General features: G+C 36.4%; 1 long non-coding RNA gene and 1 pseudogene across 1 annotated transcript; both read left to right on the top strand.

The window, feature by feature from the left end:
• Positions 1-24,057: 24,057 nt before the first annotated feature.
• On the top strand, positions 24,058-153,530 carry LOC120892977 (uncharacterized). Its single transcript, XR_013423610.1, has 2 exons — positions 24,058-24,260; positions 153,046-153,530. It is a non-coding gene; the product is annotated as an uncharacterized LOC120892977 (long non-coding RNA).
• Positions 71,898-72,694, top strand: LOC110597898 (mitogen-activated protein kinase 8 pseudogene; annotated as a pseudogene).
• Positions 153,531-288,358: the final 134,828 nt, after the last annotated feature.

Below are 288,358 nucleotides of genomic sequence, written 5' to 3' on the forward strand. Positions count from 1 at the left end.
TCTCTGGACACCAGTGGACGAATGAGCTTACCTGGTTGATAACATTTCACACTACTCATTGTTAACGAGAGAATCATGCAGTTTGTATAGCTCCCCTGGGAGAGGACAACAGGAAACTTGTGTCTGGGTTCACCTGATCTCTGGGTTTCCTTGGACTTGCTCTTTTGTGCCTTTCTCTTCCCTGATTTTCATCTGTATCTTTTTACTGTAATAAACTGTTACTGTGAGCGTAACAGCTTTTCTGAGTCCCTTGAGTCCTTCCAGTGAATGATGCAGCTTCAATGTATTCTTTGGGGTCCCTAATATATCCGCTTAGCCTGGTGAGATTAGAACTGATGTTGATATTAGAATGAGAGATGCTTGTGTGTATATAATATTGTGTGCATACATAATATGTACAACACAGAAAAGACTGTCTTCATTAAAATACTAATCTTAATTAAAAACTAAAATTTCATCAGTATTTATAAACAAATGACCAAGTCATAAAAAATCAGATGCTGCATCAATATTTTATTGAAAAGTATGGATAGATGGTGAGGATATTTTAGCTCCATATACAAATTTATAAGCTCGATCCTTGGAAATATATGCAGAAATAACATGAAGAATATTTCAAAAGTTTAAAAATAAAAATACAGTTCTAGACAACTTTGAAAAATGATAGAAAATGAATGGAATTTATTATGCTTTTGTTGCTAATTCACCCAGACCTAATGCAAAAGTAAGAACTAGAAAGATGTGAAATGGACCATATTTTTCTTTGTGATAATAACCACCATCTAATGAGTTGAAAAAAATTACGTCAAAAATTATGTTCTTTATCTTAGAAGGGAAAAGTGTTTACAAAAGTTCTCGGGGGGCTGGGGTTGTGCTCAGCGGTAGAGTGCTCACGTAGTATGTGCGATCCTCAGTACCACATTAAAAAAATTAATAAAATAAAGGTATTGTGTCCAACTACAACTACAATTTTTTTTAAAAGTCCTTGAACTAATAAGCCAAAGCTTAATGGGATCTCAATTTTGTTGGAATGTTACTGAATGTGAAAAAAGGAAAAGTTATTGCTACCTTGGAGAGAAAATGAATCAAGTAAGACGGACATCTCTATCAAGCATTTCTTGGTTTAACCCCTCTCACCCCAAATCCTCAGTGAAATTACTGTAGTAGTTTTTATTGTATATTTGTGTATTTAGTGGAAATCAGTGAATGGATGGACTTTATAATATATATCTATTTAAGTTGGTTTCAAGCAAAGTAATGGTATATGTGAGAACAAGAAACAAAGCAAAACTCTGAAAAATAATCCCCCACACACTGAAAAATCACAGAATATACTCTTTATCATAAAACTATAGAACTTGGACTTTTGTCAAACTTTCTAGATTTTTAAGAAGACTTTATCATCAGGAGTACATTTTGTTGCAGGGAATTGTTGAACTACATAAGGTAGATGAACCCCAGATTGGACCAGAAATGAAGTTTTACATGAGTGTTGAATTGTTGGACACAACTGGCAAAGGAATTGAGTCTTCCATGCCTGAGGCAAGGTATGTCTGGGAAACATTTTGGAAAGTTGTAGGACTAGTTATGAATTCAGTTCTTTAGATTTTGTGGAATAGGCTGAAAGACTTTGAATGTTTTTATTGAGAACATAATCAATGTTTTTCAATGTTACTTGTTGAAGAACAAAAAAATGGTGGGGTGGATTTTCTTACAGAGAAACCAGTGCAGAAAGATGCTGAAAATTGCTCTTTTACTTTACCTCCACTCACAGATTTATTTGAAAAAAAAAAAAAAAGAGTCTTAGAAGGGCTATGGCGGATATACATTGGCTGATTAAGGACTAAGGTCATTGTTTCAATATCTCGTAATTTTATGTTGTACAACTTCAGGGACAGCAACGGATTGTGTTTCTGTCATTTGGAAAAATTATTTTTCTGTGTCCTGGTTTCCTCACTTGGGAAATAGAGATGGCACTAATAAGTACCTAATAGGGTTATTGTGAGATTCAAATGACACAATACATGTAAAGAATAATTTATTGTTCCTCTTATATAAAAAGCTCTTATCATTTACTATTTCAGGTGATGAAACAGAATTTTCTGAGGACCAGTCTGCTTGTACATTATGGGAGATCCTTCCAAAAATTGCAGGAATTTTTGAGAATTTTGGTGCTTCAAATTGGAGAAGATAATTTGTTAAAACATGCCATTGAAATACCTAGCATGCAGCCCGGTGAGATGGCGCACGCCTGTAATCCCAGCAGCTTGGGAAGCTGGGGCATGAGTTCAAAGTCAGCCTCAGCAAAAGTGAGGTGCTAAACAACTCAGTGAGACCCTGTCTGTAAATAAAATAAAAAATAGGGCTGGGGATGTGGCTCAGTGGTCGAGTGTTCCTGAGTTCAATTCCCAGTACCAAAAAAAAAAAAAAAAAGAAAGAAAGAAATATATTGCATGATAGATCATGGGAAGCCTTGGGGATAGGAAGAAGGAGTAATTTGAGGAGGCCTGTTGGGTCACGTATTAGGAATTGCATGTGGCTCTCTGTCTGCCAGTGTTTCTATGGCAGAATGTCTGACAATAGTCTAACAAATTTTTGTTAAACCAGAATTTGTAGAGACTTCTTGTTGTTGTTGTTGTTATTGTTGTTGCTAATGCCTTACTGTTTTAGTCAGTTTTTTTTTTCCTGCTGTGACTAAAAGATATGACAAGAATAATTTTAAAAGAGGAAAAGTTTATTTGGTCCTCACAGGACCCTCATTGAGGACCAAACCCTTCAATTGCTGCCAAAGAGGGAAGCCTGGTCACAAAAAGAGCTGGGATCATTTGCCAACCTATGCCTGGGAGCTGGTGAGTGCAATCTAACTACACATTGATAGATTTGGGGGTGAAAAAACCAGAAGGGAGTTATTGATCTCAAAGCAGCATTTAAAAAACCAGTGGGCTGCTGTTACTTAGATTGCATGATAACTTGGAAGGATTTTGGTGGAGATGCTGGAACGTTGGAGTTTGGTAATGGTGCTTCTCCTCTGTCCTCAGTCCATTCTTTGACTCACACAACTCTGCTTAGAAGCCAGCGGAAGTCAAGGAACGATGAAATATTGGTTGTGCTTTATGCACAGACTGATAGGGATGAGAAGCAAGACAAAGAATCCTGTAGCAGTCCCCAGAAAGAGTCATTTTCTATAAGGCCAGGAAATGTGATTTGAGTCTAGGCCAGGAAATGTGATAAGAGATTCCCAAGGGACAGCAATCCTATAGTCAATAATTGAGATCCAGCAATAACAACAAATATAATAGCTTCTAACTTAAAAAAATCATATTCTATATATTTGAGATTTACTGTTTCAGTTGTTTGATTTAATCCTCATTAAAAAATAAATGAAGGTAAACATATTACTATTTCTATTTTCAGGAAGGCTAACCCTATGGTTATCAGTGACAAAATCTGGTTTTACATCAAAGTGAAATCAATATCATAAACCACTCAGAACACATGGTTTATCAACCAATGATGACATAATAGAGAAGTTCACAGAGCTTCTGTAGATTGGAGCTACCATGGTTTGTTGTACTGACTGTATCATCCTTTAGCATTTATGGATTGGCCCTGTGGCTCTTCTCACACTACTGCATTTAATTTATGTCAATACGTCTTTCCATTTAATAAACAATAAACTTTTCAAGAGTAGCCGTACTTTTCTATAAGCTACACAGGACCTCATTCAATGCTGCACATAGAGATTTTACTAAATATCTGGTGAATTTTCTCTATTATATTATGAGATGGTATTGCCATTGATGTTATCCTGCAAATTATATATGGATAATAAACTTAAAAAAGTTTTACCTAATGTGTGATTTTTTAAAAATTTATTTTCACTAGCATGTGGCCGATATTCATCCAATTTAAAAAAGTAACTCATATACACAAATGTAAGACCTTTGATATTGGAATTTCTGTATCTGTTTTGCTAAGATTTTTGTTTTGTAAAATAAGGTAAGCAGAAGTCAGTGGTAACTGATGACTCTAATGGGAAAAAGTTATCTGAGTGGTCCTTGAATGTCTAGTTTGTTAGACAGTCTCAGGGGTACAAGTGAAGGGGTTCTGAGGGGACTTCAAAAGTGCTTCCATTGTGTTTTAGATGTTATAATAGATCAATGTCATTGAGTTGGGAATTTACAGGGGGCTGAGAGTGTAGCTCAATGGAGAAACATTTGCCTAGTTCTGGATTCAAGTTGGATTCCCAGGAAAACACACACACACACACACACACACACACACACACACACACACACACAAACAAACCCTGTTATGGTTTGGAAGCTCATGTATAAGACAATGTAGGAAGATTTGGAGGAGAAATGACTGGGTTATACTCTTAATCACTGAATAGATCTTTGATGGGATTAACTGCGTGGTAACTCCAGGAAGGCTGGGTGTGGCTGGAGGAAGTGATTCACTGGGGCGTGTCTGGGGGAGGTATATACTTGTAACTGATGATTGAAGTCTCTGTCTCTTTGCTTCTTGATCACCCTTTGAGCTGTTTCCCTCTGCCATACTCCTCCGCCATGATGGAGTTGGCTGTATATGGACTGAGACCTCTGAAAATTTGAGCCCTTAAATAAACCTATTCTCCTCTAAAATTGTGCTCATTGGGTCCTTTAGTCACAGTGGCAAAAAAAAAAAAAAAAAACCCTGACTAAAACACCCCCAAAAGAACCCAAAAACCAAAAGACAAAGCAAAACAAAACAAAACAAACCCCACAATGAATGGGAATACATGGTCTGAATCAGGAGACTTTCAGATTTTGGCTACTCTTTCAGCTCTTTCATTTTTCAGGAAATAGTATGTTTCCACCCTTCTGTTGGGAGTCATATAGTTAACTTCTACCATAGTTGAGAAGTTAGACTTTTATTCCTTTCTTTCTTCCACCCTTTCCTTTCTTTCTTCCTTTCATTAAGTAAGGGAAAGAGGACACAATGAGAAATTTTTTTTTATAAAGTTGTTTTTAGAAAACATAAACAAGAGGTAAATGATTTTGCCTCCCAACATCAAATATTGATCATTTCTGCCATGACAAATAGATAACAAAAAACTTCTACCTTTGAAAATATGTTTTTTATGTATTTGACATGAAGGAAAATATTGATTTCATTCAAACTTCTGGAAGAGTATTTCACGGAGGAGTGAGAGAGGCAGTGGTGGAAGGCAGAAGAACCCAGAGCTCTCTTTTCTCTTTGCTCATCGTGTTGTCAACAATCTTGTTTCTTTCCTGCACACCTTGACATGTTCCCACTTTCTCTCAGAGGCTCTTTCCTGCTTCCTAACACTCACAGAACACTTGCAAGACTAAAGCTTTCCTATCTAAACTGTGGATTCATTTTTTTTTCCCCAGAGGTAAGTACAAACAAAACCAGTGTCATTAATTTTAATGAGAACTGAGTACATCATAGTCCCAACTTGTTTTCTTTCTGAAAACCTAAGGTTCTTAATAACTGCTAAGTGTTAACCTTTGTACTCTCTTTGCTTCATCCAGTTTCTTAGTGCTTCTGGTGAGAGTGAGAAATGAAACATGCTCTTCTACTTCTGTTTTCTAAAACTAGATTGACCAGCTGGTCAATTAGAAAGTTAAGTGGAAAATAAGTTGATAAGTTAGACACTAAAAAGAAAGTCATCAAAAATAAATAAGAATATATGAAAAAACCTCCAAAACTTTAACCAAATTTGCACTCCCTTCCGAGAGAGAGAGAGAGAGAGAGAGAGAGAAAGAGAGAGAGAGAGAGAGAGAGAGAGAGAATGAGAATAAAGGAATCTGAGCCAGTAAAAAATTATTCACTTCATTAAGATACCCCAACTGATATTAACACCTGGTTATGTTCTTACTTCTGAGACTCTGTCTTTAAAGATAATGAGACTGTGTGAATCAGGCGGTATAGCGATACCAGATTTCAAACTATACTACAGAGCAATAGTAACAAAAACAGCATGGTACTGGTACCAAAACAGGCGGGTGGACCAATGGTACAGAATAGAGGACACAGAAACCAACCCACAAAACTACAACTTTCTTATATTTGATAAAGGGGCTAAAAGCATGCAATGGAGGAAGGATAGCATCTTCAACAAATGGTGCTGGGAAAACTGGAAATCCATATGCAACAAAATGAAACTAAATCCCTTTCTCTCACCATGCACAAAAGTTAACTCAAAATGGATCAAGGAACTTGATATCAAATCAGAGACATGGCATCTGATAGAAGAAAAAGTTGGCTACAACCTATATACTGTGGGGTCGGGCTCCAAATTCCTCAATAGGACACCCATATCGCAAGAGTTAACATCTATAATCAACAAATGGGACTTACTCAAACTAAAAAGTTTTTTCTCAGCAAAAGAAACAATAAGAGAGGTAAATAGGGAGCCTACATCATGGGAACAAATCTTTACTCCTCACACTTCAGATAGAGCCCTAATATCTAGAGTATATAAAGAACTCAAAAAATTAGACAATAAGATAACAAATAACCCAATCAACAAATGGGCCAAGGACCTGAACAGACACTTCTCAGAGGAGGACATACAATCAATCAACAAGTACATGGAAAAATGCTCACCATCTCTAGCAGTCAGAGAAATGCAAATCAAAACCACCCTAAGATATCCTCTCACTTCAGTAAGATTGGCAGCCATTATGAAGTCAAACAACAACAAGTGCTGGCGAGGATGTGGGGAAAAGGGTACACTTATACATTGTTCTTGGGACTGCAAATTGGTGCAGCCAATTTGGAAAGCAATATGGAGATTTCTTGGAAAGCTGGGAATGGAACCACCATTTGACCCAGCTATTCCCCTTCTCGGTCTATTCCCTAAAGACCTAAAAAGAGCATGCTACAGGGACACTGCTACATCAATGTTCATAGCAGCACAATTCACAATAGCAAGACTGTGGAACCAACCTAGATGCCCTTCAATAGACGAATGGATAAAAAAAATGTGGCATTTATACACAATGGAGTATTACTCTGCATTAAAAAATGACAAAATCATAGAATTTGGAGGGAAATGGATGGCATTAGAGCAGATTATGCTAAGTGAAGCTAGCCAAGCCCTAAAAAACAAATGCCAAATGTCTTCTTTGATATAAAGAGAGTAACTAAGAACAGACTAGGGAAGAAGAGCATGAGAAGAAGACCAACATTAAACAAGGATGAGAGGTGGGAGGGAAAGGGAGAGAGAAGGGAAATTGCATGGAAATGGAAGGAGACCCTCAGGGTTATACAAAATTACATACAAGAGGAAGTGAGGGGAAAGGGAAAAAATAATACAAGGGGGAGGAATGAATTACAGTAGAGGGGGTAGAGAGAGAAGAGGGGAGGGGAGGGGAGGGGGGATAGTAGAGGATAGGAAAGGCAGCAGAATACAACAGACATGAGTATGTCAATATGTAAATCAATGGAAGTGTAACTGATGTGATTCTGCAAGCTGTATACAGGGTAAAAATGGGAGTTCATAACCCACTTGAATCAAAATGTGAAATATGATATATCAAGAACTATGTAATGTTTTGAACAACCAACAATAAAAAAAAAGATAATGAGACTGCTTCAAAAGATACCTCAGTTTCGTCCCCACTAGAGTAAAAACTCATTCCAAAGAACCACTGTATATGGTGTTGCCATAATCTATGTTAAAAAACCTTTTATTACAATGTTTTACTTGATGTTTATTTGGATTTCTTTTCTGAAAATATTAATCTTTATTAAAAATGCATTAAAAATAAAATTTGAAAAAAAAAGAGAAGAAAGTACGGGCTGAAGGAAAGGAGAAAGGAAGGGAAAGAGAAGAATACACTGAGTCCTAAGCATCATGTGGATTTAACATTTTATTAGCAAATATTAGTATGGTACTATATTAGTCTATATTTTATATAGACTATATACAACTTTATTACCCCTAGGTTTACAATTTTATTTTTTCTTGAGGTGTAATTACACATGAGGAGTATTGTAAGGTGCATAATTTTACAAGATTTGGCAAATGTGTATAGTCATGCAACAAGTACCAGAATCATGATAGAAAAGGCTCCATCACTAAAATTTTCTTGTGATCATTTGCTTTCATTTTCTTGCCTTCATTAAAGTTCAGTAAAGAACTGGTTTACTTTATTTCTCTATAATTTTGACTTTTCTAGAGTTTCAATGGAACTCATCAAGTGTAGTGTTTTGTGTCTGGCTTCTGTCACTCAACATAAATGCTTTTGAGATTCCTACAAGTTAAGCATATCAATGTTTTTTCCTTCTTATTCCTGAATAGAGTTCTACTGTATGGATATACAAAAATTTTTCATTATGTAGCTAATGGATATTGAGTTTATTTTCAGTACTTGGATACTTTGAATAGAGCGATGAGTTTCTGGGTATGTCTCTGAGTGGACTTTCATTTTTCATTTAATTAATCTTTGGCAAATATATAGGTACGAGCGGCTCATATAGCAAGTTTGTATTTAAATTTTATTAAAAAAAAACAAACTATTTTCCAAAGTGATCATTTTACTTTCTTATCAGCCATGAACGAGAGCTCTAGTTGTTCCATAGTCTCACAATGTTTGATTATGTTAGTCCTTTTTGGTAGCCAAACCTAGTAAATGATTCTTTGATGGTACCTTATTCCTTCAATATACTACTGGATTCACTAAAATTTCATTAAGAATTTTGTGTCTTAGGTTCACAAGGGATATTGGTCTGTGGTTTTGTTTTCTTTGTAATCTTTTGTTCGGTTTTAGGATCAGTGCAACTTTAGCTTAATAGAGTCAGGAAGTGTTTGCTCATGTTTGATTCTCTGGAAAAGATTTTGTGAGGTTACTATTATTTCTTTCTTAAATGTTTATGAAATTCACCAGTGAAGTTTCTGATCTTAGGCTTTTTTTTGTGGAAAGTTTTTCTTTATTTTGAACTAAATTTCTTTAATAGATACAGACTTTTTAAGTTATGTACTTTTTCTCTAGAAAGCCTTCATAATTTGTGATTTTTAAGGAATGTGTCCTTTTAATCTGTTTGATAAATTTATTGACATAAGATTTTTATTATATTCTCTTATTATCAATTTAATGTATTTAGTATATGTATTTAGTAATTTTAAATACATTTAAATTTTATTTTAATACTAAATTTATTTTAATTTATTTAATTAAGTTTACTTATTTTACTTATTTAATATGAAATAAATTTAATTTAATAATAAATTTTAATAAACTTAAAATTTATTGACAATTTTTTATAATATTCCCTTATTATCAGTTTAATGTATTTAGTCATTTTGTATACATTTAAAATTTATTTTAGATATAAATTATATTTAATAAATATATTTATTTACTTGTACTATTAAATATAATAGTGTATTTAGTCATTTTAAAGTAAAATTTCATTTGTGTATTGCTAATTTGTTTCTTTTCTCTTTCCTTCTTGCTTGATCAGTTCTGCTAGAAATTTATCATTTTGTTTTAATCTTTGAAAATAACTAATTTCAGCTTTGTTCATTTTTTTTCTATTTTTTTAAAACAGCATCCTATGTAACTTATTTATTACCTTACATTTATTACTTCTTCCTGCTACTTAGGTAGATTCCATTTTCTTTTCTTTTGCTTGTTTTTTTAAGATGAAAGTTTAGGTCATTGGCTTGAAATACTTATTCCCTTTTAGTAAAAGCATTTAATGTATTATTTCACCTCTAAATATTAATTTTGCTGAGGTGGTAACAAACTATCATTTCATTAAAATAGTTTCTAATTTGTGTGTGTGTGTGTTTCTGATCTGTAGGTTCTTTACAGCAGAGTTGTTTTCATTTTTAGATATTAGAAATTTTTCTAATTTTGTTTTAACTATTGATTTTGTTATGGTCAGAAAATATATTGTATAAGGTTTAAATATTTTGAAATTTATGAGTTGTTGTAAGCCTCAGATAGGATCCATTTTGGTAAATGCTCTCTGTGTACCTCAAAAGAATGTTGTTCTGCTGTTGTTGGGTGCAGTGTTCTAAAATTCTCAATTAGGTTGTGAGCGACATTCAGGTCTTCAACGTTCATGTAAGTATTTTGTATAGTTTTCCTATAAATTATTAAAAAAACATGTTAGCATCTTGATGATTGTGGATCTATTTCTTCTTTAGTTATTCATGTATTTCAAAGCTCTCTTACTGGCACAGAGATATTTATAATTGTGATGTACTCCTGATATATTGTATCTTTTATCATTGTCCATGACAATATTCTGTTTTGATGTTTATAGTATCTGATTTTTTATGCCACTCCAGTGTACTTTAGGCTATTTTTTTATGCTTTTTCACTTTTAGTCTGTTCCCACGTTTTTATTTGAAGTACATTTTTTGGTAGATGGCATATAGTGGAGTTTTGCCCATGTTTCTAGACTGGAAATCCCTGCCTTTTGATTGGAGTAGATTGGATTGGACTTATATTATTCTTACTTGTTCTCTTCTTTGTTTTCAGTTTTGGGATCACTTGTTATGTTTTAGAACTTCATATTAATTTATTTTTTGTCTTTTCAGCTGTATTTTCTGCATTATCATCTTGGTGGTTATTCTAGGGTTTACAACATGCAGCTGAAAATCAGTCTTAATCAATTCAGTGTTAATATTTTCATTGCTTTGGGAATAATATCATAATCGTTAAACAGTTTCTCAGTGCTATTTTATCATATAGAGTTCATGTATATCTTAGATCAAAATACGGTATTGTTATTTTTGTGTTAAATATCATTTCCTTCATAGTAAATAAGAGAAAAGGAAATATCTATCTCTCTACTTATCTATCTTTCTATCATCTCCCAGTTATTTTGTGTTCACCACACATTTTTCTTCTGAGGCTTTTCATCTTGTTGATCTGAGGAGTTGCATTTAAGAGCATTGTCTTTCAGACTTCTCCTACTGACTCTTTTCCTTTCTGTTAAGGATGAATCCACTCAATTTTTATTTGGAAATGTCTTTATTTTTCTTTCAATATGAAGCATGGCTTTAATGGATATAGAGTTCTTAATCCAGTGTTTTCTTTAGCACTTCGAATGTTCCGTTTCAATTTCTTCTGGCTTTTGTAGTTTTTCAGAAGTTAGTCATGAATTTTATTGCAGCTTTCCTGTATGTAATATATATTTCTCTGGTTGCTTTAAATATTTTCTTTTTTTATCTTTGGCTTTCAGAAGTTTGACTATGCTATGTCTAGGGGTGATTGTTTGTTTATCCTGATGGAGATTCTTGAATTTATAAATTAATGTTTTCCAATCAATTTGGAAAGCTTTCAGACAGCATATAAAACTTTTTCTCTTTCTGGGGTTTTCATTATACATATTTGGACCACTTCATGTTATTCCCAGAGCTTTCGGAAGTATTGTTACTTTATTATTTAACATTTTTCTCTTTTTAAGCTAAGGCGATTTCTATGAATCTACCTTCAGTTATGCTGATATTTTTCCCTCTCATTTTGTTTCTGATCTTCAGCTCATTTAGTTATTGTTAATATTATTTACTTTTCAGCTTCATAATATATTATTTATTTATTTATTTATTTGACGGTGCTGGAGGTGAAATCCAGGGCCTTGTGTATGTCGGGCAAATACTCTACCATTGAACTATACCTGCAGGCCATATAATATGCTTTTGAAAAAATAATTTGTACTTTTCTGCAGAAATTACCTATCAAGTATTTTATTTAAATCCAGCATATTTTCTGTTAATGCTATGTTAGAAAATGGTCTGTCTCCTTCAAAACTCTTACTGAACTTTGATTGCCATTCTTGGCAGTGTTGGGAGGGGGGCTTCAGGAAGTGATTATGTTACTAAGAAGAATCAATGCCTTTCTTGAGATGGTGAGTAAAGTATCATGAGAGTGAATTGTCATAAGGTGAGCCAAGCCCCTCTTGATCTCTCATCTGCACGTGCCTGTGTCTGGCTTCTATTATGAACAGCATGAGACCCTCACCAGATGTTGGCCAGCCAATCTTGGACTTCTCAACCTATTTCCTTTTAAAAAGTATCTAGTGTCAGGTATTCTGTAATAGTGATAAATAATAGACTCTCTTCTTATGCTGGTGATTGAATTTAACACCATGTACATGTTAACCACATTTTCTACCACTAAACCATGCTCCCATCCCCCAAGGGAGCCATTGTACCTGAACTCTCTGGTTATCACCATGTTTGCAGCATGTTTGCAAAAGGTTTTCAGCCATCTGAGGATTTTGACATCATTTGGACCATCTTCTCTGTCCCTCCTGTCCACGTGCCTCCTCCTCTCCCCCAGTTCCACCAGTGTCCATCTACCTCCAGCTCTGTGCTCAGCGTCTTCAACCCAGGCAGTTTCAGCTTTCTGCAGCAAATCTGCATGTGTTTTGTGAATGCCCTCAGTTATGAAGAGCATTAAATGCAGAATTCTGATTTTTGTTTCAACTTAAAAAATAAAAATCTTTATGGCCTCTGACAACTTGTTTTCCATCAAGGCTTTCAACATAGTTTACTTGCTAGCCTGGAATTTGGACAGCTTCTGCTTTGGATTCTTGTCTGACTCTTTCTGAGACTATATACCTGCTCAAATTCCTTCCTTTACATTTCCACTTGCTTTCCAAGTCTGAACTCCATCTCTGGCACCTTTAGCTAATGAGGATATTGTTTTTTTCTTGTCAAAGTTTAGCAAACCATAACCATACAGGCAGGTCAGGGTTGTGATTTGGATAGTCACAGACTCAAATGTCCTAACTTTTCTGGTTGCAGTTTTTAAAAATTAAACTTTCTCTTGTTTTTGTTTATGTTCAGAAGTGTTCCAGGATCTTCTAATCATCTTGACTTAAAATTTGTCCATTATGTACAGTTCTCTATGAGGCTTCTCGTGATTATTTCAATCTTCTATCATCGTTGGAATTTGATCCACATCTTTATAAAAATATTTTAAAATAAATTATAGACATCATTCAGCTTAATCTCTAAGAATTAAAATGAACCTGCCAAATGAGGAAATTTTTTAAAGTATCCATGAAATCAGTATTCTACTTAGTAAAATGAACAATGAAATCTTATTATCTCTGTTTGATTTCCCCAGTTGAGCCAAAATGCAAAAAGGTCTACACACTTTGATTGCTATGTTTTTTATGTCTCTTTTAATTTGCAATTGCTTCCTCCCTCCTTCTTCTTCTTTTAATGACCTTGACTTATTGAAAGAAACAGGCTAGCTTTTCTGTGGTGTATGTCAATTCCCAGATTTATCTGCTATTGTTTAACTTAACTTTTATCTGTGGAATTTCCTACAATGTCCAGGTTAGAAACTACATTTTGATTGGAACCATATTAAACATATTGGCAAAAATATATCCCATATATTGTATATCATACAAAAAATATGAACTTCATGATGCATTATTTTTTCTTTAACATTTTTTTTATTGGTGCATTATAATTGTACATAATAGTGGGACTCATTGTGCCATATTTGTACATGCTCCTAACATTATTTGATCAATCTCCAGTACCTTCCCTTTCCCTCCACTCCTTCCTCCTGCTGATTTGCTTTCTCTACTGATTTCTCTGATATTATTATCATTATTTTAATTAGTGCACTATAATTATATGTACACACACACATATATTGTGGTATATTTGCATATGGACATAGCTTAATTTGGTAGATTTTGCTCCCCACTTTATGATTCCTGTCTCAGGACACTCATAGTCTGGTTGTGCTACTCTTAGCCTGATCAGGGAGTTCAAGGTGGTCTTCAATTTCCTTCCTTTTAGACTCTTTCTCCAGGAAACCACTTGATTTTAACCCAACTGGGAGAATCCCTATCTCACCTAGATCTGATGTTTTCATGTTAGAAACACATTTCTCCCTCAAGATTTTGTAATTGATGCCATGTTTAAACTGAGAACTGACCTTCAAATTCTTTCTAGCTCTCACTGAATTCACAAGAGGTATCTGAATGGAAGTGGATTGCCTCAGTCATCTGAGGTATATAGCAACTCACTGCCCAGTGTCCTCGTTTCTCTGTTCTTATCTCTTCTGTAGCTCTGCTTTATATGTCTCTGGCATGTAAAAAATCAGTCATTATCATGCTGATAATGTCCATTTATTTTTTTAAAATTTGATTTATATAAACAGCTACAGTTAAAACATTCAAGACAATTATAAATATTCATTTAGGAATGGAATTACTGAATCAATTCTGTTGACCTAGTATTCATTATGTGTAGGATTCTTGAATCACAGAAACTTTTTTTTTTTATATATTAAGCAGCTCAAGTCAGTTCCCATATATTAGATTATATCAACTTGATTAAATTTCCTTTTATATATCTCAACTGGCAGTCACTTCCACGGGCAAAATAAAGACCTTTGAATTATCTTCTTATTTGATTAGGGCATGTTGTATTTTTAAAACCTCTTTCTCCCTCTTTTCTAAATCAAGATTTAGTCATCTTAATTAGAAGTGGTAGGCCCTACAGCCAAATTTTAAATCAAGCCAACAGCCCCAGTTTTTGAAATGGCAGTGGACATTGGTCTGAGGAGACCTTCCTTATTACCATTGGCTTTGGCAGAAGGAAGCAAAGCAATTACTATCACAGAGTAATTTAATACTGTTTTATTAAACAGGGTCTTTCATCTTGGTAAGGAGATCTGGGATTCATGAGGATGTCCATTTCCTGTGAAATACTATCCCATTTACATAGATTAATCCACAATATACAGTCATATTATAAAAACATAAAGGTATAAAGATGAACTCAAATCTGAGTAGAGAACAAATATAAAAATTTATTAACTTTAAAAATTACGATACTGTGAATTTGATAGTTAGATATACTTTTCCTCTTTTGTACCTGAGCTAATGTTCTGTTTTTTTTTTCTAATGTCAGTTTCTTGACATGTTATAACAAATATATTAAAATTGGTCCTGAATAGAGTTTAAGTCATGCAGATAGATTTAATTGTATAAAGAGATGCTTGTTTTTAAGCAGTAATTATTTGGTGTTTAAATGACATTCTCTGTTCAGTAAGTTTCCTGAAGAAATGGCATTTGGGCATTTTAGAGGATTTATATGAAAGGCAATATTTTTCTGTATTGTTTTCTATGTAATTGAAACATAAACCTTTTCTCACATTTTTTTAATACCAACTATTATTTCTCCCAAAGGGAAACAAAAACATTAAATCACAGAGAAATGAAGGGATTTTCTTCTAAAACTAGATAAATATGTTTGTAATTTAATTACATATTTATTTTGTTTTTATACCTGAGGAGTCCTTTATTCCCATAGAACAGATAATTTGTGTTATTTCATGTTTTCTGCATTATTTGGTCTATTTTTCATAAGTACATAATACATTTGCTCCATAGTGTTTAAGGCACAAAGTCATGTCCATTTGGTTTTCTGATTTTCAAATAGTATTTGGTTCACATCTCACTGAACCACACACATGGTTTTCAGTCCTCAGAATCATTCTTTCCCCACATTCAGGGAGGTATACTTTGGTGTAAATAAAAGAGTCCCACGTTCATTCTTTCCGGGTTTCTTCCAGTGAATTATTTAGATGCAGGAAGGAGAAGTGTTTCCACTACTATGGTCAACTCTACCTCAGCTTGCTGAGCATCACCAAATGGGTTAAAACTTTCTTTTTTTTCTCCTCCTTAGGAGTTCTGGCTATCAGTAGTAGCAATGGAGATGGCTGTCAGGAAATCGTTTTTGTTGTTGTTGGATCTAGAGAGCCTCTCTTCAGAGCGCTCATGTTTTTCCAAGACCCACAGTGGAACTTGAGACTTTACATTTTGGTAGATTATTTTCATGGGCACCATGAAATAACTATCTTTCCAGTCTTGTCCATCTCCTTCACCAGAAAAGCAGAGGGAGCACTTCTTCCTTAGTAGTTTTCTGAAGTCTTGGAAATACACTATTGTTGTACTTTGGCAAAGCAAAGATATTTTTCATTTTTTCTAGTGATTTCAGTCCTCACTGCCTGGCCATGGTATCTACATGGGGCCACCAGATTGTTGGTAAACAGAACACACCCAAGTGTCCAGATATGGGATCTGGTCCCTTCACTTGGCATATAGTTCTGAGTACTCTCCAAAGCTACAGAATAGTTGCAATCCTTTTTTCAAGATCATTTTGCTTTAGTTCTATGAACTATAATACATGTGATGGGAGGTTATGCTTAGAAGGATCCGTAGCAATCAGCAGGGAAATTCCTATTATATAACAAGTCAATTTGCTCCAAACATGCTACACCTTTTTTTAAACAAAATTGAAACAAATTTAAATGGATGTTCACTCATCAAGGCTGTCATGAAATTAAATCTTTGTTATTTGGTGGCCCACTTTTTCCAGTTTCCTCAGGATGATACAGGATCCAGAGAACTTGCTTAGTCTAGAGGAGGGTTTCTCAATCTTGACATCACTACCATTTTAGACCAGTTACTTTTATTTTGTTTTATTTATTTTTGATTTTTTTGGTGGGAAATGCCCTGTTCATGGTAGGATGTTTAGCAGAAATCCTAGCCTCTATTCTAGATGCTAGAAGTGCGAGCCACATTCCAGATATATGATCTGGGTGCTTAAGGGTGGAAGATGGAACTCTTCTTCACCATCTGGGACAAATAAAATTGTCTCTAGGCATTGACAAACACCCCACTGGGAGATAGTTGCTTCTGGAGGAGAATCATGGCTCTCGCTCAATTGGGAAGGGAAGGGATCTAGTTTTATCCCAAGTTTCCATGGCTGCTTCTTGCTTTTGGCACCGTCAATGTCTTCTTGTTGTCTGAAGGCTGTGCCTCCACTTCCCTTTTGCCCAGTTTTGAGGATTTGTATCATGGGTCCCAGCTATAGTACTTGCTGCCTAAACTCTTCAGCACTCACACAGTGGTCTTTCTTAGGGCTCTCATAAGCCTTGAGGTGCTACGTACTCAGGGTACCATCCTCCTTGAGAGATCTCGTCTCCACTGTTTGGGGTTCCACCTTTTTTGAATTCAGATTTTTTCAAACTCAATTCTACATCTCCTTATCCTAAAAAAAAAAAAAGAAAACTTATACAATGCTGTCATGAAACTAGTTGAAGAGCAATTATTAATTGGGAAAAGTAGATCCATACTCACAGAACAAAAAGTCATGGTTTTCTTGTCAGCACTCAACATGGAAAAACTGTAGTCTACTTGTCCTGTTTCTCTTGCTTACTCATTCCCTCCCCCGCCCTCCCTTCCTCCATCTTTCCTTCCCTCCCTCCCTCCATTCCTCCTTCTCTCCCTCCCTTCCTTTCTTCCTTCTGTACTTTCTTTTTTTTTCCTCTTACTCTTCCCCATTTCCTCTCCCTCCCTGGATTCTCTGACATTTGACTCATTCTCTTTATTCTAGTATCCCTTCTCTTTCTTCTTCAAAGATAGCAGGTCTGAGCACAGAAAAATTTGACTATATGGGAAAGAATGGGAACCGTATATACCCCGCCTCTCTGTTGATTCACAGGAGTGTTAAGATAGAGGTTGAAAGTCACACACATTTTCCTAAGGAGAAAAAGGCTGTATGGGTTTGTATGGGACCCCAGACCACTTTTTTTTTCCTTCTGAGTACAAAATGTAATGTGGCAAAGATTTACAATGCCAGTAAAATGGTTTTCTTCTTTATTTTTTCAGGATCATTTCTGTTCTTCAGCTGGCAGAAAACCTTGTCTGAAACCTTGAAGTCAAGAGCTTTGGCATACCTCCAAGGGCAAAGAGGGGGCAGGTTAATGAGAGCAATGTACGGTTTATTGGAAATATTTTGACATGAGAGGGGTGGCTACTATCATTTTTTGGAACATTAGAAAAAAAAACCAAACTTTTGAATCAGCATGAAGAATGGGCCGAGATTGAGGCTCATCCCTAAATGTAAGATGGAAAAATTCTGGCAGTTTCCAAGGCTGGAAAATCACCAATTTCCCTTTTCCTTATTAACAACAGGAGGCTTATTTAGCCCTTGCATAATATAGCAATCACCTTCTCAGCCCTTTCCCAAATCTGACCAAGTTCCAGGTCACCCTTTTGGAACTAGTCTCCAAATTGCCTCCCCCAGGAGGCAATGGGCTCTCAGGGCATGTTGATACAGTCCTGCCGGCTGCCTGTCCTCTGACTCTCTCCTCCCTGGTCTCACCAAGGGCATTGGGCATTGGCCACAGAGGAGCCCCCACTGCTGTAGGACTGGATGCTCCAGGCCTACATTTCCCTAAGGTGTGCCCTGGTGATGAAGTCAGTGTTCCAGGGTGGGTGAAAAAGGCTATGGGCTCTGAGCCAGGCTCTACGGGGCATTCAACAAATGGTCATCCATTTGGGGTAGTCTGTAATGGGGGGAAATGACTCCAAGCTTATCTTCCATATGCTTTGCTTTTTTGTTCAGTTCATTTGGATCCTTTCTAGGTAGTGATCTGGCATAACTCATAGGGAAGTTCTACTTCACCTCTATGCCACGGTGACATCTGCTCTGAATTATGTGCCCCCAAAAGACTGAATCTGGCTGTATACTGGAGCTCTTGATCTCGTCCTTACCTTGATCACTGCTGAAGGGCAATTTGACTCCTATGCTTACTTTTGCTGATGCTCAACAGCCTGCCCAGCCTGTCAGGTAACTTTCACCCAAATTCATAAGCCAATAATCTCTCAAATGATGTTGCCACGTGTAAAAGCAATTTAAGTTAACTCATACTACACTCAGGTATGGAAAGAAAATAGAGCTACAGAAACATTTTCAGTAAAATATTCCAGATATGTGGAGGCAAAGATATGAAGGAGACTATGGTGAACATGAATACACCTAAGAAATTAAATAACATTGATCCTTGAGGTTTCTCTACTCCCTGTCCTGTGTACTTCATCCCCATTTTATTTCTCTCTCTGCTATCACAAGTAACTACCTCCTCTGAATTTGACTGAATCATTCCATATACATTTCATATTTTCTATATTTCTTAACATTTTAACTTCATATGTAGAGATTGAAAGGTAGTCAAGCATGGTAATTGTTATAGTTTGGGTCTAAAAATGTCCCCCAAAGAGTTTGTGTATTAGGCAATGTAAGAAGGTTCAGAAGTGAAATGATTAGGTTGTGAGAGTTGTAACCTAATCAGTGGATTAATCCGTTTGATTGATTAATAATTTGAATGGGCCACTGGGTTGTAACTATGGACAGGTGGGGCATGGCTGGAAGAAGTTAGTCACTGGGGGACTATCCTGGGCTACATATGTTTTGGCCCCTTCTTCCCTATCTCTCTGTTCCCTGGCTGCCGTGAGCTAAGCAACTTTTCTACACCATTTTTGGTTTTTTTTTTTTTTTTTTTTTGCGGGGGGGGGGGGGGCGAGTGTAGGTGTACCGGGGATTGAAATCAGGGGCACTCAAAACCACTGAATCACATCCCCAGCCCTATTTGTGTATGTGTGTGTGTGTGTGTGTATTTTTATTTAGAGACAGGGTCTCACTGAGTTGCTTAGTGCTTCACCATTGCTGAGATTGGCTTTGAACTTGCGGTTCTCCTGACTCAGCCTCCCAAGCTGCTGGGATTACAGGTGTGCACCACGGTGCCTAGCTTCTACACCATTGTGCCAAAATGTTCTGTGTCATCTCAGAGCCAAAGCAATGGAGTCACCAACCATGGTCTGAACCTCTGAAACAATGAGCCCAAATAAACTCTTCCTTCTCTAAATTGTTCTTGTGGGTATTTTGGTCACCGTGACAAAAAGCTGATGAGTACAGTAGTTAAGAGAGTTGTTTCTGAACCAGACAGCCTGGAATTGAATCCTGGGGTATATGCACTACATGTGTTGTCTGTAGAAGTTATTTAACCCCTTCACCTATATTTCAGTTTTTTTTTTAAATCTGTAAAATGAGGATACTATTACTGTCAACTAGTTAAAGCTATGAAGAGTAGTTCATTTAGTATATGTTAGATCTTAGAATAGTACCTGGTGCATAGGAAGCTCCACATTAAATGTTTGCAGTTATTATTATCTTAAAAAATTTTGCATGTTTTGAACTTCATATAAATGATATCATGATATATAACTGTGTATCATTTTGCAGCTTAATCTGCTTAATTTTATGTTTGTAACATTCGTTTATATTGATATGTACAACTTTATTTTATGGTCTTTCATTGTGTGATTTTACTCTAATTTTTGATCCATTCTCTTATTGAAGGACATTTGGGCCATTTTCACATTTTTGCAATAGCAATTCTTCTATAAATGCTCTTTTATGTGTCTTTTTATGCTCAGAAGCAAGATTTTTTCCCCCCTAGGGCTTTTACACAGCAAAAGAATTTGTGAGTCATAGTTTATTAAGTAATGAATAAATGTTTTCATAGTCCAGCTTCCCCAGCCCCATGAAACACATAATCTCTGTATATAATGGAGACATTTTAGCTTGTTGATTTGTGATAAGCTGGTCTCTTTTGGTTTAAATGGTCTATTCTGATATGATTATTTCAGGATAGATGCTAAATGTTCAATTTCTCTTTCTTCCCCCATCTCTTACTAAGGTGGCCTTTAGGGCTTCCTGGTCCTGTGGTGGTTGGGGGGGGGGAGGGGAGGCAAACCCCTCAGCCTCCTCATTGAACCTTTTGCTCTCCATGGGGCCTTTCTGACTGCTGGGTCTCTCTCTGAGCTTGCTTCCACTACTGGATATTGTGGTTTGATAGTTTTTATTGATTATGAAGTTGTCACTTATTGAAACTTATTTGTTCTCATCTCAGATCTCTGTTTCCTAACGTATGCCCTGGAGATGAAATTGCTTTTGCTGGTACATTTAATAACTCTGCAGTCCCATGACACACTCAGGCAAATGGAGACTTCTGGGGTTTTTGTAGGAACTGGGAAGGCTGGGGGAGAGGCAGGAGCACTGCTCCGGTCAGAGAACTACCGCTCACCGGTGCCAGGGTGCACGTGGCTGCGAAAGGGGATTTTTCTACCCCTCCTCCATACACACAAGACAGAGCCGGGAGGCATCCCATGACCTTCCCCGATGACCTCTGGTTTCTTCTAACTCTCTGGATACTTCTATTATGGCTTTCTTTGAGGTTCTATCCCAAGAAGGGGAAAATATTCATATTTGATTTCTCAATTTTATCATTTTCTGCTGTTTAGAACTTTGAATTCCTCCTTCTTTTCTTTGGAAAGGGCTTCCTATGGCCTGTCTTCTTTACTCTGATGGGCATTTACCTTGCCCCCTTCTATTTGGCCCATATAGCTGTCAGAGTGTAGAATGAGAAAAACTGCTCCAAGGTGAAAGAACACAGAAATGAATTAATCACAACATTGAACCTACTATGCAAATGCCAGAACATACCTTTATTTATTATGTTTTTTTTTTTACTTTTTATTTTTGGTACTAGGGGTTGAACTTGGGGTGTTTAACCACTGAACTTTATCCCCATCCCTTTTTATTTTAGGACAGGTTCTTGCTGAGTGGCTGAGGGCTTGGTTAAGTTGCTGAGGCTGGTATTGAACTTGCAATCCTCCTACCTCAGCCTCCCCCGCTGCTGGATTACTAGCATGTGCTACCATGTCCAGCTTCAGAAGATACTTTAAACAAGTACAACAGTACTCCTCAGAAAAATAGGACTGGAAATTTAAATTTGAATGTGTATGGGAAATAGAAACATGTGATTGCTGTAATTTTTATTCATTATGGGACTGTGAGATACTTTTTGGAAACTGAGGGGCCACAAATATAGCTTCATTGAGTAATTATTTTATATACAACAAGGAGAGCTTCCAGTAGCTAGATAGCTTCAGTCTAGAGGTATCTGTGCTGCAGGACATAGCATCAGAGATTACTGGAAGCAATGGAAGACTGGGTGTCACCAACCTCAGGGTGGCTGATAAAGTCAGATGCATGGCGGAGGCATGGCCCTGTTTTCCCTGTGGCCATCAGAACAGGTGCCATCATTCCCCGATGGGATCCATCACCATTGCACACGGACAGCAGGTGCTGCTTCAGGCAGATCTCTGCTATGATCGCTGTGCCAATGATTTATATGCCTCTCAGAATAAGATATTTCATGTCTTTTGCCTCATAATCATAGGCTAAAAGAATTAAGGGAGAGGGAGAAGTCAAGGTGACCATTTCAGGCAGTCATTATCTTACTCATTAACAAAAAATGCCTATAAACTTGCTAATATTATTATAGGCTAGTTAGTTTAAGCAATTGCTACATTTCAGGGGTGCCTGGGGCAAAGGGCTATATATCCTCTTGTATCTGCATGTGGCTGCTCTCACAGAGTATCAATGAATTGATTCAGGTGTGGTAAATGAGAAGGCCATTCAGAGCATTCCATGGCAGAAGCAATTTCACGAGAAGAGACCAGAAAGCTAAACGAGGAAGCACTTTGGTCTTTGTGAAAAGCTACTCTTAAGGTATTACTTATGGGAAAAAAGCATTAGGATCTAACATTCAGAAACGAAGGAGGAGTCTAGCTGCTTGCAGGAAAGGCACAGGTTAATTAAAGATTCAACATTTTCACCTCCGAGTACAGGATAATGTTAGCTAACCAAGTGCCAATTTCATAGACTGGGCTTAATGATTTGATGATGAGTCATCCTGGGTTTTTTACCAGTTAGGAGATAACAGAAGAGGGACATAAAGGTAGCTGGAAAGGAAGGAAACAAAGGCTATCTCTGCAAGACATTTTAACTCTTTCTCTAACAAAATTGCATGAATTTCTGGAAATAAGCAGATGCTGTTAAGTTGAAGGTCCTATCAAAAGTTTTTGTGTATATTTATGTATGTAAAAAATGTATCTTACAAAGTCATAAAGGAAAAATTCCAGTGGATGCATTAAAATAGATAATTAAAACATGCTCAAATAGTTTTAAAGGGGCAGATAAGGAAGAAAGAAGTAATAAAAACCATTGAGGACAAAAAGATAAATAACAAATCCAAACCTCTCTCTCTCTCTCTGAAGCACACACACAACACACACACACACACACACACACACACACACAAACGGCATTGTTTCCTACTTAATTTGACAAGTGGTTTTGGCCATGTTTCCTAACCTGTTAACATTCCATTTCCATATTTATAAAGCTAAGTTCGTATTGCTGGCTCTTTATCTTGCTGAAGGGTTAGGAGGGTTAATGGACTCTTACATGGGTCCTGAATATCAACCTTCCAAAGTGCAGACTCAAACTCCCATCTTCCACACCAGACCATAAAAATCTACTCTATGAAAATGAGGGGGAGGGAAGCTACATTTTCTCCTTTAGCATTTGCACATGTCACCCATGACACTTAGATCTGTTACTGAGGATCCTTTCCTGTGCAGTAACTCTCCTCTGTTTTCTGAGAATTGGGCTTTGGAATTGGGAACTGACGTGTATTCTACTAGTTGGTGTTGACAGATTTTTATTATATTGAGATCAGAGAATATTTTAGCAGCGTGCATGTGAGAAGGCAAGCAAGACAGAAGAAGAATAATGTGCTGGAGTGTTAAGATAGCAGTGCATACCCAGGAATACACAGTGTGCAGAAGCAGCACAGGACCAGGGGCAATACTGTACAGAAGAATACAAGTCCCCAGTGAGAAATCTGAATCCGTGTGATTAGCATCAGTAGGAGTAAAACAAATGATCTTTTCAAAGGAGAGGTAGCCAGAAATTTCCTATTGTTTCCTCTATGCATTCCCTGCTGATCCTTTATCAGTTTTCTTTCCCTGGGTCTGGAAGGTTCTGGGGGCTGATGGTTGTCAGCAGACAGCTCTCCTCTCTTCTTCTGCTCCCCACAATGGTACTAAAGGTCTCCAGTTATGAAAAGCAGACTCTTCCTGGGGATGAGCTAAATAATTTTCAAGGGGACCTAAAATAATTCAGTTCAGCAAAATACCGTTATGATTGGCCAGCTTAAAAAAAAAAAAGCTGCTGAGCTGGCTATAATTCAACTGCCTCCTTTAACAGCTCTGCCATTTAAATTGCATTTGAACACTGAAAACAAATATGCTTCTGTTGTATGTCTGCAATCTTTAATACAGCTTCAAAGTTCCAGAGGAAAATACTGCATTGCAGTTCTCCTGTGTTTGCAGCGAATCTCTGTTGGCATGTGGCTGCAGAGGAGGGGCCCCCACAAAGGCAGCCTGTTTTCAGCTCAACTCAGCAGATCCCTCAGCTCCAGAATATAATGAGAAAAGTATCCTCGGCTTGCTTGGGGGCACAGGAGGCTGGGGAGAGAAGGCTAGATATGCAGGTACTAATTAAACAGGTTTCGTTATCTTCGTTATTTATTTAAAGAATTGTTAGACAATAAATGTATCGTCTGCTTGTCAGACAATAAATTTTCTTTAAATAGCTAGGCCTTTTTTTTTTTTGAATTCTGGAAAATTTATGAAGCAGATTCAAGATGACAGATATATCCTGGCCGTTTTCACAAGACTTGCTTAATTTTAACCATAGCAGATGGACATCCCATGTCTTGCCCATCACGGACTGGCCGAAGAAAGGCTGAGCAAGCTGAGTTAAATTTGGGTGAAAGATTTATAAGATGGTGATGTTCATTCATTCACTCACTCACGTATGCATGCATTCATTGCATATTTCCACCGTATTCTCGGTTTGAGAACTGCAGGAGTGATAAACAAGACCCAAGTTGTCAATGTCAGGAGTCGCTTTCTAATCTTTGCCAACTAGCAGTTCTCAAGGATGATTAGAGGTCTCCTCAATCTCTCCCCTTCCTTTGCTTTCCAGAACCCCCAGTGTTTTAGTCCTGACAATGTTGTTTTAGGTCACTTTTCTTTAAACCTCAGTTGCTAATTCCATTTGTTAAGTAGGGAAGTATACTTGAAACATACATACATCCCTTTTGTCAAAACTGGTTTGTGATTTAGGTAATATTACTACCTCATTTAACCACAAGGTAAAGTGACTTGCTTGAAGGTCATTCAGCTAGTGAGTAGCAGAGCAGATGACAACTGCTAATTGTGTATTTCCAGTCCCCAAGGTGGTATGATAACAGCTCACCTTGGCTTAGAGAAAGCAGAACACAAACAGCAACTTCTGGCTGGGATCCTTAAAGGCAAATCAGAAGTCAGCTAGAGATGGATTATTTTACATTTTGAACTCACTTCTGAAGATCCTTTCAGTCTTTCTGTGGCACAGGTTGAGTATCCCTTATCTGAAATACTTGGGACCAGAAGTGTTTTTTTTTTTTGTTTGTTTTAGATTTGGGAATAATTGCATAAACATATTGAAACATCTTGGGAGAGAGATGGGACTGAAGTCTAAATTCAATATTCATTAATGTTTCTTGCATACCTTATGTACCATAGTCTGAAGGTAATTTTATATAATATTTTTAATGCACCTGAGTTTTGGCTATGAGGTCAGGTGTGGAATTTTCCAGTTGTTGGCATCATATTGTCTAAAAAAGTTTCTGATTTTGCATTTTAGATTTCAGACTTTTGGATTAGAAATGTTCAAACAGTAGTAATTTTGGCTCATAGATGCTTAACTGCACTAAAGATATAATTTGCCAAAGGTTTGCCTTTTCTTTCTATTTCCTGCCTTCAGTGAATCTTGTTATCAGCTGCCCTTATTATTGAGTGTTGTCTATTTTAAATAGTTGTGATGATTTCCTCCTGAAAAAAAATCCATCTGCAATTTTGTTTTAGCTACGCAGAGTACTCCTCTTTAATGGTATAAAGAGAATCACAAAAAATTTTTTTTACTGTATGAGACTTGTGTTTTTTCACAACATGTGGCTTCTAAAAATTTGGCCTTGAGTTTAAACAGACAGGCCTTGGCTATTAATCCAAAAGCAGGTTTGTCTGGGAAAAAGTGTTTTGCAGCTGAGAGCAGTTTGAAAGGGGCTCTTGGTGAGCTTTTGTTCTTGCCTGTTTAACAGCTTAAGGTTTAGAGAAGCCTATGTGAGTTCACCTTTTGCATTTGAGTCCAAAAACTGAATCCATTAAAGGGCTCTCTTGAGCCTGCAGTGAATTTCATTGCTCCTAGGAGGACGCTCCAGGCTCACTTAACTGGTTTGAAATCGCATGGCCTCAGGCTCCACCGTCTTTATTTGGAGGAGGATGGGAATGGGGAATTAGTTCAAAAGCCACAACCACTTTTTCCCTTTTGTCTCTAATGTCTGTTGTTCAGCAGCAGTTCCACACTACTTGCTATATTTTAAGAACTATTCCAGAGGACCTAGGTCATAGCAGTTAGAATTAATATCATTCTATCACTATCACCTTTTCTCTTACTTCTCATATTTGCAAGTATGTAATCCATATGTATGTGGTTTGGAAATTTGGGGAATGCAAAAATACTACACTCCTCTCCATGAATTTTTATTTGTTTTTGTTTGTGATTTTTGGAGAGAGAAAGAGAACGAAAATAGTGGAATATAGAGAACAGAGGAAAGGTGGGGCTTTGAGGCTAGATCATGTGGAAGATATTTGTAACTTCTACAGAAGGGTAGAGAGTTAGGAGACAGGATATATCCATGGAGGTTGATGTATGTGGTTGCTTAACTAACTGCTCAGAAATGTTATTTTTTCCCCCAATTGATTCATAGTTGTTATAGTTCGGATATGAAGTATCCCCCAAAAGCTCATGTGTGAGACAATGTAAGAAGTTTCAGAGGAGAAATGATGGGATTGTGAGAGTCTTAAACCAATCAGTGAATTGGGGGCGTGGTTATGGGGGTATATATTTTGTATATGGAGCTAAAGTCTCTCTGCTTCCTGATGTGAGCTGCTTCCCTCTGCCACACTCTCCCACCATGATGTTCAGCTCATCTCCGGCCCTGAGATATGGAGCTTTCGATAGACTACGACCTCTGAAACCGTGAGAGCCCCCAAATAAACTTTTCCTCCTCTATAATTGTGCTGGTCAGATCCTTTAGTCACAGCAATAAATAATAATCAATGGCTATATCTGCTTCATTAAGCAAAGCAGGACTACCTGAGCTTAGGATCTACTTTGAACAGATTTAGAGAGGGGCTGCTCATACTGGGAATCTGATATTGTGTTTCAGTATGAAACAATGACTAGTCCCTTCAGCTCCATAGGCCAGACCAGATAGGAAGAGGTGGGAAGCAAGTGATATCATAGTTCTAAGGCTGAAGTTGGAACTCTGTAGAGGTGGACCAGAGGGCAGTGGCTGCAGAATACTACTCCAGAAGTAGTACCATCTGGATTCTAATCCCGATTGCATGCTGCAAATAATAGCATAGCTTTGATTAGACTACTCTTTAGCTTAAGAATCCTCATTCATGAGTCAGTAATAATGAGACTGAGTTCTTGGGATTTTTAAAGAGGATTAATGATATAATAACTACTAAAACTTAGTAGCAGGCATACCACTACTACAAGTCCCAGTCTTCATTGTCATAGGTGAGGCCATCAATGGGGCTATGTGAAATGGCTGTTGGGCAGAAGTGAGCACACTGATTGCTTCCAGGACTTGCCTAGAAAAATTTCATGTGCAATCTTCAGGTTCTTTCCCCCTCTTTTCCTATCTGTTTCCTCCATCTCCTGGTTGCCATGGCAGTAAAGGATCTTAAAATATAAAGGAGTTGTTGAGCAAGAATTTGGAAGGAGCCTGGTTCCCTGGATGACTATATGGATACGAGCACCCCTTGATCTCTACCTCTGTCACCCATTCGGCTCTAGCTAAGTGTGATTGTGTGAGACCACTGAGACACCTAGGAACTTTCACCATACAACACAGTATGTGGTAATAGTCTGAAATTCCATGTATAAAAAATTTCTTATATTAATTTTTTTTAAAAAATAGTTTTTAGTTGTTGATGGACCTTTATTTTTTTATTTATTTGTATGTGGTGCTGAGACAGCGTTCACTATGACTTGATAAACAAGTACTTGGTAAGATGGATGGAGGTAAACATTATTTCAGTATCAGATGCAAACAACATGAATGGGGACTAATCCAGGACTGAGTGTCAAAGTGAAAGGGATTGGCTCTTTTTAAAAAGTCTGCTGAATACAACTCCTCTAGTAAATGGAATCCAACAAAAACAAACAAACAAACAAATCATAACCCCCTCCCACCCACCCCTTGTCCTCCATTAATGCCAAAGATGATATTTTGCCTGCCTGACCGAAGACTAAGCAGGGTATTTTAAAAATCACATGGATTACGAGAAGGAAAAAAAAAATCAAGGGGGAAATAACTAGGAAGGTCAATTAGCATGTGAAAGGTTGGACCAGTTGAAGCTTTGGATGAATATGCTGCTGTCCATGGTTAAAGGCTTCATTCTGCCCCTATTCTCCTTGGCCTTCAGTGGCTTGATACATGTGTTAAACGGAATTCAGAGTGCAGATTCTTCCAAGCAAGGAAGGGAACAGGTGAAAGACCAGAGTCTGCAAGTAGAAAGAGAAGAAATTTAATCCCTTAAGAAGAGTTTAAACATGCGAAGAGTGAAAAGGGTGGTGGGGTAAGGAGCAGCTCATTATTCTTTAATCTTCATAGCACCTGAGCTCTGGTTAGGAATCTGAACAAGGCACTTTGAGGTTTCTCTTTCCAGCACTCTTGGGTCATTTATGTAACTCAAGAGTTTTCAGATTCAAAAGTGCCTGATTTCTATATTGTTGCCAGCATGACTCAACCTCTTCACTGACTTTAATGGGCATTTTAAGTACCTTCATTTATTTCCAACTATCAAAATTGTTTTCAAACCTCTTGTTTAGTTCAGAGATTACTCTCCCACTTAAATTTTCCTTTAGATTGAAGGACAGAGGAATAACATTGGTTAGCTCGAGTCTGATGCTCTGGGGGAGTGGATCTGAGCTGCGGTGGTGAAGAGTCTGTGGCTATGATGGGGATTTGGTGGGTTTTGTATCTGATGTCTGAAAGGCAATAAGGGCTCTATGTTAGTGATCAGACTTACAATTGCTTCCGAAACCAAGCAAAGGAAGCCTTGAAATTGTAAATTAGACCCAATGCACACAACGCAGATTTAAAGAGATAGAACGTCAACCGATTGTGCTGAAGTCTGCAAGTTAAGTTTAATATACATTAGACCTAGATTCCTCTTGTATTTTCTTTACCTGAATTTCTTGAATGCTGCATCTTAGCTCCTACCATGTGCCAGGCACTGTCCAGATACAGGGGACCCTCATACTGTCACGGAGCTGATGAATCCTCAATAGCTATCTTCTATTTGTGCTTCCCTTTTCATTCAGGTACCCGTCCCTTTCTTGTCTAACTTCTGTACTGCTCCTTGACAGACTTGTCTCCTAGTGTCAGGTTAGTAGTACCTTTCAAGTTCCTAAAGCTATCTTGGCATTTATAGTTGCTATAACCATTCTCCCAAGAATCATATTTTCAGCATGGTGAGAGCATAGAGCTCAGCTACGGGAGATAGGGTGGAGACACTGAGGCACTAGCAGGTGATAGAACACAGTTTCACATTTGAGGTAAGTACCAGGGGACCTGCAGATGATTAAAAATGTCTCCTCATAAGACTTTCAAAAAATGCCACAATCGTAAAGAGCCTGACAAGATACCTCATCCAGTTCTCCAAGAACCAGAATTCTTCTCTACCACATCTTCCTCCAGTCTAAGTCCATCCTCTGCTTTCATGTTTCCAGGGACAGGGTGCTCACCTGGCAATGTATTTATGGATTTCTGTAACTATTCTGTAGTTCTTCTGGATGTTGAACTGTATCTGCCTTTGTATAACTTTCTATGATCCTGTGTTTTCATTCCTTTAGAAACAGGAATACGTCCTATTTTTTCCCCTCTAGCAATTGTATCAATAAGAACTTTTTTGCCCCTTCTCCTCTATACATCCAAAGTCTTACCTTGATGGCTTAAGAAAAAAAGAAGTTCATTGGAAGGAGCTGACCTAATGGGATCCAAGGACAGAAATACACTTGGGCCTCATCCCAGACCCAGAATCAGAGACTCAAAGTGGTCAAGATTCAGTCATGTCTCTCATCAGTGCTCTGCTCTTACTTGTTTCTCTTCCCTTTACCCATCGTGGCCTCTCTCCATTTCTGATCTCCTTAAGTTCATGTGGCAGACAACGTGATCACCAGTACCTCCCAAGTGTTATATGTTCCAGGTCCTCATCCATTTCTTTCTTCTTCCTCTCCCTTTGCCCCTCCTCTTCCTCCTCTTCCTGCTCTCTCTCCTTTTTCCTCTCTGTCCTGTAATCCCTGAGGATAAAGTTCTACCCTGGAAGAAATCTGCGCTTTGTAGTCTGGGGTGTGCATGATCATGGTCCTTCCTCCTGCATGTGGGAAAAAGGGAGGAAGAAGAGCAGTTTTCAGGAAAAGAGCACAGGGCAGCCAGTTCTATATGTGTGTCCTACAAATATCTCACAGGGATATTTGAATACAGAGATCCTTCTCCCCTAAATCATTTCTCCAATTTCCCCAGTCTTTTCCCAAATCATTCTTTTTCCTTGAAGTCATCTCCATTTTGCTCTCTTACTCTTTCAAATTTTATCATGAAAATGTTCCTTCTAGAACTCACTCTAACAGAGCCGATCAATATAGAGTTAAGGTCACCTCAGCAAAAATTGGAGGTCTTCTAAGAGGTCATTTTCTTTAGGACATATTACTTCACCTGCCCTGGAAGTTTCCATTAATGGTCGGAGTTATGATTCCGAAGAAATTTTTCTATATAGAGACTTCAGGATGAAAGACTGAATAATGACATTGGCCAAGGACGATGTGAATCCAAAGCAAAGTGAAATCCTATTAATAATCTCACTGGAAAATTTTGCCCTGAGAACACTGAGCTATTACTTATACCAAAGCTTTTAGAGACATATTGTCTCCTTTAGTAGTTAAAATTCATGAGCTACAAATGGTAAATGCATTTAGCCCATATTTTTTTCTTTATATACTATATATCTCATATACAGCAGTGCTTAAATGGTACTTTAAAATTACTTTATGTTTATAACTCATTTAAGTTTCATTATTTCTTAAATAACAAAATCATCTTCACCATTGCACTATTTTATTTAATTCAGTAAATCATTTGTTGAGAACCAACTAAAGGCACGTGGAGAAGATGTTCCATGAGGTCTGGAGGCTGTGGAGGTGAATGTGGCTTTTGAATTTCAGTAGCTTGTAGTCTGATGATTTGTATATATTTTTGCATACATACAAATAATAATGAGAGTTACATAATAGACTCACCTAGGGATGTTACAAAATCAGAAAACATATATAAATATAGGGTGATATGGAGGGGAATTGAGCTACAGTTTTGGGGGGTTAAATAGACTCTCTTCAACCCGGCCTATATCACACACAATCCTATGTTACTTGAACAAGTTATATATCCTGAGAAGAATAGGCAGAACAATATTTATTTGATGATGCCCTTGTGAGAAGTAAATAATTTTATGAAATTATCCAACATGCTGTTTTATTTGTTCAACCCAGAACAATTAGAAGTATCCACTGTGTTGGATAATTCAGATACAGACCAGCCAGTCATAAAGCAGTCTAGTAAGAGCTGGTGCCCAGAACTGGATTAAAGATTTTGAACTTTTGTACTATTTTGAAATTGGAAGTTATCGACAGGTTTCAAGTAAAATCATAAAATGTCAAATTTCCCATTTAGAGAAATAACTCTGGTTATAAGATAGTTTGTGAATTTGGGGAGGCTGAGTCCAGAGGACAAGAGACTTGTTTATAGCTATTCCAGAAATCCTAAGCAAGTGATGATCACAGACATCATTGACAGAGACAAAATAGGACTTAGTAAAAATAGGACTGAAGAGGAGGATGTTGGCATAGGATTTACCAAGCAGTGGCTTCCTGGAGGGTTGCATGTAGAAAAAGACAGAAAGAAAGGAAGAAAAATGGTTCCAAGACTTAGATGATAAGGGATATGGGAGAAGGGTAGGTTTTGAGTGAAGGATAATGAGTCCTTTTTGGGACATGTTGAATTTGAGGTACCTGTGGAACATGAAGGTGGGGATTTCTTGTTGCTTACTTGGATCTAGAAGAGAAGGGCTAAGGAGAGAAGTCTGACTTGGAGATATGCCCTAGGCTCTGAACATTCTCTGGTAATCCCCTAGTTGCCATGCCTCATAATCCACACATAGAGACTCTATTGAGCAGTATGCACTCGGATTACATACTGGTAACCTGCAATCAACAGGATGAAAGGGCTGATCTTCTCTTTCATGAGTTCATCTAGAAGTTTCCCCATTTACCAGAAAATCACTCACCTGATCATTCCTTCATTGCCATCTAGTAGCAAAACTGTCAGCAACACACTGTACACAGGGCACCAGACTTAGAGGCTAATTAGTCAAATGTGGTCACATTGGGTCTGATGAACCTGAGGAACAGAAAGTCTCTGTTCCAAAAATGGTCACAAAGACACTGTTAGATAAGAAAAATGGTTAAAATTGTGACTTAAAAAATTATTGTTCAGAGACTTAAAAATTTCATCAAACATTCCAGGAAATCAGAAGCTTCTGGTAATGCATGAGTCACAGGGAAGGGATACTTCATCTCTTGGCCTAAGGTTGACTGTCTAATGTGGAAAATCATCTTTGCCTCCTCTCCACTGAACTCTCATATCCAGTCAGTTGCCAAGTGTTAGTAATTTGACCTTGTGGATGATTCTCATCTGTCTCTCTCTTCCTTTCAATTCCTTGCTCTGCACTAATTATCTCAACTTGAATTTTCACACTAGATTCATTTCTACCCTCAAACCATTCTGCATACTACATCACATTAATTTTCCTAATTCACTGGACAAAGTCCAGGCTGGCATTTGGATTACTCAACAGTACCCCTAACCTGGGTTTTATAATTCATTTGTTCACTCAAAAAATATTGTAAATACAATTGAGAAGGTAGAGTTTTTCTAAACGTGTCTTGTGTTGTCTTCTACCCCTGGTTTTGTTTTTCCTGTTTCTTCTAACATATCCTATCTCCATCTTTTCCTGTACCTCCCTTTCCCCACATTTGACACCTAGCTTAAATATCTTTTAATTAGAATATATATATATATTTATTGAACTAGAGGGAAAACCCTCTTTTAAAAAATATTATAAATAATTTACCAATATTTTGAGGAATTTATGTAAAAATGCTATTTCCTCTAATTAAAAATAAACTCTTCTCTGGTAAAGAAATACTATTTTGTTTTATTTTTGTATCCTGTGCAGTACTTGACTCACTGTGGGTACTTATTAAAGGAACTAGTGAACACATAATTGAGGACATACGTCATAAAACTTTATTTCAAACTTATCCATTTTAGTATTCTGAAGCAAAGTCCCTCCTCTCTCTAGGAACAAAATTTGCCAGGAGATTCTGAAAAATGTTTTCCTGCAAGTGAGTGTTATACTTTGTTGAAGCCATTGAAATTCAATTATTCAAAGAACACTTATTGAGAACTTATTAAATCTTAGACACTGTGGCAGGCTCTGAAGTTACAGAACAAGGAGTCCCCCCTACCTCAGAGAACATCAGGACTGCAGGTTCTGTAATAAAAGCACGCATGCAATGCGGTTGGAATCCTGAAGAGGGAGCTCCAACCTTTTCTGGGGAAGGTGGAGAACCGAGCCACACATCACTGGGTACACCACCTCATTTTCTTGCCAACACAGGAGTTTCCTTAACATTTACTCAACAGTAGTTATTGGGTACCAATGCTGAGTGTGTGCACTTTTGCAGAGGCTAAAATGTAGTTGATTGTTTACACAAGATTCAAGAATCTTTATTGTGGCAGGTATTATTCTAAGTACTTTATAGACAATGTCTTATTTAATACTCATGATGATTTTGTGGAGTTTTCATGAGTATATGTAAAGTAGTACATATTTCACAAAATTGTCTTAAAAACTCTAGGTAGAAGAAGAATAAGTTATTTTCTTATAGTCAGCATTAACTGGCAGGACTGGAATCTAAACATGAACATTCTGATTTTACAGTGTATCTTCTTAACTTTAATCTTACCCTAATTATCACATAACCTAGGAAGAATATATGTTTTAAAGTTACTCCAATAATGTGATATTTAAATTTTTAAAATTGACTTAAACAAGCCTAAAGAGACAACCTTTTTTTTTTTTTAAGGATGAAAAATAGGCCCAACATAGTTAAAGCAAAAAAAGCATACTTTTTATTATTCAGGTACTGTAAACCAAATCTTACCCCCCAAACTTTAAGGTATGTATAAACATAGAAGTATTATAAATATGGGAGGAGAAAACCACCTTATATTTCTATTCTAAAAGTAGTCCTATCATTTTACTTTATTGTTATATTTTCTTCATGTATTATTCAAGATTTTACTTCTGCTCAGGATCATTTAAGAATAAGATTTCTGATTCTGAGAACTTTGAAAATCATCATTATTTCTTGCCTTCCCCATTATGTATTGTTTTGATAAGAAGGACATTTTTTAATTATGACCATGAATTGTTCTCATTCAAGTTTCCGCACAAAAAGATTTCCCTCTTTTTTCTGTGGCAAACAATTTCCAATAATGGAATTGGGTCTCAATACTGTGGATTAAAACATGTGATGTTTTCCCAATATTTGATCATTTTTATTATAGTGAAATATAAAAGCTTCACCATTTTTAGGTATACAGTTTGGGATTAAATGTAATCAGAAATTTGTGCACCCATAACCATGATCGGTCTCCAGAATGCTTTTCATTTTGGAAAACTCACTCTCTACAGCCGTTAAACAAAAACTCACTTTCCACCTCAGATCCTCTGAAAACCACCATTCCTGTGTCTATAATTTTGACTGCTCTTAGTACCTCACATAAGTGGAATCACAGAGTGTATCTTTTTGTGAATTCTTGCATGTAGCATAATACCTTCAAGGTTTATCCTTGTTGTAGACTTTTCTGCAGAATTTTCTTCCTTTTCAAGGCCAAACAATGTTTCAATGAATGTATTACTCACATTTTTCTTATTCTTTTGCCAATGGTTTCTTGGATTGTTTGCATGTTTTGACAATTATGAATAAGGCTGCTGTGAACATGGATGTAAAAATATTTGTTCAAGTCCTTGCATTCAATTCTTTTGAGTATATACCCCAGAGTAAAATTGCTGGATTATGTGATGATTTTATTTCATTTTATTATTTTTTGTTTTTTTGTGGAACAGTCATACTGTTCTCCATGGGGGTTGTATCAGTTACATTACCACCAACAGAATACAAGGTTTCCATTACTTCACATCTTCATCAACTCTGAATTTTTGTTTTCTTTTATTTATTTGTTTGTTTTTATAATAGCTGTAATGGATATGAAGCAGGATCTCATGGTCATTTTGTTTTATACTTTTCTCAAGGTATAAAACCTTTTTCATGTGCTTATTAGCCATCTCTTGTCTTTTTTGGAGTAATATGTATCCAAGTTCTTTACCCATATTTGAATCATCTTCTGTTGTTATTGAGTTTTAGAGGTTTTCTATATATTTTGGATATAAATCACCTATGAAACACATTATTTATAAATTTTAATGGTATGGGAGATTGAATGCAAGGCATCATTCGTGCTAGGCAAAGGCTCTGTTACTGAATTTCACTCCTGCCCTTTTTTCTCCTTTATTTTGAGACAGGTCTTGCTAAATTACCCAGACTGGCCTCAACATTTCTATATTCCTGTCTCAGTCTCCAGAATAACTAAGGTTATAGACCTGGGTAACCTCACCTAATTCATAGTCTTTTGATGCACTAAATTTTTAAATTTTCACGAAGTTCAGTTTGTCTATTGTTTCTTTTGTTCCCTGTACCTTTGGTACATATCTAAGAAATAATTAACAAAATGTCCTAAAACTATTACTGCATGTTTTCTTCTAAGAATTGTTACTTTCAAAGCTTACATTAGGGTTTTTAATATAGTATGAGTTAATTTTTACATATGGTGCCAGGTAAGGGTTCAACTTCATACTACTTTTAATTGCATCTGTATATGTAAATATATTCCTGAACCATTCATTTTATATACCCTATTAAATGGTTTTGGTGTCCTTGCAAAAAATCATTGACCATATATGTGAGGGTTTATGTTTTGGGTTTCTACTCCATTCCATTGGCCAGTTTCCATGTCAGTACTCTATTGTTTCGATTACTGCAGTTTGGGAGTAAATGTTAAAATCGGGAAGTAGAAGTCCTCCCAGTTTGCTTTGCTCTTTCAGGATTATTTTGGCTATTCATGTCTCTTTATATTCCATATAATTATAGGATGGGTTTTTCTATTTCTTAAAAAATGTTACAGGGAGCTGGGGTTGTGACTCAGTGGTAGAGCACTTGCCTAGCATGTGTGAGGCACTGGGTTTGATTCTCAGCACCATATGTCAATAAATGAACAAAATAAAGATCCATCAACAACTAAAAAAATTATTAAAAAATTACAGGGATTTTGATAGGGATTCAATTAAATCTTCAGATAATTTTGGTCACTATTGATATTATCAGCAATATTAAGTTTTCCAGTCCATGAACATGGCCTGTGTTTCCATTTACTTTAGTTTGGGTCTTTAATTTCTTTCATTAATAAATTGTAGTTTGAGGCTGGGGTTGTAGCTCAGTGGTAGAGTGCTTACCTAGCATGTGTGAGGCACTAGGTTCTATCCTCTGCACCATATATAAATACATAAATAAATAAATTAAATGAAGATCCATTGACAACTAAAAAAATTAAAAAAGTATAGTTTCCATTGTACAAGTCTCTCAAATCCTTGGTTAAGCTTATTTCTAAGTATTTGATTCTGTTTGATGCTATTATAAATGCCTTTGCTTTCTTAATTGCTTTTCAGATTTTTCATTGTTCATGTATGGAAATGCAACTGAGTTTTGTGCTGACTTTGTATTCTGCTACTTTGATGAGTTTATTGATTTGTTCAAACTTTTGAGTGTGTGTGTGTAATCTTCAGAGTTTTCTATATATAAGATCATACCATGCTATAAATTGACTATTTGAAGAGATCGTATTTTTCCAATTCAGATACATTTATTTCTTTTTCTTGCATATTTACTTCAGTTTGAACATCTAGTACTATATGGACTATAAGTGGTGAAACCAGGGATTATTGCCACATCCCTGATTTTAGAGAAAACACTTTCAGTCTTTTACTATTGAATATGATCCTTTTTGTGGATTTTATTATGTTCTGGCAATTTCCCTCTACTCTTAATTTTTTTTTTTTGGTACTGAATATGGAACCCAGGGTCTCTTAGCCACTGAGCTACATCCCAGCCCTTTTTATATTTTATTTTGAGACAGGGTCTGGGTAAGTTGTATAGAGCCTTCCTAATTTGCTGATGGTGACCTCATACTTGTGATCCTCCTGCCTCAAGGATCCTGAATTGCAAGGATTACAGGTATACACCACTGTGCCTGGCTGAAAAATTTTTAATGTGAAATTTTTCACATGCTTTTTCTGCATCAATTGAGATGATCATGCTGTTTTCTTATTTTTCTTAGTGTGATGTATCACACTTATCGATTTATACGTGTTGAACCATTCTTGAATTCCAGGTAAAAATCTCACATGGTTATGTTGTATAATCCTTTTACTATGCAGTTAAGTTGGATTTGTTAATATTTCATTGCGGATTTTGGCATCAATGTTCATATAGTGTCATTGTCTGGTTTGGTATCAAGGTAATGTGGGATTTATCAAATTAGTTTGAAAGTGTTCCCTCCTCTTCAAGTTTTTGGAAAAATTTGAGAAGGATGGTAGTGGGTTTTATTTAAACATTTGGTACAATTCACTTATAAAGTCATGAAGTCCAGTCCTGTTCTTTGTCAGTATATTTTTGTTGACTGATTCAATTCCCTTACTTGTTAAAGTTCTATTCAGACTCTGTTTCCCCAGGATTTAGACTTAGTAGACTTTGTGTTTCTAGTAATCTCTTTCCTCAAGGTCAATCAATTCATGGGTGTACAATTGTTCATAAATACTCTCTCATAATCCTTTTTCTTTCTGTATAGTCAGTAGTAATGCCCACATTTTAATTTATTATTTTAATAGTTTGAATCGTCTCTTTTTTTCCCCTTTGTCTAAATAGCCAAATGTTTGCCAGTTTTGTTAGTTTTTCCAAAGAATCAACTTTTAGTTTCATTGACTTGTGTGCTTAGCTCCCTTCTGGTTTTCTTGAATTCTAATGTCAGAATTCAAGTGAGTTAGCATACTGGTATATACTATGGGGCCAGTTTCTTACAAAGAATTTATGTGGGGAGAGGGTGCAGAAAGAGGGCCCACTTCTCTAGGCGCTCTAAGGGGAAAATATTCACTTAGCTCATTCCTGAATTTGCTTATATTTCTGTCTTTATTCCACTTCCAATCATCACATAGGAGGCAGTCATAAGAATAAAAGGGAAATCTCACATGACAGAGATGGGGGAGTGATATTTTTGTTTAATAATTGAATAGCATGGTAATATGCCAGAATAGTATCTCCTGCTCATGGTATCAGTCAGTTTTGCTGTGTAACAATCTCAGGGTTATACTGGTTTACAAAGTAAACCTTTATTGATTTCTCACATTACATAGAAGCTGTGAGTTAGTTGGATGCAGGTCTATGTGTCTTTTCATTTCTGAACCCAGGCTGAAGGAACTGCTCCTTTCTGGGACATGTTGTTCACATGGCAGAGGGCAAGAGGCTATGCTGACAAATGTAAACCTTCTGCGTCCATTGAAGTAGCTAGGCTTACTGGTAGAGCCAAGGTATACGGTCTGCATACAGGAAGCATCAAAAGGATACAGGTATATAATCTGCTTACAGAAGAGGGAAAGAATAATTGTGAATAATACTAAGATATACCAAATCAACCAGCTAGCATTTAGTTTTATTATTCTGGTGTTTGGGGTGCTTGGGGGTACCATGGGAAGGAAAGAAGTTTTTGATTGCTACAATGGCAAAGGAAAGGCTCTGAGCATGTCCCATGTCCATCCATTCCTAATTATATCATGTCATTTTACCACTGAAATTAAAAAATGAATTCAATATTTAAAATGCAAATATAATTAGAAATGCAAAGAATATAACAATATTAAAAATGCAAAGGAGTGCAAATATAAATTATGTAATTTATCTTTTTGACATACGTTGTCTGCAGAGACTTGTGCTGACATAATTTCATCTTGTTTAGTTTGCAGATAAAAAGATAATCCCTGATACCATGTAAATTGTACTGTGGAAAGCTCTTCCAAACCATGATATGAAGGAAAATATAGCTGGGCTTTTTACTAACGCAATATAGAAGTATAAGGAAAGGGGTAAAACAATAACAATAGAACAGTTTGACCTACTCAGGTCTTTCATCTCGATTGAATTAGCAATTTACCTCCTCAACATATTTTTCTATGGATTGCTTATTTAACCATTTGAAGATGACAGGCGGCAGTTGTACTTTAGAAGTCTGCTATCAGGAGCCTCTGTCTAGTAACAACGTTCTCTGTGACAAAGTTCCCACAGTCTGTGATTGAAAAGTCTAAGATTTTAAGGTTGGAAAATTGAGTTTTTGAATTGAAAGGAAAACACCTCAATTTTAACTCTAATGTAGGACTTTGGCTTTTTAACATAGTTCTATAGAATCTTTATAAGAAATATTTTTCACAACTGAGGTCACTTTTAGCTTTTTTTTTTTTAGTATATGAAATAGGAATGCAGAACTAAAAATGCTGTTAAGGTTGATGTGAATAGGAATTCACATATTAAAAGAGTGTAATTCTTTTTTATTGGATGTCTTTCACAAGTAGCGAAATTAGTGACACCATGCCTTGTTGATTGCTGGTATTTGGGAATTAAATAACCACATGGCATTTGACTATCATTTATGGAAGAACAAAGTCAAATTCCACCTTCATCCCAGAGGCCTTCTCCAGTTATTCCAATCCTTATCAAACTCTCTTAACTTTGAGATTCTTATCCTTCCCACAAATCTTTATTCTAGATTGTACAATTCATGGAGCAAAACCACACCTAACCTGTTTACCCTTGTCTCAACTCCCAGCAGAGGCTGGAGGGTGGTTGGCTCTAAATCTCTGTTTGTTGAAGGAATGAATGTGTTGATTTGCATTATCATCTGGATGCAAATGTGAATGTTCCTATCTTTCACAGAATTGTAAACTCTTCACTGTCAGAGTCAAGCTATACTCCTCATTTTAGCTCTCCCAGTACTTGCAAAGTATGGCTGGGCACACAAGGGCATTTACTATGTAATATTTGTTGAACTGATTCTTCAAGTTCAGTTATGTTTGAGCCTTTCCTGTCATCATTGTCAATCATGCTAGTTTAATTTTTAGGATGATATGGTTCTGAATGAGAGGATCATGTAATATACTTGTGTATTTATTGAGTGTCTCACCTGGTACCTTGTATACAGCTGATAAAATGTTGAAATGAACCAAACTATTCATTTTAACTACAATTTAGTATTTCCCAGCTGTGCAGACACAGATCTCTATATACTTATCATTAAAATGAAATATCAAAGAGTAAATGGGACAAAGAAAAAAATGGAACAACTGATTAATCTAGTGAATAAAGTAGCAATCAACATTTACATCATATTTGATGTACTCTTTCAACTTGGAAGAAGTCCTTGAGGTCTTTCTGTACATCAAGGGCATAGCTGGAGAGATGCCTAACATCTCTATCTCTTGTGATATCTCAGGACCTTGGTTCCTACACAGATGACTCCATGGGTATGGCCATCATCCAGTCATCTAAACCATAACATCATTTAATCTCTTTGCCTCAATTCCTCACTTCCAAAACAGTCATAATAACAATAATATTTGTCTTACTAGATGGTTATAAAGATAACATGATATAATGCAGGAAAATACTTATTATAGTACTAGACAGAGTAAGTACCTAAGAAAATTAAGCTACTAGAAGAGTATGGAATTCCCAACAAACAGAAATGATTACTAGTTGCAAGAGATGGAAATATTTATTTCTCTGATTTTTAAATTACAATTTGTGTACATATATATTGAGTTGCCTTATTGCACTCCATGACTCAATAAAAAATAAGATTATATTCTTGTTGCTCTTTTTGTTGAGTACCTATGGAATGCAAGGAACCATGATGAAACACCATCTCAGAAGTTCATTACTACTACTACTAATTGTTTTTCAAAATGACCATTTGTTTTTAGTTAGCTTTTTTGTTGCTGTGACTAAAGGACCTGATTAGCACAATTATAGAGGAGAAAAGAGTTTATTTGAGGGCTCACAGTTTCAGAGGTCTTAGTCCATAGAAGGCAGGCTCCATTCCTCAGGCAGGGTTCAATGTGAGGCTGAACATCATGGGCAGAAGGAAGCGGCTAACATCATGACCAGGAAGCAGAGAAAATTCTCTACTTGCCAGATACAAATATATATCCCAAAGCCACGCCCCAATTCCCATCTCCTCCAGCCACACCTTACTTCTTCATTTACCACTCAGTTAATCCCTATCAGGGAATTAATTCACTGATTGGGTTAAGGCTCTTACAACCCAATCATTTTTCCTCTGAATCTTCTTGCATTGTCTCACATGTGAGCTTTTGGGAGATGTTTCACATCCAAACCCAAACACCATTTATCAAGCACTTATTATGTAATTGAAACTATGTAATGTATTGAATCCATTATCCCAGTACTCAAACCAGCTGTGTCCTAAATGTGGGAACTGAGGCTGAGGAAGTCACGTAGCTTACTCTGGGTCACCCAGTGCATACATAGTGAGTCAGGACACACATTTTCTCTGCATGAAGTTTGGAGGGTGCACTCTCCTTAGGAGAGTGATGTAGATACTATTCAGGGTGATCACCGTGGTGAAAATATCATGAGGAAGAAAACATCAGAAGAATCAAATGTTAAGAGTGAGGGCTGAGACTGGCTCAGGGATGGAGTGCTTGCCTAGCATGCAGGAGACCCTGAACCATACCAACTCATTTTTTCCCTAAATTTATTTATTTATTTTTAATTTCTTTTAATTATTTATACATGATAGTAGAATGCACCATGATACATCATACATAAATGGAGTACAATTTCTCATTTTTCTGGTCATACATGATATTGAATCCCACTTGTCGTGTAGTCACATATGTATATAGGGTAATAATGTTTGTTACATTCTACTATTCCTTCCTACCCTTATACGCCCTCTCCTCTCTTCACTCTCCTCTACCTAATATAAAGTAACTCTTTTTCCCTAGCCACCTGCCCCCACCATTATTGTGAGTTAGCATCCACATATCAGAGAAAACATTTGGCCTTTCATTTTTTGGAATTAGCTTATTTTGCTTAGCACAATATTCTCCAGCTACATCCATTTACCAGTAAATGCCATAATTTCATTCTTTTCTAAGGCTGAGTAATATTCCATTGTGTATATATACACCACATTTTCTATATCCCAGAATAGCCAAAGCAAGCCTTAGCAAGAAGAGTGAAGCAGGAGTCATCACAATCCCAGACCTTAAACCATACTACCGAGCCATAGTAAAAAAATAACATGGTATTGGCACTGAAACAAACACATAAGCCAATGTACAGAATAGAAGACATATTGACAAACCCACACAAATACAGTTATCTCATACTAGACAAAGGTGCCAAAAACATTTACTGGAGAAAAGATAGCTTGTTTAACAAATGATGCTGGAAAAAATGGAATACCACAAGTAACAAAATAAAATTAAACCTCTATGTCTTAACCTGCATGAAACTCAAAGTGGATCAAAGACTTAGGCATTAGAACAGAGACCTGAACCTAATAGAAGGAAAAGTAGGCCCAAATCCTCACCATGTTGGCCTAGGATCTGACTTCTAGCTCATTTTTGTACATTGAAAAAAAAGTCAAATATTGATAATATTTTTATGGCTTCACCTAAAATATATTGGCAACAGTGCTAATGACATGGGTGAAGTTTAAAAAAATGGGGAGTTTCAATCCTCTCTTAGTGTTCTCTTTTTCGAATGAGGGCTCCTGAATGTTGGAGAGAAAGGAGAAAATAAAAAATATGTGAGTAGATAGAGTAAGCAGATTCTGGAAAAACAGAATTGATCTTTAATGGGACAAAGTTCAAGAATAAGCTGCTAATGCTCTGATCCTTGAGTTCTAGGCATTTTAAGTCAATTTTAACATGTCTTTGTATTTTTAGGGCATTTGTTTAAGATGTCAACAAATGATTAAAGCTGTAAGGGACAGTAAGAGCAATGAAAATGTTTCTACGAAATTGTTTAAGGTTTCCATGAAACATTGTAAGAGTGATCTAAACATATACCTTGCCATTCTTTCAAGAAAGGACATTTACCAAACACAAATAGCATTTTGGTTGATGTCCTTCTCCTGCAAATTCACGGATATTTCTTTGACACAAAAGTATAAGAATGTTACTGAACATGTGAAAAGGAAGTATTTGTACTTTTCTGATTGGAAAAATGGAGAATGAAGTGGGCATTTAAAGACTGTCTGCATTTGCCTATTTGGCAAGACTTATCTGCTTTGTGCCCTGAGTGATTATTTATCTGGAGAGGTAACACATCTGCACTGTCCTCTGTCCTGAGCTGGTTCCATCTGAAGGAAGCAAAGTGACATTATTCTCAGGGGATGCTGAGTTCATGGCTTCTCCCACACTACCCACTTCCAGGCTCAAAGGGCTATTTTAAATTATCCCAAAGTACTTAGGTTTTATTTCTGGAAACTTCTGAAGATGAAGAAAGGACACTGATGTCTACTGATGTTATATATTAGTTAATGTATTAGATCCTTGATATACTTTATTTCACCTCTCAATAGCCTTACTACTACTACTACTACTGCTATATTATTATTGTTGTTGTTATTTTTGCATGTATAACAATGGAGGCTTGGGGGAGTAAAAGAAGGTTACTCCATTTAATTTGAACCCTTGCTAACCTCAAAGTTCTTCTCTTACTCTGCCCCATGTTGCACCATAGTGAGACATCTTCTACCTCATATTGGTTTATCCATTGAAAAATTTAATGATTTTTCTACCAACATCCTTCTCCTAAATCAGTGGTTCCAAGTTGGTGCAATTTTGTTTTCAGAGGCTCTTCGGCAATGTTGAGGGGTATTTTTATTACAATTGGGGATGGTGGAACTGGCACTGGCTGTTTGAGGCCAGGTAAGCTGCAGAATGCTTTTTAATGTGCAGGACTGAGCAGATAATCACCCAACACAAATTATCAGAAATACCAGAGGTGAGACACTCTGCCCCAAATCATCCCTCTGTGCTTCCTAATCCCCTGCCCATCTCTGTATTTCCTTGTTCTGGAAATTTTTGCCTCGCTTCTGACAATCCATTTTTATTTCTAGACAATTAGAGAAACTGAATAATTAATGTAATCTTCCCATTATCAAACTTTCATTAATGTCTATTTGTAGAGGTGATTAGCTAGACACCACACAGTGAATTAGATCTTGTTTCTTCTTTCAGGAGCCTATGACCTTAGGCAGACTTCTTTACTAAAATGCAGAAGAGAAAGACCAGAAAAATAACCATGCTAATCTTACATGTAGCAGCAGAGAGGTTCTATGTTCTCGGAGGTTAATAGGGAAGGGAAGATGTTTTCCAGGTGATGAATGAGGGTTATGGGAAGGACAGTGCCATGTCCCCTTGTGGGAATCCAGGAACCTCACACCTCCTACCTTCTCAGTGAAGGAAAGTCCTGTAGAGGAAAGTGCACTTCAGAATCTACCAATGGTAGGAAGGAATTTGTTCTGGGACACACTGGACATATACTATGTCAACACATACTCCCCTTTTTTATAGATTGTTTTTGGTTTTATGGATGAATAATCCTGTAACCAATATAAATTCTCTCTTGTACTTTGCTTTCCCCAGGTAAACACAGCTACAAGCAAACAGTAGTTCTGTTATCCTCAGAGGCTGCAGTCCTGTTGTTCTAAATTCTTTAAGCAAAAGGCAAATATTTATTTGCTTTTTTTTTTTTTGCAACACAGCTTTAGTTGGGATGTATTATCACAATCCTTAAAGTATAGCTCTATAGATTCACCCAGGCCCAAGGCAAACCAAATTTATAGACTGGATAGCTTCTTAATTCCTGAATTCTTAAGATTTCTAAGTCCCTTGGTCTGGCTTTAATATGAATGAAGACTGGGGTCTTTCCTGATTGCATTACCCCTGAGTAGCCACAAGAGGGGGTGTGAAGAACGCAATCCTCTTTGGAACTGGGCTCCCAGAAAACCACTTCCTTCCCTGAACAGCAAGCAGCATCTGCAGCTTCCTGTATTCTGAAAGGGAGGAAGAGACCCTTGGAGCAATCCCTAGTATGTCTTCTTAACAAACTGTCTCCACTGAAAAGGAAGACAGGGAAGGTCCCGAAGGTTCTTTGAGATTTCCTGTTCTGTGTTTCCAAATGATGCCTAGGGGAGAGTCTGCAAAATCAGCTCACACAGGCAGTGTGCTGTATATGATTTAGCTCAAATTTCACCATTCCAGAAATGGCCAAGGCTGCTAGGGTGACTTGGGGTCTGAGTAGAATTAAACTCTCCCAATTTGAAAGATTTTTTTCAGTGATGATTAATTTTCATCAAAAAGTTTCTTGTTTCCTTTGACATGTTCAAAGGAAGAAAAATCATTCTCTCTTTTCTTTCAAAATAGATAAGAAAAATGAAAAGTCATAGCCCCAGGTCCCCTCCATCCTCTGTATGCTCCTGCCCCAGGCGAGTGTCCCAAAGAGTCCGGAGAGCTCAGGTGCTTCCAAGGATACTCCAAATTGTTAACTGAAAGGGTGCTGTGGGGAAAGAGAACACAGATCAAACACAGGGGCCCCTCAGACAATGATTCTCAAGTGCTGGCATGTGTTGAAATGACTCAGAATACTTCCTGGTCCAGAGTGTTGGGTTGCACCCAGAGTTTCCTGTTGACTTCATCTCTGGGTTACCTTGGCATGTTACATAATCTCTGTCTTCATTTATCTTCTCATCTATGGAAGGAAACAATAGCTACATATATCTTACAGGGTGGTTTTTTGAGTTAAATGAGTTAATACTTGAACAATAATTAGAGAAATGCCCCTATGTCTTTTTCCTCAATAAATAGTAGTCATTGTTGCTATCCCTGACCTTTATTTTCAGTGTGAATTTCCTTATCTGGAGACTTGAACTAAGAATCTTTTCAATTTCTGGAAGTGTGCCTTTGGGTTGTGTTATTGGGTTGCTGGAAGTTTTATGGTATAACCTTTAAACCTTTCACCAGGCTGAAAGATACAGCTTGGCTGCCAGACAGAGGCCAGCAATCTAGTGTAAGGGTCAGATATAATTTCTTAGCAGTAAAAGTATTCAGAATATATAGCCAGTTCAAGGATTTTCAGTTTTGAACCATTTGGTGCACTGACTCTATTACATCTTTTGACAGTTTAGAATATCCTATACAATGATGTTTGTGCTTAACAAATCAACAGGAGGAAAAAAATGGAAATCTCCAGATAAAGGTGTTCCTTACACACTGCCGTGTGATGCTTGGCAAAGCACTTCATGTGCCCATATCTATTCCCTGAGAGATAAAAAGGGTATCATGCTTAAAACTGGCTCAGAATTACCAATCATGTTTTCCACGTCTGATAGGTGACTAACTATTATTCTATAACTTGTATACTTTAAACAAATATCTTTGAAGTAGATTTCAATTTTTACCTTTTAATTTCTTAAAAATTTATTTGCTATGTAGATAATATTGTTATGATGCAAAATTCCAATGATAAATAGGGAAAAAAATAAGCTTCCCTCCAATATTCATCACCTATCAACAGTATCTGTCCACTGAAACCTTGTTTTTCCAAACTAGTAGACATTATTTATTTGAGTCATTTTAGGTTTACAAAACAATTGGGCTGAAAGTACCCAATCGCCCCTTTATTCCACATATACCCAGCCTCTACTATCTCTGTCACATACCAGGGTGGTCTAGTTGTTACAGTCCATGAACCAGCCCTGACACATGTTCATCTCTCGAAGTCCAAAATTTACTTTAGGGTTCATCTTGGAGTTGTATGTTCTCTTAGGTTTTTCTCCTCCTCTTCCTCCTCCTCTTTCTCTCCTCCTCCTCCTCTTTCTCCTCCATCTCCTCCTCCTCCTCTTTCTCCTCCATCTCCTCCTCTTTCTCCTCCTCCTTCTTCTCCTTCTTCTTTCTTCCCAGGGATAAAACCCAGGGGCACTCAACCACTGAATCCTATCCCCAGACCTTTTTCTTTATTTTTAAACATTTTTAGACAGGGTCTGTCTGCATTGCTTTGGCCCTCACTAAATTGCTGAGGCTGGCTTTGAACTTGCACTCCCCCTCTCAGCCTCCCTACTGCTGGAATAACACGTGAGCACCACCACAGCTGGCTCGGGTTGGGATTTTAAAATAGCTCTGAGATATAAGGAAATCTTAACCACTTGGAACTTAGGACTGTTTGATAAGTCTCACAGGCATCTTGTATTGAAGTTGGTATCTAGCAGTGAACATGATCATGGATGGTGATGCTTTTAACAGAAACATTTCCTGAAACCTGTCTTGTTTCTTTCTAGTCTTAGAGGGTACTAGAGACATTGATAAGAGTGCTTTTCCTGGTAGGGGCTGAGGTGAAATTAACATGCTTCCCATTGGATTTTTTCTTCTCTTTTGTCTTTATTTGGGTATCACTCCTGCTTCTGGATGCAGGTAAGGCTCTCTGCCATTGACATAACCCATCATTCAAGTTTGGATCATTCTCATTCTAGCTTTCTCTATCTTCAGCCACCTCAGCATGTTCACCTCATATCCTATATCTATGGTTATGTTACTCAATATCCATCTTTCTATTTCTCTTGCTGGATCTTAAACTGTTCTCTTATTCCCCTGCTCCAGAATCTATGCCCTGAATTGTCTGCAAGAGGTGTTTCATAAACATTTGCTGCAAGTACGAATCAGCATTGACATTGTTACAGTTAAGAACCATCTAATTAATCAGATTCTGTATCTCCCTAGCATGAAAATACAAATTCCTAAGGAGAGCTGCTGTAAGAGTAACAACAATTAACCAATTTTGATACTTAGTATGTATTGGACAGAATGCTAGACATTGTTACATAAATTATTTCTCTTCTTCTTATAAAACTCTCCATTTATCATAGTTCCCATTTTGTATATGAGGAAACTGAACCTTAGTGAAATTAAATAACCAGCCCGGGGATCTAGGCAAATGGATCATGTACTAAAAGAATTTCAGGGTTGCATATCAGGGCCTATGACAAAAAACACAAAATAAATTTTAATTTAACTTACATGTGATATTGAAGTGAATTGTTTAAATATAAGTATTCAATAAGATCATTTTTTGTGTGTGGTCATTTGATTAGTGGTTCTCTTTCTCTAAAGTCTGGAAGCTTCATGGAAATAAGGCTGTTTTGCTTTTTATACATGAAGCTCCCAGCAAACTTTGGGGTATTTCCACTCTATGAATGATCTCTACCTTCCTGTGGTCTAACGAGTTCATCTCTTGGCAAGTCAACCCTGCTTTAGAATTAGTACATTTTGGAAACTGAATGTGTGTGGCCAACACAAGGAATGAATTATTATTATTTCCTGGAACAATAGTGCTCATCCTTATCTTTCATTATTCAGATTTAATTTTTGGTATAGATATTTGATGGAGAAAAAGATATATTCCTACATAAAAGAGATAACTGAATCCCTGAAAGCACATTTCCTAAATAATTTGTAAAATACTATTGAGTCTCAAGAAATTTATTCTTGGAATCCTAACCACATTTATGCATGCTGGTTGCTGGGAATACATTATTGTGTGCACCCATAAGTTATCAGTAATGATGCAGGAAGGAAAAGTTTATGTCCTCAGAGTTAAAGTCTCAATGTACCTCTGAACCTCAAATAGCTCTAAAGATTGGTATGTTATCAGAAAGGACTTTGGAAACAAAAACAGACTGTATTATTGTACTCTTTTCAAAATCACTGTATTTCTGCTCTTCACTTCGTATTGCTTAGAGTTTTGAGTTTTTAACTTCTCAGCCTGGCATTCAAGAAATTCCATTTTATGACCCTCGTTTTTACCTTCGCCTTTATATAATAGTCCTCAACAGGGACTCTGGGCTACTGGAATGGATTTTTGCTGTCCTTCTCATATGTCAGGGTCATTTTAATCTTCACTGCTCAGATAACATGATTTTTTCACTTCTCTATCTAGCCATACTTTTTTTGATTCCTCAAAATCAAGAGTGGATAGGGGTTTTCGATTTCTCCTATGTTCAATGTATATGATGATCTCAACGGTAATTTAGTAATGTGACTAAGGACTTGGATTCTGATTTTGATTGAAACAGGCTTCTTTGTGTACTTTCTAGGTCTTGGTAAGGAAGTTACTAACTTCTTCAAACCTAGTTTCCTCAGCTGTAAATTGTAAATAGATAATTTACCTTATAGAATTGTTATGACAGTTCATGAACTTTTGCATGTCAAATGCTTAACAGAGTATAACATAGAAATCAACAACTACAGACTCTTTTGAATTCTTATTTCAAGTATTCTGTGTGAAAACAAAGATCGTGTCTTCCGTTTTGAATTATCACAATACCATGTTTGGTTATGTTCTTTTAGTCCCAACTTAATGGAAGAACAACATGAAGTTAAAGAAAGACTAGTTTTGATCTATGGTCCCACAGTCAAGGCTGCGTGATGTTTTAATTCTCTGCAGTTGTGAACATAAGAGCTCTGCTCTACTCATGGTGGTGATGGGTGATGTTTTGGCATACAGTTATAGAAGTGTGAGGGTGGTCAAAGTTTAAGACTTAATAAGAAGCAAGTAGGCAAGTAGGATTCGCAAGTCTAGCAATCCTAGGAGAGACTTGAGCTGGAGATATCTTTTCCAAGTCACCTTTGTCTAGGAGGTGAGAAGCCATTGGCTCTGCAGGGATGCAGCTTGACATAGCTATAACTATGTTGATCATAACCATCATCTCACCCACCAGTGACATAAGTACAGCCATCTTGGTCATAACCACCATCTTGCCCACACATTTCAAACTGCATGGAATAGACTAAACAAAATAGTTAAGATGCTCAAAGAGCATTTTGTGCTAGGCACTGACCGGTCAACTGTCTCTTAACTGAATCAGGACATGTTAATAGTATTTGAGAATTCCCAGTTCATTATGTTTTGCTGTGGTTTAATTCTGCTCAGCTTAGTATATAAAGCCCTTCCTTCCTCCTGTCTCAGAGTGCTGGGTTCCTTCTGTCTTGCTGTTGCCCAACACATGCTTCTGTCTAAGTCCCTGGTGAGTTATATTTTGTACAATCCTAGATTTTTTCCCTCTTTCTTCTGTCCCTTGACACCTTCCACTTTGGGTGGCCAGTTGTTCTACACTAGATATTTTTCCAAAGCAGGCATGTCCTTGCATAAGAGTATTGAGTCCAAAAAGGAAACGTTATAGAAGCCATGAATATAGACTTGCTAATGGCTGCATAGAAGATGATTACTGCACAAAGGAAATAAAAGTGTAAGTAGAAAGACAAGAAAAGACACACTTCACAGAAGAGAATATTTCAAGATTGACATGTTTGATGCTGCCAAAAGCTTCTGAGGGTCCAAATAAGCTGTGGATGAAAAGGAACATTGTGTTTATCTCCAGGAGGTCACTGTTGACCTTTGTTGGAGCTATTGAAGAAATATTTAGAATGGATTGAGAGGAGCCTGGGAAATAAAAAATAGAAACATCAGGTTAAAAAAAATGACTATTAAAGGAAAAACAGAGATATAGATACAGGAACAGAAATTTTTAAAAAGTGTGATCTCTATTGATTTTTTTAATTTTACAGAGAGAGTTTTTGAGCACATTTAATGTCCAGTGGAAAGGACGCACATCAGTTATAAATTGAAATAGGCCCTCCTAAATTAACATCTGAACTTCCTAGCCTCTAGTCCCTCAGAATGTGGCCTCACTTGGAAATAGGGTTGTTGCAAATATAATTGGTAAAAATGAATTTGTGCAAGGGCTGGGGAGATAGCGCAGTGGTAGAATGCTTGCCTGGTATGTGTGAGGCCCTGAGTTCAATCCTCAGAAGTAGAGAAAGAAAGGAAAAACAAAACAAAAAACAAAAAGAAAATGCCGGCTTAGGTTGGGCCCTAATCCAACATGACTGACATTCTTACAAAAAAGGCAAGATATGAACACAGAGATACGCCCATAAGAACATCATGAGAAGATGAAGGCAAACAAGGGTGTGGTGTTCCTACAAGCCAAAGAATGGCAAGGCTTACTTACCAGCACATCATCAAAAGCTCAGGGAGAGGTACAGGACATATTTGTCTCCACCACCTCTAGTAGAAATCAACCCTGCAACACTTGACCTCAGTCTTTCAGCCTCCAGCCTCCAGAACTGTGAGATGATGACTATTGGTTGTTAAACCAGCCAGTGTGTGGGACTTTTGTTCTGGCAATCCTAGAAACTCATGTGAAATCGTGGGGAGAGAATAAAGAAGAGGTGGTGGTGTAAATTCCCCAAAAGGCAAGTGGGAAGGGATCCAAGTTTTTAAGGTAGTTGGTAGCAAGTGTGAGATCTGGGGTGATCTACATGTTTGCTATGGAAAAGATAAGGAATCCTACCTGATGACTTCTGTTTTTTTTTTTTCTGTAATCTGGGAAGAGATCCATCTGCTGAAAGTGAAGAAATAATAGAGGGAGATTTGAGAACCCACAGGAGTAGGCCACAGGATTTCAGTGGACACTAATCTGCTCTGTCACGTGACTCTGTTCAGCCATTTTCAGCTGTGGGGTAAAGACACAGGGAAATGGAGATCTGGGTCACTCAGGGTTGGGGGCTCACGGGACAGGACAAACAAATTATAGAGCATCGAGTCCTGCTGTTGAGATAATATTCTATGGAATCCAAGCCAACCCAATAAAGGGTTGGGGGTGAGGATAGGATTGATGGTTCGGAGAAAATAAAGGAGTCTTGAAGAAGAGTGCATATGGTGGGAGAAACTAAATAAACCAGGAGAGGAGAGAGATAAGTGAGGCAAGGTTCAAGGTAGGACTGTTGGATTGCTTGGACTCAGACAGAGAAGAGGAACAGGGTAAACAATAAAAATATGTAGTATGTCAGAGTCAACATTAGAGTAGTGCACTGGAAAAATTCAAGTAGAGCACTGTGTGTGTGTGTGTGTGTGTGTGTGTGTGTGTGTGTGTGCGAGCGCGGGCGGGGGTGGGGTTGTATTTTAAGAAGGGTGGTCAAGGCATGCTCCCTGATAGGGTGATATTTGAAGAGACTCAGAGCCGACAAGAAAAGATGAGATATGTCTCTCTGGAAGAACAATTCAGAAGAGGAGAACAACAATGGAAAAGCCCTAAATCTGTAGAATTGTCAACATGATCTCACACTTACTAGCTTGATATATAGAGTGTACTTCAAAGTGTTTCCCAATATTTCCATGAATTTCCTCAAGGAGGATGGTCTCATAATAGAAGTCCTCACGGGTAGCCACAGAGAATAGACTTGACAGGGATTTCCTGATTCACCTGCTGGTTGCTTCTGGACCAGCCTTCTCATCTTGCTGCCACACTGTTCCCTGTGCTGCTAAAGACCCTGGTGGGCTGCATTCTGTTGGGCACAGCTGGCCTCACTGTGGAAGTAGTGGGTGTCCTGTTGGCTTTGGGTGGTGGGCACTTCTCATCTTGGATACACAGTGTTTTGCTCTTGTCTTACTCCTGTACAGCTATAGGGCCTAAGGCTGCTGTGTCAGGTCATGGCTTCCCCACCAGCCCCATTTTCCTGCATGACTGATATTGCTACGTTGAATTCTGGTCAAGAGCAAAAGCTGTTTTCTTCTGGAGGTTATGCCCATCACTGGATATGAGCTGACCTTCCAAAGAAAGAAAGGGCAGAAAGACTTCCTCAGTCTAAATGTGAGTCTTGTTTTATTTCCAGCTCCAGGGACAACCTCTTGATATATCGATTGCCACCACATTTTCTTTTTAGAGAGATCACTACCACGTTCCTCAGGGCATGGTCTTGCCATGACTCCAAGAAAAGAAGGTTAGGGGAGTTTGACACTGGAACATTTCTCAAAGCCTAGGTTGTTTGGTCATATTCACAGTTACCATTGCTTTTGTGGGTACAGGGGAATTAAAATGTGTTTAGCCAGTTTTAAAGGGCAAAAAATCAATCGCACAATAATCAAAATTTTGTAGTACATTCCACACCATAAAAAGCCTCATGCTATGTTGAAGGGGATGTAGATGAGAGAGAACAGTGACATGTAAGATCAATGTTTACAAATTGGTCATTTTATCAAAAGTCATCACAGAACCTCCGTATTTAAATGGATCCTATAATGAGAAATTTTGTAAACTTAGATCAAGAGATTAGATATCTGCATTTGCTAGGTGACTGTATCCATTTCATATTTTAGGCACTAATAAACACATCTTCCTGTTTATTTATACATGTGTGCATATTCATATGAGTCTATTTGACTAAGTTTAGTGTAAAATTTGCTGATAAATTGTAGTTACAACAAATGCTCTGAAATAGAGGAAGGAGATGAATTATTGTTATTTTTTAATCTCAAGAGGTAAAACACAGGGACCTATTTAATTCACTTTCTAGATGATGGGAAATTTGAAATACTTTGTTTTCAAGAGGTTAAATATTTAAAAAAATGTTCCAACTACCACAATCTTTATACCTAAGCTGATAGTTTTGTTAACAACCAGAAAAATAGACTAGCTGTGTCATGACCAGTATCTGAGCCATGCAAGACTTATAATGTCCAAGCACTACACAACTCAAGCTGAAATTTCCTCACATATAGGTAGTGAGTGAGTCTGGTCCTGATGTGCACTGTGATGTGCACCAGTGTGTATACAGGAAGAGGTGTTCTCATCCAGTTGAGTGTATTGATATTTCTGGTCTAGGTCATTCTCTGTTCCAGGACCCACAGTGTTGATCTGCACAAGACAGATTTTGAAAAAATACCTTCTGTTCATCTTGTGATCCATATTAATCTCTCCCTGATCTTGTGCTTACTCATTTCAGGATTTGGGGACCACAAAGCCCACGAAGCTCTTTCTTTTCATAACTTGCCATCCAAAGACATTTTTGATGCTCAAACAATTCCCTGCTGTTTACAACTTCAGAGGTTGTCCTCCAAACAGTTTTTCTCTCTCAACTTCAATAGCACCACTTTCACTTTTCATCTGACTTGGTAGCTAATAAATCAAGAGGCAGGATAGAGAGAGGGGAGAAAAAAAATACCTTTATTGTAGGTCCTTTTATATTTCTGTTTTTCAAGGGTTATTTACTAAAGGACGATCTTCAATATGTTCTTACTTTTATAATTTTCAATTTTTTTCATCTGAAATTTGTGGACTTCCTCCTCTTCTCTTTTGAAAACTATTCTACAATACATAAAAATTATTATTTTAAAGTATTGTCATTGTGGACAGTTTTCTTGTTATTAAACTTACTTTGGTCACCTTGATTTATAGTTACAAACTCTTGAGAGAATTATTTGTGTGTTTTTTATAAAAGAGGTAGGTATAGCTTTTCAAAAATGTAGAAGAAACCTTGAGAAGTTTTTTTTTTCTTTTCATGGATTCGAATGTACAGTAAGTTATTTCCCCAAGTCATAGGACTGACAGATCTGTAAGGATACATGTATTGTCTTCCAGAGAAAACCTACACTCTAACTGGCTTAGTGACAAGGAACTTCATCCCATAAAAGGGTAAGCTGAGTAGCATGGTGGAATCCAGGGAAACACAAGGGGATCCTGTTCTACTTGTGTGCATTCTTTGATCTGCCCTCCTGTTTGTGTTGTCTACCTTCTTGGGCTCTGAGCAAGATGGTGGCAGCAATTCCAGATGTGTCAAAATCCAGGGTACAAAGAAAGGGCTGTCACTTCTCATGTTTCCTTTTTAGGACCCAGGAACATGTTTCTCAAAGTCCATAAACAGATTTTCTTTCACTATGAGTTGACTAGGATTCAATTATATGCCCATTTCTGATCCAGCCATCAACTGTGGGAATTTGAAGTACTATCACTGACAGAGATTTCTCTTTTTGGACAGCCTTGACTGCCTTTCTCTTTCACCAGTCAGGCTAATCCCTTGGGGTAATCACAGAGATACACCACAATTCAGTAGTTGCTTATTTCATAATCTAACGTGAAGTTTATTTAAGAATTCAACTGCATTTTTTTCTCTCTTTTTGGTACTGGGGATTGAAACCAGAGGTACTTTACTACTAAGTCCATTTTATTTCTTATTTTGAGACAGGGTTTTGCTAAGTTGTTGAAGGTTTCCCTAAGTGGCTGAGGCTGACATTGAATCCTTTAGCCTGAGATTCCCAAGTCACTGGGATTATAGGTGTGCCCTACTGTGCCTGGCTTTCAACTGCAAACTTGCATGGCTTGTGTTAGTACCAAGCAAAGTTGGGCTAGGAGAGAAGATGAAATTCTTTTGGAATATTATCAATTCCTAGAGTTACTTTATCAGGTACGTTTAATACTACATGCCTGTTGTCCAGAGAGTAAAGTGATTTAGGAATGATTGCAATTCTCTGTTGTGTGCTCATAAAAATAGTCTTCTAGATCAAGGATACTCTGCTAGAATTTAATTTACAGTAAGGTGATTATTCATGGGAAGGTGTCTCTGTATGAGATCAATAAAAATCGAACAGATCCTCTCTCATGAAACTATTTCCTCTCCAGTCTTTCTCATCTCTAGTCACCTATTTGCTTGAGTCACAAGTATTGACATCATTCTTGAATTTTCCCTATTGTGGTAATTCATCAGGGAGACCACAGTCCTACTTGCAAATGAAGCAAAGCCCCCTCTAAGTCCAACTGAATGCCATCTTCCTAGTGTTGGCTCTACAATAGGTTATTGGATGTGCTGCCTAATTGTCTCTTCTTTCCCCCTGACTCCATCTATTTAACCTTCTAATTCATTTCTAACTCAGTGTTCATTGGAATAAAAAATTACACTGAACATCACTTCTTTAGAAATTTCCTATTGCATTAAAAGTTCATATGTATGTATGTGTATGTATGTATGTATATATATATATATATATATTTTTTTTTTCTTGGCCATGGCTCATAACATGGTACATGAGTTTGCCCCTGCTTCTCTGTGTAGTCTCATTTGATATTAACCTGCCTTAACCACAGCCTCACTGGGCTACTTTCTGCTACTTGAATACACTTAAATTGTTCCCATCATGAGACAATTTGGATGTCTCATGGATGACAAGCTCTTAATCTGGTCTCAGCTCAGTCATTACCTTCTCAGGGTGGCTTTCCATGCTCACCCTATCTACACAGGTTTCCTCTCTTAGTAGGGGAAAGTGGTTTGTTCTTTGTCCTCAGAGGTTTCTTTTCTAAGTTTGTATGCATGAGATTCTTTGTCTTCCTATTTATTATCTGTCACCCTTTCTAGGTGTGATGCTCCTATTCCCAAGAATGCAGCCTGGCTGCAGTAGGCAGCCTATGGAAAGGAGGGCAGGGAACAAATTTCATTTATAATGATAGTTCCTTGAGTATGGATAATTCTGTGGCATTACTAGCACCTAACAAGGTGTTCATCACATGATACGTACTCACCACAACTGTCTTGTTGAATTAATGGAATATCTTGTTAGAAGAATAAAAATTGGCATTTAACTATAAGATTAGGAAATGAAAAAATGGATTCCTCAGCATTTGGAAAACTTCAACTGTATCATTAATAAATATTCAACAAGGTTTGTGATATTTTCAGGCAAGTTTGGTACCATTCTTTCAAAATGGCACCTCTCTGTTTCTTGAAAGAAACAAGAGAACACCTGAAGAGTCTGAAAACCAGAGGAAAATTTTAAAAAAGAGTGTGAAGAATCAGAGAATCTTCTCATCCAAATATAACTTGATATGTAGAATGACCCCATAGACTCAAGGAAGATGGAAACAGCTATAGATGAAACGTGTTGACATATAAGAAAAAAAAAACAGGTCTTGTTTATGTTATAGACCAGTTTTGAACTACTTCATGATGAGTTGAAGTTATTTTAGTTGTACTGTTTAGAAGGCCACCACTATCTAGTATAGTCTTGAGTCTTGTAAAGAAGTTATTGCTTACTTTCTTGAAATGGCATCCTAGTAGTAATATTTGACATTAGGTCATTAATTGATTAGGGAGAGATGAAGTGACAGGAGGGCTAGACCAAATTGAGGACACCTAGCACATGGCTGCATGACCATGACCTTTTTCTCCTCTGGATCTCAGATTCCCCAGAAAATTAGGGACAATGGGTTAGATGCCATCTAAATTTAACCAATGGTAACTTTGAATAATTTTATGCAAAGAATGTTGATCAGATTTCCATTACTTTAACGAAATAACTGAGATAAAACTTGTAAGGAGGAAAGATTATTTTGGCTCACAGTTTTGGAAGTTTTCATTCATGATCAGTTGGCATGATGCTTTGGAGCTCAAGGAGAAGCAACATGTCATGGTGGGCATACCTAATAGAGGCTAGGAGATGAGGAAAGTAAGTAAAAGAGGAAGAGGAGTGACTGGGGTCGGCTTCAAGGGCATGCCTCCAATGAGCTAACTTCACTTCATTAGGTCTCACCTTTAATGGTTCCACCATCTTCCAATTGTGCCATGGTCTGGGGACAAAGCCTTTAACACACAAATCTTTGGGGGAACATTCAGGATCCAAACTATAACACAAAGATACCAATGTGTTAATATAAAAAAAATCATGTAACTATTCTTTGATTTTAGACATAGTTTTCAGGAAGCTACCTTAATTTATCAGTTCTAGCTCTATAAAATTCTTTGGCTAGGTAATTGCTTTTAATCTTATCTTCCATCTGATCCATTTTAAAAACTAGTACCAGATATCTTTTTTTTTTTTAAATAAAATGCTTGTCTTTTCATTCTCCTGCCTAAGAGCCTGCAATAGCTGCCCTTTCATCAATGCAGGATGCCTATGGCCAGACTCATTCCTCTTCTACCTTGAACCCTGGGCTCTTCTGTACCAAACTAGGTGCAGTTCTTCAAACACTGTAAGCCTCTTCATATCTCTATGCATTTTCCCTAGTTGTTTCCTCTGCCTGGAATTTTACCTCTCTCTGTTCCTTGTTTGTATAGTGGACACTTTCAAGATTCTGACTTCTCTCTCTCTCTCTCTCTCTTTTTTTTTTGAATCTCTTTAATGAGCCATTCCTGTCCAAACTCTTCCCCATCCCACATTCAGCAGGATCCCCTCCACATTATCCCAGGTAGAATTGATTGTTCCTTTTTAACTTTTTTTTCACAGCTTCCAAACCCAACTTCTCTACTGGAGACACACCAACACACATTGTCTGTGTATTCTTCTTAATGATCTTGACTGGAGAGCATGTGTTACCTTCATCTTTGCTTTTCTGCTCTTTAACACAATGCCCAATATATAGTAACAGCCCCATAAATATAAATGGCTGAATAAAACATGAGTGAAATTTGAAGGAATGAAAAAGCATCAACTGCCTAAAAAGTACTTCTTGATTTTAAATTATGAAGTTTTGGCTTAATGCCTTCAGAGATAGGGATAGAAGAGAAAAGATGCTTGTGAGAGTGGAAAATTTTTGTGGGGAGGAATCTTTCCTTCCATTGTCCATATTGTTTTCAGTTGCTTCTGATACCATTGTCTCTCCTGGCTCTTCTAAATAAAAAATTCAGATATTTGATATGATATCAGTGCTCCCATATGTCTTTTGAAAATACTAATTTCTGTTGGACAGAAAACTAGAAAAGCTTGATAAGCATGCACATGCAGCAGTGAGAATTAATTTGATAGAATAGTGGCTCAGAATACAGTAATTATTTTAGGCTGCCTTTTCAAATTCAAGGAACCCAGACACTTATATGATCTCACAATATTGTAGCAAATGGACCAAAGCACAGACTCTAATGTGTGAAAGATGGATTTTATACACACGCTTACATTTTGATTAATTTATTCATTATTCAACCTACATTCATTGAGCACCTTCTTCTGTTGAGCTCTATATGAGATTGTTTGGATTTAAAAATGTAGTTGGAGGATGGCTCTTCCATTAGTTTGGACAAAGTTCTCGATGTTGGAAAACTCTTACATTCATTCATTGGTATCCTGGCAGTGACCACCCTGTGTGGACTGTCCAGGAATCCCAACTTGTGCTATTTGCCCTTCCTCCTTCATTGTCTTTACAACAGCCTTCTGCTAATTCTTCCAATGCATCGTGTTTGCTACCACCTTTGTGCCTTCAAACAGGGCCTTTCTCTGCTTGAAACACTCTTGTTGGAGAATTCAACTCATCTCTCAGAACTTGGTTTAAGTGTCAGTTCCACAGGGAAGCTTTCTTTGATCCCATGCCCAGGTCAGTTCTCCAAGCTGTAGTAGCACTCCACAAACCTATTGCAATCATAATTAATAATGCATGCAGTTATATCTAGTCTTCCTCCTGGAATATAAAGTATATGAGGGGATGATCTGTGTGCCTCCTTTTCTCCTTAGGTCTCCAGAGCCCAGCATTGTGCTGGCATACAGTGATCTTTTATAACATTTGCTAAATGGATCAATGAATTAGCATTGGCAGAACTGCTAGGATGGACTCTTTTCTTCCTTGCCATCTCAGCTAGTGCCCCAGACTTCCTTTGTCCATACGTTAATGGTTGGTGGAATAAAGATACTCAGACACTCTCACAGAACAATTCCTTTTCCTAAAGGGAGTTGTTACATCTTTGAATTCCCATAATATATGAGACCCTGTGCTGCTGGTGACACTCTCATCCCCTTCTCAGTCCTTTCAGGTGGAAGGAACAGAGAGCAGAGGGAAGCTGATCACCATTTCCCAGCCAACACAATCTTGGAGGTATAGGGAAGACCAACTCTGAGTATAATGATAGCAATCTCTTTCCCTGCATGAAAGATAGAATCAGGATGCTCATTTAAGGTGAAAGCAGGACTTTCAAAATCACCAATCTAGCAAAGGCAGAGAGAGAGTCAGAAACAGAAATCAAAACATGTAACAATTCATTTTAGAAAAACGTCCTGCAAACTGATCTCACAGTTGGAACTTAAAAGGCCTAGATACAATCATGTTTTGTAGGTTCCCTGAAATTGACTTGAAAGCTAAAGAGATCTTAAGCAATGTTATCCAAGGAGGAAGAGGAATAGGGAATCCATCACATTGCCATGTTCTCCCCTGTTCTGAAATTATAAAATTGGATCTCAGTCTAGAGCTGAGGGATGGTGTTCATATTATGCATGTGTTTATCTCATATGTATTATGCGGGTAAATTGGAGAATGCATTCCTCCCAGTTGCTTCCAGAGAGACTCATCTCTTGATTCTTCCAGCATCCCTTCCTCCTGGCCAGAGATTGCCTGTGAGTGATATCTTTTCCTGTATGCCATCTTCTTTCTTTTTCCATATCAAATTGCTGTTAATATGATGCTGTCCTAGAAATTCCTGAAATTTTCTTTGTAGAAGGAAGCTCCACCAAGCCTGTTAGCAGGCAGAGCATCTTTTTAACTCTGCTAGAGGTACCCACTCAATATGATATGATTTCTGCTGAAGTCTTGTCTGCTTATATGACTTTTGGAAATCATGTTCTGAGAAATATCCAGTGACATTGTTTCTGAATGTTATCAAAATCAGAATTTCAGCCTTCTTATAATCCATTCTCTTACATTCTCCTGGGGTCCATTTTCTTTAGGTAGGATTTTATCATGCCTTTGCAAACTAAGTTCTTTTTCTCTCTATCAACAGCATCAGTTTGGCCTGAGAAAACTGCAAATTCTTGGGCCTCATCCCAGACCTACTGAATCATAAACTCTGGGATAGGGGCCCTGCAATCTGTGTTTAGGGAATTATATATGAATGTTTGGCTCAAGTTTACCTTGGTATTGACTGAGAATAGAAAATGGGCTTTTTCATCAAGTTAGCAGTTTCAAAAAGATAATGAGGCAATGGTTTAGCTTTCCCAGAGAAAAACTGCATGAGCTAGTTTAAAGCAGAGTTATTTACACATGACTAATAAATGGACTAGCAATACATGGTTTCATTAAATGACTCAGTATGTGTAAAATATTTAGGATAGTACCTGGCATTTAATAAATGCTGTATAAATGTTAGCTAGTATTAAAATCATTATTGTTTGGTTCCATAGGATATTCATTAATTGAATGAAATTCCCCATCTTCTTTTAGAGAGTATTTAAAGGACTTTACAAAGATACAAACAATAGTAATTTAAGAGATACTAAAAAATTAATAAAAAGAAATGAAGTTTCAATGCATGCCATAGAAATTCCCATAACCAACTCTTCTCATTTTAATTATTTCATCTACTTTGTATTACTGTGTATACCTAAGGGACCTGCTAACTGTTCATCCAGTCTTTTCCTTTTTATTTTTGGCCTAGGAAACCTTTCCTGCAGCCCTCTACTGTTCCTTTCCAGGGCTGCAGGCTGCAGGTTGGCTTGGCACCTATTGTAGTTTTGCAAGATGTCAGAGCCCAGAACCATCTGACCCCTAGATGCATGAAGCTGACCATCCTATGCTCTACTGATGGAATTTTACCCATAAGACATAGACTTCTATTGTAGTAAGTCAAAGGGAATTTGAGTTCCCTTAAATAAAATACAATGCAATCGAATTCTGCACATTTAATCCTCTAGAGCATAAATTTTAATGGGAAGTTTATTATGCAGTGGTCTGCTTTTAAGCTTTACCCACACCCAATTCTAGGGTAAGGGTCAAGGAAAATTATAAGAAAACATAGGTGTATAAAAAAATGCCATCCTTTTCCAGGAATCATGAATATCCCAATAATATTCTTATAAAAGATTTGAAAATAGCAACTTCCTTTTTTTTAATAAAAACAATATTATAGAAATATATTTTTAAAATACAAAAAACAGTTAGAGATTGTTTATTTCAGGCCATGGGGCCACGGTTTCCTCAGGTGGAGGGAGGCTGAGAAATGGGAGAGTCAGGGTAACAGGTGAGATGTAGTCAATGATTAGTTTTCCCATTGAGTGGAGGGCTTAGTAGATGCTTATCATAGTATTTTAAAAGTTAATTAATTTTACAGTAGAATGAGCTACTTCCTTTTTGTCAGAATAAAAAAGCTATGGTACAGTTGGTGTAATAGTTAAATGAGCTATGTATCTTCGGATAAAGGTGCGTTCAAATTCTATCACTTACCAGCTGTATAACATTAGGGAAGCCCCTGGTCATCTCCATGGATTAGTTTGCTCATTGGAGTAGAGTTGTGACCATTCAGTGAGATGAAATGTGTTGGAAAATGCCTAGCACCTAGTCAATGCTAACTACTTTTGTTATTTTATATAGAACAGAAATGAAGAGGAGAGAGATAGATGAGAAACTCGATTCAGAGACCCTGGCTGGGTTGGAGAGGCAGCCCCTCATGCCAGAATCAGTACAAGATGGAGTTTATGAGCCAAGCATGAAGGGAATGCATTTGTAGGAGAACTGAGAAAATGAGGAAGGAAAACTTTGTCTTTCCATATGCAGACACTTGCATACATTTCCTTCCTGAGTTCTTGAATCCCAATGAGAGAACTTGGCATGTGTTTGGGAAGAAACCTCATGAATTAATATTTTTCCCAATGGAGAAGCTCACAGAAACTTTGAAGTGTTTATTAAAGAGTTGATAATGAGGAGAAAACTTTTTGAAAATCATATTAAAAAGTACCTCCCAAACTGCTTCAACAATTTAACCTTGGAATCACAAGACTCTGCTGGAATAGAAAGAACACATTTCTCTCTCCCCTCCGTTGTCCCTGGTGTATCACATGCATGCTCATAGCTCCGATGGCCTCTTTCTAGGAGTTGGTAGAGGAATGATACTCTTTTTTTGTGACCAATCGTATAATTATGAAGGTTGAAATTTGTAATCCTGATATCAAATATTTCATAATGACATCAATTTAAACTTAATATTGCCCTTATCTTTTGACAAAAATAAGGTTTAATATGTTTTTCTCCTAGAGGGGGTGAAATAAGGAAAGACTTTATTATACAAGATAATTAAAATTCTTCCTGAGGTTAAAAGTGATTTAAAAAGAATCACAACATGAGATAATTAGGCCTTATTAGACACTTTATCTGCTTCACTGAAGTCACTTTTTCCAGGATGATAAAATGTGCCTTTGTCTTTTTTTAGAAAGCTGGATACCAAATTTGGAGAAAAAAATGATCTTTCCTCCTCCTCTTAGACTCAGCGCATGACTGTGTGAATGGATTTGTGGAAATAATTTAATGACAGGGTTACAGTTTCCAAAAGCTAGACCTTTAGAGAATGTGATGGTTTTCAAGTAACTTACTCATTTTTTTTCTGGTGGAATTGCATTTTACCCTCTATTTTTAGTTGGTTAACAGAAAATGATATGAATTTGTGTTTTCTGATTTTTTTTTCTTCCTGACAGGCAGAATAATAACAGATTAGTTTTGGGATATTTAACAAAATCCTTTTGTTACTTGACAGACACATTTATGTGTTCTTTTGCCATAATAGGTGAGGCAAAGAATGTCAGTGTTTTGTGTTTTTAATGTCTAATTAACATATAATATAGACTATTATAGTAACCATGCAGGATCCGATGATATCTTTTAGAGAAAAAGTGCTTTAGGCATTTAAAGCACATGATGTTTTTGTGAGAGGAAGCAGGTACCCTCGGAGCATGGGAGTCCTGCCAGAGTTCTAAACCGGATCCCTACCTGAGGCTTGATATTGCTTTTCTATTCTGCTTTTAGGCCCAAGGATGATGATGACACAGAGACCTCCACTTCTGCTAATGCTCTTTGGATTTCCAACGGGTTTTTGACAATGTTCAATACAACTAATAATTAATGTATCAAGCAGTATTTGTTTTTGCCCATAAATTTGTTTCCAACTTATTTCCATCTATTCACCAGGGGATGACAAGCAATCGTCTTTAAGGAAACATTTCAGTTTTACAGACAATGACTTTGCAATGGAGGTTCCATCCAATCATTCCTTCCTTCTGGGGGATTCTTTCCTTTGGAGAAAGGCTTATGTTTAGATCAGTGCATCCAGGGCAAGGTAAAATATACAGATCTCTTTGAAAGCTAGGAACACAGAACTGTTAGGTAAATGTCTATTTTAAGGTGAAATATTTAGGAGAGAAATAGTGTGCTTCGGCAGAAAAAATAGCTCCTGTCATATGTTTGCGGGGTCTATTGTCAATGATACAAAGGAAATTGTTGCCTTAAAGAGAAACTTAAACAGTAAAATAAGAATGGAATGAAGCTAAAATTACAAGCATAAAGGAGGCAATACCAAAGGCATCCATTTAAAAAGGTTTTAAATGTTTTCATGGGAGTACACAGCTGCTTCTCAAAGTATGTGTGCTACCTGGAGTTTTACTCTGTCAAGCTGGTAGTTTCTATCAGAAAGAGTATAACACTTATGGGATCCTAGAGATGGGTAAGCATTAGTTTAAAAAAGTGCACAAAGCATGAACCTACAGCTTAATAAATTATCATAAAGCACAGAACCATGTTTAACAGTTGATTTTTGTGTATTGATTTTGAATCAGGTATATTTGTTATATCTTCATCAATCCTAATGATTAGAGGAAGTTTTCCTACACATAGCCACATCATCTGAATAATGACAGTTTGATTCTTTCTTCTAATCCTTTTATATTTTATTTGGGTTTTGATTTACTGCACTGTCTGTGATTTCCAGTGCATGCTGAGAGAAAAAATGATGGCATCTTTCTCCACCCCCTATCTTAAAAAAAAGACAAAGTTTATTTAAATGCCTCACCATTAAATGTTATGCTTGATTTTCCTAGTTTGCTAATATTTAACTCGATAGGATGCTGATTTTTATCAGATGTCTCTTCTGCTATTGTGCTGATCATCATAATGTTCAGTAAATATGCTGAATTACTTTGATTCTCTAATGGTAAAGCAACTTTGAATTTCTAGGGCAAATCAAAGTTGGTCATATTGCATCATTTCTATGCATAGCTGGATTCAATTTGCTAATATTTTATTTAGGATATTTGAATCTGCTTCTGTGAGATTGGACTGCTATTTTTCTTTCATGTGGAGTTTTGGACCAAGGTTATCTTGACCTCATAAAATTATCTGAGAAATATATCTTTTTTTTCTCCTTATCTTTGGAAGATTTCTTGAAATATTTGGGTTATTTCTTTTTTAAATATTTGGAACAACTCACTAGGAAAGCCATACAGGCCTGCAGTTTTCTTTATGAGTATGCTTTAAGTTCTTTTTGGTTTTATGTCCGTTTTCTAAGTTATCTTTTTCTAATAGTTCATCTGTTTAATCTAGGTTTTCTATTTTTGGGCATGTCATTTGCTTTACCCTATTGTCTTTTTTAATGTCTGCAGTAACTGTAGCATCGCTTCTTCTCCTTGCCTGATATTAATTGATTGTGCTTTTCCTTTTTTCCCCTGGATCAATCTCTCAAAGCAATTATAAATTGAGCTTCTTTTGTTCTTCTCATTTGTATATGTTTTTTCTGTTATGATAATTTATGGTCATGCCTCTATTACTTCCTTCTGTTATATTTAACTTATTTTTTCCTCTAATTTATTGATCTGGAAGCTTAGCTCATTAAATTCCAGACTTTTTTTCTAATATATGCATTTGAGCACATTCATTTTCTCCTAAATCCTGTCTTTTCTCATTTGTTCAATTTTGGATATATACTCATTTTAATTAAAAAAAATTTCCATCTTTTCAATTTCTTATTGGATCCATGGGTTTGTTAATACATGTATCATATTAAACAATATGAAGGGATTTTTAGAGTTATCTTGTGTTTATCAATTTGTAACATAATTACATTGCAGTCAGAGGATATACTCTAAGATCCCAATTCTTTTAAATTTGTTGAAAAGTCCTTTATGGTCTACTGTATTTGTATAGGTTGAAATGTTTGGGACTATAAGTGTTTGGGATTCTGGCTGTTTTTAGATTTCGGAATTTTTGCATATACACAATGAGCTATCTTGGGATAGGACCCGTGTCTAACCATGAAATTCTATGCTTTATATAAAACTTATATACACAACCTGGAGTCAACTTTATACAATATTTTTTTAATAATTTTGTGCATAAAACAATGTTTTGAGATGTGGAATTTTCCATTTGCAGTGTCATGTTTGTGCTTACCAAAGTTTCACATTTTTGAAGCCTTTCAGACTTCCTTATCAGGTCCTGTGACCATGGTAAGAAATTGTCTACCAGGGAAAGTCTGCTCTCCAGAAACATTTCTACTCTCTGGATATCACCAACATTCTTGTTTTGAACATCTGCCCCTAATGCTGAATGGCAGGAACAAAAGAAAGAGCTATGGTGGGACTGAGTATAACAGGAGAGATTTAAAAAAAAATGTTTAAAATCAGTATATAAACAACCAACACAAAACTCCACTAATCACTTGGTATTATGTAAGCCATATAACACAAGGATGTTAGGTGGGGTAACTTCTGAAATGATGTGAGGCTAAAGTAGAGGTGATACTAAAAGCTGAACATTCTGGGCTATGAACACCTGGGAGGAGATTCAGCAATAATGTTGTTTCTCATCGTATAAAGCACATTTGAAATGGTAAACTGAAAGGGGATGTGGTAAACAATGAAAATATTTTTATTTGAAAATTTCTCCTTTATCCACATAGCAGATTTTCCCTGTTAGAATTACTTGCTTAAAGGTATAAGGAATGCTGGAATTTTTTTTTCTTTTAAGTTTGTACACTGTCAAACAAGTTCAGTAATGAGGAGAATGAGATGAGATTGATTTTTCTTCGTGTTTTACAACTCAGCCCATTCTGACTCATTGGGAAACTTCTGGACAAGAACCATATTTAAGAAGAATCTATCTAACCTACGTGCTAGAAAGAGCATCTCCTAAGCAAAATGTAGGGGTAAGGAAGAAAACTGTTCCCAAAAGAACTGTATAAAATATTGGTATTATCAAGAATCACTGTTGTGTTACAGATGGCTCCTTTAGTGGAGGAAAGCCTTACTAACTTTCAGGGGAAAGTAGGTAGAAGGATCACGATGAATACTTATGATCACAGGCACCTGTCTATTAGTTGAAGGAGAAATGATGTAACTGAAGGTTTTGCCACAAATTGATACACATGTGCTAATAGGCATCACCAATCCCATAAATGTGATGAAAATGACATTAAATAGGAACAAAAGAAGTAAACCAATTGGATGGTCAGAGGGTCTCATTGTCTCTTGAGACACTTTCTACAGAAGAAAGTTAGAAAACCTGATTTTGGAAACACAGCCAAGAACATCTGGTTGAGGAGAGATGAAAAGAAAGCAGATGCGATGTCCCTGTGGATGGCTGGACAGTTAGAGGAGGGGAAGGATGTGCTTCTCATGTAGACTATGAAACAGGTGCAGGAATATTACTGCTGGTAATATGAAACTTGAGCCACCCAGACAGCTGCTAGAAGCTTATTCTGCTAAAAGCAGGGCTTTGATAAACCCTTCAATTGCCTTGATGAGACTTTGTTTTCCAAGAAGATACAAGATGTAATATGGAGAACTTTGGAGCTAATTCTTACCAGTAAGGAAGAACTTGCTCGTGATGCAGATGTAATAGAAGACATCTCCGATTTCATAAGAAGAAGAAAAAGAGGTAATTTCTAGAATATTCAGATCTACATATTGGCGTTAAGGAAATCATATTAAAACAAAATCAAGAAAAGTGTAGTTCATCAGCAGGTATTTATGAAGGAGAAGGTGGAACTGTAGTTGGACTGACCCAGATTGGGGGAAGGATGTCTCAAGCTGGTCCTGTTTTAACATCAACTTCATATACATGGGCAGAAGGGCACCATTCACTTGACTTCCAGGGCCCATCTTCCTTCATATGGGTTTATATGTGGGTTTATAATCAGTAATGCTGGGAAGTTTGAGTAGTGATTTGAACAAGCCCAGGAAAATACCAGGTCATGGATAAGCTTGACTTTGTAGTTACGGACGAGGTGCTGGTGGCTGACCAAGGATGCTGTCACAGGCCAGTGGTGGTCAGGTGACTAGCGTAGCCTAGAGATGTGCTCTCCTTACAGAGGTTTGGGCATTCTGTGGACCACAGCTCAGTTGTCACTTAACTAGCTCCTGGTTCTTCAAGTAACGTCATAATAATAATTAGCTTTTCATCTCTATGACAAAATACCTAAGAAAATCAACTTAAAAGAGGAAGGCTTTATTTTGGCTTATGGTTTCAGTCCATGGTTGGTTGGCTCAGTTGTTTCTGGGCCTGTGGCGAAGCAGCACATTGTAGTAAGGAGCACATGCAGAGGAGTTGCACACCTCTTAGCAGCTAGCGAGCAGAGAGATTGAGAGGAAGTGGATGGGATCCCAATATCCCCTTCAAGGGCGTGTCCCTAGTGACCTAAGTTTATTCCACTCAAACCTATCTCCTGAAGTTTTCACCACCTCCAACAGCACCACAGGCTGGTGACTAAGGCTTTAGAATATGGGGTTTAGGGAACAAAAACCTTTGCTGAAATAGCCTTTATTCCTATACCAATTGACTGAGCACTCTTTATTCCTCTCTCTCTCTCTCTCTCTCTCTCTCTCTTACTCTTTCTTCCCTTTATTTCTTTTGGAATACTGGGAATTGAACACAAGGGTGCTCCACCGCTGAGCTACATCCTCAGTCCTCCACCCCCCCACCACCACCTTTTCCTTTTTAAATTTTGAGACAGGGTTTCTGTAAGTAATAATAATAATAAAGGGTGAACACAGAGACAAGGTGCAGAGGTAGGGAAGGTGGCAGAGTGGCTCCCTGTGCAAGTGGCCACGTTTATTAATGCCAATAGGTTACATTAAATCATTAGTATCATAACTACATTATTGTTTAGAGTATCAGTAATGTTTCTTATTCTGCAGTTACATTTTATAGTTACAATATGTAATGTTAGGAGCTTTGTGTAGTCCTCAAGAAAGTCCCTTGTTTGAAGTTACAGTTAGGTGGGCAGATCCAGGAGCACCAGAGCTTCCTGAAACATTGTGGTTATCTAGCAAACAAGTCCTTTTATTCCCAGGAGCTACATGCCTGCAATCAAGGTGGAGGCTTGATGAGGCTCTAACACAGAGATTGCTCCGGGCATTACCATACCAGCTAGACATTGCACATATATTAGCTATATTACTAGATCCTAAGAGAGATTGCAGGGCATTCTAAGGGTGGGAAACAGGGTGCCTGTTACCCCCTGCCCCCACCAGGGAGTTTGCTCACACCAGGGGAATGCTGTCCTATACATTTCCATGGTCATATATATTTCACTAAATTCCTCATACTGTCTCAGCCTCCCAAGTTGATGGGATTAAAGACATGTGTCACCAAGCCCTGCTTACTTTTTCTTTTATCTCAACTTCCCTCACCATTAAGATCCATCTCAATGGGGACAAGTTCTTCCTAGACTTGGGAGATAGTGTCTCTACAAGTCAGCTACAAATTTTCTCTGAGTCAAGGAAGCAAATTAATGAAAGATAGGGAGAATACATATGGGAGAAGAAAAAGTACTTTTTTCCCCTTACAAATTATTTGCCTTAATATTAAAAAACTTGTTTCTTTCCACATATCTTGTTTCAATATTTTTTTTAGAATTGAAGTTTTTATTTTGAGAGTTTTAGATTCACATGCAGTTGTAAGAAATAAAACATTGATCCTGCCAACCTTTTAGCTAGTTTTTCCTGATGATAACATCTTGGAAACTATAGTATTATATCACTAAAGTATATAATATATATTATTAGGACATCCACATGAATAAAATCCATCAATATTAACTTCATTTTCTCAAATATTTACTGTATTAACACGTGTATTTGCATGTGTTTAGTGATATACAATTTTGTCACATTCACAGGTTCATGGGATCATGGTCACTATATACAAGAAGTCCATCACTACAGAGTTCCCTCATGTTACCCTTTTATGATCACACCTACTTCCCTCAGGGTCTTCTGTCCAAACTCTGGCAACCATTCACTTGTTCTTCATTTGTATTTTTTTTAAAAAAATTTTATTGTCTTTTTAAAAATGTCATGCAAATGAAATCATTTAGCATGTAATATTTTGAGACTGGCTTTTTCCCCCCCTTAGAAATTCAGTATATTTTAAGAAATAACAAAAAACCAGATAGCCTCTATTTTAGGGATAGCTGATCACAGAAGGAAATAAACACACATTTTATTTGGCTTGTTTTCTTTATTGAAAATAAAATTTGAAGTGGAAAGGCTAGAATACACCATATGTTGCCAAATGTATATGACCAGTTCCAACCTCTATTCTAAGCTCCAGACCCAGATTTACACTTCCTTCTGGAAAGTTCCACATGGATCACTTGAAGAAAACTCAAATGCAATGTGTTCAAAATATAATGTGTCATATGTCATTCTTGTCCCAGAAAAAAATGCCTCTGTTCCACCTGTACTTCCTGCTTTAATGAAAGATGCCAAAGTCCATCAACACCTAAATTCATCAATCAGTTCACTTATTTTCATGTCAGAGTCAGCATCTCTTGCTCTTGCCACCTATTCCATGCTACCTCATTATCTCATTGTTATTAATATCTTAATTTTCACCTCCTGTAAATACCACTAGTGTGCTTCTCTTTGTTTCCATTGCCTCTAAGTAAGACCCTTTATTTTTTAAATCTAAGGTATTGCAGTGCATGCAAACTGCTCTGTTTCAATCTCTTAATTCAATATCTCATTAACCCCATTGTTGAGATGATCTTTCTGAAGCAATAATCTGGTCATATCATCCATCTGATACCTAATATGTATTGCAAATCTGTAAACAAAATAGACTATTCCATCATGTTATATTTTCCATAGAAGCCAGCCCTGAAGTCTGTGATACCATGGTCCCTTTGAGTACTCACATTCCATAAGCCTACTTAAGAAACACATTTGAAGTATTAACCTACATTCTGCTTTGAAGCTGCAAACTGAAGGGATTTTAAAAAAGAAGAAAAGAAAAGAAATAATCTCTGTTGGTGGGCTTCTCTTATTGCCATTTGATATGCTTCTGGCTTCTTGGTGAAGTTTTGGAAGGAGTCATTATGTAAAAAAAAGTATGATGACAATCTTTATAGTGTAGAGATTGGAGATTCTATATCCACAGTCCTAAAATTTGAGAGCTTAAAACCTATAGGTGCAGGAGTTCAAAGAATGGTATTTGTCACTTATTAAGTGGCAAATACTTATTTTTAACAGAAAGGTAGCAATTAAGAAGCTGAGCTTTCTATTTCAGAATCTAACTCATAATAAATGAGTCTACATAAAAACTTGATTGGGCTGGGTGCAATGGTGCATGCTTTAATCTTAGTGGTTTTGGAGGCTGAGGCAGGAAGATTGCAAGCTCAAAGTCAGCCTCAGCAAAAGTGAGGCACTAAGCAAGTCAGTGAGACCCTGTTTCTAAATAAAATACAAAATAGTACTGGGGATGTGGCTTAGTGGCTGAGTGCCCCTGAGTTCAATCCTCAGTTCTAATATAATATAATATAATATAATATAATATAATATAATATAATATAATATAATATAATATAATATAATATAATATAATATAAACAACAACAAAAAACTTGATGGACTTTGAAAGTTCGCATACCACAGAAATATCCCAGGAGAAGATGTTTAGTCATGAAGTTCATGGATGCAATCTTTTTCCAAGCGTTTCTTCATGAAAGATCATGAAAGAATGTCCTACTTCTCTTCAGATGTGGTGTAGAGTCTAGCACCTTCTCTTTGCTGGAATTATTCAGTGGCACTTAAAGCCCAGTAATAACATAAGGCTGCGATTTGAAAAAAAATATATTTTGAATGGACTGGGACTTCAGCAACAAGTTTTATGATGATGCTTCATGTAGTGATACGCTGCTCTAGAGGGCCCAAGATCATCCTGAACATGGACTTGAAGGAAAGAATTGATATTTGGTTGGTTAGATACATGGTGGGATAAAGGATCCAAAGTTTTCTTCCAACATACAGACGATACTGACCAGTGAAATACAGTTGTCAAACAGCTTGAGGCACCATGTCCTGAATTCATGAAGAAACTATTGGTTACAGTAAGAAATATGTTGAAAACATTCCTAAATATGCTGGAGATAGCACTGAGAAACTTCCCAGGTGTACGTTTTGCAGCTGACTCAGAAGACAACGAGCATAGAGCAAGTTAAGTAACAGGTTTGCTATCCAAAATGCTGGTCACAGGTGAACATCTAGAAGAATCTCTATAGATAAAGTTCTCAGGATCCTTCTGAAGCAGAAGCCCCATCACCCCAAATACCTCACAATTGATTGAATGAAAGAGAACATACAGTAGAAGAATGGAATGAATTGATAAACAAGAGAACGATAGACTTAGAGGAGTGACCCAAGCATGAAGTTGTATAGGAGCAGCCCTCTCTTTCAGCACAGGTGCAGCAGAGATCAGTGGCCTTCAGTATCCATCATCATTGTCGTCTGTCCAAGATGCATCTTCTGTGTCAACAGATCCAACTTTGGCTTTAGGAGAGCAATCCTCTAGAAGCAGCAGCTGGACTTCTGGGCTGCTGTAGATCACTACTTGTGCCTTTGGAGGTGGGATGGGAGGGATTAGGAGTTGATTAGTTATGGATAAAACTACTTGAATAATAATTCTTGGTCTTAAAAATGTAGAATTGTTTTGCAGTAGTTTATTTTTTTAAGTTTCAAGAAATGTAATTTAAAACCTTGTGTTTTAAAATAGTAACAAAACTGTATTGTAGTTTTGCTTTAATTAAGTTTATAAAGTAAGCCTAATTATTTCATCATGGTTTGTTTTGTATTTTCACTTTATATGATGCTGATAATTTAAAAAAAATAACCCTGAATTTGGAAGACTTCATTTATCAAAGCAAATATTATGTCATAGCCCATCAATATCATGAATTATATAAGATTTTTATGTTTCTTTTGTTAGAATTTATTTACAATGTTTTGTTCATGATACTGCCCTTCAGGATTATATTCTTACCCATGAAACATCACCAGAGAAATGAGGGAAAATAGGTGGTAGCAGTTGTACTTAGAAATAACTGAGTAAATGGTGGACCACCAGTATTTGCTGCTTGGCTATTATGATTTAGCTATAATGGTAAGCAATCCTACTAAATTTTGGCAAAAGTCCTATCATCAAAATATTGGGATAAATCACAACATGTCTTTAAAGGTTTTAGGCAAGTACCACCACTTTCATATCTTTCTACCCCACCCCAAAAAAACCAAGTAAAGGAATATGGTGTGTTCTGAAAATCTCTGGCATAATCAAAGCTTATAATCACATAAAGTAAAAAAAAGAGATACTTTGTGAATAATACATTTCAATGCAAATAAACAGATGGTTCACTTCTGTTAACTGTGAGCTTGTATTTGTATATATGGAAATAATCTCAGGCTGTAGGTCCTAGCAACGGTTTGGAGTCTGGTGTTCCTCTTTCCTGTAGTTTGGTCCCTTGGACCTTCCTGGTTTCCTATTACTCACACAAGTAGTCAGTTGAATACCAGTTCTCATACTGTTTCTGACCATTTTATTCTACCTGTAACATAATCATATTTATAATAGCGATCATGAGATTCTAAAGCCTACTTAGATTGTGTAGGTGATATAGCCAATGATCAATATTCGATTTATCTGAAAAAACTGCCGCAGTCATATATAAGATATCGTAAGGACCATTTCTTCACCTTTAGCAGAGGAACTATAAATTTGATTATTTCATCTAGGTGTTTCATTGTTTTATACCTGATTTTGCATATAACATGAATGCAGACATCAAGTAGTTTAAGAATGGTATTGTTCCTGAAAAATTTGTTCTGTTCGAATTTTGTATTTGTAGATTCATTTTTCTACAACCGAATTTTTTTAAGTAAAGAATCACCAAGATGGGGGGGGGGGAGAGAGAGAGAGAGAGAGAGAGAGAGAGAGAGAATATGAATGAATGAGAATAATTTATTCTAGTGGATGAGGAATAGCCTTATTCTAGCCTTAAAGTGGTAAACTGTTCCGTATACATTCAGTACTTGCTATATCGTCTATAATGTCTCTGACAGAACACACATAAGAAGGCTCCTTTTTTTGTATCTTCTTCAAAGGAATCCTCTCCTCAGTGCTGAGTGCTCCTTTACCAGTCTTTGGGCATAGGTCACTATGTCTTGCATAGGTGGCTAAGTCCTCTATCCAAGAAGACCACTCCTCTTCGCTTCTCCCTACTCCTAGTTACATTTTATCAGATTGAAACTTTTCTAAGGGCAGCTGATCACAGGGGGGGCAATAGAATTTGAGAAGTTCTAAAGACATGGGGAGAGAATTCAGGAATCCATTAAACAAATAGAACTGGAAAGATGGACCCAGAAAGTAAACAAGGGTGCTGAACCTTGGTGTTGGATGATCACCAGAGTGGACATCAAAAATCTATAGCTGAAAAGCATCAAGACAGGAGGAGTTTTGGAGATGCCTGATTCCTAAGCATTCATTAGTTTTTGTCCTTTGTCCCCCTCTCCAAGGGGGCCTGTTTGCATGTGTGTTTCTAGATACCAAGAAACCCCTGTGTCCATTATGGATTACCATTATGTATCATGTTGATTATGCATGAAGTGACTTGAATGAGACTTTGTTCCTTGTAAAAGTGAGCAGGAACATTTTAAAAACTGCTTTTGGATTATTAATACTCCTCTCCAAAAGTGACTGAGTGAAGCTGCAAAGTTCACATAGGGACATGTTGACTTTTCTGGTACAAAAACATGACAGTGAATTTAAACAGGGTGTGGGTTTTAGAGACGATATGTCAATGTTTCCTCCACTGATTATCTTTGTGATCTTGAAAACTTAATTGACATTTCCAAACCACACTGTCCTAGTATGTAAAGTGGGGATAATAGCAGTCACTGTCTCAGAAGGCATGAGTGACATAAAGGAGATCATAACGCAGGCAAAGCACTTGGATCAGGGTTTGGTATCTGGGGACACTCACTAAAGGGGTTGAGAGAAGGAGGCCTGAAAGATGATTTTCAGTTTTATGTCTGGGTACCAATCACCAAAACAGAGACCAGAAAAGCAGGATCTGTGATTATGCTTTGTAGTTGTCTCAAGTTGACACCAGGTGGCTAGATCTATGTACCTCCCATATCAGTGAGCTGATTTAGGATACTCTGGGAAGCCCTTGGGCTGGTATCTCCCTTCAGCTGAGGCAATCCCTCAGAGAAGGCTGAGTGTGGGAGCTGTTAGCCAATAACCTTCCTCAAAACTAGGGGAACAAGTCCTTTAATCTCATTGGGGCTCTGGATGGCTCACAACCCAGGAGTCAAGGCAGTTTATCCCTTGTATCCTTGATAGTATCCACTAACTTTAAGTTCTCCAAACAACCTTTCCAGGAGTTTGATAGAGCTCTTGGAAGACACTATATTATATATGAATGTATGTCTATGAATATGTGTGTATGCACACAACAATATAAATGTTGTTGATGTATGTGGTCTTGAGTCCACAACTGACTCATCCTACTTCCATTACTATTATAGATTGTCCAAACCCTCCTCTTTCACCACAAGTTGTCTATTGGCTGACTTCATGGAGGGCACAGACCCAATATCTGAGGGATTCTAGTTTCTGGTTACTATTGTCATTGAGGAAACCTCTCCTGTAGGATGACAATTCTTGTTTGCTAGTCCTCTGGGCCAAGGGGACTAAAGTGAGACGGCAGCAGTAGCTGGGTTCCCATTTATGGAATATGACCCCTTTGGGATTTAGGATCTCTAGATGTATGGAGCTCAGAGTTGAGATGGCAGGACAAAGTGGTCCCTGGGAATTATGGTAGTAAGCATGACCAATTCTTCTTCTACCTATTGTTCTTAGATCCACATAGACTTCTTGGAAGGGACGATATTCAGCAACATAAAATGGTCATTGATTTACTATGTATAATGTCTCTCAGAAGATGGCACTGTCTTTAAAAGGTATGATATTTAATTTGATGCCACAGCTGGGCCTTTAACCAGCAGTTTCCTTGCCCTGTGGGTCCAGCAGCTAGATTGTGGGTGGTAACATAAAGGATAGGTCCAGTGGGTACCATGTTATGTGCCCTTTGTTGATAAGTGGGCCCCTTGCTCTGAAGTAATGTTAGTGAGATGCTCTGATGGTGAATAAAATACTTCTAAAGTCTTCAGCTGAGGCTTTTAAGGAAGGCAAGATTGAGTCATGTTCAGAATATGTGTCAATTCCTGCTAAAATATTTTCCAAAACAGAGGGAGGAGTCCAAAGTAATCATGGCTGGGCCTCTGCATTTGTTTTTATTGCTGGTAGATTAGAAATGCAGTAGCTGCAAATGAAAGATTAGCTTTGATAAGTTGAATCCTGTGCTCTTGCCCCTACAGTTTGCTCCATTGACACACTCCTTGTGTCAGGACAGATTGATGTCAGTTTTTCAAGACTTTGTGTCCATTGGATTTCTGGTAGTTTTTCCCATGGTGGATACTATGATAGATGTTAACATACAGTATCAACCTCTTCCCATTTTGTGCTTTCTGTTTGGTCTATAACATGCATCCATTCTAGGTTTCCTAGTTTATAATTTTCTCATTGGTTTTCTTCTTTGTAAGTTGGTGCATTATAATTATACATAAAATGGGATTCATTGTTACATATTTGTACATGAAGATAACATAATTTGGTCAATTCCATTCCCTGTCTCTCTTCTTCTGATTCCTTTCCTCTATTCTATTGATATTCCTTATATTTCAATGAGATATTTTGATTTCTTTCTATGCATCCAGTCAAACAACCAAGGTATTTATTATGGCCCACAAATTCATATAAATGCTGAGCTAATATCAGATCACATTTCCTTTCACTCAAAGTGATTGACCCAATACACTCCCTGAAAATCTGCCTACTTGGAAAATTCCCCTTAGTACTGTTCTTTTCACAACACTTTATAGTTCAAGTGGGGTTGTATTGGCAACTGCTTCCCGTTTTCAGCTTGAAACCAAATATCAAGCTTATCTACTGATAAACAGCATGTGTTTCTTTCTGTTCTCCTTCTTTGATCCTCTGCACAAATACAACCACAGGTTTTAGCAGAGGAAGGGGCATAGGTGCAGTAATATGTACATATGGGGGTCTGAGTTACCTGTTCCAGTAGCGTGCTTTTGTTCTGCTCAAGCAGCCTGATTTTGCTCTTCTGTCCTGTTTATGCTCAATCACATTTGCACCACTTACATTTTGCAACAAATTACTAATGGGCACATCTGATTTTATGAATTAGTTGATCTCATAGTATCCTATTCATGTGGTAGAGTTCTGGCTGCAGAACTGCTGTTCCTTAGTCTCTCCTGGTTAGCTGTTTTCTCTCTCTGAGGATTCTCTTAGCATGCAAGGAACCGTTTTCAAAAGGCAAGTAATCCCCTGCTGAAGATTGCATGGCATTACTTCAGAACCCAGGGATCTGTGTTATAATTCCTCTATTGAGGTTTGCTACAAACTCTACACAATGTCTTTCCCCAACCCTGATGTCTCTAGCACCACAAGCTAGGACTTTGTTGTTTGGCTTAAACACAAGTGCTACTAACTTTCACTCTAAATCTGGTGCAAAGTCCCCTGCCCTCAGTTTCCCTCAAAGCTGATATTACCTGATATTTGAGAAGAGTATTTTTTAGGTACAATATACTGTATCTGGAACATTTTTCAAGGCACAGTGCTTTCTTCTTTGTGGCAGACTGTGAGAGATGTCATAATTTGTCTTTCTCTTTGAGGGGATTTTCCAGGATTTCTAGGCCACTGTATCACCATTTTATTGAACTAAAGAATCCATAAATATACCACTTCCTGAAGTTTATACATCTTACTTGGATTCAGAGCACACTTGAGAAGCTCTGGTACAAGAATGGCTGATTAGAGATGTCTGTAGAAAGCAAGATAGGGTCTGGCCTTTATTTTCCACAATGATTTATATTCACAAAGCTGATGAAGCTGTCTTGGGTGGAGAGGCTCTCTTCATAGAGGCAATTACCTGAGGGCTCAACAGACAACCTTCACAGGAGGTAGGGAAGATAGATGTCAAGTTTTGAAGGGAGGTGGGTGTAGGCAGTGTAGACCAGCATAACAAATTATCTCTGCAATTTTCTGTTTTCTCTGACTCCTAAGGTTACTTTCCTTTCTTCTAATTTATATTTTTTATCTAATACTACCTAATAATTTTATATATTTGAATTTTGGGTAGTTTTAGATTTTTAAATTTCATTTGGCTTGCTTCATTAATGTTAATCATTTCTTTTTGTATTGGGGATTGAACCCAGGAGTGCTCAGCCATTGAGCCACATCCACAGCCCTTTTTATTTTTTTATTTTGACATAGGGTCTCACTAAGTTGCTTAGGGCCTCTTTAAGTTGCTGAGGCTGGCTTTGAACTTGCAATCCTCCTGCCTCAGCCTTCTGAGCCTTTGAGATTATAAGTGTGCACCACTGTGCCCAGTTCATTTCAGTCTTCTAAAACTTCAGGATTTTCAATTCCTTATTTCCATTTTTGATAATTTTCTTATTTTTAAAGCTTTAAATTTATTTCTTAGCCTCCACTGGTTTTTATGTGTGTGTAACTCTTGCAAATTAATTTTAATTTTCAACTTTTCTGAAATGTTAACTAGTCATGATTTATTCAGGCAAAGTCAAAGCTGCACAGAGAAACTTCCTTAGCAGGGTAGGCTGAAAGACTCCTTGAACTATTTTTTTAATACTCTCTGACTTCCCTTATTTGCATTTCCATTTTTTTCTAGAGTTATGTACATAAAGTCGTGGTCCTCTCAGGGAACTTCCTGGCCAGTGACTCTTTTCAGGGCCATGACCGTCTTCTCCTCGTAGACAGCATTTGTGCACTATTGGCATGGATGTATTTCTCATTATAACCTCTATTTTAGTTAAGAGGAACTGTATTTGAAGCACGTTATTGTCCCCTTCTCTTTAAAATTTCATGACTAGATTTTATTACTTAGATGGAGGCTTCCATGTTTTTGGAAGTGAGGCTGAGGTGGAGGCAGAGCCTGGGGTGGACGTTAGCATGGGAATACAAAAGCAAGGCATTAGGAGTCACCATCGAATGCCCAAAAGAAGCTCTTGCAAGAAGACTGCTATGGTTTGAATAGGTGTTCCTGAAAGGCCCATGGGTGAAGGTCATAGCTGCCAGCCTGTAGTGTTTTTGGGAGACAGTGGAACTGTTAAAATGCAGGGTCTAATAAAAGGAAGTTAGGTCATGTAAGGCATGTCCTTGAAGGAGATATTGGAACATAACCCCTTCCTGTCTCTCTTTGTTTCCTGGAGGACACAAGTGAGTCAGTTACCTCCACCATATACTCCCTCCATGCTATACTGTTTGGTCATAGGCCCAAAGGCAACGAGACCAAGTGACCATGGGCTGAAAATATGAGAAATATTAACTTTTTCTCCTTATAAGTTGACTTACCTTGGGTGTTTGTTACAGTAATGGATAATTGACTAATGCAAAAATGGTCTTAAAACCTAAGCTTCATATAGTGATTTGTTTAGCATACCAAGAACAAAATCTGATGGTCTTTGATCATGTATTTTCTTTGCAGAGTGTTGAGAAAAATCAAGTTTTATCTAGGCCAAAAGACCTGCTTTCTTAGCAGAAGGATATTATGGTCTAAGGAAAAGACAAAGCCTACCCTGAGAGATAATGAGAAATAGAAGAGAGTCAGATAAGAGAGAGTGAGGCACATATTAGGGTGTTAGTTTCAAAAGGAAGTAGGAGTGACACTAAGAAAGTTTCAGGTAGACATGGACTAGGGTATATGACCTAACTCTCTAGTTGTCTGCAAGACTCTAGGCACCACAGTTTGGAAAAAGGAGAACACTTTAATGTTGTGCATGGCCATGACAAATAGCAGCATTAAAGAGAGGCAATGTTCTGATTTCCTTTCTTTGGATTGAAGTCCATGAGGGAGGTATATGCTGGATAGGAGAAGGGAAATGTGAAGAACGAAAGGGGTAGCTTCAACAGAGTAAATTAGTGAAAATCTGGGGATTCCATCTGAGCCAGTTTAGTTCTCATTTGTCTTAAATGGAACCTACCTTCTCCATAAAGGATTTAGTCGAGAGTCTGATTCCAGAGCTTTCCTAAGGGTGTAGCCCTGAAGTCAAGCAGAGTGCAGAGACAACCTACAGAATGGATGAAAATATTTGCAAACTACATCTGACAAAAGGGTTGATATCCAGAATCTCTTAGTTTATCCAAAAACTTGATACAGAGAACAAAACAAAGCAAGACAAAAAGCCTAATAACCCAATTTAAGGAGTGGGCAATAGATCTAAATAGACATTTCTCAAATGACCAATAGGTACATTAAAGAATGCTCAACATCCCTAATCATCAGGGGAGTGCAAATCCAAACCACACTTCATTCCAGTAAGAATGGCGGTCGTCAAAGACTATGGATAACAAGCATTGGTGAAGGCGGAAGAGAATCTTTGCATAAGGCTCATGGGAATGTAAATTCATATATGCATTATGGAAAACAGTCTGGAGATTCCTCAAAAAAGTTTAGTAACAAAACAGCATGGTACTGGTACCAAAACAGGGGGGTGGACCAATGGTATAGAATAGAGGACACAGAGACTAATCCGCAAAGTTACAACTATCTTATATTTGATAAAGGGGCTAAAAGCATGCAATGGAGGAAGGATAGCATCTTCAACAAATGGTGTCGGGAAAACTGGAAATTCATATGCAACAAAATGAAACTGAATCCCCTTTCTCTCTCCATGCACGAAAGTTAACTCAAAGTGGATCAAGGAGCTTGATATCAAATCAGAGACTCTGCGTCTGACAGAAGAAAAAGTTGGCTCCGATCTACATATTGTTGGGTCGGGCTCCAAATTCCTTAATAGGACACCCATAGCACAAGAGTTAATAACTAGAATCAACAAATGGGACTTACTCAAACTAAAAAGTTTTTTCTCAGCAAAAGAAACAATAAGAGAGGTAAATAGGGAGCCTACATCCTGGGAACAAATCTTTACTCCTCACACTTCAGATAGAGCCCTAATATCCAGAGTATACAAAGAACTAAAAAAATTAAACAATAAGATAACAAATTACCCAATCAATAAATGGGCCAAGGACCTGAACAGACAAGACTCAGAGGAGGACATACAATCAATCAACAAGTACATGAAAAAATGCTCACCATCTCTAGCAGTCAGAGAAATGCAAATCAAAACCACCCTAAGATACCATCTCACTCCAGTAAGATTGGCAGCCAGTATGAAGTCAAACAACAACAAGTGCTGGCGAGGATGTGGGGAGAAGGGTACACTTGTACATTGCTGGTGGGACTGCAAATTGGTGCAGCCAATTTGGAAAGCAGTATGGAGATTCCTGGGAAAGCTGGGAATGGAACTACCATTTGACCCAGCTATTGCCTTTCTCGGACTATTCCCTGAAGACCTTAAAAGAGCGTGCCACAGGGATACTGCCACATCAATGTTCATAGCAGCACAATTCACAATAGCTAGACTGTGGAATCAACCCAGATGCCCTTCAATAGATGAATGGATAAAAAAAATGTGGCATTTATACACCATGGAGTATTACGCAGCACTAAAAAATGACAAAATCATGGAATTTGCAGGGAAATGGATGGCACTGGAGCAGATTATGCTAAGTGAAGCTAGCCAATCCCTATAAAACAAATGCCAAATGTATTCTTTGATTTAAGGAGAGCAACTAAGAACAGAGCAGGGAGGAAGAGCAGGAGGAAAAGATTAACATTAAACAGAGACATGAGGTGGGAGGGAAAGGGAGAGAAAAGGGAAATTGCATGGTAATGGAGGGAGACCCTCATTGTTATACAAAATTACATATAAGAGGTTGTGAGGGGAATGGGAAAATAAACAAGGAGAGAAATGAATTACAGTAGATGGGGTAGAGAGAGAAGATGAGAGGGGAGGGGAGGGGGGATAGTAGAGGATAGGAAAGGTAGCAGAATACAACAGTTACTAATATGGCATTATGTAAAAATGTGGATGTGTAACCGGTGTGATTCCGCAATCTGTATTTGGGGTAAAAATGGGAGTTCATAACCCATTTGAATCTAATGTATGAAATATGATATGTCAAGAGCTTTGTAATGTTTTGAACAACCAATAAAAAAGATTTTCACATCCTTAATTTAATTAAATTCTAAATATTTAAAACTAAAAAAAAAGTTTAAATAAATAGAAAATATAAATGTGGTATGATCAAGCAACCTTACTGTTCTGGTTTACATGTGAAATGTTCCCCCAAAAGCTTGCATGAGAAATGCAGGAGGGTTTAGTGGTGAAATGACTGGTTATGAGAGCCTTCATCTAATCAGTGCATTACTCCCCTCATGTGGATTACCTGGGTGGTATCTATAAGCAGGTAGGGTGTGCCGAAAGGAGGTGGGTCCCTGGGGAGCGTGCCTTTGGAGTATTTATTTTGTCCTTGTTGAGCAGATCTCTCTCTGCCTCCTGGTATCATGTTCCCAGTTGTTTTCTTCTGCCACCCTCTTCCTCATTCAGGCCTTGAGGAATGGAGTTGGCCATCTACGGACTGAGACTTCTGAAACCGGGAGCCCCCACACAAACTTTCCCTCCTCTAATTGTTTTTGTCAGGTCTTTTGATGTTGGCAGAAAATCTGAATAAAACACCTACAATTGCTGGTATGCCTGAAAGAATGAAATCAGCATGTGGAAGAGGCATCTGCTTTTCCACGCTCATGGCGACATACTTAGCAACAGCCAAGAAATGGAATCAACCAAAGTGTCCATCAGCTGAGAAATGGGTAGGGAAAGTGTGGCACGTATGTACAATGAAATACTACTGACTCATAAAAGAAGGAAATCATACCTTTTGAGACAACATGGATGACACTGAATATCATTATATTAAGTGAAATAAACCAGGCACAGAAATGGAAGTAGAGCATGATCTCACTCATATGTGGAATCTAAAAAAGTTGATCTCAGAAACTGAGAGTAGAATAGTGGTTACCAGAGGCTAGGAGAATAGGGAGGGTGGAGTGGTGGGAAAGTTGATCAAGGTACTAAGTTATAGTCCAATAGGATCAAGAAATTCTGGTATATGCACAGTAGGATGACTATAGTTTACAAAAATGTACTTAACATTTTAAAAAAGCCATACAAAAGGATTTTCAAAGTTTTCACCATAAAGAAATGATAAACGTTTGAGGGAATAAATATGTTTAACCTAACTCAAACTTTATGCAATGTATCCATGCCACAAAACAGTTCATGACACCACATCCACTAACATATACAATTTTCATGTGTTTATATATCCATTAAACAATAACAAAAATAACCCATTTTTAAAAATCTCTGTTACTGTAGGTTGGCAATATATAGCAAAGTGAAAAAAAAGACTAATTTATTTATAGCACTTAAAAATATTAGAAACATTGAGAATTGAAGTGTATTATGTCTGTGAAAAAGGATTTTCAAAAACAGTTTGAATGGTACTTCATTTTGTCATATAACTTAACATATGGAATGAGCATATTTTCTGGGCCTTGGTGAATTGTCACACTGCTTTCTAAGTTTGGATCAGCTTCCAGAATTTTATCCTTTGTGCTTTCAATGTCATGAAATATCTGAGAGTTCCTTTAATATGAACGTTTTCTTGTCACTCCTTTTGGGAGATCTTCATCTTTTTGTCACAAATGCTTTTCCCACTCATGCTGGTGAGTTGTTCACCTTCACTCAGTACGTCTGGCTGAGTGTTGAGAGTCTCTTGAATGGCAAGTGCCAACATTCCTATTCAGCTCTATCTTGACTATATTTTTGATCTGAATTTCACTTCTAGTGTTATCTATCACCTTTCATTTCTTCATGGCACTTTGATTTCTGTTGGCTAATTCTCTTTTTTTGAGTATCTATTTCCATAAAATGTCTCAATTTTTTTTCTTTTTTTTTTTTTTTACTAAGCAACAGGGAGACAGGGCGGCAGCACAACCACACCCTTAGGTAAACCAAATTGCAAATAGCACTGGCCCATCACCGACTTTAAGACAAGTGATGTGAATGTTCCCTGATCATAAGTGTATCTCTTATTTTCATAATGACTTATGGAATGAAGAATTAGCCCCAAAGTTTGTGCTTTATACAATTATTTAGTTGATCTATTGTGGTAGATCTGTATTACTGGGAAACGGGTGTTATTTAACCTGTGATTACTAAAATTCATGCATATTGGAATTGTGCAAAGTGATACTTTCTAAATACTCATCTTCCCGAGGGCTTAGAATTTCAATGGAGACTCCATTTCTTTCTTGTTTTCTTAAATTGAGGAGGTGAATTTTATAGCAAGTGCATGGTTGTTAAGGCGACAATGCCAATTCCATTTATTTCTTGACTTATCTTTCTCCATGTGAAGTCTTTTCTTTTGGAGTCAGTAAAAATCACCATGAGACTCTTCAGTCCATGTATTATTATGTAAAATATCTGTCAACTATCTTATATGACTAGATATAATGGATCCTGTTTTTGTTGTTGTTGTTGTTGTTTGTTTGGTTTTGTTTTTTAATTTGGGCCAAGTCACTTAACAACAGCTGTAGTGGCAGAGCCACCAGATCTTAAGATAAAAGGTTTTATTGGCTTGATTCTATTTCTTGAAAACTGCTACTCATTAAGATTCCTTTCCTGAAATGTGTTTAACTGAGGCTTCAAAAGTAAATATCTGGATGAATTAGCTTTCCTGAGAGATTTTAATACTATGTCAATTTTCATAACAATGCTTTTCATCTTTGATTATAAACGTTTTAATGGCAAAATGTCAAATGTGAACAGAAAGGTGAGCAAACCATTGCTAAACTGTTCATGCTCACGACTAGGCATTGTGTTTCACAGAAAAATTCCAAAGTTTTTCCTAGAGTAGATGCATATAGGTTACTTGGATTTCTGGTTTGATGCCAACAATCTTTCCATCAGTGTTGATTTTGTGTAAGCCATGCAGAGATATTTATCACTGGACATCTGAATGACCGTATGAGGCAGGCTCCCTGGAGCCTTCCTGGGGTCCATGGCAGAGGGTGAAGATTGTATTTCTGGAACTCTTCTTTTTTGGTGAGTTGAATAAATCAGAATGAATAATTCTTCACTGAAAGAAACTGATCCTGCTGAGTGGAAGCATATAATAGAGCCCAAGGGGTGGTCTGGGAAAAAGAACTGCAATTACCTCCTCTTTGCTCATTGCCGTGCTTAGGAAGGATTCTTTGCCCTTGACAAAAAGTGATCAATGTCCTCTCATACTAACCTCAATGTAGAGCCTATTTGTCGTCATGATTGGACTACTGGGATTAAAGGATTAAAGAGAGCAAAGTGTTTGGAAGGACTTTTGAATTTTAATGGTAATTATTTGGTGTCCCAGGATCTGCAGAATGCTGTGTTGGTTACCTCAAGAGAAGAACTCTTTATCCCACTTACCAGGGTTCTAATTCTTGGCTTGATTAAAAAGGGATGGGAACTTACAAACTACGTCAATAAAATCATTGATGCAATAAGCCATCGGGAATTCAGGAGAACCTATCTGGGTTCTTATCATATTTAAATTATTCTAAAAGTATTACTTCTTAAAATCTCAGATAAAATCTGAAGCCATGACTTCTGCTTCGAGCTGGGAATAAATATAGATTCTGGAACTGAGTTTCCTGTAAGTGAATGTAGTCAAAGTGGAATAGGAAACCTATATCTGAGGTAGCATTTGGGATTATAATGTTTTATCATCATTAATATTCTTCTAATAATGACACCCATGGACACATTTGAAAGTGCAAAAGAGTGCAAATAAAAAATCTACTATGATATCAATCAGCTGCAGTCCTTCTTTTGAGATAAAACCACTTTCACCTGAGATTCCCGTTATTAGTTCTTCTGGTATTTAAATATCTGTGTCTCTTTCTATACTTATCAGTTTTAAATAGCATCCGTTTATACTCCAGTGTGGAAAGGAGACATTAACTTAACTACCCTCACACCTTTCTTTTTACTTATAATTTTAACTAATTATACTGTTATTCTTCCACATCTAAAAAATTATACTTCAAACTGTATGTCTTAATTAATTGATTTTAGATAATGTTTTGATTCCTGTCTATATAAAATGAGAAGAAGAAAATTTGCTACTTTTACTTATAATTTTTTTTTTTTTTTTTTTTTTTTTGGTGGTTGTACTGGAAATTGAACCTAGGGGGCAATGAGCTACATTACTTGTGGCTTACACACACTCACACTTTATTTTTAAGTTTTGAGACAGGGACTTACTAAGTTGCCCATGCTGTCCTTGAACTTGCATTCCTCCTGCCTTAGCCTCACAAGTAGCTAGGAATTATAGGCATGTACCATTATGCCTGGCTTATTTTGTGTTTCTGTTCAAATCCACTTTGTGGTCTGGTGTTGTGGTTCAGTGGTGGAGTACTTGCCTAACATGTGAGGATCCATCCCCAGTACCACACACACACATACACAAACACACACACACATACACACACACACACACACACACAAAATTTTTTTCTTTTACCTTTAGATCTCATTTAAACATATTATCTGTCATCCAGTGAATAATTATGTATATTCCTGTAGTTTCAAAATTTTGCCATTTTCCTATTAGATTTTGTGTTTGTATGTGTGTATGTATGTGTATGTATAATTTAGCTGTCAGATTTTTGAATAATTTACTTGATACTATTCAGTTATATCCTGTAGTAATTTCCCCATAAGATATATCCATGAAAAACTTTTCAAGTTTTTGCCCATCTGAAATACATTATTTTGTTCTCACATGTTATGAATAGTTTGCTGTGTGAATAGTGTGTGAAGCCGTAGGGCCAATATTGATTCCTCTCCTTCAGAACTTTGAAGACATTGCTCCATTGCTTTTAAATGTGCCTTATTTTGAATGAGATACATGATTCTTCTTCATTTTTGGTTTTCTGTATCTGAAAACTTTAGAATTTTCACTGTATCTGTTCTTAAATTTTATTAGAATGTGTTCAGGCAAAGTCTTTTCCAGGAATCTTTTTTTAATTGATTTTTTAAAATATAGATGACAGAGGAATGCATTATAATTCATATTACACATATAGGGCACATTTTTTTCATGTCTTCGGTTGTATATAAAGTATATTCACACCAATTCATGTCTTCATACATGTACTTTGGATAATGATATTCATCACATTCTGGTACCATTTCATCTAGTAATTTTCTTCAGCTCTGAATATTTTCTTCTGCTATATATTTTTTTGTATTTCATGTTTTTAAACAAACTTTTAGAGGATTTTTTTCTTTTTAGATATACATGACGGTAAAGCATATTTTGACATATTATACATACAACTTATTCTAATTAGTATCCCATTCTTATACATGATGTGGATTTATATCTTGATTATTATTTCCCTATTATTTTTTCTGTAGTTTCTTCATTTTTAGCTCATCTCATATGAGATTCAGCATTTTCTTTTTTCTTTTTCTTTTTTTAATCTTTTTCTCTCGGTACTTACAAGAGTATTAAGTATCTAAATTCTATTAATTTTTTTCCAATTACATTGTTTCACTTGACAATAACTATTTTTTTTCTTCTATTGATATATATATATTTTTTTGTCTTGGGGATGACAGCATGGTTTTGCTTTTTGGATATATTACATTTTTGTTCATTAATTAACCAAATATTAGATGGTTTTTTAAAAAAGACTAAGAAAGGGTTAAGGTAGGTACAGGGGTTCAGTAAGCTGAGAGCAAAGGCAGAGAGCAGATACAAATGCTCATGGTAGCTGATCAGATAAGATTAGAACCAGCCACAAAGTTGACTTCTGTGCCTTCAAATACTCTTGCTTCACCCAAAATTATCCATTCTTATTTTTTGCCAATTTCTTTCCACCTTATTGATTTTCCTTCCACATTAAGCAGATTCTCATGATTACTTCATACTTAAAATTACTTACGAGGGACTGGATTGATTAGTATAGGTAGTTGGCATGGGTATCTTGCGTTATTGTGTAGGTCTTTTTGCTCAACGGAGATCTGTTCTACATAGGAAGCTGCTTTAGGGCTCTGTGAGCCTGGCAAAAATGCACTCCACTATTGTCATGTATGTAAGAAATAAAATAAAATGTCAGTTGGCTATCTTCATTTCTGGCTCAGCAAGCAGTAAGATGGCAAGTACCTACATCTACTCTCCAGGTATAAGTGAGATGGGTTTTGCTTTGAACTTTAGTATACATGCTAAGAAATATTGGCTTCATGATATTTGTTTGAAACACAATTGTTTGCTCCTTTATTAATTCTTTCTTTTATCAGCACATCTATGGATGCTTTCTCTTTAATTTTACTATTCATTCCAAGCCCTGAGTTTTCTTGGGATGGCTCTGATATCTTTGGGGTAACCACAAGAATTAAGTAAACATTCATAAAGTACAACAAAGGAAGTTACTTTAATATAAAGAGAGTTGCTTGAACTTTGTAGTCTCCAAACCTTTTTCATATTTAAATAGTGTAAGCAGTGGTTGTTCATTTAGGATAGCTTATTAAATAGTGCAAATTAAGCAGGATAATTCCTGAAGACACTCAGTGGCCTGGTTGTAGTTTGTAAACTCTGGGATCTGAATTTTTTTCCCATATGACTAGATTTTTTAAAGTAAACTACTGAGTTTTGAAAACTTAATCTACTTTCCACTACACCTAGGCTGTTTCCATAACCTGGTTATTGTAAATTGTGTCATGAAACAGTTGGGGAACATGGGTATGCAGGTGTCTACGTAATATATTGACTTTAATTTCTTCTGGCTTATACTGAGGAGTGGTAGAGCTGGATCTTAAGATAGTTGTATTTTTAGTGTTTTGAGGAAATGTCATATTGATTTCTATAGTGGCTATATTCATTTACATTCCCATCAACAAAGTATAAGTTTTCTCCCCCACCATATACTTGACAGTGTTTATTGTATTTTGCATTCTTGATGATTGCCATTCTAACTCGGGTGAGATGGATTCTCATGGCCTTTTATACTTCTTCTTTTGAGAAGTGTCTATGAAGTGCATTTGCTCATTTATTGATTGGGTTATTTGTTTAAAGTTTCTGAATTCTTTATAAATTTGGGATATTAATCCTCTGTCAGAAGAGTAGCTGGCAAAGGTGTTCTCTCATTCGGTAGACTGTCTCTCCACTCGGTTACTATTTTCTTTGCTGTGCAGGAACATTTTATTTTGATGCAGTCCCAGCTGTTGAACCTTGTTACTATTTCCTGAGCTGTTGAATTCCTATTCAGGAAGGTTTTTCTTATGCCTTTATCTTAAAGTGTTTCCCCTAGGCTTTCTTCTAGCAGTTTCAAATTTCCAGTTCTTATCATTCAGGTCTTTGATCCATTTTGAATTGGCTTTTGTAGAATGAGAGGGATCCAGTTTCAATCTTCTACTTAAGGTTATCCAGTTTTTCTAGCACCACGTTAATGAAGCTTTTTTTTTTTTTTAATTCAGTGTGTCTTTTTGACACCTTTGCCAAGAATCAGATGCATCAGATCCAAGAATCTATGTCCTCTTATTCTATTTCACTGGTCTATGTGTCTGTTTCTACTCTAGTACCTAGAGTATATTTTGAAATCAGATGTTGTGATGCCTCTAGAATTGTTCTTTTTGCTCAGTATTGTTTTAGCTATCTGAGGCCTATTGTGCTTCAGTATAAATTTTTAGGATTTTTTTTCTAATCCTGTGAAGAATGCAATTGGTATTTTGATGGGAATTTAATTGAAATGGTAGATTGCTTTAGTAATATGGCCATGGTAACAATATTAATTCTTTCCATCTATGAACATAGGGTGTCTTTCCATCTTCTAGTATCTTCTTCATTTTCTTTCTTCGGTGTTCTGTAATTTTCTTTGTAGAAGTCTCTTACCTCCTTGGTTAGGTTTATTTGTAGGTTTTTTTTTTGTTTTTTTTTTTTAGTTTTCTTGAAGCTATTGTGAATGGAATTATTTTACTGATTTCGTTCTCATCTGTTTGTTATCAAGGTATAGAAAACTTATTGATTTTTGTAGGTTGATTTTGTATCTTGTTACATTGCTGCATTTGTTAATTATATATTTAAAAGAATTCTGGTTCTTTTAGGGTCTTCTCAATAGATTATCATATCATTTTCAAATAGGGCTAATTTGACATTTTTCTTTCCTATCTGCATCCTTTTACTTTTTTTTCTCTTGCCTAATTGCTGTAGCTAGAATTTCAAGTACTATATTGAATGAGAGGTGAGAGTGAACATCTTTGTTTCTGATTTTAAAGGAAATACTTTCATGTATGAAGACATTTACTATGATGTTGGCTAGGGTTTTGTTTGTTTATAGCCTTAATTATGTTAAGCTGGATTCTTCTATATCTAGTTTCTTCAGGGATTTTATCATGAAGGGATGTTTAAATTTCTTGAAGGCTTGTATTGCAATGATCATATGATTTTTTTTATTCTTCATTCTACTTATGTGGTATATTACATTTATTGATTTGCATTTGTTAAATTGTTTTTGTATTCCTGGAATGAAATCAATTTGATCATGATGTATGATCTTTTTTAATATGCCACTGAATTTAGTAAGTGAATGTTTGAGTATTTTTGCATCTATATTTATCAAGGTTGTTGGTCTATAGTTTTCTTTTTGTTGTATTCTTCTCTGGTTTTGGTATCAGAGTGTTAGTGGTTTCATAGAATGAGTTTGGAAGCATTCCTTTCATTTCTATTTCATGAAATAGTTTAAGAAGCATTGGTGTTCATTCTTCTTTAAAGATCTTGTAAAATTCAGCAGTGACTCCATTTAGCCCCAGGCTTTTAATTGTTCAGAGACTTTTATTACTGCTTCAATTTCACCACTTGTTATTGATCTGTTGAATTTATTTTTTTAAAAAAATATTCTCTTGGTTCAATTTTGGTAGGTCATATGTGTCTAGAAATTTTTTTTTCATTACTTCTAGATGTTCGAATGTATTAGAACTTAAGGATCCAATATAGTCCCTAATAATCCTCTGGTATCAATGCTATTAGTTGGAATGTCTATGTTTTAAATTTGGGTCATCTCTTTTTTGCTTTTGGTTCATTTGACTAAAGTTTTAACAATTTTGTTTAACTTTTAAAAGAACCAACTGTTTGTTTCATTGGTCCTTTTCATTGTTTTAGTTTTTATGTCATTTGTCATTATTTAGTCTTTATGTCATTAATTCTGCTATTTTTTTTTTTACTGAACAGATTTTTCTATGCTTTCTATGCTTATTTTTTTCTATGTTCTTGTGGTTGTGTTTATCTTTCTCTTCTCTGTGTAGAATTCCTTTTAGTAATCTTCTGCAATCCTGGCTTAGTGTTCATATGTTTTTCTTTAATTCTGAAGGATAGCTTTGCTGGATGTAATAATCTAGGTTGGTAGTTGTTTTTCTTTCAGCACTTGAAATACCTTGAAATAAATACTTGAAATGTTACCTTGAACTGCAGCATTAGGTTATTTATCTGAAATCTTTCTGACTTTTTAATGTACATGTATAGCTGTAAATTTCCTGCTTAGAAATGTCTCCACTGTGTCTTACAGTTCTGTAATGTTGTGCTTCCATTTTATTTTGATTCTAGGAACAGTTTAATTTCCCTCCTTATTTATTTAATGAGCCACTGATCAATCAAAAGTGTTATTGTTCAATCTGTATGTATTTTTGTAGTTTCTATTGCTTTTAATTTTCAGTTTCATTCAATTATGGTCTGATAAGATTGACAAAGTATTTTAATTTTTAAAATTAGTAATAAATATATTGTATATTTTGGAGAAAGTTCCATGGACTGCTGAAGAGAATGTATATTCTGCTGTTGTGGATGGAATATTCTGTATATGTCTATTAAGTCCATTTGAGCTAATGTACTATTTAAATCTGCTATGTCTTTGTTGATTTTCTTTTCTTTTTTGGTCTGGATGACCTATATGTTTGTGAAAGTAGGGTATATTGCAGTAATCTACTATTATTGTCTAAAAAGTTAGCCATTCCTTTATGTTCAGCAGTGTTTGTTTTATGAAATCGGGTGTACCAACATTCAGGGAATAGATATTTGCAGTTGTTATATCTTCTTGGAAGATTGTTCCCTTTACCAATATGTAGTCTTTGTCTCTTCTACCTAATTTTGGTATGAAGTCTATTTTGTTGGATAACAGTGTAGCTACTCTTTCTTGCTTTTGGATTCCATTTGATTATAAAAGTATTTTCCATCCTTTCACTTCCAGTCTCTCTCTGTTTTTGCTAATGAGATGTATTTTTTTGCAACAACAAAGAATTGGGTATTGCTTTTGAATCCAGTTCAAAAGACTGTGTCTTTTAATTAGAGAATTACGACCATTTGTGAGGTTATTATCAAAAGGTATGTGCTGGGGCTGGAGTTGTTGCTCAGTGGTAGAGCTTGCCTAGCATGTGTGAGGCACTGGGTTTGATCCACAATAGCACATAAATATAAATAAATAAAATAAAGGTATTGTGACAATCTACAACTTAAAAGAGTATTAAAAAAGGTATGTGCTACTTTTTATTATTTTACTGTTTTTCTAATGTTTGATTCTTTCCTAATTTTCATTTACTTATCTACTCTTCTAGTGAGATCATTTTTCCCCACGTTCTTATGGTTGTGTTTATCTTTCTCTTCTCTGTGTAGAATTCTTTTTTAGTAATCTTTTGCAATGCTGGTTTAGTGTTCATATGTTTTTATTTAATTCTCAAGGATAGCTTTGCTGGATGTAATAATCTAGGTTGGTAGTTGTTTTATTTCAAGACTTGAAATACATCATTCCTGCTAAAAAACCTTTTATTCTGATGGGCTTGCCTTTATAAAAAACTTGGCATTTCTCTCTTACAGCTTTTAATATTCCTTTTGTTGTTGTTGTTGTTCTGTATTTTGGCATTTTTCCTTTAAATGAGGAGGTTCCTTTTGGGTTATGTCTATTTGGGATTCTATATGCCCCCTGAACCTGGATGTTCATATCTTTTTCCAGATTTGGGAATATTTTGCTATTATTTTTTTTTAATGAACAGATTTTCTATGCTTTCTAACCTATGCCTTGGCACTCTTGTCTACTCAGAACATTAATATGTTTGGTCTTTTAATTGGGTCTTGAAAGTCTTGCATATTCTGTTTAAAATTTGTTATTTTTTTTCTTTTGTAATTTTTTTGTGTTACTGGGGATTAAACCCAGTGGTGCTTAACCACTGAGTCACATTCCCACCTCCTTTATTAATTTATTTTTATTTTTATTTTTTTAGAGATGGGGTCTTGCTTAGGACCTTGCTAAGTTACTAAGATTGGCATTTTTTTTTTTTATGGTACCAGGAGTTGAACTCAGGAGTACTCCACCACTGAGCCACATCCCACGCTCTATTTTGTATTTTATTTAGAGACAAGGTCTCACTAAGTTGCTTAGTGCCTCACTTTTGCTGAGGCTGTCCTTGAACTTGTAATCCTCCTGCCTCAGCCTCCCAAGAATTATAGGCATGCACCACTAAGCCTGACTGCTGAGGCTGGCTTTTTAACTAGTGATCCTCCTTCCTTAGCCTCCCAAACTGCTGGGGTTACAGGCATGTATCAATGTGCCTTTCCTCTTATTATTTTCTGATAGGTCATCAGCCTTTCTTCAAGCCTTGAAATTCTGTCCTCTGATTGTGCTAGTCTACTGATTAGGTTTTCTACCTGTTTTTTTAAAATTTACCTTATTGAGCTTTTCATTTCCAAGATTTCTATTCTGTTCTTTAAAAAGCCTCTACCCCTTTATTGGATTTTTCATTCCTACCCTGGATCATCTTTCTTAATTCATTCAGTCATTTTTCTGTGTTCTCTTGAAATTTCTTAATCTTTTTTATAATCATTCTTTTGAATTCTTTATCAAGCATTGCATTTACTTCAATATCTTTAGAGTCAGTTGTCAGTGAATTATCAATATGAGGAGAAACCAGGTTGCCTTGCTCTTTCATATTTCTTATATTTCTATGTTGAGATTTTTACGTCTGTTGGTGTTAAGGTTTAGATATGAGGTGTCCCCCCAAAGCTCATGTATGAGACAATTCAAGTGGATTTAGAGGTGAAGCAATTAGGTTATGAGAACCATAACCTACTGAGTTCATTAATCTGCTGATAGGGATTAATTGAGTGGTAACTATAGGCAGGTAGGATGTGGCAGGAGGAGGTGGGTCCTAGGGTATGCCTTTGGGGTTCATATTTTGTCTACGGTGAGAGGAGCAGTCTCTCTCTCTCTCTCTCTCTCTCTCTCTCTCTCTCTCTCTCTCCTTCCTTGTTCCATGTCCTGAGTAGCTTTCTTCCACCACACCCTTCTGCAATGATATTCTGCCTCACCTTGGGCCCAGAGCAAGAGAGTCAGCCCTCTATGGACTGAGACCTCTGAAACCCGAAATAAACTTTTCCTCCTCCAATTGCTCTTGTCAGATCTTTTGTTCACAGTTTTGACAAAGCTGATTAAAAGAGTTGGATTTCTTGTCTTCTTTCATGTGAGAGTCAGTTTAGGGAAAAACTCTTTCTTGATGCTATGTCCTGAGATACTATGAATTATTGAATATATCTTCAGTGGGCTTCATAGCATAGGTTTTTTCTTTTTGGTGGTGATTAGTGTGTTTGGATGCAGTGCATGTTGTTTTGAAGCCTGGGGATTCCCCTTTCTATGTGGATTTCTTAAGAGCGGACTAGGGCATTATGTTGTAGATTAAAAAAGTATTTGGGGTGTGTCCTCTGTGGCTACTTCTTTTGTCAACAATGTATGTTCTGAAAGCACATGGGAGCAACCCATCATGAAGCCCTCTCTAAGGGCAGCGTCCAGTCTTTGTGTTGTTGCCCTCTGCTTGGTTGGAGTGCTGGATGCTAAACAAATGGGTCTTGACCTTTTCCAGAACTGTGTCTTCTTTGGGCCTAGGCATCAGCTTAGAGTTTTCATCTCACCCTTTCCGTGTTTTAACATGTTCACCAAAGTTACAGCGAGGATGGGTTGTACTTGGAGCGAGCTACATCGTCTCTTGGCTGGGATGGGAGTATATCTCAGAGGTATAACATCCACTCAACATGCTGCAAGTGTTGCACTTGATTCCCAGAATTGTGAAGAAAGGGGGAAACAAACAACAATAACAAACAACAAGAAACAGTGTTGATCAAGATAAAGTAAAACCCAGGTATTAACTAGAATATCCATAACACCGCCACCACCAACAACAACAAGAATGGTGGGGTGGAAATAATATAAATTAAACATTTTTAAAGAAAACAACAATAGTTTATTTAAAAAATGGGAAGAGGAAGGCAAAAGAAAAATTAGAATATTCAAAAAATGAAAAAGGAGAAAAACAGAAAAAAGAAAGTGAAGGCCTTAAAAATAAAGAAAAAAAGAGAATGAGAGAATGTGACAGTTGGATGGAGAATAAAAGAAAGTAACAATAACTACAATGACTAATAAAATGGAAAAATACTAATAATAAAAAAGAAAAAAAAGAAAGGAAAGGCCATTCCCCAGCAAGGAAAAAACACAAACCTATCTGCAAACATAAAAGCATCTTCATAAAAAATGAGACCACAGTCTTCACTGAAGACAAGTGTGGATAATCACTGCCTATGCCAGTCTGCACTTCTGCCTGTGTCTTCTTGGGAGAGCAATGGCTTAGATTGAGCAAAGGCCGGGGGTTATTTGCGCTTTCCTCTTTTGGTGTTTCCTCCCAGGCTGCCAGCTGGAGGGGTTTAGGACTGACTGAAATAATTCTTCTCTTTTCTGTCAATGACAGCATAGAATGAGAAGTTCCATCAGCTGGAGTTTATTCCACACAGATGAGATCGATGATGTCTCCCAGGTCCAGAATGATGCTGATCTCTGCTGTGCCTTTAGGTCTCTTCTTCCCTTAAGAAGCCCCCTGGGAGGGTGGGCCAGCCAACTCTACCCTAGGTGGAGGGGAGTGGCAGGTCCTATGCAATCCATTTCCCAGGACTGTGGTCTTCTCAGGGCCAATTCTGGCATGCAGCAATGCATTGACCCTCTTTAGCTCTTTGTCCAAGTCTCTTGATTTGAACAGAAAGCAAGGTCCTCTCTCTTTTGCATCTCCAACCTGAATTTCCACTGCCTATGTTTTTTTCTTTTTTAAGGGCTTTCCTCAGTGGCATTCCATCGGGGCCACACAAGCCACAAGGTAGACAATGGCTGGGACATCATGGTAATATTTGTTGTGATATCCATAAGGAAGGAAAATGCTGGGACTTATATTTCTCAAAGCATCAAGATCAAGCTTGACTTTCCTGCCCGAAGTCTGGCTTGGCACAAATCAGGAGCCACTTGTCAAAAAGAAACTAACTTTATTTTTAGAACTACAAACGCCAAACAAAACAGCTCCAGGGAAAAACCCTCAGAGCCCAACTGCCACCACCGGCTTCCACAAGCCTCTCTCCCCCACACCAGCCTCTCAACCTCCCACAATCCTCCTCCTCTTGAGGCCGATTGGCTGGGTTGCGTGGGCAGAGCCAAAGAAGTCACCCAATGAGCAGCTCCGTGGAGGAGCCAATCAGCTAGATGTTGCTGGGGCAGCTGTGAGCCAATCATCAGCTGGCAGTCTGAAGGGCAGGGAAACAGCCCAATGAACATCACCGCAGAGGAGCCAATCAGCTAGATGTTGCTGGGGCAGTCTGAAGCTTGCTGGCAGCTGGAAGTTTGCTGGGGCCCCTTTGGCTGTGGCTCTCAACATCTCCCCCTCTCTGTTTAAACAACAAGCATGTGGCTTATGGACCGTGCCTGCCTTAGGTTGTCCAATACATATGGTCCTTACCCGTCTTCGGATGAGCTGACCTCAGGGCGTCAGCCTCCTGTCTTAGGTTGGTACCATTGTAATTGGATCTTACCCGTCATTGACTACCGGTCCAGTACAGCCACACCTGTGGAGAGGTCTCAGCGGGGGGGGGGGGTGAGGTTCTTTGCCTCACCTCTGTTGACCCCCAAATTTTAGCTGAATGATCATGACAAGCAGAAGGGAGGAAGATATACCAAGTCAATTGACGGCTCCTTTTGGGAAAATTGTACCACCGATGATATCATCAGCAAAAATACCCCAACACTACCACAAGTCGCTGCACCAACAGATAGTTCACAATGCATACAAATGACACATAGTTCTGTAAGCAGTTCAGTGCAAGTTCTGTAAGCAGTTCAGTGATGGCTATTGCAGAAACTGTAGATTAGTTTTATCTTTGTCTTCACCGGCACAGGGATGAAGATAGGAATTCTGGCAATAATGACTAAAGAAAAAATTAGGTAACATTCCAGAAGACACTAAAAGAAAACAATTTTCTTAACAATTTATATTATCTTCATCGGCACTGGGATGAAGATAGAAATTCTGGCAATAATGGCTAAAGAAAAAATTAGGTAACATTCCAGAAGGCACTAAAAGAAAACAATTTTCTTAAAAGAAAACAATTTTCTTAACAATTTATATTATAGTGAAGAGAATTATTAAATATAATGAAAACTAAAGGTGAGAGTAAACAAACAGATCTGTTAACCTCCTTTTTGTTTACATATTAAAACAATTCTTAACAGTTATTTACCCAATTTAAATTAAACCATTTAAATCACGTGAATAAAAAAAAAATATTTGGATCCATCTTTTCATGAGCGCTCATCATATATGATATATAGAAATATGTACATTGGACATACGTACATTCAAACATATAACACAAAACACAAGTGTGCACACATAATATAATACATACAACACATAACACAATAGTAAAGGCCTTATAACTTTTTACAGGTAAAATCTCTATTGCAATGTTTAAAAACTCTATAGTCAAAAAAAAATAGAACTGATCAGCAAAACATTAACCTAGGTCTGTATGAGCTCAAAAAAATAAAATAGAACTTCATGATATGGGAAAGGGCAATAATAAAATAGATATTGAAAAAAGCATCCTGGTTCTGTCGCAGATGTAAGGATAGCCAAATTGGAGTTTTGGATATCAGCTATTATGGATTTGAGCTAAATCATCTTCTTTTTGGTCTGTAGAAATCGCTTTAGTTAATCTCTCTGGAATCCAAATCGGCTGCTGTTCTCTCTGTGGAAACACAAAAACAGACCCCCGACTCCAGACAATCACTGGGTCAGGATTTTAGTTAATCTCTCCGGAATCCAAATCAGCTGCTGTTCTCCCTGTGGAAACACACAAACAGGCCCCCGACTCCAGACAATCACTGGGTCAGAACCTTGGTTAATCTCTCTGGAATCCAAATCGGCTGCTGTTCTGGGTCAGAACCTTGGTTAATCTCTCTGGAATCCAAATCGGCTGCTGTTCTTCCTGTGGAAACACACAAACAGACCCCCGATTCCAGACAATTACTGGGTCAGGACCTTTCCATTGTCCTGTTAGAATATCTTTCCAAAGTACCTTGGGCTTATGTACATTTTTTGGACACATATGCCTTTCTGCAGCACTAAGTCCTGATGAATCCAAATTTAAAAAGTTTAGAGTAAAAAGAGTTATTTTAAGTTTATCTTTGGGGAATATATACCCCTTCCCAATTCCGTCTTTTTGCTTTAATAAGTACATTTTAATAGTTTGATGAGCTCTTTCAACTATGCCTTGACCCTGTGGATTGTATGGGATTCCTGTTATATGAGTAATGCCAAATGATGAGCAAAATTGTTTAAAAGAAGTAGACGTATAACCAGGGGCATTATCTGTTTTTAACTGTTTTGGAATGCCCACAGTGGCAAAATTTTGTAAGCAATGAGCTATAACATCTTTAGTTTTTTCACCGGCATGAAGGGAGCCCATCAAAAATCCAGAAGAAGTATCAACTGTAACATGCAAATATTTTAATTTTCCAAATTCTGGCAAGTGTGTGACGTCCATCTGCCAAATATGGTTAGGCATCAATCCTCTAGGATTGACTCCAAGATTAACTTGTGGTAAAAAGGTCACACAATTTTGACATTGTTTTATTATTTGTCTAGCTTGTTCCTTAGTTATTTTAAAACGCTTTTGTAAAGTATTAGCATTGACATGGAATCTTTCATGAAAATTTATAGCTTCTTCTAGTATAGAGAAAATATGTATGTCACGTGTAGTTTTATCTGCTAAATCATTGCCCAAACTAAGGGCTCCAGGCAATCCTGTATGTGCCCTGATATGTCCTATAAAGAATGGATCTTTTCTGTCCCAGATTAAACTTTGTATAGTGGAAAACAAAGAGAAAACAGTAGAAGAAGGGGAAATTCTACCAGCATCTTCAAGGGATACTATAGCATTAACTATATACTGGCTATCAGAAAATAAATTAAATACAGAATCTTTAAACATCACAAAAGTTTGTAATACTGCATTAAGCTCTACCTTTTGAGCTGATTGTTTGGGTACTAAAAATGTAAAAGCTTGATCAGGTGTAACTATTGCTGCTGTACCATTATTTGACCCATCAGTGAATATATTTGGAGCATTCATGATAGGTGTTTTTCTTGTCATTTTTGGAAAAATTACAGGATGCAATGACCAAAAAGACAATAAAGGATTAGATGGTAAGTGGTTATCAAATGAAACATTAGATTTGCACATTATTATTGCCCAAGTATTTAACTCATTAGCTAATTCATCAATTTGATTCATAGTATATGGAGTAATAATTTTATGGGGAGAAATTCCAAACACTGCCTTTGCTGTTTTTATTCCTTTGAGTATTAATTGTCCTACAGCCTCAGGATACCTAGTAAGAATAGTGTTAGGAGAATAAGATAAATGTATCCATAATAATGGACCTTCTTGCCAAAATACTCCTGTAGGAATATATTTTGTTGGTAGTACAATAAATAATAAAGGCAAACTTATATCAATTCTATCCAAATGCATATTTTCCATATATGTTTCAATGATTTTTAATGCCTTTCTTGCTTCAGGCGTTAACATTCGGGGTGAATTTGGATCTGATGGACCTTTTAGGATATCAAATAAAGGTCCCAATTCTCCTGTTGGAATACCTAGATAAGGCCTTATCCAATTTATGTCTCCTAATAACTTTTGAAAGTCATTAAGTGATTTGAGTTGATCTACTCGTATTTGAATTTTTGGTGGACGGACCATGGTTGAGGATAATAGAACTCCTAAATAATTAATTGGAAAATTTAATTGCACTTTATCTATTGCTATCTCTAGATTATAATTTTTTAATAAGTTTGTAAGTGTGGCATAACATTCTAGCAATGTGTTTTTAGCTTTGTGTGCCAATAACACATCATCCATATAGTGAAATATTTGTAGTTCAGGATTTTGATTTCTAAGTGGCTGGATTACTTTGTTAACATAAATTTGACACATAGTTGGGCTGTTAGCCATCCCTTGAGGGAGTACTTTCCATTCATATCTCTGATCAGGACCTTCATGATTTAGTGCAGGGATAGTAAATGCAAAACGTGGACTATCCTCAGGATGAATTGGAATTGAAAAAAAACAATCTTTAATATCTATAACTAAAACATACCAAGTTTTTGGCAAAGCAGACAATTGAGGAATCCCCGATTGAGCAGGTCCCATAATGACCATTTCATTGTTAATGGCTCTTAAATCTTGCAGTAATCTCCATTTACCAGATTTCTTTTTGATGACAAAAATGGGAGTATTATGGGGAGATACAGAAGGTTGTATATGTCCTTCCGCTAATTGTTGTTTGACCAGATCATGGGCTACTTGTGTCTTTTCTTTAGTCAAGGGCCACTGAGGAACCCATACTGGTCTTTCTGATTTCCATGTAATTTTTATTGTCTCAGTGGCCCTTTGTGAAAATCCAACCCATGTCTGTCTGTTCCTTGATCTATTTGTATTGGTGCTGCTATACATTGTTCTTGTCTTTCTAATCTTTTTCCTTTCCTAAAACCTTGTCTAGCCATAATAGTGGGTGCATTTTGATTGATATTATTTGTTAATGTCAAACCTAATTGATCTAAGACATCTCGTCCCCATAAATTTACGGGAAGATAATCCAATACATATGGCTGTATAGTTCCTTCACATCCTTCAGGATCCTTCCAATCTAATAGCATTGCACTTCTATCGGGATTAGTCGCCACTCCTAGGCCTCGAAGCGATTGAGTGGCTTGTTGTAATGGCCAATGTTTTGGCCATTCTTGACGAGAGATGATGCTAAGATCTGCACCTGTATCCAGTAGCCCATTAAATTCATGTCCTTGAATATTTAGTTTTAGCATGGGTCGAGAATCTAAATTTAAAGAAAGCATAGCCCAATCTACACCTGTGGAGCCTAATCTCTTGGAACCTCTTTCTACAACATGACTGGAAAATTTATCATGTAGGCTTGGTATTATTAGTAACTGTGCTATTCTATCTCCTGGTGAAATTACTGATATACCCTTTGGAGAACTGGCTATAATTTTTATTTCACCTTCATAATTGGAATCAATTACCCCAGGACTTATCAAAAGTCCTTTTAGAGTAGAAGAGCTGCGTCCCAATAATAAGCCTACTGTTCCTTTGGGAAGAGGTCCTTTTACCCCTGTGGGAATGATTTGAACTCCCATCTCTGGAGTTAGTACTGATTTGGTGGAGGCGCAGATGTCCAACCCTGCGCTCCCTCTGGTTTGTCTGATGAGGGATCTGATGTGCTGGGCACTACCCTGATGGGGTTGCTGGGGTTGCTGGGTTCCTCCAGTGCTCCGTATATTTGTGGTTTGGGGCCCCGGAGCATTGGGGCCCCCTGTCCATTTTTTGGCAACGGAGCCTGATGCCTTTGTCCACGATATTGTGGATAAACACCTTGTCCTTGTTCGTTTTTTGATAATGGAGTACCCTCTATGGCGGTTTGAGGACGGTATTCATTAGCCCAATATAATGGAGTACCCTCTATGGTGGTTTGAGAACGGCATTCATTAGCCCAATGTCTCCCTCTACGGCATCGTGGGCAAATACCCGGTATTCTACTTGTTTGATACCTAGTTTTGTTAAACCCTCCTCCTATGGGGCAATTCCTTTTAAAATGTCCTGTTTGTTGACAATTGTAGCATGTTCTTGGCCTGGCATCTAAAGCCTGTTTTACTGCAGCTGCCACAATTTGCCCTTGTTCATTAATGTCTCTGGCATCCAAAACCTGTTTTACTGCAGCTGCCACAATTTGCCCTTGTTCATTAATGTCTCTGGCATCTAAAGCCTGTTTTACTGCAGCTGCCACAATTTGCCCTTGTTCATTAATGTCTCTGGCATCTAAAGCTTGTTTTACTGCAGCTGCCACAATTTGCCCTTGTTCATTAATGTCTCTACATAATTTAATATATGTGTTTAAATCTTCCTGTTTCCATGGTCTAATGATATCTCTACACCAACGATTCGCTTGGTCATAAGCCAGTTGTTTTATAAATGGCATTGCTTGTTCTGTATTCCCAAAAACTCTGGTAGCTGTTTGAATAAGCCTATCTACAAATTCAGCGTAAGGTTCATTAGCTCCTTGTATTATCTTAGATAATTGACCTTGTAAACCTCCAGGTTCTTGTAAAGACTTCCATGCCCTAACTGCATCTACAGCAATTTGTAAATATACACCAGGATCATATGCAAGTTGTTGCTGCCGATCCTCATAAGGTCCCTTTCCTAACAACATATCTAGATTTCTCTGAGGATAACCAGCTGCTGCATTTCGACTAGCCGTCTCCTTGCAAAATTCCTCATTGGCAACCTTCCATAACAGGTATTGTCCTCCATTTAGCACAGCTTTACACAAACTAGCCCAATCTGCTGGCGTCATGCTTAAGTTGGTAATGGATTCGACCAAGCTTACAGTGAAGGGTGCTTGAGGACCATAGGTTGCTACAGCCTCTTTTAGCTCCTTCACTGATTTGAAATTTAAACCCTGGTAAGTTCGCTGCCCTCCTACCTCAAATACAGGGCATACTTGAGATCCTGTCTCAGGATCCAAACTATCAACTGCGGGGGTTGGGAGTCTCTTAGCATATGGAGGTGGTGCTGTTGATTGGACACTTATGCCCTCTGGTGATAGAGTGCTGTTAGTAGCAGTCTCCTGTAGAGGTGGCGCTGTTGGTTGAACACTTATGCCCTCTGGTGATAGAATGCTATTAGTAGCAGTCTCCTGTAGAGGCGGTGCTGTTGGTTGGACACTTACGCTCTCTAATAAAAGGGTCTTATTAGCAGTCTCCTGTTTTAAATTTTCCCCTGATAGATTTTTCTGCTCTAAACTTCCTTCCTCTGTCTCACTATCTCGAAAGACCTTCTCTTTTACTTGAATCTTTTCCTCTTTCTGACTAGCTCGAGCTTTTACTTGAATCTTTTCCTCTGTCTGACTAACTTGAGAGACTTCCTCTTCTACTTGAATCAATATGTCTTCTTCTTCCTCTACCTCTGTCTGAACTGAAGGCTTTGGACTAAGCAAACTAGATACCAACGTCCACAATGACAATGTGCCAACTGGCAGAGTCCCTGGGTTGTTCTTTTCTATTCTTTTTAAATCTTCACCGTGATGGTTCCATTGTGATATATCTAACAGCTCCTCCTTAAAAAGCCATGGGCTATATTCTTGTATTACATCAACGTATGCCCTGACTGCTCTTGATTTTACTGGGAAGCTTCCTTCCTCTAACAATTTACTTAACACTCTTTCGGTTTGTTTTTTACTAATTGCTGATCCCGTATTTCTACTATAATACAACCCAACAAGATGACGCCAAACAAAACCGAGACAGAATCCAATAAAAAGGGAACCACACAAAATCATTATAACAGCCTTTCTATCCTCCTGACATATGCATCCGTCCTTTCTCCCTATCTGTTCCTCAAACGCAAATAGTTTTTCCTCAGATGTGAGTGGTTTTTCTTCCCTCTTACTCATCTCCAGGGACAGGAAAGTTAAAACAAAAACGAAGCAAAACAAAAGAGGAGACTTAGAATGGCTCCCCATCCTCTCGCCCTGCCCTCAGGGGCGAGCAGTTTACTTACCCTCAGTTGCTCCCCGTGCGAGCCACCAAATGCCGAAGTCTGGCTTGGCACAAATCAGGAGCCACTTGTCAAAAAGAAACTAACTTTATTTTTAGAACTACAAACGCCAAACAAAACAGCTCCAGGGAAAAACCCTCAGAGCCCAACTGCCACCACCGGCTTCCACAAGCCTCTCTCCCCCACACCAGCCTCTCAACCTCCCACAATCCTCCTCCTCTTGAGGCCGATTGGCTGGGTTGCGTGGGCAGAGCCAAAGAAGTCACCCAATGAGCAGCTCCGTGGAGGAGCCAATCAGCTAGATGTTGCTGGGGCAGCTGTGAGCCAATCATCAGCTGGCAGTCTGAAGGGCAGGGAAACAGCCCAATGAACATCACCGCAGAGGAGCCAATCAGCTAGATGTTGCTGGGGCAGTCTGAAGCTTGCTGGCAGCTGGAAGTTTGCTGGGGCCCCTTTGGCTGTGGCTCTCAACAGTTGTGATATCCATAAGGAAGGAAAATGCTGGGACTTATATTTCTCAAAGCATCAAGATCAAGCTTGACTTTCCTGCCCCAACACCCAACTTATAAGTTGAGAAACATAGCACACTTCTCATACATCAGTCCAGTATGTAGGTCTTAGAATAGCTAAGTTTAAATTGCCCGACTGTTCTTGCTCAACACTGTTTTTCCACTCTCTCTTTCCCTCTGTGGTACCTCTTCCTTCTTCCATGTCTGTGACGGTTCTTGCAGGTGCACTGCTGATACGCTTTCTTTCTCTTTTCAAAATGAAGAGGAAGAAAGCATATCTGTGTCTCTCCAAGTTTCTGACTGTCCAAGGTTGAACTTCAATGAATTCTCTGTCACCCACATCACTGAGTAGCTGTTTTTAGCTGCTTCAATTGCGAGCTATGGAGAAGGTGGAAAGTGCTGCTTATTTTTAATATACCACCTTGGCTTCTCTCCAGTAAAAGCTTTATTTAAGGCATCTGACTTGTGGACTATAGTTTTTTGACTCTTATCCAAAGCCATATAAATGAATATAAACTCCTTATTATCAGGGTCACATAAAAACTGAATTCTAAGACCCCCTCACAGGATACATTGTTTGGTGCCATCCCCCATTTGATAAAGTTCTCATGGAAAACAAACTAGTATACAATTGGCCTATATCTTTGTCTTTGTTCTCCTTTGTCTTTCATAATGACTTGAAAATCCATTTGGATGAAATAGATGTGTGGTATTGGATAGAAAGATAAATAATTTTTACATCAATAATATGGGTTTTCTGTCTACAGTTCCAGACAATTGATTTTGCTACCAAATTATCTTAAAAGATGAATCAGCATCATTTAACCATTCTAGATCTCAAGTGATCATTTTTGGAAAATGGTCTCCAACATTTAGTTGGCTTCTTTACAATCATCTTTATCAAGTCACTCATTTTTATGGAGGTTTATTTTCAGCCAATTATTTTGAAGAGTTCTTTAGGAAATTACATGGTTCAAAGCTAGACACTCTGTGAGTGCTATATATTATGAGAGCTTCTACATTGTTTGAAATGCTTCCAAAGTACTGTGATTTCAGATGTCTTCTCTGAGATAGAATTCTTGGGTCTTGTTATCCACTGTACTTAGTACTTGGGTTGACCCATAACTATTTTCTTATGAAGCCACGGTTTCTCTTTCAGGTACTATATAGGTGCATCTCTATTCAGATAGAAAGTAGTTCTACCATTTTCCAGTATTTCCACTCTTGGACTGAGCATTTAACACTTGGGACTTTGGGGAATACTTAACACCCAAACTATATTAAGGAATGTGTCTTTAATGAGTTATTTTTCTTAAGAACATGGAAGGATAGGAAGATGAAATTCTCTCTTCCACTTAGTTGATTGCTAATATTTTTAGGTTGTGACCCATTTTAATAATAGTTAATTTAAAATTGAGTCTCCTGCTCTGAAATTCTGAGAGCTCAAATGTAGAAAAAATATAATTTATGAAATATTTCTGTATTAATATCCATATATCCTTTTCTCTGTATTCATTTTAAAACAGTGTGTCAGAGGCCTGATATTCTAAAGGAATTGCCATATTATAGGGAGAGGAAAGTAGGGGGTATTGGTGAGTGGACTGTTTGAGCCTCCAGATATGGGTCAAAGGTTCATCCCACATACAAAGTTTCATATAAATAAAAGTTTCCCCTGTTAACACATTTGGGAACCACTGATTAGAGACATTCTTCTCCTTGTTTCTTAGCTATCATAAAGCTGTGTAATGGGACCACAATAGTTTGGTTTTTCATAGAGCTGCTTATATAGAACTGTGTTTTGTTGTTATTACTTTGATTTGTGGATCTTCATTACAAGAAACAGTCAAATAAACCTCATTGATACATTTTTGGTGAGTATATCACTGAGGACACCAATTTCTATGAAGAACATCTCACTAAAGAACTATTACAGAATTTACCTCTTGAACCGGGAAACAGAGGTCCTCTTCTACATTGATTTTATTTAATTTCATGGGCATTATTTATTTCACAACTATTAATTAGTTAACCATTAGGAAGATCCCGAATTTGACCTCTCCCCTGGAAACTAATTACATGCAGTTTTGCTTAGTTAGTTTACTTGCACTTTTGCCTAATTTTTTTCTCATTTACTAATTGTGTGCTTCCATGTCTCTATTTACTTTTAACTGGATGAGTGCACATATTTCTTTGAATTTATGTAAAACCATTTTGGATGAGGTGAGCCTATCAGATATCATTTTCTGTTGTTGGGGATAGAAAATTACATCCAAAGTGGCTTAAGCTGAAAAAAAAAATTATTCTATTAAGTAACAACAACAAAATCAGGATAAGATTGGTTTCAAATATTGCCTGACCAAAGGTTCTAATAAATTTCACAAGGATCCAGTGTTTCTCTTCTCTGTCTGTCTCTCTGTAATATAGTCTTCAGCTGGGTTGGTACTATTCTGGAATGTACCCTTGTTTGATAATAACAAGGTGTCTATAAGAGCTCCAGTGTACATGTTGGCTTTCCCCCAAAAATGTCAGTTAACATGTAAGTCTCGTTTGGTGTGATTCACTCAGTTTAGGTAGTGTGTTCATTCCTGGCCAGTATTTGAGCCTCAGGAATGGAATGTGCTCTTTCTTGGACATAGGCCATAGTCTATACCCTGACTATGGGGTTGGTGTTAGCAACCAGACAAAGACACAAAGGCTAGCAGTGCCGAAAGTGTTTTCTCCCAAAACCACAGCAGTTCAATATAGGGAGAGAAGAGATAGTGGGAGCAAAACAAGGTGTAGGGGTACATTTATTGGAGAATAATTAAAAATATAAACCTAGTGAGTTATTCTTCAACACTCTCAGAAATAAAAGCATTGACATTTCCTGCATGTTATCTGGAATGGTAATTTGTAAGGGGTGATAATAAGATAGCAGGGTTGCCTTTTTAACAAACATAGAAGAATTTATATATTCAAATGAGAATAGCATTTCAAGGTCATTACCTTGGGGATCTATGTACATAATGATAATAACTACCACTAATTGAATGTCTGCTCTTCCAGGATTTTTAGGACTGTAGCTAAGAGAAATCAACATTACTTTACATGCTGACCACCGAATTCTCAAAAATAGTCTCTCTGGGCCTCACAAAATCGTCCTTGGGAGTGAGAATAAAAGTGTCAACTGATTTTTTTGAAATAATGAAACAGAATGTTCAGTGATTGGGAGCAGAGAGGGAGATATGAGGAAAACATTGAAATGAGGGGGGCCCACTTCAGTAGGAAAGTTGGTTAAAATTAGGAAACAGCTCCCACCATCTCTAAAATTTAGAGACTATTAATACTCCGTTAATGTATACTAGGCACAAAGGTCTTGGATGAGTGATGGTGCTTTGGGGAAATAAAAACAAAGGATTATGCTCTCTGTGAGGGAGCTCAATTAGAGGATGGAATGAAGACACAGAAGGCAGGTTGTGGAAGAGATCAAGGGTTAGGCAGAAGCAAGAATTTAGAAGGAGAAATGACCAAAAAATGGGCCTTTTGGGGACTGAACTTCCCAGAGATCATAGCATGAAGAAGAAAGGATTATCTTGACTGACATTGGAATTAGACATTTTGTCTTGCTGATTTCCCCGATAATGTATTAGCATCCTCCTTTGCTGATGCGGATACTCAGATTTGGAGAGATTGAGTCACTTGCCCAAGGTCACACAGCATATTAAACTGGTACAGCTAGAATTTAAACCTAGGTCTGACTCTTTTTAAAAATTTCATTTTTTCATGTTTAGTTTTTAATCAACATATACTATTTGTATTTATGGGGTATAGTATTTTAATTTGATACATATATGCGATGTGTAATGATGATTAAATCAGAGCAATTAGCATTTCCATCTGCTCAAATATTATCATTTCTGTGTGTTGAGAACCTTCAAACTAGTTAACTATGGTTTTAAACAACTAATTATACATTTTAAAATCCTAGGCCTTATTTTAAAGCTCTTACTTTCCTTTATGCCATAATACTTAACATTATTCCATCTTTGCTCACAACTGTTTTGTGTGCTCATCATTTAGATTTGACTTACAAGTTATTTGATGTTTATAATAAAATGTATAACTACCCTTGGACTGAAACACTTATATTTGTATGGTCAGTACATTCTCATCTAAAGGAAGATTGACACAGAAAGCAAATTAAATCCAGCGGATTTTTGGTGAGCATCAAATCCTAATAAGAGAAATTAGATATAGCGAACAAGTACTTGTACCAGATTACAATAGTTTGGCATATTGCTTTAAATGGCAGATAGACTTGCCAGCAAAACTGGATATATTCAGAGTCAATTGATATTTAATACTCTGCTTCTGTCTACTCATTAGGAATGCTTCTATTTAGTGTTAAAAGATAATTTTCGGAATAGGATATCATGACTCAGAAAGTTATAAAAATTTATGTGACTCATCCAATTAAATAACCAGGCCAATGTAAAAACTTATTGAAATGAAAAGTAAAAAGGAACAAATGTATTTGGAATAAAGGAAGTGAATTGTAAGCTGAGACAAAACTGGATTTTCCATAGAAAATAATGGAAGTCAGTAGAAACTACTTGAAAAACCTGATTTGCAGATTTAATCAACTTATAAAAAATTGTGAAATAGCTCAAAGAAAATGAGTGGTTAGGATCTGATAACCTAAAAGGATGTACTCTATGTAGGCAGATACAATCCTTCATTGAAACAACTTTTTAATTATAATAGCCCAGAAATACTTAAGTTTTCTCTATTCCTGGAAGAGAATGTAGGGACATGTGTCAGGCATATTGTTGGGGTATTTGCTCTTTGTATTGTTCAACTTCCCTTTCATCTGCACATTCTTTCTTACAATGTATTAATCTGGTAAATCAAGTTTTAATCAAGTCTTATAGGCCTTGAAAGGTATTGTGTCCTTTTCCTGTGGCTTTGCATCAGCCTAGTAGATATATCTCAATTTCCTTATTTGTGTAGGTCTAGAGTTTGAATGGCAAGAGCCCAAGGTAAGGTCAGGTGGCTAGTCTGAATCTATTTCATTATGGAGACTTGGATAGCGAGTAGTGAGAACTTGAATGAGTAGAAAAGGAATACATTATTAACTCAAAGATTTTAAATGGAGATGTATATGTGTATATATGTTCATATGTGTGTGTGTATATGTATGTATGTATGTATGTATGTATATAGTACAAGTATGAAACAAAGGACTGGCCCATATAATTTATAGTATCAAAGCAATAATTTCCCCCTTATTTCTAAGTTCCTACACCCTGTAAGTAGTATCCAAAGGAGTTTCAATCAATGCTCTATAGTAAAGTATATGATAAGAATAGGTATGGTTTCTTCAGGTCATCAATAGAGAAAACTGGGCCTTTGAATAAAAGATGTAATGACCCCAAATCCTGGTACAATATGGCACATGTTTTGGAGAGACTTCCTATCTACTAGATCCTAAAAGGGTAACAACTAAAGATCTCTGGGTAAATCTGCTACATATAAAAAATGAATATGTGAAATGGTGTATTGAAGACAGGAGGGCGGATCACACTGGTGAAGGGCAGGCATGGACCTCACAGATCATGGGGTAGAGGCACTAGAATAATAATGAGGTCAGGGTGTTCTAGATAGATTAGGACTGGGTGAACTTTTGGGAAATGCAGGGAAGGTGACTGAATTGATCTCATAAATTTGGCAGATTAAGACTATGAATTAGATCACCTAGCAGGAATGATATTCAATGTATACATTGAGATGGGGTTGGTCTGTACACAGTGGGAGGCTATTTTGAAAGAACGAGGCCTTTGATATGCAAGAGCCATGGGGGTAGGATGTGAGTCCTTGGTACGTGTGATACTGGTGAGGCCATGGCTTATGGGACCCAGTGTATGAGACACTTGAGCTTCACTGGACTTTAAGGAGAGTGACACTTTTGACAAGGTGAGAATAATTAAGCTTAATGACTTTGTTTTGTTTTCAAAACAATTTCATTCTCAAAGATTAAGAATATGCCACAAAGACATCCATGCAGAATACATTCTAAAGATTATGAAAGAAAAGCATAGCCTTATAAGACGGAGTCTTTGAAGTTGGTAAAAATCATTTGTGGAGGTTTGTAGAATTCGGCCATATTAATACTTTATATCTTTTCATACATTACAATTTCTATAAGAATAGTATACTGTGGTCTATTATGATGGCCTGTAGTAAAAATTGAATTCTTGGATCAGTTACACTTTTTGTTTGTTATAAAATCCTTATTTGTCAACTGATATCTTTGTATAAATAGCATCTCTTTTATTTTAATATCGTATTAAAAGATAACAACAACAAAAGAAGCCCTTCCTCACATTTCTCTTATCTTTTAAAACAAAACCATAAACATATTCTATTGACCGGCTTCTGTAAAAATTGCCTTGAGGAGTCAGGGTACCAGTTTCATAGAATTGACTATAATAGCTCCTGCAATACCACTGCATACTGTCAGGCATACACTTCTTCAGGGACTTCTGAAATGCACATGACAGATTCAATTGTTTAAATGAATATTTCTCAAATGTCTGTGTTGGATTAGAAATAGTGTATGCCCTGACATTAAATACTGTGCAATATGTTATTCATCTCTTCTAAGAATTTATCATGAAGTTCCAAGTATTGTGGATATTTGTAGTCTTCTGTGCCAGTATGTTTCCAAACCTGGGTCATTGGAGAACAATATGTTATACAGACTGTTTGCAGATTTATCATGTATAGTAGAATATTTTCTTTTGATCTTTTTTCAATTAAATTAAATATATTAAATGTGTATTTCTTATTCTCACTTAACAAGAAGTCTTGAACTGCTGGTTTAGCATCTCAATGATGACATCAAACATCCAAAGGTTTTCTGTCCTTTTGATATTCTGTTCTTGATTCTTGGCTGATGTCTAAATATCACATTCTTATACCAACATTGCAAGCTAGGAGGAAGGGATAGAAGTGTGATATCTTTTTCTAATGAGGCACAATCATTTTATTCAGGAATGGAAGCCCCCAGTAGGTTTTTCATTAAAGCTCATGGACCAGAACTGGGTCAAGTGTCTATAGCTAGACCATTGTCTGGTTTAGATTATCAGGGGAAAGAGCAGAGATTGTTCTTTTGTAAGATTATGGGATCTATGCTGCCCCTAAAATAAAAAGTCCAAGGCTGTTATAGCAAGGAGAAATGGGAAAAGTGATGGTGTTCATTGGTTGTGTTGACAGGTACTGTGTGCTATAGAGCTGGTACAGGTATGTGAGGACAGGGTCAAGGGGAAGGCAAAACTATAGAACGACAGTGTTTTGCAAGAGTGTTCAGGTAATACCCATTGTAGAGGGATAACTTAGAGGTAGTAAGTGGAGTTAGAGGGCCATTAGGAAAAGCTTAGGTATAAGGGCAAAGAAATGAGTGTCTTAAGCTGTGGTGGTAACAATCAAGATAGAGAAAGCAATCCAATCTTTTGAAGGCAGAGATGACAACACCTCATAAGGAAATCAATAAGAAGATTAAGAAAAGATGATGAGAGAGTGAAAGATGTCTCCAAAGTTTTTATCTAAGGTCTAGCAGCAAAGTACTGGCACTTTCAACCATGTGGCATTGACCATGTAGAGTTGATGTGGGGGAAAGAAATGACTTCAGGATTAAAACTCAACACAGCATCAGACATTATGGGCTGAGCATGCAAAAGCTGTGTCAGACACTGTGGGATCTCTGGAGAAAATCTCTGCATAGGAGAAAAAGAGTGAACACATAGGCTTTTCTCATTGAAGAATGAATCAACCAATGCATGACACATAAGAAAATTTTTAGAAACTCACTACATACAAAAGGATTAGCTGTAGGTGGTGGAGGTGTGTGAATATGTGGTCTCTTAATATGGTGGGACTTCAGGGGATCTGCAAAGGAGTTTAGAGGAAAGTAAATCAAAATATTCTAGCATCAGGGATGTCTTTTTTTGGAACATACATAGATATAAATATGTAGATGTAGATAGAGTCTTTATGCTTATTTAAAAATAAAAACACATTTTAGAGTTGACATTGCTGAAATAACTAAAGACAGAGTAACTGGAAATTAGAAAAGTAAAGGAGGAATGGCAAAGAGCTTGAGTGGGAGGCAATGAGAACTTTCCGGCGTGGCCAAGGGCAGCCCCACATTAGGACTCATTATCCCCCTCTGGATCTCATTTCTGTGGTTTCACTATCGGCATTTCAAAAATTCACCAAATAATTTGCAGCTCTCCATTTATATGCTATGGATACAGTTCAAGGAGAAGGTGTTCTATAGAGAAAATTCTTGATGAGCACAGGTATTTTTAAAAACAGAGAAGAAAATCAAACACACCCTGACATTGTAAATGGGTTTAGCTAAATGAGACTGGAACCTCAGGAGAAAACTAGAGACAAGCCTAGGATACAGTCAGAAATAGCATTTTTTTTTTTTTATTGGCATGATAAATTTGGTAAATAGGCTCTCTGCATCATTGGGAGGAAAATCCACACTAAAAGAAATCTGTTTTGATTTTAGACGTTTTTTTCGAAGGTTATTTTAATTTAATTAATGAGAAATCATAGGTTAATTGCCTCCAGCTTTAATGTGAGGGTATTATGCATGCAGGCATATTTTATTTATATCTCGACTGTTTGATGTACACAATCAATTCAAAAAGGGATAATGAAGAGGTGTTCTGTCCTGTGTGGAATAATAATTAGGGACTCTAGTACAGAATATTTTTTATTAATTGTGCAGCTCAGTAAACATGTTTGACATAATACTGAGAAATGCATTTGTCAAATTTTACCAATATTTTCCCTCTGTTCTCCCATTTTGCCTTTCCCGGCTTTTGCAGAATCTTTTTCGTACTGACCCTGCTTTTCCTAGCGAGGAGCCCCCTAAACACCTAGCAGTTTGATTTACAGACAAAAGACCACCTGCTAAGTTATTTGCATTATAAAATTCAGGCAATCGTATTTGATATCTGGTTGCTGTTCTCAGTAATATTCATCTATTTATGTTGTTAGGGATGTGGGAATCAATTTTTTTTTCACATAGAGAGTGGAGACCACATCAGTCTATAATGCAGAATAAATTATGTTAGTAAAATCTCTATGGTCTTTGGATTGTTGTGTAATTTGGTGGCAATTTTTCAGGTGATTCCTAGATATTATTTTTTTTTTACTTCCTTCATAAGGAATATAGACATGGATTTCTCATTGTCCAAAGTACAAACTGTGTCTCCAGAACTGTTGAATTAGTTTTACTCTCTGTTTTGTGGGATTTTGGGCAACAGCCAGTTTAACAGAATGTTTTGTTCAACCTTGAGAAGCAATTTGAACTCCTGAAAGTTCTTTCAAGCTCTGAGTACATATTTAATGAAAAATTGTATTTATACCTTTTCTGTAGAAAATAAACATGTCAGGAAATTTCTAGAATTTTTTTTTCTTGAAAATCTGTATGGACAGAACCAAATTTTGGGATATGTTGCCAAAATTTTGTATAGCTTGACTCCTCTCACTGCTTTGGCACTTGATTCTTCTGACACCATTTTTCTCTTTCCTATAAACCACTAACTCTATCACCTAACTCATGTGTTTTTTATGTAATTTTTCTACATTTCTATTTCCAAGGTTTCCATACAGAGATATCAGCAGGTATAGCATATCTTGGTTAAGCCAATTGTTTATAATTGCCCTATGAAGCAGAACTTCTGTTGGGCCATCAGTGCCCAGGAGTGATTCTTTTGGCCTCAAGTAACTCATATATGTGAGATTTACAGAGAATCATATTGTTCCAAAAACCAAAAACAAATATGAATCCTACAGCTCTTCCTCCTGATGTCCAGTTCAAAGAGAGCTGAGGTAAAAGTGACTGTAGTAATATGATTCAAATGTTGTCACCATCTGGTGCTTGTTTGGTGGCCCTATGTTATACAAGCAGGTGGTCCTTGTGTATCTTCAAGTGGCAAGCTGTCCACATCACAAAAGCCACTGTCACACTCAGTGTTAATTGTCATCTTGGTCTTAATGATCAGTGGAATAGCCAAGCCTGTCTAGATTCAGTATACTATTCATCTCTGGGTCAAAGCCAAAAATATTTCCCTCTCTTGCTTTCTTGCCTTACTTCCTATATGAGAGTCTAAGTGAGTCTATTAATGTAATGCATTAAATCAATCTAGAGAAAAGCAAATGCATGTATTGTTGACCTGATGATTCTTAACTGAGCTGAGAGACTCACAAAAAAAAACTTCATCAAGAAAACTTCATAGAATTTACAGAGGATCAGTTGCCAGTTTTGATTGCTCTGGAGATGACTTTTATTTACCCTCCACTTTAAATATTAGGATTTTGGGAATCAAAGAGGCCTTTATAGGTTGAAGTTTTTCTTTTTGGATATTGATCTATAGATGGTATCTGCCAGGAGAACCAAGTTGGAAAAGACTCTCATCCTCTTTTGGGTCATACCAAAGTGCCTATACTTTCACCTACACAACTGGCAGTTTCATAGGGTTAAATTATATACTTTTGATTGTCAGTTTTTAAAAATTTAAGGAAGTGTATATTTCCTTTAGTGAAATATTCCTATGCCATAAATTCTTGGCTACAGGACTGGTGTTGAAAACAAGCTTACCCAGCGGTTTGAGTGATGGTGCTCCCTTGCATGAAGAGTGGTTGTCAAATACTATTAGTCCATCTTCTAAAATGGTCAGGTCTTCCAAGTTCAAACTGTTGGTGAAGAATTGAGGGATTTTTTTTTTGGAATGAATTTTAGTTGAAATGAATTTTAGTTAGAATGCTAGGCACTATTTTATCACACACATACACAAATGTTGACATTTAAAGTCAACTTTAATCTTTTTATCTTATTCCTATCACACAGACAGAAAGCATACCCAAGTAGATAAGTAAGTAATGTTCCAGGTGCAGTGGAAAATTTTGACTTTCATAGGCAGTAAATTGGATTGAAATATTTGAGTCAAAATAACCCACAGGTAACTGTGCAATCACATCTTTGCTTATAAAGTTTCTGTGGGCATCCCAAAACTCATGTCTCTTTTTTTCTTCAGATTTCTTTAAGGGCCACATTATTCTTTGTGCTGTGCAGTGTAACTCTGATTATTAACTGTTTTTAATGTTGTTTTTTTTCATATGTATTGTTCTTCTGACTCTATGTATGTTACCAGATGCTTGGAGTGAGGTATTATATTTCAATTATTTTAATTCCTCCAAGAATGTAACACAGTGCTGGGTAAGTAGGAGGAACTCATAAACACTAAATATTCAGTAAATGTTCAATGATCAAAAGTTTAAGATAAAGGACAGAAACCTCTGTAAACAAATTAAATTTCATCAGTCAGGTTTTAAAAATAGAAATGAACAAAATAAGCCATTTGCACATTCATTGTCTTTAGGATATTGATCTTTATATTAAAAGGTTAGGATCTGGCATAATTGAACCATTGCGAAAAAAGTAAAAGTTGGACTGTCCATCTTTTATGCATTCCATTAATTATAAGAATTTCATAGTTCCGAATCAGAACTTACTGCATTAACAAATTATGTATGCTGAATTAGTCACATTACTCAAGTCCTGTTCTTTTTCCTCTGCTGAATATTTGTCATACGGATATTTAAATGGAATCAGGGCTGTACATAGTCATGACATAATATTCTGTCAAAAAGAGAAAAAGTTAATCAGGTTGGTGAGTAATCATACATTGCATTTTCTACCTCATTTTACCAGCTCCCAAGAAGTAGGTATTTAAAGGAAAGAGAATCAGACTACCTTGGTAAAACATCATAAAATTTTAGTCATTAGTCCGTGTATAATATTTTAACTTCTTTGACAATTAAACACTCTTCATTATTTAAAAAAGAGGTTCTATTTAGTGCCTGTCAAATAATCCCAGAAAGAAAAATAAAGTATAATATTTCAATACGAAATAGAATGAATCACAACTGGCATGAGTTAAATAACTAAATTCAAATCAAATTCCAAATTGCCTTTTTGAATCATCAACTTAGATAGCTTCTCAAAAAGGCATATGGCTATTATGGAGGCATACAGGGAAGAGTGTGAAATAGGGTGTTTTGTTTTAGATCAGTCCTTTTCATCGGGGAGCACAAGCCTTGGGGAGGCTGAATAGTGTGCTCTTTTTTTTTTTAATTTTTTTTATTGGTTGTTATGAAAACTACATAAAAGAGGTTGTGAGGGGAATTGGAAGAAAAAACAAGGAGAGAAATGAATTACAGTAGATGGGATAGAAATAGTGTGCTCTTATCACTGGAGTGATGTGTGAAGTCCAAGAGCTTTCCCTCTAGTCAAAGGACCTACAAGGTGATGGGGACACAAACCAGGACAATTATACCCCATTTGATTCAAATGTAAAAAAAAAAAAAAAAAGAGGAAGAAGAAGATTACCAGTAAATAGGGAAGAGAGGTGGAAGGAAATGGGAAGGAGAAGGGGAATTGCACAGAAGATGGAAGGAGACCCTCATCGTCATACAAAATACAAAAGGGAGTTTCAAGAAGCAGCTTGTAACAGCAATCTGTGGTACCGACTGTAGCAGAGATCTTTGGGAAGAAAGAGACTGTGGAAAATATGACATGGTATTATAGAGGAAGAAAGAAAAAATGAGAGGAAAATTTAGAGGTCTTAAGATTATAAGAGAGTTAAATAATGGAAGGGAACTGAGAGATTAATGAGGAATTTTAAGAAGAAAAAAAAAGCTTCCATGAAATAAAATAAAACCATATGCTTTTACTACTTGCCTAAATAGTGAACAATATTTTTATGGTTGTAATTCAGTAAAACTTTCTTAAATTCTCAGTTTTTAAGATGCATCTTTTGAGATAAACTTGTTATTATTAGAATGGAGCATAAATTTCATCACCTTGACAACAAAAAATATAGGTGATAGTATCTGAAGGACCAAAGGTGGAGAGTGAGATGAAGGAAGAGCAAGGGCAAGAATATTCCTGTTGTGCAGAGTGGGGAGCCAGGAAATAAGTGTCAGTATAGAAGAAGCAATAACGATGAAAATATTATTTGTCATTATGAACTCAACAAATGGAAAACTAACATGAATAGTGATACATTCCAAGTGGATGGTGGGAGGAGGTGGGGTGTTACAATGAGCTAAATCTTCATCAATCATAGCAGAAAGTAAATGGTCAATGTATAAAATTCCTGAGTTTATAAATAGGTGTATAAACACATTATATATCAGCATAGACAAAATCATAGGAAGAAAATATTAAAAATGGTTTCCTCTGAATTTTCCCTAGATAGGGGTTGTTGGATATTGAATCTGTATCTCCTTTCATGTAAGGTGACTTTTTGCTTCCTTTTTAAAAATATATTTTTAAATTTTTTGCTGTGTTGTAGTTGTACATAACAGTGGGATTTGTTGTTACATATTCATACATGCACACGATATAACAAAATTTGAACAGTATCACTCCCCAGCACTTCCTCCCTCCCTTCCCTCCTCCTACCCTCTAGTCTCCTTCTTCTGTTCTACTGATCTCCCTTTGCTTTTTATGCAATTATGACCCCACCTTTCTTTTCATTTTTCTTCTTTAGCTTCCACATGTGAGGAAAAACATAACACCTTTGATCTTCTGACTTTGGCTTATTTTGCTTAACATACTGATCTGAAGTTCTATCCATCTTCCTGAAAATGACATAATTTCATTTTTCTTTATGATTGAATAAAACTCCATTGTGCATATAGTATATATACACATTTTCTTTATCCATTCATTTGTTGGTGGATCTAGGCTAGTTCTATAGTTTGGTGTTTGTGAATTGTGCTGCTATAAACATGAGTATGAAAGTATATAAGTCAATTTTTACCCTGTTATAATTAAGAGATCTGACCAGAACTATAGAAGAGGAAAGATTTATTTAAGGGCTCATGATTTCCAGAGGTCTCAGTCTGTAAGTCACTGGCTCCATTCCTTGGGGCTCAAGGTGAGGTTAAACAACATGGCAGAAGAATGTAGCAGAGGGAAGCAGCTCACATGATGATCAGGAAACAGAGAGAGAGAGAGAAGTCTTCACTTGCCAGATACAAATATGTTCACCAAAGCCACGCCCTAATTCCCACCTCCTTCAGCCACACCCTACCACTTTAGTTACCCCTCCATTAATCCCTATAAGGGGATTAATTCACTGATTGGGTCAAGACTCTCACAACCCAATAATTTCTACTCTGAACCTTCTTGCATTGTCTCACATGTGAGCTTTAAGGAGACAACTCACATCCAATCCATTAAAGCATGTATCTATAGTATGATGACTTTAATTATTTAGGATAAATACTGAGGAGTGGTACAGGGGGTCATATGGTTGTTCCTAGCCTAGTCTTTTGAGAAACCTCTATACTGATGGAAATAATGGTTGTACTAATCTTCAATCCCTCCAAAAGTATAAGGATATTTCTTTTTTCCCCCACATCCTCTTGAGCATTTATTACTGCTATTCTGGCTGGTGTGACATGAAATCTCAGTGTAGTTTTGATTTGCATTTCCCTAATTGCTAGTGATGTTGAACATTTTTACATATGTTTGTTGGCCATTTGTGAAATATCTGTTTAATTCATTTACCCATTTGTTAATCTTGTTATTTGTTGTTTGGTGGTAATTTTTTGAGTTCTTTATATATTCTACATATTGATCCTCTGTCAGAAATGTAGCTGGTAAAGATTTTCTCCCATTGTGTAGGTTCTTCACATTCTTAATTGTTTCCTTTGCTGTTCAGAACTTACGTGAGGTGATTTTTAATCATGTTAATGTATAGAGTTTTTCAAAAAACTACTGGGCAAATGGAAAGCCCTCACTCAACAAGGATACAACCATTGTATAATTAATTGCTTCCATATGTAGCTTTAAGTTATTCCAGAAGGACTAAGGTCAGTTCAGCACATGCCTTTCATGAGAAATCTTCCTGTGGATCTAGACTTGCGTGGATCCTCCTTCCTGTTCATCATATTTTAAGAGGTCATCAGTTTTAGGAAGGTAAAAATTTTACAACAGCTAACTAGTAAATAATGTCGTTAAATTACTCAAATTCAAAAGGCACAAGAGGGAATAGAGTGCAGTATGCCTGCTGTTCGTCTTCTCCATCAATTCAGTATTAAATTTCTTTTAGGCTTCCCAGAGCTTTCCGTAGTTCTTTTATGTACCCAGAAACTAATACACACAGATGAACAAATAAATGCACGTTTCTGAAAACTTGATGATTTGCACATTTTTGCTTCCTTGGAACTTAAAATCTATTATTTTAAAAAAGGAAAATAATATATTCCCAGGCAATCAAAAGCTGAGGGTTTGTCTTCAATTGTTATATAGCAACTCACCAAGGATATCTGCATAATAAAACACCAAGAGCCTAAATATTTAACACTTACTCATGAGTTCATTATGTGCAATGTGAAATGATAATAAAGTTTGCTAGTCAAAATTTTATTTATGGCTCAGTGGACTTAACATCACCTGAGAGCTTGTCAGAAATGCAGAAGCTCAGACCCAAAGGCAAAAACTCAATCAGAATCTGTATTTTGCAGAGATCCCCAGATGCTTAGCTGGCACATTAAAGTTTGAAAAGCACGGCTCCCCAGCATCAGTTATGAATTATCTATTCTTTTTATGAGTTCACCTCTCTCAATACGTGTTATCACTTCAAGCTTTTCTTTTTTAAAGCATTTCTATATATTTTAGGCTTGCTTATTTTCTTCTCTTCTGCTTTTAGAAGATATTTTTACTTCAGATATGGGAAAGATGACGATATAACAGAACTTGAGCAGATAGAAGCAGGGACTCAATTCTACCCAGGGAACACCTGAGAAATGATTGAAGCTCACTCTGGTCTTCCTGGATCATGCATACCATTTGTTGATGCTTGCAAACAGATTCGGTATAGCAATTTATTAATTTCAACTGGGAATTTTGTATAAATATATTTGGCAGTCATTGTAGTGAGTCTTCTGATACTGAGAATTCAGATAGCAGGGAAAATCAGTGACCACCCCCCCTTTTTTTGGTAGCATAAATATTATAATAATATGCAGGTTGTGCTGCTCTTGAATTTGTTTCCTTAGATATCATTATATGTCATTGCTCAAATAAAATTCCTCTATCTTCTTTTATAGCATCCTGGTACTCTATTGTGTGGTTCAGTCATAATTTAATGAAACAGACCCCTTTCATTGGACATTTGGGTTATTTTCCATATTTTACTTTGCAAAAAATGTTTCATAAATAACTGCACACATATCTTTTTATATTTGTGAAAGTGTCTGTAGAAGTCACTGGGTTAAATGTCACTTGCAATTTTGATAGCTATTGCTAAATTATCCCCCATGAACATTTAATTTACCCTCTGCATGAGAATGGCCTCAATCCTGACACCTTGTTCAATAACTGTGTTGTCAAACTGAGATTTGTACCATTCTAAATTGTGAAAAGTTATTTTAATTTAAGTTTCTGTTTTTATGAAAAAGTACATTTTTATTTGTTTATGAGTCATTTTCTATTCTCATAAATTATCTATTCTAATACTTCATTTATTTTTTATTGAGTTATTTGCCTTTTTCTCAAGATTTGTTGGAATCCTTTACATTAAAAAGATCAATTTTAAAAATGTCACACATTTTTCAAGTGCAGTTTATCTTTTACCTTACTTATTTTAAATATATATATGACATTTCATTTATTTTTATATAAATATGTGTATCCTGTATATATTGTATATATAAACATTTTATATATACAATATTCCATATATTATATGAAATATATTATGAAATATCTAATAATTTAAATATTTGAATAATATAAATATTTCATAATATAATTTTCATATAATATATGGAATATTGTATATTTGTTAAGTATATATATATATACATAACCTTTTTATATTGTTGAATTTTTTAATTTCTTGAGTTATAGCTCTTATCAATCCGAGGTAATAAAAGTTTTAGTTCTCTTATAATTTCTTTCTTGCTAATTTATGCTTTATTTATTTTTGGGGGGTTGTGAACCCTTTGACTCCATCCTGTTTCAGTATGTGAGGTATAGATCTAACTTATTATTTGTTTTCCCAGATTCTCTAGTTATGTCATCCTTATTTACTGAATAATCAGTCTTTGCACTAAGGACTTTTTAATAATATAGATTCTCAGGAAATAACCTCAGCCATTATTTAGTAAGTCTTACTGGGACACCAAAAGAAAGTTTCATGCAATTTAGATGTGTAACCATACTTGTGAATCATAAGAAGGAGGCCCAGCCAGTGAAGGTGAAAAGCATTTAATTTGTTGTAATGAAAGTTATCCAAATGGAGAGCTGGAAATTTACCCTTTATTTGGGACAAAGTAATTGTTTCCTAGAAAGGATTCCGGGGTGTGTTTGCCTGGATTGATTTCTATTGATAAGACACAATATTAGCAAGTTTATATATTGCCTAGTTTCCTCTTAAATGGTTCTTTGCAACTTCACATGGGAAATATCTTTATTTTACTATCCAAAATATTTAAGGATATTATTTTACATATTGGATGCTATTTTGTTTTTCTCTCCTGAAAAACAAAAACACCCTTCTTTCAATGAGAAACCCAGTCTATCAGAGTCTTCTTTCTTGGATTATTGGTAAAGGTTGGACTCAAAGATCTATGAGTTGAACCCTGAATACAATTGCATGAGTGAACCCTCTGGCATTTGGCTTGTCCTGTACTGTGCCTTAGTCTCTCCAGCAGCAGGAGGAAGAACAAGTGTAGTCAGTATAACCAGTTTCTGGATAGATGGAGTAGGGGATTTGAGAGTTCAGAAAATTGACAGACCAAGGTTGCTTTTTTCCTGTCCTGAAGTGGATCCCTAGCATTCATGTGGGGAGTCTTATTTCTTAAAGTGGGCATCACAGTAAACTTATGTTAAAGGAAAACAGGAGTTTCTTCACTTTCTTTTAGCTAGTTCATTCTCAACCTTAGGTGAGCATTGAAATGCTTGGGAAGCCACAAAAGTACTGATGCTTGGATCCCATCCATGTATCCAAGCTATTCACACCTAGAACCTCTGATATCAAGTCCCCAGCTGCTTCCACTGTGTTATGAGTTCATTCAAAATAGCAGAACAGGACAAAAGATAGCATGAGAAAGAGGGGGCTGAGGGAGATATTGGGTCAGAGGCAAAAAAGTAGTATTAGAGATTAGGAGGTTCCAAAAGATGGCAGAGGGTGCTCAACGGGGCTGGAAAGTCATGTCAAAAATAAATCTAACATTGAAATTTTTTTCTCTATCTAGAAGGGCAGGTGAAACACTGCCACATCTTATATGATGGAGATAATTGCTCCTCTGCCAGGGGACAAGCGTAGAACATCCATCAGATATTTCAGAGGAAAATGCTGATGTTCTCTCTGCTTTTTTTTCTTTTAAATAGTGTGCTTCTTCATGGCTTTGACCTTTCTCCACGTATAGCCCCATAAATACTGAGAGACCTTTTAATGCCACAGTTCCAAGGACTTGTTTAGATTTTTCTGTAGGGCCAGATGCTTCTCATTTTCCTGAGGAAAAAAAATAATGAAATCTTGCTAATTCATAATTCACGGGACAGAATATTTGCTAAGATTTTGGATGCTATAAACAAAGGCTTATCTTGGCTTTCCAGCTTACATTTATAAGGAAGTCTCTAAAGCGTTTTGCAAACAATACTTGGGCCTAAGAAACAGTTTAAATCGTGTCATTCCTAGCAGGTCATTGCCTTGTCCTGAGGATAAATTCAATGCTGTGTGCTGAGTAAACATTTATATTGCACAATCATAAGCATTTAATGAATCTGAAGTGCTATTTGATTTTAAACACCAGCTACTTTTTAGACATATATTTCATTACAGATCCCCCTTGAGAAGCATAATCAGAGGTGAGTGGAAAGGAACTTTTGGACGACATTCTGAGTTCCCCTTGGTGTAGCTTCCCCTTAGGTTAAGCTGTAGGTAGAATCTCAGGCAGACTTCTGCAGACCTAAAGGTACTGACTTCCAGTGTCAGTCTGGAAGGATCACTCTGCTAATCCTGTCCTGTAGGCTCCTACAGAGGTACCACCCAATTCTTCCGTTTCTGCTTTATCCCACAGTATACACATCAAGGCCATGAGCCCTTGGCAGTGCCTGTCTTCAACAGCTGGTATGTGTGTGAGGGGGCCTTTCTCTTCATGTAGCCATTTTACCAGTTAGATGTCTTCAGCCTGCCACAAAGATCAAAGTACTCTATTAGACTTCAAAAACACTGAAAATGGATGCATCAAGGTTTCAGGAACTGATTGATACTGGATGGTTTTGACATTTTTAAATTTTGTTCCAGTGTTAATGCCATCTTGAAAGATGTAGCCACTTAGAGAGGTATGCTTCGATAACAGAAATAATAAATGTGGGCATAAATCCATTTAGAAACAAACATTCCCATGTGAGAAAATATTTATAAAACTCCTCTTTAAGAATTTCCTTTTTTATTCATAGGATTTCTTTTTTTACAGGTAGTATTTAAAGTTAGTGTATAAATTTCCCTTGATTTGTGAAATGGGAGGGTAAAGTTTGTTTTTCGTTTCTTCATTTTTGTATCAGCAACTCCTTACATGCAGCCCAAGAGTCAAAACATGCTCAATAATGATCTATTTGAAGAATAAGTGAAAGGAGCTCAGGATGTAGCTCAGTGGTAAAGCGCTTGTCTAGCATGTGTGAGGCACTAGGTTCGATTCTCAGCACCACATATAAATAAATAAAATTCTACCAACAATTAAAAAATTTACATATATATACATACATATATATATATATATATATATATATATATATATATATGAATTACATTAGCATTTTAACATTTTAGATTCTGAAGGTTGAACTTTGGACATAGCAATTAGCTTGATGCTCCCTGAGGATATTTTCTGTAGGATGGTTGAAAAAGTCAACACAGTGCTTGGCAGGTTGGGCTTCTGGATCACTTCTAATTATTCATAGTACTGCTATTTCTTGGGTGCATACCATGCTAGGCATTTGGCCCAGGAACCTTCCATGTGTCATTCATCAAATCACATCAACAGCTTTAGACTAGAAATTGGGTCCTTTTTTTTTTTCACAAAGGATAAAACTGAGATCCACAGAATAACATAAAAGTGATACCATCGTTAAAGAGCAGAATCAGAACCATTTAAATGTGCAAAAGCAGGAATCAAGGAGAACTTCTGCTTGGTTCTCACTTCTGCATTTCCTGGTTTTCAGTAGCAGTTCAAAGACTTTTGCCCTGAAGGCCAGAGAAAGGAAAGTGCAGAATGGGGTGAGTTGGGCAAGGGACTAACAGAGGTTTCTGGTGAATTTCAGTCCCTGTTTCCCTGGTTATACATCTCATTGTCTCTTTTTAGCTGGTTGTCTGTGGCTTTCAAAATATCGCTTAACGAGGACATTTGAGAAATTACTTGGTAAGTGATAATCTATAGAATGTGATGTAATTATTGCTCACTGCAGGGCTGCCCTGAGGAGTGACAAGGGCCCGTATTGAAGCAGCTCGTGAAGAGGACTTGAACGCTGTACCAGCTGCATAGCCCTGGCTTCCTCCCAAGAGCTCCTGATGGGATATTTTCCATGATTTCTAAGACCACCTGGAGTTATTAGTCCCTTGAGGATCCCCATAAGACCCATTATTATCCTTTCCTTAGCTCCCCAGGTGCCTTAACTGAGATCCTTATTCATTGTGAGGCTGGAAAACCATGCACGTGCAGGTCTTGTCTTAGGTGGCAATAAAATGCTATTACCACTGATCCCTGAATGTAAACGACACAGGAAAGCTATTTCTTAACATCAGTAAATCTAACGTCTGTGTAATCAGGAACCAGAAATCCGAACTTTCCATTTTGGTCAAGTCAGAATCGGTATCATTATGGCAATTAGAATTAGGTTTTCATGCTTTGTCTTCCTGTAGTAAATGCAGTTGTTAGTTTCCAAATTTTAATTAGTTTTTCATTTTGTAACTAAGACTTGAGGCAACTTTTAAAGCTGGTTCAAGAGTTGGTTTTGAAACAGTAAATGAAACTTAGACTCTTTAGCATTTTTTTTTACATGTATATTTGCCAACACTGGAGTGTTAAAAACATTTTTGAAAGTGTTTTTTCTAAAAAGTAAATGGATCGATATGAACTTATAGAGGATGAATTTGTAAATAAATGTTAAGTACATTTCACTGAGGGTACACAAATAAAATAACTGTCATCATGTTACACGAGCAATGTCTGACTCAGTATCTCCATGTACATTTTCATGTTTTATCAACATGAACTCATTACCAAACAAATTATTGTGTGTGAAAAAACCATCAAAAGCTGACTACTTGTTTATTTTTACCAGTTCTCCCTCCATCATGGAAATTATGAAGCTTCTGAATATAATGAATGAGACCAGAGGCAATGACACTGGTTTTGTGGGAGACTGCCAAGTATGTGAGTGCCATCTTCTTTAGAGGTAGAGGACATGAAAAGGAAAGAGAGGGAAAGAAAACCACTTTTGTATTTCCATTGTGTTTGTAGGTCATATACTCGATGTGCTATGTTGTTCCCAGTGTTCCTCAAGCCATTCTTTGTGAGGGGATATTCTCCCTTTCCCCTCTAGAGGAAAGCTGGATTCAGACCTACATCTGCATGATGCTAAAGCCTCTCTCTTTCCTATCATTTCTCTATGACTTCCTGGGATGTTTTTCCAAAAAAGTTTAAAGTAGAAAGAGAAGTCCTAAGAATTCTAAATGAAAGTCACTAAAAAGTTCAAAATAGTATAAATGCATATGAATTTTAAGATGGTTTTTAAAATAATAGTATTCTTATTTATATTTTAATTGGAAATTAAAATTCAGAATGAATAAATAAAATAACTGCCATGTAACATAAAATGTTGGCAATCACAAGAAGACTGGGAATAGATTTCAAAGAAAAAAAATAATTTGAAAGTATCTGAATTAGATTCTATTTCAGTTTTAAAATCAGTGGTCTTTTTGGTTTAAATTCAGGAGCATTTAGTCATTTTTTGAACCCATTCCTAAATCTAAGGAGAGCAATGGAAATTTCCTCCCCAAAATGCCCACTGAGACATAATTGTTTTGTATTATGTTCCCTAAAGTTCATCAGTTATACTTTCATTTCACGTTTTCCCAGGTTTCATGGAGGTCAACCTTGAAAATTTCTTTAAGTTTTATCATACAGCTTATTCTCTAAAATATTGGTTGAATTTCCCATGGTCTAAAAATATAAACAATCTCTCGCAAATAGCCTAACTAGAGCAGGATTCATGTTTAAGAAAATGGACACGTGGGTAAATAGAAAGATATGGAAATATCATACATCATGTATGCAATACTTAAGAATGAATTCAAAGCAGTTCTGTTCTGATCAATCTTCCCTCACTATTCAGGGAAGCTGTGAGAAGGTTAATAAGATGTTAGAAGCTTTACATTCAGAAAGAGTTGAAGCTGGGATTTTACCCAATGAGTCTGGTGGCTCCAGAAACAAAGATTTTTTTTTTTTTTAAATTATAACACCACAGACCTTTTTAGGCTAGTTAAAAACACAAGTTTTTAGTTTAGTTTTTGTTTATGTGTTGCTATCATGGGACTCTAACCGAGGTCTTTCTGCATGTTAGGCAAGTACTCTACTACCGAGCTACATAGCTCCACAAAACACGTTTTGATATATAATTAATACATCTGCTAATTCATCTTCTCTGGATGCTGAGAGCTTGACCCTGAGCTGCAGAACCAACAAAATGTTATAAGTGAAGTGAACTAAAATTTCAATTAGCTGAAATTGTAAAACACTTCTGTGTTTGGCTGTACATCTGACTGACTAGATTTATTAGATTTCTATGGTATCACATCTTCAGTGCATAGATAGCATTATGTAAAAGACACATATTTCCCAAGTCAACCAGCTTCGGGACCAGGTGGTGTTCTCTCTTTAATAGCTTCCATATACTCCTTTGTCCTTGAGTACTACACAGTAGGATGCCACGATTACATTTTTTAATGACAGATCATTTTAATTGGACAATAACAGTTTTTTAAGGGTTAAATTTAGAATTATGTCCTTTAGTAAAATTATTTTTTACTAAATAGTAATAAATATTTCAGGACTCGTGGCTAGAACCTGAAAGCAAAGCAACCACTTCATCCTTGGGAAGTATATGAAATAGTTTTCAGACCACACAACTGTGTTAGCTCATTGCCAAGGTCTTCGGAAGGGCAGACTATTCATAAACTCCTTTTGACTTAGCTGACAATATATAAAAAGTCTTTTTTTTTCCCATAGCTAAAGGATAGTTGAGAAAAAAAATGTGGTGAAGCTGGATATATCTCGTTGAAATAAAAATGACTTCCTTGTTTCTGCATAAGCAAAATATGCCACTTAGAGGAAAAAAAGAATTTATGAATAGAAATAGAATCAGGTCACAGTGCATTTCCATATTCCCCACGGGATGTTATTACTCAAGTTCTGTGTTTTTACCTCTTTTATAATACCTGTCATTCTTCCTTGTACTTCAGACAGCAGTTCATCCACCTTTGCTATATTCTTAACTCTTCAGGGTGGTTATCATGTCTTTATTTATCTTCCAATGCACTTCCTGTGCCCTGTCCCCTTTTTCTTTTGCACCAATTTCTGCTCCACTTGGGATTTTGTACTCACAGATGTGCCATGAATATTTATGAGATTAAAGTGAATGGTCCAATATCAATTCAGGAAATTTTTGACCCATTTGTACAAATTATTTAAAATATTCCCTGTCCCACTGAGGTAGTGAGACCTTGAGATTAGTGTTCACCTTTCCCCTTTTAAACAGGTCAATACAATCAGGATGTTAATTTCTTCTAAAACAGAGCTTTTACCTCCTCACCGTTCATCCTGTCTGTCCTTGATTATGGCTATTCTTGAGGTCTGTCTCAACTTATCCCAGTTGACATTCCTGTTCTGATATTTCTCTATAACACCTTTGTGGACCTTTAACTTTTACTTAAGTAGGCATTAACCTAAATAAGAAGAGGTTCATTTCTCTAGTGATCCAAAGAGCACATATATCTGGAACTTTCTTGTCATGGAGAGTGGGGGTGAGCTGAGCCATAAGAAGAAATTCATTATTGAGATACCTGCTTTCCAAACCAACTCTTCTTCCATGCCATAGGGTATTTCTTATTTAAATTTTTTTTTATGTTTTGCAGTACTGGGGTCAAACCCAGAGCCTTGAGCAGGTGAGGCAAATGCTCTACCACTGAGCTATCTTAGACATAGTGGATTGATACTGATTGTTTCTCCTCCCTCCCTCCCTCTCTCCTTTACTATCCTTTCCCTTCCTTTCCTTCCCTCTCTTGCCTCTTTCATTCATGGAAAAGATCATTCCAAATCCTTCAAATGGCGGCACGCCTTTAGAGTCTTAGAAAGTAAATGGAAGTTCCTTTTCTTTTTTAATGTGTTTATTTCATTGCCTTTGTATTATTTTTATACTCACATAATCTTTGAAGGCTCCAAAATCGAATGCAAAACTTACACTTTAAATTTACATTGAAATTTTTAAGTAATACTCTTCTAAGTTGTCTTCAGATTACATATCCAGAAAGATGGGAAACACACAATTCCCAAATCCTCCATTTTGTCATGCTGTCAGGGATATTTCCATTACATTTTTGAGAAGGATTTAAAGCTTCTCTATTAAGAACACCTTTCTTTGCAATCTTATATCTTTACAGCTGTTTCTGTGGTTCCCAGTGAAATCCCTTCATTCCCAGCTGATCTCTGAAGGGAGGTGGGTGCACTAGAGCTCAACTGAATGGGCTCAGGGAAGTCCTTTGGTAGGATTTCTTGAGCATTATTTTTGGTTTTGTTGTCTTATTGCTTATATTTAAATTGACAATAATTATATATATTTATGGGGTATAATATTATTTTTTGAGGTGGTACTGGGGATTGAGGGGCACTTGAGCACTGAGCCACATAAACAGAGTCTCACTGAGTTGCTTAGCACCTCACTTTTGTGAGGCTGACTTTGAACTTGCTATCCTCTTTGCCTCAGCCTACCAAGCAACAGGGATTATAGGTGTGGGCCACCACACCCAGCAGCAATGTGATATTTAGGTCTATATAAATTCCAATGTTGTGTACATTTTTCCTATTTTTTTTAAAAAAATAGTAGCTTAACATTTTTAGGTCTTAAGTTTGTTTTCCATTTTCAGTTCACTTTGTATATGGTGTGAAAGAAATATCTATTTTCATTCTTTTGTTTGTAGATACTCAGTGTTCCCAGAACCATTTCTTAAGTGTTCTTGGCACTTTTGCTGAAAATTGATTGGCTGTCAATCCTGGGGTCTATTTCTGGGCATTCTATCCTATTTGATTGGTTGATATGTCTTTATACCAGTACCAGGCTGCTTTAGTTATGATAGCTTTATAGTATATTTTAAAATAAGGGAGTAATGTGCCCCCAACTTTGCACTTTTTGCTGAGGATTTCCTTCCAGATTCAGAGTCTTTTCTGTGCCATATAAGTTCTTAGGATTTTTAAAAATAATTTGAACATTTCTTCTTGACTCTTTCATTAATGAAATCAAGTTGTTAGCTTGAAATCAACCTTAATGTGGGTATTCACACAACAAAAATAGACAAGGGCTACAAATAGGTCCTCCCCACTGTCCCTTTTTTAAAATATTTTTTTTAGTTGTAGATGGACATAATACCTTTATTTTATTTTTATGTAGTGCTGAGGATTAAACCCAGTGACTCACATGTGTGAGGTGAGTGCTCTACCACTGAGCTATAACCCCAGGCTCCCCACCCTTTTTCTTAGAACTGATTGTGAAGTATGTACTAGAACTCTGTTAGGTGGATGTTTGGTCTAGGTATCTTCCTTAGCTTGCTATGTACTATTGGGGTCTCTTCAGCTAGTATGTGTTAGCCTCTGGGGATAAGGCAAGCACTCATCCTTTGTCCCAGGCCTCACAAATGGCTTGGTTATTAATCAAGTGGTCACTTGGCTTTGCTTCCTTTGTTCATCTCATGATATAAGTATGAATATGTTAGCTCTAAACAGAACCATAGAGAGGGGAGCTGAAGCCCAGAGAGATTAATGACTTACAATGTCACAATTCTATTTAGAGGTGAAGCTGACATGGGAGTTCAGGTTTTCCAAATTCCAGGTAGGTTTTGTTGCTGTTACGTAACTCTGTCTCCCACAAGATTAAAAACTCCCGTCATAATGTTCCATAGTAATGAGCTTCAGAATATACTGCATGCTATAGAATAATATACTACTACTTTTTTTTTTGATACTGGAAATTGAACCCAGGGGCGTTTAACCAGTCAGCCACATTCACAGCCCTTTTTATATTTTTATTTCAAGACAGGGTCTCCCTAAATTGTTTAGGCCCTCACTAAGTTGCTGAGGCTGGCTTCAAACCTGCCATCCTCCTGCCTCAGCCTCCCGAGCCACTGGGATTACAGGCAAGCAAAAAGATATTACTTCTAATAACACTAATCTTTACTTTTTCCCCTTAATCTGAAGAGTAATATACATCAAGAAAAATTAAAAAAAATATCAGACATTCATCAAAAACTAAAACTCCTAACAAATTAATACGTGTTGGGACACATAAATATCTGGATTTAGCTCTCATGATCTTTCACCAAAATCAGACATTTTTTTCTCCCCAATAATTTGGTATTTCCCAACTCACTTGTCAAAATAAACTATAATGCAAGAAAAAGCAAGAAATAGAAAGAGAAGGCAGTCTGGGTCCAGGGAGCTATCGGTCCTTCAAAAGACGGTGGCTGTATAATGTGCACATCTGAAGAAGTAGCCAGGAAAGTGGATAGAAGCTTGTAGAGTGGGTCTACCCACATCCTCTCCACTCCTCTAGAAAGAGATGCAGTGTTTCTTTCTTATTGTTGAAGAAAAAGGGGACTTTGGAGACAAAGCGGATGAAGGATAAATGAGTGCTCTGCCAAAGTCAATGTGAAGATTGAACAGGGGAAGTGAGCAGGGCTCAGAGGTATTATTTTTAGAGAATGTAAACAAGAGAACTTGCCTCACAGAAGGGTTTTTGCAAGCCTCAGTAATTGGATAGGTTTGGCTGCCTGAAAGAGGGGCTTCTGGTTGTTCCTCATGAATGCTTCACTTGTGCACAGGCGTGATTCAAACACAACGTGGGGATGGGAAAGTGATAACTACTGGTCGAGAGAGAGAGAGAGAGAGAGAGAGAGAGAGAGAGAGAGAGAGAGAGAGAGAGAGAGAGAGAGAGAGAGAGAATGAACATGTAAATAAGCCAGGGGGTCAACACAAGTGGTTTCATTCTGTCTGCACAGGACTGCAGATGAGGTCTGACAGAGCAGGGCCACTTCATTACTGCATCACAATGGTGAAGAGCCCCTGAAGGGCAGGCTGAGCAGCAGTAGCAGCAGTAGCAGCAGCAGGCTGTCACCCTGGCTGCAGGCTGCAGCTCTCAGGAAGCTCAGTGAGAAGAAAGGCAACAATAGACCCAGGAAGATGCCATGGGCTGTGGCTTCCTGTTCCTCCTCCTGCACCATTGTATTCTCCTCCATCTTGCCCTCTACCCTCCCTCCCTGAGTCCTGCACTACCCCATACCTTTAGGCCTCCCTCCCACCCTCCTTACATTTCCATCATTTTGCTATTTCTCAGGGAAAAAGAAAAATCTCTTTTCTAACTGGGCAGAGCATTTATAACAAAGGAAAGCTAGGTGGCCTGGATGCTGAAGCAGAGTAGAGAGCTTTTAACTGCAGGAGTGTTAGAATCTGAACACTCCTGTTAGGACAGAAATGAGAAAATCCTAAGAGAACCTGTATGCTGAATTGTTCAGAGGGGGGAAAATCTTTCTAGGGAAATCACTTATAAAATGATTCAAAAAAGCTAAAATAAAGCCATTTCCCTGCAAGCAGTTTTCCTTTTTTTTACCTTGGGAAATAACAAATAAATGTCCCCAAGCACCTCTAGTTACCCTACTGTTCAAGGCTCCATCCCCAGCCTCAGGGGTTTCTCTTTTCTTGTTGCTCCCAGACATCCATTTGCCTCCTGAAATTATATCTCCTTTTCCAAGGCCACAGAACATAACTCCTCCTTCCTCCTCTGCTAGCTCCTTCAAACTCTGTCCCTTTCTGGCTGAGTCTGAAAAATGGAATGGCAGTCCTGCTACCCGGCTCACTCAGTCATCTGAACCATGGCTTCTGATTGCTGCATTATTGATCTGGCTGTGGCCTGTCCAGAGAAATGGAAAGACCAAACGATTGCGAAATAAATTTAGTTCTCCTCTTTGGCACCTTCTTCTTTTTCTGTGCTCGGTCAGAGCAACACTAAAGCTATTTATTTTGTCTTTGCAATTTGTGGGAGAGTGAGAAGGTCATGAAGGGGTTTTAAGACAAGTTGTCCTGATTTTTTCCTGGATGACTTTTCCCTGCCTTTCCTCACTGCAGTTATCTGAGTACTATAAATGAGTAAGAACAATGGATTATGAGCAAGTATTCTAATATCTGTTGGAGAATACCATTTGTTTCACTTACTTTATAAATAGAAAAAGACAAGTAAACTCAAGAGAGTACCTATATTGCTTAAAGCAAGGTTTGTTTTCACAAGTAGAATCTTGCAGGCTGTAAAGATGTTGATGTGCATTTATTTTCTTGGCCTGCTCACTTACGCAAGATTTCTAAGTTTCATAGGTTTAATGTAGCTGACATGAAAAAAAAATCATCACGGACCATAGCTTTAGAGTATGATTTCAGAATTTACATGCAATAACTAGTTAAGACCAAAAGCTTAAAAGCAGTTTGAAAACTCACTTATTTGCATGATTTCATGCGTCTAGGTCTCAATTCTGCCCCAGCTAATGTTGAGATGATATCATAACTTACAGTGTTTTGTTTTTGCTTTCTGAACTACTCAGAAAATGCCCATTGAGATGAAAAGGACTTAGAATAGTTTGGCTTGGTTTTCATGTAATTTTGTCTTATCTAGTTTTGCTCCTAGATTATGGGTTCTCCAATGGAAATGTTAGGACTGCTTGTCTTTTTATCTTCTAATGAGGCTTTGCTTGATGACTGTGCATAATGGCGTAGAATAGTTGTCAGTAGAATAAAATCTAAATCATATTTTAATCTCAAAACAATATTTAGAAAACCAGTAGAAGGCAGGAAATCATTAAGATTAGAACCAAAATTAATGAAATCAAAAATTTTAAAAATGCAAAGGATCAATGCAGGAGAAAGTTGGTTCTTTGAAAAGATAAACAAGATTGATTAACCCTTAGCCTTACTAACCAAAAGAAACAGAAGACCCAAATTAACAAAATTAGAGATAAAAAAATGAGATATCAGCACAAACATTGCTGAAATCCAGAAGATGATTAGAAACCATTCTGAAAATTTGCATTTCAATAAAGTAGAAAATCTAGATGGTATCAACAAATTTCTAGACAAATATGACTTAGCCAAATTGAACCAAGAGTGTACAGAAAACCCAAACAGACCGATATAAAGCAATGAGATTGAAGGAATAATAAAAAGCCTTCCAACAAAGAAAAGCCCAGGATCAGGTGGATTCTCAGCAGAGTCCTACCAGACTTTTAAAGAGAAACTAATGCCAAAACTCCTCAAATTATAACATGAAATAGAAAGGGAAGGAGCACTTCATTCTATGAAGCTAGTTATCACCCCCAATAACAAAACCAGATAAAAGAATATCAAGAAAACTATATATAAATATTACTGATGAACACAGACACAAAAATTCCTAATAAAATATTAAGAGTCTTCATTCAGGAATACATTAATATGATAGTACACCATGATCAAGTTGGTTTCATTCCAGTGATGCAAGTTTGGTTTGACATTCTCAAATCAGTAAATAATTCAACACATAAATAGAATCAAGGGCCAAAAATCACATGATCATCTCAATAGATGCAGAAAAAGACCTCCACAAAATCTAACACCCATTCATATTAAAAACACTGGAAAAAATAGGGACAGAAGAAACATAATTCAACATCTTAAAGGCTACATAGGATAAACTCAAAGTCAGCATCATATTGAATACAGAAAGACTAAAAGCATTTCCTCTAAAATCAAGAATAAGGCAAGGATGTTCACTCTTACCACTTCTATTCAATTTAGTTCTTAAAACTCTAGCAATCAGACAGGAGAAAAAAATTAAAGGCCTAAAAATAGGAAAAGAAGTCAAATTATCCGTTTGCTTAGGACTTAATTCTATACTTAGAAGACTGAAAATACTCCACCAGCAGACTTATATAGCTGATAAACAAATTCAGGGAAGTAGAAGGATAAAAGACCAACATGCAAAAATCAATAGCTTTCCTATACTCCAACAATCAATCTTCTGAGAAAGAAATCAGGAAAATAATTCTATTCACAATAGCTTCAAAACAACAACAACAACAACAACAACAACAAAACAGTTGGAAATAAGTTTAACCAATGAGGTGAAAGACTTGTATACTGAAAATTATCGAACACTAAAGAAAGAAATTGAAGAAGACCTAAGGAGCTGGTAAACCTACCATGTTCTCAGATAAGCAGAATTAATAGTGTCAAAATGGCCATATTACCACAAATGATACCCAGTTTCATGTGATATCTATCAAAATATCAAATGCATTCTTTAAAAAAACGAATAAAAAACCCTAAAATACATATGGAAGAATAAAATACCCAGAGTACACAAAGCAATACTGAGCAATAAGAGTGATGCTAGAGGCATCACAATATCTGATCTCAAATTATATCTCAGAGCTATGGCAATGGCATAAAAACAGATATGAAAGCCAGTGGAATAGAATACATGACAAAGAGCAAAATCCATATAGATATGTCTATCTGATCTTTGAAAAATTTTCCAAAAACATACATTGGAGAAAACATAGCATGTTTAACAAATGGTGCTGGGAAATATGGATAAACAGATGTAGAAAATGAACTAGAACCCTCTCTCTTCCCCTGCACAAAAATCAGATCAAAATGGATCAAAGACCTAGGAAACAGATCAAAAACCACTGAAACTGTAAGAAGATACATGGTTAATGTTCCAGTATGTTGGCACAAGCACTGACTTCCTTAATGTGACTCCTGAAGCTCATGAAATAAAACTAAGAATGGGGGCTGGGGATATAGCTCAGTTGCTGGAGTGCTTGCCTCCTATGCACAAAGCCCTGAGTTCAACCCCCAGCACCACACACACATACACACACACACACACACACAAAAAAAAAAAAAAAAAAAAACCTAAGTATGGGATGACTTCAAATTCAAAGAATTCTGCACAGAAAAAGAAACAAGAGCATGAAGACAGAGCCTACAGAAAGGGAGAAGTGGGGGAAATCTTTGCCAGCTACTGTTCTGATAGGAGATTAATATTCAGAATATATATAAAACTCAAAAACTTAACTAAAAATCAATAGATGGGCAAATTAAGTAAATAACTATAGACATTTTTCAGAAAAATAAATACAAATAGCCAACAAATACATGAAAAATATTCAATATCCCTACCAGTCAGGGAAATGCAAATCAAAAGTACATTGAGCTTTCATGTCACCCCGGTTAGAAAGACAATCATCAAGAATACAAATAATAAATGCTGGAAAGAATATGGGGAACATGGTTTGTTTATATATCGTTGGTGGGACTGCAAATTAGTACAATCCTTCTGTAAAGCAGTATGGAGATTCCTCAAAAGACTAGATATAGACCCACCATAGGTCCCAGCTACCCCACTCCTTGGTATTTATTCAAAAGAACTAAAATCAGCATACTATAATGATATAGGTGGAAAAGGGATGATAGCAAAATGAAATTAACCAAACTAAAATGAAATTAACCAGCTTCATGTTCAGTGTAACATGAACAGCACTCACTACCCTTAGAAGCCCAGTCTTAGTGCTGCTAGATGAGTGCACATCGTTACAATATTTTATTAAGCATTCTAGGGTAACACCTGCGGCCTTTATACCTCTCTAGGTAGCTCTTTCTCTACATTCTTTCACTTTTGATCTGGTCCTTGTCAATCTCTGTGTATGGCTTTTGTTTGCTAGTGCAAACAGAGCCACTACAAACTTGTTCATAATGAAGGGGAATTTCAGTGAATGCTGAGTTTAGTTAAGTTTATCATTGGCAATCTGATTCAGATGTGACCTGATTTAGTTTGCTTTGTGTTTCTTAATGAGTTTTTCAGTTTCTTATCAGTATGTGTTTACAGATGTCCTCAAACGTGGAAAATTTTGATCATTATCCCTTTGACTTTTTTTCTCCATCTCTTGCTCTCTTTCCTCCTCTTCAAGAGCTCTAATCACATGTATATTAGACCACATGAAGGTATTCCACAGCCCATGGGTGCTCTGTTCAGATTTGTGTTATTCTCTCCTGTGTTTCATTTTGAATTGTTCCAGTTGCCATGCCTTCAAATATATTAATCTTTTTTTTCATTTTCTGATATGCTGTAAATCCCATTCAGTATATTTATATTTTTTTTATCTCAGACATCATTTTTATCTTTAGAAATTAGACTTAGATCTTTTTAATATCTTCCATGTCCCTATTCCTGTATCTTTTTGTAGAAATGGAACAATCATAATAACTGATTTCATATCCTTTTCTGTCTATTCTAACATGTGTTCTTGGTTTTGGATCACTTTGGATTTTTCTCCTCATTTTAAGTTGTGTTTTCTAGTATTTTTTTTTTTTTTGGTGTGTGTGTGTATGTGTGTGTGTGTGTGTGCACATGCGCGTGCATGCATACACTTGGTAGTTTTTGACAGGATGTGAATTCTGTTTTGTTGGTCCTGACTAGGTTTTTATTCCTAGAGATCTTGATAGTCTGGTATGTCTTTAAGTTTCTGGTATGTCTTTAAGTTTCTTTAAGCATTGTTAGGTGAATCCAGATCTGCATTTGATCCACAGTTAATTTACCTAACCATTACTGAAGCAAGGCCCTTTTGAGATCTTTTCCTAATGTCCCATGAGTCATGAGGATTTCCAGTCTGGCTGGGTGGTAGATGGCTAGGGTGGCCTGGGAGCCACCATTCTTAACCATGCATAAATTCTGTGGGCTCTTCCCTCTAATCCTGTAAGACAGTTGGTTCTGCCTTTGTGCTAGAGTAGTTTCCTCACCTGCATATACTTATCAGTACTATGGAAAACACTCACAGGGACCTCAGGGAAGATCACTGGACTTTGCTCTCTGAGCACTTCACTCTTCTCCTATACTCTATCCTTCAAAACTCTGGCCTCCATATTCTTCTCAACTCTCATCTTCATCTGCTCACCTCTGGGAGCTGCTGGGTTCTGTCTGATTTCTTTTCCCTTCACCTTGACCTGGAAGCCTTTCTCAAGGAGTTAACCTTAAGCAATGTCAGGGCTTATCTCACTGGTGTCCAGCCTTTCAGAGGTCCCTGTCTTTAATTGTTTGATTTTCAGTATCTTCAAAATTGATATTTCATATATTTTCTTCAGTATTTCTGATGTTTCTGGTGGGAGGTCTTTCAAGTAAATGTGAACCTTTGCTACATCTTCTTGACCAGAATCACCAATCCTTATATTTTTTAATCTTTAAAATAACACTTTAATTTTCTTCCTTACCTATGAAGTTAAGAAGGTAACAAGAATATGTAATTTTAGAGTTCATGTACATAACTTATAGATAGACCATTTTCTTTCAAAGATTTATAGATATTTATGTTAACAGATAAGATAAAATAGGGCCAATAGCCCAAATGTTTATCTTTAATCAACTGAAATTTGTCGAGTGCTTGCTTTGTGTCAAGCCACGGGCAAAGTACTGGACAGAGCATGCCAACAGTTCTCCGCATTGTCAACATAGGGTGAATCAACTTTGTCATGTACCACTGTCTGCGCAGGAGAGGCTTAACTTTACCTGACATCAAGATTGAAATTCTTCATGCAGTTCATCATTAAGAAAAAACATGAGTGAGGACAGCCTTGCCCTCATCCTTCATCATGCACTTCTTTCCAATTTATTCTTTTATGAGCAATTTGTCACTCTCTGAACTTCAGACTTTCTTAGAACTCTATGCCTTTATTCCTCCAGTTCCTTTGTCTGGCTCTCCCTCAGTGTTGCTCTCACTTTTCCAAGAAGCCTTCTTTGGACCCCTTTCAAGGGTTGGTGCCCACTGGATGAGGTCCCAAGCTCTTTGATATTTAATTCTTACATAGCTCTTATGAAATGGGGTTATAATAATTTTATTTTCCATTTTCAATTCAAACTATAAGCTTCATAAAAGGAGAGATGATGATTTGCATTCTGTATTCTCAGGGATTAGGATATGGTATGTGGAACATAGGCAATGTCAATAATCTTTAATGAAGGCATGGTATGAATGCGTTGATCCTAAAAGAAATAGAGGAACCAAATTCAAAGGCCTAATTCACAATAAGTTCCCTCATGATTTGTTCATAAGAGCCAAAGTACAAATCTGATGAAACATGTAGCAGTTTGTGCACTCACCTAACTGCTTATTCAGCAGAAGACCATGTAGGTGGAGATGTAAGACTTATTTATTTACTTATTGGTGCTGAATTGGGATTGAACTTAGGGTTTTTGCATATGCTTAGCCTGTTCTTTAGCACTGAGCTACACAACTGGTCCATTATTATTCTACTACTTCAAAATTTTGATTGGAGTGGAACCTTTTACTTGACATGGTCCTTTTGTAATTTCTCATGCCTTTCAGATTATGATATTAACAATACTTTGTATGGACTGAATATTTGAATTCCCCCAAAATTTATATATCGAATCCCAAAATCCCAGTGTAATAGTATTTGAAGGTGGGATCTTGAGAAGGTAACAAGGTCGTGAGTGAGGAATACTTCTGAATGGGATTAGTGTGTATAAAAAAGAAACATGAAAGATGATATTTGTTTTCACCATGCAGAGATATAATGAGAAAGGCCAACTGTGAGCTAGAGAGTGGGCCCTTACCAGATACCCAATCTGCTGGGACCTTGATCTTGGACTTCCAACCTCAAGAACTCCACAAAATAAATTTCAGTTGTTTAAACCATGTAGCATGTGGTGTTCTTTTTTATGGTTGGCTTGAACTGAATAAGGCAACACTATCATATGTTATTTTAGTCTAGCATTCTATCACTAATAAGAAGTTTCCTGAAAGTACATTCTCCCTTACCAGCACCCACTCTTCTTATGTTACTAGGATGCTGGTTGCACAGAAACCATGAAACCAAATGAAGATAGAGCACTGTGATCTTGGCTAGTCTTTCATTCCGCTAGCCAGGTATGCTTATTATGCTTTTATTATCTGATGTGATGATCATGATTCTTTTAATGGAAAATTTAGGGGGTATTTTATTTGAGTGACTCAGGTTTCCTTGGCCTGGTGCTTAAAGAAAATACTTGTAGATGACAGAAAATGACCAATTTTACTTTAAAAATAGAGATTAAAGGAAGTTTGGTTTTCTATGAAGGGAACTGAATAGTTTTTATCCCCGTATAATTGAAAACATGAAGATTAATGGTCAAACACTAAGACATCTGCCATGTGTAGTTGTTTCTTTTCTATTTTGGAGAAAGGAATGAGGGACCTTTCCCTATATCAAGTCATGCAGGGGGTACTGACATTGAATCTGGTGGGGTAGGCCTGGCCCATGCCAGCATTTCCTGTTTTCTCTGGAATAATTGTGGTAATGTGGTTGACATTTAGCAAACATTGAAGATAGGCCACGTGCCAAAGGTATTCAGGTAACAAGGCATTGCCCCGGTCCTCAAGGAGAGGAGGTCAAATTGCCAGGTTTCTGAGATGGGGGCCTACTATATCTCATCCACTCTTCATCTCCTGTGCCTGCAACAGCTCCTGATTCAGGGCATCTGCTTTAATAACTGTTTATCACATCAATGGATGGATTCTGCTATAGTAAAGCAGAGATGTACTCGAAACTTGAACCAATTAAGAAATTATGGAGTGAGAATGATAATTTCTTCTGGTTTTGAATGCAAGGAGGCTCTGAGAAAGACTACACAGAGAAGGAGCTTTTGAGTTGGAGCTTTATAGGTTGAGTTTTTCAAACAGAGAAAGTAAAACATGGAATTTCAGTGGTTATTGAGACCATTGGCAGGTAGATCTGCTAAGGAGTTGATCAGGGAATGAAGGAAAGAGAAAACAAAGATCTGGTTGAAAGTATTGTTGAGTGGAACTGGAGAGGAGGAGGAGATAGAGGATGTATACAAGAAAATAAAGTCGATGGCCATTTGATGCTGATATGCAAATAGGGTCATGGAGTTGCCAGGGAGGCCTCAAGAAAGCTGTGTAAAGGGCATCTTGGAAGGAAGGGCACTGTAAAACCCCGCTAAACCCTTTTACCCCATCCAATTTTCCTTTACCAGGGACCAAATAAGCTCCCTAAGAGGAATTAGTTGTCCTTTGGCTTACTGACAAATCTTCAGTACCTAGGACAGTTCCTGAAACATGCAGGTTCAGCATTTGCCGAATGGAGGATTCAGATGTTGCAATATGGTAAAAAATAAGTGTCCCAAAGTGGAAGACCCTATGATGTGTATTTCACATTAAATCCAGACTGCTAAGCACAAATTATGTTATGCTAGTTATGTACTATGTTTATTATTTTCATCATCATTATTGTATGTTTAATATTGAATCTCTTGACTTCGGAGAAGTAAAAATAAATCAAAAGTTCCAAATTAAAAAAAAAAGATGTTGCAAGTGCATCCTCAAAGATGAATGTTGTGGTGTAGATTCTTTGTTCCTTGGTGAAATTTCACTGCTTACCTTGTGGTCCATATTCTAGTATGGACCTAGGTCCAAACTTTAGATTTCTTAATTGTCCATTTTGTTTGTGCTGGTGTTCTGCAGTAAGACATGAGGTCAGCAGGATGTTGTAGGAGAGAGTAAGTTTGCACAGGGAAGTCTGATTAAACTTTCACAATGGGGTTCCCATATTGCATGTGTATGGCCATGGAAGGATCCTTTAATCATAATAATTCTAATGAGAATTAATATTGATTGAGAGCTTAGTATATATTAGAATCTCTGATTAGCACTTTACATGTATCCTTTAATCTTTATTTTTTTTTCTTTTTTCTTTTTTGGTGTGGTACTGGGGATTGAGTGCCCAGGGATGTAGGGTGCTCTACCATTGAGGGACATACCTGGACCTTTTTTATTTTGCAAATTTTGAGAGAGGGCCTCTCAAAGTTTCCCAGGCTGTCCTCAAACTTGCAATCCTACTGTCTCAGCCCCCCAAGTTGCTGGGATGATGGGAGTGTGCTACCACACTTGGCTTTATTTAATTTCCATAACAACCCTGTTTTATTTAATTCTTGCAATGGTCAATTATAACTTTCCCCAAGTTTACAGATAAGTAAGCTGTAGCTTAGAGAAGGTTCCAAGCTAGCTAGAAAATCCCCTTCTGGTTCTGGTTTCTAATTATAACTTGAAATCCAGAATTAAGGTTGAACACAGGGTTCAGTCCAAGAAATAAAGACCTGAAGAAATCCCTACTTTACAGATGCTCTCAGTCTCCCCGTTCTACCACCCTAGGTATACACAGACAAGAGCAGATTTCAGTGCATAACTGCAAGGTGAATTTCCTTTGCTCAATATTGTAAATTCATCAAGCAATGGGGAAATATTTTCAATTAGTGACTCTGAGTCTAGCGTAGGTGATGTTTGATCAGTCAGTAAACTCATATCCCCTGGCATGAGAAAGTCAACTTTCTGTGACACTAGATTTTCAGATGTGAGCCCAAACATAATGCCCCATATCTGCTTTCCTACAGAAGACCAAACTCATGGTTCCAGAGAGCAGAAAGTCAGAGCACTAAAATGGATGCATTAGAATTAAGCTGGTTTCCATCACAAAGCTTCATTATAAATATTATGCTGGCTCTATAAGACACTCAATGTTTGGTTTCTGAACCTATTAATATATAATGAGGGTACGATGTAATTAATATCGTTTGTTTTGATTTTCTGTTAAATCCGCTTTAGTAATAAGAATTCAAGGTAATTATTCAGAAAGCCTTTTCAACAAATGTCAGTTTTCATTGATTAAAAATCAAGTCAGTGCTTCATTTGAAATGATATTTACAAGCATGCTTTAAGCAGAAATGAATAATTATCAGGTTATTGAACTGCAAGTTATCTGCAAAGAATTGTCTAGGTTTTTTTTTTTCCTTTGTGCACTAGGGCTTGATCTCAAATAATAATAATACAATTAACCTGAGAGTATTGAGAGAAAGTACGATGCTTTTGCTTATAATTTTTCAATATAGCGTTAAAACGTTTTGTTTTCACCTCTGGTGCTAGGGATGAAACCCAGGGCTCCATGCATGCTGGACAAGCCTCTACCACTGAGCCACATTCCCAGCCCTTACTACAGTATTGATACCTTAACTTCCCTTTTCATTGGTTGTAGAACCACTCAGAGCCAGGCATTGTTAGTTGGGGGTGACTGAAAGCTGTTTATCACATAGTGATTTAAAATTCGTCTGCTTCTGGTGGTCTGCTGCTATGAATGGTGGTTGTGCCATGCCAGCTCAGGAGTTTTCTTCTCACTCTAAAATGTCTTTTGTTTCTATATATTTCTCTTTCATTCTTTTGCATAAAACAATGGAAAAGTAGTCTGTCATCTGTTATTCACAGAACCGAGTTGTGCTGAAGGAAATGTGAATTCAGAGACATTTGTTTTTGCTGGGATGAAGGAAATGTGCACAACAACAGCCCCAACAAATTTAGACTACAGTGTATTCATATTTACAAATAGGCTTGCACACATAAATCAAGTCACCAAAACGAAGCACTGCATGGGTTTTAAAATAATGTTCTTGGGCTGGGGTTGTAGCTCAGTGGTAGAGTGCTCGCCTTGCATGTGGAGGGAACTGGGTTCGATCCTCAGCACCACATTAAAAAATAAGTAAAATAAAGGTATTGTGTTCTTCTACAACTAAAAAAAATATTAAAAAAATAATTTTCTTAGTGTGACTAACTCTTATTTAAAGTCCTTCAACAATGTGGGATAAAATACCATAATTATGTCCTCTCTTCCTTTACCTTCTCATTATCCTTTGTATAAACCACTCTTGTGGGTGCTTGCAATATGGTACAAAACAAGTGTCCCAAAGAGGAAGATCCTATTATGTGTATTTTACAAACAATCCAGGGAAATTGACATTAACAAGCCAGCACAGAAAGTAAGGAACTTGTTAGATGTTGAGAGGTGCTATTTAGGAAGATCAAGCAGGGAAGTGGATGGAGAGGGATGGGCAAGGGATTTTCATTATGATGGGGTTGTCAGGAAAACTTTCCTGAAAAGGTGATAGTTGAGAAAAAGCTTGAAGAGTACTAGCAAGTGAGTCATGTGAGAACCTGAGGAAAGAGCATTATAGCCTCCGGAAACAGAATGCTCATAGGTCCTGCTGGGGTCCATGACTGATTGTAGAAGCAGAACAAGGAGGTCCGTGTATCTGGTGCAGAATGAAAGCAGAGATGAGTAGGAATGAAGGAAGATTTAACTGGGAAATCTTATAATGAAATTCCTAGTTTCTGACAGCCCACGTCTATCATAAAAGAGAATTGTTAATACAACCGATGGATAAGAGGTGGTTGATCTGCAGACAGCTTATGTCTTTCTGAGTCTTTCCCTATGCGATTACCAGAAACTAAGCCACTTGCCTGATGGCCATGAAAATCTATCTTTCTGCATGTCTGGTTACTGGGACCCAGTTAAAATTTAGCCTTGCCATGTCAACTAGGCCTGCATGGTTTGACAGAATTTTTAAATTTTAAGATAAAGTTAACAGGAAGGAAAAATACAGAAATGGGAAGAATGTTGTAATAGAAATATTTTGTATAGGTGTAAGGGTTAAATGTGGCAAAGTTTTTAGATGTAAGGATTTCTTCTAAAGTGAGATATTTGGGTAATTATTTTCCTATGAGAAAATTGGGCCAATTTTTTAAATACCATATTCCTGATTCTTGACCCTCACAATATCCCATTTCATCTTGTGGTTTTCCTTGGACTCTACTTAAATGGCATGAGAAAGGCATGTAAGATGTTTGGTGAAAGGACTAAATTAAGGCAGGAAGGTGGAGAGAGAGGGAAGGAATGAGGATATATTTGGTGTTATCATTGGCCAGCCACATTGCTTCCTTTGGTCCTCATGTCTCTCTGAAGAAGGAAAAGAAGGTACACAGCAGTCTGAGCAATCTTTTGTGTGTTTCTGAGTCCCACACATGTCCATCAAAGGAGGCTTTTGGTAAGCAATAAAATAGGCAGTGTAAAGGAATTCAGATCTGGATCCACATATATGTTAGTGGTGGCTAAGGAAAATGACAATTCAAACATTTTGCTCATCTCATTAGAGAACACAGTTTCCAAGCCTCTTTCAGGATTGAGACCACCTCCAGTGTCAAGGAGGATTGCTTTCTTAGGTTACACATTATAGTCTGCCAGAAGTATAAATCCAAGACCAGAAAACATCGAAAGACCCAACCAGGAAATGATCAAAAAATTTGCAACTAGGGTGAATGAAAACCTGAAAAATGTGAAGACCCTTAGTAATTCTATGGCATCAGAAAATTAAATTTCTGTAATAACAAATTACAATATAATGAGGTCACATTCGTAGAGTAAGAGACCCAGATGCCTCAATGATTTAATCTCTCTCTTCACGTAAGCTTGCATTGAATTTTAATGAGTATTTTGATTGATAACATATTTAGTTCAAAATAGGTCTTTGAAGACAGCTGTAAGAGTATTAACATTTTAAAGATGCTGTGATATAAATTCATTTCATTAAGTAGCTGATAAGAACAACAACAAAAAAAGCATAGGATATAAACCTGCTAGTGTCAGACATACTGTTGTGACCCATATATTCCTATTGAGAAAAGGGACAGTAATGTATCTTTATTGGGCTATTCTTTGAACACTATAGGAGCTCATTTTCCTTTCTGAAGAAAATGCCAAGTGACACCAATGAAACAGGTACAGTAAAAGCATTATGTTTAAGAGAAGAAAATTTCAAGTAAAAGCTGCCTAAATATAAAATAGCTGTGGTACCTCAGCTTGTGGTAAAATTACAATGGCTTTGACAGCCCGTGGATTATCTCAGTGAGACAAAAGACTGAGACCACTGCTTTCCAATAGTAATATAATGAACGCTGTAAATGCAAGTTACACGTGTATGTCTAAAATGTCTAGAAGCCATATTAAAATTGTGAAAGAAACTAGTGAATTAATGTGTGTTCACTTAATCTAACACATTATCATTTCAACGTGAAACCGATATAAACATTAATGAGACATTTTATGTATATTTTACACTGAGTCTTGGAACCTCATTCTGGTTCTTCTTCTGCCCCAAATAATGTAGAACAAGTCTTAAGTCCTCATCCCCATGACAGACCCTTTCACATTTGGTGAAAATCCTATTTCTCCCCAAATCGTCTTTTTGACATGCTAAATATCCAAGTTCTAATATCTATTCTTTTTATTGCCTCTTGGCACCTTCTTGCTCACTGTCCTCTGGATGTCTCTCATTTTATCAGATGGTCTTTTAAAGTTGATTCTCAGAATCGGGACTGTCACTCCTTGTTCTAAATGTATGCCTCTGTTAGTGCAACAAGCTATTAGGTAAAACTGATGGTTTACTAGATGAGTCAGCAGACTCAATTAAAGGGTTCAGGATGAGACTGCCAAATTCTTCTGTCTGAAAATGCCTTAAAGCTAGGGGTGCTGATGAAGCTTTAGTTTCAAGGTTGTTTCTTACATTGGTTCCCTTTAGGGTCCTGGAAGGATCTTAGCAATGTATTCATATGTCACATAATTCCATAAGTTTTACAAAAGTACTGCTCTGATTTAATTTCTGCTTTCTTCCCCATGTTGGCAATATCTATGGACATTTGTAAAATTGAGCATAAGATTGACCTGAGTTAGGAGTGTGTTTAATTTTGTTCCAGTGAGATAATTGTGCTGCTTGAATTCATTTATGTATGATTAGTTCAAGCTGATCCAGGGCAGGATTGAGTTCCCAGAATCTTTTACTTTTTTCCCTGGGCCTGGTAACCAGCATTCATGCCCAATTACAGGGTCAGTGGTTGTACATCACTATACATCACTATGATTATATCCTATGGGTCCTAGAAACAAAAGTGGGTTTATAGAACGCTCTTTTCAGTCATCCCTGTACAATTTTAGAAAATAATTTTGTTGTTATTGATAGTTAATTATAAGCACTCTCTTGTCAAATTATCACTATATATATATATATATATTTTTTTTTTTTTTTCTTTTTTGATGGACTTACATAAAATAAAATTCATCACAGAGGGAGGCTGGGGTTGTGGCTCAGTGGTAGAGTACTTGCCTAGCATGTGTGAGGTACTGGGTTTGATCCTCAGCACCACATAAAAATAAATATGTAAAATAAAAGTATTGTGTCTATCTACAACTAAAAAAAAAATCTTAAAAAATTTATCAGACTTCCTGTATTTTAAAAATATATTTTAAATTTTTTGATTGACACATAGTAATTGTACATATCTATGGGGGAGAGTTTAGCATTTCACTGTATAACTTCCTGTGTTTTTAGGAAACTTGTTAACAGTACTCCAGTGAGTAAGTCTTTTCTAAGGAAACAGCTTGAACAAATATTTCTCCAAATTTGACAACAGTTCTAAAAATTTATGTGATATACTACATAATTTATGTGAAAACTACTTTAGAATTATATGTGATATACAGTGCAATGAGTTGTGAAATAAAAGGAAATTTTAATCAGCTATATCATTAAAAGATTGAAATTTATTTCTATTCTCTTCAGAAAAATATTACAAAGTCAGTGTCATGCATAAGTCATTAAAGAGTATGTAGCAAAAAAAAATGCAACAAACAAAAACTGCAGTAAAGTTGTACTACACAGTATGTCAGGTAGTAAATTAGAAAAAGTATTTTGCTGTTTTTTCTGGATTTTGTGATGTTTGGGATACTTGCCAGATTTTGAAGGTCACATTTCTGATTTCTTTTTTCATTCTCATTAAGTAATTATATTTAATGATTACTTAATGAATAACAATTATTATTTAATGGATAGTGAGTCATTAATTTTTGTGTTTGTAACTTTGTATTCTGGAAGAACCTCACTTTCCCTTATTTCTATAGGTTTCAGGTCCCATGAAATCTGCATCTGCCCCTGCCCCTGGCAATCCTGCTGGTAAAAAACTACCCATCACTCAAAACCAAGATCAAAAGTCACTTCCATTATAATCTATTTCCTGAATCCCTAATCAGATGAAAACTACTTTAGAATTACATATTACTTTGTTTTCACCGTTTAGAACCATTATCAAAATGTGCCTTATTTTCTTTCTCTGTCTTGCAATTATCTGTATCATTATGTGTCTTCTTTATTGGAGGGAATGTAAGTTTTAGCAGAAAAGGGCTGATATAGAGGGCACAGGGAACTGGAAGCTAATGTGCCCAGACAAACCCAGGAGCACAGTTCAGGTAAGTGGTGATCTGCAGAGACTACCAATGCCAAAGGGGACTAAGAGGTATCCCGATTAGTTGGTGGATTACAGAAAAACTCAACTGAGCTGGTAATAGCAGGAAGTCTAGCAGGTCATCATTACCAAGGCATTATTACATTAGACTCCCTTCGAAGAGCCAGGGGTAGGAATCAGTGTCCCAAAAGATCAGTGTGCCAAAGCAGACATCAGGTTTAGAGAAATTGCAGCACAGGCAAGAATCTTAGAGCCTTAATCCTTGTACTTTAGATAAAACCTGATTCCTATTAGAAGAGCTAAGAGTTACAGCCACAGCAGCAGGAGGGTGGGCTTGATGTCATCATACCTGGTGTTCTGCCTAAGCAGAGAGAGGCTAAGAGCAGAGCCTGCCTGGGATGAGACTGCCTGATCCCAGGGGTTGAGGGGGCTGAGATGCTAGATGGCTGTGGCCTTTCCTGAAGGCAGAGATGGTGGCTTCACCCAACTCTATCAATGTTCCTGGACAATGTTGAACATGTGTGGATAGATACTTGATATTTTTAAAGTTAAAAAATAGCCTGTAATCCCAGCAACTCAGGAGGCTGAGGCAGGAGGATTGCAAGTTCCAGGCCAGCCTCAGCAACTTAGCCAGATCCTGTCTCAAAATAAAAAACAAGGATTGCAGATGGAGCTAAGTGGTATAGCTCCCCTGGGTTCAATCCCCCATACAAAAAAAAAAAAAAAAAGTAATGGCTTCTAGATACCTCATATTTCATTCCCAATCTTCTGTGTAGTTATTCTAAACATTATTGAATGTGGGGTGGTAAAATCTTCTGTTATTATTGTATATCCATCTGTTTTTCTCTTCAATTCTGTTAGTTGTTGCTTCATGTATTTTTTGAAGGAGTCTGTTAAGTGCATATACATTTATAATTATTAGTTTTTCTTGATAGGTTAATCCTTTTATCATTATATGATGTCCTGTGTCTCTAGCAATAATTTTTGTGTTAAAATATATTTTATCTGCATTTAATATAGTCACTCCAACTCTCTTTTGGTTTACTGTTTGCATGATGTATTTTTTCCCATTTTTTAAATTTTCAAACTATTTTGGTTTTTGAATCAAGTCTGTTTGTTATAAATAGCTTTTAGTAGGATTTTGTTGTTTTTATCCATATTGCCAATTTCTGCTTTTAAATGGAGACTTTATTTCAATTTAACTTAAAATGTTTACTGATGAGGAAGAAACTTACAGCTGCTATTTTGCTATTTATATTCTAAATATCACATATCTTGTTTTGTTCCTTGATTTTTCATTACTATCCACTTTTAGGTTAAGTAGAGAAGTTTTAGTCTATTATTGTTTACAATTTGAATCTCCTTTTCCTTTTTTTAAAACTATCTTTACATAGTTTTGATGTGTTTTTAACTGGTTGTCTTAGGAATTATAATTACTATCTTAATTTATATTATTGTTGTAGAGATTAATACCATTTTGATTTCAATAGGATACAAAAGTTTGTTCTTACATAGGTTTGTTCCTCTCCTTTTTTTGTTGTTAATATGACATATTTCATCTTCATACTAAGGTATGCTTATCTACACAGGTTTATGGTTAATGTTTTATGTAGTTGTCATTTAAGTCATATGGAAGTAAAATAGTGTTGCAAATTATACATTGACACTTATTCATGTTTATCTATTTAGTAAGCACTATTGATGCTCTGTATTTCTTCATGTGAATTTGACTTCAGCCTCTTTTCATAGCACCCTGAAGGACTACCTTTAGTGTTTCCTACAGGGCAGATCTACTAGGACTGAATTTCTTTCAGTTTTTATTTATCTGGAAACTTCTAAATTTTTCCTTTAGAAGGACACTTTTGCTAGACATAAAATTATTGGTAGACAGACTTTTCCTTTCAGTACTTTGAACATATCCCTATAGTCCTCAGGCCTCTGTGGTTTCTGATGAGATAATAGAGAAGAATCTATTGGAGATTCTTGAAAGCAATGAATCACTTCTCTCTTATTGTTTTCAAGATTCTTGTCTTTACTTTCCCACAGTTTGATTATGATGTGTCAAGGTATGTGTTTATCCTCCTAGAAATTTGTTGAGCTTCGTGGGCATACAAACTTATGTTTTACCTTAAATTTGGTAAATCTTACATTTAGGTCTATGAGATGCTTTGGTTTAACTTTTGTAAAGAGTCCATGTCCTGGGGCTGGGGATATGGTTCAAGCGGTAGCGCGCTCGCCTGGCATGCGTGCGGCCTGGGTTTGATCTTCAGCACCACATACCAACAAAGATGTTGTGTCCGCCGAGAACTAAAAAATAAATATTAAAAATTCTCTCTCACTCTCTCTCTCTCCCCTCTCTCACTCTCTCTTTAAAAAAAAAAAGAAAAAAGAGTCCATGTCCTGAATCCAGTAGGTAAGTTCACTTGTCCAAATGCACCAGCACCATGATTTTTTCTTTTTTCCATGATTCATCTTTATTCCTTTGTCTAAGATTTATTGATGATATTTATGTGGGTCAGTCTCTGGACCAATTATATCTGTTGCATTGTTCTCTTTGTCTATTCCTTTACATAGTGGCATTGGCCACAATGTTAATTATAGTAGCTTTAGAGTAAGACTTGAAATCAGATAGTGTTAGTACTCCAACTTTTTTCTTCTCATTCAAAATTAAGTTGACTATTGTAGAATTTTACCACTTCATATAAACTATAGAATAAGTTTGTTGATATACAGGAAATAAATTGCTGAGATTTTAAATGAGATTTCATTGCATATAAAGTTTGGAAGAGGAAGAATCAACATTTTGATGATATGCAATCTTATCCATGAACATGGAATAGCTCTGCATTTATTTAGCTCCTCTTTAATTTTTACAGGAGAAATTTTCTATTTTTTTCTTCATATGAAGCTTTGTATTTAAGTATTTTATTGTTGTGGCCTGTCACTATAAATGACAATGTGTTTTCAATTTAAAATTGTACTTGAGCATTTATGAGATATAGAAAAACAATTGATTTTGTATAGTAACCTGCATCCTGAAATCATGCTATAATTTCTTATTAGTTCTAGGAATAATGTAGTTTTATTTTATATTTTCTGATTGCTAATAATGTTGAACAATTTTATATACTGTTTTATAAAAATCTCTGTTGTAGTTTTTCCTATTTTCAATTTTCTTGCCTCATTAAAATTTTGATTCATAGGAATGCTATATATATTCTAGTTAGGATTCCTTTGATGTGTTTATTGCAAATATTTTATACTGCATGGTTCTTTATTGTTTTATACTGTTTATGTTTTCTTGTTGAATATAGTTTTAAATTTAAAAAAGTAAAATTTGTCAATATTTTTTGATTTTTAAAATATCCTGTATAGGAAACATTTCCTTATGCTAACATGTTACCTTTCATGTTTAGGATTAGTAATCTGGAATTGATTTTTTTTTTTTTTTTTGAGGCTGAGGTAGGGCCCAACTTTATTTTCTCCCACATGGATATAAAATTGACCTGGCATCATTTATTAAAAACACAACACTTTTTTCAATGCACTGCTGCAACATCATAAATGATTGACTATAAATCAGAGGATATGGATTCAAATTCTCTATTTTTTATCAATGATTTTTCCTATCTTTGTGCCATCCACACAAAAGATTTAGTTGCTATAGCTTTATAATGATTTTGATATATGATAATGTATGCCCTCCAACTTTATGTTCAATATCTTTTTGTTATAGTGAACACTTTTTGTTTGCATGAAGAATTTGAATTAGTTTGTTACATTTCACTCAAGATTCTTCTGGTGTTTTCAGTGGGTCTGTATGACATCTATTGATTAATTTGAGGAAACTGACTTTTCTATAATAATAGTCTTTCAATCTGTGCATATTCCACCATTAGTTATATCTTTAATTTATCTCAGTAAAGTCTTATCATTTCCTGTGTGGATGTTTATAAATCTTTTATTAAACTTGTTGCTAGTTCTTGAAGTTTTACTGCTAATTTAAGTGATATCACTTTTTTTCTCTCTGAACAATGACATTTAACTGTTCATGTTTTTCTAGAAAGGAATGAAGTTAATGTGTTTTTTTTTAAATTTTGTTATAATTAGTTATACATGACAGTAGAATGCATTTTGACACATCATACATAAATGAAGTACAACTTCTCATTCTTCTGGTCGTCTGTGATGTAGAATCACAGCTATCATGTGATCATATATGTACATAGTGTAACAACCTCCTATTCATTCTACAGTCCTTTCTATCCCCATTATCCACACTCCTCTTCCCCTCCCTTCAGTCCCCTCTGCCTAATACAGAGTAACCTTTATTCTTCCCTAGTCATCCTGCCTATTGTGAATTAACATCCTTATATCAGAGAAAACCTTTAGCCTTTGGTTTTCTAGAATTGATGTCACTTTTAAAGTTTCATTTTCTATGATAAATATTTAGAAAAACAATTGATGTTTTACATAATTAAACATATCAAGTGAGCTTATTAAATTTGATACCTACTAATTCTTATAATTTTTGTGTATATTATTTTGTATTTTCTAAATATTGTAATTTGTCTTTGAACAACTATATTTTTATTAATCTTTTAAATTCGTATGCTTTTCCTTCTTGCATTATTAGTTTATTCCTCCAGAACATTTTTTAAACTTAAATGTTAGAACATATTGTTAGAACACATAGGTGAATGGTGAGAACACAAGATTAAGAGAATAATTCTAAAATATGGTCCCATGTGATTGACCCCCATATGCTTTCTTTTCTAGGAAGTAATTTACCAGCAGCCCTGCCTGGCCTAAGTGGACAGGATGTGTCACATTCCTCAGCAAACTACCTGTTAACTGCAGGAGAAATATAGGCCCAAGATAATATCCATGGAAGGAACCCAGGAGATTTTTGTGACCAGATCCTGAAACTCTGGGAGATCAGGATATTTCATACTAATCATAAAATCTGTAAGAATGTATGGTTAAGAATCCAATTAAAATGGGTCAACATGGGCCAACATGACCTAAAGTTGCCATGACAATGGGGACTTGAATGTCTGGTCTGATGTCACTCTGCTGTCAGTCAAAAGTCAAGACGTGGACCTGATCAAGAGTCTCTGGAAATTTCTCTGGGATCCCCAATAAAACTGGGGGGCAGGAAAGGTACATTGTCCCTCTCCTGTCTGAGAGGACCCACTCTCTCACTTTTGAATGTCCTCTTTCCCTCACCTATCCCTTCAATAAACTCATTCCTGTTACTGTGAGTGAAGAGTCTTAAACCTTTTTGACTTGACCACAAGAATCAGTGTTTGAAGAGGGGGTCTTTGAGCTGCCTCAGTTTCTTGGAAGTCTCTAGCTCTGTATCAATATTATTATCTCATTTTTGATTGCATAAAGAAAGCTTTCCATATGTGATATTTATTATGATCTTTGCTTTTCTGGAAATGTAGTTTTCACATAAGATTTCAGGTTGTTAATTCTTTTGATATTTTAAGTTTATTTTAAAATTTATATAATTATTTAATTTTTTTCAAATTTTGATGCATATTTTCAGATCGTATGGTTTTCCTTCTTTATTCTGTTGAGATAGTGAATCTTGTGATTTATTCTAAAGTTGAACCAACCATTTTTGTTATAAACCTCATTTTGTCATGATATAATTATTGTTTTTATGTATCACTCTAATTATTTTTTTATTTTTTATGTTTTGCTATGTAAGTGTTTTACACACATGTGTTCATAACAGCTTAGTCTATGATATTCCTCTTTTCTAGAATTTTTGACAGGTTACAGTCTCATTCTGGTCTGATAAAAATAGTGGATAGTGTTTACTCATTTATTTTCCTGATAAATGTAAATGTGATACTTTTATTCCCTTGGATGTTGAAGACATCCAAGCCTTCTAGACTTGGAGGATTATTTTTGTTGATGTTTCTTTTGATGTTTGGTAGAAAGGATTTAAATTACTGGCTTTATTTTTTACAATAAGAATAGTACTATTCAGATCGTCTCACTTTTTTTGCTGACAATTTTAATTAGCTGTGGTTTTTAAGAATTTATCTGCTTCTTTTATTCTTTTTCATGTGGTTATCTTAAAGTGTTTTAATTCTTCCAAAGTTTTTGAGAATTTTCTTGCCATATTTTATTATTGATTTCTAGCTTTTAAATTATCTTGCATCTTCTAGTTGATTAATAGAAATCCTGAATGTATTCTGATTACAACTCCTTTTACGATTAGGAAACATCCTCTATTTAATTTCAGTTCTTTATTTTTTTTTCTAAAATCTCCCACTTTTCTGAGCACCAGACTTTACACACACACACACACACACACACACACACACACACACACACAGATGTACACACACAAAAATTTTGGAAAATAAAGAGTGATAGAACATAGAGTGTATAACTTACTTGTCCATGTTGCAATCTTAGGAACAACAATGTTTAGGAAAAAGAAGAGGACCCAATTAAGGAGACAAAGGTCAGATAGAATACAATGTTTCTCATTTCCAAAAAGCTAAGGGATTTAGATTTCAAAAACACAGCCTAAACCTTTGCCCAAATGGATAAATATTAGCTAGTATAATCACTCTCTCCCATGATAATGAGATGCAAAGAAATGCCATGGCTAAGCATCAATTCCGATTCTTATGAATCATACCTTGGATGATTGCTCCCCAAACTATTAAAATCTTAATAGGTTGGGTGTTGGAGTGCAGGGAATAAATGAATGGAAACCAGTTCTCTCTTCAAAAGAAAAAGGTAAGTTAAGGAAGAAGCAAACAAACTGCTTAGGAAGGAAGCAAATATAAATCTTAGCTTAAAGAAGAAAATTTAAGACCAAACGGTAGAAAGAGTTTTTGGAGCATATAAGAATAGGAAACAGGCAAGGAAAAAGAAAGTTCTAGTTTTCATGAAAGACCAAAGTGAACTTTTTCTTAGGATAAAGGCTTTAATGAGCTTTCCCCAAGGTCTAGAAACTCACACATTTCCCAGTTTGAAGTCATTAGCATATCACAGACTTGCCCCTTTTCTAGTCTGTTGAATTGTGATAACATTTCAATAGAAGAAGTGGGAACCTGACCTGCTGTTTTTCACTTCTTGCCTCATTTACATACTTGAGGGCTCAGGAAATAAATTTAAGTAAGCACATGGCCTTTTAATTTCCCTTTCCAATTTTACAACATTTTCTGGTATCTTAGGTACACTTTCTTGGAGAAATTGCATTGAGATGTTTATATATGACAAATGCAGAGAATATGTCTAATGTTTTCTTTATAAATACTAACTTCTGTTCCACTAGATTTCCACTCTGGGGGTTTATTACATTTTAGAAGACAGAATTTGACCTGAAGTAAGCTATTTAACGACAGATCTCTGGTATTTTATGAAGGATATATGTGATTTTTTCATTGTCTTTTATGGAGAGAATGGTTCATTTCCATACTCGTGACATGGTTCTGCTAAGAGGCTTGATGAGTTTTTATAAGAAAGTTTCATAGAAGATGAGCATCATCCCCTCTTTGAAATTAAGATTCTAGAGGACAGGAGAAGCTACTCTTCTTGGAAAAACTTTGAGGCTGAGTGCTAGGGTGCCATATATGGTTGGGAAGGATAGGAGGCAAGAGAATGGAGGTAGAAAGATAAGGAGAGGAAGTTGTGATAAGACTCATAACTCACTCTGAAAGTGTTTTGAAAACTTGTGAAGTACTTAGAATAAGTAAATTTTTTGTTATTGTCATTGTTGAAACTAAGGAAAGAGTTGAACTACATGGATGAGAGATATATGGAAGAAAATAAAGCAGACCATAGGAATGATGGAAGTGGACCTTCTACCACAATGCCTGGAGATTCGACAGGAATTGTGGGGACAAGTAAACTTCTAGCAGTTGAGGAAAGGGGTAAAGTCAAATACAAGTTGTTGAGAGCCACAGCCAAGGGGCCCCAGCAAACTTCCAGCTGATTGGCTCACCGTGGCCTCAGCAAACTTCCAGCTGCCAGCTGATTGGCTTCTTTACAGTGATGCTCATTGGGCTGTTTCCCCGCCCTTTCAGATCATGGAGCTGCTCATTGGGGGACTCTTTTGACTCCACCCACGTGACCCAGCCAATCAGCCTCAAGAGCGGGAGGAGGGGGAGTTGAGAGGCTTGTTGGAAGCCAGTGGTGGCAGTTGGGCTCTAAGGGAATTCCTGAAGAGCTTGTGTGGTGTGGAGTGTGTGTTCTAAAAATAAAGTTTGTTTCTACTTGACAAGTGGCTGGTGAATTGTGCCCAGCCAGACTGCGGCAACAAGTAGGTTTCAGTTTTTGAGAGCCAAGGGCTTTATCTGACATCTCTATTACATTTATGTGGCATCTTTTCTTCCCCATTTCTCTTATCTCTTCACCATCCCCTTCATCATCTTCAAAAATGTAGAAGAAAGACTCCAGGACTTTAAAGTTCATAAGATACAAGTTGTTTAGAGAAAAATTCAAAACAGGAAGAAATATTAAACTTGAAATTTTTGAAAAATTTGGTAAAAATAGATAGCAAACACTGGAGTCAATGTTCAATGTGTGTACCATATAGAACCTGATATAGTCATCTCTATGTGCAATAATTGAAATTAACTGATCTTAGGTCATTTCATTTTCACTTCCATGTACTAAGCATTCAAAAATGTATAGCAGAAATTACTTCTGGTGGGGAATTCATATGCTGATAGTCTAATACATCATTCTGTAAGGTGTAAAACAAGATTACAGTATCTGTGATAATAGCAGTCTTATTGATGTGAAAATAATGCATTTCCAAATACTTTTGTTTATTACTTATTCTTATTCAGTTCTTTCTCAGAGTTATATACTTTTGTGTGATATCTGTATACATGCCTTGTAAATTCCATTATGTGTATAGATATGTGTGTATTTTCAAGCTAGTCACTTACTGTTTACTTTGATACTAAGACCTGTTTTTGAAATCATTAGCAATCCTGTTCATCAAAAAGTCATCTACAGATATAGTGAATACATTCTAAGTTTTAGTTAGCCAAATTGTACTAACAGCAGGAGCCTTATGGTAGACAACTCTTTTGCATCTGTGGAGATCACCAATGGCCTTTCAATTAAGAAATTTAGTAATTTCTTTTACAATTGATCTATCACGTTTGATATGCATGATTAATTTCATAAAACACTCTTTTCCCTTAAATTTTCAGATTCCACTCTTCTGGCTCCTTCCCAACTCTTCTCATTGCCCTGTCTCTGTCACTACCACCAGCCTCCATCTCTATGCCCCTACTATGTCAAGGCTTCTAGAATTTTAACTTTGGTCTTGTGTTTCCCTGCATACTCTGTCTTAGCTACCTTACACATTCTTACGGCTTTAACAACTATTTTAATCTGACAATTCCTACATCTGTATTTTCAACTGCGCTTTGTTCTCTGAACTCCAGACTCATATTTCCAGTTGCCTACTAGAGATCTATAATCAGATGATCTGCAGTACCCTTAGCTGACAAATTAACTAAGGAATCCATTGTTTCCTGAAACTCCAATTTGAACTCCTTTCACGCACAGCACTTTATTTTATGCCTTAGTATCATGACCAACCCAAGATAGGTTGAGTACCGTGAGAGTGGAAGAATAATACATCCTTGTCTGCTGATTGGGTTTGATCAATGAAAGGTAGGCAGGCTATAAATGGGTAGAGGAGAGACACAGTTGGGTTGAGTTGCCCTGCTGCTTCTGTGTTTTGGAACATCCACAGCAGTGTCTGTGCCAAGGGTGCTCTCTTCCATAGTGCCAACTCTCAACTCTGGGAAAAACATTTCCTCTTCTTATTGCATGAAATCTAGGGAATGATTTCCTGCTGTTTCTGTAATTTCGTTGAATTTTCCCCCTGCTACTATATATAGTGTCTTCAATAAGTTCTCTGAGTTTACTGCCAAGTGTTTTTTTTTTGTTTGTTTGTTTGTTTTTTGAGGGTGGGCAGGACCTTTGACTGATATGATGATTTTGGTGTCTCCCACTTTCAAAACTGAGCAGGCCCCTCTGGCTTCTATAACTCACATTGCCTTTTATAAGAATTCTGTTCTCCAGCCTCAACACATTGAGATTCAACAGTGATTTTATTCCCTTATTAAAACCCTGACTTGACTCCTTCAACTCCATGAAGGGATTCAAGCATTTTAATATTTACAAACCTTTAACTAAGAAAGGTGCTTAGAATTTAAATCATTATCTCTGTAAGCTCCACTCAAGTGCCTATCCTCTTTCTTTCACTCATGTATTCTTTGTTTACAAATTCCATGAGGTCAGGAACTTGTTCTGCTTCCTTGTTTGTTGTATTTCCAAAGTCTGAAATGTATGCATTATGTTGTAGGCACTAGATAGGTGTTTATTAAATGAATGAATGAATCAATTAGTGAGTGAACGAAACCTCCAAATATAACCTTGGCTTCCGCATAGTATGTGTTTTAGTTCTGTGTTGGCATGGTAAACTACTTGTAAGATGGCTGTACCACTGCCTCTTATCCCCTGTGCATGCCTTTCTGCCAGGTGACTTTGCCAGTTTTCCCACCATAAATTGATTTTTATCTTCCCCTTCTGAACCTGGGTGTTATACTTTGAATCTGGATAGTACTAAAGATGCCACTGACAGGTGGAAACCTCAGAAGGTGAGGCCTAGTTGCAAGGTATGCTGTTGTGTGAGGGCAGGCTATGAAAAGTCTTTCAGTTTCTCTCTGAGTAGTATGTAGGAAGTCTGTCTAGTCAACTAGAGATGAGAGGCCATGAGGAAGAGGTTGGAGGAACTCCAGCCAATAGCCAGAACCTACTGGCAGACCTGTGACTAAAGCTAGGGACTTGCAGCCTCCCAGCTATTCTATTTTAAGAGAGCTGTAAGTGCACATGCAGGTGAAGGCTTGGACGGAGCTCCCCTGCCCACCATCAGAATCACATGACACACAAATGGTTGATTTTTGAGGTGCATGACTTAAAAGGTGTCATGATTTTACAGGTGAAAAAGTTGATTTCTTTTCCCTGGAAGAGTTTATAATCTCCTGGGAGAGATGAGTCACATGCACTAATAATTCCTTGCTTCGGTTTGAATAGATTATGGCTATAGTTGTAAAATCTTTCTCTTGAAGTTGTGAATAATTCTTGGCAGTTAGGAAAGGGACATCTAACCAAAATAAAGTGAAGACCGAAAGACCTTGGAAAAAAATCACTTTGGCCTAATACACATGAAATATTGGGAACAGGGAGAGATACACATACATAAAGTTGGGAAATTGGAGTCATTTATTTTATGAATTATATGAGAAGGGAGTAAGAATTTAGTACTGTTTTACCATCTCAGCTTTTCTCCATGGATGCGTGTAGGAAGAATATATTGACATTGGGTTCTAAACAGATATAACATATATTTCATATATAGGCTCTGACAGACTCAATTCAGAACGAAGAGCAATCTTTCAGATACTTTTCATTGCATTTATATGATAAACTCCATTTGGTGGGCGAATATCACTGTAAGCCTCGGCATTCATATGCTAATGTTATAAGTTGGAGTTGTCAAGAGAATTATGCACAGGCTTGAGTACATGTGTGTGTGAGTGAGTGATATTTGTGTTTGCCAAAGCAGCATGTGCTCCTGAAGGGAGAGTGCGTCTTATCTTACTCGCTGTCTGGTCTCAGTTTCTCTCTGTAATGTGCCAGGAAGAAAATGTCTTTATCACTGAATATTTGGTGATGCACAGATTCCAGGATGCCCTCCAGTGGTATGAGACATCTGTGTGTGTGTGTGTGTGTGTGTGTGTGTGTGTGTGTGTATTTGCGCACATACGCATCCATGGGCTTGTATGTGTGTGTATACATATTTATTAGAATTATGGGATTAGGATCCTTTGTGCTTTTTTGTACTCTTTATCATTTCATGGGATATCTGCTAACATTCTTTAAGAATTTGGAACTTTTTGGTGTAATGATATTTATGAGACAACATTCCACATTTCAGACCAAAGAAAAATATTCTGTGATTTCCTTCTTAACACTTACATTGATCCTGTGTTTCATTAGAGACAAGAACTCCATTTAATGGGATAACCTCAGTAGAAAGCCTTTTTTATGTCATACATACATTTTAATATCATTATAACAATTTAAATAAAAAGCCAGAAGGGTGGGTTTTAACATGATTAGATGATAGAATTTGAGCAGTGAGATAGAGGACAGAGTAGGCCAGAGAAGGTCATATTAGGCCAGGGGTGCTCCACTAAAGTCTTTGTCAAGATTGCCTAAGCAGTGGGATGTCAGTGATTATAAATTGAGAGCCAATGTGTTCATTTTTTGAAAGGTTCACTCAGGCAGAATGTGGAAAGACTTGTCCACATGGGACACCAAGACAAATGAAGCATTTTAACCACTATCAAATATTTCTAAGCAATAACTAAAACATGGGACAGTGTTTCTCAATGTGTGGTTTTAGATTCATCTGCATCAGAATTACTCAGGGGATGCTTATGAAGAAGCTAGTTCATATCTACCAAGTTCATATTTTTTAGACTGGTAATATTTCATCCTGACTTTGTTCAAGCTGCCCTCTTTGTCCAGAACATTCTCCCATATTTCTTCTTCCCCTATTTGTTTGAACATGCACCTTCTTTTCATCGGAACCCAGTTATAACATGGTTTCCCTGAGCAAGGCAATCCTGAGTCTATGTAGAATTGATCACTCTCTCCATCGTACCCTTACCATTTCCTTTAATCATTTCTATACAGAATCTGTGGTGGCACATTAATGCACTTCTTTGGGTTTATTTTCTTCCCACTAGATTTTTAAAGGAGAGTGATAATGACATATGTCTTTGTTTTTCCTATGCCTACCACAGTAGCTTATGTGCAGTATAAACGTTGTTGATTGAATATTATGACTAAATGAAAGTTTCTTGATCTTAACCACATTTCTAGTTTTTCCTTGGCTAGTTGTATTTAGCTTGACAAGTGTTTATTGCATGTTTATTTTGTGTCTAATACTATTATGGAAGATGTTTTCTAGTTAAGACAATGTAATGCATCCAGTTCAACCTATGTTGTGGTGCATACTATGATGCTGTGAACAGTTCTTAATAAGCATTAGTGATTGACATCTGAGATGGCTAGGTGAAGAATTTGGATTTTGAAGATCTTAATGGTTCATTCAAATTTGAAAATATGAGAAGAGACCATTGTCATTCATAATCAGTGTTCAAGTAGGAATATATATGGAAAGAATCCAAGTTCATAATAAGAATTGGGGACAAAAAAGTATTAAGACCTTAAAAAAGGGATAATGTGTTAAGTGTAGAACACTAGGCAATCTTTAAAAAAATGAAATTTCTGACAATCTATATAAAAGTAATTCCACTGTACAAAATGGAAAAAAATAGGTTGGAAACAGGAAGATGCCAAACGAGCAAATGAAAAATTTCAAAACCATGGATTTTTCTGGATGGCTGTCGTCATCTTATCTAAAGAAGATTGCTCTCCAAGACATGACATGTGGACACAGAGGACAAGGCCTGTGCCCAGTTTAGCCTTTCATATGCTTATGATTCAAAATGGATCTGGGACCTGTAGCCTTGCTTCACTTTAGGTGGGGGCCTGTCCTTCAGGTTACACCATAACATCTAGTACCAAGGTTTTCTCCAGCAAGGACAGCTCTATGATGAACTATGTCTTCATGATGAGGAGTGGGAGTAGTCTATCCTGCAAAGCAAAAGGCCTCACTACCCACATTGGGAACAATTCCAAAGGTACAAAGTGATGCCTAATCTAGGCCCTGATTACAGATATCCAGGCATGGCCAAACTTCTTTTCAGCCTGAGTTTCCTGAAAGATACGGTGCTATTATTACTTGTATTTATAATTCAGTGTCTGTTGAACAGAATTTGGAGATAGCCTTCTGTTGAGCTTTCCTGATGAGAATTTTGATTCCATAAATGAGCCAGGAATGAGCTATATTACTTTTTCCTTAGCAAACTCATCTAAAATTTTATTTTTTCCAGGCTTGCATTGATACAACAATATCGTTATGTAAAGCAGTCTGGGTGGGACCTTCTGCTCATGTGTTTCCAAAAAGAAGATATGAAGTCACTAGGTACCAAAAGGCCAGAAGTTTTGTTTAGGGGGAAAAAAAAATTGTGGGAAGCAGATGTGCTTACCTGGTCAATGTTTCCAATCCAAAGAAAACTGCATGGCATATGACTAAGACATCACAACAAAAATGGTATACATAAACTTGGAGTGAGAAGCAGTGAGCAAACATGGCGTATGGTTTATGAATTATGGGACTAGATAAATGAGAACTAAATCGTCAGGACAACTTGGGAGATTTCTACCTCATGCAAGTTCCCAAAGATTCATTACATTTCGTTTCTCTGTGATGTATGGCTCCATAAATTTTGGACAAAGGCAAGGGAAGAAAGGCCCACACCAGCAGAGTTTTGTGCCTACCTTAAAGAGTGCTGATTCTTTAAGTTTTAACTGAGAAGCTGTCATATGTCTTTTAGATCAGGAAGAAGATTTTTGCAGAATTGTCACATGCAGTTTGGGGAGGTGAGTATTCACCCTGATGCCACACCATTTGCAGCAGGGACTCCCTCCAGATGACCTTACTTAACATTCATTCTTCTCTGAAACTGGTATTTGGCTGACAAAGTACCTGAATTACTACACCTTTTTATTTGTGCAAAGAATGAAAATTTATGGAATAGGAAGTGATAAATCAAAGAGATGGGAATGAATAAGAAATGGCTCTCTTAACTTTTGTTATTTGTTGATGCACCAGCAAAAAATAAGCAGCCCGGAAAAGTGAAGACAGTAAAATACTTTTGAGTTCCTCCTAAAAATGCGTGATATAAATGCAATGCATTATATTCATTTATGCTCCTAGAAGGTGCAATTTTTTTTTTGAGTGCTCAAAAGAAAGGATGATTTGATACATGGGCAAAGAGCGCTAAAAGAAATTTTTAAAACATTTGCCACTGGAACATCATTTCAAACCTGTCAGAAATGTGGGCAGGAAATAGAACAACTTCTGCCTTGACAATGTTTTTGGGAAAATGGGCCAGCTAAACAACTATGATTTGAAGGCAGTAAGGAGCAAAATGCTCAGAAACACAATTTTATTTCCTTTTACAAATTCTTCCCCCCAAGTTTTTAGTCACTCACAAAACAGATGTCATTTCTGAAAATGCAGAATTGCAAAACACAAAAAAATCAGCATCCTTCAAGAAGACTGTTGTGCTTTCTTCTTATTTGCTGGTAGAAAACATGTGTGTCTTGAATATCAATTATCTTTTCAGTTCAGTATTTTCTTGGGAGAACAAAAACTTTCTGGGACAGCTGCAGTGCAAACACAAAATGGTATCACAGAAGAGCAACTAGCACCTTGGAACCAGCTGTTTATATTATTTTGTCATCTTCTCTTTAACCCTTTGAGTCCTGCATGAAATTGGAGAATAATCTTAATTATGCTTAGTTCTGAGTATGTGTGTGTGTGTGTGTGTGTGTGTGTGTGTGTGTGTAATTAAAGCTTCCTCAGTGTACATTGAGGGCTATGAAAACAGGAAGACATGGGCTATAGTTCCAGCCCTGCCACATGATACTCGTATATTTATATAACTTGTCAAAGCATCATTTTTCCTCATCCATAAAGTACCTATAATAATATTTTCCACATAGGGTTGTTATGAAATTAATATGATGCATGCTGAAGTACTCAGCAGACCATGTGGCACATGATAGGTACTCAATGGATGTTAGTTTTGTGGGGTTGCAATCTATTTAAGGTCAAGGTCTCATTCTTGAGCCTCTCTCTAGCTTTTCAGTTTGGTGATAGGTGTAAAAATACTTGATAGTCACATGATGGTTCCTTTACCACATTCTACAAATATCTGAGTACCTACTGCATGCGAGCAGTTTCATTGTGCTATGATAATATATAAATGTGTATAATTTTAGATAAGAAATTGTCATGCAAAGGAGCTTAAGAAACTGCTCAGGTTCAAGGAAATTAGTGGTAGAAATGGTTTTCAAGTGCCAGTCCTTAAATACCAAGTTCAGCATTCTTTCCAGACAGACTCCCTGAAATAAAACACAACAAAACAAAACTTCCAATAACAAGAGCAATGACACAACACTAAACAAATAGGATTGAGAACATGTTAGTGAGTGTATCACATTATACATGGTACAGAAAAGTAAGTCTGTAAAACTAGGGAAAGCCAGGCATCCTCAGGGTTGTGATTTAATCTAGAAAGCATGTAGATATGAATGTTCAAATGGGAGATTTACTGTGATCTGGGGGTATGGAGCCAAAGATCGCTTCCCATTGAAATTATAATTTCATCTTTCCAAGTTGCAGAAAGTGCATTTGTTATAATTTATGTTACTTTTGGGCAGGCGCATCCGTACCTTTGGTGGTCTGTGGAGTTCTGCTAACTTTCAGAAAAGAAAATTTAAAGGAAGCCTTATAACACAGGCTACACCTTTATTGACAGTTGCTAGGAACTGCAGACTTTCCTAAGAAAAGCAATTTCTATGTAAAAGACTTGATTTCATATCCATTAGCTCCATGTAAAAAAAATGAAGTTAAAAGTAGAAAAGGAAGACATTGTGGTTTCCTTAGTGTGAATGGAATTTTGATCAAAAAAGATTCCTTTCTCACAACTCAAAACAAAACCAAAGAGGGAAGAATAGGCAAAGAATAACAATGTATGCATATTCCAGAAGGAAGAGCTCTTCCATATGAGATACCAAATCCAGGGACACGGACAGTAAGACATTCCCCTCAATGTCTATCTTTTCAGGAGATCTTTCCTCCTTTCTTTCATCTCTTCCTTTCTCTCTTTCTTCCTTCCCAAATAAGAGCAGCTTAGTTTGAAGCAGAAATCTCTGATAATATCTATGTGAGTGGGAGCTAAGGCTCAGACACTTAGGGTTGCCTGGGATATAGTGGTAGGATCATGACCCCACTGAGTGAGTGACAGTGAGGAAGAAGAGGTAGGGCTTTCAGGAGCATTGTCCCTCTACCTGACTCATCAGCCAGACCAAATCTGAGCTGAAGAAGCTAGGTCCCCAAAGACTGAGGTCCTTGGATGGATCCCAGTCATCTGTGTGAGGGCCCTTTGTGGCTGGGTGAATAGAAGCCTTTTCTCTCCTACATTTTGCCTTTGCCTTTTCTAGAAGGAAGAAAAAAAAGGACTTTATATTTTTCTTTCTCGTTTGTGGCAACTGGAATGTTCCAAAAAGTTTAGTTTTTGTTCCTTGGTAAGTTTGGAAGGAAACATATAATTTCATTTCTGTGAAGTTTGTATGTTTGTTTGCTTGGGTATCTCTCGGACAAGACACACAAGACTAATGGTGGGAAGTAAAATTTGGCTGACATCAGACTCTCCCCCACCTTTCCATTTGGAATATGTTTCTCAGTTATGGTACTTGGGAAAAGGAGACCCTCTGCAGATTTTGTCAGAGGGTCACCCTCTAATGGTGGCAGGCATATGGTGGCAGTGGTGGGGTTAGTAGCATTACCTGGCACTAATGTCAGATATTGTAATCACAAGTAAGATTGCAAAATGAAGACCTTTACTCATCTCTGTTTACTCAGATGCCATTCAAAGCACTTGTTACTGTTTAGGCTACTCCTTATTCTGAGGTGGTTTTAGCCAGTCTATTGCACCATAAATTTTTTGCCATGATGATCCATGAAAACCATTAGGGTGACCAACTGCCCTGGTTTATTCAGGACTGAGAGCATTTCTGGGATACGGGGTTTTCCCTTTTATAATCAGGGTAGTCTCAGACAAACAGGAAATTTGGTCACCCACTCCTAGAAGAACAGCAGGGCATATAGCACTGAACCAAGCATCAGGTACCCTGGTGTTCAATATTGACTGTTTCACTGACCAGCCGTGTGGACTTGGGTAACCTTTCAAAGCTTCAGTTTCCCTCAGCTGCAAAATTACAGTTCTAGCTGTCTGACCCACGGGATTTCTTCCGACTTCAATAATCCATGATTTCAGGATGATTTACAGTGATTAGAGTGGAAGAAAAAAATATAAATATTTCACACAATGTCTTTAGAAGGTTGTATTTCCAGCTTAGATTAACATTCTGCTACCCTAGAAATCCCCAAATGCCTCTATCTTGTGCTGTTGGGTTTTTCTGAAATGGCCTCCTGGAGTTCAAAGAAAGGGGAGTCAGGGTCCTGTACCTCATGCTTACTGGTCTGTTTGCTGAAAGTCTCTTTGCCCTCCCTTCCCACTGCCTCTACCTTAGTTCAGTCTGTAGTTGTGTCCCATTTGGACTGAATTTGTTGTTTGCTGTCTGCTTTCATCTTCTTTTAAGGTAGCACAGCCACATTCATTACATTTTTTATAATTCAAATTATTCATTCATTAGATTAGCCTTTCTCCACAATTCTCAATTAATGTGACTTATTGAGGCTTTTGCTATGTTTAAGTATAAATAAAAAATGTGGGTGTATACTAAACTGGGGCAAATATTCTCATTGCTATAAAAATTAACATACTTAGTTAAAGTCTTTTTTATCCTTCCATCATCAGTTCTAATTTATGTGTTTAAGACAAATTTCTCTGCTACTATTGATATCACAAATACGATGTTTAAAACATACTTACTTAAAAACTTTTAGTTTGAACTTATACTTTGCATATTTTGAGGTGGATTATATAATTAAATAATGCAAAATAGAATAATTTAGTATAAAATTAGAACACAGACTATAGCAACAGATGAAGGAAATGTCATCTAGCACTTAAAATAGGATTATGATTATTAATAAGGTAGTAATAGGAGCTAACTCTACTTGAGTGCTTTACTATGCCCAACACTGGCACTTTGTGTGAATTATGTCATTGTTTCCTAACAATTAAGGCACAAAGGAAACACTGGGTGCACATAATTCTTACTGGCTGATTAAAGAAAATATATACAGTAGATTTGCAAAGAGCAACTTTTCCAGCACTAAATTAAAGCGACACTTTTATTGTGTATACTTTAAGAAAGTACTTTGAATAATATATGAAAATCTTTTTTCCCCCATTATGGTCTGGAAAATTCTAAAAAGCATTATTCAAAAGAGTACTTTGTTTTTTGACCTATAAAGCTCAGTCTGCAGCATAAAATCATACTTTATCAAACTACTGAATTAATCATCAATGACTGAATAATTTTGTTTTTATAATCTACATTAATATAGGGATAAAATTTAGCAAATATTGAATAGAGGATTGGCCTGACCCTTTGGACACTCTCTTCAATGCCAGATATCTTTGGTGAGCCAGTGTGAGCTTCTAGCTTACAGTTATATCATGATAAATTTATTTAGATCAAGAGCAGGCGTGCTGTGCCTCTGTGGTTAACCTTGGACCATACATTTCATGAACCAAATGTGTAGGAAGCAAAATGGATATTCTTGTTGGGTTGCACAACAACCTAGTTCTTATTTCCTCCCAGGCAGAGGACTTACCTCTTTCAACATGGGCTGGTCAGCAGGCATATCTGCAGTAGAGGCAATGGTGTTCTCAAAGGTGAGCTTTGCATCTTCTGGAGCACTTGCATAAGTACTTGGCAGAGATCCTGAAGTTATAAAGTATTACACAGCATGCAGGAATTCATTTGATGTGAAACAATGTTGAAGGCATTTGTTGCCAACAGATCATTTATTTTTTTTCTGAGGAAGAACTATATCCTGATGAGTTAGACAGAATAGAATTAACTATAAAAGGCCCTTCCTTATATTTGAAAGAATTGATGCATTGTATGGCATACCTTAAAACTGATGGAATTAATTGAAATGTAATTAATGTTGGGAAATGTCTTTCAATTCAATGAGTTTGCTTTTATGCTTGATATTTGATACTGATTTGCATTTCTTGAAAGTAACTAAGGAGTGGATTTTATGGGATAATTAAAACATCATGAGAATTTTCAAAAAGAAGGATTTTCTCCTGTAATATATGCATGTGTGTGTGGGCAGAGTTAAGTTACATATTAAACTTACTCTTTACTTATTTACCTGAACAGAGTTGTTTGATGTAAATAGGCAAGGAATTGGAACAGAACCATAGTTAACATCACTTACTTTGACATTTAAAATAATATATTATGAGAATATTTATGTTAATTTTTATTTTAGCTTTATTATCAAGGTATAGTAGTATCTAATATCATGACTGTCTTAGATTTTATATCCATTAACATAACTGTTCACCATAACAGTAAACAAATTTGAACAATATTTATTTGTCAGGTATTGTATAAAGAGCTTTACATACATGAATTTACTTGTTCTTATGTATCCCAAATCTGGAAAGCATGCACTTTTTTTTAATCATCCTTATTTCATAGATGGAAAATTGAAGACAGAAATTAACATTAGCTAGTAACTGGATAATCCTGAATTCAAACAAGGGAAGTCTAAATATAGTGTCTCCATGCTTATAACCACTATGGAATATTGCTGCCATGATAGACTGGAGAATCTCATAATTTGATGTCATGAAGACAAACTCTATAAAGCTGATCATGGGTGAGAAAATTATGCCTGAAATCTTATTACTCCTCAAAAAGTTGTTACATTTGGGGAAAATAAATTGTGGTCCTAAAATTTGTTTAGAATTAATCTGCCATGTCATTTGGAACCAATGTCTAGTAGTCTGATAAACCTATTGGTTTGAATACATAGAGCATTTTTGTTCTGGAACAAGAAAAATTCTTGTTTCATACTCTTCCTAGGAGGATTATGCTTCTAGAGTTAATTAAGAGTACTTAATTGTGTGAAAATTGGTTTTTTACTTCAGATAGACTCTTTAGAGATTCTTGGTAAGAGACCTTCTCCTGGGGTCACCTTTTCTAATATTAAGTGATTGATCAGATATTTTAGAGTAGTTGGAGTTCCAGACTCCCAGCTGGGCCAGTTACTGGAATCTACAAAATTCAGAAGCCATAATGGTCGAGGGAAGTGATATGCCTAGTCACTGAAAAGGGTCAGAGAGGGACTTCCATATTCCATTCACAGAAGTCATGCAATGTCTAAGCAACTGTGCTTGGCTGCTCTTCACAACTGAGCCTCAAATCTCCCACTGGGGTTAATTGTAATTATTTCACTCCAGTATAATATTAGAGGCACTAGTATATATACATAATATATATATATATATATATATATATATATATATATATATATATTACTAGAGTGAAATGAATGATTGGTACAGTGATTTTTTTTGATGACAACAAATAAAATCTACATTTTCTAGGGTATAAATGATCAGAATTTATTATACCAAGGCATACATTGGCAAATTTTCTTTTCCTCTCTCTCATGTAATGGTGTAATAAAACTTATTTAAGCCTATCTATGATTAAAAATATATACAAAGAAAAATATCCCAACAGGGTGAATTAAGTACTGTCAAATCAAGAAGAATAGATTAATTTGAGTTGGAAAATCCTCACTGACTTAACCTTCATAATTTTTTAATAAATAATAAGGTAATTTATAATGAAAATACTTAGAAATGCAATATGCTAATCAGATATTTCATCACCAAACATACTTTCTCTCCTGTGTGACGTCAACTTCCAAGTTTTAGGAGTCAGATAAGTCCAAAGAGGTCAGGGTAGGGTTTATGAAACAGAAGAAATGCTGTCTCATGTTGAGAACCAGAGATTATTTATGCTGTGGTGCCACAAGGAAGCTGAGTCCTTCTTGCATCATTTATTTATTCGTTTATTAACTCATTTATTCATTCAACAATGTATATGGAGTCCCTACTGTGTGGTTGACACTTTGCCTAAAATAGTTTTGCACAAGTCTCATGGATATAATAATGATATAATTGGTAGGTACTAATAAGAAAATTTAAAAATATAAATTATTTGATAACCCTCTGACAAATAATTGATTGGCATAAAGCACTTTATTTCCTCTCTGTATTCAATCCAGAAGAGAATAGAACAATTTAGTTTTTTTTTGTTGTTGTTGTACTAGTGATTGAACCCTGAGATTAACCACTGAGCCACATCCCCAATCCTTATTTTAGTTTTTATTTTGAGACTGGATTTTGCTAAGTTGCTTAGGGCCTTGCTAAGCTGCTGAGGCTGGCTTTGAACTTGTGGATCCACCTGCCTCAGCTTCCAGAACCACTGAGATTAGAGACATGCATTACCTTATCTGGCTGGCTGCTGAGTTTTTAAATATTTTTCTATCATCAGCCGATTTAACTAGTGGAAAAATGTGAACATTAAAATTTTGTTACTCATTATTTAAAATTGATAACTGAGGACAATAAAGCAGTATGCCTGAAAAGTTCATAGGTGTCATAAGTACCCAGATAAATATAGAAATGTGGCTACTTTTTTAGTTTTAGCTTTTTATATCAAGGTGATCTTTTGACATGTCTCCAAAGATCTCCCAGACCTTTATAAAGTAGGTGGCATTTCCTCAATGTCTCGTGGAAAAATCATTGTATGCAAAGGTACTTAGTGGCTTTTTGCATTTATTTAACAAAAATTTCTGTGTTCATTTTATGTCATCATTGTCTCAGGCAAATAGCATAAAATGAAGAAAAATTGCATATTGGTTCACAAGGGATTCACAGTTCACTCACTCATTCACAATGTGCTGCATACCTTTCTAGGCACAATCACATTGAGAGTCAGATATGAAAATGAACACTCTTGCAATCTAGAGTAGTGCTGTAATAATAGAAGTACTGGAGCCGTGTTTCAGAACCATAGGAGGAAAGTAACTGCATTGGAAATTATCAATGTGATATAAAAGAAAACGCTCACATTCTAATTAGTAGTCCAAACTTTTGGGATTAATTATTTGTGCCATAGCCCAAGGCAGTTTCATTTTTCTTAATTTTTAACTTTGGAATTTATATTATAAAGTTTTAGAGTAAGAAAAAGCCATGAAGGAATCTGCCATCGGCTACTCTATTTTGGTCTGTGACATCAAGGACTTTGTGGGGTGGGTGTGTGAATGTATAATGCAATGTCCATGTATTATGCTTTACAATTTTTGAAATCAAAGTACTCAATCAGCATTAATTAGGAAGTATTGTGCTGTAATTTCTGAGTGCATGTACAATGGATAGTCTTCTAAATTGTGTGCAATTTTCTTTTTCTTTCGAATTTCCACATGGAGCTTCCCCTATTATATATTAAATTGAGAGGCAGTTCACATTCTGAGCATCCAAACATCAGATTTTTTTTATATATATTTTCATGTGTCATGTGTAAAGTACGCCTACTTCTGAAAAACTTGGTCCTGGTCTTTCTAATCAAAACACCCAGTTTGTGGGCCTCTCGTAACAAACTTGGAACTGTTCCTTCTGGTTTTATAAATCATGTCTAAAGGATTCTAAACCACATTTAATTACACATGACAGAAAAGCTTCATGTGCTAATGTTCTTCTGGTTGACCCACCATGAATTCCTCCTAAAATTTTCATAAGCCTTCGAGACAATTCTCTGGAGTATCCCCCAGAGCATTTCCTGGACACCAGTGATGCAAGAGTTCACCATTCCATTGATGGTTGTCCCAAAGCACCCCAGGATGAATACTCTGGTTCCCAGAGAGCTGCTCGTGGACCAGGATGCTGCTATAAATGGCTGAAATGCGATGCAGCTTCCCCTCTGACTTCCTCCAACTCAGCCTAATGGAGATTAAGATCCATTAAGAGCTCTTTGCTGCATGTGCAATTTCTATTGATCAGATTGACTCATTTCATTTTAGCCAATGATCCTATTACAAAAGCTGCCTCCTTTCAGTGTTTTACCGGCACAGGGAAACCTGCAAATGCTCTGTACTGTAATAGGCACTACAGAGAAGGGCATCATCTTGAGTTGTTTAGTTTTGCCCTTGCTAAACATAATTTGCAGCAAATAATTCTTAAAAGTTTTCAGGAGTTATTATTCAAGCTCTTATTGAGGATTGAGATATAGGTTAAGTGTGTGTACTTCATTTGAAAAATAAACATTTGTGAAACTATGTTAACCACGCTACAGATAAAGACAACGTTCAGTATGAGCAACACCATGGCTCAGAAGCCAGGTTTCCTCAAGTAGGAAGCCTATTGAAGGAAACACAGAATGGGGATATTTGCTCATAATGAGAGACTATATTAATAGTGATCTTTGTATGTAAAAGGAGAAACTAAGTAAGTGGCAGACATTATTGTTTAGGTGACTAGCACTAAGTTGAATCATGAATTTTAAAGATGTAAAAGTTGACCTTCTAGAAAGAATTTATGGCAAAGGATAGGAGAAAGGAATAAAGAGAGCAGAGAAGAGTAAGTATAGAGTACATGCAGCAGTGCGATTTTTCTGGTAGAAGTTCTTCTGTGCCTAATTACACGATTATAACATGTTTATGTCTTGCATTTGCAAAAGACTTCATATTACCCACTGGTAAAAACACATTTAAGAAATTCAACTGTTATTTATTGAGCATGTATAGTATAATACATTCTGATATATACATTTTAATATATGCTGTGACATTTGATCCCATTGGCAATGCTATAAATTTTGAATTACTATCATTTCCATAATGTAACTGAGAGGAAATGACAGAGAAGTCAAGCCGGTTGTCCAAATTCTTGACTTAGATATGCACAGTCTGGTTTTGAACTCTATTCTGACAGTTCCAAAGTCTCCTTCCTTCCTTCCTTCCTTCCTTCCTTCTTTCCTTCCTTCCTTCCATTATCCCACAAGGTCTTAATTAAATGAATTATCTCAACAGTTTTTATCAATGGGTAACATGTTATTAGTAACTCCAAACTCACCAGAGGTAAGCAACTTATCCCAAATATTCTAAGTGCATGATGCCAGAATGAGGATTAGAACCAGAATTGCCTGACATATCGTATCATCTTATGCAATGTCACAATGAAAATTTATAAAGAGGTGTAGTATGTTTATGTATCATTTTATAGAATTCAGTTGTTATAGAATTGAATTTTTAGTGCTGAAACATATTTCCAGTCACTGGAATTATAATTTTCAATCATTTTTAAAATATCTATTATACTTTCTCTAATTCTTTGTAATATATAATAGACTGTGATATTTATTGAGCTTCTACAAAGTAGATGTCTTGCTCCATGAATTTGAAAAGTTTAAATGTTTTCTACCAGGTGTGTGTCTTCTAGGAATTGCCAATAGAAACAAGTAATGATTTGGGCTGGGATATAAGCCAATATTAGTAAAAGTATTTTTCTTGAAAACAATAGTTAACTGATCTTGACTGTGCTACATTTCTTAGAGCTTTAAAAAATGTACCATTTATATTTATTGACTATAAATATATTTTGTTTATTTCCTCTGTCTGCATAATATTTTATGAAAGTTCCTATGGATATTTTTAAGAACTTGCATTTGAGCTTTTATCAATGTCTCTCTTCTTTGAAAGTGACATTAAAAGAAAGGTATTCCCTCACCTGGTTTATATGGAGATGAAATAAAATCTCAGTACCTAGAAATACCCTTCAGTGTTGTGGGATGCATAGGTTTATAAATGTAAGTGGTATACTAAACATCAAAAGTTTAGGGGGTCAAGGGGCTGGGGTTGTGGCTCAGCGGTAGAGCGCTCCCCTCGCACATGCGAGACCCTGGGTTCGATCCTCAGCACCACATAAAAATAAATAAGTGAAATAAAGGTATTGTGTCCAATTACAACTAAAAAATAAATATAAAATAATTTTAAAAATTTAGGGGTCAAACCTTAATAAAAAGTTTTTTAGAACTTCTAATTATAGAATAATTCATACTCTAGTAGCAAAGTTACCTTATGTGCTATCATAATAGCAACTCAGAACTTTGCTGAAGGTCAAAGGTGTTTTCCTCCTCCAGTTCAGTGTGTGCAGATAGGAAGCTGCAGGGGAAGTGAGGTCGGCTTGGCATCTTCTCAGGCTCTCTATCTGGCACTCCTCTGATTTACTGTGCAGCCTTTCTCAATACTGACTAGATCTTGCCGAGTTGGAGCCAGAGGGTGTCCTTGGAAGGCCTTACTGGACCTGCACTGTTGCGATCTGGAGATGATGTTCTCTCAGCTTGGTCAATTCTGAAGTGGGGAAAATCTGGGATTGCTTTCTTTCTCATAGAGACGGCTTGTGAGAGCCTCAGAAAAACTCCCACCGTTACAAATACTTCTTGGTCTTTCATCTCAAGACTTTAAAAATTCTTAAGGGAACTATGTGCAGAGTCACTCTAGAAGGAATGCTTGATCATCACAGTGACAAATTCTGAGTAGTTAACTGAGTACCCCTACTTTGTCACAAGGGGGGTTCTGACATCTGTCGGTTTGTACTCAGAATTATGGGCCTGAGTCAAAATTGAGAAAGAGGACAATTTTAATATTTTACTGCATGCAAAAAAAAAAAAATGAGCTAAGCAGCTTAGTGTACTGGGAAAAGCACTGAAATGAAATCCTCATGGGGTGAAGTCTGTGTCTCTGCTTTAATCTTTCCAGGCACTGTATTAAATACCCAGTAACTTCATTCCAGCTTTTACAGCCAGGAAAACAAAGTAGAATGAAGTTACATAACCTTTTCATGGACCAACAGCTAGTAATTGGGGAATTAGGAACCACTGTACCACTGATATGTGAGAAAATGTGAAATCTTTTAGAAATGTAAACTCCCACCTCAGCTCTACTAAGCCAGAAATGCTGGGAAAGAGCCCTTCCATCTGAGTTTACCAAGTCTCCAAGTGACAGTGATGAACAAAGTTCAGGTGCGGGATGTCAAGAAAACCAAATTTTAACTTTGATCTGGCACTGATTATGCAGAGATGGGCACAGAAGTTGTTTCAAGTTTTTTTTTAATTCTTTATTATTGAGGACAGATTAATTTTAAGAGGATATGCTTTTACCACTAGGCAAAACAGTATTCTTAGAAGAAGGATAAGTTAAACCTGCTCTAGTGACCTGAACATATCTGTGTCTACACTGAAAGGATAACATGAGTTAATTGAACTTTGGTCTTTTTTTTTTTAAGAAGTAAGACTTCAAACCCACTCTTCCTCAAGACTTCTGGAGTGTTGGATGAGAAAAACATTGATGGAGATTTTGGCCTAAAGAAAACAATTTATCTATTCTTTTAGATAATTTAAAATTTATTCTGTGTTTAAGAAAAACATCATGTGAACTTTCAGGCTTTTGGATATATTTTTACTAAACTTCATTTTAGCTCTATACCATTGGCCAACATAGAAGAACTCTACAAAAAAAAAAAAAAAAAAAAAAAAAAAAAAGCAGTGCTACAAAGTGCTCTGTTTACTCTGAGAATGTTGTTCAAGAAATTGCTTACCCTATCACTCAGGGACTCCTGTTATGAATCCAAGTGAAGTACTTTTCAGTCCTTCAAAGCAAAAGTAAGCTTGCTTGTCCTGAGCATCAGATTGTTAACTTATGGACACAGAGAACCACATTGTTAATCATATTCCTATCTGTGTGTTTTGGACTGAGCTGTATCCTCCCAAATTCATATGTTTAAATCCTAACCCTGAATATTTCAGAATGTGACTGATTTTAGATAGAATCTTTTAAGTTAAAATGAGGTCAACTAGAGTGGATGTTAATTCAATATGACTTGTCTTCCTATAAGAAATTAGGACATGGCACAAACACAGGGAAGAACAAATGAAGGTTCAAGGAAAAGACAGCATCTACAAGCCAAAGAAAGAACTCTCAGAAAACACCCACCCTGCTGACATCTTCATCTTGGATTTTTAGCCTCCAGAATCAAGAGAACACGTTTCTGTTGTTTAAGTTACCCAGTCTGTGGTGCTTAGCTATGATAACTTTATTATAGTCAGTCTTCTTCAGAGAAATAGAATAAAAATAGAAGTAAATAACAGGATATTTATTATAGAAAGAGGCACATGCAATTATGGAGGACAACAATTCTAGGATGTGCTGTCTGAAAGGCAGAGAACAAAGAAAGCCACAGGATTCATTCAGTCCAAGTCTGAAGGTCTGAGAACCAGGAACCTCAATGTTGTGGGACAGAACATGGAGGCCTCAGCTAAGAAAAATAAATTTGTTCTTCCTCTACCTTTTTTTTTTTTTAAAAAAATCGTTTAAAACCCTCAAAAGATTGAATAATGCCTACCTAATTTGATGGGAATAAATCTTCTTTATTTAAGTTGTCACAAAAATTAACCATCCCAGAAGTCCTAGCAATTGATATATTTCATATTGACTGTTGCAAAGCTGCATTTATGAGCAAACTTTAACAAAAAATAGAAGCTTTTAAAATCATTTCTTTCCTAAATTAACCTTATTTCTTATTTCATTCACTTTTTCCTCTTTATCTAATTCCTTAGTTATTTATTTATTTTTTCATGTCTTATGCTGACATCCTTGTTGGGCACCATATTGTGCTTTGAATTCCCCAGTGGACTGTCTACTGTCTTTTATATGCAGCTGCTTGGAAGGATGGGGCTGGATCTCCTGTGCTCTTTGTAGGTCCCAATGAGCATGGGCTACACCTCCAGGTACAGGATGGTCTTCCCTCATGTGGTCAGGCCATCCAAACTCTGCCCTGTGTCTTGAAGCGAAGTTACAACATTCATGGTTTCTGATTGGAGGCAGTCTACTTCTTGTTGATATCTGTCCTAAAGTTGACTGATATAACTACTTTCTCAAGAATGATCCTACTAATTGTGTTTCAAGTACTCTTCCTGTTCTTGAGTGCAGAATACCCTCAGACTTGTTCCTATCCTTTTGAAGGACATTTTTAATGTGTCCTAGATGATAGATTTCCAGTATGAATATGTCTTTTCTTTATAGCTTTCTAAATTCTGTCCAAGAATTTCTCCTAGTTTTTGCATCATTGTGAGCTCCCATTCTTATTTCAAATATTCACATACTTAATTTATTACAATTTAAGTATATATACATGAGTATATTTTAAAATTTAGGTTTGCATAATTAAAAGTTATATGCAAATATAAATGCAATGTACTTCTATATTTAAATTTTGTTTTTAAATGCATTCTGTACCACTTTTGTCCAGGGAGAGGGAAGTTGTGGAATATCCTTCATCTACCATGGTGAGATGGATACTTACTTATCTATCATGTAGTGACTTGTATAATATTTTATGAATTGTCTTACTTTCCCTTGGAAGCAGGTTGTTTATATATATGTTCACTTCTATGTAATAGAGAAGGCCACATGAATAAATTGGGTCAGTCTTTTTCACCTATCTATACTTACTTCTTTAAATGTAAAATAGGAAACAGAGATTTTTAAGGTCCCAGAAAGAAGTAAGTGAAACTCAGGGAAAAAAGTAGATTCCTGTGCCTGTCTTGCATTTCACCTTGCTGTGGCAACTCAAATAAAGGACACACATTTCCCTCCCAAGATAGTGAAGAATATGGTCTACTCTTCTTTGTGGCTTTGAAAGGGATTATACTTCTCCACACAATACCTAATCTTGTTCACTATCCTCTTTAGATACTCCCACCACTAGAATCTCTCTTAGTGTGGCAGTTCTCTCCAAGTTTTGCTTCTCTCTCTCAAAACTCTCACTCATTTCCTATACAACCTCTCTCCCTGACTTTATCTCTTCTTTCATTATTCCCTTTTGGTTTTAGTCAGTGAAGTCCCTGTTGGTTTCTTTCTTCTCCCAACGTATTACTTTTACTACAGCAGCAAAAACAGAATCTTCTTTAGAAAGTTAGTAAGGGCAAAGGCTTTGGAAGATCATACTTTTATATCTTGGTTTCTGTCACGTAAGATGCTATGATTCTATTCAGACATATAATGTAACCTCTGGGCTTTGTCAGAGGTGCCATTTTTCACTGGTAAATGAGCAAGTAGGCAGGAACAAATTAAGATACCTCTGCTGCCCTGGGACCAATTTGTACAAAGGAACATTTAGAGTCTGTCTAGTGATTTTGCTCTCTGACTCCAATTGGGAATGAATGTGCAACTAAGACTTACTGATTTATAACTGGAAATATGAATTCCAGTTCTTGGTGTGATCTACACAGTTGATGTCCCTGTCAACATGTGGTGAGACTTAACTCACCCCACTTGCCACCATTACAATGCAAAATTCTTGGATTTAAATATAAAATAACAGTTGAGCTGTGTCTCAATTCTGACTTTTCATTTACTTCATGGGAAACCTTTGACAAGTTACATAACTTTTAGAAGGTTCAGCTTCTTCATCTCTACCAAGGGGATAATATAAATGCCTTCCTTGAAGCATTACCGAAACATTATGGAAGTAATGTATGTAAACAACAGTTGAGATCATTTTTCTTGGGTTCAGTACTATCCTAGCCATGGGGTAGCCATGGGGTCCTCCATGATCCAATTCCTGGTAAAGCCTCACCTCCTATCTCCACATTCCCAGCATGTGCTCCACACACCAGCTACACTTAGTAATGTGTTGTGTGCTGGCTCTATATTCTCTGGAGATAAGAGACGAAAAGATTGGGCTCCCAATCTGAAAGCACCCATATTTTATTAAGGAGCAAGAGACTCATGAGCAAATAATCTATCTTGTCTGTTAAGCATTAAATTGCTACTAATTTTGGTTGGCTAGAAGTTGAATGGGAAGAAATACAGTCATTCTGCACAATGTACTATTTATTACAATGTCATCAAAACAGTTACAAAATTATTTTCAAAGGAGGGTGAGTTTAGCAGAAAAGGATGCAAGAAAAATAAAGAGTCTTGTCCAAGCTAGGGGTTACTTCTTTATCCCAGAAATTAAATTTCTGCAAGTGTTCCAAGCTGAGGTTTCACAGAATCTCAACGGGACATTCTCCACATCCCAGCTATGTAATTCCAGCTGTATTTTTTTTAATAGCCAATATTGCAGATAATGTCAAATGGTTGTGAGTGTTTAAATACCATGCTTTTAGCTTTGAGTAAGTGCTCTGGGTTCTTGTTATGAAATATCTGCTTTCCACACTGAAGCTGTGCCCAACACTATGACATAGCTCATTGTTCTTGGCTAGGAGAAAAGTTTCTCTATTTCTCATTGACTGTGCTACATCCTGAGTCTACATTGTTTACATGCATTGTCCACCTTTCCTGCCAAAATATATTGGCTCCTTTGTATACTTTTCCTTGAATTTCTTTTCAATTTTCTATCTTTTCAAAATTTAGTTCAAAAAATACTTGGGTCTATTCCCTCTTTCCTCTAGCCCATAGTCAGTATAAGACAATGACTGTGTTTTCTTGGATTTTAGTATCTGTAAGTTCCTTGTACTTTTATTAAGGTCTCAACAAGTATTGATAGAACAATAATCAATAGCAGGAGTGCAATAGCTACAATTACTGTTGATACCAAGGGAATACTACATGTATAAATGTGTGTGTGTGTGTGTGTGTGTATCCACATATATATACACACACATAAAATAACACTTTAATATACATTTAAAAGTAAAAATAGCAATTCTGAACTTAAAAAAATGAGTTGTTCTGATCTGACAGAGTTGAGGCAAATAGTTCCCACCATTGGTACTACATGGTGCTTCTAAAACAGCAATATTTCAACTAAAATTCCAAATTTTTAGTCTATTCCTAAGCCATGTTGTCTTTTTGGATGTTCATAAACAATCTCAATTGTTCCAGTTTAGAGAATATACAACAATAGTACACATTAGTTAAGAACTCTGAAGCTTCTTAGCAATTAGGTGTGTCACAGACATGAGATTTTAATTTCCCTTCTCTCTCTCTCTCTCTCTCTCTCTCTCTCCTGTAGTTTGTAATCTGAGGAGTACAGAGGGAACAAAAATTACTATGTAAATATAAAAAATTCTCTGAGTAAAACATGTACTTATTAAAATCACTTTAGTGAATTCCCTATAATGAGGAAAGTTTTTTTTTCCCTGTACTCCACAGTTTAGTTAAAACAGTTAACCTTAAAATAAGAGGCAAAAAAATAATCTGGTAACAGGAATTTATTTTCAAAAGCAAGTTTAGTGTATATTCTGTGATCAAAACAAAATCAACCCAAACTCCTATTTATTTTACTGCACAATAATAGCCAGTATTCATGATGACAAAACATTCAGTCATTGTAAGATTTTCAAAACCAGAAGATTTTATTATATTTAAGGCATAATTTCCATAAAGGATGGGAAAAACAAATATATTCAAATCAGGAAAACCTCAATAAAGCTTGAATTTAAAAATTCTTTTTTATGAAAAAATTGTTGAGAAGACCGTTCAGTTATTGTGAAATTCTATGCCACAAACATTTTAATTTTAAATTAATAGAGGGCTTTTTATTTCTAAGAAACTGTAGTACTAAACACCAAATCATGCATGTATGTGTGTGTATTAATATAATGTATAAATATAATATACATAGTATATATGTATATGAAATATACATGTGAATCATATCAAGCACATATATGTAAATGTATATATATATATATACACACAGATACACACACTTATACATATGCACATATATATTCAGTATAATACTTATCAAATATGTTAATGATTGTGCTCTTGACTTGGAAACACTTAGTTGATATGCTGTGTTAGCTTTCTAACAGTATTAAAAATACCTGAAAAAATCAACTTATATAGAGAAAAATGTTTATTTTGACTCACAGTTTGGGATATTCCACTCCATGATTGTTTGGCACCATTTCATTTGTCTCTGTGATCAGGCAGCACATTATGATGGGAACACATGGTAGAGTAAAATTGCTCACTTCATGGCCAGGAAGCAAAGGCAAGGATGAGGAAGAGGCCAGGGTCCCAGGGTCCTTTTCAATGGCATGGCCCTGATAACAAAGACTTCTCACTAGGCCCCACCTCTTAAAAGTTCAATCACCTCCCAGTAGTACTTCCCTTCAGACCAAGCCTAGAACATATGGGCCTTGGGGGGACATTCAAGATTTAAGCTCTAGCAGATAGCATATATTTAGCACCTTGAGAAAAGCCATATCCCAGTTCTTGCAGAAAACATTTGGCTTTTCTAATTGTATGTGCCAGTGGCACTAGTTAAATGAGAATTAGTTGGTTTAGAAAAGTTATTGCAAGGGTTGATACAGTAATGATGAGCAAAACCCAGGACTTGTAGTCTATTGGTTATGCATGACTCCTCTTCCATCAAAGGAAGGCTAATCAGGTTAATGTTCCATCTCCCAAGACTGTACTTGGTTTCACATTTTTCGTTGGAAGTTTGTCTTGTAAAACATGTGGAGAAAAATTGATCATTTTTATACACAGTGTGAAAATTGGGAATGTGGGTAAATGATCACATCTAGACACTTGTAGACCAAAAACACTTCCTAATGTGCCTATTAAAAAGAAACAACATAGCAACAATTGCAAATATATGCCAATAGGCACAAAACAATTTTTACCATGAGCTTTCATTAATAAAAGGGCATTAACTGTGGATAGATGGTCTTTACTACTGTCTCCTAAGGGTCTTCGGACACATTCTTCATCCTGTGAAGCAGCAGGGAAGATGTTTTATCTCTGTTTTACAAATCCAGAGACAGAGGTTTCATTGGGTTTTCAAAGATCACATAGTATATTGTTCAACTACCACAAGGACTTAGATTCTACAGCAATCAATCCACTTTGATGTCCTGGGCACATCAGTATCATTCTTCTTTTAAGCTTTGCTGGTTTAGCATGAAACTGTGACCCCTGGAAATTTTATTCTCTAAAATTATTGTAGTCTAAGTAACATGTACTAATTTGATAGATATTCTCATGACCTCATGTTGAGAATTCTAGAAGCCAGGTCTTGAGAACATAAAGAATATGCTGAATTACTGGAAATTTGGGCATCTGGATTTGAACTAATGCCCAGGTCTTGAACTGTTTCATTCATTAACAAAATAGTTGGCAGATTTCATACAAGCAGAATGATGAATTGCATAAACCATCATCTTGGCTAAATTCCAAAGCCAGCAATCATATAATGGCAATTTTCAAATGGACAAAATTAATTCTTTAGAAAATAAAATCAATATCTGGACAGTACTTTTTCTGGATCTCAAAATACTTAGATGATAACTCCACTCTTGTGGTGTGGACCTTACATGTGGCAGAATATGTGGGGCAATGCAACTTTGGCAGAAGAAATTAATGTTAAACTAGATAAGGTAGAGAACAACATTGTTTTCTAAGAATAACAGAAATACACACACACACACACACACACAGGCCTTTGAATTTCTAAGGATACTACAAATAAGAATCTAGACTAAATTTTCTCTTCAATGACTTCTTTCATTTAATATGATTATCTGGAATCATGTAGATGTATGTATTCAACCCTTGTTCAATGGAGTCCACAAGAAATATGTGTGCAGATTGGTTACTTGTAAAATCATTCTATCACACAATTTGATGGTTGAAATTTAGAAAAAAAATCAAACTCTCAGGAAATAAGATGGGACCACACTCGATGGCTGTCCTTTTAATGTAAAGCAATTCATTTAAACTAAATGCCAAGAGAATAGCTCCAGTTGCTTGTCTGAAGCCTGAAAACATATGCAGAATTGCCATTGCTTTTCAAGAAGTACTTTATACTCCATTTCTTGCTTTCACAAATGCTTTACTACTTTCTTGATGCTTTTACAATTTTTAACTTGTTTGTTTTTCACAAAAATCCTGTGTGTATTGAGGAGGTAAAATATTTCTTGCTTATTATAAAAGACTTAAACTCAGAAAAGATAAATATCAGATTCAAGGTCAAAATCTACTTAAAGTCAGGTCTTTGTATTAAAAATTCAGCTCTTATCCCTGTAGGCTTTATTTCCTTTAGATATAGAAAAACTGCTCTCTCCCTCCAAATTAGGTGTTACCACTTTAAGAGGCTCTAATGGTTTAAATTGCCACTGGGACAGCCAATAGCTGCAGAGCAGGAAGTAAGAGAATGTGACAGCTCTGACTTCAGCATTAATTATGCATCAAATAGTATGAAGTGGGTCAATGGGAGAGCCAAAGGCATCATATGTGATGCACCATTCACAGTAATAGCTGATTTCTTGTTCTGGTAGAGGCATCCTTGCTTATAAATTATTTCCTTGGGAATTTGGTTCTCAGTGTGACCCTCTCTGGAAGACAGAAGTCTGTGTGGTTTCCATAAGACTGACCTAAGATGTTTTGTGTTCCATATTTCTTACTTAAACTTGGTGAAAGAAGCACAGTGGTTCTAAGGATGAAGGTGCTATCTAATCATAGAAATGAAAACTATTTGGAGACCAGTTTGCTCGTGATCCTTAGGATATAGCGTTAGGCCAGCTATAGTTCAAGTAAACTTATCTGGTGCCATTTGATAAGCAGCCTTAGTTGTAATTCAATATGTTTTCCCCTTCGAATATCAATCAGGACAAATATATTTCAAATTAGATTGTGCAAGCAAACACTTGTAAAAGGTACTGAATTATATTAACTTTAACATTTCCTCTGCTTTGATATTTGTTTACTCAAAGCCAAAGAAGATATTAAGGAAAAGAAACAACCAACGAGTTGGGAAGATTTGCTTCAGTTTAGAAGATGTTCCTCAATATGGCAGAAACATTTTGAACCAGAGGTAAAGACCAAGATAAAGGAAAAAGTGACAACTTGCTACTTGTCATGAAAACACATACTAGTCTTTTATACTAAATTTAAGAAGAGATGCTTTGTATTTTGTTTTCATCTTGCCAAGATATGCTGAACATATTAAACAAACCCTGTCCTCTTGCTCAAAATGTATGGAATTTCTATTCCAGTTTTAGAGATCTGCACATAGCTGGCATTTCTGATTGAACAGAAAAATTATTTTCTGTAATTTTTTTCTTCATGTGTTTTATTCTTAGCCAACATGTTAATTTTGCATTGTAAGTGCAGGATGTTCATATCATGTTCATATGTGTGCCATGCAATAAATGAAAAAGAAAAGTTGAAAGATTTAATTACATTTATCATTTGATAATACAACACAAAAATCTTCCAGATTATCCTTTAAGGATTGTCCAGACTGACTGAAACTACAAGTCATTAATATTTTCCTCCAATATGAGAGTTATGTGGCTTATAAAATTTTGCTATTTGAACATGTATATTTCAATATGTGATATTTTACTACTACTGGTAGACTGGTTCTGTAATCCTGACTTCCTGTAACCAATTGTACACCAGGCTCTATTGATTTTCTTCAGGGCATAAGTTTAGTTCCATTCTCTCTTCTCAGTGCTGAGTCTCAAACTTTCCTTTTCTCTGTTGTAATGTTTCCAGTAGCTTTTTCTCTCTGGTTTTGGTACTCCTAAGATTAACCAACTCTTGTCCATCCTTCACATTGTTGTGGGGTTGTATATTTAAAAGGTAATGATGAAATATTAATAGGATTAATGTTCTGTAATTATCCAACAAATTTGTAAGATAGTTATTTGTTATTATAGCAGGTACATAGTGATACTTCAATTTTTATTAATTTTTATTTACTGGATGACTTATAACGTCTATAAATTTTAATGTGTGTATTTACCATGCATATATTGTATTTTTGGTGAAGTACTAATTCAGATCTTTTAGTGATTTGTTTTCTGTTGGCAAGCATTTTGTTGGTGCAATAATAAAAACATTTCATATTTTAAAGTCAGTAACAAGGCAAAAATGTCCCTGTCCTGTCACCAATTCTATTCAATATTTAATTAGAATAACTGGTCAGCACTACTTTCATATTATAGATCTTGGAAATGTGATAGATACATAAGTAGGAAAAAACAGGCAAATTAATAAATAGTATGAGATAATCAGTTGTGCATCTGGAGAATAAAGAACTTGGATTTCTGCATTACACTATACCCTAAAGTCAACTCCTCCGTTGTATTAAAAAAATAAGTTTGAAAGTTTAAACATTAAGGAGAAAATATCAGAGACTATCTCTATGGCTTTGGGGCAGAGAAATTTTCAGAAGTAAACACACATTTTACTAATCTCAAAACAAGAAAAAAGGTCAATACAGTAGTTACATTAAAATAGAAGTCTAATTCATTAAAAGATCCTGTAAAGAAAGTGATCCCATTTGACAAAACATCTCGCAGAAACAGAAATAAAGAAAAAATCAACCCTTTTCACTTGTGAACATTGATGTAAAAGTCTGATTAAAATATTAGAAAATTGAATTCAGCAACATATTAAAAGACAAATGCCCACTATTACTGCTCTTAAGATTTTTTAATGAAGTACCAGGCAACAGAATTTGGAGAGGTAAAAGAATTTCAGGTACTAAAATTGCAAATGAAGAGAGAGATTGTAATTATTTATAGATGATGCTATTGTAGCTCTGAGGACAGCCAGAGTTAATCATCTAAAATTCGATTAGAAACAATGAGGGAAGTTATTAATGTTCCTCTCCAACCCTTTAACATAAAAACAATAGCTTCCAGAGCCCAGCCACCAAGTTAGATAATATAAAGAATGAGTCCTTTTATAATATGATACAGAAAGATAAAATACTTAGTCATAAACTTAACAGGAAATATGCAGCACCTAAGTGATTTTTAAAAACATTTAGACATATAAATGAAAACTTGAATAAATGGAAAACTGCAGCTTGTTCTTGAATAAGACGACTCAGTAAAGATGTAAATTTCCCTTAAATTAACTTATAAATTCAGGAGAATCACAATAATAAAACTTATTAACCTTGAATTATTTTTGGAACTAGTCAGGTTAGATCTAAAATCCAATAAAGAACAAAGGAGGAAATAGGATTTTTTAATGCTTACTTTTCTCCATTACTTCATTTAGGTTTATTTTGAATCAACCTTTTCCTAAAACACACTTGAAAGGCATTAACATAGAATATTCAATATTTTTGCTGTTTCTTAAAATGTGGACTTCATTGTTTAGAACAGTTTTAAGTTCACAGCAACATTGAGGGGAAAGTGTAGAGATTTTTCATTCCCCTCCCCCGACCACCACCTCATGCAGGGCCTCCTTGGCTGTCAATATCCTCCACCAAGATGGTGGGTTCCTGCAATGGGTGAGCCTGCATTGACACATCATTATTACATGGATAATGTAAATGTGAATAAAATTTAAAAATGTAGATTTTTTTTTTTACCTTTGATGGCAACTTATTTAAGTTATATTTACATCAGACTCTAAATTATATTGTGTCTCCATTATGTATGGTCCTCAGTATGATTTTAGGAGTCTGACTATTCAGTTCACTAGTACAAAAACTCTCACATTGATACATTTCTATATATGACAGGCTTAGCATAGTTTCATAACTTTTATTTTCACCTTTAAAATTTTATTCCCTACCAGGCACAGTGTCAGACACCTGTAATCCCAGCAATTTGAGAGACTAAGGCAGGAATTAGATTAGATTGTATTAGATTCACTTTTGGTGGTGTACATTCTATGGAGTTGAACCACTGTATAATGACATGTATCTACAATTACAGCATCACACTGAATATTGCCAGTGCCCTAAGTATTTTCTTTGCCCTGCCTATTCATCTTTTTCCTTTCCTCTAGGGAAAGAGTTTTTTTGTTTTGTTTTGTTTTATTTTGGTACTGAGGAATAAACCAGAGGTGCTTTGCCACTGAGCTACATCTCCAGCCTTTTTTATTTTTACTTTGAAACAAGATCTTACTAAGTTGCTGAGGGCCTAGCTAAATTGCCAAGACTGGCCTCTAACTTGTGATCTTCTTGCCTTAGCCTCTCAAGTAACTGAGATTACAGGTGTCTGACACTGTGCCTGGTAGGGAATAAAATTTTAAAGGTGAAAATAAAAGTTATGCTAAGCCTGTCATATACAGAAATGTATTTTTTATACTAGTGTTCTAAATAGTCAGACTCCTAAAGTCATACTGAGGACCAAACACAATGGAGACACAATATAATTTAAAGTCTGATACAAATACAACTTAAATAAGTTGCCATTGAAGGTAAAAATATCTAGATTTTAAAATTTTATTCTTAAAATAAATTTCAGATTTGTCCACAATTTTAATGTTAAAATTAAACCTGTTTTCGAGCTGGGCACAGTGGCATATTCCTGTAATTACAGCGGCTCAGGAGGCTGATGCAGGCTCAGGAGGCTGACACAGGAGGATAGTGAGTTCAAAGCCAACCTCGGCAAAAGCAAGGCACTAAGCAACTCAGTGAGACACCATCTCTAAATAAAATACAAAATAAGGTTGGGGATGTGGTCAAGTGGTGGAGTGCCCCTGAGTTCAATCCCTGGTACAAAAAAAAAAATTAAAAAAAAAATTAAACCTGTTTTCCCCCTTGATTCTCTAAAATAATTGTGTATAAAAATACTGGAACAACATATTTTTACAATAATGGAATTGGAAAGGATTTTCTTTCTAAATAAGATGAAAAAACTTAAAAGTCATTAATAACAATTATATAAAATTAAAAACGTTTGTTTAAATATTAAATGAGCGAAATAATATGCAAATTAGCACATAAAATAAATTCCTGATAGAAATACTGACATGTGCATTCAAATTTCTTTTTTTTTATTTAATAAAAACATACTTAAGAATCCAGTACCAGTGATTAAATCTACTGAAGGAGAAGAGAGATTGGAGATGAGAAAATTTGTCACTTTTTATAGTATCTTCAGTAGGTCTTATCTTTTAATAATGCCTATTAATGTATTTCCTACTTCTTAGGTGAAACATTAAATACTTTGAAAGATATTATATGAAAATAAGAAGGGAAACAACTCCTTCATCTAGTTGATGACAGGTTCTGTAGATGCCTTGATGATGATGATATAGTTCCGAAACTTCTCTGGGCGTCTCCTTCAAAGGGTGAACTGGCCATGATGTGGGAACCTCCCCTTTGGTTGAAACATCTCATTCCTGCCTGCCGGACAGTTTCCTGCACCATGTACCTTCCTTTGCTCTCTGTGACTACCTTGCTTTCTGCCTAGGCCTTTTCTCTCTATCAACTACTTGTTTTCAGGTGCTCCTTGCTTTCCTTTCCCACCTGATTACATCCTGATTTGTTGCTGAGCATTACACATCGGTCCCTCTCAAAGTTTGTATGCTGTAAACTTAATCCCCAGACTCATATGCTAATGATATTCAGAGGTGGGGCTTTTGGAAGGTAATTAGGATTAGATGATGTCACTAGGGTAAAGTCCCCATAATGGCATCAGTGTCTTTCTATGAAGAGGAAAAGAGATCTGAGCTTGTGTGTTCACTCTGTCTGACCACAGGTTGCCCTCTGCCATGAGAAGATGCAGTAAGAAGGTCCTCCCCAGCATCTGTGCCTCTGTGCCATGATCTTGAAGTTCTTAGTCTGTAGAACTATGAGTCAAATAAATTTTATTTTATTTTTTTTAATTTAGTGGTCTAAAGTATTTTGTTTGGCTCTACAACATGGATTAGGACAGATGCTTTCCCAAACCTCTGATTACTTGCCCAGGTCTTCAGCATGTTCCTTTGCTCTTTGAGCTCAGAGTGGGATGAGGGCTAGTGCTTGCTCTCTTCTTCTCTTTTCCTATTTTATCTGCTATCATCCTCTTCCTCTCACATGTCCCTCATTATCTCCTTAAGCCTAGACTATCCTTTTCCTAGATGAACAGATTAAACTTGAATAATAAAGGGAAGCTTTGTTTAATGAAAATCAGAGTAGGAAAAAAAAAGAGATTGAGATTGAGACTTTTAGCATGTAACTAAAGAGACTCTTGAAAATGGGAAAGGAGAGAGTCTTTCTTCAGGATGTAAAAGTCTGATTGTCTTCCTTGACCCAGGGTGGGTGGCTTTGCTTCATTAGTCCTGCACTTAAATGACACGAAAGAAGGTACACTAGAGCCCCGTGCATGTGGGTAGGACAAGGCAAATGGAACAAAATGTTTGAAAGCCTTAGAAAAAGAAGAGAAAAGCACTGGGGTCTGGGGGGTGGGTGGTGTGGAGTGGAAGGCGGACCAAGACTCCCTGGAGAGGAGAGGCTTCCTCAAGAAGGATCTGCTAAGATTGTCCTGTGAACTTTACAGATTTGAGAAGGAAGGCTGCTTCCCCTCAGGAGAAGCCAGCAGGGAGAAGACCCAGTCTGAGAAGCTCATTTGCTTCCTTTCCTCAGCAGATGCCATCTTCTGCCTGGATTCTATTAGGGACTTGGCCTGAAACAGGAGACCCACCCATTTTCTATGCTTTGCTGGATTCTTCATCTTAGACTGTCAAGGACCATACCACCCTGCTTTTTAAATATCAAAGTCATAACAAGGGGTTGCATTGTCTCTGCTACAACTTTTCCCAGAACAATGGATAATAACTGTTAAGAAAGCACATTATTCCCAAAATAACTTGAGCCCTGTGCTCCAGGAAAACAGACAATTAAGAAATCCTCCTATCCTTTATGACACCAAAAGCCCTTCAGCAAGAATCCTGTCAAGTTGGTTTAGCCGTGATCCTCCTTATCTCCAACACTTCTTCTTAATGATTTTCCATCCAAATATCCACACTCTATTTTTTGGCTATAAATTCCCACTTACCCATGCTGTATTCAGAACAGAGCATAGATCTATAATGAGATCTTTTTCTCTTTTGCAACAGTGACCAAATGCCTTCTGTTTTCCTATTTTATCTACTATCATCCTCTGGTTTTCTTTGAGAGAATACTTGTACACTGCTAGTGCAAATGTAAAATGGTGAATCCTCTGTGGGAAACAGTCTGGATATTCCTTAAAAAGTTAAACAGGCTGGGCACAGGGGTGCACGCCTGTAATCCCAGTAGCTCAGAAGGCTGAGACAGAAGGATCACAAGTTCAAAGCCAGCCTCAGCAAAAGCAAGGCACTGAGCAACTCAATGAGACCTGGTCTCTAAATAAAATACAAAATAGGGCTGGGGATGTGGTTCAGTTATTGAGTGCCCTTGAGTTCAATCCCAGGTACAAAAAAAAAAAAAAAATTAAACAGAATTACCATAAGACCGAGCAATTCCACTACACAAAACAATGGAAAACAAGGCTTCAAAGAGATTATTTGTGCATCCATGTTCATAGCAGCAGTATTCACAATACTCAAAAGGTGGAAGCAACCTAAGTGTCTATCAATGAATGAATGGATAAATAAAAAAAAAAATATTCATTCTGTGCAGTTGTACAAAGAAATGAAGTTTGAACACATTCTACAACATGCATAAACCTTGAGGATCTTACACTAAGTAAATAAATCAATTACAAAATGACAATATTTATGGTTCCACTTCAATGAGGTATTTAGTATAGTCAAATTCATGAAAAGAAAGTAGAATGGTGATTACCAGGGGCTAAGGAAGGGAGAAATGGGGAGTTGTTATTTAATAGACACAGAGTCCCAGTTTTCCAAGACAAAAAGGATTGTGAAGAATGATTGCACAGCAACGTGAACATATGCAGTAGTACTGAAGGGTACACATAAATATGATTAGAATGGTAAATCATGTGTGCTTGGCCACAATTTAATATTTAAGAGAAAAAGAAACCCCCCTATACTTTTATGTTCTTAGGCTTGTTGCAAAATACCACTCTTCCCTATATGATTTAGATGAGGGATGACCTCCTTGTTTACCTACGACAAGGCCAAGTATAGACCCTCCAAATTTATATTCTTTGCCTCCTACGTGATGAATGAAGTGGCTACTTCTCTTAACATTGGGGCAAGACAATTGCCAATGTTAGTTGACTAAACTTCAGTCAGGTTTCATAAACCGGGACCTTGACCTGCCATTGAATTAAGTCAAGTGGTGGAATATGGAACAGAACTCCTTTAAGAACCCCTGGCTAGCTCTTCCATCATGCCTGCTGTTTACACATGTCCCTGCATACAATTCTTGCTAGCCTCATTTGCTTCTCCCTGTAAGAGAACACTCCTTCTGCACAGTCTTTGAGAAGCCTATGAATACTACTGATGGAGAGTTCCCCTATTGCAATAGACTTTTGAATAAAATCTCTCCTTACCTAAGTCCAGATTTGTTTTTGTTTGACACTTACAAAGTATGAGAATAACGTTTGTCCCATTTAACATATGGAATATAGTGAAATGATATTTCATGCATGAATTGTTTATATACAGTAGGTAACACATATAATTGGAATATGGGAATCTATTTGTGTAGTGTATACATACATATATATTTAAGTACACTAGCTAAACTTCAACATATTATTTTCCTAGGGTATTATAATTTTCTTTGTAAATATTTTATCTGGAAAACTGCTATTACTCAGTTTTACGGGCTTTTTTGGGATTTTTTTAAAATTAGAAATATAGTTTAGGTAACTATTCAATAAGACTCAAAATCATTTGTATAGGAGATAAAAAGTTGGTCTGGCCTTTCAATATGGAATTTTATCTCTAGCTTATCCTAACACTTGTACTTCTTTGTTTTGACTTTATGAAACCATGAACTGGGGGTGAAAATAAAAGGTGTTCTCTGGAGTAAAAATTAACACTTTATAATCGGTAAAACTTACAAGTATTCTTATTTTAAATTCATAATGTTTTAAAATGCTTTCCCTTTGACTTTTAAATTGCAGTTTGTGCAAGCCTTCTGTCAGAATTCCACATAGGGAAATTATAATAAATCAGTAACCACAATAATTAACCCAGCCAACAGCCTTACCAAGAGCACAGCCATCAATGTAGCTTAAGGGGATATTAAAATAGCAACAGATTTTCAAGGTCAAATCTAAATATTTTTATGCTAGGGAGAGACCCATTCTGTAATTTTCCCTTTTTATTTTTTTTCCCCAAGCATCTTTGTATATTTAAATAGTAATTTTTGAGAAAGTCATAATGTTCTGCTGACACTGGTATCTAGAAAAACAGAAGGTTTGTATTTGGATAGATCCTTCTATTTTTTATATTAAAATTTCCATACATTTACTCACTCATTTATTGAGCACTATGTAATAAATATTCAAGAGTGTCAGGTGACTGTACACAGAAATACCCTTTACGGTAATTTTTTTTTTTCTTTCTGCCTCCACCTTAGTTCTATTTAAGGCAAATTACTCAGATTCTATAGCCATCCATTCCCACTGTCCATAAGTTTGAGTGACTTTGCCTATTTATTCACTTTCTGTTTTCCTATGCTCTTATGCACAAATCTCAGTTGTGGGATACACTTCCTCCCATGTGATTTTCTTTGCTCTTAGCTCCTAGATCATCTAAAACTCATTTGCATATTGAGCTAATTACATTCAGGAAGAGTTGATTGTACTTTTCTGAAAATCAGCAAAACTTTTTCTCTACTATCAACTTTTGAATGTTATTGGCCCAAACTTTTTGAATGTTATTGCCCCAAACAGACCTAGTGAATTATGACACTATCAGTTCTAATCCCCTCTTATCCCAGATGAGGAACTTAGGACAAGAGAAATTTAATGTGTGTTCCACACCACTTAAGTGACATAGCTGGAATGTGGACTCTAGTTAAAGCCACAGGCCCACATGATTGGGCCAGATAAAGTTGATAAAGTCAAGAACTTGGCAGAAAAACTAAATCATTGATGATGATGATGATGATGATTTTACTGTGCACATGGGACAGAGGGAGAGATTGAATTTTAGATCCAAATGGCTAGATATCCTTATACCCTCGATAGTGCCAGACTCTATATTCTGACACTGGGATAAAGTGGTGTTATTAGATAGGTGGGAACCACGTATAAATAGATGGTCTATAGGACCTTTCATCCAACTGGATCATACTGGTATTTTCTACTAAATATTTTATTCTTCATGGCTGGGATCATCTTGATTAGAGTTTCTTAACTTGAAACAAAGCATCCCAATTGATTGTCATCACTTTAGCAGCTCCGGGATGTCAGATAGACAAAATGCACCGAAGAAACACTCGGTGGCCAGCTTGTGTGAAATCAGCTTTAAAAAATATGCAGAACTATTGTGAATGGTGGCATTGCAAACTATGTAGTTGTACAGGCCTGCTTTTCAGAGAAGCATCCTATACCAATAACTAAATGGAAAAAAAGCAGACTATTTTTTTTATAATAAAATTTGCATAGTCAAAGAAGAACTTGGGAGAAAGTATGGCTCTGGAAATTTGTACAGCCCCAGGGAGCAGTGTGGCCATCATCGATTAGTCCTGAGGACTGATCATAGTGGGAGTATCTGACCCTCTCATGATTTTGGTTGCCCTTCCATAAAAATAATGCATGAATGTGCTTTAGCAACCTTCCAAAAAATAAGATCCATTTACTAGTTTGCAAAACTAAGAGTTTAATTGTGAAGACTATCTTAACTTTTTTTCCTCATGTCTTCTCACATCTGAAAAATTTATAGTCACTATCTACTCGTATTTCAAAGCAGTCGTATTCCTTGAAATCTCATAGAAAAACAGCAGAAAATTCCAAGAAATGTCTTACTTGGGTAATGGTTACCTTAAATATAGCAGACAGAGTTCAGATGCCTCATCTCAGACCATCTCTGGGGCTTGCGAAATCTGTTCATTTCTCTGGGAGACCCTTTCTGTTCTTGCATCTATTGCAGTGTGTTGTGATAAATAATGCAGGGCCTTCCCAACAGTTTCCTTAGCCATACGAGGGGTACATTTTAAAAAGAGAACAAGCAGACACAGAAATGGAAATTAACCCCAGGCCTGCCAGCCTCCATCAGGAATAATGGCGTCACATAATTCCAGGGTTAAATGAGAAGTAGGTGCCTTTTTTACTGAGTTCGGCTCTTTGTCCTTGCTTTAGTGTGTCATTGTAGCAACTGTCATGTAAGGTTAATGACAGCCCCTCATTACCCTTGTCAAATATGTAATAATGTGGCCCAACAACGGGTCTGAATGGCTTCTGCTTGTCAGACCCCTATGTTTTGCCTAGCAGATGGTCACTGTGTTTGGAGAGGCCCTTGCTTAGATCCATCACACTGATATCCTGAACACGTGTGTGCGGGAAGCATTTTCCCCTGATGGGACAGTATGTGGCTAGAATACTAATTGAGCACAGCAAGCCAACTGCAGACTTCACCCTCCCTCCTCCCCCAAATCCCTGTTCGTGTTCGGCTCCAGGGGGAAAGAGAGCTGATAGGACTTTACTTGTCTCTCTCCTGCTATTATTTCCGGCTTCACACAACACTTTTTCAGCTGTGATATGCACCCGTTTTTTTCAAACCCTTTATTTGGATCACTTTAGATGCAGCACCCATGAAATTTAGACACATTCTATTCTCAGAGTTGTGGAAACAAAGGGGGAGCTAGCCTCACGGAGGAGAGTGGCAGGGGGCAGGGTTTACAGGACAAGAGCTGCAGCCTACGTGGCAGAAAGCTAGAATCCTAGCCTTGACCTTGAGCAAACTTGGTTGATGCTCCTCCCCTGGCAAAGTCGCCTGGCTGAAGGAGGTGAGAGAGACACATTTAAGACCAATGTAGAAAGGATTCTCTATCGGGCCTCTGGGATTCACCAATTGAACTTTGCTGTTCTCCTCCTTAGTGATTTTTCTTTTTACATTAGGTCACTTCCTTTCTAAAAAAAAAAAAAAATGAAGTGACTCCCAGTCGCTTTAAAAAATTGACTTGAACTAAAATCTGCAGAGGTAGTTACAAGATAAGCTATTCTTTTTCCCTTAGTAATCTGTTCGTACCATTTTTCATGCTCCAAATACTTCATCAGATACAAATATATCTGCTTTTTCTATGTTTTTTTGGCTTCAAATCTTCGCTTAGATATAGGCTTTCATGAAGCTCTGTGTTACTCTCTCTAATTAATCCATATCCTTAAAAACACTTCTTTTCAAAGAAGATCTTTCCAAATATATTTTCCCACTAGCTCAACAGAGCTCTGATAACCTCTGCTTCTCTAATATTCCCAATAAACAAGGAATTGCTTTCCTTATTAATATACATTCAAGAACTGGGACTGCAGTTATAGCTCAGTGGTAGAGCGTTTGTGAAGCACTGGGTTCAGTCCTCAGCACCACATACAGAGAAAGAAAGAAAGAAAGGTAGGTAGGTATTGTGGCCATCTTCTACTAAAAAACAATTAAAACCAAAAACAACAGACCTTGGACACTTAGAAATCATTCTTTGCCACTTTTTCATTTTACAGATGAAAAAGTGCACTGGTTAGGACCAAGTTCAAAGACCTAATTATGGATAGCAAGACCAACACCTAGATCTTTTGGTTCTGAGTTTATTTAATATCTTTCCATTATAGCAGATGGCCCACTCCTTGGATCTTTCCATTGAAGAGCTGCCATTATCATTTGTGTTATGTTCTCTCCCACTAGAAATCGCAAACTCCTAGAGGGCAGATGAAGCAGTGTCTTTCTGTTGGGTTCTGACAGATCTGTGCAGTTCTGTGGGCACAAGGGCAAATACATGTCTGCAAGTCACAGGTGAAGGCCAATTCCCTTGGTAATCTTCGTGGCATGTTAACACTTTGCCAATGTATGTGTCTGCGCTCCTCTCTTGTTACTCTCTAACAAATGACTCTTTCTTCCTTATCTTTTTTTTTTTTTTTTTTTTTGTAACCTGCCCCTGGGATCAGTGAGTCATTGTGAAGCAGTCATCATGAGCAAAATGTATTAGGGTTCAGTGGGCAGAGAAGCTCACAGTCTGGCAGGTGGGTGTAGAGTGTCCTGCTATCCCCTGGTGGTGGAGAAAACCCACCTCCACACACACAGTACATGGTCTTAGGAGTGATGATGTCAATTGAGGGGACTTCAGTCATTCTTTCCAGGATAAAAAAAGGAAATAATCCTCAGGCCCAGTTTCCCAGAAGGAAGATACTGTTTGAAATGATTTTAGAATTAAAATTTGCTGAGTATTTTTTTTCTTCATCAAACAGTGGAAATGTTGGCATGTGCCAAGTAACTGCTTCCTAAATGAGATTTCAATGGCCATAGAATGCTTCTGTTTTCTCTTTGATTCCAGATATGTTTCCCTCAAATGTTTTTCTCATATTATTTCATTTAGTTGCATTCTTGCTCACAATCACACAACACATACACATAGGCATTACTTCTGTAGCCTTTCTAAGCCATAGGAATTATTTCCTTTGAATATCATATATGATATATCAGAAATGTCAAAAAGTACAATTGCAAAATGATGTATAACTATCATTTTGCAGTTGTACGTTTTGTCTTTGAACATTTGTGGAGCATCTAATATATCAAGCATTACACCAAAATTCATAAAGAAATAAGGTAAAATTCCTGGTCTATAAGCATTCATTTAGTGGTAGAGGCAGATATTAAACAGATAGGACTTATCATTCAGATTTATCTTTTCCTGCTCCATATGTTGCCCAATCAGATTTAATCCTCTTTTCCTTATCATCTCCAAATCTTACCATCTGCTTTCAGGAATTCTTGCTCTATATTCTGAAAACTTCCCTATATTCCTAAACTTATCTGTGAGTGCTGTCTCCTCTCATGATTTCTTCATTGGCACCTGACCATTCCATAAGTACATTCCTTTTCTTATTAGGAGTTCATTGCTTATTTTTTTCATGCCATAGTAACAAAAGGCTGAAGTTCATGTCAGTGTCCTTGATCTCCATAGCCAACATAAGGTCATTATTTCTGTTCCACTTTATAAAAATCTAACTCCATCCTACTCCTTTTGACTTTATACCGTCTGGTGAAACCACCTGCCTCTTCTCGTTGTGTGGTCTGCTAATCTCTTGGTAAGAAACCCCTCATTTTTTATGAGTTCTGGATCATGCAGACAGCCACAAAGAAGACCTCTTGCACATGCTGACCTTTTGGTACTTGGCTGTTTATTCTTAGTGACTCTTCTGAGCATGCCCTCTCAGCCACCTTCTCCCATCACACTCTGGGTCTTATCACACTTGGGAATCATTCTACATTTAATATATCAGAACAAATAACCCATTTCCTTCCATCACCTTCCTCCTACCTCACTTATTGACATATTCCCTGGAAGTGTCAATATATACGTTCCGACTATCTATTTTCCTTCTGATTTTTTCCTGGCTCCACTCGGTTCTATTCTGGTGAGGATTAAATGGTAAATCGTTATAATCTCTCTTTTGCAAAAAGCCTTCAATGGCTTTGCCCCTGTTTTCATCCACCATATTTTCCATCCACAATATTTCTTGGCAAAACCCCAAATCAGGATAAATCCAACCATCTGTCTCCCCTGTGGCTACATCTGAGCAGTTGATTGTCACTGGTGAAAATTATAAACTGGCCAGACAGGTTTTCCTTCTATTGTATTAACACGGTTTCAAATGGGTACTTATCATGGCACCCAAAATTTCCCAGTAAGCTAAGTAAGTAAGTAAAATTTCCCAAAAGACCACTGGTATATTTCTTGCTCTCTCTTCATCCTCTCCCCATCTTATTGAGGCAAAGAGTTTTTGCCCAATATTTCTGCTCCAGTTTTGGACACCTTCCATTCATTACACTGTATATATAGTGATTTAAAAAAATGCAAGACATTTGTAAAAAAAATTCACTAATATTATGTCCCATCATAGCAAGACAAAATGCAAGCTCCTTGAAGTAGACTGGCCCCAGCCTCCATGTCTACGATGTTCCTCACCACTCCATCACTCTCTGGCCAGAGCCCCTCCCCCCCAGCTATTGGCCTCCTTTTGGCTCCCAATCACATGGCCTCTGTCCCTTTTGACCACTCTTGCTGTCTTCCCTTAGCCCAGATGAATCTCCTTTCCACCTCAGGTTCAATGCTACTTCTTCAGCAGGACATCTCCTGAAACTTCTATTTCAAATTCTTTTCTCAGCTTCTTTTCAGCACATAGTTCTCAATCTTTGTAGCAGCCTCATAACTGATAATTTACACTTATAAATGTGATTTTTTAAAAATTTTTGTGTCTTCTTCAATTGGGGTCTATGAAAGAAAAATCTGCTGTTTGGTTCATCATTGTCTACTCATCCTACAATACAGCTATTGCTACATAGCAAGAGTTTAGTGAATATTTGTTGATTGAATGAAAAGTGTTATGAACAGATTACTGTTCAAAGTGGGTATGGCCTGAGAAAATTGGTGGTAGGAGTTTCATTATAGAATTATCAGTTAAAGGGGAAAATGTGTTGGTTTCACATGGAAAGAAGGAAATGGGATTTGAAAGAGGGGCCATACTAGAAAACCATGGAATTTTAAAAACAGTGATATGTCAGTTTAAAGATCTATTCACTCTAGTAAAAATATTCATATCCTGGGAGAAAGAGTTGGAAGTGGTGGTGGGCAGAATAAAGTCCCCACTCAAAGATGTCAATATTCTAATCCCTGGAAGCTATGGATGTATGCTATGTGGCACAGCAGAATGAAGGTTGCAGATGTAAGCATCTGTTCATCAGCTGAGATGCAGAAAGCATCTGGACTTTCCCAGTGAATTCAATGGCATCTTGAGAGTGTGAATGTGGAAGGGGGAAGTAAAAGTGTCACTGTCAGAGTGAACTGATTTGATAATGACTTCATAGTAGTTGCTGATGCAAAAGCGGAGAAAGCAGTCTTGAGCCAAAGAGAAGTTTGAACAAACAAAACACACACACACACACACACACACACACAGAGGATCCTCCCCCTAGAGCCTTCAGAAAGAAGGAACACTGCCCTCCTGATACTGTGATTTTATCCCAATAAGACCTATTTCAGTCCTATGACCTCCAGAACAAAAAGTCAAGATGATAAGTTGGTATTGTTTTAAGACACTAAGTTTGTGGTAGTTTGTTATAACAGCAATAGGAAACTAATACAAAAATGAAACTATGGATGTAAACTGAAGGCAGACTATGAGGAGACTTTCCACAAAGCTTTGCAAAGTGGGGCAACAATGGGTATTTTAACATGTGGAGATGGTGCATTCAGCTTTCTCTAATGGGAAGATCCCTCTATCAGTGTAGAGGCTTGCTGTGCTGGAGATATGGGAAGAGGCAGACCACTGTGGAGGTTTCTAAAATCATATAAGTGGTTAGGAAGACCTGAAAGGAAGGCTGAAAGGCATCTTTATCATCATGAATTTTTATTTAGCTCTATGTGTTTATTGTTGTTTTTCTCAATCTACACTAATAGTTCCTAAAAATAGTTTTAAAAGATGTGGTTTGTGTATTTCTGAATTCCTAATAGTAGCTGCTCAATAAATGGTGGCTGATCTTGCAGTGGACTAGAACCAGGCAGGTTTCCTCACTTCTCTGGATCTGTGTGAATGAAAGAGATGGTGGGAGGAATGTAAACTACCAATCATCATTTTTTTCATCTAGCTGTCAATCATCATCCTTCCACCAACGGGCTCCATCTTCTATGACCATGATTTTCTAGCCTAGGAAGCATAATAGCAACTTCTGCTCGCCAAATTTTTTAAAAAAATAAATGAATGCAATAAACTTGAAAAGGACATTGATTATTGGGAGAGGCAGCCCTCATTCTGAGGCTCTCCATTCAAAGCAGAATCCTCAAAACGCCATTGATCATGTAACATCTGCCCATCTAACTAGAGCTCAACTGAAATCACTGGGACCTTAATTTTCTTCTGCTTTTGGAGAGCGTGTGACAGAGGATTATAAAAAGCTGTGTGGTGGATTAGTTTGTAGCTGCTTTCTTTTTCCCTTGTCTAAACTACTTAAAAAAAAAAAAAAAAGACAGCTGTGGAATGAGCCAGTTCAGCAATCTGTTTCTTGCCTATCATCCTGCCCCACTATCTGTTGTGTTCCTCTGGGAAGGAATCCTGGTGACTAGATGGCAGGAAATCACAAGCAAATTCTAGAGTGTCTTGGGGAGTGAGGGTGGGCAGGAAAAGCACAATGTAGAATGTAAAATGCCATAGTGGAGTCAGTTGCTCCCTTGGGACTCACTGTAGGAAGTTGGCCTTCCTCCTTGGGGACTTGGGCTTTTGGAATTAATTGTTTCCATTTTATACAAATACTTCACCCAGAATGAAAAGGGGAAAAAATAATGCAACCACAGGCTTCCTTTATAAAGATAAATATGAACACTCCCACATGCAGACCGGGGAAATCACCCAGCATCAGTCAGTGGGCTGTCCAATGATGGAGTGTCTTCAAGACAGCAGTTTTTGAGCGACAGCACTATCTCTTGCAAGGGAGCCAGTACGGTTTTGGTGTCTACATATGAATCCTGGAGAATGTGGATTGCAGCCTGTGGGCACACCTGCCTGCAGGTGTCAGGCAAGCCAGTGAGTGCACATTGTCCCGTTCACTCTTGGTGACTCTTCTGTAGGCAGCAGTGCACCCGGGGTCTGTCTTGTCCAGAGTAGAAGAGCTCAACTTCTAAACTGCAGAGCTGTATAAGTATCACCCATTCAATTGCTCCAAAACTTTCCCAAAATATAATACCCCAGCGTTTTCTTAAGACTTGCTGAGTGGTTCTTGATGCTTCAGGCCTGTCTGATTTTCTAACTCTAATTTCCTTCCTTCTCCATCCCCCATCACAGACCTCATGCCCTGATCCCCTGTTTTAGGAACACAAGCTGCTCTTCTACATTCTGTGCCATGCCTTGTCTTGTTCCTTGACCTGGTGTTCTTCTCTGTCCCCTTCTCTATTCAAGAAATCTACTCCTTCTTCATGTCCCCCTGAGACCCCATATCTTTTATGAAGCCAGACACACATCTTAATACCTCTTCCTCTCCAATCCAGGCAGACTAAATTACAATTTTCCCTGAGCCTCTACACTGCCTCGTTTACACTATTATTTTTAGCACTGATTCTGCATCTGACTCGTATAATGTGTTTCTGGGTATCTCTCCCACTGGAGTCAGTGAGACCTCTAGGGGTTGGGGTCCTTTTGATTTTCATTTTTGCCAACCCATAGAGACCAATATGATGCCAGACACAGAGTTCAAGTGATACATGTGGCAGGGAAGCAGATCTAAGTCAATTCCCAGGGGCACCAGCCAACCCTCTCCTCTCCTCCAAGCATCTCTCAGAATGAGTTATTCAAGGAAAGGCAGGAGGGATTGTTATCGGTGACAGCAATGTGTAGAAGGTGTCTGAGTGGGACCCAGGGTGAGGTTCACAAGAAATATGTACATAAGGGGCTGTTTGTGCCTTGCTTTCTTGGTTGTTGAAATGCTGCTGCAAAACAAGACAAAAAAAAAATATGTGGATGTCACCACATAAAAGATAGAATGAAATATTTTCCAGAAGCAAAAACTGAAAAGGTATTGCTTCAGGTATTCTTACTCATTGAAGGTCTATCAGCTTTTGAATTTACAAATGGATGTCAAATCAGTTTCCAGTCTCAGTTTGGAGGCATTCGTTTTTTATCCATTATGTGCTATCTGGAGAGCAGGAAATGTTATGTCAAAGTCATGTGCGTGTGTTCATTTTTGTCCTCCTCCTAAGGAGAAAGGCACTTACCAATTTGGGTACGAGGGTTAAAAAGAGCAAGATAATAACAACAAGCAACAATTGCATAGCAATTTGCAGCCTACAGGCCCTTCAATCTGCTACTGCATTTAACCCTCAAGACAATCTTATGAGGCTGGTATTATTGCCCCCACTTTGCAGAGGAGGAAACTCAGGCTAATGATGTTTAAGTGACTTGTCTAAGGTTATATACAAGCACCAAGACTGACAGAATGTTATTTATTCAGAGTAACATAGAGTGAACTGAACTCCAGTATGATTATACCAGACTTCTTGTGCTAATAATATACAGCCCTTACTGACTGCTGACAATGTTGCAAACCCTATTCTGAGTGCTTTACGCATATTAACTCATTTAATCTCCAAACGACCACATGAGGTAGGAATGATTATTTCTTCCCTTATTTTAAGATGGGAGAACTGAATTTCAGAGAGGTTGTGTACTTTTGTCTCGCATACTGATGACTGGCAGTGTAAAGGTTTGGACTGAGGTAATCCGGCTCTCAAATCCATTCTATTTAAGTCCTGTCCAACCAGGCAGGAGAGTCTGCAGGGAGATAGATTGCCAATGTGAATGTGTGGTGGTGACTCTGATGAGTGGTAATGGGATACTTTCTTCCTTAAATAAATGCTTATTGTTTTAAATGTAAGACTTTCAAGGTCAACAAAACACATTTTAGAGACAGAATAAGTTGCCAGGCTGCAAGTCCTTACCTTGTTCCCAGTAATGACTTTACCCCTCTTATTTCTAGATCCCATCTCCCTCTCCCCCTCTTCTGCTTGCCCATTTCCCCGCACCACACCCAGCAGGAATGAGGGGTTTAGGAAGATGTCTATTGAATGACTAAAAGTGATTCCTTCAATGTTGAGCTATTTAGCAGTTGGGGGAAAATGATTCTATTTAGCAGCTTGTGAACCTGGTTATATATTTATTCCAAATGCTATCTCTGCAGTCAGGTTGAAACATTTTTTCTTCTCTCTCATTTTTTTCTAGCCAACTTCCCCCCCCCTCTCTCTCTCTCTCTCTTTTCTAGCCTTCTGGACTTGGCTTAGATGCCTCTTGCTATCAGAAGGGTTTCCATCAAGTCTGGATTAGATGCCTGTTAGGGGAACATGTAACTCCTCTATTTTATCTTTGTCTGGTGTCTGCAGTACTCATTCAATTTCTTCTCTAACATGATCCATGCATGCACACATGCAGATTATTATTTCCATAAAGTCAAAGACAGTCTGTTTCATTCTGTTTCTTGAGAGACTAGAATGGTAGATATTTATTAGGTATATGTTGGAAGAATAAATGAACAGGTGAATAAATTTTAGCAACAGTCACTTGGGGAAGTTCATTGATGAATAGTAATGTAGAAACAAAACACCTTATCTTAGCTCAAAAGTCAGTTATAAAAGTCCCCCCAACAAAATTATCTAGTATTTAAAGGACTGATAACAGCAGGCACCTTCCACCTTGCTGGGTGTTTATTGTGGCTGCTGACTCTTATTATTACTTCATATTTTGAGGTTGGTTGTTTTTTTTTTATATCTGTTTTTTGTTTGTTTATTTGGTTTTGTTGTTTTTTGGTGTGGGGGTGAAACACAGGGGTGCTTAACCATTAAGTTACATCCCCCGATCTTTCTTATATTTTATTTAGAGATGGTTGCTGGGTTGGTTAGTGCCTCGCTAAGTAGCTGAGGCTGGCTTTGAACCTGCAATCCTCCTGCCTTAGCCTCCCAAGCCACTGGGATTACAGGCCTGTGCCACTGTGCCTGGCTGTGTATTTAGATCTGTTCTAATCCCCATCTGGCTTGGGGTTGGATCTGCCTTCTCATGCTGCTATGGATTTTGCTTACTATTTCTAAATTTCAGAGATTGAAATTGACCACACAGACAAAAAAAAATCATCTCTTCCTGATGAAAATTTCCAGGAAAAGTCACTTCATGAGTTTTTTTATTGTCTTTCTGAGAGCATATTTTGTTGGATGAAGAAGTGGATATGTAGAAGGAGAAAGATAGAAGGTAGGCTTTGGCATCACCTCTAGAGAGTAAATAAAGCTAGGACATATTCAGTGGAAATTATGTCTTGAATGGTTTTTACTATAGATGACATTATTGTTTCAGTTAGATTTATACTGTTAGATTATCATCTAGACTAATTAATATTTATTTACTTTGGTTTATGTTTATTTGGGTCTCAGCTTTCAAACTATGACTTTGAAAATGTACTTGGATTAACAGAATTAATATTCTCACAAGCCAATGATACTGCATTCCATCTAATATCATATGTTATAAAAATTTTTTTCCTTAATTCATTTACTTCTGAAGAGACTTTCTTCTTCTTTTTTTAATGAAAATCAAACTGTGAATGTGAAGAAAATTTTGATTTTTTGGTGTCTGTTTAAAGATAATTTCATGCTGGGTGTGGTGGTGGCACACACGTCTGTAATCCCAGCCACTTGGGAGGCTGAGGCAGGGGGATTGCAAGTTTGAGGCCAGTTTTAGCAATCTAGTGAAACTCCACCTCAAAAAGAAAAAAAAAAAGAAGGACTGGGTATTAGGGTATTAAATGAGTTAAAATATACAGTACCACAAAATAAGTAAATAAATAAGTAAATAAGACAATGTTACTATCTAGCTTAGATTTTAAGTTATTCAAATCACCAGATTAAATTACCTTCACAGAATTGCAATTTTTAGCATTAAGCAATAATTCAACAATCAATGAAAATTTCTTGTTCTCTGTCATATGTTTAGTTAGTTGTGTTTGGGTCTTTTCTGATGATACATAATTTATAATTTTCTAAGTATATATATATATATTACAAATCTATCCTATTCATATAGATCCAAGTAGAGTTCTTCATGAAGAATTCTTTTTTTTATTTTACAAAAAGTATCTTCCATACTGGATTTTTATAGATTTTTGTCTTTTTAAAGATAATTTTATGGTATGGTATCTTAAGAGAGAACCTTAAATTATACATATTGTCTTTCTTCATCCTCATCTTTTCTAAGTTGGATTTTATTGTTGTTACACAATTGTCTAATTGTGTAACAACTTTTAACTTTTCAGAATTAAAAAAAAATTCTGAAGAATTTTAAGAGACTCTAGGTGTGAGAGACTGCTAATTTGCCTCCAATATTTGTTCTTTTCTTTCCTGTTTATCAATAACTCCCCGATTTGTTATTGGGTGGCTTTAATCAGATTACATTGCCAAGGTTCTTTGGTGGGGATGGTCAAATGTTTATGCTTTGGGCAGGAAGAAGTAAGGAGAAGTATTATACATGTGACTTCCACAAATGTCTTTCTGGGCAAAAGCTAATTTTCTTTACTTTTTTTTTTTTTTTCAAATTCTCTTCCTCCTGGTTAGAATGTGGACAGGAAGACTAAATCTTGAGCTACCTTTTCTGACTGTGAGGTGAAGCCACTGTTTGAAAATAAATAGCAGAGTCATGATAGAAGTTGAAGTCAAGGGAACATCCTTGATCTGTCCACCACTGGACTTTGCTTGAGATAGGAATATCCTTTGTTCTATTGAAGCCCTGCTACAGTGTATTTTCTGCCATTGTTTAAATTTATCCTTAAACCTTATAAGGAGCTAGACTGGATTTAATGAGGCCTTCAAAGGTGGCTGTTCAGAGTTGTGTCGTTAAATCATTTGACCTTGTTGAAGTTTCAAAGATGGACCCACAGTGGGCAGGGACGCCTCCACCTTGGGGCTTCTGTGAGGTTGAGCATCCAAAGTGGTCGGTATTATCAGTTGCTTTCCCTGGAGATATAGAAAGGCTATTCGCAGAGGAAGCATGAGTGGTAGCATCATTCTGACATGGTTGGCAAACTTCCTTGAAACAGTTTCAGGGAAGAAGGTATCTGCACACTCATAGCTATCAACATTTCATATTCACATTTTGACCACAAGTATGTCTTTGCTTGACCCCAAAGCAAAGATAAACCTTCACTCAAATCCTAATAATTACCTAAGAACACTCTGGTATTCTTAAACACTTAATAACATTAAGTTAGTTAATAATAATAATGATGATAATAATAATAATATCAATTCTGTCTTTGATTCTTTGATGGGGACTACCTCCTTAAATCTAATGGATTACTTTTATCTTGCTTTGATTTTCTACATATTTTTATTTTAAAATATAGTCATATAAAAATAAGCAAAAATATGTATCTGACAAAACACTAGTGTGACTGGGGCCATTGTTCTTATATCAGACAATTAAATACACGGTACCATTAAAAATGGTGTGACATGTTTTTATAGTTTCAAAGGTGTTTATATGAATGTGTTTCTCATATATAGAGAAGGTTATTAAAATTCAGTCTGAAATAATCTTGTTTTATGAGGACCTATTTTTGGTAGTGCCTCTTCATGTGAAAATGATGTCTCTGATTTTTGGTATAAATGAATATCGTACACATGCTAATAATTTTGGTGTCACCCTCAGAATAAATCTATTCTTTCCAGTAATTTTTGTGTTTGGAAGGAAGTGTTGGGGTTTTGTTTAGGGGTAATTGCCCCTGAAAGGCTTCTGAATCAGTTTAAAGACCTCTCCCATGGCACATAGGGAATAAATCAATAGATGTGGCAGAAAAGGGTCATACTAAGTGGCTCCCTTTTAGAATGGTGCAGCCACCAGAGACCTTACCTTTTAAAGTAGTAATCATTAAGCACTCATAATTACAACTCATAATTAAACATTTTAGAGATATATATCTCTAGCTTCCTTTCATATGTCCTAACTCTTTTTAAGACTATAGCAAACCACAGCAATTATTGGCAAAATCAAATTGTATTTTGCTTACCCACTCAGACAATTTGCATTGGAGAGTTGGGACTGAGAGTGAGCTTGCAAAAAATACTTGTGCACCAAATGATAACTTTCCTGTGTTACTCCATTTGCTGCAAAAGATATTAGCACCAGCATATTATTGAATTCCCATGAAATCTCAAAGTCCCACAGTACTGATGAGGGTATTATTTTCAGAGAACACCCGTGGTTGTTCTCCAGATGAGGGTTCTTCCTCAAAAGTTTGTCTTATTCTGAAGGGTGACCATGAATTATCTAAGTTCTTTCCTCCTTCTTCATTAGATCTAGCAAATATCAGAAGCAAAATAATCTTTGTTTAACAAAAGAATTCTGGGCAAACAACATACAACATTTTTAAAGGATAGTGCACCATGATCAAGTGAGGTTCATCTCAGGGATGCATGGTTGGATCAACATATGGAAATTAATAAATGTAATTCATCACGTCAATAGACTTAAAGACAAGAACCACAAGATTATCTCAATAGTTTGCAGAAAAATCTTTTGACAAAATACAGGCATCCATTAATATTCAAAACACTAGAAAAACTTGGGATAGTAGGAACATACCTCAAAATTGTCAAGCTATGTATGCTAAACCCAAGGCCAGCATCAATCTAAATGAAGAAAAATTGAAAGCATTCCCTCTAAAAACTGTAAAAAAGACAAGGATGCCCTCTTTTACCACTTCTAGTCAACATAGTCCTGGAAACTCTAGCCATAGCAATTAGACAGAAAAAAGAAATTAAAAGGATATAAATAGGAAACGAAAAAAACTCAAACTATCCCTATTTGCTGACATGATTATATATTTAGAAGACTAAAAAAAAAAACCACCAGAAAACTTCTAGGACTCAAATAATAATCTAGGACTCAAACTTCTAGGACTCAAAATAGCCTGCTATATAAAATTAAGACCCATAAATCCATTGTGTTCCTATACATCAGAGATGAAACAACTGAAAGTGAAATTAGGAAAATTATCCCATTCACAAGAGCCTCAAAGAAAATAAAATATTTGGGAATCAATCAGGTGAAAGACCTCCACAATGAAAACTACAGAATACTAAAGAAAGAAATTGAAGAAGACCTTAGAAGTTGGAAAGATCTTCCATGTTCTTGGATAGACACAATTAATATTGTCAAAATGGCCATACTACCAAAAGGGCTATACAGATTTAATGCAATTCCCATGATGTTCTTCATAGAAATAGAAAAAGCAGTCATGAAATTCATTTGGAAAATTAAGAGGCCCAGAATAGCCAAAGAAATCCTCAGCAAGAAAAGTGAAGCAGGAGGCATCACAATACCACCTTAAGTTATACTTCAGAGCTATAGTAACAAAAACAGCATGGTATTGGCACCAAAACAGATATGAAGAACAATAATACAGAATAGAAGACACAGAGACAAACCTATATAAATATAGTTATATCATACTAAAAAGTATCATAAACATATATTGGAGAAAAGATAATCTCTTCAACAAATGGTCTAAGGAAAACTGGAAATCCATATGTAACAAAATGAAATTAGGCCTCTGTCTCTCACCCTGCACAAAACTCAAGTGGATCAAGAATGTAAGCATTAGACCAGAGACCCTGCACCTGCTGGAAGAAAAAGTAAGCCCAAATCTTTATCATGTCAGGTTAGGAACCAAATTTCTCAACAAGACTCCTAAACTGCAAGAAGTAAAAATAAGAATCAATAAATGGGATTGTATCAAACTAAAAAGTTTCTTCACAGGAAAGGAAACAATAAAAAACATGGAAAGCCTAAAGAATGGGAGAAAATCTCTGTCAACTGTACCTCAGAAAGAGCATTAATTTCTAGGATATATAAAGAACTCCAAAAAACTCATTACCAAAAATAAATAAATAAATAACCCTGTCAATAAATGGGCAAAGGAACTGAACAGACACTTCACAGAAGAAGAAATACAAATGGACAACAAATACATGAAAAAATGTCAACATCTCCAGCAATTGGAGAAATGCAAATTAAAACTACAATGAGATTTTATTTACAACCACTCGGAAAAGTATTATGGAGATTCCTCAGAAGACCCTGAATGTGAACCTCCATGTGACCCACTTATCTTGCTCCTTGGCATAAGGCCCAGAGGACTTAAATTCAGCATACTATAGTGATATTACCACAGCAATGTTCATAGCAGCTTAATTCACAATACTAAGCTATGGAACCAACCTAGGTGTCCTTCAATAGATGAATGGATAAAGAAAATGTGGCACATATACACAGTGGAATATTACTTAGCCATAAAGAAGAATGAAATTATGGGCATTTGCAGGTAAATGGATGAAACTGGAGACTCTCATGCTAAGTAAAATAAATCAATCCCCCAAACCAAAGGCTAAATATTCTCTCTGATATGCAGATGCTGACTCACAGTAGGTGAGGTGGGACTGGGATGCAGGGAGGAGTGAAGGTTCACCTGATTGGACTTGGGGTATGGGGAGAAGGGAGGGAGGATAGGAATGGGAAAGAGTAGAATGAATTGGACATAACATTCCTATTATATACAAATACATAACCAGTGTAACTCCACATCATGTACAACCACAAGAATGGGAAGTTATTCTCCATGTATGTGTGGTATGTAAAATACATTTTACTTTCATGTATAGCTAAAAAGAAAAAAATAAAAAGAATTTTAAAAATGCAATTCTGCTTCTTGTGTTTTGCAGGGTGTATTCACATGGTTACTCATCTTATTGTACACTTGGTTCTGCATTTATGTTAATATTCTTTAGGACAAACAGTATAAATGTGTGATAGATGTGGATGTGGAGTCCTATGGAGTCTACCTAAGGAAAACAGTGGTAAGAGCTGTATTTAGCATTGTCCCAGCCATCCCATCCTTATAGTTGAAACTTCTGTTCACACATTTTCTTCCCTATTTTTCTACAGTTGAATTGAGAAAAGTTAATCTTTAAAAAAAAAAAACCCTGAGAAATAAATTTCCTGGACAGAAGAGAATGTATTTTCATTTAGCAAACTTCTCAGGAAAGAAAAAGAAGTCCATAGTCTTCCATTTCAAAGTTTAACAGCGTTCACAAAGACTTTTGAATCTAAGTTTTGGGAGAACAACTTTTTCTCTCATATAAGTCTCAAATTCTTTTTTTGGCAATTGCTAATGTCCCTTCTCCCTGTCTTCCCTGTCTTTTGCTAAAATCTGAGAGGTGTCACTGATGAATATAAGAGAGTCGGCATCACTACTTATCTGTCTCTCTTTCAGTCTCTCTGGTTGGCTTTTGTATAGTATACTTAGAATCTCAGGCTTCAGGCTTCTGCATGGGATGAGGACATTACCTTTGGGACATCCTAGGACACATAATCAAGGGAAAGGCATGAATGTGAAGAGGTTATGATTCTACCCTTCATCTAGGCATGGGGAGAGGGACTGTGATCTGTAGCCTACCAGATCATCAGTGGGGAACATCAGCTCCACAGTGGAAGAAAATGAGAAGCCATTTCCACTGGGGAAGAGTGATGCTGGGAAGACAGAGATACAGGCTGCTTATTCCTGACAGTAAACTAGAAATACCCAGTAATTCTACATCCAGCTCTCTGTGTCTGTACCTATAGCTGCATCTACATGTTTATGTGCATGTCTGAAATGATGTTTATATCTTCAGCCTTTGTCTGTCTCTATCTTTCACATACCAGCATTATTTATTCTATAGCACCTCAGTATATGTTTCTCTTAAAGATGGACCATTATATAGATGTAGTCATTGAATAAGTATTTTTTGAACACTGGTAGTGTACATGATTATAAAAATATAAAAAATCAAGTTCACCTGGTTCTTGTTCTACACATTTCAGCCATTACAATATACACTGCTTCAAAGCAGCTAAAATATTCTCGCAGCATTTTGCACAGGTATGCATGTATTATTTATTAGCTTTTTCTTTATATGACATTGGCAGGAGGAAATACTCCCGGGAGAAGATATGTGACACATTATATAATTTAAAGTATTCTTATTCTTATATTCTTACCAGAAATCTTAAGTTTCCAATTTTTTAAAGTTAATGTCTCTAGCCATTATTGAGGAAATGCTATTTCTCTAGAAAATGTTGTTGATTTTATTTGCTAAGATATGGATTATAAGACTAATTTTTAAAGCATGAGCCTGGTAAATAAGCTTAAGATTAATGTAGAAAAATATGACTAGGTAATAAAGATGTTTATGTAATGAACAGTTGTTTTATTGTATTTGGCAACGTGTTCTGAATTTCTTATTCCAGAGAAAGCAATATAGTTTTATTTAAAATGTTATATAGAATAGTTTGAGTCTTTGGTCTAAAAAATGATTTGTAATGATGAGATGAAAACAAGTCTCCATTAGTAACAGCAGTTTGATAGTGGGCCACATATTTACTTTTATTAATTTTCACTTTTTCATCTTAAAATGAATTAACCATCTTGATGGTATGCTCTAGGGGTTACTGTGTGAAATTATGAGTCAAAATGATTATGGTGCAAATGGAAAATAGAGACTTTATGGCCTTTCCAAACACTTAAACTAGTGTCTAAAATAGGACTGTATGAATTCTGCTTTTGAAATGATTCCTCATATCATAGCACCTCATCCATTATGAATTCTGGGTACAATTACATATATAAAGGTAAGATACAGGATTTATTCACTTCTAACCAATACTGATAACAAGTAAGTAAAACATTCTTCAAAATAGCTGGAGCTAAAAAAAGGGGGGGTCCTTTTTTGAATCATATAACCAATTCATGCAAGGCCAAGGGAAGATCTAATCTCAAGGTAAATAAAAGTAGAGATTCTTTGCTTCTCTGTTAATCTGCTCTGATTCTATTTCTTCCTCTCTTCATGTGGCTTCTTTGTATGGTACTTGTAGACTCAGGCTTCCAGCTGTGTGTGTGGTGGGGAGGGTATTATGATTGGAAATTTGGGATCATATTTTTGCAACACTCAGATGCAAAGGAAAGAGGTACTTGTTAAACAATATGTGTGTCTCTGCGTAGAAAGGGGTGCTCAGATTGGCAGCCCACTACAATGTGGGATTGGGGAAAGTCAGCTCCTCACTGGAAGGGAACCCGGGATATTGTTTCCAGTAAAAGGAAAGGGATTCTGCAGTGATAGAAGCAACAGATAGCTGCTTTCAGGAAAAAATGAATTCTTCTGAAGAGTTTTACCAGTTGGGCCTCATGTGGATCCTGGGGGCTGTTAGAAATTGATGTTGAAAGTTAATTATGGATCTTTAACAGCATGATAAAGAATCAAATATCTCTTGCATTTGATAAATTGAAGTTAGACTCCTAGCACACCTCTTAGTCGTCAGCTTTATTATGGGTTCAATTGTGTCCCCCTCAAATTCATAGGTTGGCATCTAATCTCCAATACTTAAAAATGTGAACTTACTTGGAGATAAGGTCTTCCCAGAGGAAATAAGACTTTAATAAGAGGTCATAATGAATCTGATAAGGCTGGTGTCCTTAGATGATGGGGAAAATTTGGCCACAGGGATTTGCATACAGGGATGAGGTGTAGTGATAAGATGGCCATCTACAAGCTAAGGAGGGAGGCTGGGAATAGATTTTCCCTGCATGGTTCTCAGAAGAAACCAATCAGGCCAATATGCTGAATTTGGACTTTTGGCCTCTAGAACCTCAAGATAACACATTTAGCTTATTCAAACCCCCGAGTCTGTGGTATTTGGTTATGGCAGCCCAAGGAGACCAATACAGCATTGGATGTGTTTGCCCAAATTTGTAGAATCAGTCAATAAGAAATAACTCCTTTTTTTTTTTCTTTTTTCTTTTCCTCTTTTTCTTCTGCTACTTTCACCCCTTGTCCTAAAATCTGGAAGGTGATTGACAAAATTGTATGCTCTTTAGTCCTATTCACATGTTAAACAGATTTTAAAAAAATATCAAGCTGCCTCACTACAGATTCAGGAAAGAATTCAAATAACTATTAAGAATGGGGAGGTGTTAAGTGGTTTGCTAAAGAAGGAAATAATTGCTATCACAGATGAACATACAGTATTTTATTTTATTTTATGTTTGGTACCAGGGACTGAACTCAGGGACATTTAACCACTGAGCAACATCCCCAGCTCTTTTTTGTATTTTATTTAGACAGGATCTCACTGAGTTCCTTAGCACCTCGCTTTTGCTGAGGTTGGCTTCGAACTCACCATCCTCCTTCCTCAGCCTCCCTAGTCCCTGGGATTACAGATGTGCACCACCATGCCTGGCCATAACATAAAGCATTTTAATGAAAACTTTATTAAGTTGCAAAACACAATATGTTGAGAGGATATAAATGCTAGGCAGACAGGTTCTAGAGTTGGATTCCTTGCACTTTGAATTTCATCTTTGCTATTCGCCATGCAATCCTGTTTCATTTACAGAATTGGGCTGTGTCTTGTTTTTTTCCCTTCTGTAAACTGGGAGATCATAACAGCTGAGTTAGGGTTATATGGGTTTAATAAATACAAAGTGCTCAGAACAGAGTGTGGGCCCTGGTAAGCCTTCACTACAGACAGGCTGCTTTGTTATTAATTTACCCCCCCACCACACACACACACATATTCATTCTCAAGGCCCTGGTGGAAAATGACTGTATGTTTTCAGATGGTGGGAAGTACAGATCTCACTGCCCCATAATACCTTACCATAGGTTTATTTCTTAGCAGCATCACTGTTGTACTGGCTTGGGAAATCAGCATCTTAAGAGCTCTCCTTCTACAAAAAGGTGGCAGGTCCACAGGGCTGCTCACTGTCTCTCAGGGCAAAAAATAAATCAGGGATCTATTTCTCTCTGGGCTTGAACTTGTATACAAAGCACCTCAGGAATTAATGGCAGGATTATCCAGGAAGCACAGCCGAATCATCTTCTCTTGGCCTCATTTATCCAAGAACACAACTCCGACAGTAATTTGGGTCCTTTGTCTTTAATGCCTGGGCACTGGTAGAATGAATGCCCTTTGTACAGGCAATGCACCCGGGAAATGCTGCCTAGGCTCCCTAATGAACGTGATGCATAGAACAAAAGGCTGGCGATGGGAGCTGCTCAGAGACACTAGGAGGCACCGGCTGTGCCTGTGATGATAATGCTGAGGAGGAGGCGGCTCACACCTGAACTACCTTTTAACAACCTGCTAGTACGCACAGATTTCCCTGCTTTAAACCTTTGCTTTATCAGTGGGACAATATTTAACCGTAACCTTGCGGGAGGACAGACTAACTCAGTTGGTGTAATAGCCTGCGCAGTAATTTATAGCTTAGGAACTGGTGTAAGTCAGGCTGAAAGTGCTTTATTGTCCTTGGAAACTTTGCCTGGTGACCTGGTATTAATGGAGATTTGTGTAGTCTTTTTAAAAATTCAAAAATTACTCTCAGGCTTTATTTGCAGGTAAGTTGCAAATATCATCAAGCCACTTACAAGACTTTTATAACTTATCCAAAATCTGTATATAATGCTAAAATATATGTCAGTGACCACTATTATTTTATTCATATGTCTATAAAAACTGGTAAGTAAATATTTACATTTATTTTGCTCAGGGCTGCATTGAAATTTTTTATTTAATTTTTTTTTCCTTTTTAATTTGTTTTAGAACCAGCTTTCTTTCCCCCAATGCCATCAAAGAAGCCTGTGGACCAAGCAAGTTTGAATAGTAGTTTTTAAAGGAATGATTTTACTTAGCAAGAACATAGCTTTCCCCCTTAAATCAATATAGAGAGCTAAATGTAATAGTGCACCTATTTTTAATACACAAATTCAGATGCTGCATGCAGTTCTCTCTTAAATCTAACTCCATGGGGAGACCAAATGATCTGGGCCAAGAAATATCCCAGGTATGCCAAGAAAGGGGAGAGGATTTCCATCATTATGCAATTTATTCCTTCAATTCTATGTAATCTTGTATATATTTACATATTGTATAGGATTATGCATAACAAGTCATTCTTCAGAATTATCCTTCTAATCTTTCTAACCTCTAAATGTGACATTTCTTAAGTCTTTCTCACTCATCCCTTGTTTTCTTAAAATTCTCCGTTTCGCTTAGACATGTATTTTTCATTCACACGTGAAGGTTTCGCAGCTTCTATCTTGAGCCTCAGCTCTGCATCTCCAACTGCTTCTTAAACAATCCACGAACAACACATCCAGCAAAATCAATACCATTTTAGCTCTTCCTATGGACCAAGCACTCAGCAAGACCCAGCAAGGATACAATGAGAGATCGGCCACGACTCCTGGCTCTGTGTATCTGTAATAATCACATATAAATAGTTTTTAATAAGGTTGTACTAACAACCAATGAATTAAACTAAGTATTCTAGAACTAGGGAGAGGGAAAACCTGACTTTCATGAGGGGGGCCTGGGACATTATGAGACAAGTAGGATACAGAAGGTTAGACTTTGACAGAACAGAAATGGGGGAGTAACCCATGCAAGGAAGAGCTCTCATATAGGAATAAAGCTGAAAAACAAGCTCCATTCAAGAGACTGTGAGAATTGCAGCAGCTGGAGGGACCTGGGATTGCTTTAGGCAGGGTGAGAGGGGAAGTAGGTGGGATGACAGCAGGTGAGGTGGGAAGTGGGGGTCAGCATGTCTCTACTGCAGGGGGCTTTGAAGGCCAAGTGGAAGTTTGGACTTCATTTGAATGCAATAGGAAGGCATGATTTATTAGGAAGACACCTCTGAGGATAGAGAGAATAGTGGATTTGAGATGGAAAAGCAGTGATGCTGATTAAAAAAAAAATGTCATGAATCTGACCTTTGAAAACATTTTGGAGTCCAAGAGACTCAGGTTTGAACACAAGCATTAGCACTTTCCAGCTCTGTGAGCATGGACAGAATTTCAACCTCTCTGAGTGTCATCTTTTCAATCTGTAATAAGGGGGTGGGAGAGTGATTGTCAATCTTCAATGAGAATGTGTCATCACAATGCCAGGCATATATTAAGTAAGCCTTCCAAAGTCTTCTTATTATTTTTACTAATGAAATAAAAATATAAAGAATAAAAATAAAAACGTTTTAATTTGTATTTAGCTAATATTTGAGAAACCCTGGTTATTAGTCTATATAGTTTTTGATAGATTCAATTCAATATAGGAAATATTTATTCACCTAGCCATTAATTTACTCAACTAATTATTAAACACCAACTTGGCTGCTTATCTTCTAGGCATTGGAGATGAAATTGTGAGCACAAAGCTTCAGACTTCTTGGCATTTATGTTCCACCAGAGAAAGACAAAGAACACACGAATGTGTAAATTAAATGAATAGAACTTTGGTGGTGACAAGGACTATGGAGAGGACCCTTGGGCCATAATCCTGATTTAGGTTTCACCTGCAGTAATTATTAAAAGTGCCTCCTTTCATTTGCACCAATGACTCTTTGAATGGTGAAGTATATGGTCACTCCAAACACAGAGAATAAATAAACAGAGCAAGAGCAGGTGAGACTCTGGCACAGGGCTGGGGTGCAGGTTACTGTGTTACCATGGTTAGTTTGGGAAGCTTTCACTATTAAGATTTCCTTTGAGCAAGGATCTGAAGAGAGTGAACCATGGTATTATGTGAGAAAAGAAATTGCCAGGAAATGCAAATACCCTGAGCTGAGAGCATTTATTTATTTATTTATTTATTTTTGATAAATAATTAGTAAGGGCATGACTAAAGAGAGTAAATGATGTAAGAATAATAGGAGACGAGGTGTTCTAGGCAGATTTTGCATTGCTGTGACCAAAATACCTGACAAGAACAACTTAAAGGAGGAAAACTTTATTTTGGCTCAGTTTCAGAGGTTCAGTTCATGACTTGTGAATTCTAAAGCTCAGGGCCCTAGATGAAGCAAACAAAACGTCATGCTGGAAGGGCATGGCAGAGGAAAGCATCTTAGGCCATGGCAACCAGGAAGCAGAAAGAACAAGCTCTGCTCACCAGGGACAAAATATAAAATGCAACATCATGCCCACCGGAGGCTACTTTCTCCAGCCACCCGCTGCCTGCCAAGAGTGACCACCCAGTTAATCCATATCAGTGGTTTAATCCATTGGTTAGGGTAGAGTCTTCATAATCTAATTGTTTCACCTCTAAAAATTCTTGTTTTTTCTCAGTCATAAGATTTTGGAATATACCTGGTGTCTAAGCCATTACATGAGGTCAGAGGCCTTAGTCTATGTGTTTGTGGGCAATGGTAAAAAGAGTGAAGACTAACTTCATTCTGAATGAGTTGGAAATCAGTGAAAAAATATGAGCAGAAGTATAATATTAACTACTGAATTTAAAAATTTTGTCCATCCATATTGAGATGTTATTGGCAACATTTTCATATATTTAAAGTGTACAACATGATAATTTGATACATGTCTACATTGTGAAGTGACTACCACAATCAAGCTAATTCACTTATCCATCATCTCACATCATTTTCCCCCATTTTTCAGTGACAAGAAAAGACATACTCTCTCAGCAAATTCTAAGTGTGCAATGCAGTATTATTAGCTATGGTTACCAATCTGTATCTTAGACTTCCAGAATCTACTCATTTTATAACTGAAGTCTTGTATATTTTGAGTACCTTCTCATTTTCTCCACTCTCATCCTCTACTAATCAACATTATATTCTGTTTCTGAGTTCAATTATTTTAGATTTTTATATACAAGTGATACTTTGCAGTATTTGTCTTTCTGAGTCTGGCTCATTTAGCATTATGTTCTTCAGGTTCATTCATGATTTTGAAAGTGTGTGTGCATGCGTGTGTGTGTGTGTGTGTTTGCGCACACGTGTGAATGTATGCATGAGGCATGTTAGTTATTCCCATATCTACTATGAATAATGCTGCAGTGAATATAGAACTACAGATACCTCTTTGAGATAGTGATTTCTTTATTTTTCATATATATTCAAGGTGTAGAACATGAATATAGATAGACACACAGAGACATATACTCATTATGAAATGATTATCACAAACAAATTAGTTTATACATCCCATCAGCATGAGTAATTAATATGATAGTGATTTCATTTCCTCTGGATGTATACCCAAAAGTTATATTGATGGATTATATACCAATTCTTTATTTAAAATTCTTTTTTAAGGCATTTTCATACTGTTTTCCATAATGACTGCACCAATTCATAGTCCTTCCAACAGTATACAAGTTTCCATTTTTCTCCTATTTTCCCCAACACTGGTTATCTTCTGACTTTTTGATAATAACCATCCCTAACAGATATCAAGTGATTTAGCTCATATAATTTTGATTTGCATTTCCCTGATGATTTGTGATGCTGAGAACCTTTTCATATATCTGTTGTCTATTTGTATGTCTTTTTTGGAAAAACGTCTGTTCAAGCCCTTTGCAAGTTTGAAATCAGGTTCTTTGTTACTACTGAGTTGTATGAGTTCCTTTTATATTTTTTATATCAATCCTTGATAAGACATATGGTTTGTAAATCATTGTCTCTTCCATTTTGTAGGTTGCTTTAATTTGGTTCTTGTTTCGTTTGCTGTACAGAAACTTTTAAATGTAAAGTCATCCCACATATTTATAAAAAAAAATCATCACTTTACAGACCAAGTTAAGGAGCTTTTTCTGTAGCCTGTCTTCTAGGAGTAAATGGTTTCAGGTCTTATGTTTAAGCTTTCAATTCATTTTGAGTTATTTTTCTGTATGGTATAAGATAAGGGTTCATTTTTGTTCTTTTGCATGTGAATATCTATAATTTTCTTAATACCGTTTGTTGAAGAGATTATCTTTTCTTCACTTGTATTGTGTTTCCTTGTCAAAGATTAGTTGAATGTATACATGTGGGTATATTTCTAAGTTCTGCTTTCTGTTATATTGGTTTACATGTCTGCTTTTATGCCAGTAACATACTGTTTAAATTACTATAGTTTTGTAATGTAATTTGAAATGAGGAGGTGGGATGCCTTCAGTTTTGTGCTTCTTTCTCAATATTGTTTTGGCTATTCAGGTTGTTTTGTGGTTCCATACAAGTTTGGGGATTATTTTTTTTCTATTTCTATGAAAAATGCTTTTGAAGTTTTGATAGGGATTTCATTGAATCTGCAGGTCATTTAAAGTAGTATGGACATTTTAACTAACAATTGGAGACTTCAGAGTTTTCTGTACATACAGGATCAAGTCATCTATTAACAGATAACATTTTGCTTCTTCCTTCCAATTTGAATGACTTATTCTTTTCTCTTGCCTAATTGCTCTAAACAGGACTTCTAATACTGTGTTGAAAAGAAGGGGTAATAGTAGAGATCCCTATCTTGTTCCTGGTATTAGGAGAAAAAGCTTTCAAATTTTAGCATTGGATATAATGTTGGCAGTCATGTTGTAGGTTATGTCATGTTGAAGTATATTCTTCTACATCTATTATGTTGAGAGCTTTTATCATAAAAATGTTGTATTTTGTCAGATGCATCTTTTGCATCTATTAAAATAATTGTATAGATTTTGTTCTACATTCTCTTAATGTGGTGTATCATATTTATTGATTTTTATGTGTTGAACCATCCTTGAATCCAAGAGATATATCCCACTTGATCACAGTACACTAACTTGTTAATGTAGTCTTGAATTTAGTTTGCTTATATTTTGTCACAGACTTTTTTACATCTATGTTCATCAAAGATATTGGACCGTAAATTTCTCTCTCTCTTTGTTGTTGTGTGCTTGTCTGGCTTTGGTCTCAAGGTAATGCTCATCTTGTAAAATGAGTTTAGAAATGTTGCCTCCTTTGTAATTTTTGAAAAGGATTGGTATTAATGCTTTTTGAAATGTTTGGTAGAATTCATCTGTGAAGCCATCTGGTCTTGGGCGTTTCTTCATTGGGAGATTTTTTGATTACCAATTCAATTTCCTTGATAATTATTATTAATCTGTTCAAATTTTCAACATCTTCATGATTCAGACTTGGTTGGTTGTGGGTTTTTTTAGGAATTTCTCCATTTTTTTCTAGATTATCCATCTTTTATGATTCTTTGTATATTTATGGTGCCTATTGTAAAGCTCTGTTTTTCATTGCTGATTTTATTTTTTGAGTCTTCTCTCTTTATTCTCAGACTAGTTAAGGACTTATCAATTTTCTTCTGTCTTTAAGAAACCAAACTCTTAGTTTTCTTAATATTTTCTATTGCTTTTCTCATTTTTATTTCACTTATTTATGCTATGATCTTTGTTATTTTCTTCTATTTGGATTCAACTTGCTTTTCTTTTTCTACTTGCTTAGGTATAAATTTAGGTTAATTGCTTAGATCTTTCTTTTTTCTTCATGTAGTCATCTGTTCCTAAAAACTTCCCTCTTCCAACTGCATTTGCTACATTTTATAAATTTTGATATTTGTTTGAAGATATTTCATAATTTCCCTTTGATTTATCCTTTGACTCATGGGTTGTTCAGGATCATGTTGTATAATTGTCTCAGATTTGTGAGAATTATATTTTTCTTCCTATTATTGGTTTACAGTTTGATATCATTGTGGTCAGAAATGATCATTGAAATAATTTTGGTCTTACAAAATTTGTTGAGCAGTCTTCTGTGACCTAAGATATGATCTTTGGTCTTGCTTTGGTCTTGAGGTAATGAGACATGTTCCCCTTGTGCTTGAGAATAATGTGTATTTTTATACCATTGGATGGAATAGTCTCTATAGTTCTGCTTTGTCTGTTTCACCTGAAGCGTAGTTAAAATTCCTCATTGATTTTATGCCTGAAAGACATAACCATTATTGAAAGTGGAGTACTGAAGTCCCCTATTATTGTTTTGCTATTTATCTCTCCCTCCAAATCTTATAGTATTTTCTTTTATATTTAAGAGCTGCAAGGCTGAGAGCATGTCTATTTATTGCTGTTATATAGTCTCTTGATCAATTACCCCCTTAATAATGGCATTCTTTGTGCATTTCTACAGTTTTTTATTTAAAAGCTATTTTGTCTGCTAAAAGTATTGCTACTACTAGTCTTCCTTTATTTCTTCACTTTCAGCCCATTTATGTCCTTAAAGTCCAAATCAATCTCTCATAAGAAGCACATAGCTTGATCTTTTAATTCTCTACCCCATTCATCTATTTTATGTCCTTTGATTGGAGAATTTAGCTTGTTAATATGTAAAGTAATTCTTGATAGGTAATACTTATAATTGCCACTTTGCTAATTAATTTCTGTTTTGCAATTTCTTTCTTCCTTTATTTCTATTTTCCTATGTGATTTAATGATTTTTTAAGTGGTTTGCTTTGCATTGTTACTACCATGGAACTTATATAAAATATAGTTTAGGGTTTTTCCCACATTTTAAGTTTTCAATACCACAATATACTTCTTTTTATACACTGTGCTCACTAATAGTTTATTGTAGTTAGTTATCTTAATGTCTATTTTTTGACCCTTATGCAAGAGTTAAAGTGACTTATAACACACTGTTACAGATCACAATATTCTACATTTGACTGTTTACTACTTTATTAGGGAGCTCACTACTTTCCTGTGTTTTTATGTTATATTCAGAGACCTTTTGTTTCAACTTGAAGAACTCCATTTAGCATTTTTTTTGTAAGCCTGGTCTAGTGGTGATAAACTCTCTTAGCTTTTGTTTTTCTGAGGGTTTTACTTCTCCTTTGTTTTCAAAGGACAGTTTTGCTTGGCATTCTTTGTTGCAAGATTTTTTTTTCCTTTTAGCCCTTTGAATATATCATCTCACCCTATTGGCCTGTACGGTTTCTACTGATGAATCTGTTGGATTGTCTGATGGAGTTTACCTCATGTCTGAGAAGTCTTTCTCTTTTTGCTTTCAAAATTTTCTATTTGAAAAAAATAACAAAATTCTCTGTTTGTCTTTGATTTTCAACAACTTAATAATAATGGTTCTCAGTTAAGTCCTTGTTGGGTACCTAACTATTTATTTGAGGACATTGAGCCTCAAATACATGGATGTTTATGTTTTTCCAAAAATTTGGGTGTTTTAAGCCATTATTTTTATCAGTTAAGCTTTCTGTTCCTTTCTATTTATATTTTCCTTCTAGAACTTCCAAAACCCATATATTATTTTTTTTCATTGATATCACAGAAATCCTTGATTCCTTTGCATTGCTTTTTCTTTTTACCTACTCTACCTGGATAATTTCGATAGACCCATCTTTGAGCTAACAGGTTTTTCCTTGATGAGGTCTACTGTTTGAAACTATTGCATTTTTATTACATTCATTGTATTCTTCAGCTCCAGAATATACTTTTTTTAATGATATCTACCTTTGTTGAACTTTTATTTTGTTCATGTACTGCTTTTCTGATTTCATTGAGTTGTTTTTGTTATCTTGTAGTTCTTTGAACTTTCTTGAAACCACTTAGTTTGGATTTTTTTCAGACAACTCATAGGTCTCCATTTTGGGGGGATCAGTTGCTGAAAAGTTGTTTTCCTTTGGTGCGATCATGTTCCCTTGGTTTTCTATATTCTTTGAAGTCTTGTGTTATCATCTTCAAATTTGTAGAAGCAGTCACCACTTATGGTTTTTAATCAGTGGCTTTGGCTAACACGGTCACCAATTACTAAGAGAGGATACTGGGATTCTATCAGACCTTTTCTGTAGATACACCTGCTGTTCAACTCTTGTTCTCCACTGGAGGGGAATCCTTAAGTTTGTGTGCCTTCTCTCAATCCATTGAATCACAGCTGATTGCTCAGTTTCCTGTTTGTTTTCCTGTAGGGGATAGAGTGTCCCGAAATTTGCAACTTTAAATGCTTTCTCCCAAATATGCATAGTTGAGCTGGTAGCAATGCATTGCTTGTGACCTCTCTGCAAAGACTTATGCTTGTTGTCTGATGGACACACACAGGAGATGTGCAAAGCCCTAGGACCACCTGCGTACCTGTTAAGGGGAAGTCCAAAGTTGAAACATCCCATGTAGCTTGTGGGAAGGCCTCCTGCTTGGGTCTATGAAAAAGTTGGTAGAATACATTGCTCTTTGCTGAGTTTTGGGTCCTGATTGCTGTGAGAACCTTCTTCTCTTTCTTGCTCTTAGCCTCTTCCAGTCATATAGCTGCATTGTTCAGTATTTTTCATTAAACCAGAAAAAAGTATGCTTCTTGCACAGCATCTCACATCTCTGAAGAAACTAGGCCTCACTACACTCTAACTTTTGCCCATAGGTGAAATTGAGGGCCAAAGAGGTCTCCTTTGACGCTGAACTGTGCCACCTTGGGATGGGTGGATAATGTGGGTAATGTAAGACTGTACTTATCCTTTACAGTATGCCTATTCTTGGACTTTTTGACCCAACAGTGTTACTGGGCTCTTGGAATCCTGCTGGTCAATATCAGTGCTCCATAGGGAGATGATGGCAGGAAACTCCTAGTTTATCACTAGCTGATGTTACTTCTGGTATGTTTTCAAAGGACCACTCATTATTCTATAGAGTCGCAAGGGTGGAGGCAGAGAGATGAATTAACAATAATGCTATGGTAATTGAAGGAAAAGATGATGGTGGCTGGAAGCAGGGAAATAGAAAAGGATAGAGTTAAATTTTGCACATACATTGAGAATGAATTTATAGAATTTGTATGGATTAGATGTTAGATAAGGAGGAAAAATGGTCATAAGAATGATTACAAAATCTTAGGCTCAAGAAACTAGAAGTATGGAATGGCCTTTGAGAGAGATGTTGAAGATGATGAGGGGGCAATCTGGTGATTTGAGAGGAGGAACGTCTAGACTTTGATTCATTAGATATCCCTCTATTGGAGATTCAAAAGGCAATGTGGGATAGTCCATTATAAATAAGAGTTTGGAATTCAGCAGAGAAGTTCAGGCTGGAGTTCAGATTCATTTGTGTGTCTTCAAAATGTAGATTGTATACCAACCACAAATTGCATGAGATCACATTTGGGGTCAGTAAAGTCAGAGAGAAGTCTGTCTAGGGCCTGAGCCGGAGTCAAACTTTAGAAGCTGGAGTCAATCTTTAGAAGCTGTAGTAAGAAGTCTACAAGTAAGGTAGACTTTCTGAGAAGAGATGCCTGTGTGATAGGATATGAACCAGTGGCCCAGTGTTAAACACAGCTGAAAGGGCAAACAGCCAAGTGGAGCTCCAAGATGACCTTCAGTGTGTGGAGTTATTAAGCACCACTGCATTATAAATCCTGAGGGAATTATAATATAATTTCCATGCATTTCATCTCCTCATTCCACTCTTGTTTCCTAACCATTAACCTAGAATAAGCAATACGTGATGATTGGGCAGGTTCTTTCAGGCAGGCATTATTTTAGATACTAGGAAGATAACTATTTATTTTCTTCCAAAGATCTCCAGGAACAAACTTTCCACACTCTCTGCCAGCCATTTTTTGTGTGTGTGTGTGTGTGTGTGTGTGTGTGTGTGTGTGTGTTTTATCAACTTGAAGTTGAAAGCATCTTTCTTTATGTTTAACTTAGCTCTATCTCTGGGCCCATTTCTTCCTGTCAGGTCCTCTGCCAATATGGAGAGCAATCAATCACCATCACCTTCATAAAAATGCCCTTTGTGTACTTGAAACTAGTAATCAGATCACCTCTTAACTTGCTCTTCTGTAGGATAAACAACACTACTGCCTTTCATCTTCACTTAAAGGCCCTACTTTTACCCTCTTCATGTGTATGAAGATAGCATATTAAGTAAGTATGTTCTCCTTTAGGCCTCTTGCCCCCAAGCCCTGCAGACATAATGTTTTATGATATTTATAATCCATGAGCATATCTTTACTTACACAAGGCAAAAGAGTGAATTTCTTCTGATCTTAGATTCTGTTATTGACCTGATCTCTGTGGTATGCACACCCCAAGAGTGTAGATATGTATGTCTCCGTGTGTCTCTTTGTGTGCATATGTGCTTATGTATATACATGAGTGTGTGTCTGAGTGTGTGTGTGTGTGTGTGTGTGTGTGTGTGTGTATCTGTCTCTCTGTGTATGCTGACAGAGACCACAAGAGCACCTGACTTACAATTAGCTCAAAGAGAATCACTTCACCTCGGTGGCTGCTTGCCAGACAGCATGGTCATTCGGCTACTGTCATTTATTAGCATGATTCCATATTTCAGTATATCTGTGTGCCCTTGAAACATCTGAAGGGTATGTCTTGCTTTTAAAACAGAAAATAAACTGGATCTTTATCCAAGGAGATTGGTTCCTATCACTGCTATTCACTTTTGTCCTACTTCCAAAATGTGAAATGTCCATCCTTCAAGTCCAAACTTCTGGGCCACTGGAAATGAGGATAAAAGGGCAGAAAAGCAACTCTAGAAAAAAATAGAATACAGATGGCAGGTGCTTCAGAAACAGAATGATCCTGAGTCGCGACATCGTAACCGTATTGCTGAACAGGGGTCTATAATGCATGGAGCTTTTATTGATTGTGGAGGGATTTTTTTAGCTGGTTGGGATTTTGCAAATTTTTCATCTTGTAATATTAACAATAACTCATACATTCAATTCAGTTTTGGTCATTCATGTTGGCTAGGCAACTTAGCAGTTAATCTCGTCTAAGAATTATTAACTATTTGCCTTTAGCTTTCCCATATGTAAAACGGAGTTTATTCTAACCATGAACTAGAATTGTGCTTCGATATGGTTTTAGACAAAAGAAGCTCTATACCATCTGATGCTTTATTTGTGTGGATATTCACACAGGGTAGGAAACTAAGGCACTTTACAAAGAAGATGTACAAGAATTTGGCAGCATCCAGATGCCCTAATTGTATCTGTGTCTGCAATCACTGGTGTGCTGATCTGATTCAATATTCTGCAGCGTTGATTTTTTTTTCTCAAAGGTTAAAGCCGAAAATAAAAGCAACACTGCTTTGTAATGTCTATTGATTCTTAGTTTATAATAATGTCTTTGGCATTGTGGGGGAATCATTGCTTATCCTGACAACCACAAGTTTGCTTTTAGTCTTAGCTACTGAGGCTTTAAATATGGGCAGGTGGAATGTTCTCTGGAATGTTCTCTCTTCCAAGTCTTTCACATTTCACAACACAAAATATGTTAAAATGTTAGGCCACCATGCCATAAACCCACAGAAGCAAGAGGGAGAAAATCCAGCTCCTCTATTCTTATCTCACTCCTGCTGACTGCAGAGGTCTCCAAACAGCAGGGAAGCATAAATGAAATTTATCACTAAATAAGCCTTCCAAAAGACTAGGAGGGTGAGAGTGTCTTTCTCTAGTAGGTGGTATTTTCCATGGCGTAAGGTGAGGTTGCTGGACCCTAGAATCACCACATTTCTCTCTTGCTGAGCTGAGCTGGAAAACAGCAGAGCATGCAATGGTGCACAAATGTGCACTGAAAATTTTTAAAAATGTTCACTGACCTTTTGGGAGCCTTCATGCTGTTTAAGGATCTACTGACCTACAGGCAATTACTGCGCATAAATGCCTTGTTTCTGCTGGGAATTCAATGTTGGGGTTTCGCCTGCAGCTTCTGTCTTTCCCTCCTTTCTCCAAGCAACTATGTTCTGCAGCAAGACCCCAACAGCTCCAGCCCACAGGGAATGCAAGGGAAGAGCCTCTCCGCCTGGGCTGGCTCTGCACTGCTGTTTGCTTGCAAACATTTAGTTACCAGGAAATGTGGAGTCAGCTCTGCTCCTGCTCTACTTAATTTTCTTCACCCCATGCAGTGGGTTTTTCTCTTCTGCTGCCCCAGCTGTTCTTGCTTTTCCCAGGGTGGCAGAATCCGCCCCAGCTGCAATCTGTGCTTCATATGAAGTTCCTTAGTTGCCTACTTGACCTCAGCTGCCCTGCCTAGGTTTTTCATTTCCTGAGCCATCCACAGCAACATTAAAAACATTGCAGTAGCAGCTGCAGCAACAGCAACTGACAACTGCATTAATTGTGACGGTGGCATGGTGTTGACTCAGGAATCAGAGCTGGGTTCAAATTATGCCTGGGTTGCTGTTATTTTGGTCAGTTTGATTAACCCTTCTGAACATTGGATATTTAAATTTTAATGAGAAGATATCACCAATCTGCTGTAAGAATTAAGAAGATAACATTAAAACCTTCAGCATATTATAAACTCTTCCTAAGGTCAGTTTTTACCTCTGCTTCTCTGTGGTCAGTATGCAAGCGTTCAAGTGAAGTAGCAACCCTTCCTTTATGGACTTCTACACTGTTAGAGGCTGTAAAAATTAACAATGAGAAAGTCAAAACCTATCCGGATCTTAAATGAAATTTGATGACTATCTTGGATAACTAAAATAAACCAAAAGGCAGGAGACAACTGGTTTATTAATGTGAGACACAGTGTGTTGGAGGAAATGACTCTGGAATAATTGCAAAAGATTTTATGGAAATGATGCAACTTGAAGTGGATCTTCAAGATTAGTTGAGTTTTAATAGAGTGAGAGAAAAAAGAACCTCAGGAATAGAAGGATCACTGAATAAATGCCATGGAGTCAGGAACATGCAGGTGTGTGAGGAGCACAGAGGACACCGTTTAGCTGGAGCAGAGGGTTTGTTCTGCAGTGGCAGAAGAGCAAGCTGACGAGATGTTGGAACAGGGAGTTTTTGCCAGATTTAGCCAATAAAAATTTAGCATGCCCAGTTACGTGTGATTTCAGATAAATAATGAGTAGATTTCCAAAGTATGTCTCAAATACTGCATAGATCATACTTAAACAAAAAAAATATTATTTGTAGTTTATCTGAAATTCAAATTTATCTGGGCATTTTGCATTTTAGCTGGCATTTTGTCCAAACTTAAGGAACCAAGCCAAAGATTCTACCCTTGACCTTGCATCACTGAGAGTTTTAAAGATGAGACTGAACTGATAAATAAAGCATTTTAACAGAGATCAACTTCAGCTTGATGAAATGCCAGAACGGTTTGAAGAAAGAGAGCTGAGAAGCAAGAAGACTGGCTCTCCCTTAGTTTAAGTCTTGGATATATATACACACTTGTGTGTGTGTGTGAGGAATTCTCTGGATAGCTTACTAGGCAAAGATACATTTGTTCTTTCTGCAACCTAGAGAATTATGGAATGTGAGGATGCTAGATGAAAGTTTAGTGCCTAATAAGACAGTGTTTCTGATGAACATTAATCCAGGCTCCTAGGACTATTAATATAACCCATAAAGAGCTGGCAGCAGGAACCCATCATATATCATCTGTGGAGGGGGAACACCCACAGCTCCTTGTAGCATTCTTCTTTCTGTGAATCTTCGTGATGTGCCTGTTTCCTGAAATACTGTTGTTTTGTTTTGATTTAGAGTCCACAAAGATAAGGACGAAGTTTAAGCAGTAATGTTCTTCTCAGGTGTCTCTTAAATAAACTTAGAAAATACAGGAATATGTTTTGCATTCCTTTTTAGAGATTTTTCTGGTTGCCAATTAAAATCAGGTTTCCATATTGAATGCCTTTTTACTCTCTCAAGAGAGGAAAACAACATTTTTTTTCTAGATAAAGAAATTTCTAACGTTATGATTTTAGAACAATTTTCCAAATGGATTTTTCTGTTTTTATCTAATTTTATCAAGTTTGTCACATTTTATCTACTTTGCTGAATTTCAGACTGTTGAAAACTAATGGTATTATACATCTTGTTGATGGTTTTATTTCCTCAAGCAATTTTTTTTCAAATATTGCACTGAAAGAGAAGATAACTAGGCAACTCCTCCCATCCTTAAATTGATTTTATAAGAAGCTGGGGTGTATGCAAGTATTTTTCTTTTCCATTAATTAAATAAGATGCTAAAATTAATATTTTCAGAATCCTATTAATAATAGAGTTGATCCCAATGCTCACCTTTGTCATCTGGTACAAGACAGGCAGAAATTAATATCAGATGCTCTGATAATAGGGTCAGCTGAGACCTAACTCTCAAAAATGTTTTAATGAGGGCACTACCTGGCAACAACCTTTTTAAAAAGTGCAGGTGAGTCTTTTTAGTTGTTGATGAGTTTCTACTTTTCAGTATCAGTAGTTTGGTGTGGTGGGAAGCAAATTGTTTTAGCATGTGTTACCTCTCACATGGAAGCACTTCATATGTAACCCCAAAGAAACAATGTTTTACTCCTTCCTTAGTCTTCTAAAGGTGATGCTGTTTCCAAATGAGGACACTTAGGAGTAAAGATGCAAATGATAGAAAAGACATCTACATTTGATTCTTGGGCTAAAAGTCAGCCAAGGGACCCGAGTCATTCTAGAGAACTAATCTAGATTCTGGTCCATCCATTTAGAATGTGAGAACTAGATCACCAATGTTGTTCAAGTCTGTCAAGATGCTAATATAAGTCCAATTGCCTCAGCAACTTGCCCTCGTTGACTATGGACTTGTCACTCTCATTACCCAAGAGACAGCTGAGGTGAGGTTTCTCACCTAGGTCATGCATGTCTATCTCCTAGGTTCTGTGCCCTGAGCCTAGGAATTTGAGACCAAGTGGCCTGAATCAGTTGAGAGATATGTACGAATCACTTGAGTTTAATTTTGGTTGAAGTGTTTGCTTCTTGCTTGGAACTGTATCATTCTCTGTATAACCAGAATCCTTATCTTGCAGCTACTGAAGAAAATTCTAGAGGATTATGCAAATGCATTCAAATTTAGGAAAACTGGCCTTTCCTCCAAATCCCTTGTCTAATTCTAAGGATTCATCTTGGGATGGTTTTTAAAATACATTTCACTTTTTTGACCTTCACCCCAGTTTCATTGTCTCTCACACCGTGGGTTGGCTTTGCCAGTGTTTATCAATGTTAAATCATCTTTCACATTATCCCTTTTACCTTTTTTCCCTCTCTCTTCAAAAGGAGATAATATCCATAAATACCTGTAGAGAATAAACACAGAGTCACTCCAGTATAGATTCTCATGAAAGCAAAAGCAAAAGGAGAGATAAAGCCCAACAGAGGGGTAGGGATGAGTTTTGTGCTTCTTCCTGGATTCTCTTCTCATTTTGACTTCTGACATCGCTTATTTTCATGACTCCCTGGCTTAAGTTTCTCATTTCATTCCCTCAAAAATATTTATAGTGATATGTATTATATAAACTTTTGGCTAGGCTTATTGGAGACTAGGTATTCTGGAATAAGTAATAAAGAAAAGCTGTAGTTTGGCTTAGGGGTAAGAAGATCAGCATTTCCTTTCATGTGGAGAAGGTTTTGAAGGCCCACTTTCTGAGATCTTCTTACATAATGTGGGATAATTGAGTCCTTTTAAAAATAGACCTAATGCCCTTTGCCTGGGGCTGTCAAAAAGCCTCTTTCTTTCTTTCTTCCTTTTTTTTTTTTTTTTTGGTAGGTGAATTAGTTTGACTTTTTATCTATATCCTACAAGCTTAGGATCCTTGGGAGAAGACAAGTTGACATGCATATATCCATCTCCCCCACCCCATGACCCATCAAAATTTGCCAAAAAAAATATGATTGAAATCTGAAGTTTTATATGATTGAGAATTCTATTAATTGTTGAGATACATTTTAGGATTCTCCAAATCTGGAAGTCTGCTGCAGGTAGTGGGAGGGTACTTTGATGAAGAAAATGTATTAAAAACTAGTTGTTCAATGGTAACTAAGATGTGTCTTGATCCAACCAAAAAAGTCAGTGACATTACTCATAAGAGTAGTTTCCATTAGCACATAGAACAACAATTTTTTTTTTGGTCAAAAATGCATTTAAGTGCATTATGTTCATGTTGGGGGAGGCTGTGCTGTGTTGGATTCGTGAAGATCTTTCTCTGAGGAGGTGAGGCTGAAGCTTGGGGTGGGCAGCCAGAAGGATGGTGGGAAGTGATAAGAAACCTGCCACAGTCAAAACCAAATAGGAATCTGGATACATTGAAGAAACCTGCAGGAGACCCAGAGGGATGTTTGCAGCATATGGGAAGATGGAGCTGTCCAAGAAAGGTGGCACCCTGGTCTGCCAACAGTCTTTCTTTTCCATTCAACATTAAAAAATGTGCTAAAGAGAGCCTTGTCTTTTTGAAAATAACCCTCAAAAGTTCAGGAATCTTCTCTTTGGATTACTCCTTTTTTTAAATGTAGGAAAATATTGTTGTTACAAATGAATATATAAATATTTTAACACTTTAAAATCTCCTAGAACCATTTAAATGATTACTTGTCAAATGAGCGTATTTCTCGTCTCTAGATCGCTCTAACAGGCTGAATGAAAGGATGCCTGTATTAATTCCCTTCTGTGAAAACAGCATCCAAGTGTTTTACTGACTCAGGAATGTAGTGCAATAGAATCTGCCAGTTTAACATCATTCCTTGAACTAATGCACAGATCGGAGTTACTGGAACAAAGGTATCATGTGCTTATGTAATTTATTATTTTGGCACAACATGCTGTCTGCTGCTGTGTTGGGAAGCTACATGTAACCTGGTGTCCTATGCCTGCTAAAATAAAAATTGTTAGCATAAAAAAAAAAAGGTTAGCAATCCAAATATTTTCTGTGCTTCAAATAATGGCAACAAAATGCAATCTGAAATCCTTCCAACAGAGGGCTCTATGGGTTTGATTTAGATCAAGAAAGAGAGAGAAAACTACTTGGGTTTAGGTTGCTATAGTAAATTCTGTATTATACTTAAAAATAGAACTGATAAAAATGGAGTCAGTGGAGTTGAACTGGAAGAATCATCCAAAGATGAAATGTAAGATCTACTCTTACAAGACAGAATTTCATAATTCTTTGAATTGATGTTCTTTTCAAAAGACAAAATATATTTTACCATCTATAAATAAGAAAGTAGGCAAATTAGAGATAATCCATGCTCTAAAGTACTATTAATATTACCTCATTCAGTTACATTTTAAAAGAAAACAGGAGCTACTGCGTGCATTCTCTTTTGGAGACGTTTTATCTTTGTTGTTGGCAAATAATTTATTGTTGCTATAAGCAGATGTATTATGTACATAAAATACATGGTAAATATTTAATACACAAAATATATGTTTGTATGCATGCACAATGCAAAATTTTCTTAAGATATTTTACCAAAACAAATGATACTGTTTAAAAAGGTGAAGTACAAAAGCATAAGAATAAGCTCAGATGAAATACATTTCTTTACCTTCTGCACAGCTTGCTTCTTCATGCTAGGCCTAGCTTTTTAATTCTGTTTCAGATTGGAGATGCTTACAATGTGTACATTAAAGTAAAGCAAGGAATAAACTAAAGCAATAAATTACTTTTGGGCTCTAGATCTTTGTCTTTTGATTTTAGGGAAAGCTTTATTTTATCTGATCTTCCAGCGTTCTTTGAAATGCATGGGCTCATTGTATTCTATGAACAGACAGCTTTTTCAGATTCTAACCCATCTTATTATGTCTAGTTGAAAATGTTTATTTCACTTGATGTGGAGGTGCTTTAATGGCATAACTAACATTCTATTTGAATAAAAATGTTTCCATATATTTCCTAAAATTCCAAAATTACCCTTTTAAAAATAATCTGTAGACATCATTTTGAAATAGTAGAATCTTAAAAAATGTCTATATTCACTACCAAAATATTTCCTTATATCAAAATATTTCCCTGAATACAAATACAGATTAAAATATAATATTCTGGATAAACCATTAGTAAGTTGATACACTGTGTATAATAATTGCATTGCATATTTAGATGCTCTATTAATATATTCTGTATTTACCATCCATATTTTTTCAAAAAATATAGATTTATTAGTAGTACAATGGCTTAGACCTGCTAACATTTTACCATGATTCTTTGATCTGATAACATTAATAAGCAGAATCCTTATTTATTTTGAATAGAGTATTTAGAGTAAATGTTCCTGCTACAATCTTTTATCAAGCAGATAAAATTTGGTTTGATTATTTATAAAATCATTTAGAATGTTTTTTAATTTACAATATATTTCATAAAAACAGAATATTTTAAAACCAATTGCAGCCTGGGTGTTCACATGGAGTTTGACTATCAATTCTTATTTTTCACTTGTTTGACTATCAATTCTTATTTTTTACTTGTTTGACTATCAATTCTTATTTTTCACTTTGTTTTCTTTTCTATAAATTGGAGAAGAGACTTCTAATAAGATTCAAAGGAGTTTTGTACAGTCTTTTTATGTATATTTTTTAAAACAAACAAAAATGATGATTTTTGATACAGCTTTCACTGAAGGTAAAAATATTTTTCCCCAATTTTTGTATTGTTTTGTTTAAAAAGTCATGGACTCTGACTTTCAATGAATTTCCTAGTAATGATTCAGTAGCAGTAAGTAAACAACTTTGACTTCATAAGGCTACTATTTTGCTGTTGTAAAATTTTACATGTATTTCTAGAATTCTTACATGTAAGTTCTTCTAAAATATTTCCTTCTTCCCACGTAGGGAGAATTATTTTATTTTGTTTATTTTTACTTGTCAATGATAAGCTGAAGGACTTAGCTTTGTGTGCTTTGGCCAAGAACCAAAGGTGCAGAGGACAGAATATATATGGAACACATCTAAATAGTATCTTTTTCTAGAACAATTTTCCTTTTTGATTTTTGTCATAGAGTCCAGATATTTACATAACTTGTCTCAGGGGTGATGAACCTTCATCAATATTCTAATTTTTTATAATTCAAAAGATGGTTACATTGAAAACCATATGAAATGCTGAGTAGGAACAGTGTGGTCACATTTTGATCTCAATTTTGATTAAAGAAATAATCACCTATATCAAGTATACTTTTATATAATGCCAACAACATGTTATCTATAGGTCAGTTTTTTGAAAAGGGGTCCAAAGTGATATACCTCGTCACATTAAGACCAAAGCATGGATCAGCATTATTTGCATCTGTGAATATTGCTTTTATAGTTAACTGAAACAAACAAAAATAACAACAAACCCCCACCCCTCCAAAAAAACAATAATATTTTCTACAACCAGCAGACAAAGCTAATGGTTTCCTTTGTGCACCCACCAGTTTGGGCTGCTATTAAAATCACCCTGTAAATTCTCCTTTCTTTGTGTAATATTTTATGCTTTCCTTTTCTTCAGGGCAGATTGGTTCTGCCTGCACTTTATTCCTGAACCCACGTTCATTCAAAATGGATTGCCAGACTTAAATGCGCTATCTAGTGCTGTGCTGCTGCTGCTGCTGACTAATAATGCCCCTCCCCCACTCCAGCTCCTGCCCCATCCTTCTGGGTGCTCTCTCTCATCTCCCTCCTTTCACTCCTCTCTTTCCTCTCTCTCTCACCCTCTCCCCTGCAACATCCCCCGCTCCCCATCACAGCCAATGCTGCTGGCCCATTGTCAACAAAGAATGCACAATGGTGAAAGTACTCAACCGTAATTTGGTGATGTTTTGCCTTGCATGTTTTGAAAGTATTTCTGAATTGTACAAATATAGGTGCCCTAAACTCTCCCCCTTTCTCTATGCTGATATTTGGAACTAAGCTCTAATCCAAAGGGGAAGTTCCAGGAGTGCAGTTTCTAGGATGCTTTGAGAGAACAAATGTGTAGCTCCATAACTCCCTCTCTTTTTAATAATATTAGCACCATATATAGGTTTAATAACAGGGTGACTGAAAACATTTCCATGATGGGGTAGATTCTCTGATCCGCCAAGGAAAGCATCTGATTTGCTCATGTACCAATTAATTATTGAAGCAACTGAAAATAACAGGCGACTGCACTTCCTTTCTGCAAAGGGATGGCAGTTGGGTGCGTGTGCGCGTTCACATGCACGTGCATGTGTGTGCACGTGTCTGTGTTTCTGGGCTCTTGATCATACATATGTTTATGTTGCTTAAAGGAAAGCTTAGCCAGAAATTTCTTCACTTTGACCTTGAAAATTGGGAGACTGTGTGCATGAGCATATGTGTGTGTGTGTGTGTGTGTGTGTGTGTGTGTTTTATTATATAATAGTATTTTGATGTAATAAGAACACAGTCTTTATCTTCTCACCTAAATGGGCCTCACAGTGAAACACTGTCTTTAATTTTAATTTCTATTTCTAGCCTGTATTTTATTAGCACCTTTTATGTTTTACAGTCCACTCACTGATATGGCACCAGATCTGTTGTGAGCAAACAATACAGTTTTGTTTCATGTTCCAATAAACATCATTCTGCTGTGTGGTGCAGTCTCTATAATTTGTACCTTATTTAATTTGGTTAGCTTTGGAGAACTCTTTTATGATACTCAGACTTAGGTTTATCTTTTTTTTTTTTCTCTCTCTCTCTCTTAGAATTGAGCTCCTTAAAGTTTTAAGGTAAAAGGAGAACAGATTCTTGGGTTACTGTAAAATTTGTTGCTTTGTATTGTGACAATAGTGTTCATATGCCTGACATGCTCATAATAATATTAAGCTCTATTTTTTAGTGTGATGTACTTTATACATTTGTATAAATGTCACAGCCTGTAATCACTTCCTTTGTCATCGACGATTAATCTAAAAAAATCGAATAATTCACTGCCCCTTGCCATTTACATATCGTCTGCTGCCATCTGCTCTTCTCAGCAGCAGTAAATGATGGGTAATTAACTCAGTGCCTTTGTCTTTCCCTTGCTGAATGTCTGACACATATAGATTTTCCTCTCTGTGCGTGTGCATGTGCGTGTGCATGTGTATATTGCATGTAAGAGGAGGAAAGAGGCAATGAGAGAGGAGAGTGCAAAGAAGAGTGAGTGATACTGCAGATGTGGAAGTCAGCACAAGATAATCATAGCAGAAAAAGTCAAAGACACTAGATCAGGGAAGTGGCCATATCTTGCGACTTTACGTTTTTCTCCAGCCAAAGGAAACAACTCCTGGAACAATGGCTGCCTCAGACAAGCGGGAAGCAATTTTCTAAAACCTTAGAGGTCAAGGTCACCGTGCAAATTCAAGGCAAGGCTTCGTAAACTACTCCTATGTACCAGGGTGCAAAGAGAGATCATGTAAATGAGACCAAGTGTAGGGTACCCACAACTCACATCAATATTCTATTTGACTTTGGAATCAGGAGCCAGAATCAGTGTTTTAGGAAGTGGTTACAGACAGAAAATCTCAATAGATCCTGACTCTTGACCTATTTCTAAAAAATAGGAAGTACCAAAGAAAACTTACAAGGGCTTAAGAGACTGGGAAATATGTAGAAATGCTTATTTTGGAGGGAAACAATATCACTACCTTGGATTTCCCCAAACTTCCTGTTAAATTATTCAGTTCCTCTGTGCAGCTCAAGAATGTTATAGGATGGAATCTTACACCATTCTGAAGACTTTAGACATGACATTACTCAAATAATTCTTGTTTCAAACATATATCTTTAAACAAGCTGTTTAAAAGGTGGCTAGTTTTGACAGCATTAAAATAAAAATAATTAAAAATTCAACATTTTAAGGAAGGTTATAATCTCACTTGCTCAAAGATGGACTGTAGAGTACGTTCCAAAACCCAAAATAATCTTTTTCAGATAGAATTACTGAAGCTCCCTTTGATTGGAGATGACATATTATTTTCTGTCTATAATTTAAGCAAGCTAAACTCAGTTCCTATTCTTAAGGAGTTTAACATTTAAACGTGTAGATAAGTAAATATATACTCGAAAGATTGTACTTAATCAGTCAAAGGAATAGTAGAAAGAGAGATAAGATCCCAATTCAGATGCCTAGCCACCCACCTTGGCCAGTTCTTTCAGAATTTTGGAACTGTGTATTTTCTAAGTTTGAAGTATCTTGAACTTACTGAAGGAAGAAGATAAGATTGGAGTTCAGAGAAATTCTTGGAACCCATTTCAGGGTGCACATGATATTCAGACAGTCTTCACTGTGTACCTCAAGTTTTTAGTCCACACAATGGCTATGGAAATGTTCTCCTAACTTTTATCATGAATGTCATGAATGAACGCTTGACAACATTTATCTTTTGGCTTAAATCCTTATTTGTGATTAATTATCTATCACTACGGGACTTCTGAAAGTTAAATGATGTGCCCATTATCATTAAACAACTGGACACCACTGGAAGGCCATTGAATGGTTGAATTACATTTTCTACATGAGTTTAAAATGACTGTTGCCAATAACCGAATACATACATTATGTGATGAAATGGCTAAAAAAATACACAACTGACTAAGTCAGTTAACTATGACAGGAACATTATAAATGTAAAGTGAAAAAAAAAAGGCTCCATCTCTCAGGACTTGTATTAACTGTGTGAAGTATGTGCACTTTATGAAACTATTTAAATTTCATAAACTTTTTATGACTTCCAGGTAAATTTGTCAGCATCTAATTGAGTAAGAGATTCTTGAAAGCTTTCATTGCAATCGTTAATCCAGCATCATTGTTCTCTCAGGCTGTTACGTGACCCAACAGGCTGGGAGAACAATATTGCTGAATATAATTGGCATATGTCAGCAAAATATAATTAGTAACAAGCCTCTTTCTGAAATGCTCTTTTTGTTGGTTTAAAAAAGTTGAAGATTTCTTCTCGGATTAAATTATAGCTTGGATTTCTCTCATTTGATTTTGGTAGGTCTTTAAAAAAAAGATGAATTAATTTAAATTTTGATTCAAGGAGTATGTATTGATTTCTTGTGCTGTGCAAACACTATGAAGGGGGTTCTTTCCTTCAACAGGTTTTTATTTTAATTCTGGGTATGAGAGCTTTGTATAGGAAAAATGGGATAGTATAATATCAAGGGGTATCATAAATACCCAGCCCAAATCAATCCTCTCCAACCCCTTGAGTTTTAGAATAGGTTCAGTGACAAGCCATTTCTCAGAGGTTGTACAAAAGCTGCCACAAAAATCAGAGTCTCAAATAACAGCTTCCTGCTTGGTAGTTACTGACACCAAAGACACAGAACTAAAGAATGTGAATTGTTTATTGCAACTGTTTCTCTGTGTTTATCTCTGGGGCTATTATGGCTAATGATAGTAATGGGGGGAAATGTGTTACAATTGTCTTTCAACCAACAGTATAAGAAAGAAGATGGATATCTCTCACTATTAGGTGATTTTGGAGAAAAATAATACTGTAATATATAACTTTTTTTGATGGGAGCTGAAAAAAATATTTGCCAAATAGTTCTTTATATGAGGAGGGGGCACTGTGCAAAATTCTTCAGAATCCTGATTTGGAAGGAAAGATCATTTTAATGAAAGGCTACTTTTGAGTGACAGCTAGAAATGTACTTTCTCCTACAAATGCTGTGCCTTTGCAATCATAGCCAAGTCTGAGTGAGTGGTCCTATGTGGCTGAAGACCCAGCTTAGGGGAGATGGTCCTGGAGAAGTATGAAAGGTGGAGAAGCAGATACCTAGCCATCCACATTGCCCAAAACCTGATCTGGTGATTCACACAGTGCTCCATGTCAGGTCTCAGTCTCAGGTTTATTGCCAAGGTCTTTCTCCCAAATTATTAAATCTGAACCTTTTCCTCTCTCATGCTTTTCCCTCTGGCTGAGTCTGAGGTTTCAGGACATTGTCCCTGCTTCCTAAGCAGCATGCTCCTTATCTTCTGGCCTGTCAGTTCTCATTTCCTGTTTCTGTTAGTTCTCACTTCCAGATCCTGGGTTCTGGTGGGTTCTCCTCCACTCATTCCTCTATCACACAAACCACAGTTATCTAGCATCTGTGTCATGTATCTCACGCACCACTGTGAGGTCATTTCAAACACAGAACAGCTCTGCATACATGATGAATTTCAGGGATGGAGGAGGCAGGGTGGAAAATAGATCTATCTCTATATGCCTACATAATTCAGTTCAAATATTATGGACAACTATTGTGAATTCAGATTTTTGATGTTTTAAAAATGTATGCAATGGAATACAAAGTAGTAGAATTAGCCCTGTCCTTGAATGCTTGACATGAGTTTTAAAAATAGTTACTATATGATCTTTCAGTGAGGCACACTGATAGAGTGGGAAGAGAACTGAACAACAAGAGATAGTGACAGGGTAGGACACTAAATCTTGATAGGCTTCAGTTTGCTTATCTATGAAATGGGTTAGTAATTTGCAAACAATGCACTTTGAAGATGTAGGTCATGAAGAGGTGACAGTCTTGGTGCCCAGGTATTTTCCCCCCTGACTTACTTAGACTCACTGTAATTTGTATTTTCCAATTTTGATTTGCCCATGGTTTTTATTTTCTTCTTTTTAAACCAAGTTCTACTGCTAAGAACCAGTTTGAGAATCCTTGTTCTAGATGTACTCAGGAGCAGTTGTTTGCATATAAAAGGAGGAAAGTTTTAGAACAGATGAACCTGGGGTTTTCATCTTATCTCTGGGGTTGAAATAGTTGTGGGAGATTATATTTCTATTTTCAAAGGAAGGTCTTTGCAGAACCATAAAGGACAGCTAAAAAGGAAGCAGGGAAAGCATTTAGGGGAGTTTTGAAATAATTTGGATGTAACCCCAATGCAAGCAATGACAATAGAGATATAATTGGAATTACAGCTTTATGAAACACTAAGAAAATTAGAATCTACAAAACAAGTACTTTCAAGGCATATAATAATCATATAATAGTCTAGAACAACTACCTACTTTTCTGGAGACATTGGCTGAGCTGGGAAATTCAGAGAGGAGCCCTTTTGGGGAAAAACATGTGGAAGTCAGCTTTGAACATATAGTTTGATGGGCCAATTGGATATATCCACTGAGACCTAGAATGTAGAATCAAGATCTGGATAATATAAGGAGAAATAAAATACTTTATATGCAGAAGTCATTAGAAACAATAGGAAAGATAGAATTAAGACTTTCCCAGTGGCTGGGGTTGTGGCTCAGTGGCAAAGCACTTGCCTACCATGTGTGAGGCACTGGGTTCAATTCTTAGTACTGCATATAGATAAATAAATTTTAAAAATTCAAGATTCATCGGCAACTAAAAAAAGGATTAAGACTTTTTAAGACTTTTTCCAAGGGAAACAGTTTGTGAACAAATTAAGCCCTAAGGTTTTCATTGTTTTTTTGATGAATTAATTATATTTTTCTGCATCTAAAATGCATTATTAGCTATATACCATTTTTAATGTATTAAAAAAATCATTAAATCATTGATGTTGTGTGATTCATATAAGGAAGCCTTAAGTGAGAAAGGTGTGAAAAGAATCAAAATCATAACCTGATGAGGACGAGTGATACTCTCGAGGAGCTCACAGTATAGCATGTGATATGTACCTGCTAACAGATACCACTAACAATGATAAAATTAATTATTAAAACAGTGCTATAGTTTGAATCTTGAATGTCCCTCAAAGGCCCATGTGTTAAAGCTTTGGTTGCCTGCCTGTGGCCCTATTGAGAGAAGAACCTTTAGGTGGTAGGGCCTCAGAGGAGAAAGGTAAGTCAGTGGGTAGTACCCTGGAAGGGAGTATGGGACCCCAGTTCTTTCTCTTTCTTTCTCTTTGCTTAGCTTCCATAAATAAGCAGTTTACTCTGCTGTGTGTTTCCTACCATGGTGTATTGTGCTGCCACAGGCCCATGAGTAACAGGACCAAGCATTAAGAATTGAAACCTCTGCAACCAGGAACCCAAAGAAACCTTTTGTCTTTTTGATTATTTCAAGTATTTTATCATAGTAACAGAGAGCTGACTAACATGGTCAGCAAAGCAAGTTGTGTCTTGGCCTCTTTGTCTTTTTCTCTCTCAATCTTCCTACCTCTGTTCCTCTATATTAGTTTGTCTTTCTTCTTTGTTGGCTTCTTTATTGGGCTGCCACTCTTTGTAGCACATCTCTCAGCAGTTCTAGGGTGTTGTCATCTTTCTCCCCAGTTCTAAGGAAAATTCCTGAATAAATCATTTTGACCTACTTTGGGCCTTCTCCTAACAATGCCTGAGGCCATGGAAATGGACTACAGTTAATTACTCTGTCTGTGCCCGGAGCTGCTAAAAGGGAGGTGTAAATTCCAGCAGAATCACGTGTGGACTAGCAGCAGAGGGAGAGGGATGCTCATCCAAAGGGAGAAGTCATCATAGGAAAGAGGCAGTGGTATTGAGACAGGAGACCTGGCAGATGTACCCCAACAGCACAAGGAGACAGGGGCTCACATTTCCTTCTGGAGACAAAGAAGCCTATAGGCAAACTGAATAAACAGACACATTTTCACCAACAGTGCACAGCAGTATTCAGAACCATGAAGAGCCTTGGTGAGGAGCTGAGGTTGAACTATACATCCATCACAGAGAACATGGAAAAGGCTGAAATCCAAACTTCAAAATTCAGTCACCTTTATAAACCCATAATAAAATTCTACCTCATCTCCAAAGAGTGATGCCACATGTCCTTTTGTACCCTGTGTCTTTGGGTTGTGAAACTTTGTAAACATGAATTACAAATGGGAGCACTCATCATTTTGAAAAGGGGCAAGAGAAAAATACATTGACTTTCAAATAGCCATTGATAGTACCTTTGCAATTGGGGAAGAATTGTGAATTTAGAACAAAGGTTCCTGAGAAAAGGGACTAGTGTACAGTTCCAAAAGTAAACAGGATTGTTTTCATTTCCATTGTGAATGACTTGAAGTTTTGAGGAAAAATATCACAATAGAGAACGTTTTCTACATTTGGGGGCACGTCTCATCAACTGAGAAGAGTGGAGAGTAGAGGAGATTAATAGCTTGCTTTAAATTTATAAGCAAACAAGTTTCTGCATATGGAAGAAAAATCAGAGAGCAGGTATAAGAATCTGCAAAATCCAAACAAAAATTTTGGCTGAAGTACAGAAGGTAATCTTTTGGAAAATTCCTCTTAAGAAAAGAAGGAATTATTAGGGAAAGTCATTGAAAGTGCCTGTAAACAGTTCCAAAAGTAAACAGGATTGTTTTCATTCCCATTGTGAATGACTTGAAATTTTGAGGAAAAATATCACAATAGAGAATGTTTTCTACTTTATTTATTAAAAAAAAAAGTTCAACTTGAAATTAAGAGATCAGAATTATTTTATGCTTAACAGGTCCAATGGTGGATAGCAAATGTTACTGGAGAAAATATTTCTTTCTTCATTACTCAGGAAGCTGAGGCAGGAGGATCTCAAGTTCAAGGTTAGCCTGACCTAACTAACAAGACTCTGACTCAAGAAAAAACTTAGCAAAACAATAATAAACAACAACAACAAAAAAAAGAGGGGGCGGAGTCTAGGGATTAGGGACCTGGGGACCTGGGAATGTAGTCCAGTAGTAGAGTGCTTGTCTCACATGCAGTGGACTCTAGGTTCAATCTCTGCTACCACCACAAAAAAAAAAAAAGGAAATTTTTTTTTCTATTTCAAAATAATTTGTTGAAGTAATAAAACAGCAATTGTAAACATGTCAATTTTGTACAATGATCAATGTTTTTATAGAAAACATTTAAGTAGTCAAAAATAAACATAGGTTAATATACTTAAGCAATTTAAAGTAAAAATAACTCGAGGGTCCATATGTGCTGCTGAGTCATGAGATCACTGTAACAGAAATAGACAATTTTTAAATTATATTAATTTAATGTGAACTACCATATTTGAAAATCAATCCTCATATCTTATAAATACAAAATTGATTTGTACTACAAAATCTAGTCATCCATTGACTTCTTAATCACCCATTCAACATGTATTTCTAGTAATCCTTTGTGCCAGGCACTTTTAAGAGAGCTGGGGAAAGGAGAATCAATGGAACAAAGCCCCTGATTTTGAGGAACTCACAGTCTACTGAGAGCACTGGATGTATAAACAAGTAATTACAATCCTTCATCCGTGCCTGCGGAGTTCACTTAGCTTTGTTTCCAATGACAAACATTAAGATGGCTTGGGCCTAATAACATGTTACATTTTCTTTTAAAAGTCAGTGCGTACCCTACTTTTAAGTGGATGCTAGTGTTGTTTCAATCATGGTGAATGAGGGCACACGTTTTTTCTGCCTGCACAATTTCACATCTTTTTCCTCCTTCCCAGAAAAGTGTGGTCCTGAATACGTCCACGAAACACTGCTAAGGCAAGGAAGAACCCACAGAAAAAGAAAGAAACAAGGAGAAAAAGAGGAGAGAGAAACAAAGGATTAAATGTAGGAAGAATGCAGAAAATTCAAAAACAGTCAAGCAGCAGTAAGCTAGAGGGTGGGTGTAGTGTATGTAGACCCAGGGCTAGATATCTTGAGCAGATGATCTTGGAATTATGAGGAGAAAAATAAAGGGCAGCCAGTAAAGAAAAATCCATTTTTTATTTTATGAGGTCAGGATGAAACAGGATTCATCTCTAGGCAGCATTAATAGAAATCTAATATTCAGATCATGGCTGATAGCGTCATGACCATTTCTGAACAGCACATTTTAATTGGAACATTGACAAATTTCCTGGACAAGAGAAGAGAAAGATTGAGGAACTTTTAAAATTATCTTCTAGTTCTAGTTGCTAGAGTCCAGGTTCATTTAGAGTTTAGCATATGAGGCAAATGTGGTCCTAAGTAAAAGAAAAGAAAGTAAATATATTCCCCCCTCCCCCTTTCTTTTTCTCCATGTGAAGAAGGGATTTGGTACATCTTGTAAAAAGAAATCTGTGTGACTTTGTATTTCAATTCCCTCTGAGGTATTTCTATGTGAAGACTTAAGCCAGCCAACAGTAGAAGTCTAGAGTCCTAGGTGTGGAATTGAAGAAGAAGGAATTTTGAGGAATGTGGACATAATTATGTTTCTTTTGATGTACTTATTCTCCTGCAAAAGTAACCACTTGCCTTGAAGAAGGTATATGTTTTTTCGCTCAGCCATTTCACCTTTAGAATTGCAGCATAAACAAAAATCATTAAGGATATATGCAGAGTTTTTTATATAAGTGTTCATCACAGTGCTATTTATAATATTAAAAACCCCAGAAATAGTCTACATGCCAAATGTTGAAATATGCATTAAATAAATTATCCACACAATACAATGTGTAATGAATACTTGAAATGGAAAGATATTCATACAACAATGCTAAGTGAGATGAATCAGGTTGAAATTTGTACATATGTATTCTTTTTTGCATTATTTTATGTATAAATAGGGAAGGAAAGGATTGAACAGATTGTCTCTCTCTGGATAGGGTCATTATGAATGTTTCATTCTGATTTTCTTCTTTTCTTTTTTAATAATTTTTGTTCAATGACCTTGTATTAATAAAATGTATTTGAAGTTCAAAATAATTTTTTATGTTTTGGTTGCAAAACCTGCATTTGTATTAAGAGATACTATATCTCTATACATTTGCCTATTTATATCTATAAAATATATGTACATTTATATTGTATAAAGATATTATGCAAAAGAGGACAGGGCTTCATGCTATTTCCCTCATGTTCCATATGTAATTCAAGTCCAAGTGTGGTCAGTCTAATGTTCTAGCAAATCTGACTTCCTTTGGTTCTTTAAACATATTCTGTTTACTCCCATCTTGGGATCATTGCTTCAGTTCATCATTCTTCCTTCAATGTCTTCCAGGCTTTTTCTGGTTATTGTCTTCATCTTTCAGGACATAGCTCCAGCATTCCCTTCATGGAGAGGAACTCTGGACACCTTCTTTCAAGTGGTTTCCTTAGTTTCTCTCTGTTGCATTTCTCTCTTTATTTCCCTCATTGATTACAATCCGCAGTTTTCTTGCTTATTCATTTACATGTTTGAAAAATGCCTCCTCTAGGGCACAAGCTCCATGAAAGCAGAGACTGAGTCAGTAATTGCTGCATCTTCAACACCCAGCCTAGGTCCTGACATATGGCAGATATAGGACGAGTTACCTGCAAAAATGTTTCAGAAACCATGGCAAATGTTTAAGACCTTATTAGAAAAGCTGGAAAGCCAGTTTGGGGTAGAGATAAATTCACTTCAAAATCTTATCAGCATGAATGTGTATTATAAACATATATACTCATGTGTGCATATATTTATACATCCAGAAATTTATATAGTTATACATGTGTTCATAATTTAGACATTTTAAAACATGTAATGTATAAAAGTCAAGAGAATCATATCATGAACTCACCCCCATGCTTTAACTAGTCCCCAGCTTTACCAAATATAAATTCACGGTGAATCTTGTTTCATAAACACAATCCCTCACTTCTGTTTTCATCTGGATTGTTTTAAAGCAAATTTCAGATGCTGTGTTCATGTATTCTATAATTTTAATATATACTCTAAAAATGAAAAAAAAACATAATTTCATTATTTCACCCAAATTAACAATAATTTCTTAATATTTTGTGTTTTCAATATCCAGCAGTTTCAAAGATATATTTTTAAACTTTTTCCTTCATGTAAAACATTCATATTTGAACACTGATTCACATCCCATCTTGCTTTGAAATTAATTTTTAATTCTTAGTTTACAGATAGTCAAAACTGGAAGTCATTTTTTTTTAACTTATTTTTTTTTTTTTTTTAGCTCTCAAAGGTGAACTCGTTTTCAGGTTGACCCAGGGGTAAGATAGCCAAGCAGTCTTTTTTGTGTGTATTGGGTGGGGGGCTGTTTTCCCATGAATTGTTTTATTCCTTCCAGTCTTAGTTTGTTAATCTGCCATCAGATGATAAATTGCCTTTGAAGAGTAAATGATCCTGAAACTCTTGTCTAATGAATAATCTGAATTTGTAGATAGTCAATAAGTATTTGTTGATTTTATTTTATTCTGATTTGTATTGTGGATAGCATAGAATTTGCTAGTAATTTAGGAGTCTATATAAAAGTAATCTTGGTTTAGTTATATAAGAGCAATCTTGCCTTTTTTCCCCCCACAAGCTGCTGGAATTGTTGTGGTTTCTTTTCTTTCTATAATCTTAGGCTGATCCAATTTCTTAAGGCAGTTTGAGATAATGTTAAGTAATTGCTTGCATTGTGAGTTATTAATAAGGACAAGAAACACATGTATTCTTCACAAGGTTTGCAGTAAGCCAGCAGAAAGGTATAATTTGTTGGCAAAAGGAAAATTTTAGTGAGTTGCTATAGATATGGCATCTTTACCTTTCCACTTCTGGTTGTTACTAAATTATGTTCTTGGTCTTCACATCAGGATGCTGAGCTGAAAAGCCCGAGTGCTCCCATTTGAGGTTCATTTGTTTGGTGAGTAAGAGCATGTTAACGAACCCTTTCCAACTGCATCCAAAAATGTATGGTAGATAACTGCCAAATGGATCATCAAGAGTGGTCTTTCTCCATTGCAAATATTGCATTCCATCTAAATAACACTGTCTCATATTCATCAGCCAGCCTCAGACTAGTAGATAAAGGGATAGTGGAAACATCCCTGGAGAGTTGGAGATTTGACTCTGGTTTTGATAGTGTATTAGTCCCAGAATTCACACATTTATTGACCTCAATGCTGGAGAGGTCAACATGATAATGCAGTGTGTATTGATTTTGTTCAATTCAGGAATTGCTCATTTATTGCTTATATTTATGTAAATAAAGCACTAGTCTTTCATCTTCCAATTACAACATGTTACTGAATTAATGTGATTAAAGATGAAGTTGGACTAATGTTAACAGGGCTTTTGTTTCTGTCGTAAGTGCAAAGGAACAATCATGTAAAATTAATATATTCCTAAGGAGGTGAATATGCATTCCAGCATCAGTTATTATAATCCCCATCCCCTTTTTTTATTGTTCAAAGCAATTTCATGCTGAAATACCTTGACATATTTTCTTTTCATTCCTGGCTTCCCCCTCCTCCTCAACCCCTGCTTTATGACTGCATCTTTAAATTATATTATATGGTGAATTTTTCTGTAAATGGGAATATGATATCTTTGCGATGAACAAGTTTGGCAAGAATTTAGCATCAGAAGAGTTTTGAACAGGCATGTATGTTATTTTTATTGAAATATTTTCAGCTATCTACTTTTTGTTAACACAATAGTAAAAAAAAAGACAGTGTATGAAGTAGGAATTACCAGTTCATACATTTGGCAACTGAACTGCTTTTTCCTAGGTCATTGCTTTGTTGCCTAAGCTTGAAATCACTTTTTGGAACCAATAATATAGAAGGCACACAGCTATGACCCAAAAGATAAATCTTTTTTTTTTCCTTTAATGGAGGATGGGAAAATGAAGTTCAGAAATGTGAAGGATTATTTAGTTTTGCTCTAATTTATATAACAGAATAGCGCTAGCCACTGAAGTGTCAGAAAACACGTATGTTATATTGATAATTGGTTTGATATCTTGCCTTTTAATATTTTTTTGATACAAAAACCATTTTCTTGAAATATTGCGGTAACAAAGGGCCCCTAGTATCTGTTTCACCTCATCGCTGATCCATTCGGTATAAAAATAAATTGAAGAGTACATTCTGTGGACAGCATTTTATGGAAAATACTGTGTGGTTGATATTGTGGTCTTTTTCTTAAACTTATCAAACTACACCACCACCAGGAGACATTTACTGGGGGGACAAGGGATTCACTCATAAGCACTCCCTTTGGTTGTCAGGTAAGGGATATCCAACAACTGACAGCAGCATAGCATTTAAGGGCATCAGTCTGGTACACAAAATGAATATAGAAGAGATAGAATCACTGGGTATTGAGCAGCAGGGAAGGAAATGATTTGTGCTTCCTGCTGATATATAAAGGTATATTATGCACAATAAGAACAGCTCTGTGGCTTACTACACTCTAGAACTGAAGGTACAGACTATGCAGGATGGGTTTATCTTCCAGCATAGCCTGGGCAATTATTTGGTATTGATTTCCTGAAAGTTTTGTCTTATATGTCAGCATTTTGTTGGCAAACTTCGAAAGGTAATCCAATCGAGTCGGTGCAGAGAAGACTGGGCAGAGATAAACCCTCCCGTGAGTGAGTCCTTTGCGTGGTCCATAGGTAGCCTCTCTGCATTAAGAAAACCCTTGCAACTGTGCCTTCTCGTCAGGGGAATTGTAATCTTGGGGAATCCCTGAGCCTGATTGCGACTCTCCTCCCAATTGTGCACTTTTGACCTCTGTATTGATTCTCTTCTCTCATCAAAAGCGCTGATGTAATTCCATGTGCTGGGATCATGCGGTGATTTGCATTTAGGAGCTGCAACTGTGCGCTGACCCCAAACCATTTCATCAGAATGAAAGTAGACCAAACGGCAGATGCGTTTCCCCATAATATTAAAGTCTATTGTGCCATTTGGTGGGTTTCTTTATTGTATATAGAAAAAGGGCATGCACCATCCGCTCTAGATTTTGATTTAATTCCAACCAGGAATTGAAAAGTTCTTTAAAAACATTAACAGGGCCTGAAAGGGATTTTATTGATTTCTACAGTTGGTCAAAATAAATAGCATTTCTATTTGTTAAAACTCAAAAAAACACCATGATAAAAGTATCTGAATATGTTTTCAGGAATTCTAGCATATTTAAAAATTATTTTATTACTTTTGATTTCTTTCAGTGTTTTCTTGCCAATATGTACTAATCATGAAGCCTATTTATTGACTATCTACCCAAATAGATTAAATAGAAATACTACTTAGCAATTCCCTGAAAATACTAAAATGTCTTTAATAAATTCAATGTAGTATAAATATTGACCATTATATTATTTCATTTCTCTTCCCTTTCCTCCTGTGTTTCTATTGTTTTTCTTTCCTCTGTCTTCAAGGAAGGTAGAAAATGGTGAGGAATGAGTTCAGAAGCATATGCACCCAAGAAAATTTCACTAAAAATAAGTGGGAATCTACATTTATCCTCATTATACTTTGTTTTCCCTATTTTCCCCCTAGATCCTGCTCTTTCTTATTTATTAATCCCAATCAGCAAATATTTACTAAGCCTTTAGAAACAGGTGCTGGGAATTTAATGATGAGCAAAACAATATGATCCCTCATGAAACCAATAGCCTAGATGGAGACAATCCAATAATTACACAAAGCAGTGTGACTGTAACAAGGAGGAAGAAGTTTATATCAACAGCCAACAACAGGGCTTATTCTATGCATGGAATCATATTATATGAGAAAATCCTGAAAAGGGCTGGGGAGGTGGTAAGAATAGAGATGCTGAAGGAGTTGGGCATGGGTGGAACCAACCCTGGAAACCTGGGTGTGGCATGAGATTATGACTTGTCCTATAGGAAAGGATGGAAAAGGAACTTGGTGGAAATAGAATCAAAAAAACAAACAAACAACAACAAAACAATGGTGGGCAGACAAGGGGCAGAAAGCTGTGTAGTGCCCTGTTATCCTCCAAACTCATGGAAAGCTGGGCACTGTAGATCTTTTGTGGAGATATTATACAGTGCTCTCCTTGAGTCCACGTCAGTGAGGGATTAAACCAAGATGGGACAGGGGGAACAGAAGGGCGATAGTGTTTGTTAAATGCTCCAGTATTAGCAGAAAGTATGGGGGATTTTCTGGATTTTCATAGGCTAGGAATCTGGAGGCTCAAGTTGATAGCCCATAAATCTTTTTTTAAAGGGTATTCAATTGTATAATGGAGACAAATTACAGAAAATATGAAATAGAACCAAGATTCTAGTTTAGATTGAGATAGAGAGTGATGTCAGATAAGACCTTTGTTTTTCCAGATCTTGAAGGCATGTGATTTCATTTCAAAAGGAATGTTGGCTGAGGAAATAATTGCAGAAATGTGTGAGTTTACAAAACTCTTGATTAAGGAAATATTGATAATAATTCACACTGAATAGACCATGTATAATTAATGGTGCACTTTCACTTGAATTGTCTTAATAGCCTTGAAAGCATTCTTGTGAGAAAAGTGACACTGTATCCATAGTAAGGATGAATCTTCCCTAGGATTGGCAAATTCTAAAAGTTGCAAAAGGCTAAAAGACAGCATGTAGCAAAGAATTTGAATCTAGGTCTTCTTGTAAACTCTCTGCCCTTTCCCCTAACTTCATATGTAACTCAGTTTTTGAAGTTGTGAAAACACTTGGTAGAAGTTTTTCTTTAAATAGTTTTCTATTATAATGAACATAAAAGTGCTTTTTTTTTTCAAATGTATATACATATATATATGACATTTTAAGAAAATGTGCTTTATATAATATATAGTGAGGTATACACACACACACACACACACACACACACACACACACACACACACACACTGACGTTCACTTCTAAGGCCTTTTTGTTCTGTGGCCACTATACAACTCAAAGAGATTTCAGATGGACTGCTCCACTTTTCTTTTGGCCTGGAAGCAGCCAAAGATGGATGGATCTTTGAGGGCATGGGGGAAGAATCTCTGAACTCCAACCTTGAGAAATCAAGCTAAAAATGGCAGTAGTATTCTGAGGAAACAGCCGTGCCCCTGAGGTAAACTTCTACAGAGAAATACTAGGGCACAATTAGATAATTTCCACTTTGTTGACTGTTATCTTGGCGGACGGTGGTTTAGATGAATCCCTCATCTCCTCCATCATATTCCTGTGGTTAATATTTTATGGCATGTGCTCAGTTCTATGAATCACAATTGACAATATGATTATACTTATTAATCACTATTAAAATCAATAATTAGATAACAGATAACTGGTTGAATTATTGTTTTTATAAAAAGGTGAAGATTAGCCAAGTTTATGACATATGTATGGCTCTCTTATTATCACTTATTATTTGTAGTTTAAGGGATAGGTCACTGACATGGGATTATGAAGCTCAATGTTTAAAATCTAGTTTTGCTAGAGCATTAGAAGTATGACCCTGGGTCAATTATTCAACTTTTCTAAACTTTAGGTTCATCATCAATAAAACAGGATTAATAAAACTTTACTTTGTGGGATGAAATTTGTTTGAATATATGAAATAAGTCATGCAAGCCTTTTTGTCTGTCTTATTCTGATGCTTTTTTATGTTCATTGTAATAGAAGACTATTTAAACAAACGTCAAATTAGGAGTGCTCTCAGAATGTCAAGGAAGAGTATGGATGGGGTAGACCAAAAAAAGGATATTATCAGATGTTCCTGTTAACACCATATATTTGCCTCTGAATCCTGGATAAAGGTCACCTTCCTATGGATGTCATGGTCATTTTCTTGTCTGTGAACTTTTATTGTTCCTTGGTCACATTCTTTCTTGCAGAAGATAAATATTTTGATCAGAAGTGAAATGTGGAACTTATGATTTCAGGCTTTAGATCTTGATTTTTCTCAGTACTATGTGTCCCTAACCTTCTTGTTCATTATATTCACCCAGTGTGTTCTTCAGAAAATCAAAGTCCACCTTTGCATCTAGATGATGGAGCCTAATTGACTGCTTCACCATAGTGGGACGTACTTTCCAGTAAAAAGTGAATGTTTTTATTCAGAAGCACCAATTTAACTTCTTCTCCCCAGGAGCTCTATAGGATACTTTGAAGCTCATCATGCTGTAGTAAACTAGATATATTTATTTATATCTGTGAAGATAACTTTGGAAAATATTAAATCAGCATCCTACCTCATATTTCCTCATCTCACAAACTGATTATAACAGATAACCATAGCTCTAGGTTGTGGGCCATTTGGGTATTGGAATCAAGTTCTTTTAGGCCAGTAAAGATAAATCTTTTTAAATGTGTGTGATCTTAATTTTGGTGTCTTTTACTATAGGCTAATTTGTTTTATTTTCAGCTTAGAAGTCCCTTGCATATTGATTGTCATCTGTCATTTACAGAAAATAGAAAATTGTCTTAAAGTTATTTTATACATTGGAAAATATTACCTTTGAAAATCAGGTGTCTGCTGAGTACATTTTGATGTTGTTGCTAAGAGGAAAGGGCCATGTCTTTGAAATTAGTTCATTGTGAGGTTGGATATATGTCAGCACTTCAGGCATCAATTCTTATGGGAAGAAATACAAAAGATGAGAAGATATACGGAAGATTTCAGTTTTATCTAAGATTAAAAACTTTCAGATATTTTGTATCAATAAAACAAACATTGGGAAACACATTTAGCATCTAAAATGCAACATGTGTTCTGCACTAGTTTATGGTATTGAAACCCATTTGCCAGGGTTGTTCTTAGGTGTTGTAAACTTGCACATGTGTAAAAAGGCTGTATGTCTTGATTATTTTTCAGGATTAAAAACATAAGGATACAAGTATAATAATGCAAGACAAGAATATATTTGCTGCACTTCTGTTATGATTGGATTTGTTTTTGATAATTTAAATCATTGACAACATTTAGCATTTACAATGTGTATTTTAAAAATCCCACAGTGCATCTGAATCATCTCTTTGGTTGTCATGTGGTCTGTGCTGTATGGCAGTGCTGGTACCATATCACAAACTTGGGGAAAAAGGTTCTCAGATGGTGAGAAAAGAGTGGTGTTATGGGGGCCAAAAGTGTAAACATCAAGGATGCATACCACTTGGGGTCTGAAGCATAAGGGGATAAAAAGAGTTGGGAGTGTGGACCTCTGCCTGTCTCTCTCCCATCCCATTGTGCTTGGAGTCATTTTAAGGGTTTACATTTAATGTATGGAATCATGAACATCTGGCTGTTGACTTTGACATTATTGAAATAGCCCTATTCCATGCTCACCTGAGAGGTTGGCATCACTAATCCAGTTATAATTTATTTCCCCTATAGTTTTCAAGTCAAGAGGTATAAAGGATCTTTTAAATAGAAACATTCTGCCCACAGCTAAGTGTAACCAATAAGTAATATTTCCAGGATGACTAATCATGTACTTGGAGTCTTTAGCCCTATCCTCCAGTGCATTTCCAACATACTCACAAATGGTGATTTTCCTGCAGTTGGGTTTCTGCTACATCAGTATATAGAGAATCTGAACATTTCAACCCTTCCATAGTGACAGGTGATGCATCTGATTGTTTGCTGATGGTGATTTGGAATATTGATGCTTTAGAGAAATAACTACATCGAACAGGCAATCTGCACAGCTCACCAACTACACAAAGAGCATTGATATAAATAAAGTGTCAACCGGGTGCTGCAGCTTTGTGCAGAATCATTTTCAAATTTTCCTTTTTGAATTATTAAATAGACCATGTCAGAACAACTCTGATTATTATCCAATCCATATGCTTCAACACCAACCTTTTATGTAATATCAAGCGACTGCAGTGATCAATTGGACCAATCATGAATGCTCCCTCGTTCTGGAAATGATTCAAGCACTTCACCACACTGCAGCTTCTTATGCAGATATGTAAACATCTGCTGCCCTGCTTACAGGGGAGGCCACAGAACTATCTGCCTTTAGGAATGTTTGTAGGCTGTGAAAATACACTTAATTTCTATCAAAAATTTTTATAAGCCCATCATTTTGCAATTTTAACCTTGTTTGGCCATGTTAGATATGGTGTTATTATCCAGCTATCCTTCTATACTGAAGAATTATTTGCATAACCTACATTGTAAATAAAATGTGTTAGGGCATCTTTGTGAAAACTGTTGTATGAAAAATAAAACGCTGTGTTTTGTTCTTTAACAACGACGACAGTATCTGCTGGAAGCAGAGACTCTGATATGCAGGCATGTAGCCACATGTAATTTATAAAGTGTGATAAAATGATAATCTCTCACCTACACTAATAAACAGTTTATCTAGATAAATAACTCTTAGAATGAATACTGTGGATGCCTTTAGGGTTTTAGGCATTTAATTAAAAGGGAACAAAAATATTAACTGTCAGCTTTGGGATTTTAGCGTCCTCTCTTGAAAAGAATGTTCTTTAGTCTGAGAACACATTTGTGACATTCACTGGGAATAAACGTGAGGTGGTATTTTTCTATTTCTCATGAAAATGAGCCTAAGATGTATGGGATAGCAATTCTAAGACACAATGGTTTCTTGGGGGATGTTTCTCTGTTCCCCTGGATAGCTCCCTCCCCAGGCCTGGGTCTGAGGATGGATTCTGGGGGGCCTCTTTGATAATTGCCAGTGATTGGGGGTAGCCCCCTTTCTCCAGCGCTTTTGCCATCATCCTGGTATGTTGCCATCACTCACGATGACTGCTGAAGCAGAGGGCTTTCTTCCTGCCGCCTACGTGTGATTTTGACGTTGGACACAGGGAGGCAGGGCAAAGCAGTTGCAAAGACCAAGTGTAGGGAAGAGCAACCGAGGCCCTGGGAGCACACCGCCTTGCAGAATGCAGAGATCACAGAAGGCTCAATGACGGCCCACTTAACCCTAAAAATACATACAGAGCTACAGTGTGTGGGACATATTCAATAATGACTCCTTTACATTTTCCCATTGTCGACTAAAAACTGATTGAGATTTCCTTTGAGCCATTGTCTCTAGAAAAACACTAGTTTCCTTTATGTAACACACTCTGTCTCTTTAAATACATAGATTGCACACTGTGCATACATATCTGGGGCAATTCTTTTGTTGATTCTTTATTTTATAGGATTCCCAATTAAAAAAAAAAACCCAAACCTTATATTGGAATGTAGTGTTGTCCTATTGTTGAACAAATTAATCTGGATATTTGCCCACAAGTTTGATAATACATATGACATACTGACAAAGCAAGAAATTGTTACTTTAAATGAATGCAATGCAATGTTTACTTTTTTTTAAAAAACAAAGTAGACTCAGTATTTGTAAAAGGGTCTGTGTGTGTGTGTGTGTGTGTGTGTGTGTGTGTGTGTGTGTGGAGTTTTCAGCACTCTTGAGAGAGACAAAAAAAATCATCTAAAACGAAGAAATAATAAGTAAAGAGTCACATTTCTCAAATCACTTTTAGTTCTTTGGAAAATTCATCTTTCTCTGAGATTTCACTTTGGGATCTGGAAAGTGAATGGAACAGAATGATGATGTCTAGTTTGTGCAATAATTTCATGGCTTTGGGACAAAGATGGTATTCAAATGGGGAAATGTGAAATTGTGTGTCGATGATAGAGAATAAAGTAAAGGCAGGAGGTCAGAGGTGTACGCTTCTGTATGTGTGTGTGTGCGCTGCGCGCACTGATACAAGGGCCTATTTACTCATCATACCTAAAGACTTATGCAACAGTTATAATAAAATCAAAATATAACCCTTGCAATTTCAAATGGAAAAGGAATTTAGGTGGTCTATTTTTTAATAATCCAAGTTGATAAGCACATTGTGTATTTGTTTTTTTTCCTCCAGGTCCATTGTAGCCATCAATGTTGACAAACACTACCCAGAAAGGTATATTTCAGCATTTCAAGATAAGTGTCAGGGGGGAAAGAAAGGGAAAGGGGAAATCTATCTATATATTTTCCTCTTGGGCAATGGAAATAAGCTCTTATGATTCTATAGTCCTTTAGCCTTCCTCCTTCCCCCCCATCATTTGATCACATTATTCACACAAAGAACCAATGAGCCGTTGTGCCATTACCTTAAAATCCTATATTAATGAGACAGCTACAGTTTTTAATCATTTGAGTTAAGCCTTGAATATTCTGTTTGCTAATATCATGCATCTATTTAAAATGGGAACAAGTGTTTTGTGAGCTTTGTAAATACTGAATAAAATACTAATTTTTCTCTCTGTGAAATTGTCCAACGTGCTGAAGAAAGCATCTTATTATTATGAAGTTAATCTTATCTCTAAAAACATGGGTTAAAAAAATGAGTCTCAGAGAGGCACCTAGGGAGATAATGGCCCTGGCATTTTGTTTTTCTTGCAAAATTTTTGGATAAAAATAAAGACACAAATAATGCAGTGAGCCAATCTCCATCATTTAACAAAATTGAAAGCATTTGAAATGGCACTTAAATGGGACCTAAACAGCTATACTTAGTGTGTTTTGGAATATAATTTTGTGAATAAAAGGAAGGGTTTTATTGTTGTTGTTGTTTGTTTGTTTTTGCTTAATCTCTCATTATGTTACATTTGGTTTTATTTATTAAAATAGCCTAGAAAAGCACGTTGTATACAGTTTATGTAGAACCATAATTTAACTTTTTTTTTCTTTTTATCAAACAACTATTTTCTAACTTAAAGCATGACATTTGGGCCACCTTGATTCCATAGAGGTCAATATCAGAAATTAGGAAACAACATTACCTTTTAAAGTTCCTGTGTAAAAGGGAAGTGGCATATTCAACCATTTGAAATTGCAAAGCAAATTATCTGTGAATAATTATTATTTTTTCTTTTACAATTCTTTTCTTAATTGATAAAAAATTCTATTATTTGTTGTGATGTCATCTGAGAAAGTTTGAACTATTAAATTCTGAATGCTTCATATTTAACAAGTACCTAGGATAAGCTATAAAATATTAATTTTAGAGCAGGAGAAGAGATATTTTAAAATGCAATTTGATCTTGTTTCTTTAATGCCAAATTATATTCACAAATGAAATTCATGGGCAAACTAGTTAGATTGAAAGGAATTCATGTAAATGGAATTTTAATGGCTAATACAAATATCAGACACTTTAACAGATTTATTGCATCCTTATCACTGAATGAAATACTTTAAGAGCAAACTTAAGAACACAGGGAATTTTCCTGGACTTGTGTTTCTGATATCTCAGCAGTTACTTGATCTCTATCTTAGACTGTTTTCAGTGTGGACATAGAAGCTACTATACTGACAATTTTGGAGTTTTAGGTCTTTCCAAAGCTAAGTCTCAACATTTGGATTCCTAAATATTTGGGCAATGCTATTTTATTTTGTAGATAAAGAAAACAAATTTTTACACCATTTGAGAGTGCACAGAACATAAAATAAAGATGCTATTTGGAAATATTAGGCTCCTAATCTAAGTCTTTATTTGAAAAATTTGGTCATTCATTCTCTTTAGTTCATTCTACCCAGAATACATTCTTGTCTTGACCTGCCCTTTATCTTCATACAGATGTCCTCTTTTTTGAAACTCTTTTATTGACTTCTTTTTGTTTATCATTAATGATGATTTCTGTGTAATCAGTCAACCAAACATTAGATCCTATTAACTGGCCAGGGCTCCCCAAACCATGAACTTTTGCTCAGTTCTGTCTGATAATTTCTTCTGTAGCAGTAAAGATCTTTCTAAAGTAGGTATTAGAAACCTAATTTTAGTTACTGATTTATTTAATTTATTTTTAATTGTATTTTTTTGCAACAGAATCTTAGCAGCCTGATTGGAATTTCAAATGATTGTCACACTGAATTTGAAAGTCTGTTTTACACAGAATGTAACATTTTTCTTATATTTTAACTAGTTAGAGACAAGAAGAAAGTCCTTTTTGTCTTGCTAGACAGATGTATGTTCAATACTATGAATCCAAAAAAGAGAAAAAAAAAAAGACTTCAAGCATTTGAGTACCTAACAAGATTTTTCAGTCTTTTATTAGGCTATCAAATGCTCATTCTCTCTCAATATTAAGTACACCAATTTTCCTAATTTTCTGATTTGGTTTACTTTTTTGAAGGATATGAAATTTATATTAGCTCTTACCAAAGCACACAGAAGCCAGTTTGTTAGAAAACAAGGCGTTGCATGATTTCATTTAGTTATTTGTTTATTTATTTAGTTTCATGTAAGAAAATGAGTGTGAGTTATTGCTTGATTCCTGTTGTCTGTTTGTTTGCTTACCCTAAAATTTCCTTTCTTCACACACGAAGAAGCAAACACTGTCCCTGTCAAATGATAAATGAGGCAGAATTGGTGACGTGCGTGTTTGTCAACATAAGCAAGATCAAATGATTGCTCAGCAGGAGGAAGCCACAGGAAATCCAATGATTTTTGACTAATTAGCAAAATAATAATAATGTCTCCCTAATGATTACCTTGTACTGGGTTGTGGCCTTTTATCAGATAGATATTCCACTAGTGCAAACTAGTATTTTGAAGACAAGCTAGTGATTTCACTTGAAACCATGGAAGTGGAGTATTTCTGAGAAATCTTTTGAAGCATCCTGTTCTTTATTACTTGAGTAATTGAGAATGAGAATTTGATCCTTTTTTTTTTTTTTTTGCTTTCCTGTTTGACTATAACTAATATGTATTTTAAGTCATACTTTGATAAGCAACTGATGATTTTCAGGACCATTTAAAGTTCAAGCTTATTCTGTCTGTTCAGGGAATTTTACAAGAGCTGATCATTTCACTTGATTGAAAATAATAATGTGAACAATAATTGTTTTTTCAATATGCTACCCCAAATAATTGTGTCAATTACCATATATGATCAGAAATTTTATGAATCCTTTGCAGGACATCAAGAAGATGTAGGCCTAAAAACTTGGTCCCGGAGAATGTCAGTGTTGCTGACATTTTCTGTAGTTTTCATTAGCCAACCCCTACTTTACAAAGTGTAGTGAAGAAGGGAATACGACTCAGGTCACAGGGGCCAGGCTGAGCTCTGGGAATTCTCTGGTTCAGAACAAAGTCATACACTTCATACTTTTCCATGAGCCAGATTTTTACGTTAAAAATTGATATTAAGGCTAGTGAACTTGGAACCAGGGAAACACTATATGAGAAACTTAGTGTGGCATCTTGTTTGCTTGGGCCCTGTTGATTCTGGAATTAAAACTGCTTAACTGTATTACATCTCACCAAGAGAGCTGGTAAAACTTGCCAATGATTAGCAGTGAAAATACTGCATCCAAAGAGCAGACAGGATTCCATGATTTTGAGTTATTATTTTTTCAAACTAGAGAACTACTTATTTTTTTGTCTTACCCTTTAGTATAAAGCATGTTGTGAACTTTTAGCTGATATATAGATTACAATAACAAAAAATAATCATTTTTCTTCTTTCTACCCAAATCACCAAGAAGCTTTATTGTTGGATTGATATTGCTTGTGCTTATGACAGTTGATACAAGGGCCTAGGATGATTATTATTATTATTATTATTATTATTATTATCATTATTATTTTTAAATTTGTCATTCTAATCCTTTCCAGGAAGTTCCTCCTATTCCCTCTCTTCACCAAGGTCACTTGCAGCCCCGTCCCTAGCTAGCAGCAGTGATTTCTACAACAGAAACTGGAAAAAAGCAATAGGGGTATCTCCCTTTGTCTAATGCAGGAGGGACAACTAATAGGGAGAGACAGGGAATAAGGAGATAACAGTGGCAAAGGGGACATGGTAATGAGGGGAGGGGCATAGAAAGCATCTAGCAAACCACAAGAGCAGTGCTGAAGATCTGCTAGGGCAGGTCACAGGATGAGAGGACAGAGATTACTTGAATAAGCCACATGGCTGCCAACTCCAAACGGATGCTCCGAGTTTTGTCATAAGTCTCTATCTATTCCAGTGGATTTTTCTCTGGCTCTCTACTCTGTACTAGCCAACAAAATAGCCGCTGACTACATGTGGCTAGTACAAATTGATACATATTTCAAGTGCAAAATGCATACCATATTTCAAATATGTATTAAAACTATTATGAAATAAAAAATGTTTTTCTAATAATTTTTATATCAAATACATGTTGAAATGATAACATGTTAGATATATTGGATTAAAAAGAGTTCACTGGAATTAAGGGGGTTAGCTGAGTGCAGTGGCACATGACTGTGATCCTACTCAGGAGGTTGAGGCAGGAGAATTGTAAGTTTGAGGTCAGCTTGGGCAATGAAGCAAGTCCCATTCTCAAAATAAAAAGGGTAAGGGTGTAGTTCAGTAGCTCAGGGGTACAGTGCCTGTGGATTCAATTCCCATACCATTAAAAACAACAACAAACAAACAAACAAACATCTCCTTTCCTCTTAGCAAGACCCTAACAGACTAAGTGAGACCCTGTCTCTAAATAAAAAATATTTTTAAAAAGGGCTGGGGGTGTGGCTCAGTGGTTGAGTACCCCTGGGTTTAATTTCCAGTAACAACAACAAAATTTGAAGTTTCCCTTTTTCTTTCTTTATTTTTTATTTTTGTTTTCCTTTTGAAAAATACTACTAGGCCGGCTAGAAGAAGAACCACTTTCCTAGTTTCCATATTTAACCCTTAATGGGCTGTCTCTCCCAGGGCTAGCCAATTCCTAGAGCTAGTGAGGGACTCCTCACCTGCAAATTCCCCTTTCACCTGCAATTCAACTAATCCGGAGCCCCATGCAGTCACCTCTTTACTTGGTTCTTATATTCTGAACCAAAATTTCCCTCCGTAATCACCAGGGTCACATATCAGAAAACTAGGGATAGTCTCTATGCCCCAGAATCTGCCCATCCTAAGCTTTTTTACATGCCTTACCTATTCCTTCCATGGTAACCACAATAAAGGTAACCCATGTGTTACCTTCATTCCCTTTGCCTCTTGACTGACCCTAGGGAATCCTAGTGTAGCTCTTCCTCTTGGGACCTGTGAATACATCAAGCTATCTTTTCTATGGCAGTAGTCCCCTGATCTATTACCCTTACCATACTTGAATAATAATATAACCTATTATTGCATTAAATATTAAAAAAAAACCTCTTGCCTCCCATTGCTATGGGAAATTGTTACTCTAGAGCCTTGTTTATTCAAATATGATCCACTGACCACCTGTGATAGACTCACTTAAAAATTAAACATCCTCATTTCTGAGTCCTTTAGAATTGATTCCGCTCCTGCAGTATGGTGTTGGCTCAATAAATGTTAGCTATTATTCATTTAAGCCATAATAACAACAATAGTAATAATCTTCACAAAATGGTATTTTTCTGTCTTAAGAAATCCCTTCTTTATCTCTTTGATATTTTGTTAATACTGGCATTTATTGAGTGTTTCCTATGGGCCAAGCATTGTTAAGTGTTTTTGCACATTATTTCATTTGATCCTCGTGACAACCAATTGAGGAAGAAATATACAAGAAAAGTAACTTGCCCAGAGTCACACAGCTTGCTAGTTTTGGAACATGCATTAATTTTTGAAAAATATATGATTTATGTATTTACTTAACACTGTTAGGCACAATATGCATTCAGGAGGATAATAAAAATGTATATATACAGTAAGAATTATAATGGACAAATATACTTTTGAGCATCACAAGGCTAGGAGGATGTCTCTGATCTTTGACCTCCTCTGCCAATGTGTCCCTACTCTCTTCACCAGAGAGGGCATGAAGGATTGAACTCAGGGGCACTGGACCACTGAGCCACATTCTCAGCCCTATTTAGTATTTTATTTAGAGACAGGGTCTCACTGAGTTGCTTAGCTCCTTGCTTTTTGCAGAGGCTGGTTTGAACTCATGATGCTCATGTCTCAGCCTCCTGAGCCACTGGGATTTCAGGGTGCGCCACCATGCCTGGCTCACCTTGACTTCCACCTTGACTTTTGTGATCATCATCCCACTGTATCGCCTGGCATCCTTGCCACTCACCTATGTGTGTCTGCATGGTATTGTGCTTATTTTTGCCCATTCTCAGACTTGAGACAAAGGGGCTCAGATAATAGGTATTCCTCTGAGGTTTGCGTCTTTGATTCTATACATGTCTACCGGACTCATCTATAATGATGGGTAAAGTTGAAGTCCACTCATTTCCACTGCTGTGTTGAATTCTATGTGTAAATTCCTTTTTTTTTTCTTGGAAGGGGAGCTAGATAGTTTTTCTCTTGACTTTAGGATTATGTTATGTTTTCTACTGTTCAAAACAATGCCATTAGAAATATTTATTTTCTGTCCATGAACATTTTTATTGATAGATGTTCTTTATTTTTCAAAAAAGATATTGACTAATATTTAACTAATATTTTAAATGAATATTAGATTGACAGAAAATTTGCAAAACTTATTGGAGATTACCTAAGTAATCTCTCCCTTTGTTTTTACTCATGTTACCATCTTACATAACCATAGGAACGACAATAATCAAGGATAGAAGTGAGTATGGCATCACACTATTAACTAATCTGCAAACCTCTTGGATTTCAGGGTTATTTTTCACTAATAACCTTTTTCTCTTCTAGGATCTCATCCAGGATCAGGCCTTGCATTGAGTTTTTATTTCGGAGACATATTTTGAGTCCAGAATTTACAGGAGCAGTGATTCTGGGAGATTACTTTTAAGGCCGTATGTGAAATAGATTTCAGAGAAAAGCGCTAAAAGCAGAAATATCAGGAGACTCTGGCTACATTGCAGTCACTTCAGGCAGAGAGAGGAAGAGCTATGGCAGTGAAGGGCCTCTAGGTAATGCAGACTGCAAGGCACCCTGTGTTCATCCATCTCCCAGCAGCCGACAAGTTCCTTGCGGGCAGGAGCACTGAAGCTAATACATCTTAGTATCTCTGCCAGGTATTCAAGAGAGGGACTGGCTGGAGAAGTGATTTGGTGGAGCTTTGTCAAATAAATTAATATGAATGAGAAAGAGAAGCTGAAGGGAAAGCTGAGAGCCACAGAGAGAAGACTCAGAAGCAGATGGAGAATAAGGAGAACTGAAGGAGGAGAGAGAAATAGGAGAGAGAAATTCCATCAGAGAAATTCCACTGAATGGAAAGACACTCAGGCAGAAGAAAAGCAAAATGGAAGCAAAAGGAGAGGAGGAAGGAGGTTTGGAGGTCTCAGTAGTGAATGTGGCCACTCTGTTTCTCCACCACGTTGTTCCCTTGTGTTGCATACATTATCATCAATCCCTTCTTGTAAAATCTCACCTCACTTATTTATTGCTGTTCCCGGCTCTCAGACCTTTCTTAATCACATACTCTTCTCATCCCACTCCTCCCTCTCAGGATGCCACTGACGAAAGTCTCTTGCTGCAAGTTGCTGAATGTCATATGATGCGTATGCTTCATCATCGTCACCAGCTCAGTTTGGTGCTCAGCCCCCTCCAAACTGCTTCCTGCTTCCAGGGCTTGGCACTCGCTGGTCCCTCCTTCTAAGATTCTCATCCTCCAGATTTTCATAGGGTTGGCTCCTTGTTGAAGAGCCCCACTCACTCTGAGTTCTGTCCTATTTTGTTGCTTCCTTGTCTTCAATGTGCTTAAGGCTCTGTGGATTTTTCTCACTTATTATTTGCTCACTTCTTTTTAATTTGTCTTCATCCACTAGAATGTTAGCTCTATGAATGAAGGGATCTGATCTATGTCACTGAAACTGCAGCAGTTGGAAGGCAAGAGAGAGACCAGTTGCTCTGCAGCTGGATTCAGATAGTCTTGGGCTACAGGGAGGTGGAAGCCACACCCATCACCTAAACCTTCCTTGCTCCCAGCACATAGCGCAGCTCTCACCACTCATTGGTTATTAGGCATCTGTCACTCAAGCATAAAAGAGAATGATTTCTGTGGTTTTGTGTTAAATTTAATTTAAAAATTATTCACTAAATGAAGATAGAGGTGGGGGAAAAGCACCTTCTAAAGTAAAGGAAAATTTCAAATGAATTTATCATCTCCTAGGAAATTTAACATTTCAACAACGTTCTTGGAATATTTGTTAAAGACTAGGTATGGCAGCAGAAATGGAGAACTACAAATTTATGTCCTTTAGGACCTTTCTAGCCAATAGAATCATTTGATATGCAAATAACTGGTTAGGAAGCAATTTTCTAAAAGTTATAATAGAGAGATTCTCAGAAGGATACAGAGGAGAAAAGAAGGACAGAAGAGGATGACCTAACAGGCAACTCACACCTACTTTTGAATATATAAACTGGCCTTTCCAAATAGCACTCTGCATAATGATAACAAGGGTTACTTAGTGGGCTCTAGTAAATGTGGGATTACGGTGCTAAAACTCCCCAGTTTTCTCTAATGCAGGACTTAATTGTGTCTTTATAATGTGCTAACATCTGCTGTGAATTTATGTATAGGGTTTTGGTGAACGTCATTGGCTAAACCTGTTTAACCATGGTGCCTTTTTTTTTTTACAATGGTGCTTACAAAGCTACTTTCCATGGAACAAACATGGGAAAATGATCATTAGAGAACAAAAGAAGAGGGATAAAATTTCTTCATAATATATTTTAAATATAGAGGCATTCTAAGAAATAATTTCTGGAAGTTCAGGGTTGGGAATTTTCCACTTGAGAAATTTAGGAATGGGATCTGGAAAGTTTTTTTTGTCACTTTCCCATCTCTACACTTCTCCTTTCCTTGCTTTCTTATAGCTCCTTTGAAGTCTCACTAAAATCCCACAAATATGGGAATAAATTCATGATCGAATTAGTGGAAGATTCCTGACAGCTTTCAAAGCTTTCTGAATTTCTAAATTAAGGGATGCTACAAAAATTAAAAATAAAGCTAACAGTACTAGCACTTAGAGTTTAGACTCCAACATTGCTCTTTATAAAAATAAATTAAGACTCCTGGAACAAATGGCTGATTCCTGGGCTGAGCAGGTACAAAGTGAGCTGGGAAAATACTGTTATTCTACAAAGTGAGAAAGTGCTTAAAAAAAAAAAGGTACAGCAAATTATAACAATATAGGAAGAGCTCACAAGAACTCGCCCTGGCCACATCTATGACAGAGCATCAAGACAAATAAACTATTAGCAAAAACAAGAATTCATAAGACCTTGCCCAAAATAGGATGATGAAAAATGACAAAATAAATAACTAAAAATGGAGATCTCTGTCTTATAGGAGTATTCCAGAGCCTCCTGGTAAATATGGAGGAAATGCTTTGGTTAGAAAATCAAGAATTCGCAACTGTCATGTCAAAGGTGGGATCAGGTCAGACTCATCAGTAATGTTAGAGTCTGTAAACAAGTCAGGATGGTGCCTGGCAAAATGCCAGAGGGAGTGGTTTGTGAAGTAACACCAGTGAGCCATTAAGTGTGGAGATTCCTTATTGGTTGACTGATGTATCTAGTTTATGCTAATTAAGATAAGCTGTGTGGAATGTATAAATACCACTCCTGTCCTACAATAAACGGCTCCTACTCCTGCTGTATCAATGTACACAAGTTGTTCGTCACCCCCCCCCTCCCGGTTATTTTACTGCAGCCAGACTGCAGCAAGTCCAGAAGAAAAATTTGAGAAAAGAAAGATATTTGCAAGGTATCAAAGTCTTCCCAGAGATTGCTTATACTTGTAAGAAAAAAAAAAGTACCAATATAATAGGACCTACATAAGAGCTATACATACAACATGAAAATTAGAGATAATTATTCTCTCTCTATATATAATATATATGACATATAAAAATGGCTATACATAGTTATATAGAATTTGGTTTCTATGTAATAAGTAACAGCATGCAAATAACTACTTATGATGACATAGGACAACATTTGACTTGATGATATAAACTGATATCTTCACTAAGGTGTCGGCATCATGGTACACTGGGGAGGACACAGCATTCCTTATGTATTCTTTTCACCTGGAATACATAAGCTAAATTTCATTAGGAGGAAACATTGAACAGTTCCAAAATGGAGAACAGCCCAATGGAGAATGAAAAAGGGTTGTTCTCTTTAAATTTGTCAATGTCAACACAGACAAAGAAAGACTGTGGAAATATTTTAACTTACAGGAAGCTAGAGAGAGTGATAAAAAATGTATTACCTGACTGTAGGCTAGATCCTGCATGGAGAGGAAAAAATTACTGTGAAGGACATTATTGGGTCAAATGACAAAACTGAAGCACAGAGTAGATTAGAAAAGAGCATCATATTGATGTTGATTTTAATCAATGTTGATTAATGTTGAAAACTATACTTTGATAAATGTTCAGAACATTCTATGTTTAGAAATTGGACATTGAAATAAATAGAAATAATGGGCCCTGACATATGCTATTCACCCACTAATGGTTCGGGGAAGATAATACATATCTACATCTGTATCAATACCTGTATAAATTTCTATCTATCCATCCACCCACCCGTCCATCTACCTATCTACCTACCTATATGCATACTTACCTACTATTCTATCTATCTATCTATCTATCTATCTATCTATCTATCTATCTATTCCCCTATCTTCTATCTAATCTACTATCTAATTTAATTTATCTATCTATATAACTATCTAATCTATCTATCTTTCTACCTACCTACCTATCTATCATCTATAGAGAACACAGAAGATAAAGAAATTGGATAAAACTTTAATGGTAGATGAATCATGTAAAAAGTACATTGGTGCTTTTTGTACTGCTCTTATTCTTACTGTTCTTATTCTTTCAACTTTTAAATAAATTTGAAATGATTTACAGATTACAAAATTTTAAAAATCAATGTACTATTCCCTATGGCTTGGGGGTTAGCTTTCAGGCTTTGGAGTTACATAACCTCTGGTTCCAATTTTGGCCTTGTTACTTGACCTCTAAGCCCCTGGGAAATCACTCAGCCCATTTGTACCCCATTTTCCTTAATTGTGAAATGATAATAATAAAATTACATTTTCTAAGAGTTTTTATTGTGTGGATTAAAAGAGACAATCCAAGTGAAATTTAGCACTATATCTGGCATATAGCATTGTTGAACAAATTTTTATTGTTCAGCAATGTATATTAAGCAGACTCATTGATTTAAAGAGTTTATAGTTGAACCTGTTCAAAGAAGTTTAGAGGATAAAGGGCTTATAAACACAGGGCTGAATTAAATATATTTCTGAAGCCCCTTTTATTGTCAGGATTCTTTGATTCTTTAGAAAGAGCCATGCATCTGATTTGAAATCAAAATTATTGAATATTTAATGAATTACTTCAGAGCAGTCCATATTTATCTAAACCAATAAGAAAGTTATGTCAAGGTCCAGTAGAAAACTTATAGCTGATTTCCAAATAGACCTTTAAATTAAGTGAGATTTAACATCACATTCTCTTTCCTACCCAACCAAATGTGTTATACCTAATATTCAAATATGGTCAATAGCTCCTGTAAATTAATTAAATTCTACTGCCCTTCTCTAACAGTGACATCTTTCTAACTTTATACACAGTTTTTTTTTTTTTGGTATTAAACTTAAGTTGCAAAGCATTTGTTTCACTCTCATACTTGACTCTGTCATTTAAGAAATTGAGTCTCAGATCAGTTGAATTAATGAGTTCAATGTCATCTGCCTTACACATGATAAAATTCAGACTATCTTCAGCATCAGGTCATTTCCTACATAGATATTCTACATGTCTAACCCATTTTTATTGTTCAAACTTTTTGTGTTGGCAACTTTAAAAAACACTTTTCTGAAGTTGAATGTAAAGAATCATGCTGTGGAGTCAAGTGGAGTTACATACAACCCACTTTCTTGTCTGTAACATACTGTGAGCCCCTCAGACAGGGAGGGCCACAGAGTGCTGCCACCTGTAGCGAGCTCTAAGAGGTCATATATCAAGATTAGAATTGTATGTTGCTCAAGAAATTTATTTTATTGTAGGACAATAATGTTTCACCTACATGATTGCAGTGAAGGTTAGAAATCTCTTCCTTTCTTTTCTTCCTTCTTTTCTTTTCCCCAGTGCTGGGGATCAAAACCAGGGCTTCACGCTAGGCTAGCACTCTAACTGTAAATTCCCACCCCCAGCCAAGCAGTAAAGGTTAAATGATACAAGTATATGAAATAATTAGAACAGTACCTGACACATAGTAAGCCCCTTTCTTTTCTTTTCTTTTCTTTTTAAATATTTTTTTAGTTGTAGTTGGACACAATACCTTTATTTTATTTATTTATCACACGTGCTAGGCAAGCACTCTACTGCTGAGCCACAACCCCAGCCCATAGTAAGCCCCTTTCTAAGTTTCTTTTTTTTCTTACCAGCAAATGTTAATTGAGCCTATTTCATTTTTTTTTTTGCATTAAGATTAAATAAGATATGCCAAGTAAAGAACTAGGCTCAGTATCTTGTTCATAAGTTGTTTATTCATGGAATACGCACATATAGAGCCCTTACTACAGACCTCCTGTGTCCTTAGGGCGGGAGATTCAGAGAAATCTTAGAAGGACAAGAGTCTGCACATTTGATCTGCAGAGAAAAAAAAAGTTAGTTGCTGCTGTAACATTTTAAAGACTGAGTACAGGCCTGTTCTATAAACATTAGTAAAAGCCTCTTTGTTTTTCTTATCTTGCATTCCCACCTCTGAGGATATCTAATTTCCCTTTGATTCATAGTTTAGAATCCCATTTTTTTTTCCCACACAGAGCATTTCTATATAACTAACTCAACATTAAGCTAATAAGGATGACGAACATTTGGGGACCATTTTGAAGTTGACAAAGAGCTTTCATGTCCAGCTTCTCCTTTGGTTCACCCCTGCACCGAGAGAGACAGCTGCAGCACCCATTATCTTCATCAAGCCTCCTACAGAAACAGGGCTGCCACGTATTCTCAGTGATTAGTGAAATAAAAGATTTAAAAGTAAAAATACTCCTGTCTCTTCTTCAAAAGGCAAACCAATTCTAGGCTAGGCAAGGACTAGAGCTGAAGGAGGAAAATTGGCAATTTTTTTTTCTTTGCATAATTTTTCTGACAAAACAAAAAGATTTCTACATCATTTATGTGACAAACTATACCCATATCTTTGGAATTTTTGCAAATTTAGCATCAATCATGTACATTTTCCAGTCATTTTCGTGGAAATTTCATTCTATTTATCCTGTTGGCAAAGTGAAAAGCAATTTTTGTTTGCTAACGCTGTCTTTTCCCTTGCTGCATAAAAAAAAAAAAAAAACGATAAAGGTAAAAAAGAGGTGTTTCTTGCCTTTACAAAGAAGTCACCGGTGTACTCATTGGTATGTAGTCTATCACTCTTATTTTAGCATATTTTTGTTTTATTTATAGGTTTAAATATTTTATTATTTGCTTGAAAACATTTTGCCTAGAACTCTTAATTGGTATATATATAGCAGTTGAAACTTTATTACTTAAATACTTGGGGGCACAGGAAAGAAAAGTTACCCAAATCAGCATAATTAATTTATCTACAGAACCCTAAGTCTGACTTTTAATTTTATTTATGATGAAGATTTTTGTTCTAGTGCTTTGTAAGGAGCATGACTGCTCTTTCTAGTTCCACATAAATGAGATTCTTGCCTAACGTGCCTCCAATTTTCAAAAACAATCCCTCAAATACAGTTTTAACTTGCCATTAAGGCTGTGTCTACCCATCATAAAAATGAATGTTTGGGGAGGAATTACTGGTACATTCAGGGTGTTAGTTTCTTTTTATAGGAGAATCATCTCTGCCCTGCAAGTCTTTTCATCAAAACTTTTCCTGTAGAGAAATGACTCTGACGTTTTTTTAGGGGATATTTGCAGACAAAAGTCACATCGAGTCTATTCCCCCTGGATTTAACTTTAGCATTCTCTGCCGTAGACAAAATTTTACAGATAGATGAAAAGAGATTTTAAAAATACATGTAATGGTTTGGAAATGTTTATTCAGAGTAGGCAGAGCATCTGTCGAAACCTTATATCCCTCGGGAAGATTTCCGAAAGAGTGTAATGAATAAAATGGAGAAAGTTAGAAATTTATAGAAACCCCCAAACTATTCCAAGAATGATGAAAATTGCTCTGGAAAGTTCCGATGAGTAAGTAGTCAGCAGGCACACATGCGTGCTCGCACACACACACACACACACACACACACACACTCACATATGTATTTGGAGGACTGAAGATGAATCTGTGCTGGGCACTTGCATCCATATCAATGGCTCCTTTATTCCCCATAGAAATCCACTTTTTTTTTTTAAACATGTTTTTGTATGTTGCTGTGCTCTTTTTAAAGTTGAAAAAGCAAATAGAAATAATTTTTAAAGACTGATGTTAGATTGGATATAAAACAAACTCAGACATTAGAGAAGATAGAGATCAGCTACTTTGGTGAAGACTGAAGAGGGAAGAACAGAGAAGTCTTAAGCGAGTCTTGAAAAGATGGCTACAACTTAAGAGCCTTCTCTCTCTGACCTCCAAGAACCATCAAGACTGTTTTCTACTTTCTAACACAGGAAATAAAAGGAGAACCCTGTACACTGGAAGACAAAACTTAAAATCAATACTGATGTCCTGAACGGAGCAGTGGTTGTCTTTAGTATGATGTTGGCTCACGTGAAAGTTTCTTTTAGGAGAATTGACACCAGGATGTGTCCTGAACACATTCATCTACCTAACATGCCCTGTCCTTCAGACTGCTATGGGAGTGAGGGATGGTTACTCACATGCAGATATAAAAGGGGAAGTAGCAGAAAGCTTAGTAACTTACCAAAGATCAGGTGAAGGTAGTAAGGAAGAGACTCAGATACATACCCAAGTGTGTCTTGTGCAAGAGTCTGTAAACTTCTCATTAAATTCTGTCAACCCAATTAAAAACCATTAACCACCGTCTGGGTACTATACAGCAAACCACACCATCCGTTCCTTATTGCCTTACAGTACAGATGTGAAGAAGGTGGGGCCTGCAGACATAGATTGGCCCACGTGAGGCTCCTTTCAAATGATGGTAGAAAAATAAAAAAGACTTTTATTCATACTTCAGTGAAGTTCTGCTGTCAGGTAGCATCAGTTCTGATGACAGCTGTTAGGGCCCTGTGGAAATCAGTAGGAAGCACTCTTCTTTCCATACCAAGATGATGTACTTGACTCTTGTCAGTGTGATGAGAGCTTTGAGGATTGAAACACATCTATAGCAGGTTGCAGATCTGGGCAATCAGAAGGAGAATCATGGGTTTATGTTTATAAAAGTAGGGCAGACAACATTATTGCCTGCTTAACATCCACTCTCCTTCTTTTCTAACATGGTCCCACATTTGTTCAAAATGGCAACGTGCTTTGCCACCTAGATCTGATACAGATCACAACTGATCAAAGCCATCCATGACAATCATGTTCTTTGCTTTCCCACACTCCATGAAAGAAGGAGGGGCTATATAACTCAGTTCTGCCCACGAAATCTAAGAAGTCTGTTATGATTATTTCTGAAAATTGTTTTTCTTTGCTGGTAATAAAGAACATACACGAATGGCTACCATTTTTAATCTCTTTTCTGTATTTTGAATGTATATATAGTGTCTGGAATTGTACATTTTGTGACACTAAAAGGATGAGTGGAGATGTCAAGCTGAGCATCAAAGAGCTATTGAACATAAATCAGAAATTGTCTGCTTTGGTTTCTTTCACTTTTTCTTTTCTTTTTCTTTTTTTTTTAAATGCCTATTTTCTTAAGATATCATAGTTGAATACTTTGTTACTTGCAGCTAACTATACTCCTAATAACTAAAGGAAAGATTACAATTATATTACTAAAACAATGCAAATTAGTGATTAAGGATACTATAGAAATAACATTTGTGGTAATCTAAATTATCAACTGAACCTTCCCCAACAATAATCTAAACTAATTTAATATGAATCACAAAAACTTTAAAGGATTATAATTTAAAAAAGTAAATATCAAGTAAATGAGTAAAAATTATAAGACTTGGGTAATTTGTGATAGAGGATATATATATCAAACTTTTTTTTTGAACCAGGAATTGAAGCCAGGGTTGCTTAACCAGTGAGCCACATGCCCAGGCTTTTTAAAAATTGTTTTTATTTTGAGACAGGGTCTCACTTGGTTGCTTAAGACATTGCTACTTTGCTGAGGCTGGCTTTGAACTCGAGATCCTCCTACTCCAGCCTCCTAAATCACTGGGATTACCGGCAAGGCAAGTGCCACCACATCCAGCAAACTTTCTGATTTATTTTTGAAATAAAATATTCCAAGTTGCCACTATTCCTTCTCTCTTCTTTTATGATGGATATATATATATATATATATATATATATATATGTGAAAAATTGATGTCAATTGTCTGCCAATGAGGAGTACTTGTCATCTCTCCTTGATCCAAAGCCAAGTTTGAATATAGACTAAATGGTACCTGCTAAAAATATGCAGCAATTACAAAATCCCTGTCTGTAAGAGGTATTAATCAACAAATCTCAGTTGTTTAATCCAGTAGTTCTACAGCAGAAAGTTTATCTTAATCCTCAGGGAAAAAAAGATTAAATAAAAATACACACCAAAGCAAGATCAAGGTTGCTAAATTATTATTTAAAAAATCTTGCTCTAGCTGGGTGCTATGGCACATGTGTGTAATCCCAGTGTCTTGGGAGGCTGAGACAGGAGCACTGAGAATTCAAAGCCAGTCTCAGCAAAATCAAGGAGCTTAAGCAAATCAGTGAGACTCTGTCTCTAAATAAAATACAAAATAGGGCTGGGGATGTGGCTTAGTGATCGAGTGCCCCTGAGTTTAATCCCTGGTATCTCCCTCTATAGAAATAAAATTTTAAAAAATCTTGCTCTAGAATTTATAGATCATTTTGGTCTTCTTGTTCTCCTACACTGACTTTTTTTTTAAAGAAAAATTCTTCTTTCAATTGTCTCTACTTCTGTCTTTTAGATATTACCCATAGGGTAGTAGTGCTAGTTGATCCTATGAATAATTGTGAGAACACAAAGTCATTTTGATAATTCTGAGAATACAGATCATTTTGTGGCTTTCATGTGAAAACATCTTCAACTTATTTTTGTTTTTCACTCAGAAAAGTTAGTAGACATGAAGGGCTGCTTTCCATGGCATTACTGCTTAGGGAAACATTTGTTATGCTCCCTCTTCAGTAATTTTTATTTTTGTTTATTTGTTTCTTTTTCCCTTTAAAGGTCTAGATGAGAAAAATAAATGATGTTTAGAAAATGAATTTTATAGAATCCAAAGCTTCTCCAGGTGGCTAACGTGCCTGAATATCTTTATACAATTTTATCTCAGAACATCAATTAAATCATCTACGTCTCTCAAAAATAAATTTCACCTGGGATGAATTTTGTTACTCAGACTGTGAATAACTTGCTATTAAGTTACATTTTCATTTTGCAAGTCCCTTGTTCTTACTGTTTTTTTTTCCTCTCTCTCTATTCAATATGACAGATAAGTAAATTTTCCAAAAAAAAAAAATTTCCTTGGAATCTTTATTTATTTATTTTTTAGAATTGAAGTTGAGGCTTGATGAATTAAGGACCAGGAAAAAAAAAATTTCCATAAGTAATCCATTTGTAGATATCAGCATGAGATTAGGTTCAAGTTAACATCAAGCATGGTAGGTCAAGTCAGAAAAAAATCTCCTTTATTTGGTCAAGTGAGTTATCCCCAGGATTATAATATCAAAGCAACACAGAGAAGCTCTCCTTTTCTATCTTCGATAACCTCAAAAGAATAAAATTTAATTTTCCTTATTAAGCGCATTTGACACTTCCAACCAAGTCTTAGTGTCCCCAAGGCAAGGTCTTCACAGGTTGATCATAGAGAATGAGATTACAGAATTAAGACTGTGGGAAGCTGGAGTCACCGGAAACCTATTTAGAATGAACAAATACAGGCAGGGGTTTGAGTGAAAGAGAAATTCTGAGTCCTTTTGTATTATTAAACCACATAACTCATTATTGAACCATAAGTAACTTTATTCTGACTTTTACACATAGTTTAGACTACTGCATAAAAAGAAGTTTGCAGCAACTTCTCGGAAAGCCGACAGTGTGCTTGTGTGCATGGGTATGTGTGCACATGTGTTTATATCCATCCACACTGCATCTTTGTGCATGTGAGGGGAGCTGCCACCATTGCCTACCTACCCCAGACTGGAATATTCAACTAAGGTGTCAGGGACAAAGTGTATTCTTTCATGATGGAAGCCACCTCTATATTAGATATTTTCTTCAATGGGTTCTCACTGTTAAGTTAGAAAAATTATTCTCCAGGTAAGTAGACTGAAGATCCTTTGTAAACATTGAAGAATATCCTAATTACCCAAAGGGCACTTAGAAAAAGAGACTTGGGTATGGTACAGAAGTGAAAATGTTTGACAACTCATTTCAACCATCTTTCAGATAAAGAATAAATTCAAAGATTCAGTCACTTGTGCTTACAGAAGAACATATGGCACATTCAGTTGGAGGACAGAGTAACCCTCAATGTACCAGCCAAATTTAGTTAGAGTTATTTCAGCCTCTTTTCAAGACTCCCTATAGTCCTCTCTTCCCAAGTGATGGGTGGATGAAGAGGTTTATCCACTGTATAAAGTGGTTTGTGGTCTTCCTAAGGGAAAGATTTGATATAATGTGAGGGCTTCTTGAGGTACAGCAGATGTGAAGACTACAGCAAAAGCCCTCCTCATTAGAAGGTGGCACAGCCATGAATCAGGCACTGTCACATCTCATGTGGGCATTGGGACCACTGTGGAAGCCAGAGGAAGACAATAGTTGGAGAAGCTCATGGTCTTCTTTTGTAGAGGGATGGAGGTTAGCCCCACAATAAGCCTGGAACCTGGTGCTGACAGGGACCTCATGGTTAAGTATCCAGGTTATCATCTCTCAATTGAATTATTCATCAAAAATTAAAACAATAGAATCATGAGGAAAAGTTTGACCCTGGTTTCAATTTGGCAAACACATCACACTTGGTTGAGAGGTGTGGCAATCAACCAGGCCACTGCTGAGATTCATTCTTGGAAGGAGAGGAGTTCTAGGGGAAAAACAAAGACCGGCTCAGGGTAGCATATAATGAGAGCTGGGTTGAGAAACAGAAGGAAGGATCCAAGTGGTTCACAGAAAAGGAAAGAAGGAACCTTGCATCCGGGGAACAAGGGCACATTTGGCCCTTCTTCCCTTCTAGGCAGAAGGGAAGGCAGCTGTTCTCAATTGCATGTCTTCCTTTAGGGATCCGGGGCTACCTGCCAGAATCAGGAAGTGATTCAGCTTTGAAGAGGCTTAAGAGACTTAACCTCTTGAAGTGAAGAGGTTATTCATTCATTTGGTAACCTTCAAGATTACTCATTCCATTTATTCACCCAGCAAGTCATTGCGACCTTCTGACTGTGTGTGCCCAGCTCATCTGTCCTTCTGGGGCTCGCTCAAGATCCAGGCAGAGCCAGCAGAGAGAGAGCAGAGGGCAGGAGCATTTTGAGCAAGGCTGAAGGGAAGGGACACAGAGATGCACTTGAAGGGCGCTCCAAGGAGGACATCTGATGACCCTAACGCTCCACATAAACATTTTGCTTTGGTTCCTTGCAGAGTCCCAGCCCTCGTGTCAGCATTTTCCAGAGCAAGCTGGAACTTGGCAGCAGCTCACACATCTGCTGTGTTGCAGGAATAGCTCGAGGTTTATAAAGCTGTTTCTTTCAGAAGATCACAGCCCTTGACTTGTAATTTCCACCTAGGCTTTCAGTGACTGGAAGAAAACAGCCCTCTCTGTGTGTGGGCAAGGCATGGGGAAATAAGGTGGCCCACTACTCCCCAGGCAACAGGAGCAACAATGCCTTGTGAGTTTCGGTTATGAAAAATAAAAGGAAAACATCAAGCTGAAGCCATAGATAATGCAATAGTCCACAGTTTCAATGTGATTTGATATGTTCCCCCAGGCCTGCCTACAGAATAGTATGACACCCTGAAAGCACCCATCGACATGATCCACAAGAGGAATAGAGAGTCATGAAATTCCAGTGTTTTCTTTTTTTGTTTTAATGTAATGAAATTGTATTAGCATTTGCCAGAACGTTTAGGTTTATTTATGTTACACTGTGAATTTCTAGAGAAAGTTCTCATATTGGAGGTTGCTGTTATGGGTTTATCAGCTAATCCTCTGAGTGTGTGTGTGTATGTGTGTGTATGTGTGTGTGTGTGTGTGTGTGTGTGTGTGTGTGTGTGTTTTAATATATGTGATAGAAATAATGAAAAAGAGGAATGGGATGTTAATATACACCAGTTCCCGAGAGAGCCAGGAAACGCTGCAAATATACACAGTGGCATCAAAGCAACATTTCTTTTGAACTAAATAATGCAAATTAGGTTTACCTCTATCCATCTCCCTTTTCATTGAAATACATTTTCAAAAGAAATGAAATATGGGTTGTCCTTGTTTTCCTCCAAAAAAATTAAGCCTTCCTAAACAAAATCAAGTTTTTGAGGCTGTCAACACTTCTTACAAATAGTGATTTCTTTCTTTTCTTTTTTCTTTTGGTAAACCTGTTAAATTAGAACGTAGAGGAGCCTAGCTAATTTGGGTAGGTTTCAAGCTTCCCCATGCATGCCTCACCTCCTCCTGCTGCTGTGGAGGGAAATCTGTACTGACTGTCTTACCCCCACACAAGCAGGCAGTCCTTTTTTATCAGCACATCAGCTGTGGGCCTGCTCACACCCCACATTCTCTTTGTTGTGAGGTTTCCTGCAGGTTTGGCTTATCGTCCCTCCCCTTCTCTTGTGTTCCCTTTCTTATTCTCCACAAGTTTATTTTCCATTTGGAATCTATTTTATCCCCTGGATGGGAGTATTGATCCTCTGTCATATAGACCACCTGCTTCCTGGTGTCCCCTCTTCACTGTCACATAGACTATTATTGCACGTGGTCACTTTTGATTATTCCAATGTTGGCTGCGGTTTTCCCAGCTGATGCTGTGTAGCCTTCTTATATATTGTCAAGAGCATCCAGAGGGCTTCCTGGCCTTTGCTATGGCCAGATGATTGACTCAAAGGCTTGGACTCAAAGGCTTGGACTCAAAAGCAGCCATATCGGCTCACTCATGGAGATAATAACTTTTCGGGGTGGGGTGGGGGGGGGAACAACAAATACACAAGTAATTAAACATGGCTTTTGCACATTAGTAAACAGAGAAGAAGGAGGTAGGTATGCATTTTCAGGCCTTAATATACAGCAGTTCTCATGGGCACGTTCATAGCAAGGACTTTGATGAATGGCACTCTACCCCGACCCTCCACCCAGACCTGCTTCCTGTCAAGGTTGTTCCTGCTCTTCCAACAAGCCAGGAGGCCCGGCGACCACAGCTGTCATTAAGAATGCAGGGTTACTTCTGGAGGGTGTAACATATGCTGAATCTTATAAAGATATTTTAAGGCAGATCTTATCTGAAGAATGTTGCCTTTGATTAAGGGAATTTGGTAAAAATCATCTTGCTACTCAGAAGAATCATTGTAGGTAAAGTAGATCAGCAGCAAAGATACTTAATGGGTTTAATTAATCACTTTGAAATCTTGGAGGCAATTGCACAAATGTGCCTTCTTGGTTTAGAGTGGGCAAAACATTGTTTCCTTCATGTCTACAATATTTTTTTCTTTTTGCTTAATTCAGTTGTGGTATTAAGTAGCTATGTTTTAATATCACCAGGATCCTGACATAGGAGGAGAAGCTGGACTGGGAAGGGGCTTGCCCAATGTATACTTGTTGACTTTTCGTTGGGCTCCTTGGACCAAGTCTCCTCTTGTCCAACAGCACAGTGAATGCAGCTATGCATTATAAAATGCCCATTCCACTCCTGCCCAGAATCTAATCATATACTATGAAGAGCAGCAACTTGAGTGTACAGAGATAGCCCCAGAGATTCCATCCCCATGAGAACATCAAGGTAGAGTGACAGTGACAGGGAGTTGTCCATACTTTTCTTTTCCTTGGCTCTTCTACTTTAAGCAGACCATTCAAATGGTGCTGAGCTACCAAACCATGAACCCTTGAAGATCCTCTGGCCAGGGATGTGAAAGGAGGGGAAATCAATCAATTAGGACAAAAAGGTAGGGAAGCATCACCCATCTTTTTTTTCAGAGATCCTGGGAGAAATATCACATGCCAACCTGAAGTCGAACAGACCTACTTCCTAGCCTATGTCTAGGTATTCAGAGGAAAATGGGGTAGTTGAGCTGGCTGTAACACCCCCCTCTTCATGACAGTCTTTATGGAAGTGGGGATGGAAGAATTACACATATTTTAATTCATGTTATTATAGTCATGGTGTTCATTTAGAAAACAATGGAGATAAAATCCAATATTCTCCCCACCCCCAATCTCATGGTGATAACAAAATTGGAGATCAGACACTATGCCTTTAAAAGATTCACAAACGTTTGCATTTAAAATAAGAGTCTTTAAAACCACAGCCTTTGTTCCAGTTTATGGAAAATGTTGATCCAAACTGGTATCTTCTTGGTAATTCTCAGACATGAAAAATCGTTTTAAAGCTCAAGTTAAATGGTTTGTATATAATACACTGTCCCTTGAATAACTCTGCTTGAATTAATTTCAACCAAGAACATTGCCTGTTATAAACAGAACTGATGTTTTCAATACTAAAATTCTCTCAGAAATATAGGCCTTTTGATAAAGCAAGAAATGACATGTCATTTCCCCTTTTAAAGGCTTACATAAATCCCACTTTGTTATTCTGTGGGTTTTCCTTCTGTCTAACATACTTGGGGAAGCTCAGGAATACCTAATACCATGGACATCATGATTGCAGTCAGTGTCTAAGAGGCACTTTCCTTTGTTGTAGTTACAAACCCCTCTCTGCTGAGGTCCACATCTTTGCATTGAAATCTTTTAGTAGCAGAAACCAAAATATATACCACTGAAGAGAAGCAAGAGATAAAATGCCGTGAAACAGGGCTGATGAGGTTAAGCCATAGTGTAAAATATTTAGAGTGGAGAAGGAACAGATTTGAATTTTAGAATGATAAGGTCAGTTTCAGGATGGAGAGTTCCATGTGGGGAGATGAGGTTAAGAATGGAGTCGGGGCAACTGGTTAGAAAGGCCTTGAAAGTCAGAGAGCATGGAGGCAGTGAAAATGATAGGATTTGAACTTGTGGTATCTTCTGAGATGCTAGGAAGTAGATCTAGCAGGACTAGAAAACTAATTGGGTATGGAAGGTGAAAGGAAGACAAGATGCATATGTCACAAAGGGTCATTCAGTGAACTGGAGAACCCAGCAGAGGTGACATACACAGTGTGAGTTACCTGAAGTTCAAAACACCAATGAGACAACCATACTTATGGAGAAACTTAAGTTGGAAATAGAGTTGGGAGTCAGTACATGGATATTACAAGTTATTTCAGGTGTGAAGAAGTTTGAGGCTACCTGGAAGAGGCAAGTTAAATAGATAAGAGTAGAGGGCCTGCATTATATGAGATGACGATGACATGAGGAGACTGACAAAGGAACCAGATTCCCAGAGATAAGAAAGCTTTATAAAGAAGGAGATGCTCAATGTCCAATCCTGTGTAGAAGATAAGGGTTGAAAAGAACTGATTGGATTTTGTTTCAGTACAAGTATGTTCAGTGAAATATAGGGAGTGGAAGTCCTTTGGTAACAGGCAATAAGTGAGGAGGTATGCATGCTTCTTTCTATAATTTTAACAATCACTAATTAAAAGCAATGAGTTCTTTGTGCAGAATGTTCAACCCTGCCACGTATGAAATCTTCATTTGTATAAAGGCCATAAAAAGCTTAACTCTTAACTTTGGCTTAACTTATTACTATGGCAGGAAGACTGGCTTGGAGAAATAGAATCTGCTGTAAGAATACTCTGAGAAAAGAATGGTCAAGTCAGGTGAAACCGTTGCTATTGTATATCTGTGAGTATTTGCCTTTGTCTCTGTATGTGTTTTGGTTTGCAGCCATTAATAGCTTGGATTCCATGAAGCAGTGGCAAAGGGGAGTGTGTCAGAGCAGCAGGCCAAAATTAAATTACAGCAACCTCGCACTTTGCATTAAAACCTTCACTCGGAGATGGAGGTTGGTAATCACGTCCAGATTTTCCTTAAAGACAATGGCCCTCCATGCAACTGGCCACACTCAGTTAATTCATGCTGTCAGCTGCCTTTATTGGCTGTGGGGAATCCAGTATTGATTCTTGAACTCAGCAGCAGCACAAAGAGCCACTAGTGCATGGTCAAAATGCTGCAATAAAGGACTGGCAGCTTGAGAAAAGCAGCCATTCCATTGCACAAACAAGGTCAATTAGAGGACAGTGCAGTGTAATATAAATAGTATTAGCATCCCTCTTCAACTCCAATGATATCACGCTGGCAGAATGAGCATAAGGAAAATAAGTTTTAATGCAGAATAAATATAAAGGCATTTAGTGTAATTTAATTTCAAGCTCTCTGTCATTTTAAAAGTGCTATGAGTAGCAAAAATATTTAGTTTCATCATGGGTAGGAACTCATGTCTACAAAAATGATTTTCTGATGAAACTTTCTATGAACTAGCCAATTATTCATGTATAGTCAAACTGGCATTATTAATTTTATTGAAAAGTAAATAATTTCTCATTCATGGATTTAATGCAGTGTGCCTACCTGTCATTTACTCTCTGTTTTAGTCTTATCAAAATCTTCAGAATGTCATGAAGAAGAAACAAAAGCTACCTTGGTATTTTTAAGTTAAAACATAGAGAAGGTTGACTTTATTCTTTTTCTTTTTCTTTTTTTTTAAGTTGTTGGAAATTACTGGGGTCTTTTGTTTAAATACTTGCATTCATTACTTTTATTTATGGGAGAATTTTTCCTACCTCCTTTGTCAGTTCAAAATTAATTACAAATGTAAAACGCATCATGCTGTTAACACATACTCTATGCGGGAAACAAATTATACTCTCAAAATAGATAATGGATAGCTTGGAGAGGTAATTGATAAACCTACACTGCTGACAATAACTGAATAGATTTTAGAAAAATATATAATTGTTAGGAATGGAAAGAATGTGTTTGAATTCTCCTTAGTAATGAGTGTGTCTAAGGTTGACTACTACCAACTCACTAAAGCGTATAATAGAGTTTAAAGAAAGTTAGAACCATGGTGCCATGGAAATATTCATTAGTCACTAAGAGTAGATGTAGTCCCTTAGGATGTTCAGTAATTTGGTCAAAATCACATTCTAAATGAAAAGATTAATACTACAAATATTCTAATGTATTTCCAAGAAATTTACTGTTTTCATTATGAATTGACTACAAGGGACTCAAGTTGCATTCATAGACTTCCTTAAGTCAATGAGTTAATATACTCTGCTTTTATCCCATCTTTCTTCCTTTGTGAGTTGAAAGATAATATTTATTACCCACTAATAAAGATACTGTGAGACCAAACACATACATTTCAGGAAATGTTAGAGTGAAAGGATCACCTGATCTTTAAGACCATAGACTAATAGAATTTTATGTCTGAGATAGATCTTCAGAAGTGGCCAAATCCCACTTCCTCCTGTTATCAGAAAAAATGTAGTACCAGAAAATTAAGCCATCTGCAAGAGGTTGTATAGCTAGCCAATAGCCACACTGAGACTGTCCTAAAATTTCTGAGTTTTCATTGTCTATTTTTTCTTTCCATTACAGTACAAAATTTTAAAAGAATATATATTTTATAATTGAACAATTCTGATAATTAAAGTAATAATGTTCAGTGGAAAAATTCCAACAATAGATGTTGAAATACTTAGAAAATGAAAGTTCTCCATTTTCCGACTTCTTACAATCCAATTATATACATTTTCCAGATTTTTCCTATGTATTACATATATATTTATACACACACACACATTTTAGTGGTAAATAAGTTTGTCCAGCTGACTGGATAGCTATATTTATGTACATAGTAACTATTTTTCTTTTAACAATACAACATAGATAATTTTCTTGCCATCATTTATAAATTTAGCACATAATGGATGCCCAGCATTCCATTTTATAGTTATAGCTTCATTTAATTATTGAATCCCCTTTTCTATGGCATCTGTTCTTTCCTGAATTATAATTGATATGTAATGTGTATCCTTGTATGCATATTCTTATACTTGTTTAAATGGTTCTATGTAATACATTTCTCAGAAATGGAGTTACTGGTTATCTGATTATTAAAAATAAACTTTATATATTGGGATTATTTCAGATTTACAGGAAACTTGCAAACATTACCATGGTAATATAGTGAACTATGCTTCATTGTCAAACTCTGAAACCGGGATTGGTACAATATTGTTAACCAAGCTTCAGATTTTAGTGCAATATTTTCACTGATGTATTTTGTTGCTGTTGTTTCAGAATCTGGTTCAGGATACCAAATTGCATCTAATCACCATGATTCCTTTGTCTATTCTTTTCTTTGATTAGTTTTTAGACCTCACTTGTTTCCACTTACACTGACAATTCTAAAGAGTACTGACCAGGTATTTTGTGGAATGAATTGATTGACATTTGTACTTAAGACTTAATAGTTATTGCTAAATGGCTCTCAACATGTTTTAATAATTTATACTCTTTATACTTCTTTAGAGATGAAGAAATCAGTATACAAAGATTGAGGAGATTTCCCAAATTAGCCTAGGCTCTAAACAATGGAGGAGGAACTTGAGTCCAGACACTTTGGCTCAAAAGCCCAAGTTCTTAATCAATATGCGACTTGACATTATGAGGCAGCATAATGGTTAAGAGAATTATCCTGCCTCTGTTCCTGTCATGCTTGTTGCTCTTGCTGTTCACTCAAGTGAAGAAACCAGAAACATTCTCTCCTTCATCTCCTATGTATGAAGAATAATCCAGGTTCCATGTTTTTTTCTTCCTATATGTGTTCAACTTGTCTTTACCCAATGCATAGCTCCTATCCTAGATTTGGATTATTATCCTTTGTTTGGACCACTGCAATAACCTCTCACGTGCAGCACCAAATCTGTTCAGAAGGATTACTAGTGTCAACTATCAGGAAGTCAATTTTAATCATGATGTTTTTTGAGTAAGTTTCTCAGCAACTCTGTGATTGACCTAGTTTGACTTCTAAGCTCCTTTGTAGACTGTGTAAGCAAGGTTCTCAATTTCCTGGCACTAGCTCTGTCTGTACCCTGACACTGTGTTGCACCAAACTCTTTGGCTTGGCTTGTGTCACTCACTGTATGACTCTTACACATCATCTTTTAGAAGCAGTCATCTTTTCCACCTTCTTACTCGAATGATGACTAGATCTGGTGCTCTTCATCTATCACAGCACCTGATTTCACATGGTATTGGACTCATCTGTTTGTTCATGTGTCTTTCTGAGTTTGTCAAAGGCAAGGGAATTTGTTAAATATTTGCTAACCTAAATTCTAGATTTCATTATGTATTATGTATTATCCCTGCCTGAGCATCACATCAGATGGAATTTTCTGAGTTCCTGGACTACTTTACAAAGATATTCAGCAACTGAAGGATTAATTGTACACAAGTCAACTATGGAAATCATTGCTTTCAAACGGCAAGTAAAGGAACATTTCCTGGATGGATAGATGCTATGTTATTAGAGTGTTTGGTATATGTAATTAAAGAGTTGCTCTGGAAGACATTTCTTGAATTGCTATTAAATCTGTGTTCTGCATCTCCATTTCTGTTAAAATTTAACTACAGCTGATCTATGTCTTTCATATCCACAATGTTAAGGGGAGTATAGAAGTCACTATTTCCAATGTCTTCTTGATATTGGTTTGTGATTTGATCAAATATTTGGGTAATATTAATTGAGGTCTCTTCAATTTGAGTTTGGAGACATTATAAGGCAGTGTGCACAAAAAAGAAAACTCTGGATAATGGGAATGAATATTAATAGGAAAGCAAAACCATTTATTTAGTATTTTCTTCATGCCAGGCACTATATTTTCTCAGTTAGGATTTAGAAGAAAATTTCAGGTCTCTGTCATCATATTTATACAGATTCTAACTCCAAATGCTTTGGTATTTTGCAGAAATAGTTATAAATTTGAGAATCTCATTTTTATAAACTTTCAAAGTTTGATTAATGGCTGTAACATTGTATATTATATTGATGCAACTTTGACTATAAACTTATCTATATCCAACTTAATGACAATTTGGGGGAACTTGAGGAATTTTAAGTTTGTCCCTCTATGTTCTCCAAGCACTTTGGAAGGATTTGGGTGTTGCATTTTTTGTTATTTTCCCCTGAAAACTTCCTAACAGGAGTTTGTATGTACACTATTAAAATGTTTCCCTGCTCTGAGCAATGTAACTGTACAGTATTAGACACCAAGAAATTCAACACAGTTGATGCATCTCAAAATTAACGTTAATTTATAGACATGACTTTTGCGACTTTGCCTTGAAATCCTACCTTCTATTACATAGGCATGTTATGGGAAAAAAAACCACCACATTTTTATCAGAAATTTATGCATTTACTAAAGTCAATCCTAAGTAATTCATTCTGCTACTTCTTTTCCTATATGAATTGTCTTTCTTGGAGCTTAGTGCCACAGAAAGGATGCCCCTTCCAATGGTCTCAGGAGACCCAGAATCCTTAAGCAGTCAAAGATTCATCCACAAACCTTTGGAGTTAACACTTTTCAAGAACCAGAACATCTCAAGATCTTCCAGGCTATTTTGACATTTTTTTAAAACCTAAAAACTATTGCATTTTTTTCAGAAAGTTTAGGTGGAGAAAGAGAATGTTCTAGGAGATTCCTGAATAGTCTTTGCCTTTGGGCCATTATTTCTTCCTCCTTTAGATTTTTTTCCTAACAGTTATAGTTTGCATTTGTTTTATCCTCCTCAATCTCTATATAAAACTCCAATGTGTTGATTCTTGACATTTCCTAGGATACTTTATCGAAGAAGCTACATGAACTAAAGAGGCATTGGGCACTTCCTGCTTTCTAGAGGAATATGAAGTCTCACTCTTCCTGTTCGGACAAGGTCTGTTCACCCTACCCTACTGGTTATCACACACTGGCTTCCAAGAATTTAAACTGAATTGTAAGGAATGGAAAAAACTGGCCCAATTTGGAGCAGAGAGTAAAAATTCATTGGTATTTTAAATGGGAATGAAACAGCAAGACAGGAACAATGTGAATCAGTGAATCATTGGGAGCCAGGGGAGGCCAGGGAAAGGGATGGCATAGCTGAGCTGGAGTGGGAGGATTCTGGAGTCACTGCTGGGAAGGTTTCAGAGGCCAGAGAGGCAAGCAGATAAAGTTTAAGAGGGATATTTGCTTATGATCTCTGGTTGCTTTTGGATTGTGAGTGTTGAATTATGTTACACAGTCTAATCTCCTGTTCTCTATAGTCTCCACACTTTCCCCATTTTCACAGCATTCTGTCAAGAGTACTTCTAGCAAAGTCAACTTTATAAGAAGTACTCCATATCTTAGGATTTCTTTGCTCACACTCATTCTGAAAACTAAATTCTGTCAAATGGGGTGCTATGCAGTGTTAAAATTTCCCTTTAAAATCAATTTCCCCTGAAAGGATTATTTGTGTATGCATACATATGAAATCATTTGATTATATTTGCCCATTTTCTTTTTGCTAGTCTTGGTTACTTCAATTGTTGCCATTAGCTCTGTGTTTTACAGTGCTTCTACCTTTTATTTAAGGTTTATTAAACTATAAAAATCACTTTATGTATACTTTTTGTAATTATGCCTCTATAAGTAGACATGTTTATATCTTTAAAAAAGCAAAACAAAAGCCTTTAAGTAGTTTCTCAGAAGCAATTGTCTAGCAAATGAATTGGAAGGCATGTTGAGTTTTTCTGAAGTTTTTGGAATCCTAAATCTGCTTGCAAACACAAACAAAATGCCATGTTTATAAGCATTTTCTTAGTGTGTCATTGGCAAATGTGTCTATGAAAATGTAATCATCACCGGCTTCATCCTAGAGTAACTCTCAGAATCCTTTGGTGTCCACAAATAGATTTCTACATCTCTCTTGTTCATTTGTAAACATGACCTTTTTTTTTTTTTTCTTTTTCTTAGCTGGATATATTGTCAAGGAAGGAAGGGTGAAGGGGAAGGGAAACATAGGGAGAAGGAAGAGAAAGTAGGGGGAATAAATAAAATAGCTATTAAAAAGTACACTAAAAAGGAAAAATAACATTTGTTTAGATCAAAACCTAGTAAACATTTTAAAGATCAGATTCTCTGATTCTTTGTGTTATTAATCATATAATTACTAAATTTTTAAAAAAATAATTGTGGTCTTTTTTCTTTTCTGTTTGTAAGTTTCACATAATCATTACTGAACCAAGTAAAACCAACACTGTAGCTCTGTCATAACTAAAGGAAGAACTGATTCCCACTTAAATATGCCTGACTGTACTGATTGAAGAAATTTTCAGTTCGAATAGTAAGATGACTGTAACCTTGATACAACATAAATACATTTGTCAGTTCCTGTGTAATACATTGTAGACCCAACTCAATTTTCATTGAGTCTCTCCTGTTGAAATTGTTCCTGATTTGATTACGAGTCTTCACCTGAATTCACTGAGGAACAGAACGATTTTACTCTTGCTTCTTGTTCAGGAATTGCTTGATCCTGAAGAAGACATTAAGGAGGCACAGAATCAAATGCACACACCATAATGGCTGAGAAAAGGCAAGAGCTCAAATATTTTTCATTAAAGAAATCTGGACTAGAAAGAAAGTTGAAGCCTAGATAACTATTCTATTCAGGGTTTTAAGGTCTTGCCATGAATCAGTTATTGTCAAATATAGGACATATGAAGCAGACAGGTTCCTGTCCTTGAGAAATGCATGTTTAACCCAGGAGAGAAGAGGACAAACTAAACAAAAAATACTTCTTATATAACTTAATATCCCAACAGATTGCATATGAAAAAATTATTGATGTATTTTGGTGGAAGGATGTACTCCAAATAGTAAGTTTAATTTTTCAGGTAAAAAGGAAAAAATACTTTTCACATCAAGGTATGAAATGTGCCTGAGAAACAAGTATAACTGTTAAATAATGTTATTTAAATGATATTGTAAAATCTGTGGTCTTGTGTCTGGCTTTTCCACTTAGAAAAATGCTTTTGATATGTATTCATATTGCTACAAGTATCAGCAATTCAATTTTTTTTTTTAATCTGGGGATTATTCCACTGTGTAGTTATATGACCATTCACTGCTTGATGAATATCTTGCAGACTTTTTTGTGGACACTTTTTAACTTTGCATTAAATTCTTAGGTTAGGCATTTCTGGTTTGAATGCTAAGTGTAGGTTTAATTTCACAGAAACTACCAAAAGATTTTAAAAGAAATTGTAGCATTTTGCATTCCCACAGCAATGTATAAGACTTCTATACTTGATATTGCCTGATAAAGTTTAGATTTTTTTGGAGTGAATTTGTGCAGCAATACCCATTGTGGTGTTAGAATTCCTTAATTATTACTGATAGTTAGTAATCAGAGAATTAATTAAACATTTTTGCCATGTGCTTATTTGTTGAAGTGTCTGTTCAACTATTCTGCCCATTTTTAACTTGTTTGAAACTTTTTTAAGATTGTTAACTTTGTTTATCTCCTTAAATATTCATTATATATTCTCACATATTATTATATGTTCTGGTTATAAGGTCTTTATCAGATATACAGTTTTCAGATATTTTTTTCTCCCGGTCTGTGTCTTGCCTTTCAAATCTTTCATATTTATTTTGAAAAATAGACATTTTAAAAATTTTTATAAGATTCAATTTATTATTTAACTGATCAGTGTTTAATTTTTTGCTTTTTGTATTTTGTGTTCCAAAGTTATAACATTTCCTCTATCTTTTTGTTTAGATTTCATAGTTTATCTCATAATAATCTGTATTGAGTTAATTTCTGGATATGATGTTAATTAGGGTCGGAGTGTTATTTCCTCTGCATGTTTATTTAATTGGTCTAGCACAATCTATTTTAAATGATTATTCCTATTAGATATGTTGAATTGCCCTGGCACATTGTAGGAAATCAATTGGTTATTGGAGGGTACAATTCTATTCTCTCTGTTTTCTTTTGTTGATCCATGTGTTTGTTGTCCTTTTACCAAAATCACACTGCATTAATTATAGTAGCTTTATTGTAAATCTTGAAATCAGGGAGTATAAATCAGCTTACTCTGTTCTTCAAAATTCTTCTTCATAATCCATATTTTTTACCATTTTATAAATTTTAGAATTGTTTCATCAATTTCCATTTTAAAACTTTGCTGGAATTTTGATTGCAATTTTGTTCAGTGTCATTATCAATCTGGGGTGTTTTCACAATTTGTGTCTTCCAATTCATGGTTACACTACTTCTTTCTATTTATTTACATCTTTAATGTTTTAAGGCAATAATTTGTAATTTTCACTTCAAATATTGAAATCTTTTGTTCAATTTATTCCTAATAATTTCACGTCCTTGAGTGCTATTATAAATAGTATTTTAATTTTAATTTTAGTTGTTTAATGCCAGCACATAGAAATAGAAATAAATTTTATATTGAATTTTACCCACCCACCTTTTAAATTCATTTATTCATTCTACTAACTTATTTTTTATAGAGTACTACAGAGATGTATATGTTGTATGCAGGTAAAAAGTCTATACTTTTTCTGGACTATCTCTATGCCAATATTTATTTTTCTCAATATTTTTATTGATTTTACCCTATTATACTCTCTAGACCCTCCAGTATCCTTATAATGAATCTATTTTATCTTAAATGGGCATAGACAAATGATGATTTATATTTAATGACATAGAGATGGGTCTTGATTTTTTTTATCAGATGTGAAAATCTCTGATCATCTTTGTAGTTTAATTTGAGTATTTACACAAGTGAGTCTCAAACTTTGTGATATCATTATCTCTTTGCATTATTAGTGTGATTTTGAGAGTATATATTTATTGATATTCTATTAGAAATGAAAAGAGAATTTTTTTAAAAATATGCTTATAGCTACATTTAAAAATAATAAAAAAGCATTGCAAACCAGGCATGATGATTCACAACCATAATCCTGCAATTGAGGAGCTGCAACAGGAAGACCACAAGTTCAAGGTCAGCCTGAGCAACTTAGTGAGATCCTGTCGAAAATAAAAAAATAAAATAAAATAAAAGTGTTTGGGAATGCAACTCAGTGTTAGAGTGCCCCTGTGTTCAATCCTTAGTACTTGAAACAAACAAAAAGCTATATATTAATTCCTTGCACACATATATTTAAGAAAATTAAGTAAGTTTTGAAAAATACTTACTGGAAAGAGTGGCACTCAATGTTTTTGAAAGTTTATTGAATGTTTATTTTAATAAAGATGAGTGGATTTACATATTTGTTTCAAATGTAATTTATTATGGTATGTTGCTTATGTTGAAATACCTGAAGAAAATTTGGCCTTACAGAGATATGTAGTTGAAAAATAGAGGAGACTTTTAGTAGTATTCTTCAGTTTGGGTTTGGAATTTTTTCAAAGTACAGAGAAGGTACATTCTCCCAAATGCAATGCTTTCTATTTGTGTCTTCTACTCATGTGCTGTACTAGAATTTGCAGAAGATGAGTTAGGGACTTTGTAATACTTCCAATGCATAGAATCTTAAGAGGACGTATTCTCCTCTGAAAGCCCTTGTTGTGTCCTCCTTCCTACCTC

Source organism: Ictidomys tridecemlineatus, chromosome 7 (assembly GCF_052094955.1).
Source record: "Ictidomys tridecemlineatus isolate mIctTri1 chromosome 7, mIctTri1.hap1, whole genome shotgun sequence".
Lineage (NCBI taxonomy): Eukaryota > Metazoa > Chordata > Mammalia > Rodentia > Sciuridae > Ictidomys > Ictidomys tridecemlineatus.